The sequence below is a fragment of the Cnephaeus nilssonii genome (assembly GCF_951640355.1).
Source record: "Cnephaeus nilssonii genome assembly, chromosome: 12".
NCBI classification, from domain to species: domain Eukaryota; kingdom Metazoa; phylum Chordata; class Mammalia; order Chiroptera; family Vespertilionidae; genus Cnephaeus; species Cnephaeus nilssonii.
The window spans coordinates 35,654,990-35,909,581 of NC_137083.1; the positions used below are offsets into that span (position 1 = coordinate 35,654,990).

Below are 254,592 nucleotides of genomic sequence, written 5' to 3' on the forward strand. Positions count from 1 at the left end.
CCTTAACCGGAATCTAACACAAGACCCTTGGGTCCGAAGGCTGATACTCTACCCACTGAGGTAAATTTGCTAGGGCTAAAACCTACATTTTAAAACAGGTGGCTTCTCTAGCACTAAGCTTCCACAGTACAGTTATCAGCAGCACTCAGGAGCCAGCAGGGTCCCCAGCACACATGGGTGGTTTCATAGCAGTCTACCTCTGCACAGACATCTCCCTATGGGTAGCTTTCTCCAGATACCAAGAGAGTGATTTCTGGCAAGTCCTGAAGGACTTATTTCCTGCAAGTTCCAACACAGCTTCTCTTTCAGTGAGCCAAGATTATGTCCTCTCCAGCAAAGTCTAGATCTCAGGCCTGAGGGAACAGAGACTCTTCTGTGGACATCTTATCTCAGCCCTAGAGTACTGACTATTCCTTAGAAGTTCGTTTCCAAATTTGTTAGAGGTCTCTTTTACAGGCACTAAGCAACCTCCCTTGTTTCTTCGATCCACTGCTATAGTTAATAACTCTTTACATTAAACTTTTCTCTCTCAAATTATTGCACAATTTCATCTCTTGATTGGATTCAGATTTATACAATGTCCAAGTTTATGCAATTATGAAGAGGTGAGTTTTCCCTGTTAGCACAGTCAATAGGAATTAGACATTTTATGAGCATTTTTATTGGTATTGAGTGTTCAACAAATGCTTAGAAAATGCATTCCTTTCCCTAATACTTATCATACTGATTTATCTTACAGTAGTTATTTAACCAATTGTCACAAGAGGAGTAATAATACTCTTTGTGAATTAGAAATAAATACAAATCTTCACTCATATTTTACTTATATATAACTATTGCATTTTTCTAGAACAGTGAAAATTTCAATATCTATGTGTACATATAGAAAATCAAACTTGGGGGGAAAGTAACATGAAATTTGACCGAGGGTATTAGATAACTAATGAAAGTCACGATGCTCCCAGTAACACAAGACAAGTGGTACATTTTACTGAAGATGGTTATCACAGAGAAAGAGCTAATCCTTCATAGTACCATTAATAAACTTTCCAGTTACTCTTAGATTTAGATGACCTGATGTTTCCATCACTTAAAGCTTAGCCTCCAAATAGGTAATTCCACGGATAAAGGTCATGCCATGTGCCAGGCATTCTATGAAGAAGCTATTTTGATAGATCCACTCTGATAAAGCCTAAAATAAAATAGGAATAATATAGACTTTTCTGTATTATGATATGTTTATAAAGTTGACTGACTTCCTTTAATGTTCAAGTAAACACTGGAGAAGCCTCAATGTCTGTGAGCAATTTCTGTTGGAACTATATTAATTCTTAAATGTCCTTTCTTTCCTTTTTCTGGAAGATTCACAATAAATAACTGTTTAAAATTAGTATAGAAATCTATAAATAAGTTAGAAGATAATGATCTGGGATCAAACTTGATGAGTTTTATGAATTTCCCACATTTCCGCTATTGACATTGTTTCCCCATAGCTAACTAGTAATAAAATCATTTACATAAAAGGGGAAAAATAAGATGTTTATGTAAGCTAGATATATCAAAATCTGAAAAGAAACAGGTGTTAGATTACCTCAAGATTCTTTCTCCATGAGTGATAATCAAACTTGGGGGAAAAGTACCATGAAATTTGACCAAACTGTTAAATGCTTTGTTCACCAACATGAATATTTTTCTTCTCTTTACCACTATCCCCATAACTATAAGACTTTTTGTCATAGCTCAGGAACATTCCATTTTGGACCTCATGTATGATAAAAACCTACTATAAAAGGAAAAACTTAACAGATGGTAACAGGGAAAGAAGCAGGCTTTAAAAATAAGATTCCTGAATTCTAATTCTAGATTTGCTTCTCATTTACTAAAGTACTGAATTTCAATTTCCTACATTGTGAAACAAGACATCTCCTAAGGTCATAGTATAAGAATATGAAAAGAACACCTCTAAAGGGTATTTTCTCATAATAAAAAAAGAACCTATACTAACTAATAGAAATTCTTTCTCTGATCGTTCCAAACATGCCTTAGTCTATTCCGCTGCTATAATAGCATACCATAGACGGGGTGGCTTAAAAACAAGACACATTTATTTCTAACAGTTCTGTAATCCGGGAAGCCTAACGTCAAGGCACTGGCACATCCAATATCTGTTAAGAACCTGCTTCCTAGTTTATAGATAGCTCTCTTGTCTCTGAGTCTTCACGTGGTAGAACGGGAAGGGAAGAAGGAGCTCTCTGGGGTCTCTTTTATGAGGACAGGAATCCCATTCACATGCTCTCATAGGCCAATTACCATCCAAAGGCCCCACCTCCAAATACCATCTCATTGGGAGTTAAGATTTAACATATGAATTTGGTGGGAGGGAACACAAACAATTCAGTCCCATAGCACATATGATAACTCCTTGCAACACTAGCTTCTCACTATCACACTTTCAAGTGTGGTTGTTGAAAATGAACATTTGTTACATTCTACTCAGTCTTAAAAATGAAACAAATAGAATATGCTAAATCACAGATTCCCATTTTTCACTCGAGCTTTTAAAATATTTTATTTATTTTTAGCATTTACAGTGACTTTCTTTCTTGGTCTATGTTTGGTTATAATATTAGTTAAACGTTAGGTTTATTTATTGAATTGTGGGTCACTCATAGTTACTACAGTCCCTCCCTTCAGATGAATTTTATTCCCAAATTCAAGGACCACCCAATGAGGTAATTAGGCAATTCCGTTTTCTAGCTCATTCCTTCTTCATGACTTAAGTGAATATCTCCGTTTCCAATCTGAATTCTGGGAATACAGAGAAAGGCAGGGATTCCTTAAGATGTTTACTAAGTAAGCAAAGGGGAGAATAACTGGGGCAGGGGAAGCAAAGTGTTTAGATGTTTTAAAAGGGAAGCAGAGAATTCATTCATTTGGTACATTTCAGTGGGACTGGGCAAAACAGGAAGAGAAATGATAGGAAGCAGATTTGCTATGGTCTCAAGGGAGGAGGAAGAGTAACCTTCGTGGTCTTTTTCATTTCTTACTGATATGATTAAACAACTTGCTCCTGGCCTTTTTACTAACTTTGCTGAAGAAGAAAGCAATTGGTGGCAATTAGAACTGTTGGCTTTATCAGGTGGACACCTGCTGGGAGCTAAACCAAGAATCCATTAATTTCAAAAAGTCAGCAGCTGTCAAATGGTAACAATTTCAAGTAATTTTTAACCTAAGCTGGAAGCAAACCCAGGGGCATAGGGGTGAAATTGCTTAAGAATTTACAGATACGTCATTGTCTATTACATAAACATTTTGGTCACTTCTTCAGTTCCAGTGTTTCAGTTTAAAAAACACTGGGTTGTCCTAGACTGTAATTAATAGGTTATTTATAAAAGGGCGCTGGGTTGCCATTGTATCTGGCACATCATACAGACTCTGAATGTCAGCACAAAAAAATATGCTTTTGAATTGTAACTTAAAGTGCATCATCTAAATAAAATAGCATAGCATCTAATGTTCCTTCTAACAATTCCTAAGTGTTTTTACTCTTATTGTGAATGCTTAAACCCTACAAATCCTATACTCTTAGTTGCCAATTAGAATTGAGTCTTTTTCGGTGTATATAATTCTCTCTATTGAAAGCCCCTCTTAGGCTTCAGTATACTCTTAAAGTGACAACAACAGCAGCAGCAACAACAACGAAAAACACACACACAAAAATCTCATTAAGAGGGATTAGCACCAGGATGGAAAAAAGCTATGGCCTCCATCTCTTTCTCAAGCCTCATCTTCCAGCACATTCCCCACACTTTCTCTTTTCAACCACGTGGTTGTTCTTTCAAGTCCTGAGCCGGTCATGTTCCCTTCTTCGGAAAGATCTTCGACCATGCGGTTGCCTCTGCTGGAACACCCCTCTCTTCCTTCCTTAACAAATTAATGTCTGCTCAGGCTTGAGTTCAGTGCCAGAGCACTCCCTCAGGGAGAGTTCCCTGAGCTCCTTCCCGAGGTCAATGCCCTCTTGCGAGCTCTTACAGGCCCTCTTTATCCACGGCTGCATCACTTGGGCTATTGTGGATTATTGCCTTGCTGCCCCACTACAGTTTAAACTCTGGGAGAGTAGGGGGCTCGTTGTTGTTCACCATTATATGGTTAGCACCCAGAACAGTGCACAATACATTTGTTGAATGGATGAGTGCCAGGGAAGTAAGTAATTGAATGTCATTACAGAAATGACATGGTATGTGTGAGTAAATTGCATTTGGGTTTGATGTTTACAAAGCCATCATTTACAATAACTTCAAACTGACACAAGTAACTTCAATTTCTCTCACATCGTTTGGTTTGTGTTCTGTCACTGCTTGTATTTCCTGTATCGTGAAATGAAAGTGCAGTAAGTTCTGGGGGGAAATGCACAGGGAAGCAAAATCAACAAAGCAAAGTTACCTTTCAGGTCTAATTACCACACCCTCAAAGGAAAAATGATAATGTCACAATGAACTGAGAATCCCTCAGATCTAAGAAGAATAGTAAAATTCTATTGAAATGGTGACAGTAGATCTTTAAAGTTGAGGAAGATGCACAGCGAAAGCAGAAGCTGCATTATTTCATGGTGAACTTGATGAGTTAACCAGTCAGAATAACTTAGTATCATAATCACTTCTAGTGCATATCAATCCTATTTAATAAAGAGGTTATATGCTAATTCACTGTCACACCCTCACAAAGATGGTGGCGCCCACAGCCAATAAGGAGGGAATATGCTAATTGACTGTCATGCCCTCAAAGATGGCAGCGCCCACAGCCACAAGATGCCCAGCTGCCCAGGCCCTCAGCCCCCAGCTGCCCAGGGCCTGCCCAAGGCGTAGGCAAGCCTTGGATGTCGGCTGCCCAGCTGACGCCTGAGGCACAGACAAGCCTTGGATGGTGGCTGCCCAGCTGCCCATGGCCACCCAAGGCTCAGGTAACCAGGGCCAGCCAAGGCTTGTGCTGCAGGCGATGGCAGCAGCAGAGGTGTGATGGGGGCATCGCCTTCCCCTGATCGCCCCTGAAGGCTCCCAGACTGTGAGAGGGGTCAGGCCGGGCTGAGTAACCCCCCTCCAGTGCATGAATTTTCATGCATTGGGCCTCTAGTTTATTTTAGAAAGCCCAGATTATGGCCTGGCCAGTGTGGCTAAGTGGTTGAGCATTGATCTATGGGCTAGGACCGTGGTTGGCAAACTGCGGCTCGTGAGCCACATGCGGCTCTTTGTCCCCTTGAGTGTGGCTCTTCCACAAAATACCACAGCCTGGGTGAGTCTATTTTGAAGAAGTGGCATTAGAAGAAGTTTAAGTTTAAAAAATTTGTCTCTCAAAAAAATTTCAATCGTTGTACTGTTGATATTTGGCTCTGCTGACTAATGAGTTTGCCGACCACTGGGCTAGGAGGTCACAGTTGGATTCCTGGTTGAGGCAAGTGCTCAGGTTGCTGGCTCAATCCCCAGTGTGGAGCATGTGGGAGACAGCCATTCGATGATTCTCTCATCATTGATGTTTCTGTCTCTCTCCCCCTCTCCTTTCCTTTCTGAAATCAATAAAAATATATTTAAAAAAGAAAAAGAAAAGCACAGATTATGAAGTCAAACTGCCCGGGTTCAAATTCCAGTTCCAATACCTAATCCCTGTGTTGCTATAGGCAAGTAACCTAACCTCTCTGGTGCCTAGGTTTTCTCCATAATTCAGGTTGATAGGTCAAAATGAATCATTAACTGTAGAATGCTTAGAAAAGCATTAGACACTTAGTAATTTGTAAATAAGTCATCTTTTATTTCTTATGACATATTTACAAATATGTCATAAGAAATAAATTCTAATGTTATGTCTGTAGAACTACTAAAATGCCTCAGTAGACAGCATGTTTTCTGTTTTACAACCATTAGTTGAACCTTACTTTTCTCAAAATTATTTTTGGACAACTTCAGAGATAATATTGTATGATTCTCAAATAGATAAACTTATTTTATCTCTCTCTTCTCCCATTTACATGAGCTCCAAATATCACTCCCTGTTTTATAACAGACATGCAAGTGGACAAACATATTCGCATGTCTAAAAATCTAATGTTCCACATCTGATTTCATATAACACGAGCCTTTCACCACATATAAACACCAACCCCCGCCACCGCCCAAAATGGAAAACCACTAAACTAGTGTAATTGCCAGTTTGCAGAAGAAGTACAAGAGGTTCAGAAAAATATAGTGGCTAACCTGAGGTCACCAAGATTTTGAGGGAAAATACACACCAATCTGATCCCCAGATCTTTGTTTTTTCCAGTATATGAGTCATCTCTTAATGTTGTTATAGTGTGGTCAAATACTAGAGGGCTTATCTGTGAAAGTGACATGATTTTGGGTCTTAACAAATCATGTTTTCCATTGGTGGGGACCATTGTATGTGGCAAATATCTTTGTCATATCCTAATTTTTAGTCTTTGACTTATATGGGAAACCATATTCTGGGGGTAAAATCACAATTGATTGTGTGATTGTGTTTTTCTGTGGAACAGGATATCTGTGCTACAATGGATTTGGCAACTACTATCTATGGTCCCAAGGAATACATCTTCAGAGCTCTAATAGTTTCATCCAAAGAATGATCCCAAAGCTTTATGTAGATTTCCTTATGTTACCAGACAGGGTTGGGCCCAGAGCCAGTCTACCTCAGGCCAACCAGTAGTGTATGGGTCCTTGACTTTGTGCAGGAAAGATTTCACAACAGGAATCCAGGTGATTTTGAGAGTACATATATTAATGCTGGGGACTGGGAAACAAAGGAAGGGCTTAAGGTAGAAGAAGCAACAGGAGAGAGCCTAGGAGGGACTGCTTTGGCTCCCTAGGAATGCAAGTCACAGTGACAGAAATGAGCTCACTGGAAAGTCAGAGAAAAAGGGAACCTTGGAGACAGGTTTTAATGGGTTAGTCCGTGATGAGCTGCCACTGCCCATTGCTTCCTGGTTGCAAGTCTCATGGGGAACCTTAGAGTTTAGGAGACAGAGAGCAGAGATACAAGGTCTGGGTGTGATCTTGGTAGAGCCTTCCATGGGTAGAGTATGTTTATTAAAGCTGGGACAGTGAAATAAAGGAAGGACTTAGGATGGAAGAAGCAACATGAGAGCCTAGGTGGGCTGCTGCTAGCTCCCTGGAAAGCCGGAGAAAAGAGGGCCTTGGAGACACATTCAGGGAGAAGCCCAGGAAGAGCTGCTGCTCCCAATGGCTCACCTGGATGCAAGTCTCCTGGGCACCCTTGGAGAAGGAGAACAGAGATACATGGCATGGGCATGCTCTAGGGAGCAGGCTGTGAGTCCTTTGTCTTAAGGCTTCTTTTGCCAGCCCGAATCCTAGGGGAGGTGTCAGGGAAGGGTTTTAACAGACTATTCATCAGCTTTTCAGGTACGTCCTTCAATATGTTGATTCATCCACATGTGCGTATAGTAGGGTCAAGGTTATTTGTTGGTTACTTTTAGATTCAAAGAACGTCATCAAGAACGTCATTGAAGAGAGACCAGGACTGAGGCCATTCTGTTCTGTCCCAGGACAGTCTGGAATGTGTAAACTATCTGTTCCTAAGTGTCCTTGGTTAGGGGAGATAAAATCTTGTGATTCATTAGCTGGCTATAAATTGCTCAAATCTTTTTGCCTTGCTTATTTATTTATTTATTTATTTATTGGTCTCAGTTTCCCTTATTCCACCTGTTAAGGAATTTTCCTAGCTTCTTACTGTACTGCCACACTATGGGCCTATAAAACTTCTCTATTATCTGAAGTATCATGTCAACAGATAGCAGCCACATTACTATCAAGATACTAGTTGAAAGTGGTCCATTAACTTTCTAATCTATCCATTTCACTTATCATTAGGTTTCTCTCAAGAGTCAGTTGCCACTCCAAGATGTCTTTAAATGGTTCAGACACATACTAGCTTATTACATTTTAAAGACAATATGATATTTTTTGGTTTCATTTTGGAAATCACTGAGTAGTTTCCAAAAACTGTCAGCAATGGGATTTCAAGCCATATGTTGCAGTTTGCTACCAATTTCAATGAAAAGGAAATATCTCAATATTTTACATTTGTATTTTATACTTCAGATTTGTAGTAAACAGCTTTTTTTTGTTGTTGTTTTCTTTTCCACTTAGACTTGTTTTTCTTATTGTCTTCTTTGGAATTTTAAGTTGTGACTCAGCTCATATTCTGACAAATTGATTCCTGGAAGAAGTCACTTGCACATGGTTTGAACCAAATTAATATGTTTTACAAAAATCCCTGTTATACCCAACTTGTTTTCCCATCTGTAATCATTTTTTAAAACCTCTGATACTTTTATTAATAAGACAGCTTGAGGTACATTAATGAATTATTTAACTAACTGTCTTCTTATCAAAGACTTGGGTTTTAATGTATTTTCAAAATGCCAGTCATTTTCCAATTTAGCACTCGTCTTATACTTTATATGCATATTTACTCATACACTCTAATTTTAAGTCATTAAATTTTCTATTGTTCTTTTCAATACAATACTCATTAATAATTACAGAAATATAAAATATAAAAACAGAAAATAATTAAATTTTTCAAAAGTAAAAAGTACTTGGGTTATTTGCAACAAATTACACAATAGAAAAACAGTATTTAAGAAAAAATGATTTACTGTGCATATACTATATCTAGACTTATAGAACATATAACTGGGGGAAAAATGACCCTACATTTGACGTATGCACAATTTAATAGAACAGATCTTTCATCTAATATTTAATGTAAGCAGACTACAAAAATTAAGTGTTATAGTAAACATTTAAGTTAAAACTGTATGCAGCCCAATGGGAATGGCTTAGTGGTTGAGGGTCCACCTATGAACCAGAAGGTCATGGTTCGACTCCCAGTCAGAGCACATGCACGGGTTTTAGGCTCGATTCCTAGTAGGGAGTGTGCAGGAAGCATCTGATCAGTTATACTGTTTCATCGTTGATGTTTCTATCTCTCTCTCCCTTCCTCTTTGAAGTCATTAAAATATTTTAAAAACCAACTGTATGCAAATAAATGATAAGCAGAATGTAAGTAAATGATTAGAATAAAATTAATTTGGGTAGTCAAAGAAAATATCACATAAATGGTTTACCAGAGAGGGGGTGGGAATGAAGAAACTAAGAAAGCCAGGTTTTTAGAATAAAAGATGGGAATTATGAATTATTACTTATAAACATTTATTCTTCAAACAGGATCATCTAGGGCAGTGGTTCTCAACCTTTCTAATGTTGTGACCCTTTAATATAGTTCCTCATGTTGGGGTGACCCCCAACCATAAAATTATTTTCGTTGCTACTTCACAACTGTAATTTTGCTACTGTTAATGAATCGTAATGTAAATATCTGTGTTTTCCGATGGTCTTAGGCGACCCCGCTAGCGGTTCTCACCCTGTGTGTCACGACCCACAGGGTGAGAACCGCTGCTGTAGAGCCTAAGACCATCGGAAAACACAGATATTTACATTACGATTCATTAACATGAGGAACTGTATTAAAGGGTCGTGGCGTTAGAAAGGTTGAGAACCACTGATCTAGGGGATGGATGGTACAAGATGGCCAGGAGCACAGAATTCTGGCAGCTGCCCCGGCTCACATGCACTGTTTCTCTCTTCCTATGTATTTGCACGTTCTGTTCATTCATATTTATAACTCTTCCTTGAAGCGGATAGTAAGATACTAAGAAAATTCTTTGGCAAAAATGGAGAAACTGAGACAAAGGCAAAACTGGTGCCAGACTTCACTCCCTTTCATACTTGCATATCACTGGTCATGTGGTTTGGAACCCTGCCCCCTCCCCACCCGCTTTCTGCCCTAGATATAATATACAGGCTTCAGTTGTATTTCAGCTCCAGGCCCCAAAAGCAGACCAACTGTAATGACTAGTGATCCCTTGCCTCAATTCTGACCAATTAGCGGAGACCACAGCCCTGAAACTGCACACCTGGTAAACTTGATAAATTTTCTATTGAGATTCTCCACTGAGACCTCCCCTAGTAATCCCCACCTTTGGAAAGCAGACAAAAACCCCTCAAGACAAAGGAAGCCAGAATGGGGCTCTCTCTGGAGCATGCCCATGACTTTTCTCAGGTGTAAACTTTTTATTTTTGTTCTCCTACTAAACTCTTACTGTCCACAGCTTTAACAAATACATTCTTAAAATCACATGAACTTGTCTTGTGAGATATTTCCTGCATGAAGTCAAGAACCATAGACTACCAGTCAGACTAAGACTCAGGCCCAGTCCCCATCTGGTGACATCCTTACTCATTCTTTTCTTCATGATTCCCTGTAAACTTTTTCTCACTTAAATGTCAAGTCAAGAATGACCTTTTCTGTGAAGCCTTCCCTGACCCATTTGAAAGACCTGAGAATGTAGTCCTCAAAGTTCTGATCAATTCCAGTTAGAACCACTGTTATAAACAACCAGTTCTCAATCTTGGTTACAGACTGGAATCACCTATTGAGTTTTAAATGTATTGATGCCATGGCTTCACCCTCAGAGACTCATATTTAAGTGGTAGAGGAGTGCCATGGGCATTGGGATTAAAAGCAAAAGGTTAAAAAAACATGCGCCAGCCCAAATTGCATGGCTCCATGGTGGAGTGTCAACCTATAAACCAGGAGGCCATGGCTCAATTCCCAATCAGGGCACTTGCCCAGGTTGTGGGCTTTATCCCCAGTGGGGGTCATGTGGGAGGCAGCTAATTAATGATTCTCATCATTTATGTTTCTATCTCTCTCTCTCTCCACCTTTCTCTCTTGAATCAATACAAATATATTAACACACACACACACACACACACACACACACACACACACACACACTCCAATCCCAAGTGATTCTGTAACAGTGGAGAATTGTAAAACACCCCAGCATCCTTTTGACATTGTTTCTGTAAATTTGGACTCTGACTAATCCTATCTAGTAAAGAGGGAATATGCTAATTGACTGTCATGCCCTCACAAAGATGGCAGTGCCCACAGCCACAAGATGGCGGCGTCCAGTCCCCTCAGCCCCACCGGGGTGGCAGGCGCATGGCACGGCCGGGCCCGCCCCCAAGCAGGTCCGGCTGCTCAGTGCGACTGCCTCTGGAGTCTCCCAGTTCCCTCAGCCCCCCAGCCGCCCAGGGCTGGCCCGAGGCACAGGTAAGCCTCAGATGGCGGCTGCCCAGCCAATGCCCGAGGCGCAGGCAAGCCTCAGATGGCAGCTGCCCAGCCGCCCAAGGTCACCCAAAGCTCAGGTAACCAGGGCCAGCCGAGGCTTGCACTGCCAGCAGTGGCAGCAGCAGAGGTATGATGGGGGTGTCGCCTTCCCCTGATCGCCAGGTCATCTCCTTCCCCTGAGGGCTCCTGGACTATGAGAGGGGGCAGACTGGGCTGAGGGACCCCCCCACACACACCCGCTCCAGTGCATGAATTTTCATGCACCGGGCCTCCATTATGTAGATAAACAGTATGTTTCTATAAGAATCCTAGGAACTAACTTCAGAAGATACATACTCCAACCTTAAGTCATCCCAGCTCTAGGGGAATTGCTGACCTTTAGCAGTAAAACCAGGATGATGTAGAACCAGGATAAGGAAGACCAGGATGACGCACATCAGACCATTGCTTGGTCAGTTTCTAGGTGCTTCTCAGAATGGACTGTGCTGGTCTATCCATAGGGAACTTTTCAACCTTCTCCCCTTGATTTCTTTGTTCTGCTTTACCTCTCCCTCCTTATAAAAACCTCTGCCTATGTTAAGGGGGGCTTTGTTATAAGAGTCCCCCATTTTCTCAGGTGACCAGCACTTGAATAAACTTCTTTCCTATTTCACCAGCATTTGTCCTCCCAAAATTCATACAGTGAAATTCTGTTCCCCGGTGTGATAGTATTAGGAGGTGGGGCCTTTGGGAGGTGATTATGTCTTGAGGATGGGGTCCTCATAGACGTGATTGGAGCCCTTATAAAACAGGCCCCAGCGCTCCCTTTGCCTTCTGCCATGTGAGGACACAAGAAGAAGACTGGCTCTCTACTGACCAGGAAGCGGGCCCTCACCAGACACCGAATCTTCCTGTGCCTTGATCTTGGGCTTAGTCTCCAGAACTGTGAGAAATAAATGTTTGTTGTTTATAAACCACTTCATCCATGGTATTTTGTTACAGCAGCTTGAATAGATTAAGACAAGTGGTAAGAGGACAACTGCATAGAATACAGATGAGAAAGAGAGATGCCTGTAAGTTAGTAATACTGCCCCACTTCTTTAGTTAATTCATTTTATGCCTTTCAACTTGAGTGGAAACATCCTTTGATTTCCGAAAACTATGTCAAATCCTGTGTTACTGATTCCTACGTTACCCTTGTGCTTCTTGTAGCACTTGTAATGAATTTATAATTGTTCTTTAATGCCTATTTTACTCCAATGCTCCATAGTTCCCTGAGAACAAGAAATATGTCTCTTTTTTTAAAAAAATAACTGTTCCCTAGAGTCTATTTTATACCCAACACATTCTAGGTAAATGAATATATTGTACATATAGGATAGTATGGGAAACATATTAGGATTTTTATTATTTTGCATAGGTTTGCTTTATCACTTAAAATTAGCTCAACTACTCAGGTAGGTACTGACTCTTGGCCCTTAAAATAGAATTTGATCTCAAAAATGAAGTTCTAAAATCATATGTAATGTCTACAATATAGAGATCTCTTCCATTCTGTCATTGAGGTAAGTTCAGTTAATTCTCATGGATGATGATATGTAGCTTTGCTCTCTTGTATGATTCTTCATGCCATGTCATATAAACTGAGTGCCAGACTCTGGGGCCCCCTGATTCTATCCTGGGAACATCATCTGGGCTGGCACTGGATTAGCAGATCTACAAAATCAAAGACAGTTTCATTACGTGACAGACCCTCTGGAATTTGAGGGTAAAGTTTCAAAAGCCTCAGGCATGCTCGGGCAATTTCTGGCAATGATGCACCACACTCAAAATAGGAATGGCAGAAGCAGTTATACTGGAATCTTTAAGAGATAACCACACCAGAGTTCAGGTGATCTTCTGTGTTTATCAAACTCTATCTCCCTTCTCTTAGCTACCTAAGAGAGAGTATCTCCGTAAAAATATTTGTGGTGAATGAAATTTTTAATCAACTAGTTTGTAGCAGATACATTAAAACTAATTGGAAGTAACAATGTTTCTATGATAACTTATTTTAGCATTTTCAGTGTTACAAAAGAAGTGATACTTGAAGAGGGTACTACTTTTCACCTCTAGGCTGGCCATGAGTGAATGTTTAAATTTCCAAAAATTAACAAATCATTAGTTAATCACCCAAGTCAAACACTTATAATCAAGCAAAAACTTTTGTCAGTCAATATAGGAAAATTTGTTTTTATAATTATTTTCTAGAATTTGACCCTAGTTATATATATATTGGATTGTAAATAGTTCTATTTGAAACTCCGTAAAATGTAGATTTAGTAGTATTATCTTAGAATATTGAGCAAAAAGCTTTTTATTGTATCTTTTTCTTCCTAGTAAAGAAAGCTACTTGCCCAGCCTGCTACTATGCTAAGAGGTTGAGCATTGACCCATGCACCAGGAGGTCACTGGTTGACCCATGCACCAGTCAGGGCACATGCCTGGGTTGCAGGATTGATCCCTAGCAGGGGGGTGTGCAGGAGGCAGTCGATCAATATTGGTGTTTCTCTCTCATTGATGTTTCTATATCTCTCTCCCTCTCCATGCCTCTTTCTCTAAAATCAATAAAAACATATTTTTTTAAAGAAAATTATTAACCAGGGAAAAGTGATTCCAGTATACTTTTATTTGCATAATAGGCAACATTATTCAAATAAAATAAATGTCCAGAGAACATTTTTAAATAGAAAAAAATATAAAATTGTACTGTATACAACACATGTATTATGACAATTCATAAATTTACTGTTGTTTTTTTTTTTTTATTCAGTTCTAATGTATTTTCTGGATGTTTGTTAGAGTTTATCCTTATATCAATTCATAGACTGTGACTACATATTGTGCAAGGTCTGAAGAAGAAAAAGCATAAAATGAGCGCAATTATAAACCAGATAGCATTTTTGTTGGCATTCTAGGAAAAATAAGGATTTTTGGTGTGGTGCTGGTAAGCCAGCTCTTAAAAACAACAACTTAACCATCCCGAGTTGTAAGTGCAAATATGCTCACATCATAGATAATTTCAAGCTTCCAACCATCTACCAACTACCAAAATTTCTGAATATTTAACAGTTATATCTTGCTGAGCATAAGCTGTGTCTACCAGAACTCGCTCATTTATTTTTTTAAAGGACACACACGCACAGTTTTAAAACTACCATTATTTTGACCAAAGTGAATTCATGTAAATCTAGTGATGAGCCCTTATGCCTGATGATTGCTTAACAACATTTCCATTATGTTCTAATGTGCCCAACTCTATGACAACTCAAGTGGAGTCAGAGTAAATGTTTAAGAACTGTCTTGGGGAGGTGGGCCCTATTCTGTAATGTGTACTACCCTCATGGCTGACTTAAATCAACCAATGCTCTGTCAATGAGTAGAGTTGAAAAGTGATGCACAATATAGCACATCATTAGATAGCATTTCACCGCATGAAGACAATAGATTTAAATAGCCTTAAAAGCATAAATAATAGTGCTATGTAGTGAAATAATTAAGAAGTGATGAGCTTTGGATGTTCACTAGCTTTGTTTTTAATATAATTTAATGATAATTTACATAATTTAATTTTAATGATGACTATTGGACTAACCTGCAGTATTAGTCAAAGTTTGCAAAGTTCCTACAAATTTAACAATCAGTTCTATAAGGCCCATTCAAGCCTACTAGCATTCCACTAACTTTTACCACTTCTGAACTCCTCGCCCCTTATATGATAGCAATAGAAACACTTGCAATCACACACCAAAAGAGGCTTACACACAGAGAGAAGCCAAGGGGTCATTGCACGAATCTGCCAAAACATAAGGTCACCATCAGCATATACCATGATGTTTATGATGTTTTCTATCCCTTTCGATAAACAACAGCAACAAAGCTGTTATCATCTGGCATTTTAGGCCCAGAGATATCATCAAGTTTAAATCCAAAAGTAATGTTACAGAAATTGGGAAAAGGAATGCAAGCCAAAAGCTATCAGATCAGATACATCTGCTCTGTCTTGTCTCTCCATTTCCTAAGATACCTGCTGCTGACAAAGGGTAGTTCTGTCAACAGAGCCCAAGTTTCAGAATGCTAAATGCTCTAATGACTGGCTAAAGCTAATTGAGAGCAGGTTGATAACTCCTCAGCTATGATTTTGTTCTGTTTCAGGCACTATGACAGGCTCATAAAATAGATGTTCTCATTTAATCTTGCTACTTTATTTTTTAAGATTCTTTATTGATTTTTAGAGATAGAGGAAGGGAGAGGGAGTATACTAGAGAAACATAGATGTGAGAGCAAGACATCAATTGGCTACCCCCTGTATACTCCCTACCGGAGACCCAGTTAGCAACTTGGGCATGTGCCCTGTCTGTCATTGAATGAACAGCCTTCTGGTGCATGGGACAAAGCCCAAACATCTGAGCCACACCGGCCAGGACTAATTTTGTTACTTTTAAATGAAGTCTTCTATTTCCATTTTTAATAGGATAAAAACCAACACTTATTGAAATTATATAACTTGCCAGGATCCACAGATAATAAATAGCAAAGTAAGATTTGAACTCAAGCTTCAGAAACTATACTCCTAACGATTTCACTATCCTGCCTAAAGGAATCATAATGATGATTATAATAATAAGACTGGTATTTTCTGAATGATAGTTATATACTAAATACTCATTTGAGTGCTTTATACATACTCAATTAATCCTCATGGCAATTAGACATTAACTCATTTCATAAATTGTGCCGCGCCAGCACAGCCAAGGGTTCGGCGAGCCTGAGGGAGGGCCGGCGAAGGATGAAGAAAAGACAGACAAAGAGAATAAGCTGGGTCTAGGTGGATCTTCTGTGCCTGGCTGAGGCCACAGAACAGAGTCAGACTGCAAGCTGATGCTTTATTTTATAGTCAGAGGTAAACAAGGTAGTGGTCACCATAGTTACAATGTTCTTGTGAGTTTCACTTGTTTTGGCAGCACTTGCTGCACCTCCCACAGACCATTAGCTCCCCAGGAAGGATCTAGGGAGCTTCATAAGGTCAAGTTTAATTATGCTAAGAGGGCTGTGCCTCTAAGCTGGGACTTGTTTGCGGCTTTGCCAGCAGGTCAGTCCAAGGCTTAACCATATAGCCGCTCCCTACAATAAATTTTTTAAAATTATCAATCTTAGACATACTATTGATTTGAGCATTCAAGGAAAAATAGGAGTGTTATATGTACTTATTAATGTTAGTATTGATTATACTATGCATCCCAAATTAATATTTTATTTTTAATATATTTTTTATTTATTTCAGAGAGGAAGGGAGAGGGAGAGAGAGGCAGAAACATCAATGCTGAGAAAGAATCATTGATTAGCTGCCTCCTTCACACCCATTGGGGATCGAGCCCACAACATGGGCATGTGCCTTGACCGGGAATCGAACCATGACCTCCTGGTTCATAGGTCGATGCTCAACCACTGAGCCATTCTGGCCTAGCCCAAATTAATAAATATTTTTAAAATAAAAAGTTTATGTCACAGGACCAAAGAAACGTGGTACATTAACCTCTGTATTAACAAGGGCACCAAAGGAATAAAATCTGAACCAGGAAACAAAATGTAAAGGAGAATGGGAAACTGAAAATCTAAAATACTTGAAGACCATACAGTTTCTCCAAGTTCCTGAATATACTGGTATTTATTCATTCCACCTCCTCTTCTGCCTTTCTCTTCCACATTTAAGGACCTACCATTACATTGGGCTCAACTGGATACTCCAGGATAGTCTTCTTATTTTAAAGTCAGCATATTAGTAACATTAACTACATCTGCAACCCTAATTCACCTTTGCCATGTAACCTAATGTATTTTCAGGCTCATGAATAGGACATAGACATCTTTTTTTTTTGAGGGGTGAGTTATCATCATTCAGCCTACCTCAATGACTAAACTGCAGAAAAGACAACAATGTAGTAGCCTTCCTTTCTACTTAAAATAAAATCCTAGAGATGGGATTGGAAACCAGGCACTATATCATAATTGGTGGCCCCAAACAGATTTACATATACTGAGTATGATAAAGAAGAAGGATAAGAAGAAGAGGAGGAGGAGGAGGAGGAGGAGGAGGAGGAGGAGGAGGAGGAGGAGGAGGGAGAGGAGGAAGAAGAGAAGGAGGAAGAAGAAGAAGGAGAAGAAGGAGAAGAAGAAGAAGGTTGAAAGAAGAAATGGGTTTTCTGAGAAGGAGGGGAAGGTGCTAGGCAGACCAAACAATGGCTGCCTAGTTTGCTGCCATGTCACCCTAAATTCTTGCTACTTCTGCCTAGTTTGCTGCCATGTCACCCTAAATTCTTGCTACTTCTGCCTAATTTGCTGCCATGTCACCCTAAATTCTTGCTACTTCCCTTTAGACATCTGGTGCTCTAGACACACCATAATACTACCTGGATCCTCCAGCCCCTTTTTATTTTCATATAGCCCTTAAAATCTTCCTTCAAATGCCACAACTTTCCAGTCATTCTCTGCCTATAGAAATCCTCCGTTTTCTAAGTATATCTCGAATGCTAATTCTTTGAGAAGAAAAGTGGATTTCTTGAACTGCCTGGTTCTCAAATATTCAAACCACTGACTACTATATGAGAGGTTTAGCAATAATATAATATTGTCATGATTCTGAGAGCAAATGTTATCCTTTCTCATTGCTTGAATATTTCAGAAGACCTCTTAACTTTTGACTTGGAGCAATTCATTTATACTTGTCTGCCCTGTTCTAGCATTATCTTCTGCTTCAAGAAGTATTGCCAATTCTTTCCAAAAGTCCAGGATATTTGGTTTTGCTTTACAGAGATTTATGAATGCCAAGTTTATGTACTAGTCAAAATCTCTTTTCCAATGATGTTAATAGATAATAATGACAATGCCACACCTTCAGGCTATTTGACTTGTCTTTGCAGAGGAAAAATTAATCCTCTGAGGTATTTTTTGTATGAGAAAGAAATTCATGGACTCAAAAATTAGATTTTTACTAAGAATTACTTTCTAAACTAAATGATTAAACTCTGACATAAAAATCTAAGAATATCTTGGCATAGGTGTCATTATATGTTATTTTTGTATAAAATAAAATTTGTTTTAAATATACTTATCAATGTAAGTTCACCACTCTGACAGGGAGTTCCAAGACCAACACTTTACTATGTTCTCAGAAAAGAAGTGGTGCGTGCATTATGGGAAGACAAATTAAAAAGCCAACTGTTACTTTTCAGCAAAGTGCATGATTTATGACGTTGATATTCAATAAAACAAAATCAATTGAATTATCTAAAAACAATGGAGAATGTCAAAATGGTGACATATATCATAGAGGTTTGATTTTTAGCCTAGAGATTTATCCATGAGCTAAAATGTTTCACTTTCTTCCAAGGTTGACTTTTTATACTTTTTAATTCTTCTAATAATCTTAGCACATATGATTATATTGCTTTTTTAATACAATGCTAATATCTACATGAATAATTCATTAGGAAAATGGTTTTGCTTCTCTTTAAAAAATCATAATAAGACAAAATCCATCCATATTAGATTTTATACTATTTGGACCCTATTGTTTTTACAGCTATTAAATATCTAGTAATACTTTTCTTATGAACTTAAATTACTTGAATGTGAAGCAAGACTTTTTTGGACTTAGGGAAAATTTGTTTTGCCAAGAAATTATCCAAGCCTTTTGCAAACCTCTTTGTAAAAATGCCTTGTCCTCTAAAATCATTAGTTTGCTAATAATTGGTAAGCTACTTCACATATGTTTTCATTCTGGTTAGCTCACACCTTCCTGTTTATTAAACCTTTAAAAGCTGAAGTTCCTCAAGGCTCTCTCCTAGACCTTTTTCCATGACTACACTTTTTACCTATGTTTTATTATCTTCTCAATTACTTCCTTCACCTTCTCTATGAGGAAGATTCTAAAATAGAAATCTGATCTTGTACCTGTCATCTGAGCTCCACCATTTGCCTATTGGTCAGCTCCACCTAGATGTCTATAGCTGCCTCACGTTCGTTGTATCCACACCTGAATGCATGTTTCCCTCAGGGAAAGCAGGTATCCTCCTGTGTTCCACTGGCAGAGAGTGGCTTGGGCATCCTGGTTGCTTAAGCCAGAAAGCAGATAGTCACCTTTCATACTTTACCCTCCCTTGAACTTTATGTCCAATCTAACATCAAGTTCTGTCAATTCTATATCAAATATTAGGTAATTGGTAATTGGACATGGTAATTGGACTCCCCACATCAACTTTATCCATTTCTAAGCTAACATTCTTTAGCCAGGAAATCTGATTAAGTCAATGTTCTTCTGCTTAAATCCCTTCCTTTTAAAGAAAAAGAAAAAAAGCCTATCCATTGCTTTCATAACAGAATTAAAGATCCTGAACATGGATCTATGAAAATCTGATTACTCCTTGTTTCTTTCCACTCAGCTTTATACATCTTGGCCTTGGGTTTCTGTTTTCAAACTATACCTGCTTTCTTCTGATCCTTGAATGAATTCTGTACCATACAACCATTGGGGGTTTATATAGGAATGCTCTGTCATTCCCTTTTCACCTAACTCCTGCTGTTCTTTATAGCATGGCGGAAGCATTAGCTCCTCGTAGAAAATTTGTCTAACCCAAAAGGTTAGATTGTAGTATTCTATTCTATGCTTTCTTCACCACAGTCTCAAAATTATAGTGAAATAACCAACTGATTATTTGTAATTCATGTCACTACACATAAATTGTTTATTGTCTTTCTTCACCATCTGTATATGAGATTACCTCCATCTCTTGTGTCATGTCTACCTAGCAAATCTTTTACAGAGAAAAGACCATCAATAAACATTTGTTAAAGAAATAGCAAATAAATACACACTAAGGTGCTGTTTAATGTGTTACCCCTTCCACGGGAATTTGCTTTAAGATACTTTACTTTATTAAGGAAATAACTCTTAATTGCTTGGCATTTTTCTAAATTTATATCCATAATCCACTTCCCTTACAGCTCATCCCCAGGCAGATCTGCAGCTGTCACTACATCTCAGCCAATTTAAAAACTAATGCCTGTTTGGAAAGCTGGTGCAACAGGAAATGTTTATCTTGAATGAGCTGACCAATACTCGACTAGTAATGGGAAGGTCCAGTAATGCTCTTCTGTTCACTCTGCTCCCTCTTGACACCAGTTTTCTTATGGCTTCCAGTTGATGTTGACAAAGAGTTCTTCAAAGAGCTCAGATTTCAGTGAAGACTATACAAACATAAATGAAACAAAAAGCATGGAACAGACAGTCGAATCTCAGAGGGAAATCGGGGTGGATGGGTGGGAGGGAAGGGTTGATCTCTATCAACCAAAGAACTTGTATGCATATATGCATAACCCATGGACACAGACAATAGGGTGGTGAAGGCCTGGGGAGGGGGACTGGGGCAGGCTAGAAGGGGTCAATCGGGGGAGGGAGACATATGTAATACTTTCAACAATAAAGATTTTTTTTAAGTAAACACAAATGTCATAATTGAAATATTTTCATAGACCCTGCAGTCCATGATCTTTAATAGGACAGCAATCATGTCTTATCCTCAGCACAGCAACCTAACACAATTTAGATACTCAAGCTTTTGTTGGCTTCTGAAGCGTCAAGGGAGTAAATAATGATCTCTGCCTGGGAGACTTGATACAGACTTTACAGATGTGATGGCGTTCAAACCAAATCTTGAAATGGAAGAAGTGGTAGTGTGAGAGAAGAAGACTTCTTGCTAAAGGGAAAAGCAAATGCAAAGACATAGAAACTTGAAAGGGATCCAAGTGTTAATAACAGTGAGTGATGTAGAACACACAGAGCTTGGAACTGATAATGTGACAGGGAGTGGAAGAGGCTGGTTAAGGTCACATCAGAAAGCCCTTTACCATGCCAAGAGTTTACCTTCTATCTCTTTGGAAATAGTGTGCCATCCAAGATTTGTCCATAGAAATGATATGCTCAGATTTATTTATTTTTAATTTTTTAAATTATCTAAGTCCTTGGTTTTTATTTTTTATATCTTTATTAATTTCAGAGAGGAAGGAAGAGGGAGAGAGAGATAGAAACATCAATGATGAGAGAGAATCATTGATTGGCTGCCTCTGGCACACCTCACACTGGGGATCAAGCCTGCAACCCCGGCATGTGCCCTGCCAGGAATCAAACTTTGATCTCTTGGTTCATAGGTCAACATTCAACCACTGAGCCATGCGGGTCAGGTGTCAGATTTATTTTTTTTAAAGAAACCTTGGTGATGTTTTGAAGCATGAACTAAAAGGACCAATGACAGCAGTTACTAGAACACATAGATTTTATCTTTTTTTGCCCATCCCTGTACAGTCATCTTGGTACATGTTTCAAAATGAAATTTCTACAGAAAATGTTGATTCAATAGTGATGTCTGTCACATGTGGGAAGGGTGTGGTGAAGGGTGCAGGACCATCAACACTGTGGGTAAAGGGTGAGGTTCGGGAGGGAGCAGGTTCAGGAGCAATGAGACGTTTGCAGTGGGGACTGAACGGAGTGCTTACCCTGAAGAGAGATTGTAGACGTTAACAGCAGGATGGCATCTTGGAAAAGATAACTAGGAAACAGTGACAAGAAGCAGTTTTCTTGAGTCTGAAAGAAATGTTTTTCATTCCTACACTTTGGTGTCAGTATAGATGGGACTGTTAAGAAAATAGGAATGAAAAGAAGAGTTGCTCTGCATTGTCTCTCTGTTTCACTGTCTCCAACATCTTCTATGACATTTTATTAACTGATTACTTTTTATTTTTAGAAAGCTGTCGGCATCTATTTTCTTTTGGAGGCTCTCCTAAGACACAAATAGAATACAGTTTGAAAGGAAAGACTATGGAATTTCTAGAACCTAACTAATATATTGTATATATGAATCATAATAGTATTCATTAAATCAGTGAACATTTGTTCAATAACTCTTTTGAATCATTTTGTTTAATTATGAAAATCGGCAAACATTTGTTCACTGACTCTTGGTTACCTCGGTACATACTCATTACTCCAAGGGAAAAAGAAGTAGCATAGTCCCTCCCCTTGAAAAGGGTGTTTTCTCTATTTTCAGAGTAAACTTAACTACTGAGGCACTATCCCTTTCCCACAGCCTTCAAGCCAATCTATTAACCGCTGTTTGCTCATAGGAAGGAAGTGGTTCCATCTAGGGCTAACAGCCAAGAATTTTGCATTCCATTCCATTCATTGCTTCTGTTACTGATTTATTGAGTAATATGAAGTAGCAGTGCCGGAGACAGTCCCTTTATCCTATTGAGCAGGCAATGCACTGGAAATTCCATTAATGTGGGCATGGTGTGGGGCACGGCAAAGAAATCGGTAGAGATCAGAAATATATCTTCCACACATCTCAGGAATGTCCCTAGAGATGGCTCATTACTGAGTAGCTGAGCAGAGACATGACTCAGCCAGAGTTTCTGCAACTGGCTGTCTGGGGCAGCTCTGAGAGTGCTGGCAAGAGCCATAGACCAGCCAGTGTTTCCTGGACGTAGAAGAGAAAACTGAGCCTTTTACTCACAATTAGGCCTTTGAAATAGCAATCTGATGATACAAATTTACTTGAGTTTTTTTTTTAATCTGCATTACAATATTAAGAAGAGAAGTCTTCTATTTGCTTATAATACCTTTCTCAAATATTATCAGTGTATTTGAAACTCATTGAAAGTAATTATATTTAATCAGTGGACATTGGAGCTCTTTGGAATTCATTTAAAAAAAAATACCTTGATGTTTGCAATTGAAAAGTGAGACTGTCCCTTGGCAAGAGATAAATAAGGGCTATGTAAACTAGTTTCTTAAGAAATAAACACAGCCCTATCTGGTCGGCCTGTGGACTGAAAGGTCCTGGGTTCAATTCCAGTCAAGGGCACATTCTCGGGTTGTGGGCTTGATCCCCAGTAGGGGGCGTGCAGGAGGCAATGATCAATGATTCTTATCATTGATGTTTCTATCTCTCCCTTTCCCTTCTTCTCTGAAATCAATAAAAGTATATTAAAAGAAAGAAAGACTAAATTGTAGATGAAGGAAAGGGGAGAAGAGAGAGAAGGGAGATGACCAAATAATAGTGGAGAGGACAAAAGGTTCTGTTGAATAGCTGTGTCTAATAAATGGCACTTACATAATAACAATAGTATAAATGTTCTTTGCAAGTGATTGTGCATTGGGGTTTTGATAGTTAGATACTTATTTCAGAATTAGGTTCACAGTCTCTGATATGAAGATATTCAAAAATTTCTCTCTTTATTGTGCATAATTATGTTATTCAGTGTCTTATTTTTATGACAAAGATTGGGCAATTAAGACCAAGTGCAATCATTCTGTTTATTGGGCAACAGTTGCATAATCCTTAGTTTGTAAAATTTTGTGTGTCAAGACTCATATGACAATTTCTTTCTCACACTGAAATAAAACTGTATTTTTCTTTGCTGGGTCCCTTCTGCCTGCCCTTGGTATACTTCTTATAACAGTGAGTTCATATTTATGAGTCATAAGATGACTAGTTTATAGCTACAAAGTTAAATGTAAGCCCTCATTAAGGTAGCAGCTGTCCCTAAGAAAGATAATTGCCATTTCCTCAGGCCAAAAATTCCAGTTCTGCCTAAGACAGAGCCTTGAAATGGGAGGCCCCAAGGAGGTTACCTTAACCTAGAGATCTCTTATCAGTGCGTCAATGAATCTCCACACTCAAATGTTTTTCTTTTGTGTTAAGACCAAAGTTTCTTAGAGCAGGCTATTCCAGAACTCCCAGTCCCAGAACCATTGCTTACAAATAGCATAAGTGTTTATGGTTTATTAGCCAAACCAAGTAGAGTGGTTATAGCAACAGAAAACAGTGAGCAGATGGCAAATTTTATGGTAGAGTTGGCTCAATACTTGAGAAGAATGTAGTGGACAGTATGGGGGTTTGTCACAGATCCATTTGGATTCTTTTTACCATTATGTGAAGGGAGGGTGGGGTGTTAATGGTTTGGTGTGTATTCAACAACCTGTCTCCTTCCCTTTAACAATGACAGAAGACTGTCAGATGCTATGAAAACCAGCTTTCTTGCCTTCAGTTGAGGTACCTCTAAAGCATAACATACTTCAGGGCTCGCTGCAGAATCAGACCAAAGTTACCTTCTGCAGGACGTATGCCTGGAGAGCATCTGCACTGTTGCTTGGCTTCCTTCCCCTTTCTCTCCTGCTTCCTTCAACACCCTAACCAGTATTCCCTGTGAGGACGTCCTTAATAAATCACTTACACATATGTCCTTGGCTCTGGGTCTGCTCCATTGGAATCTGACCAAGACCAAGACAAAGGGAGAGGTGAGTAAAAGGAGAGAAATAGCAAGACTAGAAATCTCCATGTGTGAGATAGGAAAATAAATTATCAGAAGCCACGATGGGAGAGAACAAGTTCAACTGGGAAAAATGAGTAGAAGTAGGATGAAGGAGAGGATCACAAAGCATGATATTGTCATCTTATAGAGGTCTCTCCTTTAGGAGTCCCAAAACATGGTGGTTAAACACAAAGCCCTGAGCTCATATTATTGGGGATAAAATTCCAACTTTACCATTTTATGACTGTGTAATCTTTGGCAAGGTAATTTCCTCCCTAACCCTCTACTTTTCCATCTATAAAACAAATCTGAGATGTTAACCCTTAGAAATACTTTTACATATGAAAGGAAGCTTTATGCCTAAAAGTATTATTTATTGCAGCATAATTTAGAGATGTGGTGCCCAACTGGTGCGATCGTGTGCCCCAGGGCACATTTGGCCATATCTGAAACATCTTGTTTTCACAATTTGGGAATGGTGAAACTACTTGTTACTAATAAAAAAGGCCAAGGATGCTCCTGTGCATCCAACCATGCAAGAGGCAGCATCCCTCCTCCATCCCTGACAAAGAAATATTTGGACCAAAATGTCAAGGTTGAGAGACTTTAAATTAGAGCAAAAACAGTTGGAAACAAACTAAACATTCTTAAAAATTTAAAGTAGAGAACTGATTAAGTAAATTACAATGCATTTTCTAAATTGTGTGATGTAACTGAAAGTAAATTATTTTATTTAAAGTATTCATTGATTCCTATGAAAATATTATAATAAAAATAGTTGAGAGTCGGTAAATCATGTAAGTTAATACATTCATTTACATGATAATTTTTGAGAGCTATACTGTGCCAGATGTTGGATTATGGAGATAATTATCATGAAAGAGATAAATGAATTGTTTTCACCAATTTATACTATAGTGGGATAAAGGACACTATAGATAGATAAATAAAAAGTTATTAAAATTTAATCATAAAAATAAGAATGTAAAGTAACTAAATGTCTGAATAAAAATTAGTGAATAGCTAAAATACAATTAATAAATATAAATAAACAAGAATCAATTTTCTGAAGAGCTGACATCTTAACTGAGATCTCAATGACTGGAAGTTGTTACCCACGCAAAGATAGAAAGGAGAGCATTTTCAGCCAGAGGTACCCATTAGGTTGACATGAGCCAAAGAAAAGTATGGTTAACAATACAGACCATGGAGAAAGATGGACTTGAATTTGAATTCCTGCTCTTTGAGATACGAAGTCAGATATTCACTCTCTCTTAAGATTGTTTCTCTAATATTGCTTCTTCATCTTTAATTGAGGATAAGAAAACATCTCAGGATTATTGTAAAGAGTATATTAGATACTATAGGTAAAGTGCTAAGCACTATGCCTTTTAATAGATTGGATGACCTCTAAGATCTTCAATATCCTATGGTACAAGAACTCTATAAATTCCTGTACAATGGTAAATGACACGTAGCTTTTGACATATTTATTCTTTCATGTCAGTTCCGTATGGTGGACGTACATTGGCAATGGAAAGAGCCCTACATTAGTGATCAACAGATATTGGTTCTACCTGAGGCCTTGCTGAATACTAGTTTATTATAACAATTCGCCAACTACCCAAGCTTTAGTTTCCATAGGTATAAAGAGTGAATTAAACAGCATGATCTCAAAGATCCCTTATATTTCTAAGATTCTAAATATTACAGATAATTTAAGAATAAAATATGGTTTGACCAGATTGTAGTTTAATTAAGTATAAAGCTTGGTTTTTTAGATGATAATTTTGTTTTATCACCAGAAAAAAACTAAAGAAATATTCAGAATTAAGGAAAGTATCTATTGATAATTTATGTAAAGGTATATTACATATTGTAACCAAAATACAATTATTATAAATGCTCTGTTTTAATGAATTTGCTTTTAAAAATTTAACTTTACATACAGAAATAAAGATGGCCAGGTTTTTACAATAGTTCAAAGAGAGCAGGCAGTCACATAAGGAAATTCTATAAATACATCCTGCCAGTGGAGAAAAGCAAGGTGGTCTAGACCTCATTGAAATGGCCAAACATTAGTCAAGGACCATTGCTGACATTAGGAATGACATCATACGGAATGTTTAGCTCAAATGCACCTATCCAAAACTGACCCACCTTATTCTTTTTATGCCATAATTAAAATTAACTATATAATTTTATCACGAATTAATCATACGAGTAAAAGTGGTTTACAAATATCGTTGTATCACATAACAAAAAAGAATGGCAAGTAAGGAATGTACCAATGTTGTTTCATACAGTTTAACTGAATAAAAGACAGAGGCCTAATGGTTTACAGAAAGTTACATACAAATAAGATAAGGTCATGGTCAAGATCCACTTAAAATCCATTAAAATGTCATTGAAGTCACTGTTCCACTCCACATGAGAGGGTGATTGTACTGTCTGGTGATAAAGAAAAATATCCTTACAAGGAAGTATGGAGACTTGTATAGTCTTCAAGACTAGAGAATGCATGAAACATTTTACATGAATATGCTTAGTATATATACGTATTCTTACATATTTATTAAGTATTAATTTATTAAATTAGATGGCATAGTGTACAATGAAGCACTGTTTAAGTTTATATGCAAACTTATATAGAAAGACTTGTGTGGAAAAATTCCAAGATACGCTTTTCTTTCATAGACGAAAACTATTTCTGTGAATATTTTATATAGAGTACCTTGAAAGTGCTAAAAATAGTATTGGTTGGTTATACTATTGAGATGTTATTTAAATTATGAAAAAGAATATCTGACAGAGTCTTTATATATAAAAATTTAAAAAATCAACTCAGAAGGGAGCCCAGATATATATATATATATTTAATTCAGTAAATGAGGAACTGAGACCAGGAGTTAAATTAGAGAAGACAGTCTTTGCTATACCACACGTAATGTATTTCCATTTTAGAATTGTCTAGAATGTAGTACATTTTTAGAACAGCCAGTGTCTAATCAACAAGGCATATTGAAAGCACTTGTGTGGGTGTTCTGTTTTTCTTAGTGAGTAAATCTTCCCAGAGCAAAACCAAATTTTTACCAATGTTGAGGTGAGATGGAGAAATGGTAATGCCAAACCAAAGGCAGGGCGGAAGAGGGAAGTTTGGTTCAAAATGGTAGAGGGAGCATTTGTATTTATAGTCTTTCTCACTTAACTTTCCGTTAAAGGAATGCGGAAGGGATATGCAACCAGGTAAGCAGAATGGGACTATTCATGATCTTTTGACATATTTCTGGAAGACAGAAAACTGATGGTAAAGTAGTACTATTTCAAATGTAGAATAGAAAAATCTGTGACCTAGAAACTTGGAGAAGGCAGCAGCTGGTAAGGAGAAAGTCAATATATGCTACAAACTTATAGGAAGTTTCAGATCTGGAAGTACCAGTTATAATAAAAGGTGAAATATTAATTTTAAATGGGTAGATGAAATAATTGACCTACTCTACTTCTCACAATTGAATATAGAACACTTGGCAACCAGTTTTTTAATTTAAAGATCAAAATTTAATCTTTTAAGGGCCTTTGCATGTCTGGAAATAGCCACTCTATAATAAAACCATCTATGGTCTGATATTTAGGAATCCAAATATGGAGCCATTCAATTGTCTGACCTTATCCTATGCAGCCTGGCAATCAGCAAATACACACACATTAGAAAACATCATAGTTGTGTGTCCATATAAATGGATAACTAATGTTTGCAGCAAATTTGAAAAGTATGAAATATGAAAAAGCCAAAGTGAACAAATCAAACAAATACAGTAAATGACCTAAAAAAATAGATAATTACCTAAGAGAATAAAACATGAAAAAATATAATAGAGTCATTAAGTTTTTCAAAGAATACACTTTATCCTAGTCTATGACAAAGGAGTAATCAGAGAACAAAAAAGATCTCTTAGTAATTAATAATTTATTGCCCCAAAATAATTTAAGAAGTTTAGAAAATAAAGTTAAAGAAATCTCTCAAGATCCTATCTAATAAAAGAGTAATATGCAAATTGAGCTTCACTTCAAGACACAAGATGGCTGCCCCCATGTGGTCAAAGATGGCTGCACCCATGTGGACACAAGATGGCCACCACAAGATGGCTGTCAGGGGAGGGCAGTTAGGGGTGACCAGGCCGACAGAGGAGGGCAGTTGGGGGGACCCATGCCTGCAGGAGAGGGCAGTTAGGGGGGGAACCCAGGCCTGCAGGAGAGGAAAGTTGGGGGGGGGGGACCCAGGCTTGCAGGGGAGGGCAGTTGGGGGGACCAGGCCTGCAGGGGAGAGTGGTTGGAAGGACCAGGCCTGCAGGGGAGGGTAGTTGGGGGGACCAGGTCTGCAGAGGAGGGCAGTTGGGAGCAATCGGGCCATCAGGGGAGGGAAGTTAGGGATGACCAGACCTGCAGGGGAGGGCAGTTGGGGGGGACCCAGGCTTCCAGGGGAGGGAAGTTGGGGAAGACCAGGCCTGCAGGGGAGGGCAGTTGGGGGGGGACCAGGCCTGCAGAGGAGGGCAGTTAGGGGCAATCGGGCCATCAGCGGAGCAGTTAGGTGTCTATCAGGCTGGCAGGGGAGTGGTTAGGGGGTGATCAGGCTGGCAGGCAGAAGCTGTTAGGGGCAATCAGGCAGGCAGGCAAGTGAGCGATTGGGAGCCAGCAGTCCTGGATTGTGAGAGGGATGTCCGACTGCCCGTTTAGGCCGGATCCCCCCGGGATCGGGCCTAAATGGGCAGTAGGACATCCCTCAAGGTTTCCCAGATTAGAGAGGGTGCAGCCTGGGCTGAGGGACACACACACACCCTGCCCCCCCATGCACGAATTTTGGGTACCAGGCCTCTAGTACAAAATATAAAAGACATAGACAATCCATCCTGGGGATTGAACATCAAACTAATAAAAATTGTTTAGAAAGCATGAAAAGAGAACATACAAGAAATAGAATTAAAAGGAAATTAATAAACAATCACTCTTTGAGATCTGAGCATAAGTCTACAAATTAAAAGGTCTAATTGAGTACTTATCAGGGTATGAAAAAGATAAGCATTCAGAAAAGTATTACAAAATTTCAGTATAGCAAGGATAAAGAGCAGTTCCTAAAAGGCTAAGCTAGTTAACTTCAAAGAAGTAATAATGAAACTGGCATCTGCCTTCTTAATAACAAAACTGGATCCTAGAAGAATGTGATAGAATGTCTGCTTAGTTGACTAATCTTCATCCTGGATCATATGGAGAGAATGGTGGACATAGTAAAGACATTGCCACATAATTAGTGTCAGAATGTTACTTTCCACACAGTCTTTTAAAAAATTTCTTTGTGTTAGTTTCAGAAAAAAAAAAACAAAGAAAGAATAAACAAACACACAAAAAAGAGGAAGATAGGTATATGGAATATATAAAATAGAGAATTTAAGTTTCAAAAGTCATATAGATATGTACCAGAATGTTTTATAATTTAATCAGCAAGATTGAAGCAGAAGGTTAGAGAAGGGAATTATTTCATGAGGAATAAAAAGGAGAAGGAATCTTATAGGTTTTTTTATTTGAGAAATTTGAGGAGCATAAAACATGAAAAAGGGTACCCCCTAAAAAGTCACCTTAAACTCTAGAAAATATATAAATTATGAGATGAATGAATAAATGAATGAATGAATTAGATAGAAAAGGAAATGTTATCACAGCATAACATGGTTCCATGGTAAACACTATAAATAAAAAAAACAAACCTCATATTGCCTTTCAATTTTAAAAACTATAGATAAAGACCAGAAGAGTTACTATTAATTATTACTAGCAATTATTGTTATAGAAGAGAAGCAATGTAACCAACCTTAACAACATAAAAGACAATGCTCAAGTGATTAAAGGCAGAGTATTAGAGAAGAGCTGGAAGAAAGCCTGTGGGTGGTAATAACACATAGCTTACAAAATGGGGATTCAAGAGATATTGGCTATTGTTTATGAAACAAAGAATCTATAATAATAACAAAAGCATAATATGCTAATTAGACCAGACATCCTTCTGGATGACCTTCCAGAAAAAGCCAGGCCAGTGAGGGAAGCCCGGGTCCTGGTGCCAGAATCAGGGGAAGGAAGGCCTACTCTTGCACAAATTTCGTGCATCGAGCCTCTACTAAAAATATAAGAATACATAATAGAAACAAAACTAAAAGAGTAACCAAAAATAATAACAATCTCAACTTTACAGGGAGAGAAGATTGAGAAAGGATTAGTTATAGGGGTGGGGAGGGATGGAGGTTTCTACTTCCACCTATCATTCCATGAATCAAAAGATTATCTCAAAAGTTAAGTAAAAAATATTAGCATAGGCCTTTATACTGTTTAAAAGTGAAGAATGGGACAGACTAGAGGAAGAGAATTGGCTAAAGAATTGTTATTTTTCATTGAAAATCCATCTCTATTATTTACTTTTTAAAATTAGTGCTACATTAAAAAATACATTTTCTGTCATGTAATAATTTTTGATTTACATAAAAGTGGCAAATGTAGAGTGTTCTCATATAACCTCCACTCAGTTTCTCTGATTGTTAATATTTTACATTAACATTGTACATTTATCAGAACTCAGGAACTGATATTAGTACATTACTAATAACTGAACTTTCTTTAGATTTCACTAATATCAACTTTTTGTTCTAGATTTAATTCAGAGTAGAAGATTGCAATTTAGTTGTCAGGTTTCCCCCATCCAGTCTTCTCTGGTTTGTGTCAGCTTGTTTGTCCTTCCTTGTTTTTCATGACCTTGACAATCTTAAGGAGTATTGTACAGGTATTCTGCATAATGTCTTCTAATCTTGGTTTGTTTGTCTATTGTTTTCTCACTGTTTGACTGTGGTTATGAGTTTTGGAAAAAGTACAACACAGGTGTAGTGCCCTTCTCTTCATGTCATATCAAAACTGCATGCTATCTAGCCCTAGCCAGTTTGGCTCAGTGGATAGAGAGTTGGCCTTTGAACTGAAGGGTACCTACCGGGTTCCATTCTGGTCAAAGGCACGTACCTCTGTAGGCTCCTACCCAGGCCTACATATGTTTCTCTCACATTGATATTTCTCTCTATCTTTACCTCTCTCTTCCACTCTCTTTTAAAAATCAATGGTAAAATATCCTCTGGTGAGGATGAAGAAGAAGAAGAAGAAGAAGAAGAAGAAGAAGAAGAAGAAGAAGAAGAAGAAGAAGAAGAAGCAGCTATCTAGATTGCATCATATTAATCCTAAGTACTTGGGTGAGGTAGTGTTTTCCCCGGTCCTGCACTGTGTAGATATCATTTCCCTTTTTGTTGCTCTATTCTTTGGAAGTGAATCATCAAGTCTAGGTCACCCTTCAGCTGGGTGGAGACAGAAATTAATCTCCACTTCCTCTAGTGAGGACAATCTACACTTCTTGTTTGGAATTGTTCTGGGAAGAAAAATTTGTCTTTCTCCTCAATTACTTATTCATATTTACTCATATGTACTTATTTTATACTTTAGGTAACAACCTGGTACTATGCTATTTATTTTGTTGCTCAAATTGTTCTAGCTTTTAAGTTAGTAGTATCCCTTTGAAGTGTCTCTATCCTTTCATTTTTTTAGCATTTCCTTATTTTTTTGGAATTACAAGGTGATCCAGACTTATCTTTTACTTTTTCTTTCCTGGTACTAGAATCATCCATTTCCCTAAAGAGCTTGGGTTGCTTTTTATTGGAGAAAAGTATTTAGAAACCGAAGTCTAGGTATTAGATGTGCTTGATGCTATTGTGGTGTCATTACTTTCAGACTTCTCAATGTATATGAGTAACTAATACATATATGTATACTAACCCATGTAGTCATACAGTATTAGGATTCTCCAGAAAAATAGGATATATGCATTATAGAAAGGGATTTATTTTAAGGAATTGGCTCATGCAGTTATGTAGGCTGGCATGTACAAAATCTGCAGGATGGGCCAACAGGTATGAGACCCAGGGAAAAGCAGTTCATGTAACAGTTCATGCCCAAGGCTATCTTCTGAAGAATTCCTTCTTGCTCAAGGGAGTTCAGTCTTTTTGTTCTGTTCTGGCTTTCATCTGATTGGATGAGGTCCATTCACATTTGGAGAGCAATACACTTTACTCAAAATCCACTGACTGAAATGTTAATCTACTCCTAAAACATTCTCACAGAAACATCCAGAATAACGTTTGAGCAAATGTCTGAGCACTGTGGGCCAGCCAAGTTGACACATAAAATTAACCATTACACATTCACAGCTATAACCATTTGTTTCCATAGATATTTATATATTAAGCTAAACATGAGTTCATACTATATGTCTCAGACTCTAATCCAGTCTCAATACTATTTTTGTAAATTACTGCCTTCCTTAAATTAAATACCTTAAGATATGAAACTTTCATTAATAAATATGAAATTGAGAATTTTTAACTACATATAATCAGAAAATGTTTGAAATTAATGAAGCAGGGATATAATCAGTGACTCCTAATATATGTCAGATACCTCATATTTTTTATTTGACTTCAGCTACACAATTGTGGGAGCAAACATCATAGCATTGGGTGAGTCAGGATTCTGGAGCTCAGAGAGATTAGAGAACTTGTCCAAGTTTTTATAGAATTTTAATGTATAACTAGTCCTCTGGTCAGGAAGAAAAAAGAAAGAACAGTGCAGGGAGCAGGAACAGAAAATTAATTAACATTAGTTAAGTTCCTGGACTGCTGTGACAAAGGGCCACACACTGGGTGGCTTAAAACAAGACAAATTTTGCCTCAGAGCTTTGAGGTTAGAAGCCCACAGTCAAGGTATCAGCAGGGTCATGCTCCCTTTGAAACCTCTGTGGGTTGAATGAAACAAAAATATGGTCCTGGTATCTGCAAACTGAAACCCAAAAACTTGCTTTTAATGAAAAGAGTAAAGTTTGGTTTTATTTTAAACAATGAGTGGTGGTTAAGTGATGCACTGCTTAACAGCGTGAAGCTTTTTTGTCTTCCCAGCTTCTGGTAATCCTAGATGTTCCCTGGTTTATGGGGGCATAATTCCAATCTCTGCCATTTTATGCACGTGCCATTCTCCTTTTAATGCCACCAGTCACATTGGAATAAGGGCTCACTCTAATGACCTCCTTCTAACTTGGTTGTCTCTGTAAGAAACCTATTTCCCCGTAAGGTCATGATCATAGGTAGGGACTTCAACCTATCTTTCTGAGGGACACAATGCCACCTGTAATTCCTCCTGAGTGATGTTGACATAATTCAGAGAGCCACTGAAACGCTAGTGAAGACAATGAGGCCATGTCCCACCTGGAGAGAGCACGTCTCCGGGAGGATGTAGTAGAAAAGCCAGATGGTGGTGACTTAAAAGGGGTGGGGAGGGATGGAGATTGTGAGCACAGCATTCTGTCTTTCCTATGTTTCATTCAGATTTATTTTCTTACCAAACTTTCCTCATTTACAAATCTTGGGTGAAGGGTGGGATATAGAATATGCTAAAAATACAAGCTGTAAATACTAACAGAGTTATTCCTTGCAAAATTTCTTACGCAAACGGAACTAATAGCTCTCTGTTAGAAAGTATCAGACATGGGAATAAAGTATTTCCCTTCACCTTCAACCCTCTTTGGTGTTGTACAGAGCAAAACTTTAATTTCTTAAAGACGTCCCTATTTTAAAAGTGGGCATGAGGCTTTTGACTCAGAGGTCAGGATGAGGAGCAGAGGAAAGAGACAGTAGGCACCAGGGTAGCTGACTGTATTTATTTGTAAGAGCATGTAAGAAACATTTTGAGTAATGCTATTATACTAGGGGATGGCCTTGTTTGTGTTAAACTATTGTATAAAGTGGCACCTTCAGTAAAATATGGATCATCAATGTGACCTGATCAGTTACCAGGTTGTGACACCTCAAAGAAAGTATATTTATACTTAAGCTTATGTGAATCTATGCTTTTTAAATCTTAACTTATAAATGACAAGACTAAGAAGTGAAGAGATTATTTTATCCAAGTGAAAATATGGGGAACATGTTACACTTTAAAAGCAAAGAATATTTGTTTGCCTTTAAAACAGGGCTCATGAAAAGCTTCACTCTGTTAACCAGTGCATCCTTTAACCACTCATTGTTCAAAATAAAATAAAAATTTACTCTTTTTATTAAAAGCAATTTCTTGTGTTGCAGTTTGCAGATACTAGGACCATATTTTGATTTCATTCAAATAATTACCGTAATAATTTTTAAAAGGCTGGTAAGGGAGAAATTGTAAAAAAGAATAAAAACAGATGATAATGGAGTTACAGAGCCTTAAATGAAAATGAAAGATTAAAAGCATCAAATATACATATTTTGTAAAACAATATGTCATATAACCAAATCATACCCCAGGATATGTGTGTATAGAATATAAAGAACCTAAATCCCATGGAGAAAAATGTGTTTTGATCAAAGAGCTTATGTGCATGCATGGAACTTTAATGGAAGTCAAATCATGAAATATTTCCTAATTTTCATAAAGGTAACTACATTTTATAACAGCATCAATAAATGGATGCACAAGTCTAATTTGTACCGTCAAAATTGAGGCCATGTCCTCAGTATGCCTGTGTTGTAAAAGAATTATGGTATATTTTAGTGTTTATTCTTCAACTTTGTAGACCCAGGGTCAGAATACACCCTAAAACTTTTAATAGAACACTCTTTAAAAAATATGCATGTAAATCAAAGAACTTACCGTATATGCTTACTAGAGGCCCGATGCACGAAAATTCGTACAAGAGTAGGCTTTCCTTCCCCCGGCTGCCGGGTCCCGGCTCCGTCAGGAAGGACATCCTGAATGACATCTGGAAGATGTCCGGTCTAATTAGCATATTACCCTTTTATTATTATAGATTATTATTATAGATAGGCATAGCCCATGGACATAGGCAGTAGGGTAGAGAAGACATGCTGGGGTGGGTAGGGGCTGGGAGGATGTGGGTTGAGGGGAGGGAAGGGAAGATATTTGTAATACTATCAATAATAAAAAGTATATTTAAAAATATATATATATGTATGCATGTGTATGGGGTGGGAAGGGTGGGCTGTTTAAAGCCAGGAAAATAAATAGTTGATTTTGAAAAGAAGTTCTCTAGATAAAATCTTACATGTGTAGTGAATTTTCTGGAGTTATGGGTGCACATTAATGCTTTCTAAGGGGGCAGTGAGAAAATACTTCACAGTGGTGGTCAATCCTATGGCCAATGCCCAATGCTTCTTAAGAAAATTAGCTTTTATAAAATTTTCATATTTTCTATAATGATGAAGTACAAATGCCTTTTTTCCTCATTTATATGGGTTTTCTGTATATAAATACAAATAGTATGCCATAATATACTGATAACTATAAAAGTTTCCCACTAGTTTATTCATCATAGCATTTTAAAACTAAATAATTGATATCATTGATGATATTTTTATATCTTTCTTCATTTAAACCATAGATATTTTCTGAAATTGAAGATATATATACTTTTTTAATTTGAATTCATTGGGGGAACTTGCTAATTAAAGGAATCTCTTGGATAAATTGAAGAATCCTTTAGTAAAGCAAGTTTTTAAAAACCATGCTCTTATTAATAACATTTTAAATGTATAAGATTATTTAAATGATATGTACAATAAAAATAAAGAAAATTGTGATAGAAATATACATAATTAACAGAATAAAATATGAAAATGCAATTACTAGAAATTTAGTTCTGGAAAGATTATGTTTTTGTTGCTTCAAGTTAAGACCTTAGTAGAAAAAAGCTAGAATGAAGCAATTCTAAAGAGAAACATGAGAAGAAACACAATTATATTTAATTTCTAGAAATAGATAAATTTTCCCTTTCCAAGCCAAGAACTGCTGCTAATAGTTTCTTTTTATTATGCTTTTATTTTAATTTTAATTTGATAAGATTTTCAGAGAACCTTGTTTTAAATTTTAAACAGAAAACTCAAAACATATTTCCTGAATTTTAATTTTAAAACTAAAATAAAATAGAATTTAAAATTAACTCATACCACCTGTTCTAAAGGAGTTTATTATTAGGAATCAAGCCAGTTCAAATGTTCCCACAGTTTTTACAAACTCAAATTAAAATTCAAGTATGGCCTGAAGGAGAAAATGCAAACATAATTACCGTTGGGAGTAAAGTTATGAACCTTGGAAAATGGTTACTTAAGAAGCCTATAAGAAATTGCATGTGTTTGAATGCAACATTATCAGTGACAATAAAATATTTTATTAAGGTCTACAAAACATCATTGAAAGAAAATTTAGTTTAATTAATTGAGCAACCATTTATCCAGCAGTCACTATGTACCAAGACTTGGATTTGCTGCTGGCTATACACACACAAAAAAAGGTATCTAAGTTTCCTATTCAATGGAGAAAATTTTCACACAATTGTAACATTAAGTGATATAGTAGAGAGATAAACAAATTTATGGAAATACAGAAGTGATCGAGAAGGTGCTAACACACATTATAGTATCTAATTAGCCAATCAACCTGTTGGTTGCTGTAATTCTATAAATTTTATAAATGAAACTAAAACTAGAAATCAAGCAATACTCAAAATGATATAGTTAGGTATCATATATTTAACCTAAAAATGGACAAAGTTATTTTGCTTTGGATTATAGAAAGATTTTTTTGAGATGAGTCTCAATAAATGAGACTTGGCTAATTGGATGAGATGGGGCAGGTGAGAAACACAGAAGAAATAGCATGTGTAAAAACATAGAAGTATGAGAATGCATTGTATGGTAAAAGAATTGTACAGTGAAGCATTTGATACGTGTGAAGTTTAAGGTGCCAGAGGAAAGAATTAGTGAGAGGAAATGAGGGATTAACCCTGACAGGCCATGAAGGGAAATGTATGAGCCATGCAAATAAATTGCAAATGTATCCTTCAATGAATAAATAAAAGGTTTTTCAGTAACCCTGGTATCCTGTGAATTGTAATCCTATATAATAAAGAGCTAATGTGCTAATTAGACCGAACAGCAGAATGACCATCCGGACAACCTTCCAGGCAACCTTCCAGATGAAGCCGGGGCTGTGAGGGCCAAGGCAGCCAGGGATATGAGGGCCAAGCCCCTTGCACAAATTTCGTGCTTCGGGGCTCTAGTTTTAAAATAAGACTTGACCTGTCTCTGGCCAGCTAGCTCAATTGGTTAGAGCAGTGTCCTGATATACTAAGGTTGCAGGTTCAATGCCTAGTCAGGGCACATAGAAGAATCTATGCACAATGAATGCATAAGTAATTGAGCAACAAATCTCTCTCTCTCTCAAAAATCAATCAATAAATAAAATAAAAACAGACTTGGGTCTTTCTTGTTATTGATGAACTTCATGCTACTAGGCTTGAATTCACTATAAAAATTATTTCTGGATTGGCATTTACTGTATTTACATAAGTAGCAAACTAGACATTTGAAGGGAATAGAACCAATTTATAAAACTACTATAGGCCTGGTGCACGAATTCGTGCACCAGTGGGGTCTCTTGGCCTGGCCTGTGGGATCAGGCCGAAACCAGGTCTCTGATATCCCCCGAGGGGTTCCAGATTGTAAGAGGGTGCAGGCCAGGCTGAGGGACCCCACTGGTGCAGCATCAGGTCCAAGGAGGGACCTGAGAGGTTGGCCAGCTAGGAGGGGGGAAGACTGAAAGAGGGCTCCAGGGTGTGTCTAGCCCATCTCGCTCAGTCCCAATGGGCCAGACCCCAGCATCAAGCTCACCTACCGGTTGGAGCATCTTCCCCCTGGTGGTCAGTGCACATCATAGCGAGCAGTTGAGCAGCCTTAGAATATCATTAGCATATTACGCTTTGATTGGTTGAGCAGCTGACTGGACACTTAGCATATCAGGCTTTTATTATATAGGATAAATGCACCTGGATGGACAAAGAATTTGCATGAATTTTTGTTTTGTAAATGTGTTGCCTTTTACCTGGCCAATTTATTATTGATTCCCTCTTCTATTTCACTCACATTTTCTGAAATACTTCACCATCCATATATCCAGGCTGTTCACTGATCATCTTATTTCTAGCTATTCTAAAAGATACAAAGGAGATTACACAGTGATTCTACTATCAAGCTGTTCATAATTTCATGATGAAGATAAGAGGCCTGCATTTATACTTCAAATATGTGAGATAAAGTGTTAAATACCTCAAAATAACAATTTTTTTTAAAAAAACCTTCTTCAGGACTTAAATAGTTAGAAGGAAAGGTAAAGATCTCCACTCCCCCTTCCTATTTATTGAAATATTAGATTAACACACCAAGGAGAGTGGAGAGCAGGAAGTGTATCACTCTAGAATAGGCAGATCTGAATTCATGGTGTAGCAGAACGTGCCTCAGATTTCTGAATTTACTTTCTTGTTTGCATAATGGAGATACTTAACATCTTTTTAGAACTGTTATGGATATGAAAATATATACTATTTGTAAAATTATTAAATAGCACATGCTCTTTAAATCATACTGCCTTCTGGTGCACTTCTGGTCTAAAGTTCAATGAGCCCATTGCAATGGTCACAATTCATCAAGGAACATAATTCATAGAAATGTACTCTGTGAGTTGCATATTTTAACTTATGTCATATTGGTAAGAAAATGAAAAATTGTGTATTCTTCCCTAAAGTTATTAAATGTCAAATGAAATTTCAAAGCATTAAGTATCATGAAATAGGTAGGATAAAAGTAAAGTATAAAAATAAATAAGACTAAGTAGTTGATGCTTTTCAAATTTACTGCTCAGCCCTCTCTATCAGGAAATTACTGGTATAGAAGAGCACTGAGTTCATCATATGATTTTCATTATGAGAATGCTTCTACTAGGATATGAAAGTTGCTTACACAATTTAAAAGAGCTCTACTTTCTAGTCAACCATTTAAAGTCCATGGAAAGGAGAAAAACAGTAAAATCTGAAGATTACATGGAAAAGGCCATTGGCCATGTTGAAGGGCTTAGAGGGGAGTCAATTAGCCATAACTAACAGTCACAAATTCATTGCTCCAGCTGGTTATTATTTTTGAGCTTCATTACACACATCTGACAGTCAGAGGCACTTCCACAGGCCTTTCAGGCTCCCATATGAGAAAAGATACTGGAAAGTGTTTTTTACTCCCAGGTGAAAAGGAAAAGACCTTTTGATACAATCCTAACATATAAAAAGCCAGGGGCCATCACGACAGAAACAACTGGATGGTCGACCGAACACAGGCTGCGTGGGGCAACCAGGCCAGCAGGGGGCTTAGTGAGGGATGACCAAATGACTGAACAGCAGGCTGTGTAGGGCGACCAGGCTGGCGGGGGGGGGGGGGGGGGGGGGGGCAGTTGGGGGTGACCAGGCTGGCAGGCAGAGGTGGTTAGGGGTGATCAGGCTGGCAGGGGATCGGGACTAAACTGGTAGTTGAGTGTGTATGTATATATTCTAACTAACAGATATTATTTATTAAATGCTGTTGGTTACTTTGAAACTGCAGTTGTATATAGTTAAACTCAAAGATATATACTCCCCTCATTGAGTTTTCATGTGAAATATTCCAATAAGGAAGAAATAAACACAGAGTTTACATTTTACTCCTGTGATGAAAGCGTGCGCGATCACAACACTCACAACTTTGTCACCTGCACATACTAACGAAGCAAATCACTAACTACACTTACTACTGAAATTCCTCCCTCTACTACTTTTACATCTGAAATACTGCAACATGCTCTTATTTGGGTTAAGTTGGGAAATACAGACTTTATTGGGTTTGAGATATTTAGAGATATTCAAAGAAATGTTGATGAATTAAACTTTTAATTGTGTAAAAGCTTATACATTCACTTGGTTTAAAATTACTAAGGTAAAAAAGGGCAAACAATGAAAATTCTCTTCCTGGCCAGTTTCCCTCACCAGTTTATTTTGTTCAATGCCGGGGGCCCTACAATTCGAGAATCCTAGTTTTGTACATATCAACAGAGAAAGAGATCAAGGGTCAGGGCTATAGATTAGCCATGACTAACAATGAAAGCAGAGATACACTCACCTTGTTGAATAATAAAGAATGATTTTAGTGGAGCAAATACTACAGCCTATCTACTGTGCAGAGAGCAATTCCACACACAGATTTCTAGACTTGTGTGTGGAAACCTGTTGGACCGGTTTGGTCTCAGAGGAGCTAAAAGAACCCAAGGAGACGTAAGACTCATGTAAACAAAGTAAATAAGCATTTGAAGTATAGACCTTCTGAAGATACAGTTCAGGAACTTTAATGAGCTGGCATATAGATGTTGAGAAAAGGAGAAAGATAGGAGAGAGGAGAGTTAAAGAGAAAAGGGGCGAGGAGGAAGCAAGTGTAAAAATTGCTCAGACTCATACTGAAAAATATAAGATGGTAAATCAGTCATGTTTGAGTTTCTTTCTCTAGTTCAATATTTACTATCCATGTGACTTTGGGAAATGTTTCCATTTGTAAAATAGTAACTTCATTACAAATGCTGTTCATATAATATACACAGTGCCTGGAATATATATGCTATATGTTCTCCCATGACAAATATTTTTATTGGTTATGAATAATTCTGATTAACAAGAAGACAATTTTAAATCTCTGCAGGATTGAGATTCTCTAGTTAAAGTTCATTCATATAGCTCATCTGCATGATAGAGAAAAATCTGAAAACAAACTATTTTTGTTACATTTGAAATAAGAGAATTCTTAGCTGCACAACTCATAAGGAAAATATGGGTACATCACTCAAAATCAGTCCGAGTTGAAGTTAAGTTAAATGACTTTTTAAAGGACTACCAAAAATATCAAAATTGCAAATAAGGCCACTGTACTTCTGAGAAACTTCAGGGTAAAGATGTACTATTTCTTTACCACCTTAATGAGAGCAATTCTAAGCATTTTAACTTGTTGTTCTTCCCCCAAGACATTTTGATGAGGGCAAATTTTGTAATTAGTGGCCTCTAAAATTTAATTGTGTCATTAGTCTTGCAGATCCATTTGGCGTCCCTCTTTCCTGAGCTAGCTTATTCGATTAGCTAATAATTGCTTTCCACCTGTCAGGACAGAAACAAAGTCTGCATCCTAGAAAAGTGGCACTGGCCACCAATGTTTCTTATACAACTCCTGATTTGTTAAGGTGTTTTAAGCTCCAAAGCAGTTTGGAGAAACAGGCAGAGATCAATCTTATCAGGGGTACCTTTTGCCACTGTTAAAATTTCTCTATATGGCCCAGGCTCCAGCCAACCATGAGCAATAATTGTGTCCTTATGCCTGAATCCACCTTGGCTAGTGCCTAGCAATGTTTTTATGACTCATTTTGAGGCATGGCCTATGGTAAATGTCTCAGTACTAAGCAAATACCCATTCAACTCAATCCATTGGAAAGAAGTTTATTCAGGCAAGATGGGAACTGCATCACAAGTTTCATAGACTGTGATTAAATTAAACCATTTGTCATAGTCTCAAAAGCCTCATGAGAGATTTAGTTAATTCTTTGGGCTTTTGTAAACAGAGTAAATTCCCTTGTAAATACACAATTTGACATGCATGCCACCTTACATTTCCTTATCTTTGTTCTTGAAACTTAAAAATAAAATGTATAACATACTAGTATTCTACCTTACATGGATTTACAAATTAATCAGTATTTAATCCCTCCAAATTTCTAAATTAATCTATATATAAAAGCCTAAGCAACTGAACAACCAAACGACCTGTTGACCAGTTGCTATGACGTGCACTGACCACCAGGGGGCAGACACTCAATGCAAGAGCTGCCCCCTGGTGGTCAGCGTGCTCCCAAAGCTGGAGCGCTGCTCAGCTGACTGATGGGTGCCAGACGCTGGGCTCTCAGCTGGCGAGGGTAGCTGCGCCCAGCCCAGGCTCAGGCTCCTCCCTGACTGCCTGTGCTTGGCCCACTACTACATCCCTGAGGGGATGTCAGACTGCCGGTTTCGGGCTGACCCCACCGGGCCTCTAGTAATTATATAATTTGTTAATGCTCACAGCAATCTTCTTCCTAAAGATTTCTTCTTCTCCTTCCTTAAGCTAATGCTGACTCAGACACCAGTAGGAAGATAACAGTGGTCAGGATATAACTTGGGACTTAATCAGTCTCAGAAGTGCTTCAGAGAAAATACATAGTGCTTACATGTTTGTGTCTTGTTTTTAATACTGTCAGATGTCTGGTGGGTTAAATTCACTATACCAACTTTTGTCAAGGAACTGCTCACATTTTTACTGCAATAATCATCAAAAAATATAGTCTAACCCTATTAAACTTTTAAAAATAATACATCTATTAGATGAGAAGTTGCTTTCATAAACTCAGATGTTTAAAGATAATATTGGCCCTGGAATATAATGTTTGAACTCTTAAATTGACTCTTATTTGATGTGATCCATTCACATCGTAGCTATACAGAGAGAATTAGAGACAGTTTTATGTAGCTTGGACATAACAGGCAGTGTTTACCCACATGAAAGATGTGTCTTAATCACTTCTTCACTTCCTCCTGCTGAGGTTTAAGTCAACTGTCCCATTCCAGCGAAGATTTTGCACTCACAGAACTATTTTCTTCGAGACCGTTTATAAGAATTAAGTTTCTGCTTTACTTCCTAAAGAGAACTATAAGGAAAGAGGCGAAGACAGTGCACTCCATAGTCCCTTTGTATAGTGACATCTGCTGGGCTGTAGCCCATAGTGATTTTTTAAGCAAGTACCTGCTCATTTTATTGAGGCAAAAGCTCATTTCTCTTGATGGTCTAGTGTCTAGATTCTTGTGGTCCGGATAAGTAATTTTCATTTAAACATCAAAATGAGTTCCAGAGTTTAACAAGTTTATCTGATAGTAGAGCTAGAAATATACCCCATAATGCCTAGATTTGTAAACATCTATCTGTTGGCATAATTCAGAACAGCCTTGCTCCACAAAATTGTTAAGTAATTTCTTGCAGTTTATGTTTTGGGAATACCCTGGAGGAAAAGATACTGGGAATGAGCCAGTGTGGAGGGGGTCCACAGAGTTACTGCTTTACATTAAGTAAACGAAACAGAAAACAACACCCATTTAACAAGGATCCATGTCTGGGATGCAATTGTTGGACTGATTTTAGAACAGTTGCCGCACGAAAAGGACAAGACGGATGCTCTTTTAAAGACGCATCTCTTTGCCTTAAAAGGATGCGGTGATCCTTCTCTGGTGGGGGGGAAAAAAAGAAAAAGAAAAAGAAAGAAAAGAAAAAGACTGATTTGCACTTTGATATGTATGGCCAGGCAACGCGGGTATGCCTTCCAGGAGTTGCTGGTAAAAACAAAACCCTGGGAGCGCCCTAAGTTGCTGGTTCCACCTAGGACAGCGGAGTTGCTCGGCGGGTCCCCTAGCCCGCGGCCGCGCCTTCCAGCCTCCCGGGCCGCGCGATCCGGGGGCCGCCCCGCCCGCCCCGCCCTCCCGGCTCCGGGCCACCCGCCCGCGGCGCGCCCTGGGTGGGGCCTCGCGGCCGTGGGGATGCGGCCGGCCGCGCTGGGCGGCTGATGCGAGTCGGCTGGGCCGCGCGCCGGGGCAGCGGGAGCCGCGCGCCGCGCCGCTGTAATCGGACACCCGAGCGCTCGCCCCCCGGCGCCGGGGCCGCTTTCCATTCACTCCCAGGCGCTGGATCGAGCGACGCGGAGCCCGGCTCCGGCTGCCACCGCCCCGCCGCGCTGAGGATTCCTTTACAAAGAAACTCCGAGGACCGGGAAGGAAGGGTCTCCCCGCCGGGTGGCCTCAGACCTGCAGGTCTCCTGGGAAAAGGGCCGGAGACCCACGCGGGGCCGGGCCGGTAGCGCATTGCCTTTCCCGTGCTGCGCTCCTCTCCCCCGGTAAGCGGGTTCCTGGGGCGCACTCGGCGTTACTTTGGGGTCTGTGTATTGACTTTTCACACATCTGCGTATTTTCTTAAGAACGCCCGCGGTGTGTCCGGGAAGCGCCTCTCTCGCTGGGAGCCCGGCTGGAGTTGTTTCTTTAGGCGGTGACACCTGCGGGGCGTTCAAGTTGCACATTTCAGCGACTCCTAAGGCCGCGTCGCTGGAGAGGACCCGAAGGAGTCCTGTTCGCACAGGCTGTTCGCGTTCCGACCAGAAGTGAACATAAGCAGCCTGTCCCAGGGTCTGAGTGAAAGGGAAGAAGTTAGGAGATAGGGGGTGTGAGGCGTCGGGGAAGACACTTGCTTTGAGGCGCTTTTCTGTAGGTTAGGCTTGCAACCACATTGCACTGTATCCTTGCTTCCTTTGACCTGTCATTTCATCTCCAATGTTTGTTTTATTTTATTTTTTTTTGTATTTGTGGCAAGTGTCTCTTTGGGGGGGGGGGGGGGAGGGAGACATACCAGATAAAATCCTGATAATAGCCATGTGTAAAAATATGTAAATACTGTCAGCCTTCTTAATAAAGAGACAAAGGTTAGGCATATGGGTGGCTTTTTTTTTTTTTCTTCTTCTTCTTCCAGGGAACAAATGACTAAGGGAAAGTCACTCCATAAAATCAATTTTCTTCTAAGTCAATTTAGGGATGACAGGGTGAAGAGGTTGTGGAAGCAGGAAGAAACTGTTTCTTTTGAAAATTACCAGCGCAAACATCTCAAGACTTTCCTCCGTCTGTGTGGGAAAAGAGGCGCACGGTTTTGTTTCTAACTCTCATAACTTAGGTGCCACCTAGGAAATCAACTTATAATTTTCATTTAAGAATGGCATGTTCGGTATAATTGTTCTTTTTTTTTTTTTCCTTCTGCATTAATGAAGCAGTGTTTACAACTTGTAATGGCATGTTATGGAGTAAAATCAGTGATAAGATTTTAATTTTAAAAGCCACGTGGTATTGAAGGTCAGAATGGTTGTGATCTATAAAAATTCATTCCTAGATTAAACTGTCTTGTCATTTCAGTATATAATTATGCTAGACCCCAAATAATGGGATACTTTTTACGGTCCTGAGATTATTTCACGTGCTGTGACTACTGGAGCTTTTATAGATCTGTAGTTAACACGTTACCTGGTCTTCCTCGTGTCCAGACATTACTTAATAACATGTATCAATTTTATAGCTACCGTTCCAGATAGTACTTGTCTCTCTGATTTATCTATTGGAATTTTGACAGCCACTTTCTGGTTGATTTATATGAACTATGCGTTGAGAGAGAGATGGTTCACTAGATTGCTCACCACTAGGTCATTGGTTTGAGTTTGGCACCAGTCCAAGGTTACCTCATCTGCATCCTTTAACAGCTGTGTGGTCATCTGTATAAAGTGGCCGATAACTGACTCAAATGATTTTAGTGGTCAAGGATTGAGCACATGTCAATCTATGCATAGAAACACCATTTCAGGTACAAGAGCTAATGGGTATGGAACGTTCATGTGGGATTTTTTTTTTTTTTTTACTACTACTACTGTATTTATGGTAGGAAGGGATGTTTTCATCCATTAACACCTATCGATACCATTCACAAGTCATTTAAACATAATGTGAGTTTTAGAGAGGAGATCACGTTTAAACATTGGTTTTCCTTTGGGAATCAGTCACTTTTTCCTGGCGGCTTTGTTCTTTACGTTTTGGAAGATGAGAGTTTCTCTTTCGCAAACACTGCCAGACCAAGGGAATTGAATCCAAATTTTTTCACATCTAAGAAGCAAAGTCACAGCACCTCCTACTGTTGGCCTGACCATGAAAGTTCAGGAATGTCTTTTGTGAATAAGGTGCTCTGTCTAGATTGCTGGTTATGTTTGTGTGGGTGTGGGTGTGGGGGTGCTCCTAAAATGTGAAATGAAATGTAAGAAACGTACCTCTTTTTTAAAGGTATTTCTCTTGGATGTTAACTTGAAAATCTGAAGAAATGGCATTCCAGGCAATCTGCATGTTGGTTGGAGCATTTGTTTGTTCTGTCTGTGTGAAAGGATCTTCTCAGCCCCAAGCAAGAGTTTATTTAACATTTGATGGTAAGCAAGTTGATAAATTCTCTGGGAAAATGTTATTTACCATTTGTTTTCTTATCCAGATTAAAAAACTAAAGGCAGTAATGTATTATTGGATATTGATTTAAAAAATATTTACGGGACTCGTTTTGGGATGACATGGCTATTTAAAATTATTGGTGAATAGACAAAAGCCCTCTATTGCATTTGTTTCGGAAAATGCTTGAAGTGTATTCTGCCCCCTTTTAAATTTCTCCTGTGTTTGCATGTGCATGCACGGGGGCGATGGTGAAGAACTCAAAGCCTACAATCTCTGATTTTAGTATTCACCTGGTTTGGTTGAGAAACACTTTGTATGTACTAATCTTCATTAGCAGAAAGAACTATGAAGGTTAAATTATTGAAATTTTTCCTAATAAATTTTGAGCACTAGTCTTGAAACTGGTCTTTCTATATAATAATGTTTCTTCTATTTCCACAAGGGCTTCCTGAGTTTGGCAAAGTACCTAATTGTAAAGGAACTAAAGGAATAGTTCACAATATGCTTCTGATTGCTGTTGTGTACAGATGTTATCTTCAGGAGCTTAGGGAAATGAGTGTGACTTCAAATTTTCACACACATTAAAGTTGTAAGTCCTCTGAGGAATGGTTTGCCGAATGTACGCATGAGCTTTAATGTATATTGTTCAAAGGACTTACAGATGGATGACTCAGTCAGTCACATAACCCATAGTAATTGGACAGATGGGATAAGAAATGGATCAGGAATATCACCCTGCCACTCAGGCTTATTTATATTTTTATGGCTTCTTTCAGCTCTGTCTCTGCATAAACCTCTGTATCATTGGGCATATTTTCATTTTCATTTGAGAAACAATATACTCTAAGACCTTCCTGTAACAGGATGTCTTTGAAACACTGGTATCTTGAATTTCAAGTAGCAGTATGACTGACACTTATGACAAATGGCTCCCTACCTCCCTCCCCTCCCCTCCATTCCCTCTTCTCCCCTTCCCTCTCCTCCCTTCTCCTCCCCTCCTCTCCCTTCCCTTCCCCTCCTCTCCCTTCCCTTCTCACCAAAAGCTTTCTCCAAAGTTATCATAAGTTCTATAGGAGCCTTATGAACTCAGAGTGTGTAAGCTTCTAATTGCTTCCTTAGCTTCTAAGCCAGGCATTCCCCTTAAAACCCATGACTATCCAGTTAAGTTGTGAAGGAAGGAAACAGATCCTTTGAAGTGTCCTTCAAAAAAAAAAAAATTACTACTAAAGCATCTCATAGTCAGCTTACAACTTTTCTCCTAAATTAAGAGCTACCTAGTATGAAAAAAAAAAAAAGGCATTAAGGAGAAGTACAATTTCTCCCCTATTTTCTATATTTCTCTCAGTATATAGGAAGATGGAGTGGTCCCACAGATTAGGTCTCTAAACCCATTCTCTATATTTCATCAAAATTAATCAAACTTTGTTTAACTTGAACTTAATCCAGTTAGGTAAATATTAAAGATAAGTGTGTCACCAGAGATATTTCATCAAGTCTATATTTGAAGAGACAATTAAAATTTGTCTTTTAATGAAGTTTAAGAATGCAATCTTTTAAAACCAAATTTCATTACTATGTAGGACAGTAACTGCTCTGTATACAGTGACTAGAAGTTATCATGGGCTTTAAAAAATACTGCATCTCTAATATTGTAAGTGATCCCAAACTCAAAACAGATTCTTGCAAAATAAGACTTACCTTCGTTTATAACATACTAGAGGCCCGGTGCATGAATTCGTGCACGGGTGGGGTCCCTCGGCATAGTCTGCGGGGATTAAGCTGAAACTGGCAGTCCAACGGTGCTGCCGCTCCTGCCTGTCGCTCCTGCTCATCCTGGCCCCGCTGCGCCTGCCGCAGACTTGCACCCAGTCAGTCCTGATCGGGAGAGGCTTGTGCCACCACAGCGGCACTCACCAGCCGTGTGCGCCCGTCCCAAAGGGGGTGGGAGGGGGGCTGGGATGCGATCCGCCCTCTGGGCAGGTGGTGGGATGCCCTTGCCGGCCTGGGATCCAGATCCGTCCCACTGATGTTCTCGCTGGTTGTTGGGAGCCACCTGGCAGCCGCTTTTATATTGTTTCTTCCTTGAGGAGCTTCTAGGGAGGGGAAGCGGCCGCGGTGCCTGAGGCCGACTTCCAGGAGGCCAGCAGCGCTACCAGGATCAGGTGGGCAGCACCGGTCCGTAGGTGCCTGGCCTGTTCTCCGGAGATTGGACCTGTAGGACTACTGAGGGAGGGAGTGGTCCACTGGGACAGGTCTGTCAGCTGAGCAGCACTCCTGCTGTGGGTGAGCACTGACCACGAGGGGACAGCTGCTGTGTTGAGCGTCTGCCCCCTGGTGATCAGTGCACATTATAGCGACCCGTCATTCAGTCGTTCAGTTGCTTAGGCTTTTATATATATAGACTAGAGGCCCGTTGCACGAAGATTCATGCAATAGGCTTTCCTCCCCCAGGCTGCTGGCACTGGTTTTCCTCCGGCACCCGGGACCCAGGCCTTCACTCTGGCTGCCGCCTTCCGTCCTTGTTCTGGCCAGAGCCTTCAGTCTTTGCTCCGGCCGGAGCGCCACTCCTGTAGCTCCCTCTGTCCCCTGCCCTCCCCCTCAGAGCAGGCGTCCTGCCCCGCCTGGCAGCTCTGCACCTGCATGCGTGCTGCCCAGAGGCCCGGAGCAGCTGGGGGGCAGGGCTGCCACCATATTTGTCGGTTAATTTGCATACTCACTCCTGATTGGCTGGTGGGTGTCACAAAGCGACAGTTTGCATATTTCTCTTTTATTAGTGTAGATGTAGAATACAATAAGCTATCGATCTGAAAGATTTATAATTCTTGATATTTTATTCTTCCCAAGAGCCTTTTTTAAAAAAAATTATCTTTATTGCCCTGGCTGGTTTGGCTCAGTGGTCAGAGTGTTGGCCCACAGATGGAAGAGTCACGGATTCCATTCCCAGTCAAGGGCACGTACCTCAGTTGCAGATTCAATCCGTGGCCAGGTCAGGGGAGTGAGCGGGAGGCAACCAGTCAATGTGTCTCTCTCAGGTTGATCTTTCTATTTCTCTCTCTCCTCTCTCTGTCTCTCCCACTCCCCGTCCATTTCACTCTCTCTAAAAATCAATGGAAAAAATATCCACATTCCTTAGGTGAGGATTAAAAAATTATCTTTATTGTTGAAAGTATTACAGATGTACCCTTTTTCCCCCCCATAGACACCCTCCACCCCTCACCTGTCCCCTCCCCAGGACCACTGCATTATATTATCTGTCCATGGGCTATGCATAGATAAATCATTGGTTAATCTCTTCATATACCCCCTCCCTCTTCCCTTTGAAATACTTCAGTCTGTTGCATGCTTCAATGCCTGGATCTTTTTTGTTCATCAGTTTGTTTTGTTCACTTGATTCCACATACAAGTGAGATCATGTGATACTTATCTTTCTCTGACTGACTTATTTCACATAGCATAATACTCTCCAATAGTCTTAATAGGAAATAATCATAGAGATAAAATATCACAATTTAGAGACTATTTTAAAGCGATATATTAACAAGGAAATTCCATAATTTCTAAATTAAGTACAAAAAACTCCTAAGTTAGACTATATATTAGGCAAAGTATCATAGGAAAAGTAGCTTGGGCAAAAAAAAAAAAAAAAAAAAAAAGTTAAAATGTTTAAATTTTAATCATAAATTTATAGGTATTTTCTCAAGAGATTTGATAGGCCCTAACCAGTTGTCAGCCTGCGGACTGAAGGGTCCCGGGTTCGATTCTGGTCAGGGGCATGTACCTTGGTTGCGGGCACATCCTCAGTGGGGGGTGTGCAGGAGGCAGCTGATCGATGTTTCCCTCTCATCGATGTTTCTAACTATCTATCCCTCTCCCTTCCTCTCTGTAAAAAAATCAATAAAATATATTTTTTAAAAAAAGAAAAGAGATTTGATAGTATACCTGCTTGAGATACCTGTTCCAAATTTCTTATTAAAGTTTGTCATTGATTTTATGATGGCTTATCTGAGTAGGTTACTAAATTTCTTCCAAAGTAGTTTAGTCTTGACATCAAAATTTAAAAATTTGTGCAGGGTTGACATATATAGGGTGGGGCAAAAATCTGCTTATAGTTGTGAGTAAACCAAATAAAGAGTTTATTCTTGCATTATTATTTTTCAATTATTGTATTATTTTCCATATGAACAACTATAAATCTACTTTTGCCCCACCTTCTATATGAGCATATGTTAATTTAAATACATATCTTACCTTATAATAGAGAAACATGCAAATTGACCGCACCTCCGCTATGCCCCCGATTGGGCCAGCGGAGGCTGAGGGCGGGACTCCGGGTGGCCTGTCAACCGTTGATAAAATTAAGATGGCGGTGCCCAGTGGCCGCGCCCATGCCGCTGCTCCCCGGGGTGCCTGGGGCGATCGGCACCCGGGGGGGGGGCGTGGCCGGGCCCATGCCGCCGCTCCCCGGGGTGCCTGGGGCGATCGGCACCCCGGGCCGCTCCCCGGGGTGCCTGGGGCGATCGGCACCCGGGGGGGCGTGGCCGGGCCCATGGCGCCGCTCCCCGGGGTGCCTGGGGCGATCGGCACCCCGGGGGGGGGGCGTGGCCGGGCCCATGGCGCCGCTCCCTGGGGTGCCTGGGGCGATCGCCACCCCGGGGGGCGTGGCCGGGCCCATGGCGCCGCTCCCCGGGGTGCCTGGGGCGATCATGCCGCCACTCCCCGGGGTGCCTGGGGCGATCGGCACCCCGGGGGGGCGTGGCCGGGCCCATGCCGCCGCTCCCCGGGGTGCCTGGGGCGATCGGCACCCGGGAGGGGGGGGGGGGGCGTGACCGGGCTGGGAGGTGCTGGGGACCCCATGCTACCATCCCCTCCCAGAAGCAGCCCCCGGTGTCAGGCTGGGAGGTGTCTGTCCCCCACACCGCCATCCCCTCCCAGAGGCAGCCCGGGGTGTCCAGCTGGGAGGCGCCCGTGAACCCACACCGCCATCCCCTCCCAGAGGCAGCCCGGGGTGTCCGGCTGGGAGGCATCCGCGACCCCACACTGCCAACCGCTCCCAGAGGCCGCACGGGGTGTCTGTATGGCAGGCGCCCGAGCTCCCACGCCGCCAACCCCTCCCAGAGGCAGCCCGGGGTGTCTGGATAGGAGGCGCCCAGGACCCCACGCCGCCAACCCCTCCCAGAGGCAGCCCGGGGTGTCTGGATTGGAGGCGCCCAGGACCCCACGCCGCCAACCCCTCCCAGAGGCAGCCCGGGGTGTCTGGATAGGAGGCGCCCAGGACCCCACGCCGCCATCCCCTCCCAGAGGCAGCCCGGGGTGTCTGGATAGGAGGCTCCCAGGACCCCACACTGCCATCCCCTCCCAGAGGCAGCCCGGGGTGTCCGGCTGGGAGGCGCCCGTGAACCCACACCGCCAACCCCTCCCAGAGGCAGCCCGGGGTGTCCGGCTGGGAGGCATCCGCGACCCCACACTGCCAACCGCTCCCAGAGGCCGCACGGGGTGTCTGTATGGCAGGCGCCCGAGCTCCCACGCCGCCAACCCCTCCCAGAGGCAGCCCGGGGTGTCTGGATAGGAGGCGCCCAGGACCCCACACTGCCATCCCCTCCCAGAGGCAGCCCGGGGTGTCCGGCTGGGATGCACCCGCGACCCCACGCCGCCAACCCCTCCCAGAGGCAGCCCGGGGTGTCTGGATTGGAGGTGCCCGCGACCCCACACTGCCATCCCCTCCCAGAGGCAGCCCGGGGTGTCTGGATAGGAGGCGCCCAGGACCCCAAGCCGCCATCCCCTCCCAGAGGCAGCCCGGGGTGTCCGGCTGGGATGCACCCGCGACCCCACGCCGCCAACCCCTCCCAGAGGCAGCCCGGGGTGTCTGGATTGGAGGTGCCCGCGACCCCACACTGCCATCCCCTCCCAGAGGCAGCCCGGGGTGTCTGGATAGGAGGCGCCCAGGACCCCACGCCGCCAACCCCTCCCAGAGGCAGCCCGGGGTGTCTGGATAGGAGGCGCCCAGGACCCCACACTGCCATCCCCTCCCAGAGGCAGCCCGGGGTGTCCGGCTGGGAGGCCCCCGTGACCCCACGCCGCCAACCCCTCCCAGAGGCAGCCCGGGGTGTCCGGCTGGGAGGCGCCCGTGACCCCACGCCGCCAACCCCCAGAGGCAGCCTGGGGTGTCTGGATGGGAGGCGCCCTCAACCCCACACTGCCATCCCCTCCCAGAGGCAGCCTGGGGTGTCTGGATGGGAGGCACCCTCAACCCCACGCTGCCATCCCCTCCGAGAGGCGGCCGGGGGTGTCTGGATGGGAGGCGCCCGAGACCCCATGCCGCCAACCCCTCCCAGAGGCAGCCCGGGGTGTCTGGCTGGGAGGCACCCGCGCCCCCAGGGAGCGAGTCAAGTACTGATGATTCTACCAAAGGTAAAGTTTAGAGAAAGAGAGGATAGAAAAGGAATAGAAGGAGAAAAGTAAGAAAGGACAAAAGATGAAACATCAAGAAAAAGAAAGAGAAGAAAAAAAGGAAGAAACAACCACAGGATATCACCTTTCCAAGTCTCATGAAATTCCTGTTTAAGGAGTTTATTTTATGACTCTTTTAGTTTGGGTTTACATTTTTACTGTTTTGTCAAGACCACAGCAGGTACACTGTCCAATATGTTTTTTTTAAATAAATTTTATTGATTTTTTTACAGAGAGGAAGGGAAAAGGATAGAGGCTAGAAACATCTATGAGAGAGAAACATCGATCAGCTGCCTCCTGCAGTATGTGCCCCCAACCAAGGTACATGCCCTTGACTGGAATCGAACCCGGGACCCTGAGTCTGCAGGCCAACACTCCATCCACTGAGCCAAACCAGTTAGAGCTGTCCAATATGTTAAAGAAAAAACCCTATCTAATAAAGAGAGAATATGCAGGGGAGGGCATTTGGGGGTGACCGGGCTGTCAGGGGAGACCAGTTGGAGATGATCTGGCTGGCAGGGGAGCAGTTAGGCGTCGATCAGGCTGGCAGGGGAGTGGTTAGGGCAGTGATGGCGAACCTATGACACGCGTGTCAGCACTGACACGCGTAGCCATTTCTGATGACACGCGGCAGCATGCCGAGGATGAAACATTTGCTGCTCCTGAGGATGAAACATTTGCGACTAGAGTCTTGGAGTTAGTTTTTTCCTCAAAGTGACACACTACCCGAGTTATGCTCAGCTTTTTGGCGAAGTTTGACACACCAAGCTCAAAAGGTTGCCCATCACTGGGTTAGGGGGTGATCAGGCTGGCAGGCAGAAGTGGTTAAGGGCAATCAGGCAGGCAGGCGAGCAGTTGGGAGCCAGCAGTCCCAGATTGTGAAAGGGATGTCTGACTGCCTCTTTAGGCCCGATCCCTGTCGGGCCTAAAGAGGCAGTCAGACATCCCCCAAGGGGTCCCAGATTGGAGACTGTGCAGGTTGGGCTGAGGGACACCCTCCCCCAGTGCACGAATTTCGTGCACCGGGCCTCTAGTAGATATATATTTTATTTCATTTATTTCATATTTCAAAATTTCTATAACTACTTTGCAACCAAAAATCAGGACTTGGAAGATGCTTTTGAGGAAATTTAAGTAATTTCAAGTTACATCTGGCAGAGGTCTTTTGCATCTTTATAGTTTCTCATAATTACATTGCCTCCTGGCTCTTTTGTCTTGAAATCTTCACTGTAACTTGATCCTCTGCCTGTCTCTTTCTGGGGAGACCTTTAGGAGAATCCTCTCAGTCCTGTCTTATTTATAGTCAAATGATGAATCACAGTTGATTTAAAGGTATAAGAAACAAGAGATTCTTTCTCCCATCCAAGTTCCAGCCCTTCTGCTCGTGGTGGAATGATGGACTGATAACATTTAAGAAACGATTTACAGATTTGCCATCTCTATTGATCTAGCGCAAGGTCAACCAGATGGTCATCAGTCCTATGGGAGAATGTACTTCAGATGTTATTAATTAGTTACATTTGTGCTAGCTAAACCTTGCATGTTAAGAGAACTTACTCCTAGAAGATATTACATTGTGTAATTTTTATAATTCTCATTTTATAATTCTCAGTGCCACATAGCTTTTCGAATGAATATATAGTTAATGCAACTGTTTTTTAAGTTGAATAATAGTGGAAAAGCAATTCAATAGTTTAACAGATTTATATTTCATAACATTATTGCCACTGTATTCCCCCTCCCTCCCCCCCAGATAAACTATAAAGGTCATATGGAAAGGTAAGGATACATATGTGCAATAGACAAAAATTGTTTTGATTGTTAATATAAAAAGAGAAAGCATTGCATTTATCCAGTAGAGATTTTAGCATGTAGTATTTTATAAAATCAGGAGTAAGTACAAAATAATTTGATAAAAAGTATCAGTTACATGTAATTTTAAGAGAAGCTACTGAGCTTCAGAAAAATGGAATTTTTTTTACATTTTTATATATAAAATATGATTACTGAGTTAATTATATTAAATGTTATTCCTATTTAAAAATTAGATAATTTATTACAATAAGATTACTTTTTCAGCTAGCAATGCTGATTGTGAATCTAAGATATTCAATTTACTGACATAAAGTTATTCACATTATATTATTATCCTCACTATGTCTGTAGGATCTGTAGTAATTTTTTTTATTTCATTTCCGATATTGATGATGTATGTCTGCTTCCTTTATGCTCTGACTGATCTGTACAGAGATCAATTTTTCCATTTTATTGATCTCTTTAAATAATCAACTTTTTTGTCTATTATTTTTCTGTTTAATCTTTTTTATTTATGCTCCAAAATTTAATTATCTTATTTCTTCTTGCTTTATGTATAATTTGTTCTTTTATAACTACTTAGCATGGACTGTTAAATTACTGATTTGAGAAGTTTTCCCTGATACAACCAGTTATGGAGGTATGGTACAAATTTCCCTTGAAATACTGCTTTAGCAGTGCCCCACATATTTTGATGGAATGTGTTGTGATTTTCAGTCAGTTCAATATGTCTTCTAATTCCTCTGTTATCTTTTCTTTTACCCATGGGTTATTTAGAAATATTTTGTATAATTTATAAATATTTGGATATTTTTGTATATCTCTCTTATAGATTTCTGCTTTAACTCCTTGTTGTCAATGAGCATACATCATGTGTTTTTACTTATTTAAAATCATTATAGTCTACATAGAAAAGAATATGTATCCTGCTTTTGCCACATAGTTTTCTATTAATACCAATTAGATTCAATCAGTTGATGGATTTCTATACCCTTTCTGATTTTTGGTCTAGTTGTTCGTTCAATTAGTGACAGAAGAAGTTGAACTCTCCAACTATAGTTACGGATTTGTCTATTTCTCTTTTTCAGTTCTATCAGTTTTTGATTCATGTTTTTGACTTTTTGTTGTTAGGTACTTACATATTTAGAAGTGTTATGCCTCCTGATGAATTGAACTCTTTTTATTATGAAATATCTCTGATTATTACTGGGAATAATCCTTATTCTGAAATGTATTTTGTATGTACGTAATGCTTTTATATTTTTTGATTAATGAAAAATAACACCAAAATTTTAGCTATAATAAAGTGTGGAAATGTTTACCATGATTAGACTGGCCTCTACAACATATTTTAATTAAAATATTAGGAAATATATTTAAACAGACATTTTTGATATGCATAAACGTATGAATGTGTGATTGGCATTGTGGCATAGTGAGAACAGCATTTACATAGAAACCAAACTATCATGGTTTTTAATCTTTGATTATTCACTAATTAATTCTGAAACTTTAGCAGGACCTCAGTTTCCTGACCAGTTAAAAAAACTTGGACAAAATTATTTCTTATATCCCTTGTTGCCCTATAATTATGTGATATTTAAGTTTAGTTTTATTTTATAAATCTCACCTCCTTCAAGAAAGTCTTATATAGTAACCTCTTTAATGTTTTCAATAAAATTTTATGTAAATGACCTGGGCAAGGGGAAGAACAAAACTAAACAAACAATTTTCAAAAAATCAGGGATATTGGAATCATACAAAACTGGTTTTAAATCTTGATTGTCTGTTACTTCTGGGTATGCTACATTTGGATAATTATTTTATCTCCCTAATCCAGAATTTTATAATCTGTAAAATGGTTAATAACACATATTTCATATAACTATTTTGAAAATTAAATGAATTAAGCTTGTAAAGGGTGTTGGGTAGTATACATAGTACATCCCATTACAATACAGTACAGGGAGGCTTACATTAAAGTTAGTATTTATAAATTCCTTTAGCGCAGAAATATGATCTTCATTACTAACCCTCCACTTAGCATAGAGACTGTGATATATTGCTCAGTAAATGTTGAATTAACATAAATTTTGATACCCCTTACTGCTACATCTCCCAACCAATAGAGCATTGATACACTGCAACCACCCTTTAGTGAATTTTGGATAATTTAAAACAATGACATATAGCGGGGAGAATGCAAAAGAAATTGATTTCTTTATCATAGCACTAAAATATACAAAGCATGAGAGGAATTTTTGAAGATTCTATTTTTTTAAGTCCAATTTTTTATGATAAGCTTGAACTTAATAAGAACTTAGTCTACTCAGTTTACTTCTAATGATCGTCATGGCATAGTGAGTGGCTAGAAATTGGATCATTCAAATCAGAAAGGGGGGGCATGTGGGATAATTTCTAACCGATTTCTGTACCATGAAATGAAATATATCTGTGTAAATATACCCATAGGAAGATATAAATAAAAAATATAATTATATCCATATAAATACCAAATGTCGATCATATACTATGCTTAAAGCAGTGGCTGTTAAATAGTATATCAAATTTTTTCCATACTTTTGATGAGCAAATTGAAATTTATTCAGGAATGTTTGCTGTCTGGAATACGTTGTGTGTGAAGAAATTAATAGACCTTACATTCAATACTTAATTGAGATTTAATTACTGGATTTATTAATCTCTTGTACGGTAATGAGGATAGGTATTATTAAGTTACTAAAATAGCAACATTTCTTCCCTTTTGTTTTAAGAAAGTCAGCTTATCCAAAATTACACAGTAGCTCCACCTCTATTAACAAAGAAGCAAAATTCAGTCATGTGGATGTTTGTCTTCCCAGTACAAATCTCTGAGTCATCAGGCTTACTTTTTAAAGTAATCCTGATGGATACAGGATTATCATTTTTATATGTTTTTAGGTCTAGAAAGATAATATCTGGAGATAAAGAAGTAGGATAAAGGTGATGTGCACTCAGTATTTCATAAGCTTCAGAAAGCCCAAATGAATATTATTTTACAGAAAGGGAAGTCTGGGTCCACCGAAGTTTTTCTTTTGTTTCAAAACTCGTATGAGTTATAATCTGACTGGCGTGGCTCGGGGGTTGAGCATTGACCTATGATCCTGAAGGTCATGGTTTGAGCATTGACCTATGATCCTGAAGGTCATGGTTTGAGCATTGACCTGTGATCCTGAAGGTCATGGTTTGAGCATTGACCTATGATCCTGAAGGTCAGGAAACATGCCCGGGTTGCGGGCTCAATCCCCAGTGTGGGGCATGCAGGATGGCAGCCGATCAATGATTCTCTCTCATCATAGATGTTTCCATCTCTCTCTCCCTCTCCTTTCCTCTTGAAATCAATAAAAATATATTTTTAAAAACACAAATAAAAATTCTGATGAGTTATTAAGGTGCCCCTGGAAATTTCTTAAAGCATTTATAAAGCTTTGGGAGCTCAAACATAAACTTATTGATAGTTAATTGGATGGCAGAAAGTCAGTCATTTGTCACTATTAATTCTTTGCTTGTGTTCACTAGAACAGTAAAGATGTCCTACTACTAAACTGTCCCTCATCCTTTGAAGCCTGTGAATCATTGCCTAAAACTCAAAGGGTTAAAACTTCATAAAGGTGCTACTATTTGGATACATTTTTCTTAGTTTATTTTGGCCAATTTTCCAGCTCCAGTTTGAGTTTTACATTTACATTTGCATGTGCATGACAGTGCTTTAAAAACATAAAAATGTCACTGTGCATTGTAGTGGGCAACAAGTATATAAGTGTAGAGCCTTATAAGTTCTTTCAGTTATTTACTTAGTGATTTTTTTTGCCTTCTTTCAGTGCTGAATTTTTATTAATAAAGTTATAAATGTCTCCAAGTCATTGACATATAAATGAAAGAGGATGGAATTTTACAAAGCACCTTTTATCGTCTATAGCTGCCTCATTTGACAAGAAGCTTAGTTAATTAAACGATAAATAAAAGGACCCCTGTGAACTGGTGAGCTAAACCCAAAAGCTGATGAATTGTCATTGGACAATAAACTCAAAATAATAAATTGCCTCTTTATGAACTCTGGTAGCATTAACTTTTCAAGGCACATTTGTTGAGAACAGTTTGTCTTATGGTCGCCCAAGAGATGAAAATAAAGCCAATTGTTCTTGATTTCTCCATTCATCTTGGAGAAAGCTCACTCTGGTTGTACTGAATCTTCTGAAATATTTAGTTCTTGGGAAAACTTGTGTTACTGCAGTTTCTTTTAAATCCCTTTCTGATAGTCACAGTTAAATGATAATTAAACATCTTAAATAGCAGCTGCATGTTTTGAAAAACCCAAACTCAATAAGGAGTACTGTGTAATAATAGGCTCTGCGTTTTTCCTCGGTGATAGTGTCTTTGAAATCAGGAAGGAACAGATGAATTCAAGGGCGCATTGGGCAGTATTCAGCCATAAATAGTCTGAAGTAGAGTATCACTAAATTTGTGATGTAAAGAGCAAATTAAAACTGTTATAAAATATAATGGGAATAGAAGATGAGAAAAAATTGCCAAGAGATTTCATATGTTTATTTTCCCCTATCCTATCTAATAAAGAGGGAATATGCTAATTGATCCTCATGCCATCATAAAGATGGCAGTGCCCACAGCCAATAAGGAGAGAATATGCTAAATGACTGCCCCGCCCTCAAAGATGGCGGTGCCCACAGCCAATAAGGAGGTAATATGCTAATTGACTGCCATGCCCTCTGGAGTCCCCTAGCCCCCCAGCCACCTAGGGCTGGCCCGAGGCACAGGCAAGCCTTGGCTGTTGGCTGCCCAGCTGCCCAGGGCCGCCCGAGGCTCAGGTAACCAGGGCCAACCGAGGCTTGCGCTGCTGGCAGTGGCAGCAGCAGAGGTGTGATGGGGGCGTCACCTTCCCCTGATCACTGGGTTGCCTCCCACCCCTGAGGGCTCCCGGACTGTGAGAGGGGGCAGGCCGGTTTGAGGGACTCCCCCTCCAGTGCATGAATTTTCATGCACTGGGCCTCTAGTAATATATATTTATGTAGGACTCTAGTACTCAAAACAAAATCTCTTTCATAGCCTTAAATTGAAGGAGGGGAGTTTTAAGTAGTGCAAAGAAAGTCTCATGGGAAATATTAGGGTAGAATGTGTTATAATGATACCCTGCGGATCTCTCTCTTTTTAAGATTTTTAGAAAAAAGTGACAAACTGTGTCATTAAAAAAGTAATTCTTGTCCTCAGTGAATTTTCTCATATTCTAATAAGCTTAATTGTGTTGCCAAAAGATGATGTTGTGATGTTAAGTCATTTCTAAAGGTATGCGGTTCCTGCAATTGAGAACAGAAAAGGGAAGCTTCAGCAATCTGAAATCAGAAGAGTGCGTTTGTGTACTGCACTTATTCAGTCATCCAATCAAGGCAATTTCATGAACATATGTGTCATATTCCATGATTATCCATAGATAAGGGTGAACATTTATGATCAAACAATTGGCTGTGAGAACCAGCTGCAACTACAGTGGGAGAGCTGCTATGCAGGAGACACCCCTATGGAGCAGGACTTGTTTCATTGGGGCTTTGGTGCTCACTGAGTCTGCCCCTTGAGTGTGTCGCTTATGGACCTGTTGAGTTATAATCTGGTTTGATCTGACATTGACCACTAGGTACACTGGCTTTTGTGTTTCCAGAGAGGTGCAAAGTCAGCCCCTCCCTGGAGCCACCCAGCAGGAGCTACAGAGAGATCTGCAGATTCCTCCTCTTTGTATCAGGTTTGGAAGTGCCTAGGTGAGGCCCAGCTGTGAAGCAAGGCGGGCTGGTGATGGTGCCTGGTCTTTGGCCTTTTATTGATAAGTTTGGGCTCCCTGACCCAGCTGCAGCTTGTTTGAGAGATTTTAGCCTGAGCAAGTACAGGCCTTTCATATGAAAAAGCCTCTGCACACAGCTGGGGTGTGGTTATAAATTGGATGAGGCAGGTCTTAGGGAGTCACCAGGGCAGAGCAAACAGAAATGGCTGCCATTCAGCCCTGCTACCAGGGAGGTTCCAGCGCAAGAACAATGATCCCTGTAAGCACCTCCGTCTGGGAGAAAGCCAACCCCAAGTTTATGCCCCAATGCCAGACAATCCAGTTCCTCCTGGTATGTGTCTGTGTTCCCCAAAGCCTTGCCCTGGTGCTAGAGCTCAGAGGAAGCAGGAACTTGTAAGTTCAGTTCGTGGTGCCAGCCTTTTAAGAGGAGCAGCTGGGTCTCCAGTAGCCTCTGTGTCACTGAGCCCCAATCTGCACTGGTTTTTACAGCCCATAGTTCTTACTGCCCATAGGGACTTCTTTTCCCAGCTCTGGGACTCAGGGCTGGGGGGTCTGGTCTGGGGCTGGGACCCCTTGCTCCTCTGGGCAGCCTCTGCAGAGAAGATCTCCCTCCCAGTTAAAAAGCGGCCCACCTGGGTGCCGGACCTCCGTGCCTCCGCACCTCCTACCAGTCTCAGTGTGCTTTCTTCTTTACTTCTCTACTTGTAGGGCTTCCATTCAGCCAGCTTTCCACGGTTCTGGATGATGGTTGTTCTGTATTTTAGTTGTAATTTCGATGTGGTAGTGGGAGGTGGCAAGTATAGGCTTTTGCCTATGCCACCATCTTGGTTCTCTGGACTATGTTTAGTTAGTTGCTATAGGTGAGGTCTCCCTTTTGGCTATGGGAACAGGTCTGAGCTCAAACAAAGGATAACTATAGAAAAATATATTTTTCTCCTCACCTCTGTGCAAATTTGTCAGGGTGTGTTTCCATAAGTTCAATATAGCCTACACTTTCTCTTAAAAAAAGTGATTCAAGTATGCTTTCTTTTCTTTCTTTCTTTTTTTTTTTTTATGGACACCATTGCAGCATGAACTAAATATACACTGAGACACACTCACGTTTTCCTTTTCCTACACACCTTTTATGTAATGAGTATTAAAAAAAAACTATCATTTTTGTTTTAGTTACATGACTGTCAAATAATGAAAGTATTGAGAAAAAGAGCAGCAAGCCTTGGGCAAATTCCAGCACTTCTTTGCCGTCTGCATTTTCTGTTATGTGTTACTGAAGACCTCTGTTGTTAACGAAAACACATTGAAAAGCGAGGAACAGAAAGGTTAGACGTTTTCTAACACGGAGTATGACTTGGCAAGCAGAACACATAAAAGGCAGAGCAAAGTGCTAAGCCATGTGCTATTTTAGGGCAGCACTAGCCATGAAACAATGTGCTGAGCTGTAAAAGATGGCAAGGAGAGCCTACATTTCCAAGATGCGTGCTTTCCTTTCAAACCTCCCTCATTCCGTGGAAATTAAGTGCCTTGAGCACTTAATATTGATGTTACTTCTGTGGAGTGCTTTTTACGTTTTTGAGAAATTCCACCTGATAACTCATTTATTACAGAATGCCTATGAAGTAGGTAGGCATGGAGGCCCAGGGGGGCTAAGGGTCTTGGCTAAGGACATACAGCTTGATGGTGGCTGAGACAAGACTGGAAGAGGGAAATGGATAAGAAGAGGAAAATTAATTATGGAATATGTTTGTAGGGAGTCAGATATCTCCTGAAAATGCATTTTACAATATCTGCGGAAATGTTAGGCCATTAATATGAATATTAACAAGTTTGCTTTCCGAAGTATGCACAACAGCATAGCTTAAACATACCTTAACTTTTTAATTAACTTCTTATTTTTTAGCAATAATTTATGGATTTTTATATATCAAACTTTAAATATATTTAACACCACATTAGAAATGCCTCTAAATTCTCTTTGAAAAGATTGAGGTAATTCATAAATACCAGAAATTTATATTTTTACTTGTCGCTAATTCATGTAAATTAGTGAACATATTTTCCCAAGTTATTGCTCTTATAATTAAGCTTTCCATTTGATGTGGAATGTATATCAGGATCCCATTTTCCTCTTTGTCAATTCCTAGAATTAAGTATTCTACTCTGCTCATTTATGTATTGCCTTAGAAGGAAAACACCATTAAAATAATCTTATGTTCTAATTTGAAGTAATGTCAGTAAAAGTGCCTAATAATCTTGCCTTTCTCAACTTTACAACTTACCAGCATTTAAGAGTATTGACAATAAAAGTATTGTCACCAAGAGAGATTCTAGCTAATTAATTCCTAAATTATCACCTTACTAAAACTATTTTTCTTATAAAAAATGAGCAGGTACTAGACTTTGATTATAAGATTGCTCGTATTTAATCATATATAATGTGATGGCTATTGTCAAGTCTCTAGTCTTGGAATTGATAGACCAAAGGAGTCAAAGCAGTATAGTTTTACAGAAGATAATTGCTATTTCATTAAGAGGAGGATGGGGCTACTTATTTCACAAAAATAAATTCTTGAGTCTCTGTAGTAGCAATAGCACTAAAGAAGCAGTTGCTAAATTCTTTCATGAAAAACATATCATTTCCTCAGTATAGAATTTCACTTGCTAAAGACAGAGTTAGGGAAAGGGGATATATAGCTGATAAAAATAAATGCCCTATCTATACACACACACACACACACACACACACATACATACACATACTCTATGAGTAAGACCCATTATATTTCAATACAAATTCAGTCTTTCCTAGGTGTACACTGTCTTATAAGTGCATATAACAGAAATAGAAGTCAGCAAAAAAAAGCTATTGTGTTTTTGGTATTATTTATGCTTTCTTACTTTAAAGTTTCAAATACCACCAATTTATAATTATATGATAATTAGCTTCTCAAACACTTTAGTTACAGTAATACTTAAAAGGTTACTGTAACACTCAGGTGTACAGTAACAGCTCAGAGCAGAACAGGAAACTCGGATGATTTATGTATTTGATTGAGCCTTGCCTCCCTCCCATTACTGATGGCTAGTGATAGTGAGAACAGAATGACTTGCTGAAAACTACCCGTCAGAAGGAGGTAATCCATTTTTAGTACAGATAACAGGCGAATAATATGTAAAGGAATTGTAAATAAATACCTAAATTTATTTCACTACACTTACTTCTTTTAAAGCCACTGAAGTCTTGAAACCCAAGATGCCACACTGTTACTATAGTTAGCAGCAATTGGAAGTCCCAATTATAGCATATGAAACACAATCTTCCATTATATGCTTCTGTTTTCTGAAATCTTCATTTCACAAAATTTAGATTAGGAAAGTCCTTTCCTCTTTCGCAAATAGACACAACTGTACAAACTGTGCGTGAGGTACCCCACGTTGGCACTTTATTCATTACTGAAATTGGCTAACACCACGGGTCTAAAGATTTTAAGACAGCACTAGCAAAATGGGAAACAGAGTAAGGGGAGCAAACACCCTCGTATTCCTGACCTTCTACCTAGTTGGGTCAGGTAGAAGGGGTACATGTGTCCATGACTTCTTTTAAATGATAGAGACGATTATACGTAAAAACACCATTCCAACTGAGCTGTCATTCTTAACCCAAGGACCTATTGTTTAATGAGTGCGTGAAGAGTTACAAAGTGATTATAAAATCGGCTTACATAAAATAAATGAGTTTATTGAATTTTATTTTGGAATTAGAGTTATGTCTAATAGTATACAAATCATGTTTATAGATTAGATTGACAACTTTTAATGAAGATACTTAAGATGATGGGCAGGCAAGTAGTCGTTTTGATAATAAGATGTGGTGATTATTTTAGTGCTCCTTTTATAAACTTTCCAACCTCTTTAAATATACACTAGTAGTCATAATTCAAGCAAAAACAAAACCTCGTGACTTAAATTATGCCTTGATTTGAAAAGACCTATTGAATAATTTATTTTGCCTTGGTTGCCAAAAAGAGCTTTACGCATTCTTTAAACATTATTAACCTAGTTCTGTTATCACACCTAAATGTTATTATTTAACAACCATGCAGAAAATGGGAAGCAATTGGAGTCTCTATTATGTACAAACCTGGGTTTAAATAGAAGCAGTCTTTCTGGCATTAAAACTTCCAACTTTTGTTAGTCTATTCAGCTGGATTATCGCTCCTTAAATTGAGACTCAGGGATTTTTATTTTTTTCCTTTTCCCTGAATAGTAATACTCAGAACATTCCAAGAGACCAGAACATTAAGCTGGACTAAGACAATGACTGTATTATCGTCACCTAAAGAGCATTTTGAATTTTATTAGAAGAAACCGATTAAGATGTTCTTTTCAAGCAAGGGGCTTGGCATGGCTTCAGGAAGTTACTTTCCTAGTCAGGCAGGGGTTTAGCTGGCACAAAGAGCAGGTCTTTCCTTTAGCATCTTGACTGCTTCAATGCAAATGCAACTGGGATTTTTTTTTTTCTTTAAGCTGATTCTCTTAAAAGCCATGCTTCCTGCCACTGTTCAGCATAATTGCATCAATTCCATTTCCCATTAGTACTCAGAACCTGCTGATAATGACTGGAGTTTAAAACCTTTGTGTGAAAATACAATTATGCATACTTTTTTCAGGGGTTTCTGATAATGCATATGTTCTATGCAGCTGTATTTTTTTATTTTGATATCTAAAGTAGGTCAAGCAAAGATATCTTTACGCTAGTATGCTAAATTTTGGTTATTCGATCAATTATATCAACTACAGTGGTACAAGCAATTTTCTGTTACACTCAATGGGCTATATTTTGTTGAAGAAAAAGCACATGTCACTTTACTGCAGAATAATGACATAGTCTGACTTCAGGTGAAAGGAAGTGATTGCTTCTGTCCTTCCTCATTATATCTGTAATAGCTATGTCTCTTCCGTAATGTGTTTATTTTCAACAGTTTGCCTTTATGGAATCTTATAATGATCTGCATTAGTTTACTTTATCTTATATATTCCTAATTTTCTGATATGTATTTGATAGTTTTCTATACATATAGTTTTATGTATATATTTCAGCTATTACATTAGAAATTTCAAATGTAAAATAAATTTATCTAGCAGTTTATCAACTTGCACTTGTTTTGCTTACATCCTCTCTTTGGTTCTTTTTTTTTTCATTGAAGTGAGGAAAAAAGATTATCAAGCTTAGCCTGGAATTATTCATGAAATGGTGAAAGCTTCAGAGCTCAGTGCTGATGGAATGTGTAGCAGGAATTGATTTAAAGGTGGCCTGGAGTTAAGATGCATCATCTATTTGTGCTTTGGAAATGAAATTCAGAGCCATTGCTCTTAGGTGAAATTACCTTTAAATCAAATATCCTTTGGTTTCCAAATTTTACCACAAATATTGATAAGGCAGGATTTCAAAACCTTTCCTAAAATCACTTCTGGGTAAAAATATCTTAGATTTTTAATAACTAAAGATAAACTTTCTGAGGTATATTACTAGCATAGATCTTTTTCAAGGTATGTAGCATCTGAATTAAGCTCTAACAGTACAGATTATATTCACCTTAAAGTGGAAACTGGGAAATCTGGTTAGAAATGATTGTTGGCAAATTATGGGGCAATATGAGACAAAGCTTTTTGGCTTTTATAAAGAATGTTGTCCATTCAATCTCTTATTCCTTTGCTCTCCACTCATCCATCCTACTTTAGAGAGATTCCTTTAATACATTACTCAACTAAAAAAAAATCGCCAAGAACTGCATTGAATTCACGAATATTTCAGAGTGCCCACCGTGTAAATTGTTGTCTGCTACATCTATAAGTACAAGGAGAAGTATGGTATGAGTCCTTTCCTTGGTGAGCACTTGTTCCAGTCAGCAGGATAAGCCGGCCATATAAATAACTATTACACCAGGCACAACAGGATGTGTGCCGTAAAAGAGGCACAATCAATTCATAGAAGAGGCCAGCTTTGAAATAAAAACATTATTTTAAATTGGTTTAGAATATTGCCTTTAAACCCATTGTGGACATTAATCATTCTGCTGGCAGGAATTACTTTTTTTTTTTTTAATCCTGGTTATAAACTGAATTGAGAGAGGGAATTCAATTGGAATGCTGAGGAAGAGATTATTGCATGTAACCGAGGTTCTCCAAGGCTCTGAGGCCAAGCACTTTTGCTGAGTTTGGCTTTGTTTTCTTACTTAGCTCCAAATTCCCAGCAGTGCCTCTTAATCACGAAGAATCCTCATGGCTGTCTGTCTGACTGAGCAATTGACAAACAGCTTGACTCCAGTTTGCCAGATTGTCTTCAAATGCCCATTAAAAATGCCCATTCTGCCTGTAGTAGTAGTGGGGATCCGGGCTTGTCTTTAGAGTCCTCTCCATTTCTTCCATATCTGAATCTCTGTCCTCTCTCTCTCTCTCTCTCTCTCTCTCTCTCTCTCTCTCACACACACACACACACACACACACACACACACACACACAATCATAGCCATTTTTGAAGGGTAGAACAAAGTCATGAAGGAGCCTGTATTAAATATCAGAGGCTCAAAATAATTAGGTCTTCAGAAACATCTTTGATGCCCCCAAAGAAATTCTGTACCAGTGGTCAGAGACACGTTTATCTGGGCTTCCATTCCCATCCCATCGGCAGTTTGCAACTGTTAGAAAACAAGAATCTCCAAGTAACTCCTTTTATCAATGAAAGAGAACTCTATTCAATCTATTGCTCTAACATTTTCCAGAGTAAAGCCTTTGCTAAACATTAAAATTTAGCTCCTCTCCTCAACAATCGAGATTGTCAATGCCAGAGAAATCATCGTTAGTGCAGGCAAAATACAGCTTGAATGTTGACAACCCTTTAAGAGTGAACAGGTACCCTTCGCTTCTGTGTGAAATGATAAGATCCATTTCAAAGCCATGGCCTAGAAAAGCATGTTCTATTTTCAATTTCCTTTATATTTTGAAATGTATGATATCTGAGTGAGATGCTTGACCACCTAAGCTAGGTCATGATTTAGGTTAGGTCATCAGGCCTAGCATAAAAGCAGGGTGCTAATAGGATTAAATAAAGTTGTGCAATGGATGTTCGCTTATAGACGATTTCATTGGTATGTACTTTGTGTCTAATTGTGAATAACAGACTCTTGAGAAGGTGAAGAGGTTATATATAGTGGTGATAGATACAGTAGAGACTGTGGCACTAGATATAAGATAGGGAAGATTGCTTCTCACTCAGAAAAAAATAGGTCAACTGTGGCAATGGGAACAGGTTCTGGTCCTTTTTTTTTTGTATAACATAGTTTTGTTTTTTTTTCCAACCTGGTTAATGATACACAGTAGATACTTACTAAATACTTTAAAAAAAAAGAATTAATTATATCTGCATATTGGAGGGGAGCAGGAATAGGAGAGAAAGCACAAAAATAGTGAATCAATTCCTGTTTAGCTCTATGTTCCAGGATTATAAAGTGCCAGTAATTCAGATACTCCTTTCTTAATATGCCTTTAACCTTTTTGTTAGCAAATGATTTTGGTTTAGGTCCCTGTCCTTCCTATGATCCTATTATTGTCATGCAGACAGGAAAGGCACGGACCTAATGGCTTTCACTAGCTTATGAAACATAGCTGCATATTTACAATAGAAGAATTTCTGGAGAAGAACACTGTGTAGCTGGGTTATGTGATGGAAATAAACTAAGCAATATTATGGGCAGATAAATAATAAACAGAATGCAAATTGAGTATTTTGGGCCTTTGAAAATGTCAGTATCGGCTATAAAGGATAGTCATACTTTGTGAATAATATAATAGCATGAATTAACAACTTTACTTGGCCATTATCAAGAGCTTAATGGTTTATGTTTCAGTGTACCAAAATGATTTTTTTAAATTAGAGGAATGTATAAGTTTAGTCCTTATAATGTGAAGTATACCTAATATGGGCAAATTCAGAAAAACATATTTTGCTCATTGGATGCAGTTTTGGTAGAAGAAGATAATCAGACAGCTATCTTATTAAGTGAAACAGCAAATTATATTCTAGGGCATTGTGTGTTTTTAGAATTCCAGTCACATAAAGCTAAGATATCATTGTTTCCAAGCTTCCACCTGTAACTTTATTGATCGATCTTTAATAGAGATAGGTATTGCCTTTGAAAGAAATGATTAGATTTAGTGTGCTGCTATTATTTAGGACTTGCCTGCAAGTCTTGCAAAGTATATAGACAAAGTGAAGTAAATGAGGGACTGACAAGTGAGGATTAAATGCTTAACATATTTTCAGGAGTAAAATACCAATATATCTGGCTTAGTAGACATGCATTTGGCCTGTGCATCAGAATGCAAATTTCACAACTGTACTTCCCTGAATGGTGCAAGAAAGGGCTGCGTTGAATGAAATTACTTTTGTAAAATACTAAAAATAGCCACATTAGTAAATTGTAGAGTCATGAGTCAAAGGTAGTTTTTATTTCTCATGGATTATTTTACTTAATATTTATTTGTTTTAGAGTATTGTTAAAACCAAAATCACCATTGAATTCTATCTTGACAATTAGGAAAGAAGCTTGACCTTTTTCTAATAGTCAGGTTCCTAATTCATTTTTGGAGTTTATCCACCAAAATGAAGTGTGGTAATTTCTTATACCACCCTTTTTAGCTGGCAACACTGATTCATTTCCCCCATGCCAAACTATTTAGTGCAATGTACAAATGAGGTGTTGTAGCGCAATATTTCCCAAGATATCATTAAGCCAATCAGGCAATACATCCAACATCTATTCTAGGGAACACACAGAAAAGCGCAAATTATACATTTGCCGTACTTCATTCTTGTCGCTGTGTTGTCTCAGGAGTAAGGAGGAAAAGGGTGATGGAGCATTTATAGAACAGTGCAATAAACTAGTCTTGAAAGAACTATATTTTAGAAATTAATTAGTTTAATTAAATTTAATGGACAATTTGCAGGACAATAGTGAGTAGGCTCTCCTAACTATTTCCCTGATTTAAACCAAAATAGAAATAATTAAATTTTGTTTTGCACAACCTGTACTCTCTAAGGCAAGTGCATCAGCCTAGATCAGGTCCAGGAGCAGATTGCCTGGGATTCAGATCTTGCTTCACCACCTAGGAGCCTTGTAACTCATGGACATTTCCTTAACTTTCTAAATTTTATTTACTAGGCTATAAAATAAGGTTAAATCAGTTCCTATCTGATAATATTATTGTGAATATAAAATGAGGTGACATATGTAAAACACTTAGCAAGACATGACACCCATTAACAATATACTAGATGTTAGGCATTACTATTATAGTTGTGTATAAAGTGAGGGAGTTAAAAGGATATATTCCATGCCCTTGATAAATGTATTGTTTAGAGACTTTATTCTAGACATGGTGAAACTCGTGGGTCACAGGTGTAGAAAAAGATGTGCTCAGCTCCCATAATATGTAAAAACTAATTACCTGCTAACATTTAAGTGGCAAGATATTTCAGTTGATGATATATATTTCTCATTTTCTTGAAAAGTCAGAGGTCTAGGAAGGATATATGGGGCTATGCAGGGCTGTTCCATTCTATCCGGGTGTCCTGTGTTACCTTTCTGAATCTCACCTACATGGAAGTTTCTACTCTTGGTCTAAAGTGGGGGTACAATGACAAATAAAAGAAATTCTGGGTAAAGCAATAGGTCTTATAAGAATGCTGTCTCCTTACTGATATTGAGGCATAAAAAAGAAATATAGATCTCTATCTTTCAAGGAAAATATAGTTAGAAAAGAGGAAGTAAATATCATAAAACGAGGTTTGTATACACAGCAATATATATATATATATATATATATATATATATATATATATATATACACACACACACACACACACACACATATATATAATATTCATCATGCCCAAATTGAACAAAACATTTACTTTTGTCAATAGCACATTTTTCATAAATATGAAAGTACATGTGCATATGTTGAGGTTTGCATGAAGGCACAAATCACCTATAAAATAATTTACGCTGTTGACAGCTTTTGGGATAGAATTTATCAAGCCACTAGTCAATCTAATCATCAGATCTATTTTTTTTTCTTTTGTATATATTTTTGTTGATTTCAAAGAGAGGAAGGAAGAGGGAGAGAGAAATAGAAACATCAGTGATGAGAGAGAATAATTGATTGGCTGCCCCCTGTACACCCCACACTGGGAATCGAGCCTGTAACCTGGGCATGTGCCCTGACTGGGAATCGAACCATGACCTCCTGGTTCATAGGTTAACCACTGAGCAATGCCAGCTGGGCCACCTTTGAGCATTCTTCACTATCTGTGTGCCCTGTCATTTTCCTCTCATTTTTACTTATTTTCAAATTTCTTCTCTGCTGTTTTAGAAGGGAGGCCTGCATTGATCTGGGCATATAGGCAAGTCTGAAGACTGTGGTTTATAGCTAACCTAAGTAGCCTTTTTACTCCTAAACATTTGCTATAGTTTCCCCCATCCCTAGCCCCTTCAAAAAGAAGGCATTATCTGTCTCTGGAGTAATATGCTCTCTCATAAGGAACAAAAGAAAAGAATGTTGACTTTTTAATGGCTGTTTTGTTTTTTACATTTTAATGGAAATCCCTACATTTAATATTTCTATTCACTGTCCCACCACCCCATATGCTGACCCCACAATCCAGGACACAAAAATGAATAATTGTGTCTGGCTCTAGTTCTTTTTAGATCTCTATTTTTCTAGTAATTGCTAAGAGGGAGATGAGAGGGAGAAGTGAAAGCATGACTCCCTTTTAGAATGTGGATTAGTCAGGCCTTGTGAGCTGCTGGACAGTTCCATGGCACCACGCTGCCCCGAGGGGTCTGTGCACCTCTGAGTCTGTCTCACCCCAGTCTGCCTCTGTGGGTGTGCTCCTCAAGCCCTGCCACCCTGCTGCCCAGTCTCATCAGGTTTTCTTTATTGGGAGCTTGGTTCAGGAAGAAACAGGATCCAAAAAATTGGCACAGAAGGAAGAGAAACTGAAATGTAAGCTAGAGGGTCACAGGATGCCAAGGCTAAACAAGAGCTCCACAGACAGCCTTGGGACAGCCACTTCTGGAGAACAACCACTAGGCTGATGGAGGGTCATAAGAGATCCTATCCAACTATTAGAGCGACGAGGGTAGTCTCACTGAGGTTCTAGCTCACTATTAGGCTGGTCCAGGTGGCTACTAAGATGAACTTTTTGTTTCCCTTTCTATACCAGCTTTCTTTTTAAAAATATAGACTCTTTACAAAAGGTAACCTGAGATCCACCTGTTCTTGAAGGTAGGTATATGACCAACGCCTACTTAAATAGCAGTGTCTGAGGACAGTGAAATGAGGAAGAATTCCCATAGTTCAGTGACTAAAGGAAAGCCAACTCTAGTTTTTACAATGACCTTGATTTGATGCAAATGATGACACCAGTGGGTACCATAAAATAGTCACTTTAGGATTCTGATTTTATTAAGGTTTGAAGCATTTTGGAGTTTCCCACAATTGCATTATTATGAATTTTAGAAAATGAATCCAATGTTTATAGATGCAGGACTTTTTAAAATACAACGAGCTACTATTTAAGCAAGTCAAAGATGAAAGCAATTTAAACATACTGTAATGTGAATAATGTTGTGATTATGCTAAAAATACTGTGGGAATACTGACTATAACCTACACGAATCAAACTAAAAACAAATCTTATAGTCATATAACTGTACTCTCTGTATTCTCTTTTTATTTCTTATCAATTAAGAAGTTATGAAAAAACATTAATTTACTGTCTACAAGCTTCATTCATATTATAAAACAATATGCAAAAAGATCAGTCAATATTAAGGGTGGGTTGTAGAAGAAAACCTTTAAAATGAGAACAATTGACATAACTTCTGTAGGTTAGACAGCCCTAAATTGGATCATTACCTTCATTTTTCTGGATCACAAAGATATTTTAGAAAATGAGACAGCTGTTTGGATGTTTAATAAGATACTCTTTGAGGCATCCTCCTCTGTGTGGTTTTAAAGTCCAGCATTGTTTCTACCTATATAATTAGGGGATTGCATATATGACTGAGACCCTTTTATGTTTAAACTTAATAATCTCTATAATTTTTAATCATTCTGTGCTAATGTCTAGTTTGATGTATATGTTAGGAATTAGAATTTCTACAGATTTTTACTTTAACCCCTTTATGAAAGTTTGCCACTTTGTTAAGCATGGTTAAGAAATATGTTTTAAAAATGAAAAGACTGCTGTATCTGAACATTGGGTGCAGGGAACACTGCCCAGCATTGTCAGTTTACCATCAGGGAAACTAACGAGGCTATAAAGAAATACTGTCTGTTTTATTAGATTTTTTTTTAAACCAGTGAAACAGCTGGAAAAACAGTCGGTTGGCTTCCATTTTCCATTGCTTTCAGCCCTTTAAATTCAGATTTCCTCTTGTTCATGACCACATGCTCACCACACACAGACTCCTTGGTTTGTTACTGTAAGCCACATAGCGATTAAGCACCATTACTAAAGACTAGTTTAGGAAAAGTTTTAACTAAAATAAATGGCACTTTCAAAGAGAATGTGTATTTAGGGAGAGTGTGTGTGTGTGTGTGTGTTGAGATAAACCAATAAGAAGGACATCAGGTTATAATGGTTGGGTTGGATGGGTTAGTGATTGAGACATATTTTATATTGCAGTCTTATTTCAAACAGTCTAATTATAATAAAATGCTAAGGGGTGTCCTGGTGGCCAGAAAGACTATGGATCACTTTTCTATATTTAGAATCAGAATTTTATTGCTGAAAGGAAAATTTGGCATCATTTAATCTTGCCCTTTTATAATGTAGCTGAGGCCCAAAGACATTAAGTGGCTTGACCACTAGGCAGAATGACTGGAGCTTGGATATACTTATCACTTGTCCACAGCATCTACATATCATCATCTTTCTTCCCTAGCTACTCAGTCAATGGATGTATGGAGAAATTGGAGTTGCAGTGTGAAGGATGTAAGAGATAGGATAAAAGTGAATACAGTTAGCCTTTTAAAGACATGAGCATAAAAAGTAAATTGAGGCCAATGAATTGGGAGAATTTGGGACCAACCAACAACAATTAGTAAAATTAAAAAATTTTTTGAAAATATATTTTATTGATTTCAGAGAGGAAGGAAGTGGGAGAGAGAGATAGAAACATCAATGATGAGAGAGAACCATTGATCGGCTGCCTCCTGCAAGCCCCACACTGGGGACAAAACCATGACCTTCTGGTTCATAGGTTGACAACTCAACCGCTGAGCCACACTGGTCCGGCACAATAGTAGATTTTAAAAAACACCACTGCATTTAGCATCTATAAAGAGAATAAAATAAAGCATTTGTAGTCATCAGCTTTCAAAAACCCAGTAAGTGGTACAGAGAGGGACAAAATCCCTCTATGTTGGAAGCATGCTCTTTAAGAAAATATATGAATTTTGTTTTAAAGAAAAAAAAATCTGTTGCTAGAAACATGCACCCATGACTTCTACATTTTCAAAAAATTCCCATGATTATTGTGGGGAAAAAGTTATGGATGGTTAAATTCTAATAAGCATTCAACTTAAATGACAATGTGAAATAACTCTACAACAATGAAGAACAATTTGTATTCTACTTTACTAGGGAGGCACAAGGAGTGTATCTTTAAATTGTACACATGCAAGTTGAATTCACTGTGTTTTGATATATTCTTTATTAATAGTGGCCACCATATTTAAATAAGAAAATAGGCAACTGCCATAATTAAAGTTGTAATAGGCAATATTTAGTAACTAGCCTGAAGTGTTTTTATTGTCTATCAAGAGAAGAATTATCTTGTCATACTACAAACTATATTTTTATTTCATAACAATGTCAAAAATAGGCTATCTTTGGGAAGTACTGTTAGTTTTCTCAGCAATTACGTGTGACAAAGGTTAAAACTCAACCAAATTATAGAAATAGTATTCAAAGTAGATAAATGTCCTCAGTTACTTTCAGTTATGATACATTGAAATCCCTATAAGATTTTATTTACATTTTTTAAATATTTGTCTGTTTCACATTGGATGCGGGGAATAATTTAGGTTAATGGCTGAAAGACAATTTCATTTTTGGATGGGTGGTCTTTCTCCCCACAGGAATTGATAAGTCTTAGAAATGACTTTAATGTGGTTCCCTGAATTATTCATGTAATCTCAGTGCAATGTCTATATAAACACTGAATGAAAATGAACACAAAATATACAGTGATGCATATCAATATGACACTCCTCTAAGCCTTTCAAGACATTTTCTTATTTAAAAAATTCTGATTGACAACCTACTACATTTAAGGCACTATCTCCTGTATTGAGAAAAACATCAGTAACTGATTGATTTCTTGCTTTCCAATAATTTATAATCACATTAAGGAGATGAAGAGAATAATAACAGTATAACAAATGATACTGTTCATGATTATTATTAATTACTGTTAAAGGTTAAAGATATATGGAGAAAATTAAAATGGAGGTGTAAAATCTGAGTTTAACTTGAAGAAAGGGTATGAGGTTAAGACTCTAGTATACAGCCTAGAGAGAAGGTAGAAGTGTATCTGTAATAAAGCAATGATACAGACATCTATTTCCCAAATTCTTCTGTTTGAGTCTAAGACATCTAACAGATGAATTTAAGCAATGTTGATTACAGAGATTAGGATGAAATGGAATTTAAAAAACTAACCTGATGTAACATGTTGTTTAAAAGATGAGGCAAGGTGCCATGGCAAGGCAGTTGGTTAGAGTTCAAGGCACACCATTAAGAGAAAGGGAGGGCTAGACTCATGAGCCATCGGTAAATGAGCTAAGCATCACAAAATGCTAAGTGTGTTCAAAATATCTGTGGACACCAGCAGACGGGTAGACCATCAAAGCCCTGTCTCACATGGGACAGAAGCATGCATATTGCTTTGAAACAAGAGGTCAAACAGAGAAAAGCGCAAGGGAGTTAAATATGGAATTTCTGGGAAACATTTCATTGGGTCAGACCCAGGGCCTAAAGCAAGACGCATTAAATTTTGTGAGTGTGGGGAGGCCTCTGGTAACATACAGGTTATATGTACATATGCTTCTCAGAGACACTCTAAAATACAATACCGCAAACAAAGGTCATAAAATAACAGCAGTGTACCTGTATAATGCATCCATTTGATGCATAGGATCTTTGACTGTTCTGCTGAGTGTTGGAGAAAGCAAAAATATGCTAATAATATCATATGGTCTAGGATAGTATTTTAAAAAATAAACAAAACAGTCCTTGCCAGAATCAAACATTCTCGGTAGAGATGTTTCTCTGACGCTGAGCTCTTGGTTTTCCTTTGGTGTTTTTGGAACTCCATGGACGGTATAGCCCATTATGTGCCAAGCTAGTTGGGCAAAGTTCAGTCACCACTGAACATGTGTGTTTTAGCCAGATTTAAAAAAACTGAAAGTATATATAATAAAATAACTCAGCCAAACCTCAAGTGAAAAGCAGCTTTGGTCATTTTTGAGCCTTTAGATTTGCTTGTTAAGAAGTGGTTTCCAAAGTTTATTTTACCAAGTACCCTTTTAAGATTTTGTTTTCTGTGCTTACTTTCATTTTTCTCCATATGCTTTTAACCTTGTCATTAAGCTTTTTATTGAGCTTTATGTTCTATGTTGAAAGACTACTGCAAGTGAAGGGAAAGATACCTTTGGACCCTTGAAAGACCTTCAGCTTCCTTTCGGAAACATTTTCTGTATCAACCGCTGAAGAGATCAAAATAAAAGTAAGCTTTCTTTTTTCTTGCCCTTGACTGAGCCATGGTAAAATTTTATACAAAAGTGACAGCAACAAATGATAGAGATTTGTGTATTGAAAGTGTGATAGATAAAAATTCAACAAGTGCCCAGATTGTCAAACAGACTTTTCAGCCACAATGTCAGTGCCTTCAATATGTTGGACTTCTGAAAATAAATGGTTTTTCTTAACACACATCTAATCTGATTCACCTCGTCATATTTTAATTAGCTTTTCGAATTATGAGAATAATTGATTACATATATGAAAAACTGAATAATATGGCTGCTCAATTTTCTTAAAAATGACAGAGGTGTAATTTGAAGGTTTTTTTGCCCACTCCTAACTCCATTTGCTTGACTTGACTAAATTAGTTATTTGTGATTGTGTTATTAAAACCTAGAGGACCAGTACACGAAATTCGCTTATGGGTAGGGTCCCTAGGCCTGGCCAGTGATCAGGGCCAATCGGGGGGCCCCCACTGGCACCTGCCTTGGCTGGCCTGGGGCCTGTGGGCTGGGGGCAGCTCCTACATTGAGCGTCTGCCCCCTGGTGGTCAGTGCACATCATAGTGTCCAGTCCCTCCACTATTTAGTTGATTTGCATATTAGGCTTTTATTATATAGGACTAGAGGCTCAGTGCACAAAATTCATGCACTGGAGTGGTGTCCCTCAGCCCAGCCTGCACCCTCTCCAATCTGGGACCCCTCGGGGATGTCCCATAGAGATCGGGCCTAAACTGGCAGTCAGACATCTCTCTCACAATCCAGGACTGCTGGCTCCTAACCACTCGCCTGTGTGGCTGCCTGATTGCCCCTAACCACTCTGCCTTGCCAGCCTGATCACCCCCTAATCACTCCCCTGCCGGCCTGATGAACACCTAACCACTCCCCTGCTGGCATGATTGACACCTAACTGCTCCCCTGCTGGCCCAATCACCCCCAGCTGCCCTCCCCTATAGGCCTGGTTGTGATGACATGGGGGTGGCCATATTGTGATGATGTGGCAGCAGCCATCTTTTGACAACATGGGGGTGGTCATCTCGTGACAAAGTGGGGGCAGCCATCTTGTGATGCGAGGGTGTGAGGGTCAGTTTGCATATTACCTCTTTATTATATAGGATTGTCATAGATGAAAAATATATTGTTTTGAATATTATTTAGGAGGGTGCTACAAATAAATTCTTTTTTCTTTCATATATATATATATATATATATATATATATATATATATATATATAGTCGATTTCAGAGAGGAAGGGAGAAGGAGAGTAGAGATATCAATAATGAGAGAGAATCATTGGTTGGCTGCCTCCTGCATGCCCCTAACCAGGAATTGAACCGTGACCTCCTGGTTCATAGGTTGACACTCAACCACTGAGCCACACAAGCTGGGCTACACTAGGCTATGTTAAACATATGAATATTGCTTTAGAGAGATGAATATATTTGAAGTCTTTCAAGATTTTTTTCTATGATTTGCAATTGCTAGTAGATACCTAATCTCATTTACTCTTTATGTTTAGGGTAGTCAATACTTTTAATTCATATAACAAATCTATGCTATAATTAACTCTAAGAAATGTAAAACCTATAATGAGCATCTTAATAAATGGTTTGATAGATTGAAGGTAATAGTCATTAATCTTTGCCTTGAGACTACTGTACTGTTTAATACTGTAATTTGTTAGACATTCTACCAATGCTTTGATTTGGGGACTTGATTCATCCATTTAATCTTGGTTTAGGGAGTAGAATCATCAGTTTAATCTTTTTGCTTTATTCTAAATTTAATAAATTTATGGAAGATAGAACCATAGCGAGAGACATTAAAAAACTGTTATGGTCTGGCCAGCATGGCTCAGTTAGTGATTTTACACATACATACACACATATAAAGATCTTAGAAGTTGTTTGTAAAGTATATGTTTGTCTAGCCACTATGCTATATACCTAAAACTGATACAAAATAATATTGAAAGTAAACCATAATTGAAAGGTAAAATTAAAAAAAGTCTTAAGACTTAACCATATTGACATATGTTGCTAAATAATATATATGTAAAAATATCTTAGTTGTCAATATTGGAATAAGAAAAAAATTGATCTGTATTTGTTACCTAGGAATATTCTAATTCCTTTTTTTTCTTATTATAAGAAAATATTGACTTAGTGAGATTTTTAAATATTTGTATTAATTCAATCATATTATTCAACATTGAGAGCTAGACTAAATGCTGGTGATGTTTTAGCATGTCTGGTTTAATAAATTTTAGGATATTACATTTAACTAATTACTAGAATGCTGAATCCTTGCTCACTCACAAAAGAACTTCTCATATTCATTTGCCATTGGAGAGCTTGAGAATGTAGGTGATCCTTAAGTTTAATTTCTGACTAAACACACACACTCAGCTGAGCCTTTTTTCATCTATGAATGGACATATGACTATATGCTGTTTATACAGTATAAGTTTATTGCACAAATGCCATCTGAGAAGCACTTTAACAGAAGTTATCCTATCTAATAAAGTGGCAATATGCAAGTTAAATGTCACATCCTCACACAAGATGGCCGCCCCCAGGTGGTCACAAGATGGCCGCCACAAGATGGCTGGCATGGGAGGGCAGTTAGGGGCAATCAGGCCAGCAGGGGAGGGCAGTTGGGGGTGACCGGGCTTGCAGGGGAGGGATGGCAGTTGTGGGGGGACCAAGCCGGCAGGGGAGGGCAGTTAGAGGTGACTAGGCCGGCAGGGGAGGGCAGTTGGGGGTGACCAGGCCTGCAGGGGAGGGCAGTTAGGGGCAACCGGGCCAGCAGGGGAGAGCAGTTGTGGGTGACCTGGCCGGCAGGGGAGGGTAGTTGGGGGCGATTGGGATGGCAGGGGAGGGCAGTTTGGGGGCAATCGGGCTGGCAGGGGAGCAGTTAGGCGTCGATTAGGCTGGCAGGGGAGTGGTTGGGGGTGATCAGGCTGGCAGGCGGAAGCAGTTAGGGGCAATCAGGCAGACAGGCAGGTGAGCAGTTGGGAGCCAGCAGTTCCAGATTGTGAGGGGGATGTCCAACTGCTGGTTTAGGCCTGATCCCTGTGGAATTGACATCCCCCAAGGGGTCCTGGATTGGAGAGGGTGCAGGCTGAGCTGAGGGACACACAGCCCCACTCCACCCCCCGCCCCTCCCCCCAGTGCACGAATTTTGTGTACTGGGCCTCTAGTAAATACAATCCTACCTAATAATAGACAAATATGCAAATTGACCGTACCTTCGCTATGCCCGCGATTGGCCAGGAGGCGCGAGGGGGTGGGACTCGGGGTGGCCGGGGTGGCCGATTGGGCCGGCGGGAGGCTGAGCTCGCATCGCCAGTGGCGGCGCGAGCTCAGCGTCTGCGCCATGGCTGTGCTGCGGCACAGAAGGGGCCTCTGGGGCAGCGAGCTCACGTCCCACCACGGACCATCAAAAGCGGGGGAGCTGGGTGCCTGTCCGCTCAGGCACCAGGCCTTTCAGAAGCCTTCACGGCGCCGGAGGCTTCTGAAAGGCCTGGTGCACCAGCGGACAGGCACCCAGCTCCCCCGTGATCGAAAGCGAAAGTGTGTAGGGGACCCTACACGTGCATGATTCAATCATGCACTGGGCCTCTAGTACACTCATAAAAGTTAAAAAAAAAATAGATTAGATATGTGTAAAGCTATGATGAATTAATTTGCTGATTGGTGTTAGATAGCATCTTCAACAGGAGATGCATTCACTAATGATTAATTATCCCTCTATTTGAATTAGTTTGAATAGATGAAGTGAGTTTGCTCTAGATTCACTGGAGTCTTACAAAAAATACAGCTGCTCTAACGCCTCAAGGGGGACAACTGAAACTAAAAAATCAATATGTCACCAGCAGGTTTGTTGTAATAGATGTAATAGATGCTTAGTGCAAGCAGGTTTGTATAAACTGATGGCTCTCTAGGCAGTGACAACATAGTTAGATGAAAGGACTCACAGGCAGAATCACTGGAGCAGCAAGGCATGCAAATACATAAACGCAGTATTTTAGAGGAGAGGAGGCCAGAGTTCACAGGCACCTAAGCTGGGACATAGTATTGATAACAGATTTTATTTATGTTTATTTTATTTCATTTTTAACTTTATTTTTGTTGTTGACACTGTTACAGACAACCCTCTTTCCCCACCTTTGCCCACCTCCACTCAGCCCTCACCCCTCTTCCCTCAGGCCATCACCACACTGTTATAGATTTTAAACATAAAAAAATTTATATGGCTTAAACAATATTTGAATTGACAAACTTTGAATTGACATGTGTTTAAAACTCATCAAAGAGCTGCTAAAGTTTTTACTTTAAGCAATTTTACTTTTTATATGAATTCACCAATGTACAAGTTTTTTTTTAATTTTAAAATATATTTTTACTTATTTCAGAGAGGAAGGGAGAGGGAGAGAGATAGAAACATCAATGATGTGAGAATCATTGATCAGCTGCCTCCTGCATCCCCCACACTGGGGATGGAGACCACAACTGGGGCATGTGCCCTGATGGGGAGTTGAACAGTGCTCTCTTGGTTCATAGGTCAACTCTCAACCATTGAGCCACACTGGCCGGGCATGTACAGGTTTTTAAAAAAGACAGTGATTATCTTTTACACAACTGACATAGGGATCAAAGAGGGGAAAATGAAAAAAAAAAATACTTGTTTTCAAAATGTCTGAAAACATAAAAATAAATTATGTTTCAGACATCAGGTGATATCCTGCTTCGGAAATAATAGATAAGAGAAAATCCTGAGTTGCAAAATGTTAAATGGGTTGACGGATTTAATTATGAGAATCGTTTTCCTTGTCTCGTTCTAAAGATAAATATTATCACAAAGCTGTAATCTTGTGAAAGCCTGCCACTGAAATGCTTTTATAAAAAGAGTGACTTCAGCTCAACAGTACAATATTTGACTTATACCTTGTGGGAACCAAAGATTTTCTTAGGCTTTTTTTTTTAAAAAAGGGAATCTCAGCTGTGTATTTTTTAATTCATACACAGGCCTTAATGTTTATTATTCTCCAGTTCTTTACACAGTTTTTCTATACGGTCAACGTATTGTAACAACTTGGTTTGTGATGTGTCATCACAATCTTGTGACCTTTACGCAGAAATTTATGGTGCACATCAAAGCAGTAATAAACACATAAAGAAATCCTTCTGCAGAGAAACACAGTCCCCTCAATATTCCTGCTGAACATGTGGTTACAGTTTACATCTTGGTTACCTTGCCCAGCTTCCATGAAAAACAGTGCCACTGTTTGAGAGTGGACTGCTAATGTTCTCGCGTCAGCTTTCCCTCAAGGCTGCAGTTTCTCTCTGCCTGGCCTGACTGTTTAGATGGCTGCAAAATATTTACTGCTCATCTTCACGCAAAATTCTGTAAAACACAGGTTTCATTCATTTCTTTACGATATTGGAGCATAGTGGTATTTTTTTTTAAAATCAGATATTGTTACAGCATATCTCATGTTTGAAAAGCTAGTTGATGGGGCCTCGTTTGTGTAGCAATTAGGCTGGTAATATAGTTAAAAGTCGGCTATGGCAGAGTCAAAAAACTTTGCCTTGATTCTTTCACTAACAACCTGATGAACTTGAACCAAACTCAATTTTCTTGCCTATAAAACACAGAAATTTAAATGGGTCATATATTTAAAATAGTTCTCATCTTTTAAGAAAAATCATTGTATTGAGTATATGTATAAATGTAAAAGTAAGGATAAGTTTGTTTTACGTATATATTTTTGTGACTGTAGAATAAAAATAAGCTTACTCATGGATTAGAATTAAAATTCATAACTAATAATAAAATTTAAATGAAGAGTGCTAAGTTAGCATAAAAATATTTTTTTACTGAAATGAAACGTCTGCTCGCAAAATGGCCACGACACTGACTTTAACCCTAGAGATGATGGTACAACCCATTGCAGTTACCGTAGTGCCTCACCCTTAGTATTGACTCTAAAACACATTTCTTGTAGGAAATAATGACTACCAAGTGAAATGAATGATTATTGCAAATTATGGTTAATTGATGGTATGAGTTAATATTATTGACATCCTGGGTCTTTTTCTCCTGATTTAAAGATGTCTTTGATACTATGAAGGACTTCAGAGCAGGCAATCATCTAAAGCTACTTTTAAAGCATGTCTTAGGGCAAATTGTGAGCCTTTTATTTTTTAAATATATTTTTATTGATTTCAGAGAGGAAGGGAGAGAGAGAGAAATGTTGATGATGAGAGAGAATCATTGATCAGCTGCCTCCTGCACGCCGCCAACTGGGGATAGAGCCCACAACCCTGGCATGTGCCTTTGACTGGAATCAAACCCAGGACCCTTTGGTCCACAGGCCGACGATCTGTCCACTCAGCCAAACCGGCCAGAGGTGTGAGCCTTTTTCTTTTTTATGTGTGTGAAGGGTTGGAAGAATAGCAAGAAGCGTGCATGAGTCACAGGACAAAAACACAAAATGTCATTCCAAAGAGAGGGTAGTGACCTTAGGTCTGAGTATGCAGAATTGAATTGGGGAAGTAAGTGGCCTGTTGTCAAAAGTTCAGACCATGAGGGTAAAAATAATTTTTATGCCATTGTATTATACAATTATCTTTACTTGATATTCCAAGTGTGTTACCTCTGCTTCAATGTGGAACCATCCCAGATCAGGCAGAGTCCAAGGGGCATGCTAAGGTGTGTGCTTTGCCCTCTGAGGCTTGGGACAGAATTGAAATGTCATGGATGCTGGGGTGTACTTAGGCAGAATCCAGTTTTCCAGTCCCTTTTCTTTTAATTTTGGAAAGAGGCTGTCAATTTGTTTGAATTAACATTTATCAATATATACACTTCTTATTGATTGCTAAATACCAGAAGAAGTACCTATAGGGTGCATTGTGGCACATTAACAAATGCTTCAGAGAAAAAAATATAAGTATTTTAAAACATGAAAAAATCATTTAAACCAATTTTGGGAGAGAACTTATTTTCTCTAAGAGTCTGTGGCATGGAATCCTCTTTCTTTTATTTCAGTGTGTTTACTGTCATTCCTTCTGTTATATAAATGAGTTTAAGTGAATGTCACTTACTGATAGGAGTCTCCTCTCTGAGCCTTTTTCTTTTTTTAATTTTCATATGTGTATATCCATTTTTATGTGGAAACTGTCCAAATTAAACACCTATGTATAAAAGTTTTCCACATAACTCTCACAGAATTCTATTGGATTCCTATACTGTATTATAAGACTTGGACAAAAAAAAAAAAGAAGAAGAAAGAATATATCCAATTTAAACAAGGAAAGAACTCTTAAACTCAGTCATGCATACAAGAAAAATAAATTGTTTGAAGGGAGACATGAGGTAATCCTGACTGCTCAAGGGGGAAGCCAATACTAATCTGGCTCCTAGTATGCCTGCTTGAGATGAAATGTTTCATTGACATTAGTACTGAACAAATCACCAAATGTTCGATGACTCCCTGCTATGAGTCAAAACCTCTATTAAATGGCTTTTATAAATATGACTGGATTTTAGCATATATGTAAATTACATGATGCACAGTTGGCCATGTAAAATATCAGAAAGAAGTGGACTTCCTAAAATTCCAGAATATATTTTGAGGTTTCACTTATTGTTATACAGTGATTCCAATTTCTTGCTGCAGTCCAGCCTCTGAGAAAATGAAAATGCCAGAAAGTATATTGCATTTCGGGCCAATAAAGTGCCTCCCAGAACATCATGACTGTGTTCATAGACATGATTAGCTCAGCTCATTTTATAAATTGAGATTATTTGAGATTTTAAGGTGGGCATTTTAGTGGTGCAATCCATACAGTATTGAATCAGTAGTATTTTGGGAACTAGGGGTAACAATGTACTATCATAGGCTATAATGACTAAAGTCAATTGTGATTGTGGTTCTTTTTCATATGGTCACAGTAAATTTGTACCATAAGCATGACCTTCAAAAGAACACAATCATGTCTTGTGTGCCCAACTGTTTCTATGTACTCCATTCCCCCCCTTACTGGCACATTTATGTTTCATTTAAATATAATGCATTCCAAAATATTTAGCGTTAGAGTAAATCAACAGAATCACATGGGTAGTTTCTTTCATGGTTTGTTTCTAATAAGCAATGTTTGTATCCATCGCCTTTTATGATTCTCAGCAAATTGTCTGTGGCTTGACATTTTCCCCTCACACTATCTTCATGTTAATGCACTGGCTGATCAGTGGTGTTTAGCCCTGCTGATTGGTTATCTCCACAAGGAACAATCTGAATCTAATTTTCTAACCTTATTTCAACTCATTGCTGCTGCTGCTCATGGGAAGCCAATTGTGAGTGCAGATAATTGCTCCCATGATTACAGGGACAAACACATGGTAGGAGGGGTTTGCTTTTTCCATGCTACAAAAGATAAGCCCTGGCAGAATGTAGCAATGTTAGCTTTCAGTTTCCTAATGAATCACATATGCAAAACTCCTTCAAAGGTGCCAAAACTTGTCTACTATTCTTGTAAGTAGTGAATAAAACTCAGACTACATTCAGAGGAAATATCAATCTGTTTTCTTGGAAGCTGATGCTCCTATGCCAGTGATGGCGAACCTATGACACGCGTGTCAGCACTGACACGTGTAGCCATTTCTGATGATACGCGGCCGCATGCCGAGGATGAAACATTTGCTGCTCCTGAGGATGAAACATTTGCGACTAGAGTCTTGGAGTTAGTTTTTTCCTCAAAGTGACACACTACCCGAGTTATGCTCAGTTTTTTGGCGAAGTTTGACACACCAAGCTCAAAAGGTTGCCCATCACTGTCCTATGCTGTGATAAAAAAGAAAAACTTCATCATAAAGCACATTTTAATTTTTCCTTATATCTTACAGGTGTTTTGTTTTTTTAAATCTTTATTGTTGAATGTATTACATATGTACCCTTTTTCCTCCATTGACCCCTTCTAGCCCATCTCTGCCCCCCATCCCAGGCCTCTATCACCCTGTTATATGTAGCCACGGGTTATGCCTACAAATTCTTTACACTCACCCACTCCCCACTCCCCACCTTCCCACTGAGATTCGATAGTCTGTTGCATGCTTTTATGTCTCTGGATCTATTTTGTTCATTAGATTTCCCGTATGAGTGAGATCATGTGATACTTGTCCTTCTCTGACTGGGTTATTTTGCTTAGCATAATACTCTCCAGGTCCCTCCAAGTTTTTGAATATACTAATCTTGAATATAATATTCAAGATTAGCTAAGAAAGTGTAGATAGAGTAATATTTGAGTTTCCTTCAGAATAATCATATTTTTATTGACTTCTTGGGTAAAATGATTGATAATTTGAGACTATGTGTGTGATATATGTTTCCTTCCCAAAGCAACAACAACAAATCACTCATATTCTTTATCAGAAACATCACTATATTCCCTAATAATCAAGTTAACTTTATTTTTTTTTAATCATCAAAGTTATACTTCTATAGAATAATAATTATTGAATATTTAGTGCAAGGAGCTTCCTAGAGGACATGCTGATTTATTTCTCATGTTACATGTTCTTAATATTGGATGAGGTTACTGGTTACAAGTGGAGGTAAGAATGAACATTTCAATTGCATTTCCCCCAAAATACACTAAAAGGCATAGATCTTTTGAAAGATTTCTGTAAATATGTAACATGTATTTCTAATATAGGCAGTCACCATGATTTTTAAATATAATAAATCATCACACCATGCAAAGTCATTCATTTACTTAATAAATATTATGTACCAGATACTCCAATCTGAATCCATCATTAAACAGAGCAAATGCTTCTACTTTAGTGGACCTTACATTCTTGTGGAAGGAGACAGATAAAATCATAAAACATGATGAGTAAGTAAAATATCAGTATCTTAGTGCTAAGCGCTGTAGAAAAGAAAGAGCAGGCTGATGGTGTTCTGTGGGGATGGGAAGGGGAGGCTGCAGTATTGAACTGGTAGTGAGGGTAGGCCTCTGAGACTGTGAGATTTGAGCAGAGAGTTGAAGGAGATGAGGGAAAACCAAGGGCATATCTGTGGGAAGAGCATTCTAGACGGAGGAAAGGTCCAAAGGGGTGTGGGAGCATTCCTGGAACAGTCTAGGAAGAAGGCCAGTGGAGCTGAAGTGGAGTGAGTGAGAAATGGAGCAATAAGGGATGAAGTAAAAAAAAGGTATTTGGTTGAAGGGGGGATGGGTTGGTGCGGATCTCATTAGGGAAGTGCTAGATTAGCTTCCTACAAAGAGAACGGGATGTTCTGTAAACTGAATAGAGAAGCCTTATAAGTCTTTTGGCTCAAGGTCACTCTGAATTACATTTGGCTATGTGTCCAAACTGATTTTAAGTACCAGCTAACCTCTTTGTGGTTTTCCTCCTGCTATTCTTACTCCATGTTGGTGTTTGATACTATGATTTTAGCTCAATACATATATACTTTTTGAATAATTTAGTACATGGCCTGAAACGGGGTTTCACAACGTGTTACATGTGTTTGGAATTTGTCTCCCTTTGCCTCCCCTTCTTCCTATAGCATCATCTTAAAGCACAGTCAGGTGCTTGCTCTCTTTCTGCAGCCATATCGCTCTGCCTCTTGCCCTCCTGAATGAAAACAACAACAACAACAACAACGAAACACAAGTGTCCCTCTTGCTAAGGCTATTTGGTTCCTTGCGCTCTGGAGTTCTACCTCCTTTGTCTATGAGGAAACTTTGTTCCATCACTTACCATCCTTCTCCTGTGTCTTCAACAAATCCTGTTTAAGTGACCATTTCTATGAACACATGCTGAGCTGTCTACCATCATTAAAAAATTCCTTCTTAGATCCATTTCCTACTTTTTGAATGTGTTTCTGTATTTGCTGTCTTCATGTCCTCTCCTCCCCATTAGTCTTCAGTGCTATGCAATTGCGATTCTTAACTTATGGAAGAGGCACCTGACTCTTCACTGCCATGTTAAAATACTTTGCAGTCTTAATCTGGCTTGATCTCTTTCTATAACATTTGACACTATGGGCCACTTTTCTCCTTGAAAATATTATTTTCATTCGCTTTAATGGCGATATTCTTTCAGTCATTTTCTTCCTCTTTAGTAACTTCTTTATAATCTTTTCAAGTTCTTTCTTTTGTACCTACTCCATAAGTATCAGTGCCCATAGGGTTACACTCCACACTCTGGGCAGTCTTACCCCCTGGCATGGCTTCCATGCCCATCTTCATGCTATGATCCTTATCAGAAGTTTCTCCAAATGAGATGTCCCCTGTACCCAATGTTCTCATATGTAACAATGTACTAGACACCAACATGAAAATCCATATCCCATAGGCATCTTCAAACTCAAGTTGTCTAACTCTGAACACCACCTACGCCTTCTCTTCTTCCAAACTCCTTTTTTTCCCCTTGCCCTGTACCTAGTAAAGGGCAGCCTTATATACGCCAGTGCCCAAGCCTGGAACTTGAGCACTATTTTTTTTAATTTGAAGAGTGGTTTTGGATTCACAGCACAATTGAAAGTAAGGTACAGAGATTGACTTTATACTTCCTGCCGCTACACATGCATAACCTCCCCCACTATCAACCTCCCCCACTAGAGTGGTACATTTATTACAACTGATGAACCTACACTGATACATCATTATCACCCAGAGTTCATAATTTACATTAGGGTTCACTCTTGGTATTGTATATTCAATGGTATTGTATAGTCAGTGGGTTTTATATACTTATCACTAGAATAGCACACAAAATACTTTCCCTGATGGGTACCATTCTTTATTCTTCCCCCCACCCCTGCCCTATACGATATATTACTTTCGTCTTTTGTACCATACAACATAGAATTTTCTAAATTACCTGTGTCCCAATGCCAATTTTTAAAAAATATATTCATTTGGATTCTATAGAACTTGAAACAAATACAATAAATTCCATTGTGAACATAAAATTAACATTAATGAAAGAGGTTCTAATCATAAAAAGTTATTATATTTGAATGAAGAATATATATTTTAAACTTGTCATTACAAAAGCTCTAACCAAAGGTGTGATTTAGTTTGAAAGAAAAAAATTCTACCCTTAGTGGGAATTCTTTAAATCGAATCTATTGAGAAGAATTTTGCCTTCTTTCAGTCATATTGTTTTGAACTATACTACATCCAATCTCACACATCATAAATTATATCTTACATTTTAAAATTTGCAAAGTTAATTTGGGGAAGTGTTAAAAGTACAAAATACGTTTTTGCGATCAATTTTCTTATCAATGTATAACAAAAGACTACATGGGAAAATATACGTAGATTATATAATCTCTAAAACTGTGTAAAGATGGAATTTAATTTTAAAAGCAAAGGAAAACAACAGGGTGAATGTATTTTTTTTTTTGTAGTTCTACCTGTTAATTAATAAACATATTTAAAGAGAAATGTAGTTAAAATACTGTTTGAAACATCAGTGGCAAGAAGACATTGAGACAAGATTAGGTAAGGGAGTATAGGCTGATTAAAATCACACTTGACTCTATAGAGGGTTTTAAAATATAATAATGTTTCAATATAGAGCGTTTCTGCTGAAGTAAAAGAACTTTATGTTACAAAGAGCTTGATAGTTGGAGAACAACGAGGCAAACTGTTCCAAATTTGCCGAATGAAGTAGGGCATGATTAACAAATGCCATAACTGGAAATACATAATAAATTAGGAAACATGTTATAAATTCACAGGTTTTCATTAAAGGTGACTTATGCATGTTTCCTGTGATATTATGATTTAAATTTTGTAACGGCATATGATCAATATATACCCATGATTTTGTCAGATCTCTTTCCAAGTATAACTCTTAACTGCTTCAGACTTTAGAAGGCTGGCTCAGAAACAAACTGTGTAGCATGTAAGAAAAGTAATCTCCACCACTTACAGCTAGCTATGTGGCCATCTAACATGACAGATGGCGCCCTGCCTGTCCTCGGCAGCTTGTGGGACAAAGCTGGATGTCAACACCACTGGGATGTAATTGTTGCGGTCTCTTGGGTCCAGTTTGGCGTGACCCTGGGAGCAATTCCCCAGGCACGGCTGGGAGCAATGCAATGATGGAAGGAGCAAAGAAATGGGAGCTCTTTGAGTCCAGCAGCATTTTCATTTTACTGACAAGTATTTTCACACCGCTTAAGAATAAGTATTTTGCATGTGCCAAGTCCAACTGACACAGAATTGAAAAATTTGTGAGACTTTCAGTGTGGCCTAACATATATTATCAAAGGCTTTCATTTATATTGCTTAAGGAGCTATTCAGTGATCATAATTTGGGACATAAAATGTAGGTCACTATCAAAATCCATTTAATCTTTTAAAATATATATATATATATATATATATATATATATATATATATATATATATATATATATATAATTGATTTTAGAGAGGAAGGGAGAGGGAGAAAGAGATAGAAACATCAATGATGAGAGAGAATCATTGATTTGCTGTCTCCTACACACCCCCTACTTGGGATCAAGCCTGCATCCCAGGCATGTGCCCTTGACTGGAATCAAACCCAGGACCCTTCAGTCCGCAGGCTGACGCTCTATCCACTGAGCAAACCAGCTAGGGCAAAACCCATTCAATATTTAAAACAACCCTATAAGTTTGATATTGTTATTAGCTTCAATTTAAAAATGAAATGAATGAAGCACAAAGAAGTTAGGACACAAAACAAGTGGTAGATCCAGAGCCAAACCAATACTTCTGGTTCTATTGTTAATGGAACCCTGTTGTTAATAATTTTACTTCTCTGATGATGTCTTTTATGTTTCTTTAAAATATAGAAATGTCTGTTATGGAGATTGATAATGAAAACATGATGTAAAAAAATCTAAAGTTCCAGAGATACTAAAAATAGATCATTGGTAAATTATTAATATATATTAATTGATTAAATAAAATTGATTAAAGAAAGGTGTCTTTAAGTAATACATATACTTAGGGTGCTGGGAATATTTTATATTACTAAAAATTTAATATGACACAAAGAAATATGCTTCCATATGCCTTTAGTGTGATTTTTTTCTTATTTATGAATAGCACAGACATTTCTCTTGCATGTGAGGACAAGCTTTTGAAGTCCATGCTGCTGATAACAGTTAAGAACTGACCACTATGTGTGTATGCCGTGTATTACAACTTAATTTTACCAATGAAGAAACCAAGAGAGAAGTTAAATTACTGGTCCATGGTCTTTTAAATAATATATAGAACAGGTAGCACCTGTACTGTAAAAACAATCTTTACTAATAAAAGAGTAATATGCTAATTAGACCAGGTTGACTGGCCATCTTCCAGATGTCCGACTTCCTTCTGGACAAAGCCATGATGGTGGCGGCAGAGGCAGTTAGGGGTGATCAGGTCAGCAGGGGAGGGCTGTTGGGGGCAAGATCAGGCCGCCAGGGGAGGGCAGTTAGGGACAATCAGGCAGGCAGAGGCAGTTGGGGATGAGATCAGGCAGGCAAGGGAGAGCAGTTCAGGGCGATCAGGCAGGCAATCAGAGACAGTTGGGGCGATTAGGCAGGCAGGCAGAGGGGTTAGGGGCAATCAAGGAGGTAGGCAGAGGCAGTTAGAGGCAATCAGACAGGCAGGCAGGTGAGTGGTTAGGAGTCAGCGGTCCCAGATTGCGAGAGGGATAACTGACTGCCGGTTTAGGCAGTTGACATCCTCCAAGGGGTCCCAGATTGGAGAGGTGCAGGCTGGGCTGAGGGAACCCCGCCCCCCACAGGTGCACGAATTTCATGCAGCGAGCCACTAGTTTCTTATAATGTGGGCATAATTCTGATAACTTCTCAAAGATCTGCCTGTTCTGATCAATCAACCAGCATGCAAGGGGCTACTGAGAGCTTATTAAACCATGTGTAAGGAAAGCACCTAAAATTTTTGCTTTAAAAACCATTGTTGGTTGTGATTTTTCTTGCTGTATTGGTGGAAGCATTCAGGTCCAGGCAGTAAGAGTAGAAGAGAGATGAGTTCAGGACCTCAAGCAACTTATACTTTCCTGTATAAAGTTCTAAACCATGAACCATAAATTCAAAACAACCATAAGAGCCCCAGGGATCAATTCAGGGAACCAAATTATGTTGCAGAATTTACCAGGAGACCGGAAAACACACAACGGGGACTCAGAAGATTCAGGAAAACCCTTTATTTTCAGATGTACTAGTACGGCGACTCAGGGGAGTCGGTTTCCAAAGCCTGAGTACTGAATGCAGAGGTCTCTCCCATTTATCCCCTTGGTTTCTCCCCAGATATGGACCAGGCTTGCAGGCTTTGCAGTCCCTCTGTGGATTGGGATGGGGGAAGTGAGATTACACCCAAAGGCTTGGCCTGGGTGGTGCCAGTGACCTCCCCTCTGGCTAAACTATTAAATTCTTGGTTTATGGCCCTTGTAAACTGGGAGTATTTAGGAAAACAGATTATTACCTAAGGAAGGGGCAGTGACTTAATTACCGGATAACAAGAATGTGCATTAGGATACTGGTTACTGGCACAGGTTCAGATTGCTAGCCCCCAATTGTCTTATAGTCCCCTTCATTCCCCCATCTTGATCCTCCAGCTGATTTAAGGTCTGCAGATACTTCCCATCTATGTCTCCACTCTTAGAAAGGGGCTATGAGGTAGATCTTAGAGGCAGAAAAGGTAAAGTAAGGTGTCAGTGGGAGAAACGGCATTCTGACTGGGAAAGGCAGGTGCAAAGACAAAGTTTACGATGCACTTGAGGACTGAAGGGGACAGAGCATGGTGAACATTTTATTTTTTAATATATTTTTATTGATTTCAGAGAGGATGGGAGAGGGAGAGAGAGATATAAACATCAATGATGAGAATCATTGATAGGCTGCCTCCTGTATGCCCCCTACTGGGGATTGAGCCTGCTACCCAGGCATGTGCCCTGAGCGGGAATCAAACCATGACCTCCTGATTTATAGGTTGACTCTCAACCACTGAGCCATGCTGGCTGGGCCAGAGCACGGTGAATATTTTAATAGGAGCATCTACTCTTGCCCCTTAAAATCTCTTTTTCACACAACTGGTTGTCTTTTAAAAGCATATGTGAGAATGTGTTACCACAATTCAAAGATTTCTGATTTAACCGGGAATCAAAAACAAATGCTACATAGGCCAATGAGTCCCTCTTAGAGATCTCACACATAGGACATGTCTGTGCGGTGGGGAAGGTGACTTTAATAAGTGAAACAGGCCAGGGTGACTGCAAGGGGGAGGGCTTCGCCTTTGAAAAAGCAATAAGGAGTGGTGGAGACCATGGCTCCCTCTGGTGCAATGCAGTGCTGCTTGGCTCTCGTTGCCCTACTTAGAAGTAGCTCTACCAGTGTTGTGATCTGTTTAAGAGAATCCAGAAACCCAGATTTTTATGCGAAATCCTCATTTCAAAATATTTGCTTCGATAAGAATGGAGGGGAAGGAGCACTGTGCGGACGGAACTACATCTGCCGGACAGATGTCCAGATGAGAACCACAGACCACTAGTGGATGACCTCTGCCCTGCTCAGTCTGGCTCTGCTTGCTGTGCAACCACAGTTCATGCTACTTTCCCCTTGCTCACCACACTCCGACCGCACTGGCCTCGTTTTAGGTTCTCAGATTTTTTTCAGCTCTTCCATACTCTGGGTCCTCTGTGCTTCTTGTTTTCCATGCTTACAGTTGTTTGGGGTTGTTCTTCAAACCTCAGCTCAGCTTTCGCTTCCTTACAGTGGTATTTCCTGACCCTTATCTAAAATTGCTACCCCCATCTTTGCCCTTTGCTTTCTTCCCTTATACCAGTGGTTCTCCCAAGTGTGGGTAGAGATCACTGAGGTCCCCAACGTCCTCTCCAGGAGCTCCATGGGGTCAAGACTGGCTTCCATATAGGAGTAAGATGTAGATTTTTCCTCTCATTTTTTATGCATAGTGAGTTTTCTAGAAGCTATATTACAAGTGATATTGCAATAGATGGAATCCTGAAGTAGATATGGAAATTCAGCTCTCCTCTACGAAGCCAAACATTAGAGAGATCTGAAAAAATGTAAAACACTGCCACTCCGCTCACTAAATTTTTGCTTTCAAAATATAGTTATTTTCATAAAATCATATTACTTATATATAGTGTGTTTTGTGGTTATTTGTTAATACATTTACACATATTTTAATTTTTTAAATTTCTACAAAAAAAGACCTAACACTAATTTTTTGAGCTACATAATTTTTAAAAGTGCAAAAGAATGTTGAGACCAAAAACTTCAAGAATTCTTTTTATGAAGTTTTGAAACACCAAAATTATCTCTGATTTCTTTCTTTTACTAAAATGTAAGTACTGTGTGGACAGGGAGGGACTTCGTTGTATTCACCACCACTTCAGCACCCTTTGGCACCAAGAACAGTGCCTGAAACATAATAGTCACTCAGTAAACATCTGTAGAATAAGTGCATTAATAAATGAGCATATAAACCATCTGAATGAGAGTTGTGTTTAGAAGAATAAGTGTGAGCTAACTCTGTAGGGACCTTTGCATATAAGGCAGTGACTGTAAAATATCATGCAGTTCATGCAGAAAAATTAAATGTCTTCAAATGAGGAAGTAACCATTAAAGTGGTATATTAGAAAGTATTTTATAGTCAAAGTTAAATTAAATAAAATCTTTTTTTTCTTTTTTTTCCGCACATCTTTTAACTTTTAAGCCTCCTCCTCCCTCTGACTTTGAGTGGAGCTTTTGAGACCTTTGTGCATTTCTTACAGCTGTAAGTTCATATGTGCTAATGAATGCGTCACATCAACTTAAATGGAACACTGACAGCAAACACAATTTAGTTCATTAGTAAGGCATGACAAATTTACAGCCAGAAACTCATGTTGACTTTTATAAAGGAGCATAAATTAACAGTGGCCAGTGTTAAAGCCTGAACTCACTCAGGAAAAATACACATATTCCTTTAAGGCAAGCTGTTCATATAAAGCAAGGAGGCGTGGCATCTGTGGTGTGATTTGAAGGACTCCAGGGGAGGTCTTTCTTCTTCCCACCCAGAGGGCACAAGTGCCTAACTCTACCTTTAGAAAGACATTCTTCAAACTGTCTCTATTGTACTCTTTTAAAATACAAATCCCATAGAGAAATTAAGAATGTGGGCTCTGGTACCAAACTCCCATGTTTCTGGCTCCGTGTTATCTTAGCTGCATTATCTCAGGAAACCCATTGAAGATCTCTGTACTTCAGTTTCTGCATTTGTAAAATAGAGATTGCTACAGAGTTGTGAGAATTAACACATAAAATGTGTGCAACAGTCCCTGACACATGGTGCATCCTCTGGCAGTATCATGTTTATTGTTATGGCATAGTGGGTAGCATAGGAGGCTGGGTGTCCAGGAAGACCACAGTCCTGACTAGGTAATTTAGCATGTCAACCTGATTTTCTAATCTAAAAATAAGAAAAGTCTGGCTTTAGTTTAGTTAAAAGGGAGAAAATCTATTTAATGCATCAATGTGCTGAATAAAAGGAATAAAGAATTACTTTTCAAAATTTATGTGGTCCTTGGTCTCAGGAAGTTTACAGTCTAATGGGGGAAATAACTGATCCTATCTAATAAAAGAGTAATATACAAATTGACCATCACTCCAACACACAAGATGGCTGCCCCTGTGTGGTCAAAGATGGCTGCCCCCATGTGGACACAAGATGGCCACCACAAGATGGCCAGGAGAGGAGGGCAGTTGTGGGTGATCAACCCAGCAGGGGAGGGCAGTTGGGAGGTGCCAGGCCTGCAAGGGAGGGCAGTTGGGGGTGATCAAGCCTGCAGGGGAGGGCAGTTAGGGGTGACCAGGCCAGCAGAGGAGGGAAGTTGGGGGTGACCGGGCCTACAGAGAAGGGCAGTTGGGGTGGACCCAGGCCTGCAGGGGAGGGCAGTTAGGGGTGACCAGGCCTACAGGGGAGGGCAGTTAGGGGCAATCAGGCTGGCAGGGAAGTGGTTAGGGGGTGATCAGGCTGGCAGGCAGAAGCGGTTAGGGGCAATCAGGAAGGCAGGCAGGTGAGTAGTTGGGAGCCAGCAGTCCCAGATTGTGAGAGGGATGCCCGACTGCCCGTTTAGGCCTGATCCTACCGGGATCAGGCCTAAACGGGCAGTCTGACATCCCTCGAGTGGTCCCAGATTGGAGAGGGTGCAGGCTGGGCTGAGGGACATACACCCCCATGCACAAATTTCGTGCACCGGGCCTCTAGTATAATAGAAACTCTGCAGACCACTTTAATGAGGCAACGGCAAGGTGCAGTGGAACCATGGAAGAGGAAGATGGTGACTTTGATTAGTGGCATCAGACAAGACATGGAAGAGAAAGGGGCTTTCAAGATGACCTTTGGACCCTTTAGAAAGGTGTTGTCATGCTACCAGGTGGGACAAGCTCATTCCAGTGGAGAAAAAAAGCACTGATTGAGCCTGTTTCTATAGTGAGGAGTGCATAGTGCTTAGTGCTCAATAAGAGATGGTATAGTAGAAACTAAATGTGGGATAAAGAGATCAGAAACACCGTGGAGAACTCTGTTATAGGCTAAAGTTTTACTTTGCAAGAAAGAGAGAGACAACCCTGGCCAACGTGGCTCAGCTGGTTGAGCATGGTCCCTGCACCAAGAGGTCGCTCCTTTGATTCCTGGTTGGGACCCATGGCTAGGTTGCAGGCTCCATGCCCAGTAGGAGGCAAGCAAGAGGCAACTAATTCCTTCTCCTTCCCTCTCTCCCTAAAAATCAATGAAACCATATTAAACAAAGAGAGATTTTGAAAATTGTTTGAGCATGAAAGTTTTTAATTATCTGTTATCTATTCTATAAGAAAATAAACTTTGGTAACAAGGCAAAGAAAGATTGGTAAGAAGACAGAGTACAGTCTAAGAAAGAAGCTGGGAAGGAGAGGGATCTTAAATTAGAGTTAAAGATGAGAATTAGAACACATAGGACTCTAAAGCCTTTTTGTTTTGAGGAATGAGGGACTAAGGGTCATGGATGATAGTGAATTCTGAATTCCAGAAACTGATAAGATGCAATTAAATGAATGGTGCTTTCAGGAAAAGGAGATACTGGTTTGGGGAAGGAGATAATACATTGAGCAATAAATCCTATAATTCTCAATACCAACAGGAGGAAAACATATTAATCAAAAATGTGGTTGAAGTGCTCATGGCTCCTCTGATTCACTTTCCTCTTGCCACAGTGCCTGGCACGGAGAACATCAGTCAGTAAAATGCAACCCTGATGGAAGGGCTCTGGTGTGGGGTCTGCAAAGGAGAGGGAGAAGATTGTAGAAACGGGAGTGAGGCTATGTAGATAAACATCACCCACTGGAGATTTTTACTTCTTTGAGAGTTTTTATGAGGCTATAAATATTAAAAGCAACACAGAAAATTTGTGCTTTTAACATTTAAGAATGCACCTATGGAATAGACTACAAAATCTGAATAAATAGGTTTATATATCAAGCAATCTCTGCTAGTCTTGTAATAAGGTGCTAATTTTCTTTGCTGCTAAAATACACACTTTTATTATCACTTTGTTAGCTAATTATAGTTAATTGTGAACATTAAATTCATATGTGATTATTTACAGCACTACCAAATCTGTGTGTATGAGGGGGAGGGGGGTCATGCTAGTTCATTCATTCAAGTTACTAAAAATTGCACTCAGTTTAATATCAGGATTTTATATAAAAGTACCCTTTTGAAAAACCTCCACTGTTCTCATTGTAGTTAAAATTGTAGTTACTCAGAATTCATTCCATTAATATACACAAGGCATTTTATGATCTAAATATACATTCAACTTGAGTTTGAGGAATAGTAAATAATCTTTTCTGATCTATCTTATTTTAAATGTGTGTTTTAGTGTTACAATACAGCTTTTGTGTTAACAAAGCAAGTTGAAATCTGAGCAATTGCTGATTTACAGATAAATTGTTTTTCAAATGTTGTTGGTTGTTTGCCCCAGTTCCTTTTATGACACTTGGTAGAGCCACAATAGCAGGCTCGAGAACCACACAGACACTAACTGGAATCCTGCACTCTGCTACTTGTGGAATTTCTCCCAATGTTTTGACATACATCATCATATAAATTTCACGAATCATCTTTGCTTCCAGAGAAAGGAAAGTATATCGTCATTAGCTGGTTACAAATATATTACTAATGAATATGTGTATTAATAACGAAAGTCCTATTTTTAAATACAAGTGTGGGACTTAGAAAAGGGAGGGGTAGTTGCTGTTTCTGGTGCTGCCTCGAATCTGCCATTTGTTTTGTCTTCCCTGGAAGAGAGAAGTGCAGCACTCTCTATTCTGCGAGCCACAGGTTACCGCCTACAGGTCACATTGACCTACAGACATGGATAGCTTTAAAAAAAATGTAAGATTTAGAAAATCATGTCTTAAGATTAAGAAATCATTTCAATATTCAGGTGATGAAAAGAACTAGTCAATATGTGATGTAGGGTAGTATCACATCCAGAAGAAAGGACATGTTGAGAGCTGGGGACACAAGGAGAAGGAATGAAAGATGTTGATTCAAGGTGTCCGGGAAATCACAACACCTTTATCAGCAGAAGGCAAACAAGGCAAAGACCAGGCTTGAAGTTAAGATAATGGGTTCTGATCAACATAGACTGAGTTGAAATTACACTTAGAAAATCAGAAAGAGATATTTAGTAGGCATTTCAGAAAATGACATTTTTATAGCTCAGGAGAGAAGTAGAATCTAGAGTGATAGATTTAAGAACCATCTATATCTATATGAATCTATGGGGATAAAAACTATCTCATCTGGCTAAATATTTTGGAGGCTATAATGTATTAGTGGTGGTTTTTGTTTTTATTATTTTTATTCTCTTACATTATATCCAGTCTCTCATGATATTTTCTCTAATCACTAGATAATTGAAGATTACTTCAGTAACAAAATAATAACCTTTGCAGAATTAAAATAAACATTGAATAACAACTCCATAGAGAGAGGCATGGTGTTTAATTCAACATTGTATTCTCAAAGCTTAGTGCTTGGCAAGTAATATACACTCAAGATTATTCTTTGAAAGAATGAATATTGTTATTTCAATAATAGTTACAGATTTTTGAATTTTGAGATCATCTCACTAAGGGCTTTGAGTAGTTAAAGTTATAACTATTTTATTTGTCTGAACAGAGCTGAATTCTGGCTCAGTATATATTTGACTTGATATAGCGGCACAAATACTACAAATACTTTTTTTTAAAATGTGAAGTGGCCATAAAATGCAGTAACTTCTTAAGTTTAGGTATTTTATTGGCTATTCAAAGCAAGCCTATAATATTGAAAACCATTGCAAGTAAATATGTGTCATCATACTACTCAGTGACAAGTTTAATTGTAAATTACATTATCACAAGCGACTGCATTTTTCTAATATATTTACACAAAGTTTTCAGAACTAACTGATCTGGAACCAATATCCTTTGGAAAGGTATATATAGTCGTAGATAATTTTTTAATGATAGTCATTCCTATTGCTTAGGAACAGTGGATAGATGAATAGATTTAAAAATCAAAGTTTTCCTAAGTATAATAAAAAATAACTTTTTTAATGTGCCCCGTAGTCATAATATATTGTACTGTTGTCAGAAAATAAAATGGCAAAGGAATGCTTATATTGGTATGTTCTCATTTTCTTGTGTTTTGTCAACTGGATAAAGGTCTTTGTTAATTAAGTGAAAATCCATATTATTCCATTCCAATGCCTTTGATTTAAAGTCACACATGAAACTGTGTCAACATTTCTGACACTAAATAAACAAACATCAATTAAAGAAGAAATGCAAAAGTATGCTTCAAAGGTGCCTAGGGAAGGAGAAGCACTAACCAAGCAGTGGGTCTCCCCAAACAGAATGTTTCAAGCCCAGCAACACGTGCCTTCATGGTATTCTATGCAAAGAACCAAGCAAGCAAGCAAAGGTTTGTGTGGGTGGCCTCCTACTCACTGTTTATCCCCTGTGATTGAATGTACTTGCCAGTTCTGTTGCTGCCACTGCTGGAAGAATAATGACCATGGGCCCTTGACCTCTGCAGCTTTGGATCTCAAACCCCCATTCTGGGTTTCTGTCAATTAATCTTACATCTTGCTCCCTGACTGAGATTATTTTAATACTATCAAGTGGAAACAGCATAATGATACTGTAGCAACCACGTTGTTGGGCAGAGCTCAGGCTATCTCTAGGTTTTGCTGTGTTCAGTTGGTTTTCTTGGCCATGTGCAGCGGTATTTCATGGGGCACGGTTAGACTTACTGTATGTCCGAGCTCATGTGGGCAGAAACACGATGGTCTTTCACTCTGAGAAGCAGCTATAATACAAATGGAAAGGTATCTTGGGGAAGTAATAAGAGTGTTCATATAGTTCCAAAATCTTAATGAAGAAAGCAAACAATAGTTGACCATCAGGAAAGATTCATAATCTTTTTAAAGATTTTTCATTTATTTATTTTTATTGATTTCAGAGAGAAAGGGAGAGGGAGAGAGAGATAGGGGATGGAGCCTGCAACCCAGGCATGTACCCTGACCTGGAATTGAACCATGACCTCCTGGTTCATAGGTAGACACTCAACCACAGCCATGCTGGCTGGGCTCATAATCTTTTTTAAAACTTATTATAAACTTAAGTTGCTGGGCCATAGTCCTAATTTTAACTTTATTCAGTAAGAACTACACATTAATTAATTTCTCCCAGGAAATAGTATTATTGCTGAATGGAATGTGACATAAAAGCACTAGTCTATATGCCTTTACTAGGCATACATTTAACCACCAGATTATTTCATAGGAAGTAAGGCTTATTTGGATTAAAGCTAAGTAGGTGTCATATACGCAGACTTTTATATTTTCTACCTCTTCATTAAAATATTGTTTCTCAAATTTAAATCGAGTTTGTAGCTCAATTGATGAGACATTCTTGAAAGCAGATTATTTAAAAAATAAATAGTTTGACAGATTACAAAAGGACTCCTAAAGCACAACATATGTGACAGGTGTTGAAGATTTCGAAGTTTCAGTTCAGAATCATTTTCTGTACCAGCCCCTGAGCTGGAAGCCAAGCTCTCATCACCAAATAAGGCCTCATGCCTCGTCTCAGAGAGGAGTTTACCAGCCAGTGGAACCAAGAGACTGTCAACATACCGTGGCAATAGTAGAGTATTGAGTTTCAAAACGTGTGCCCTGTGTAATTGTTAACATAGAAAACACACACACACACACACACCTAAAATCGTATCAGCTGTAAATCAGATTTAAATCTCCCTCCCCCTTCTTTGTTTTCAACATATGAGATTCAGTTCATGCAGTCGTTTAGCCATGATTGAGAGGACTAGTTGGTACCCTGACTTAGGCTCTTTAAGCATTTGTGAGCTTACTGAACCCAGCTGAGGCTTGATGTAAATCTCTAGGATTAACTTGGAAAGCATGGAGCTGAAGATCAGGTGTCCTTCCTCGGAGTATGCTGGGTGTTTTTCCAAAACAACCCAAAACTCTAAGCCAGGCATACCATGACTTAGCAATATACTTGTTATAAGCAGCAAAGGAAATGATTCCTGTGGTTAAAGGGGGGGAAAAGTATCTAAATGAGTATGTGAAAACCGTTAGAATGCTTCCTCTATATAGTTAAAATAAATATTCTTCCTTTCACATGCAAAAAAAAAAAATGGGGAATTTTCTTGAGTTTTCACCACTGTTTATTTCTCTTGGAGTGAACTAAAATATACTCAATCCCTGTTTCAGGAGGGACTTTTAGGCAGAAATTTCAAATGATGAAAAATGAAAAGAGAAAAAGGCCTGAACAGTCCAAATTTCTTTTAAAGTCTGAGTGTTGCAGTGAAGGGGACAAATAACGTAGCTCTAAGTAAGGAGTCCAAACTTCATCCTGTGCAGGTAACCATTCAGTTCTGCAGGTTTAGGGTTCAGTTATGTTTAAGTTCAAGTTGGAGTGGAAAGATTTGTGTCCTCCCCAAACTAAGGCTCCTAAAATAAATGGAAAAAGGCAGTGGAGAGTTACCGCTAACTCATACTGGCTCTATTTAAAACCGAACCCAGTCTGGGCTAGAATGCATTTGATCTAATTAAACATTCCAGAGCTGTGTGAGAGGATGTAAAAAGGATGGTCTCTGATCAACACTTAGCAGCTTCCTGAACTTGGACAGCTCAACCTGATATAATTGAACCTTCTCTTTTCTATTTATCTCAAGCATTTTTTAAAATTTTCTATTCATTTTGTGCACTCTCAGTATGTGTGATTTGTAAATATAAATAGTTTTGCCACGATTTATTTTATTTAACGTTTTCCTTGTCTGTGAAAATAGGGACTGGAAGTCTTTCTTCAAAATCCCATGGTATTATGAATTCACAACATAAAGCTCTAATCTCTAGCTATCTTAAGAGCAGTGCTCTAGTTTGCTGTACATTGTTACAGAGGTTTGTTCAGGCTTAGGATACATCTGTACATCTATAACTGAACATTTTCTTCTGAGGTCCAGTGTAGGGTCATCAATTAAACAAGGTGGAGCCATACAGGCAAATGTCTTTGCCCCTTAGGGTATAGATCACTGGGTCTCCAACCTGCCTGAGCTTCAGTATTGTCTGGAAAACTTATTTAAAGTATACATCTTGAGCCCCACCCAAAGAAATTGTGGGTCCAGGATATATAATCTTATAAAACTCACCTGAAAGCCTTTCTCATATACAGAGAGATTTGGGAGATTACACCAGGTAGGGTAGCAAATGCCTAATAGCATTTTTAATGTGTCAATGCGTTGTGTTTGAGTCCTTTAGATGCTTTAAAAAGTAAGGTGAAATTTAAAGCTACATCCTAGGTAACACAACGAAAGTCCACATATCAGAGTTCAATATCTGCATATTATGAACGTTTTAGAGGAGAAGGAAAAATTATCCAGCTGTTTGGGTCATTTTTCTGCTTTGTGAATATAGAATATCTTTGGTCATGTTTAGAAACATCAAATTTAATAACAAGCTATTAACAAGCATGTCCTGCAACTAAGACACTAGTAACATTTAGCTGGTAGAAATGTTTGTGCTGGTAAAAATCCTATTTGCTTAGTTAGCAGATAATTTTTAGTTCCTTTACATGTTTTTCATGCTGACTCTTAAGTTGTAACTGGTCTGATTCAAATATTTTCCTCTATATTACTGTCAAGTGGTCATGGGTCTAAAGAAAGGCAAGAACTGTCCATCTTTCAAATATATTTTTGATATATTTAAATTCTCATAAATATATGATTTTATTTTTATAACATATTCTTGGATGGTGAGACAACTCTTTGTATCAATCAGGTTGTTTTTCTTTATTTTCATATATCTCTTAAACCAAAATGTTATATACCATAAACAAATATTTTATCTATTGATAAGCAATTCTGAGATGTCCTGGCTGATTTAGCAATTAATCTTGACATTTAGCTATCTCTCTCTCTCTCTCTCTCTCTCTCTCTCTCTCTCTCTCTCTCTCTCTCCATCTCTCTTGTTTTGGTGTTTCATGCCTTTTCCTTCCCTTTCTTTTAACTGCTGAACATTTATGAGATTTTTATTTTGTTGAGTAATTTATTGGTTTTTTAAAAATATGGCACAAGAGCATGTCCTGAAAATTCGAATCTCCCTCCATAAAGGACCACTCCCCCCAATCCCCCACCCCATTAATCACTGACATCAAAGCTTGCACCATTTGAAGCATTTATGTATTCTTGGAAGTCAGAAATTTGACTCTAATTCAAGGAAAACATATACATATGTAAGAAGACAAAAAGAAAAAAATTTGATTAAATTCAGGAATTAATTTAATGAAAGGCATAGATGGAGGTGAAGACTTTTCTTTTTTTTTTAACATATATTGATGGTAAAATTTGTGAGGTTAGGGACTCAATGACTACTCCTCCTGACCCATTATCCAGTGGCATGTGGTTGTTAGAATGAAATAAGAGGGAGGAAGAGGGGAGGAAGGGGAGGATGGGGCTAATGTTGATTTTTGCTTCAAGCTCAATCTCAAGGGCCAGTAATTTTCATTCCAAAGTATAGGGGAGGCAAATGGAGTGAGCATGTAGGTTACTAACACCTTGAATTTCTGCTGCACTTGATGCCTTGGCAGGGGAGAGTATTCTCTTGTTCTTTCCAGTAAGGACCATAAGCCCACATAAATAATCGGGTCCGTTTTCTTCTCAGTTCTAGCTCCTTCAACAGGACAGATGAATGAGTTCTCTCCAGTAACACCAGTGTCAGTAAGATAACAAGACACTATTTATAACATTTTTGCCCAGAAAAGAATTTCTATCCACAATGCTGCTTTGGTTATTAATCCTTAAGCTCTAAGCCTGAAGTACATAGTTTGATTCTGCACGATTTCCTTTCCTGACCTACCTTTTCGCACCATTGCAGGGTTTTGTGCCCTCGGAAAATCCCGGTTGGGGTGGCACTGTTACTTTGAGAGCAGTGCAGCATGGCGGTGCCACCCTCCCCTGCTCTTGCTAATCCTTGTTCTTTCCAGGTGACGACTTTGTCAGTTTACGGTTAATACCTATTCACGCTACCTTTTTGTTTGAGTGTGGGTGGGTGATCATGTATCAGAATTAGACATGCCCAACTGGCATGGCCTCAGTGGTTGAGCGCCGACCTAGGAACCAGGGGATCCCGGTTCTATTCCTGGTCAGGGCACATGGCCAGGCCGCGGGCTCGGTCCCCAGGGTGGAGCGTGCAGGAGTCAGCCAGTGCATGATTCTCTCTCACCCTTGATGTTTCTCTCTCTCTCTCCCTCTCTCTTCCTCTTTCTGAAATCAATAAAAATATATTGGAAAAAAATAAAAAGAAGTAGACATGCTTCTGAATGGACAGAAAACAGCAAATGTCCAAAACTACAGACTTAAAGGGGGGATCTTTTAAGTGCAGATTACCTGTCAAATCCATTGTTGTCCTGACACCTTTATGAAACTGAAAGAACAGTGAGTTTTCAGCTGCATATTCACAGAGAGCCCTTCAAGAGATGATAACAATTTTTAAACTCTAAAAATTGGTAAACAGTACTTAATTAAAATTCCTTTGCTAATTTATGTTAGACTATTATTAACTGTGTTATTTGAATACATTGAATCAAAATATCTCTTCACACACAACCCCTGTTTAAGAAGCAAGAAATAGCATCATAAAAGCTTATCTTTTATATAAATACATGATCCTGAGACGGCTAAATATGTGCCAAGTCTAGTTACAACATAACGTGTGTGACTGAGAAAAGTTTATTTTTTAAAAGAGCTTCATGGTGAAATGACATGTAAACGCGGGGTGGGAGGCGGCGTTATCGCCCCAGCTCAAACTGCGCTGCAACTGCGTATTTCAAAGAAGGTAAACTGTTAACATTACAGCCTCCTCTTGTAGCTCTCAGGTCCCTTGAGTTTTCATCCTGTTGATTCTACCATAGTCATCCAGGCCTGTGATTAAGATCAAAGACTCTGGAGTCAGACTCTCCAGGGAGCCAGGCCTGATTCTGCCACTTTGTCGATGCTGTGAATGTGGGCATGTTATTTAAACATCTCTGCCACAGTTTTCTCAACTGTATAAAGATAAAAATAATTCTATGTATGGTAGCCATCCATCTGAGTTTGCCAAGGACAGTCCCCATTTATGCTAGTTGTTCTGAAGTAACTATTACTAGCTCCCTTTTTCACACTCAAAAATGGGTCATTTTAGGTAATAATTTGTACAGTCTCTTTTCTAATAGGACTATTATGAAGATTAGATAAACTGACCCATGATTATATAAAGGGCTTAGAGAAATGTTATTTATAAATATAAAATTATTATGTTTCTTATCTATTATCATTCCAATTAAAGAAACAGAATTGACAGAAAAATCTAAAAAACATGCCCCATGCAGTAACACAATGGACAGTGGAGTAGCATGGGCATCCTGAATGCGCTCAAAATGTCTGTTTTCAAAAATCTGTTTGTGCCTTGTCCTATATCTAAATGTAAACAATGTTGTTCTATCAGTGGGTCCACATTTCAAAAATTTCAAACCACTAGAATGAGAAAAAGCAAAAATAGGAAATAATGTTGGTAGAAAACACATGTGGATGTTAGTCTTGGTCTTTCAAGCAGATATTATTTTTGGCAAATAATAGGTTATGTATTAGCCATAAAGTAACTGGGTTTAATTGTTGGGTAAACATTCTCTCCATAAAAATATAAAGAGCACAGATGGCCACCAGTGAATACAATGTGAATATTCAGCTGGTAAGCATCAGTCCACCTGTATTGAAATTAAAATAATGAAAAACCATAGGTGACTCTTTATCACCTTAGTCACCTCAAACCCAAGATTTAACAACTAAGAGGTTCCTTTCCGGCCTAGCAGTGGGACCTTAGAACTCACTCCAGTTGAAGGCTGTGACCTTTCTAATGGGAGGAACCTGAGATGTTCATTTAATAGCCCCTCCTAAGTGGGTGGCATGGGAAGATTGTTTCAAAGCATGATCGTTAAAGGAGCAGTAAGTCTAAGCTCACCATGTCAATTCCTAAGCTCCTTCTCATGCAAGTTCATGTAGAATCCGCTCTACGTTCACTTCAAGCAAAGGACAGATGGGAACCCTTGGGAAGGCTTTCTGTCCTTTTCCTTGATAACATTTTTGGGAGAGCATATGATTTTTTAGAATTAAAAGAATATATATTTTTTTATCAATAACCTCACTTAAAACATGTAACCCTTGTTTCAGGATCATTTTGATGTCTAGTTTATAATCATACTGTTAGAGCAAAATCTTTTTTATTTGATAATCTGAGTTTTTACTATGGAGATTATGACAATGAAATAATTTCATTTTCTTTGAAAGAATGTCAGGACAGAATCTCCTTTTCTTTTGAAGAGATTTGTGAATCACAAGTGACACTAGCAACCGCTCCAAGGGATAGACCTGCATTTCAAACCAGTGACCTTGATAAGGTCAGGGATTAAGCTGCACGTGTCACAATAACACAGCAATAATGGAGGCACAGGCTTATCAGAGTATCTTGACTCTACAGGAATTGTTCCCAGAGACCCAGCTGGGAAATATCATGAAGGGGTTCTTCTGCTTCCAGCAAATGGTGTCTGAGTCTTGCTTTAGTGCTTCCTCTCCAGCAACACTCTGCCAGTCTGTTCACATCAGCAGCCTGAGTATTGTTAATAATTTTCACCTTTTAATCATGTTTTTATCATATTACTTGTATAATTTATATTTTTACTTGTATAATTTAAGCTGATCAGTAAGTACGGCTACAATTAATATTCATGAACATGTACCATATTTTAGGTACAGTTCAATTTGTTTTTACTAGTGGTGAATTCTATTAAATTTTTTTCTTCTTTGTTGCTTGGCATCCTTTGTGGCCATCTTGGACTATGACTGCCTGTTCTTCTCTACATGTGCAGATTCCATTACCTATAAATGCAGTTTTCCCGAAAGTTCTGCTCCATGAGGCCTTCCCAGCTGACTCTGGTGCTCAGTTATTGTTCTCCTTTCTGAACTCAGAGTGATTACTGTCAATGACACTATGCATGGTAGGTTGCATAATGGCTTCTAGACAGCCACATCCTAATGCCTGGAACTCATGAATGTTACTTTATATGCCCAAATTGACTTCACTTATATGGATAAATTTAAGCTCTTGAGATCAGGAGATTCTCCTGTGTTATCCAGGTGAGCTCTAAATGCAATCACAAGTTGCTTAAAAATTTTTGACACAGAAGAGCAAGAGAAGGCAATGGGACCACAGAGAGATAGACTGGAGTGAGGTGGTTTTAAGCCAAGGAATGTTAATAGCCCCAGAGGAAGAGGCAAAGAACAGATTCTCTCTAGAACATCCAGAGGGAGTGTGGTCCTGTCAACACCTCAGTTTCAGCCCAGGGATACTGACTTTGGACTTCTCGCTTCCAAATCTGTGAGAGAATAAATTTCTGTTGTGTTTAAGCCACAAACCTTGGCTTAAACCTTGGCGTAGTAATTTGTTATAGCTACAAGGAAGCTAACATACTCCGATTCAGAAACTACACATATATAGATGTAAATACTCCTTCTTAAAAACACAATTTTCAACAAAAAAAAAGTGCAAAAATCTTCTCTATGAATGACTCTCACACGAGTTAGCACAAAGAGCCCATATTTTCATCCAGGGTAAACATATATGTGTAGCCCCCTTTGCCCCTCTCAGTCACCATCCTCTCTGTTCTCCTTGACTGTAACCAGTGTCCTGGCTCCTAACACAATAGATTAATTTTGCCTGGTTTTGAACTTTATATAAATGCAATTGTATAGTATATTTTATTTTTTTCTGACTTCTATTGCTTAATATTTTGTTTGAGAGATTCATTGGCATTCCATAAATAGAAGTAGTTTATTCTTTTTAATTGCCGAGTAGTAGGCATTGTAGGAAAATACCATAATGTGTTTACCCATTCTCTTGTTGATAGACATATGTGTAATCCCCAGTTTGGGGCTATAATGAATAAAGCTTCTATGACTATTCTTGTATGTGTGTTTTTGTATATACCTAGAAATTGAGTTGCTGGGTAATATAACACACATATGTTCAAAATAAGTAGATAAGAGCCAAATTATTTTCTAAAGTGGTTATACAAATGTATTTTAGCAGTATGTGAAAATTCCAGTTGCTCTGTATCCTTGCCTAATATTGGAAATAACCATCTTTTTAAATTTTTTATTAAAACCAAAAATTTAGGCAGTCTGGTGGTATCTCATTTTAGTTTTAATTTGTAGTCTCCAAATTCCTAATGATTTGAACACTTTTTCATCTGTTTGTTGGTTATTTGGATGTCATCTAGAACAATTATTTTAAGATATTGCCATTTTTTATTTTATTTTACATTTTTCTGATTGGTTTCTAGGAGTTTTTTATACATTCTGGATATCAACCTCATATAGATTAAATGAGTTTACATATCTCCCATTACTTGGCTTACTTTTTCGCACACTTAATGATGTTGTATAAGTGTAAATTGCAAATTTTAATGTATTTCAATTCATTATTCTCTTCTTTACGGTTTATATTTTTCCCCAATTTAAGAACACTTCACTTGCCCAGAGGCCATAAAATAATCTCTTATATCATTCTCTATGAGGTTTGTTGTATAGTTTTTCAATCTGTAATAGATAAGCCTCCCAGAAACAAAATACAAATTTATATTTGTACCAATTGAGATTAAGAGTGTCTGTTACTCTGTACCCTCACCAATAGTGTTTGTTTTCCTTTTCTTTATAAAACTGTTATGAAAAAAGTACTATATTCAATAGCACCCCACTTTAATAAAATGTATTTTTATTCATATGAATTTTTATTATACATAATAAAAAGTAGAGACCATAACTAACATAGTCTATCACTTTGAAAGATGTACATTATGGCGTTAAAGTCAGGGGAAAGTACTCTGTCAGCAATGTTAATTTTTTTCTTTTTATGTATCTATTCAGCAAAGGCATCAAAAGTTCTTTAATTGCCACCATTGCTAAAACTTAGTCTTGCTATTTCTCCTCTGGTTTTAAACTCTAGGTGGAAAAGCTGTTTACAAATTATATAAAATGAAGGCTAAATCATCTTATATTATTTTTCATTCAGAGCAGTAAATGCAGAAGATTAAGCAATTATCCACCCATGGTGGAATTAGGTAGACATACTTAAGGCTAAATTTAGAAACTTAGCTGCAAAATTATATTTTGCATGACATTCAAAAGCTGGATTAAAGAGGCAGTAAAATCTCTTATGTTAAGCAACGTGCTGTGAATCATGATAAGGGGAAGGATGCTGAAGTGGGATTATGAGTGATCTCATCATCTCCCCGTGTAAAAGAGAGGTATTCCTGCCTGGCTGACATGGCTTAGTGGTTGAGTGTTGACCTATGAACCAGGAGGTCACAGATCGATTTCTGGTCAAGGCATATACCTTGGTTGCAGGCTCAATCCCCAGTGTGAAGTGTGCAGGAGGCAGCTGATCGATTATTCTCTCTCTTCATTGATGTTTCTATCTGTCTCTTCCTCTCCTTTCCTCTCTAAAATAAATAAAAACATGTTTAAAGAGAGAGAGAGAGAGAGAGAGAGAGAGAGAGAGAGAGAGAGAGAGTAGAAAAAGACAATTCCTTAATCTAGATTCTTCAACAAAAGATCATAAGTGGACCTATCATGGGTTGAAAATGATTTTTAGGTGCACGAGGGTGGGCGGGGACTTGATTCTTGGTCCCGCGGTGGGCCCCAGACTCTGACAGGAGGGAGATTTTCATATACATTTTACTAATTTTCTTTCATCTCTGACACTTCTATTATAGAGAAAGGTCAAATAGCAATATTAAAATATTTCCTCTAATTAATTCCCCTTTGATGTGTATGAATTTCATATACTGGGCCACTAGTAGTATAGATAAAATTTGAAGAATTCAGTTTATTTGAGGTAGGGGTAAAAGGTGTTTTATAAAAATTTAAAGTTTGAAAAAAACAATACTAGAAAGAAGGATCTTACTATTTAGTTCAAACTTTTTACTTACAGATGTAAAAACTGAGGCTAAGTGGGACTATATGCCCAAGAGTAAAAAGCATATACTTGTAACCACAAGAACAAGATTGTTGTTATATTTCTGCTACTGACTCTCTGCCTAGTAAATGCTTTTCACAATGCCACCTTGCTGTTTGTAGGCACAGTGTCTCTCATGCCTGCCACCTCAGTAAGCTATGTATAGATTGCTCAGTATTGGAAGTCTTCCTGACTAATTACACTGTTCATTGTCCTAAATGCTCCACAAGCACAATGAGAATGCCACGTAAATTTGCTCTTCTTTTGGAAAAGAAAAAAACAAGTCTCTTCTATTCTCTCTTTCTCTTCCCCCAAGTGGGTTGAAAATTGTAGATTTTGTCCATCAAGTTAAACAATTTTCATTGAACAGGTACAGTCTTCCAGACCCTCTAAAGTATTCTGACGTTTCTAAAATGAAAAATACATTTTTTAAGAAATATAATTAAGAAACATAAATATATATAATTGTGTTTATAAATAGAAATATAAACCTCATAGTGCAAAGATTACATATATATATAATTAAAACACACCTTAGTGCAAGTAAATTAATAAAGGTAAGTCCCTATTCTCATTTCTCACAGGAGAAACTGAAAGTTGGGAAAGACTTTACAGAAAGTATAGTATTGGTTAAGCACTAAAAGCATGGAAAAGGCCCTGGCAGTGTTGCTCAGTGGCTAGTGTTGGCCCATTCACCGAAGGGTTGCAGGTTTGATCCCCAGCCCTGGGTGGGGCATGTGCAGGAGGCAACCAAACGCTGTGTCTCTCTCACATTAATGTCCCTCCCTCCCCCCTCCCTCCCTCCCTCCCTCCTTTATCCTCCCTCTCTTCCACTCTCTTGCTAAAAACCAATGGAAAAATATCTTCGGATGAGGACTAACAACAACAACAAAAACTTATAAAACAAAGAAACATGTAAAAGTTAGCAAGGCAGGTAAGGCAATGACTAGTATGACTATAGCTGAGAAGTATGAGGTACTAAGATTTTTTTAGACATTATAGGTATCTGTACTACAGGGGCATAGAGATAAAGGTGGAAATACCAGGTGTTGGGGCTGAGGAGGCAAGTAAGGGCCACGCCATGAATGGCATGGCTTGGCATACTTGTAGGCATGGAATTTTCCCTTTAGTTGAGACGTTTATAACCTGAGTGCATGAACCCTGCTCATCGAATAGAGAGGGATACCTGCATGAATCCTAGAGTATCAGTGACACCCTGAAGTTGCATAAGCATTTTAAGATCATGATCATAAATAAAATTTTTGAAAAAAGAAAGGCCATAACATGTGTTTATTTTTCAAGTGCCCCATGGCTTCTAACAAGCACAGAACTATTAGTGTAGCAAATAGGAATTCACCACATACATTGAAAGTGTGACACACGTCCTGTGTGTAAAAGACATGTCCATGCTGAGCTTTTGGATGGTGGTTGCCTCAGGTAGAAGCATAAAGCTGATGAGAGAATCCTGCTTGACTTGCAGGGTAGGATCAGCATCTTTGCATCCCTGGCACCCAGCACACAGACTGCCCCCTCGAGCCCACGTTTATTCAACATTCCATAAGTGTTAGAACAAAGGATAAGGCTGAAGGCAGGAAGAGCAGTTATCTATCTCATGCAATTATCCAGTCAGAGCTGACAAGTGTCAAGAATAAAAGAGCGGTAATTTGGATGGAGAAGAAATGACATATTTGAGAGACATTTTAGAGGTAAAGCAACAAGATTCAGCAACTGATTGATTGGCTCCGAGGGAGGAATTGAGAATGCTTTCCTGTTTTATAGGTCAGATGATGGATGCCAATGCCATTCTGTGCTTCTCTTTAGGAGCAGTTATCATATACTGTCTTGTATTATATTATCATGAACATGCCATATCTTCCCTGGAAAACTGTAGGTTTCTTTTTTTGTTGTTGTTAATCCTTATTTGAGGATATTTTTCCATTGATTTTTTGGGGAGAGTGGATGAGAGAGGGAAAGACAGGGAGAAACATTGATGTGAGAGAAACATATCAATTGATTGCCTCCTGAACAAGTCCTGACCAGGGCCCAGGCTGGAAGGAGCCTGCAACCAAGATACATGCCCCTTGACCGGAATCAAACCCGAGACCCTTTGGTACGCAGGCCGACGCTCTATCCACTGAGCCAAATCACCCAGGGCAAGACTGTAGGTTTCTAAAAGTCAAGTTTTTATTTTCTTTAATTTTTATGGTATTTTCGACAGCAGTTGGATTAGTGACGTCCAGCTAACATGTACTTGGGAAATATCTGTTGAAAAAGATCTAAAGATGCCACAGAAGATGCAGTCAAATTTCTAGTACCTTCATAAATGATTAGCTTTTGTCTCCCATTTTCAAACTTCCTGACAGTTGGTGCCTTACAATCGTTTTCTGTTTCTGTGAGGGAACAGAAGGATGCAGGAATCTCTAATGGATGGAATACAAAGCAGAGGGTTTGGCTGCACTTTGTAAACAGTGAAGGGAGAGAAGTTGTTCAGACAGAATTTGGGAGCTCCTATTGGGGACTCAACAAGAGCAGTTCCTCACTGGTTTGTTTTACATTTTGAGTTTTTAAATTCACTTGGAAAGTTCTGCTCCTCAAGCAGAGAGGGGGTGAAACTCTCCGACAAAGAGTAACGTATTTTCACAAACCAGGTGCAGAGATTTAGAGGGCTGTTTTCATGGTGGCTGTGTTTTATTTGTTTAGCATCACTTCAGCAATGTATTACATAAGCACAAGCATGCATTTCTCAAGCAGACGGTCCGTTGATGGTTGGGTGAGTCCCTGACAATCTAGAAAGATGGCATGGCATTTTGGAAAGGACAATGGTTCTAGAGCCAGAAAGACCTAATTTCAGTTTTCTCCCATTGGTAATTTTTATTTTTTATTTGTAAATAAACCTTTATTGTTTAGATTATTACAGTTGTTCCTCTTTTCCCACCCCCCCCATAGCTCCCCTCCACCCAGTTCCCACCCCACCCTATGCCCTTGCCCACCCCCCACTGTCCTCGACCATAGGTGTAAGATTTTTGTCCAATCTCTTTCTGCACCCCCCACACCCCCTTTCCCCTAAGAATTGTCAGTCCACTCCCTTTCTATGCCCCTGATTCTATTATATTCACCAGTTTATTCTGTTTATCAGATTTTTTATTCACAAGATTCACTTGTTGATAGATATGTATTTGTTGTCACTTTGTTCATAATTTTTATCTTTACCTTTTTCTTCCTCTTCTTAGAGAATACCCTTTAGCATTTCATATAATACTGGTTTGGTGGTGATGAACTCCTTTAGCTTTTTCTTATCTGTGAAGCTCTTCGTCTGACCTTCAATTCTGAATGATAGCTTTGCTGGGTAGAGTAATCTTGGTTGTAGGTTCTTGCTATTCATCACTTTGTATATTTCTTGCCACTCCCTTCTGGCCTGCATAGTTTCTGTTGAGTGGTAATTTTTAATTGTATGACCTTGTGAAAGATTTCTGACCTCTCTGAGGAATATTGCTATTATTTTTTAAATATACTTTTATTGATTTCAGAGAGGAAGGGAGAGGGAGAGAGAGATAGAAATATCAATGATGAGAGAGAATCATTGATTGGCTGCCTCCTGCACACCCCTTACTGGGGATCAAGCCTGCAACCCAAGCATGTACCCTTGACTGGAATCAAACCCGCAACCCTTCAGTCCGAAGGCTCACGCTCTATCCACTGAGCCAAGCTGGCTAGGGCTACTGTTATTTTTTGAACACAGGAATAATATCAACTGCTAATATATTCTAAGCAATATGATATGCCTGTAACTGCTCTGCTTTTATTTATTAACTTAGTTTACCTAAGAACAAGCCCATGAGATAGAAGATACTATCTCCATTTCATGGATTAGTAAACCAAGGCTCCAGAGGATTAAGTAACACTGCCAGATAACACAAGGAGTAACTGGCATTCTGGCCCCAGGCCCGCACTGTGAACCACTGCAGACCTAGTGGGACTATAATGAAGATAAATGATAACTCTTGTAAAATTTAAAAAGTAATATTGGATAAACATTTGATTCAGTATCATCATTAGGAATATTAACATGATAAACAGTCAGGTAGGCTTTTGCAGGGAGAACTGTTGGTTCTCAGTACAACTTATATTGTTGGGTTTTGTAAAGGAAAAGTTAGTTTTGAACCTCAAATCATTGACTTGCTCATGAATTTTTGGATCATATTCAGATATAAATTAGGGATCACCTGCACCAAAAACTGGGGAGGAAGCATTTCTACACAGGTGGTACAACTGGGTATAGGGCTTCAGTCCCTCTTCCCTGTTTTCATGGCAATCATTTTGAGACTCTAAATTCTTTGTAGCAAAAGAAGAATTAGGCAAAAACATATGTAATCTTCACCAAACTTTCTAAATAAAATCAAGGTAATCTTTTGTAGGATCTTGACTTTTTTGTCTGATGTTTTCAAATAAAAATCATTGTCAAAATTAACACATTAATACATATACCAAAAAAACAGTCTACTAATCACACATTGATATTAATTCTATCCCAAACAGCATAATATTTAATATTTAAAATAAATTTGAGCCTTAAAGCTAGAAATAATGTTAAGGCCGTTATAATAATAAAATAGAGTGATGACATAGAGAATAATATGGGATGGGCTTTATAAGAAAAGGTGGACAAGGATATCCTCCTGGTCAGGTGCGAGTTGAGATCTGAATAGTCAGTAGGAGGCAATGTAGGTTAATCTCTTTGACTACCGCCCTGGTACTGTAACAAGTTTGGTGTGTTCAATAGAGAGATTTGAGAAGACCCTTTGAATAAGCGTCTCTGGATGGAACTATTCTTATTCCTAGAAACTTTTATTTTTAATAAGAAATTCACAATTCTTATGTGTGTTAAAATGTTAAAACCACTGTTATACTCAGGAAAAAGTGAAGGAGACCAAGTCCTGCAGCTGAATGTATTCTCTTGCTCCACAAAGGGCTTGAGGGCATGGACTTTGGGTCACCCAGATTTACATTCAAAACTTGGGAAAGTTACCCAAGATCCATCTGCAGTTTTCTCATATTCTTAAAGCAGAAAACAGTAGGATTTAGGTAATAGGATTGATGTGGAGATCAATTTACTATTTATCTTAGTAAATTGATAGGTACCGTATATTCTTAATAACCATTGAGAAGTATAAGTAGTAATTTAAGAGAGGTGGACTGGATAAAGATTAAGGACAGTTGCAGTTTTTAAACAATATTTACTTTTGTGTTTGAATTAGAAAATAATGTTTGCTAGTATTTTAAAACATTGTAACTTTTTATTGGTACACAGGTTGCATTTCAATACAAATTAGACATTATTTCAGCCGACTTTAGCAGGATTAGCTCAGAAAACAACTGCAGAGTAGTGCCCTAAAGCTATGACAGTGCACAGATATCGTGTTTAAAACAAAACTCCTGTCTTGGCATGAAGACTAACAATTATGAATGATAGCTACTATTCTCCAGGTGTTTCGCAAGTATTTTCTCTTTAATTCACATAATTGTGCCATGAGGAAGGTATTATTATTTCCATCATTCAAGAAGGGGCTCTTAGGCACTCATAATTTAAGTAACTTGCCTAAAGGCACATAGCTAGTTAGAGGTAATGCCCAGATTTGAGCATAAATCTCTGTCTGCAAACAACAGCCTTTCTCCCACAAAAATTCATTAGGTTAAAAAAACAACAACGAAGTTTCATTTTAATTATCTGTATGTCTTAGGTTAAAATTATTTTGGGGCTTAAATTGTACTAACTTAAATTTATTTTTATTTGGATATTAATAGACATTCTTGGCTATTTTTATATTTATTATTATGAGTAAGAAAGCTTGCAAAGTTTTCAAATTAAAGAAGTACAATTTCCATGTCTCTTTGATGAAGAGAACTGAAAAGCTAATTCTTAACTAGAAAGCTGTTATCCACTCTGCTAGTTTTAGGGCATAAAGTGGCTTGTTTGGCTTAATCTTGCTAAGTCACTTGAAGTGTGTAACATGAAATCCTCAAATAACACCATCCCAACTATCTACACCTGTCATTTTGCCTAATAAAATATGTTCTGCTTTTTGAGATTCGGGGATTAAAAATGGCTATAAATCAGTGGAATGAAACTTCCTTCCACGTTAAGAAGGCAACTGGGAGCTATTAATACTCAGGTCAAACTTTGGTTTCTAGTAGCTTGTCACTTCCTCTTTTAAGTGTGTTCTATTTCCACCAGCAGGTCTTACTGTTACCCTGAAAAATTAGAGACAGTCTTGGCACATGCTAACCTCGTGAAGGCAATAGCATGTTGTAAAATAAATAAGCTTTGAGTTCATATTCTGCTATTCTCCTTGAAGTGCACGCAGGAATGATAAATATTATGTTTCCAGAGCAGGAGCAGAAAAGGGAAACACCGGTCTTCTCTTTTGAAAGACTGAGTGTTGCTGAGCCACTCCATCTTAAAACACCATCACGTGAGATTTGGAAGCAAATGGTTTCCCCACCAGGATAAAGAGAAGAGAAATGCCTTGCATATACATTCAAAGCCATTGTATATATGACGAGACTTGGGCTTTTCAAAGCTGCAGAAAACATGGTTGGAGCCTTTGTGCTGCTCTTGAAAAGGATCCAAGGGTGGCTCTAATACTATGTGGAGGCACACTCCCAGTGACTCTGTGTAAATCTCCTCTCCAGCAGCTGAGCACTGAGTCACTGACCTTGCATTGTAGACGATGCCGGGGGGGGGGGAGAGAGATACAAGAGAAAATGACAAAAGGAGACTTCTGCATTGAACGACTGATGAATGTGTTGAAAGTAAAATGAACATGTCTCCACTGTCCTCTACATTTCCCCAAACTTGTTTCTTTGTTTTGAAGCCAAGTGCAATAACTAGGCTAAACAATGAGTCATGTTGACTTAAATAATGTTTAGATAAAATAGCTGTCTCTTTAGGGGAACATCTCTGTGCTTCTTTGTGCATAAAGTCTGGTTCTTTGGATAGGAGATTTTATGGTATACAGTTTATTATATTTTTCCTGTGTGCAGATGGAAATGGGTTTTAAGAATGTATCAAGCGAAAGCAGAGTTTAAGAATTTGGGTTGGGGGGGAACAGGATTGTTATATTCCTAATAGTCTTACTAAAAGTTGTGGGTGGTCTTCCATCATTCTGAAAGAATCTAGTATGAGACAATATTTACATCATGCTAACCTGTAAAGAAAGTTTGCACTGCCTAATTCTTGATTAAAGAGTAATTATAAATCCTATAACTGACAGAATATTGAGTTGAGCCATCAGTATTATCAGACTCCTACTTTTAATTGAACACATTATGAAGGAGAATGTTAAATTGAAATTTTCCCAAGATTTCTGTGTATTCATTCTTACTTTTATGCAGACATAGTTTAGCTATACAAATATTTTACTCTACTTTATTCACTTACTATTGTATTAAAGTAATATAATGCTTGAGAATGCTTCATTAGCATAATTCTTTCTAACTCACTTGTGATATCATGTACTTTCTCAGAATTTTTATTGGCACCTCAAGCAAGTTTGGAAAAATTCAGCCTCTTTGGTTTGTTGTACAAGGAGTTTGCATCTTTGCATGTTGCTTGTGTGAGACTCAGGAAGTTTGCATTTCTGTCATGTTGATTCCTTACTTCTGCTTAAAAAGACCATTCAAATCCTCTTCTTTATCAGCTAAGAAACTAATCATCCTTGAATCTTCCACATAAGACCTCTGCTCAAGCTCTTTCCACTCCCTAGAAAATGCTTATCTCCTTATTAACTCATATTTATCCCTAAGATCACAGCTTATCCGACACTTCCCCACACAGAAGCTTTTCCTGACCCCTGATATAAAGCAGCTGTCCTTGACTTAAACACTTATCCTGTCTTTTACAATACTTTTTTGCACTTAGTACTGTGATTTTTAGTTTAAAAGAGTGGCTCAACTAATATGTGTTGAAAAAATAAATAAGGTCAAACATTTCCTTCTGTTTAAGATCCTCCTCTATTTCCAGGAAAACTTAATCTTTCTTCTTCAAAGCTCCTTTAATTTCTTCTTTTAAAATATATTTTTATTGATTTTAGAGAGGAAGGGAGAGGGAGAGAGAGAGACAGAAACATCAATGATGAGAGAGAATCATTGATTGGCTGCCTCCTGCATGCCCTCTACTAGGGATCGAACCACAACCTGGGCATGTGCCCTTGACCAGGAATTGAACCTGAGACTTTTCAGTTTACAGGCCCATGCTCTATCCACTGAGCCAAACCAGCCTAGGGCAAAGCTCCTTTAATTTCACCTTCTTGTACTACAATGGCTTGTGTATCTCTATTCTAGACTGTCCACTCTGAGGGGAGAGACCAAGAATTTTCATTATTTTACCAGGTCCCTAGCTCATATACTATATATTGAATGGATGGGTAAATATAAACCTTAAAGAATATTTTAATTTTGTGTAGAGCCTGCTGTATTATATAAAATATAAGCTTTATGTTATAGAAAACTGTGGAATGAAGGGCCAGAAAACTTTCTGAGGGAGAAACAGGACAGGAGACTCACTCAGCAATGGAATTTTCTACAACTGTTGCTCTGATCAAGTATGTTGAGGAGACACTTCCACTGGAAGCCACGGTGTATGCAAAGGAAGTGTTATTGAAACCATGGAAAACCAACAAATAGTATAAATTGTATGATAGACGTGTGTTAAATGCTATTGTAAGAATCTTTCCATGTGATAGCTTAGTGTGGTCCCTTTGGGGTTCAGAGCGGGGGCTTGGGGTCTGTGGTGCTCTGTGCTCTGGGATTTTGCTGGCCTTACACATCACGTCAGCCTCAGGCCCACTGCACACGAGTTGGTCTGAAGTATTATCTTCCTGCCTTCACATTTCTCTGTCTCACTGCCCAGGACTTTTAGTATTAATATTTAAAAATATGTCCTCCTGGTTTATTTTCTGTGAATAATTTTTAACAACTGCTTTCATATTGAATATAGCCTACTTTTAAAACTGAACAGCCTGAGAAAATATTTTTTATATCTTCAAATCTCTGCAATAGACAATTATAGTGACTGCAAATATTATATTTAGTAGAAGTACACTAATTTACACCATTCATGCTCAAGCTCCAATTGTTATTATATGCCCTTCCCCCTTTTTTTCTCTCTCTCTGTTATGTTTCTGCTTTCGTTTTGCTGACAACCTTGAAACTACTGTTCTCAACTTGGACACGCTGTTTTTGAGCACTTTGCCCCAAAGCAGCTTCTCCGAAATGTCAAGGGCTCTGGAAAGGAGGTGTCAGATGAAGCGTTTCCTCCTCTTCACGTTTATCTCCTGTGTTTCCATGTGGAGTGGACACTCTGAACTAGGCGTCCCTGACAGCCCGAATGCTCACCCCTGCTGTCCTCTACAGCTTAGCAGCGGGTTCAGATTTAGTTCTACTTTTCAGAAGTTACTTCCTTCCAATTCAGAGACTCTCACGACAGTTTAGTTATTTTCTCATTGTCTATTCTTTCTACTCTGAGATAGAATCCAAAACCACTGCCCATACAAGGAACCCAGTATTGGCACCTAACATCTTTGAAGTCTACTCTCATGTTTCCCAAGTAAGTTTAGAGGGAGGGACTTAAGTTAGAATTTATAATTGTCCAGTTTATTGAACCACACAACACAAATAGAATATGTTTTAGTTTTGGGGAAAGAAAGTTTGATTTTGGTTTAGCTTCATATTTTGTCCAGAAAAGACACAGTTATATTACTGTGGTCATATTTCTAAGATAGGCTTTTAAGCAGACCCTTTCTTCCTGTCAGATTAATAGTAATATTCTACAATAGTAGATAATACTTGTAGAGTGTGAAAAATAAATTATTTTCATGAACACTTTTATCGCTGCAGGGCACATTAGGGATCATTCTGATTAATCAATAATCTCATTCTTCCTTTTGTTTTTTATATTTAAGGTCCAAAGTGAGGGAGGGAAGGTAGAAAGGAGTGATTGCAGGAAGTGGGCAAACCAAGCCCTGTATCAACAAATGGTGAAGCTAGAACTTTATCCCTAGTTGGCTAATTCCAAAATAAGGCGTCCCCCTCCATTCACGTTACCTTTTAATAGTAATAAAATATTATCACAAATGCTCCAATTTTTGAAATTTGATAGCATACTTTTATTGGTTCATGCTCATAATTTTTAATTCACCAAGATTAAAAGATTATAAAACTCAATGAAGCAGAAAAAAAAGGGTAAGGTAGAATGTGAATGAACAAATAGCTTTATCTCATATTCAGAGGCAGTTCAACTGCAGAACTTTACAGAAGACAGATTGGGTCCTCCACTGCTGAACCCATGGTGTTTTAGATCATTTCAAATGATCTTCCACTTTCAGACAGCCTTTAAGAGAAAAACCACAAAGAGAAATTGAGCAAATATCAGCAGACCTCAGACCTGACCTCATCTAGAGGATCAAGGAAGTCTTTATGAATCAGTCCAATTTAAATTACATGGAAGCTACTGCTTGAGTTATGAGTAGGAGTTAGAAGAAAACAGGAAGAAAGAATCCTTTTAGCAGCAGAAATAACATCCACAAAGGCCCTGAGGCAGAAATGAGGGAGGGGAGTAGTTTGAAGATGTGAAAGAAGACCAGAAGGGTGAGAACACAAAGAAAATGGGCAAATACTATAGTGATGATTGAGATTTCCCACTGAGGTAATCTTGAACCAGATCATGGCAGGTCTTAAAGGCCATGTTAAGAACTTTGAATTTTTGTGCTAAAAGTAATTGAAAGCCATCCAGACAAGACAAGGGAGCTTAAAAGTACAGCGATCATATAATTTCACATCCAAACCACTCATCTTTTAAGTGTAGAGAGGGCACTATTTGCTCAGAAAACAGCCGGGGGCAAGCTGGATGAGAATCATCCTTCTTAAAAGCTCCTGGCCCAGCCGGTGATGTGACTCAGTGATTGAGTGTCCACCTATGAACCAGGAGGTCACAGTGTGATTTCCAGTCAGGGCACATGTCTGGGTTGCAGGCTTGATCCCCAGTGTGGGGCATGTAGGAGGCAGCTGATCAATGATTCTCTCTCATCATTGATGTTTCTATCTCTCTCCGCATCTCCCTTCCTCTCTGAAATCAATAATCCTATATAATAAAAGGCTAATATGCAAATCAACCGACGGCAGAATGACCGGTCTCTATGATGTGCATTGACCACCAGGGGGCAGATGCTCAATGCAGGAGCTGCCCCCTGGTGGTAAATGTGCTCCTACAGGGGGAGTGCCGCTTAGCCAGAAGCCCTGAGCTGGGTTCACGGCTGGCAAGCACAGCGGTGGTGGCAGGATTCTCTCCCGCCTCCAGGTAGCGCTAAGAATGTCCCACTGCCATCAGTCAAACATCCCCTGAGGGCTCCCAGACTGGGAGAGGGTGCAGGCCAGGCTGAGGGACCCCCCCCCCCCGAGTGCACGAATTTCATGCACCAGGCCTCTAGTCTACACTAATAAAAGAGAAATATGCAAATCGACCATACCTTTGTGACACCACCAGCCAATCAGGAGTGAGTATGCAAATTAACCCAACAGAGATGGCGAGTTAATTTGCATATGCAGGCACGGAGCGGCTGGGTGGGCAAGGATGCCTGCTATGAAGGGGAAGGCGGGGGACGGAGGGAGCTACAGGAGCGGTGCTCCAACTGGGAGCGAGGACTTGCAGGCTCCCAGGCGGCCGGGAGTGAGGACTTGCAGGTTCCCGGGTGGCCGGGAGCGAAACCAGGGGAAAGAAGGCCTGTTCTTGCACGAATCTTCCTGCAACGAGCCTCTAGTATATATATAAAAGCTCCTGTATATAGGCTAATTTTCCCTCTGACACAGTGCCTGGGAGATACATTCTGTGTTCACTATTGCCCTTCCCTAGCCAGACTCCCTTATTCTTTCTTTCATCTATTTGGTATTTTGCTTATTCTTTCTTTCATCTATTTGGCATTTTGCTTCCACTTACTAGTATTTAATCATGCCCATCCATCAAAAATCATAGAAGAGTGGAACCTTTACCTTGTACATGAAGCTCTGACTCTCTGATCTCACATTCATGTAGTCCTTCTCAAACTTGTTATGATGGTTTAGTGAGAACAGCATCCCTGAAAATTTTATTATGGAGTTGTCTCCCTATCCCACCACCTCACTCCTCAAATTGACAAGGAAAATTTGAGAGGCTGAGGCACTTTTCATGCTACATTTGATACTGCACAGAATCATGTGCAGGGAACGAACGTGATAGAAACTCAAGGAATAAGTGTAGAGCTTGTCTGATTTGAAAAGCCAGAGAGTATCTGATTGAGCTCATAGGTGAAGAAACTCACCTTGCTTTGATTCCTGGCTCTGTCCTCTTCTACTCATGACTGTGTGATCTTTGTTACATTGCTCAAATGAGCTGAATTTTAGCTTCTTTATGTGTAGAACAGGAATAATGTTAAGGTCTAACACAAAAACTTTTTAAAAAAAATCTTTATTGTTGAAAGTATTGTGTATGTTCCCTTTTTTCTCCCATTGACCCTTTATAGCCCTCTCCTCCCCCTCCCACGCCCCAAGCCTCCACCACCCTATTTATTGTCTGTGTCCATGGGTGATGAATTTATACACATAAACATAAAAGCTTTGAGTGCAAATTAAATGAAATTTTATAAGGCACCTAGAATGGCTATGCTTACTGATAAATCCACAAGTGGTAGCTATTTGGGACTATTATTATTATTTTATTTATTGTTAATTTATTTTATTTTATTATTGCATTACAGATGTCCCTCAATCCCCTTTGCCCCCCTCCACGAGGCTCCCGCCCCACCCCAAGCCTTCACCTCAGTATTGTCTGTACCCATGGGTTATACATAGATGCAAATACATTATTTGGTTAATCTCTCCCCCAGCCCCTTCCTCTGAGATTCTGTTAGGTGCTTGTATGTCTCTGGACCTTTTTGTTGGTTAGTTTATTTTGTTCATTAGATTCCACATGTAAGTGAAATCATGTGATATTTGTCTTTCTCTGACTGGCATATTTTGCTTAGCAGAACAATCCCCACGTCCCTCTATTGCTGTCTCAAAGGATAATGGGACTATTATTTTTGAGCAAATGTGGTTTTTAAAAAATGCGTTCTGGTCTCTCTTTGCCGTAGGAATTAGGAGCTGTGGTTTCAGTCCCCTGAAGTTTCACTGCTCTTGATTTTATCTGCCCGTTTGCCCTAAAGGGACAGGTGAAGTTCAGTTTTTAACCCCGTTTGAAAAGAGTGAGCCTCAGGGAGAGGATGGGTCAGGAAAGCCCCGTCTACTTAAAATTCTTCTGGGATTAGACATTCAGAAGAAGAAATCACTCTGAGGGTAGCAATAGCTCTGAAATAAAAGATATCCGAAGCGTTTACTTTGAAATCTGTAGATGCCCCTTCTGCCTGAGAGAGAGCGGGGGTTTATGTTGACAGCTTCATGGTGGGCTGAGCAAACAGAGTGCAGTTACGTGACAGGAGATGATGGAAGTTTCAGTCAAAGACAGTCATGGTGTCTGATAATCTTACAATCTTAAGATTATACTGGATTATAAGCAAAGGTTTGCGATATTGACAGTATTGAATTTACTGCTACCTCTACCTGCTTTAAATAGACCAGGAAGATCAGCATGCTGTCCACCCAGCTGGTTGGCAGCTGGGCCAAGGGACTATCTAGGAAAGAAGAGGAATAGGCTGGGGAGGAGGGGTACCTGGGAGCCTACTCCGTGCACGCCTGCCCCTGCATGCACAAACGGACATGCACACAAGCACACTCACACACACACACTCCTGTGCACAAATTCATTTCCCTTCTTTCCTCTCCCTCCCTTTCTTCCTCTCTCCTTTTTCTATCTTCCTACTCTTCTCCCTCTCCCTTTCATTATTTCTCATCTCAAGCTTTACCTCTCTGTGTCTCTGGATCTCTGCTCTCCTTTCCCCCCTCCCCTTCTCTCCCTTCTTGCTCTCTCCCTCACTCCCTCTGTCCTAATATCTACTCCCCCTCTCAGCACCTGCCTTCTCAGCCCTCTCCTTCACCCCCAGTGTTTGCAAGTGTGCTCTCACAGCCTTTACTGTATCTTTTCTTTTTAGACACACAAATGATATTTTGTTACAATTGCCTACAATATTTAGTGTAGTAAGTGGCTGTACAGACCACTGGTGGTCCGTGTGGTCCGAAAAGTTGGCGACCGCTGGGCTAGCCAATATAGCCCATGTGTGGAGGAGGCTGTACCATCTAGCTTGTGTAAGCACTCCATGATGTAAGCACAATGATCAAATCGCCTAAAGACTCGTTTCTCACAATGTGCCTCCATTGTCAAGTGAAGTATGACCGTAACAGAATGAAAGGGAGAATTTGGAATTGTCATAAGGCCATGGTATCTTCATATTTGTGTCCTCTTTCTTGAGCGGAGTGTCCAGCCTGCTGTGATAAGAGCTCAATAAATATGTATTGATTACATCAATTACATAAATTAATAACATGTCAAGAACTTTAAATCTAATTAATGAATAACCGTTGCATATGTTTCTAATAGACCTCTGGGAGTTGATTTTTAATCAAGTAATCTTTGGTCTATATTTCAAATTTATAAAAGGCCAAAGATAATTTAGTATTCTGAGCAAATGAGTTCCCCTTCTTAGTAGTTTGAGATATATATATATATATATATGTATATATATATATATATATATATATTATTTATAAATGAAAACCCTAGACTCTCCACCCTCCTCCACCAAGAGAGAGAGAGCTATTTGAGTTATTTCGACTTAAGTCACCTCAAATATTAAGATCACCAACTGATTTCACAGAACACAAAAGTTCTTACTGGGGTTAGAGACAAAGTGTGATTTACAGACAGCATATATTACTATATATTAAACTATATTATAATTGCTACAGCAATATAGTGACTATTTTCAGTAGGACCCCAAAGCTTATATTGCTAGGGTTTATATTTTGGGGGAGTGTATTGTTCCCCCAGCCTTGGTTAAATTCTCAAGGCTCACAATAATTTCTATCACAAAGAAAAGTCTATGTCAATACATGAATTTCAGGTAAGCATATTGAGCTGCAGATTTTCCCTCAGGGAACATTGGCATGGAACGCATTACAGTAATTTTCCATCATAGAACTCTACAATAGTGTAGATTTCAGGATAGAAGCATGCAGTATTCTTTTTAATAATGTTTCCCAGGAGATTTTCCCAGGGACTTAGAGACCTACACTGCCCTTTGGGGGCCACTGCGTTTTCTAATGCCACATACTCTCAGCCAAAGTTCCTTTCGATCAGTTGAGCATGTCCTGAGAAACAACACAACTAGTTGTACTTCCAATGCTGTAAAAAGGATGACATCATTGCTAAGATTTAAAGAACTGTAGCACAGCGCCAGTCTTTTCATTTGTTTAGAGGAGAAACCAATAATTGTGATTTCCTTTTCTCACTGTACTCACATCATTAAATTAGTCATTTTCTCTAACTGTATTCATTGACTTAAGTTGGGTCTACATTAAACCCAAATGATGGATTCTTGAGTCATTCTTTTCATAGATAGATAAAAATCTTCCATGCTTTGAACTCATCTCTTTATTGTAAAAAAATAAAATAAAATAAAAATTTTTCCCAAGCCCCAAGGTTCAATTAGGGCTAACTAACAGCAATTTAAATAGCATTTTAACTAAATAGCCTTGGCTTGTAGGCTTCCAACAGGGACCCTTCTAAAGTAAATCTTACTTGGTTAACAGCTGCCAACTGTCAATGAGCTAAAGGTAATTAAATTTGAAGATAGCTTTATGGCTCAGAAAAATAGATAAAAATCCTCAGACCAGAAAGGTCCTCAGTTAATGTAGTTATTGCTCCCTGTGGTATTTGAATTAATGCAAGAAATTGGTTATTTTCCAACAAAACAGATAAAGAGGAGAACTGCCATGGTTTGTTACTGGGAGGTAAAATTCAGCTGGGGCTGTTTTCCTTACTAAGATCTCACCCTTGATTTCACTTCATATAGATTAGGAAGAAAAGGGAAAAGAAAAGAAAAAGAGTATTTAAAAAAAAAATACCCAAACTAAAGAAATCATGGTAGCAAGGGTGAGAAGGTGGTAGTTAGGGTCGTTGGACACTTAAAAGATGTATCAGCTGGTAAGGGTTTCAACAACAGAAATGAAAACTTCAATTCAAGGTGCCTAAGAAATGCAAGAATTTTTTTTTTTAATCTTAAATAACAGCGGTAGTCCAGTTATAGTGCAGTTCCAGGGTAGTTCAGAGATTAAGGGCTTTCTTAAAGAACTGAGCTTTTCCCCCTACATTTCTGCTTGTCATTCTCAGCTAGTAATCTTGCTTGCTACAAGTATAATATGCTCGCGCACCAATGTCCAGAGGTAGGAAAAGTGGCACCTTTTTTGGGTGCCACTTTTTAAGACCCAAGAAATATTTTCATACCCCTGCAGAAGGCTTCTCTTTATTGGTAAGTCTCCTAGACCATAACTAGTCAGAGGCCACATTTAACCACTCACTGGTTAGGGGAATGGAACCACTATGGTTGGCATAGACCAGCTCTGCCAACAGGAAGTTTTATTGCCGGGAAGCGAACCGTGACCTCCTGGTTCCTAGGTCAGTGCTCAACCACTGAGCCAGGCCAGCAGGGCCAGAAAGCATCTTCTTGTTCAGTTTTTCATTCTCTTAAGATTATAATCAAAAGAACAAAGAAAACATCAACTCTTTGAATGGAAAAGTCTTAAGTTGTGCAAAAGAGCATTTTGACTGGAAAGAAAATTGGTTCTGCTATAATTATTATTGATTTTTGTATTGTTATGGTGCATTCATTATATTCAAAGTTCAGCTGTACAGGCGTATATTTAATGTAAAAGAAGTTAAATAAACATGAGTCACTGATCATTGAGATACTGAAATCTAACAGTTCATAAAATCTGAAAATTCATTATTTTTCCCTATAATATGTATATGAACATTTAAATGACATTACCTTTTTATGGAGTATACTGGGAAAAATAGGTTTCTTTTTAAGTAATTTATAAAAAATATATATTAAACTGGTTAGGATTATGTTGAGGAAGAAAGGTAAATATTTAGAGTAGGAAATAATTCTAAAATGATGTACTGAGTCCAACAATAGAAATCAAGACAAACTAGGAAGACATTCACACTGCCATTGTTTATTTGTTTGTTTGTTGGGCTTTTATTTGTGTTTTAATCTGTTAATTTACTATATATTTTTGGCTAACCTGTTTGAACTAGCTGAAGACAGCCAGGAATAAAACTCAGTTGAGATTCTTGCAAAATGTGAATAATTTTGTAATCAAATGTCATCACCATAAACTTTAAAATTGCCTTTATTGATTTATGTTTTATTTCAGAGACAATGAATAAAAATATCCACTAAAATAACTCTAATTTATAATTAATTTATTATTGTAGGAGGAAAATGTATCTTTATATTTTTGGTAAATATTTCTGTGAGATAATTTTTATTAAAATAATAGAATCATAGAACCAAATCTATTTTCACTGTGTTGTTCACTATTTCAGAGCTTCGAGAAACCAAGACCTCTGAATACTTCAGCCTATCTCACCACCCTTTAGACTATAGGATATTATTAATGGATGAAGATCAGGACCGGATATATGTGGGCAGCAAAGATCACATTCTTTCCTTGAATATTAACAATATAAGTCAAGAAGCTTTGAGTGTAAGTGTATTACTTTCATGGGGGCAATGTTGACCTCCCTACATGCTTTTTTCTTTAAAGACTTAAAATACAATAATAAATTATGTATTTCATTAGAACAATAGAAAATACCGGTCACATGCTTATACATAATTGGAAGTTTGTACTAGTTTAATGGGCTGAAAATATAAAATCAATTCAATTTTCTTTGTCTAGTTTTATAGTTTTAAACAATCTAAAATCTGAAGCTAACTGAGAAAACACTTCCTGTTTATACATATATAGAAAGAGAAAAAGAGAAGACTAAAGTATGGCATGAAAAAAATGGTCAAATTAAAGGAAGACCTACCTTATCATTTATTTGTAATTCAAGCAGTCCTTGGAAGGAACACAATTATTAAGTGCACTATTCTGTCAACAAATGTAGCCCATATTTATCATTCTGTTTCACAACAAGGAAATAAATTGAGACTCACTGGAGTAAAGAAATAAAAATAGATTCATTATAAATTTATTACAGAAAGGAGATTTCTGAACTTGTTATTTTAATAAGGGACAGCAGAAAGAGAAATAATCTTCACCACCAGACCTGAGCCAAGGCTACAATGATTTGGAATGCTAAGACAGTATTTCATAGCAGGAAACTTTTGGATTTTATCCAAGCTATTTGAACTGTTGATGTACCTAGGTGCCCATTTTAATTAAGTCCACCAGCCTAGCTTGTAGTTCACTCAAAATAATATTAAACTGAGATTACAATATAATTGTAAATTAATTGTGATATAAGAAATTGGGAAAAGTGTACTATAAATAAAAAAGAGGGAAATATACCTTATATTGTGCACATTAATAATGACCTCATTTTAAAATAATCGCATTAGTAAGTGGGCTTATATTGAAGTGCTTTTGTTCAAAGAAAGGTCGATGGAAGGAATAAAAACATAAATTTTACAATAAAATTATAAAATCTTTATTCCTTTAAGTTCATAAAATAAAAGAAGGTAGAATTTTGAAGTAGAAATATAGAAACATCTTAAAGAAATCTGTTAGCATGAAGTAAGTGAAGATCACTGAGCTGTCCCATGTACAGTGAGATTTATGCAATCTATATTTTCCTTTCTGCGCAGGTTTTCTGGCCAGCGTCTACAATCAAAGTCGAAGAGTGCAAAATGGCTGGCAAAGATCCCACAGTGAGTGCTTAAAAAAAACCCAAAACTTAAATATTTGGTCTTCGAATCCATGTATCTTGAGTGCAGCCAGGAGTGAGACAACGGGTGTTGGTGTTTTAAATCCTCTGCTGGACACATGGTAAAAAATGTAAATACAGAAAGATTGGAACTCTTAAACATTGTAATTTAGGAATTCCTGACTGGGTAAAACTTTCTTGACTTGCTTTCATTATTGCACCCTGACACTTTTCATGATGAATTTCAGTAATAACCCCTGTTCCAAGTGGATCCAACCTGTGGAATTCTCAGGAGGTTGCCGAAATAATGATAATGCAAGACTCTGGATCAACTCCCAGATACCATGTGGGCTTTTCCTAAGAAAGATTCTCAGCAGAAGGGTTGTGGTTAGCCAGCACATTCCAGAGGCATAAATCACCAGTGATGACTGGTATCTTTGTTAATTAAAAATAACCATAGAAACAAAATTGAGACAGGTATAAATATCAATAGATTTCCAATGTGAGACACTTAGAAACACTTGTAAAAGTTAGGTTACTTTAGGTAGGATTCCATAGAGTCAAGGAATAAATCCATATTGATTGCTGCTAATGACTTGCTGAAACTGACAGGTTATGCTTTTTTCTTTTTAAATTAATCCTCACTCCAGGATATAGTTTCCACTGTTTTTTTTTGAGAGAGTGGAAAGGAAGGAAGGAAGAAGGGAGGGAGGGAGCGAAAGAGAACATCAATGTGAGAGGAACACATCTATTGGGTCGAACCCCCGACCCTCTAAGCACTGATACACACTGGCCAGGACTAACCGATTATTCTTGAATATTATAAAATAAATACATGAAAAAAATCTAATGAGCATAATCATTTGATGTTTATAATGAAGCATATATGTCATTTCACCTTCTTACCTCAAATCATGAAAAAAATAACATAATAGATCTAAGTATCAAAATTATATTAATAACTTGGTAACCCAGCTGGTGTGGCTACTTGGTTGAATGTTGACCTATGAACCAGGAGGTCAGGATTCAATTCCTGGTCAGGGCACATGCCAAGGTTGAGGGCTCTATCCCCAGTAGGGAGTGTGCAGGAGGTAGCTGATCCATGATTCTCTGACATCATTGATGTTTCTCTCTCTTCCTCTTCTTTCCTCTCTCTGATACACATTTTTAAAAAAGACATAAAAAAAAAAGTTTCTGTCTTTTTTTTAATCCTCACCAAAGGACATGTTTATTGATTTTAGAGAGAGAGGGAAAGAGAGAGAGAGAGAGAAGAGAGGAGAGAGAGAGAGAGAAACAGAGAGACATTGATGTGAGAGGTAAAATTCTATCAGTTTCCTCCTGTTTGTGCCCCCACCTGGGATTGAAAGTGCAATCTAGATATGTGCCCTGACTTGGAACTGAACTGCAACCTTTTGATGTATGGGACAAGCCTCCAACCAACTGAGCCACCCAGCCAGGGCAGAAATTTCTTTAGGCATTTCAATCACTTTTTCAACAAATACTGATTGAGTCCCTACTGTGCATTGGCATAATGTTAATTGCTAGAGATAACAATTTTATGCCAAAATAGACATATTTGACTCTCATCAACTTTAATATCTTGTTGGAGAAGTCAACATCCTATATAATAAAAGGCTAATATGCAAATTGATTGAAAGGTGGAACGACTGGTCGCTATGACACACACTGACCACCAGGGGGCAGACACTCAACCAGGAGCTGCCCCCTGGTGGTCAGTGCACTCCCACAAGGGGAGCGCCACTCAGCCAGAAGCCGGGCTCGAGGCTGGTGAATGCAGCAGCGGTGGCAGAAGCCTCCCTCGCCTCTGCGGAAGTGCTAAGGACCCCTCGAAGGATGTCCGCCTGCCAGCTTAGGCCTGTGTGGGGAGCGGGCCTAAGCCACAGGCGGACATCCCTCAAGGGGTCCCAGACTGCGAGAGGGCACAGGCCAGGCTGAGGGACCCCCCCCCCTCCACCCCAGTGCACGAATGTTGTGCACCGGGCCTCTCGTTAATCTAATAAGCATGGAAATACATGCTAATTCAGTTGTGAGATTGAAATATGGTGATTGGGTAGCAAAACTAGTAAATGTATACACACACACACACACACACACACACACAAAATCAGGTCTAAGGTCAAATAACAGCCTTGACTTCGTGTTGACTAAACACCATTGTAAGTGTAGCATTCACTTATATAGAGGTAAGAAATGCTGATTTCAGGAGAGAAGGCTGTGCACTGAGCCTTGGTAATAAGTATTTCAGAGACTCATCAGGTTGGTTCAAAGAAAGACTAACCCTTGTGGAAGGAGAAAGTGTGGAAATGAATTTTTTATTTTCATTGACTCTTAATAGTCCCAGGTTTCAGGTTCTGAAAAGGTCAGGCTCAGTGCAGGTTCACGGAAGAACCTGGAATGTTGACTCTCCAGGTCTCACTGGAAGGTGTTCTTGGCAAGAGAGCTCACCAGGAGTGACTCAGCAATGGTCTCACTTTTTCAGTTTCATAATTCACCTTATAAGAAATATTTAAAACTGGGCAGAAGGAGCTTGCAGGAGCATTTTTTGCTACCCATAGGATTTTGTGGACCACTTTCTGGAGGAAAAAAACAACAATAAAAGAAACAGGAAAATGTGGGAAAACATTTGTAGGAATATAATAGCCTTATACGGAGTGAGTAATAGAATGAAGTATACTTTTGTGGGGTACACTTTCTTGTCCCCTGAAGCTATTATTTCAATAATTGTACATGAATTAAACTATTTTCTTTCATTCTCTAATGTAGAGATTTTTCCCAGTAATGCGTATCTGATCATGAGTTGCTTTTTGCCACAATAATATCCTGTGGCTATAATTACTGGATTTAATTGTCCTTTGTTCAAAAAGATTTCTATTTCCCATTTATACAGGATGTGTAGGTTTTGGATACCTTTGCACATTCTTGTTCCAAAACTTGCTGTTGATTTTCTAAAGAATCTTAGCTAAGTCATTAAATTTCTTTCTCTCTTTGGCGAAACTGAAATGCTCTGTTATTTGCTCTCTTGTAATTAAAAGTCATTAGATAAAATCTTCAATACATGCTTATGTTTTCCCACAGTTTTGTCATACTGTAAATGTCATTCATAGATATCTTTAAATTCTGCCATAGAGCCAATTAGTATACACAACGTAAGTAACTGGTGGAGGGTTCTGTTCTAGTATAGCCAAAATTGTTGGGTCCTGGGACATAGCAATCAAACTAACGCTTTCAAATAAATGCTCTGTCTGCGCTAAATAAGAGAATGTTTGACAAATCCATCTCATTTCATACATTCAAGATACCTACAGAGAAGTGTACTTTAATCAGACCACAGGAAAAAGGCTAGTGGTAGAAAAATGATGGTAAATAGGCCTTTAGAGGTTCTATACATCAACATATTTTATTATACTTTTCAATGAAACCAAATATTAAAGAATTTCTTAACTCTACTAGAATTTCAAATTTTTTATGTGGGAATTGAATATTTTAATTGGCATGAGTGAGTTCTTGTGAAGAAACCAGAGGTCAATAAGGATGGAGTTCCTACTTTTAAAAGTCTTTACAATATACTAGAGATGATGAGACATATATGCAATAATTATCGAATAATAATAGGCAACATTTCATGAAATGAGCCTTCACTTTTCTGTGTGCTTTATTTTAATTCACAAGATGGACCTTATTGTTATCATCTACATTTTCAAGATAAATAAATTGAATCACTAAACATAGTAAACAGGAGGCCACTGTCTAACCAGGCACACATGGATCTAAATCCTGCACCCTTAGCCAACCAAACAAGCCACCTCATGAGGAAGAGTATGGTAAATGCTAAGGGTACACATAAAAGAAGAAGAAAAATGACATGGCAGCTGGGATATTTAGGAAAAGATATGGTGGCAACTATATTGTCTTATGTTAACCTGCCCCTTATTTTATATCAGTGATACTGATACCTTTTCTCTCTTTCAGCCTTTGGAACATGTTACATGCAATTCTCTTCTTGTTTAGTTACTTTCCCATTTATTTTAGCCTGGGAATCATCTGTTCACTCTTTAAAGAAACAGTGCAGATGTCACGTTTCTGGAGACTCTTCTCTCCCAACCTGGGACTGGGCCAGCTACCCTTCCCCTCCCACGGGCATACCCGAAATACACTAGCACTTTTTTCCACTGTAGCTTTTAACTGTACCTCTCCCTTTATGATTGGAAATACCTGCCAGTAAGTGTCATTATCCCCAGGGCCCAGATCTGGATCTAGCTACTTCATAAAGTTTAAACAACATCTGAAAAAAATAGACATGGGAATAGTCAAGCATGGAAATCTTTTCCAAGTGGCTTGTTAAAGGTTGAGGAATCCACACAGTGAATGATGAGTTTATTAATGCTCTTAGAGTGCTCATGTTTGTTGTAAATTATTTTGCACATATTTCAGAAGTATACGTTGGTTAAATTTTAAAAATTGCTTTTAAGTATTAATCACCTACTAAGCAAAACAAAGTGATGACAATTGAAATTCATATTGCTGTGTAACAATTGAAAGGAAAAATAAAATCTAGAATCAAGCGTTCCTTATTCCTTGAAATTTTTTTACTTATCTGAAATTTTAAAGTTATTAGAAAATAATTAATTACTAGAAAATAATTCAATATAATTTAAAATTTCACCCCAGGTAATAATATACCATATTGCTACAATCACCTAATGTTCGTAAGGAAAATAAATGAGCATGGTGGGAAAATAGCTAATTTTTTCTGCCTCAGCTAAAGAGAGATTAACCTCCCTCCCATTTCCCTTTCCGCCCCGATGTATTCACATTCTTACATGCTCCATTTATTTCTAAATGTTAATATTTTACTCATATTCTAAATAATTTGAGCAAAGCAATAGCACAGCCTGTCAAACATACCCAATGAGATAGGGCATAATGATTTGCTAAGTAAATATTCTAAGAGTTCCTTGAGAATTAAGCAGAATTACATATATTTAGACATACATGCATTACATGCACACAATGTCAAACTTGATTTATTAATTGTAGAGTATCCATTTTCCTATTTTTGGGATCAGAGGATCCTAAACTACTGGAAAATATATTTTCTTTAGTAATACACTTACCAAAGTATCTTGATTTATTCCCCAGAACAAAGAAGTGTAGGTGGGAAAGAAAATAGTTCCCCCCTCCCCATTGCATAGTATGGACCATGAAAAGTCAATATTTTTAAAGCCCTATTCATCTGTGCTCCAGAATATATTTTAAAAACATCTATTTTTTTAATTATGCAACTAATATACATTTAATATAGAAATATTTGAAGACCAAGAAAAGCATGTAGAACATAGCACACAGTAAATACTATATTTCTGTTAAGTAAATAAAATAAATGCACTATCCAGATATAGTAAGGTAAAAATAGGGGTATATTATTTCAGCATTTTATATATTTTTAAAATATATTTTTATTTATTTCAGAGAGAAAGGGGGAGGGAGAGAGAGATAGAAGCATCAATGATGAGAGAGAATCATTAATTGGCTGCCTCCTGCATGTCCCCCATTGGGGATCGAGCCCACAACCCGGGCATGTGCCCTTGGCTGGAATTGAACCCGGGACCCCTCAGTCCGCAGACCGATGCTCTATCCACTGAGCCAAACCAGCTAGGGCTATTTCAGCATTTTATTACATGACATGTATAGTATATGAACAAAAGGACATTATATTCTGCATAATGTTAGCAGCCTGATTTTTCATTTAACCTTGTACCAGAAAATACTTTCAAAATAGAGTTAAACAATTAAAACAATTCAGCATGGTACTGAATTTCACTGACGTCTCGTTCCCCAAACCTTTCGTGGATGCCTGTTATGGTCAGGGCCTACACTAAGCTCTGTACAGGACAGATGCCATATTTACTCCACAGGTTTGTGTTGGCAGTTGGACTTGAAAATGTGTATGAAAGAATCTAATATCTAACTCAGTGTATATTTATTTGCCAGAAGCTATTCCAAGTGCTATATTATTATACAGGTGTGGCAAAAGTAGGTTAACAGTTGTGAGCAAGAAAAACAGTTTATTCTTGTATTACTGTCTAATTAATTATTGTATGTCTTCCATATAAACAACTGTAAGCCTACTTTTGCCTCACTCTATATTGCTCACAACAAATACTATCATCACCATCCTATATAAAAGGGTAATATGCAAATTGACCCTAATGGCGGAACAACCAGTTGCTATGACATGCACTGACTACCAGGGGGCAGATGCTCAACGCAGGATCTACCCCCTGGTGGTCATGTGCTTCATCAGGGGGAGTGCCACTCAGCCAGAAGCCTCATGGCTGGCCAGAGCAGCTGCGGTGGCAGGAGCCTCGCCCGAGGATGTCTGACTAACAACTTAGGCCCGCACCTCACGGGGAACGGGCCTAAGCCATTAGTTGGACATCTCCCAAGGGGTTCCGGACTACGAGAGGGTGCAGGCCGGGCTGAGGGACCCCCTGAGTGCACGAATTTTCGTGCACTGGGCCTCTAGTTCATAGATAAAAAGATTGAAGCACAGAGAAATTACTAGTAAATAAATGTCTCAAGTTCAAACAGCTAAAGATAAAGCCAGATTTTTAATAGCTCTGAGATTTGTATACTAGTAAATCCACTCTCTATGCCCATTTAAAGATTATGGCATGATGCCTGGCTGGCATGGCTCAGTGGTTGTCGACCTATGAACCAGGAGATCATGGTTTGATTCCCAGTCAGGGCACATGCCCGGGTTTCGGGCTTGGTCCCCAGTGTAAGGCACATAGGAGGCAGCTGACCAATGATTCTCTCTCATCATTGATGTTCCTCTCTCTCTCTCCCTGTCCCTTCCTCTCTGAAATCAATAAAAATATATATATTTTTTAAAAGACTATGGCATGATAACAGACAAACTCTAATTGTCTCTGGACAATAATCCTCTGTCTTTTCTAGGCACTATTCACCAAGTAAGTCCTGCCCTGCCATGCCGTTTTTTAATTCATGCTCTGCTGTTTTTGTTGGAACAATCTTTCCTTATGCTTTTGCCTGTCAAAATCTCTAGCTCATTCTGCAAGTTCCAGCTCCAGAGACAACCCCCTCAAACCTTTACACCCACTTCAGCATTACTCATTCTCTTCTTTCCTTCTATATTTTGAAAAATATAACCCTATTACAGCATCTACTCTAGCCTGATGTATGGATGCCCTCCTTACTCTGAAAGTAGGAATTGAATCTGTTATTTCCAGTACGACGTACAGTGCTTGCACTGAGTTTATAAATATTTGCTGAATGAAATGGTCTAGGTCAGAAATAATGTATTCAGAAACCAAGGCAGAACAATGGAAATGGAAATGACCTAGAACATGATTTTCCATAATTAACTCAACGGATTTGTTTTTCCTTTGGGGTTTTTCTCTGTAGGAAGGTTGGAGGGCTACACTGAGCATCATCAGATAGCATGGAGATCTGTCTCATGGCTAGTCAGCCCCTTCCTATAGAAAAGCTGGATGGTGGAGGGTGGCATGTTTCAAGAGCCAGCTCAGTTACTTATTAAACCTAGAGCATTTCATTTAACCTCTTTGAAATTCAATTTCCTTATCACTAGAATGGCACTAATACTTTAATTGGAACACTGTTGTAAAGATTAAAAACAACATCAAAGGAAGAGCTCTTTAAACATTAATAAAAGTTATAAAAACTCCCTTCTAATAACTATACATTCCAAACGCCATTGCAAATTTTAAAGAGGTTAAAAATACAAGATGTGTTAGACACATCTGTGTTTGAAAATCTGCTTTACCCTTTTCTAGCTATATATCCTCAGGCAAGTTAACTAAAAATGTTCTAAGCTTTATTTTTCTAAAAGCAGTTGAGTTGTAAAAAAATATGAATGAATGTTAAGTGCCTAAATAGCATATAATATGCTAAATAAATGTGAGATATAAAGGTAAAAAAAAAATCAAACCTCCTGGGAATTAAAAGAGGCTAAATATATGAAATGATTATTCCACTGTCTGCCACTTAATAAATTCTCAACAAATATTAGCCATAATAAACATATCAATATATCTAATATATAGATATAATATACATAAAGTAAGTATAAACTGTATTTGAAATATAAAAGAAATATTAGTGACTTTTTTTAACTAATACCTGTAATTCATGATGGTAAATGGCCTACAAAACTCAAGAGGAGACAGACATAAGCTATTATTAATAGAGTTGGGTTGAGTTCATGTCTTATGGAAAAAATAGTATATACAGAACCCCAGAATGACTAACTTTGAATGTGAAAAAAATAAACACAAGTCTCATTGCTCACAGATACCCTTAACATAGACATATTATATACACACCATACATCATCTATGCTTTTTCTCCAGAGAAACACATTATCATCTGCAGTTATGTAGTCAATTTCCAGGAACCTCTATAAACAGGTGTCAAGATACTGTGACATTATATATTTAACAAAAATCCTTAATGTCTTAAAATAAAAATAAAGTGTATAGTCTGGTCTGTAAGGTTTAATTTTTTGACAGCAAAGTTAATGATTGATTATTTGATAATAAAAACCTATAATAGAAACATATGTGTAGAAAATTACTACATATAAAAATAAGCATTTACTTACATACTATCAAGTAATAGTGAATATAAAAGGAGAAAATGATGGGAAATAGAAAATAACATTGACCTCAAATGTAACTTCGTTTTTAGTAAAATTCATATTTTAACTTTACTAATAATGTAAGTAATGCATGTACATTATAAAAAATAAAATAAAATACATGATACCTAGAAGAGAGAATAAAAGAACACCTATGGTCTCTGACCACCCCTGGGAAAACCACTGTTACCTTTTCATATATTTTATTAAAGTATTTATCTTTGATTTGTAACATTATTCTTAATAATGTTCTTTGAGAGAAAAGGTAACTGTGAAGGGAACAACATTTAATCTCAGGCTGGATTAACTTGTAGTCAGCAAAGAATAGTGAGCCTAGTAAACACGGAGCATTCAATGATCCCTTCAGTCACAGATGTGCATTTGGTGATGACCATATTTATGCACTTCTGCAAGGTCATAGTCAACTTATAATTTCTATAATGATTGTTTGTTGTTGAGAGAATAAATGGCAATTTCTAATGATTGGACTGGGAGCAGATGAGAAAGGAGATTTTGAAGAAAGTATTTTAGGGGATTACGGGCAGAGAGATAAAAATTACATCATTTTTCATAGAAAGCAACAAGTTTGGCATTTCTTTCAAGGTTTGTTTTATTCACCAATTGTAAAGGCCAATAGTGTTAGCCATTGTGTACTAAAGATAATATGGGCCTTGTATAAGCACAAGTGCACTTAATTCATGTTTATATAAAGTGTGTATGTGTGCGTATGTGTATGTATGTTTTGAAGAAAATTTGAGGAAACAATTTGCTGTACTTAATCCTAGGTGAAAATTAACTTCATTAAGTTTCAGAAAACAAAAAAAAACTTACATAGCATACAGAAGTGAAATATGAGAGAGAGATATATCATTTTACTCATTATCTAAGTTGGACTACCTTCCACCCGAAATAAAGCAATGGTATAAACAATGTGGTTCTCTTACTATCTCCGAACAACTAAATGTGTTAGAGTAGAAAGAAACACTAAAAGCAAAGTTTCACAGTAATACTTAGTAATAGCAATAAAATCGTTGCTAAGCACTTCTTTACCTATTCTTTTAGCATGGTTGTGGGAACTTCGTCCGTGTAATTCAGGCTTTCAACCGCACTCATCTGTATGTTTGTGGGAGTGGTGCTTTCAGCCCAGTCTGTACTTATTTGAACAGAGGGAGGAGATCAGAGGTGAGTGTAACATTTTTTTCATTCTTAGTTCTGCTTAGTGTCAAAGGTCACTTAAAACTGTATTTTAGAGTAAAAACTTGGAAATGTCAATAGTCATAAAAAAGTTTCGAGGCCAGTAAACACAAAATATATTACATTTTGTTTCTGGCCATCAAGTTACTTTAAATACAGCCTTTTGCCTTTAAACATATATATATTTCTGAATGGAAATGCTGCAAAATGTAAAGGAAAAAATAGTGTGGTTTCATAATTACTTAGAATGTAAGGTATTGATAATATTAATGCAAATTATAGAAATATTATACTATACATTAACTTTCTCAGATCTATTTTAAATAATTTCATATTTATGTTTCAAATTTAATAAACTTTTATGAGATACACATCTGTAAGTGCCAGCCGAAGAGAACTTTATGTAATTAATAAATTGTACTTTCATTTAGAGTAACATTGGTCTACGAGGGTTTTCTAGCCTTTTTCTTACATTGGTTAAAATGATTTGGGAGTCTGTGAATAAAAGTATCTTCTGATAGTAAATATACAGCTAATGTATAGTCAAATATGTGGCTGGTTCAACTTCACCTGTGATATTTAAGACTGTGTTTATCCCAGTTTACAGTTATTGACTAAGGAAGCAATTCATTAGCCCCAAAGAGATTTTCCGGATTCTTTTAGTCAAACACGTCATATTAAATATAAGTATTTTAAAAACTGAATTATTTCATAATATCTTACTTTGTTTTATTATGCATCTTAAGCCTAGAAAGTCCAGTTCCTAATGTCTTAATTCAATTTTACAGATTAGAATTGTAAAAAAAAGATTAAATGTTGCTACTGATACACCTTAGGTTCATTTTTCTTTAACAAAGGTTAATCTACTTTAGTATGAATATAATTGAATAATCTGTATTCCTTTATTATTAATTTTTTCATGTATGTAATTTATATATCTTTTGTTGAATTAAAAATCACTTAAAATAACTGAGTAATTATCATTTGACCTCATATTGATGCATTTCCAAGTGGTTCAAAACATATGAAATATTAAAGTTCTTAAAGAAATGTAAAGCTATGCTTCTTGGAAGAGTACAGTTGGCTGCATTGAGCTTGTCATTAGAACCACATGCCTGTGATCAACTGATAAATAAACTACTGCCCTAGACAGCTGCAATCTGTCAGACCCTTCACTGAAGACGGCGCAGTCACTGCAGAGGCCACCAATAGCATAGCACTTTTCTGAGCACACGTTTCAAATAAGAGCATTTTCCCATGTACAAATTGCCCACTATGCACTTCAAGGCTTAAACGCAAAAGTCAGGATAAAACAAATCTTTGGAAAACCAGCATGGAATACATGTTAATCACTTTACCAAATATGAATTGCTATAGTCTCACTTCAAAAGGTCTGTTTAAAAGGGGAAGCATTTCTATTCATTAATATGTGAACATTTAAGAGTCAATTTAAGTATGGAAAGGGTTATGAATTTTAATCTTTTTAATACTTTCCTTGGTCGTCACATCAAAGGGTTTTATCATAATATTGAATTTATATACATACCTATAGTAAATATGGAATGCAATTTTTTCAGGATAATTTTGAAAATCCTTAGCTTGACACCTAAGGACTGCCATCATCTAATGCAACCAACAAAAGTGATAATCTTTTTCTTAGAATTTTAGTAGTCGTTTTTACTAACTTACCTAGAAAAAGATAAGTATACCAACAAGATGTTCCCTCTCGCTGAAGCTGCACTGATCATTATATTTCAAATTGAACTCTTTGCTCATAGTACCTGGGCTTCCCTAGTCCCATTCCTTGCTTAATGCTTTTCCTAAGCACTGAACATCATCTAACAGACTTTATATTTTATATATTTATTCCCTTCATATTTTATATCTACCCATTTATATTCTCCCTCAGTATATTATAAATTACTTGAAGGCAAAGATGTTTGTCTGTTTTGTTTACTGTGTACCCCGAATGTATTGTCAGTGCTGGCACAGAGTAGATGGTCAAATAAATAAATAAATAAATAATAAAACATTTTAATCTAAATCATGAATTATTGTTTAACTTAGTATAATGATGTACATAACAAAATTAAGTGGTAACAAAATTTTATATTTAAAAAAGTCTTGTTATTTTTGGAAATATTATAATATTATTATTATACACATTGTTCCTCTATGGACAAGGTTCTGCTTTTGGTCAATTTTCAACTTGTGTTATTCGGGGTAACAATAATTCTTAATTTTCAAGTGGTTTTTAATAATGTTGCTTTGAGGAAAACGTGTTCGATCAGCTTTATGGGGAGTGTAATAGGATGAGAATTTGATCTACTAAGGTTAGTTTGTAATTTATAGATGCATTTGTCTACAGGCCAACAAGGTCTTAATACAGTGAACTGGGAAGGTATAAGCAACCAAGTAGAAAGCTTATTATTTATGATGAGGCTTTGTTTTACTGAAGAACAATTGGTTAACTAAATATAAAGTTTTCATTATTACTATCTTTTAATTTTTATCTACAATAAAGGACCAAGTTTTCATGATTGACTCCAAGTGTGAATCTGGAAAAGGACGCTGCTCTTTCAACCCCAATGTGAACACAGTATCTGTTATGATCAGTAAGTGAAAAATAAAGGAGACAGTGAGAAATAGAAAATAAAAAGGAAATTAAGGATAAATATTCATGACATGGTATGCCCATTTTTGATAATTGTATGGATGATAGTACATCAGTAAAATAATAGGAAGAAAGGTTTATGCTGAAAAATAGAAATTTTAGTTTCTCATGTTCAGGAATATTTATAATAAGCATGTATTTTTTCATCGAACACAACAATGCTGTCATTCCTAGAGCAAGTCAACAATTTACAAAAAAACATGCATATGTGTATATATGTGTATATATATATATATATATATATATATATATATATATATATATATATTTATATATGTATTAGAGGCCAGGTGCATGAAATTTGTGCAAGGGGGGTGTTGTCCCTCAGCCCGGCCTGCACCCTCTTGCGATCTGGGACCGCTGACTCCTAACCACTTGCTTGCCTGCCTGATCGCCCCTAACCACTCTCCTGTCTGCCTGATTGCCCCTAACCACTCTGCCTGCCTGCCTGATCGTCCCTAACCACTTGCTTGCCTGCCTGATTGTCCCTAACTGCCTCTGCCTGCCTGATTGCCCCTAAGCACTCTGCCTGCCTGCTTAATTGCCTCTAAGCACTCTGCCTGCCTGCCTGATCACCCCTAACCACCTCTGCCTGCCTGATCGCCCCTAACTGCCTCTGCCTGCCTGATCACCCCTAACTGCTCACTGGGGGGCGGCCGGCCAGGGTGATGGGCTGTGGTCATTCTGGTCTCTGATTGTTCTGGTCTTTCCGCCATTTCGGTTGCTTGGCTTTTATTATATAGGATATTAACATATATTATAAAGTAATTTTCAAAGTTTCCTGTAGTTATTTTTCTAGTATTAAATATACCCACTTTCCTCATGTTTTAGTAATCTTTTGCAAATTATTAAAAATGATGTTACTCCCTGATGAAAGACTAACAAAGTATGTGAGTTAACCAAATATATTGCTATGGGTTGTCTAGAAGTGGATATACTAAAACAAGAGCTGGTGGTAAAATCACTTTTCTATTTTCTCATTTTCCATAAAATATATCAGTTAAGAAGCAGGCCCAATTGCTTGCTGCTACGTATGTTGACAAATCAATGTCTTTGAGTCTCAATCATCGAATGCCTTTCTAAAACTCACTTAAAAGACATTCCCTTCTGGTTAGTTAAGACACTTCTAGAATATGTCTGGTTTAACATGAATTGACTGTAAGAACAAATCTAGGATCCCAGTGCCAACTATACAGTAGATACTTTCCCCTGTTTGCTTTCTGTATGTATTGCCAGTAGTAAAATTATATCATTTGACAAGAGAACAGGTGGAAAAATAATTATTGTGGTCAAAATGCTTTACTTTGATTCATTTAAAGAGACAACACGTCTTATTCCTATCTGGAAACTAAATTAAGACAGGTACATCTAGCACTGACTAAAATGTGACCTTGGAAGTTATCCAGTGAATTATTTCCATATGGTCATTCAAATTGGGCAAGGAGGAAATGAAAGTATATAATTAGGACAAAAAAATTAGAAACCTTTGAAACCACAAGATATCCAAATATATCTTATGCAAGGGCTTTTCAGATAAGTTTCTAAATATTTAATAGGAGCAGTGTCTTAGAAAGTCTTTTTTTTAAAGACTTTAGAAATTGTAATATTACATATATATATGTAATGAATGAAATGGAAATAACTAATATATATATTAGTTAAATATATAGAGTTTTCATTCATTTCAATCTAAATGCTATGGAAATAAATTTCAAAGATTAGTTAGCACTAATACTGTAGTTTTATCTCATCAAATATTGTTTAGAACAATAAGTGTTAGAACAAGGCATTATGAATCTTAGTGTTAAACTGTGATAAGCCATTTACTAGTTTTGCCTTTAGAGAATTGGATTTTTTTACAAAATTTAATTTAATTATTGGCCTTCATTTTATAAGAACCTGAGACTTTAATTCTTATGCTGATGTTTCTATACTACCTTTTAATACTTTGATCAAATTAAAATTTATACTATCACTGAAATTCATTAAGCTGAAACCAGCCCAGCTGATGAGGCTTGGTGGTTGAGCGCTGACCTATGAACCAGGAGGTGATGGTTCAGTTCCCTGTCAGGGCACATGCCCAGGTTGTGGGCTCAATTCCCAGTATGGGGTGTGCAGGAGGCAGCCAATCAATGATTCTCTCTCAGCATTGATGTTTCTATCTCTCTCTTCCTCTCCCTTCCTCTCTGAAATCAACAAAAATATATTTTAGGAAAGAAAAACTGAAACCAAAATTAGCAGGAAGCTTGATAAGCTTATATTTATAATTTTATTTGTTTTATTGATTATTTCTCTAAAATTATCTCCATTGTCATCTCCAATATTGTATAATAGATCTGTATAGTCCTCTCACTTTGCTATACAGTGTTTGATCATTTCTGTTCAACTGTAATCCACTAAATAACACATATTTGTTAAAGTATTTCTACTAAAGTGTCAAGAAACATTGTGAATTTTAATTCCAAATTTCACAATGCAGTTGTGACATCCAACCAAATATGTATGTTTAGTGTTCTTTTGCTATTTTTAGTTATTGTTGTAGCACAACAAAGACATCAGATGATATCTTTTAAAGAGCTGATCAAAAACCCCATATGTTTTTCTGGTAGTGGAAGTGCAATTGGAAAGCAAAATATTTTTGGATTAAAGAGAAAAGGCACAAGTTTATCTTTGCATAAGTCCTACAAAGAAATCCTTCATAAAATACCCTATTCTCAAAATTCGTCCCAAAGTGACATTAATTAAATATTTATTATACAAAATAAAGCAGGCACTTTATTATTCCTAATTATTGAGAATTTAAGACAGGAAATGAAGTCAGTCAGACATGCAAGCTTTTGTAATGTTTAAGACCTAACTAATAAGGTGGTGTATAATAGGATTAGAATCAGCCCTCTGCACCATACACCATCCTCCCTTATCCTTTATTCTTTCCTTCCTGGATACAGAGATGATAATTGATAGCTGTGCTAGTCAGTCTGTTATATAACAGGATTTTATAACCCACTGTTCAGAGGGTAACTGGGTATAGCTACAGTATGAAATGATTAATTGCTAAGTTATTTCAATTTAACAACCATTGTATCTACAGAACACTTGTGTAGATGCTTCATAAATGCCCACACAATTTTAAAGAAACTAAACCACTCAAAAATACTTTCTTGCACATTTTTGTTCTGTCTCTATAATCAATTTCCATGGGCTTTAGACCCCTACGAGGAAGCCACATTGGAGACACAATGCCTGCCATACCCAATTGCTAACTTGTAGGGGTCCGTTTCATGACCTAGTGAGCACATATTAAAAACATTCCATTCTTCATTCTATCCTGGGCCAGTTGGTATTGCTTGTTACTAAACAGTGAGCTTAGAGTGCTTCAAAATGTTCCAGTTCTGCCAATGACCACAATCTGAAAGTAGCCAGGAAGTAATTCTAGAACAGTAGTCAAAGAGCACAGCTGCATGGTGGTTTAGTGGGACAGACCTGATAAAATTTATTCTCTTTTAAATAGATATTTAGCTACTGCTTTATTCTCAAGGGTCACACATACCCATTCAGTATGTACTCTCTTTCCTAGCATAAAAATTAATATGGATAAACTAAATGTTATGTATATACAGATTAAAATATCTGTTTTTGCTATCAATAATGATAATTTAATTTAAAAATATCTTTACTTTCTTGTCTCTGCATTCTATTTCTCATGGCTTAATATGTTAAGCCATATGTAGTTTATTAACATAATATTATATTTTTACTATAATTTTAATATATTGTTTTGCAAATGAAAATACAGAACTTTGATTACCTTATAGAAACCTTCTAGCACTGAAAATCAAAGTGTATACTTTTAATGATGAAATTATTATATCATTAATAGTATTTTGACAAATTTTAATGTTGCCTCTATGTCATTAATAATTAATAATAATAATAATAATAATAACTATTAATTTCAATCCATTTAGTATAATCATAGAATTTTTAATATGTGGTGAGGACTTTTGAGAACCACAATTCAATTCCCATATTTTACAGATGAAAAGATTGTGATTCAGGGAGCTAAATGACTTAGTCCTAATTCCCAGTTTGTTAATTACTGCCCAAAATACGAAGCAAGTTTTCTGACTCTTACATTATTAAAACAAAGTAATAATTACGCCATTCTGTTATCTTTTATATTATGTTACATATAGTATTTCTGCCATTTCTGATACACACTATAAACATAGGCATTTAGTATTTATTAAGTACAGGCAAAGGAATTTTTATTTCTTCATAGAATAAAGTCATTTTGGTAACCATACAGTCAATAATGAGACCAGATTAAACTTTATCCAACTTTTTATTTGGTGGATAATGTAAACCAATTAACAATTATAAACACTGTAATATGTGTATTCATCTAATTAAGTTCTCCTTGATTTTGAAAATAGCCTTAAAAAACATTTACATTGTGTTGACAATTTCTTTTTTATAGATGAAGAACTTTTCTCTGGAATGTATATAGATTTTATGGGGACAGATGCTGCTATTTTTCGAAGTTTAACTAAGAGGAATGCAGTCAGAACTGATCAACACAATTCAAAATGGCTAAGTGGTAAGAAAACATTTTATACATGTTTTTTTTAGAATTATGCTTTAGACTAATTTGCTTAGTTCCATAATAAAAATTAGGTAAAAATGGTTTAAAAAAATTACAGTGCCATGTTGTCAGTAATAGTAATTCTGACTTTATGATTTTAAAAGTTTAGAATAAATAAATAATTGAAATAGTCATATGCTAACTCTTTACTAATCACCACACAATTATTATAGAATATATAAATTTAAAAAGTGACAGTGATGTTCATCATACATGCTTGTACACAAAATCCTAATTGTTTAAGTGTAACCTATTATAATTAAATATGCTATTTGTACATTTAGATTGTATGTTTTAATAATGTCAAAGCTAAAAGTTTCCTAAATTTATGACAGATAAAATGAATAGGGTATATTCAGAAACTATATTTGTTTTATACTTAGAGTCTAAATTATAAAACTGGTATATATTATTTTCTCATAATTTGACTAAGATTTAATAGAAATCATAGGTATGATAACTTTATGATTATCAGTATGCAATTGCCTCCAGTTCTTGGGATCACATGGAATTCACATCATGAAAGGTGCTCATTTGACTTTAATGCACAATTTCAATGAGTTCCTATTGTTGAGAGGAGTAAGAAACCACGGAGGTCTTTGCCATTTCACCCTGGGGGAAATTTCTAGCTCACCCTAAATTTGGCAATTCACTTAACATTGCACAGTTAAGCATGAATCACCACAGTAAAGCATCTTGTTTCACTGATAGGCCAGCACAAGAAAGCGTTGATTGTCCATTTTCTACTTCAGATTATTCCTCTGGTACATCTGGAAATAGAATATCCTAAAAGTTGTTTTGTTCTTGAAATAAGGAATCCCTCTATGTCTTCCAATGACGTCACTTTTTCCTTGAAAAGTTTTCCTTTTATTTCATACACTGTATTTTAAGAAAAATGTGTTTTTCAGATCTTGGACTCCCCACTCCTCATTCCATTCTGCTTCAGTGAATTTGAGTTTATATGCACTAGATTGAAAACCACACTTTGAAAAACAAACCTTTTTTCCCCCCCATTAAATGACTGACTGTCAGATTCCAAGGGAAATAACTGGTAGAATAGTTTTTCAAATTTTTAAAACTCATCAGTGCACAAAGATTTTTTTTTTGCATTTACTGAACTTCCAGAATATATGGTAGACAGAGGAAAATAGTTTGAGCTGTCATATTATAACTATATTTTGTGGCACTTGACATTTGAAATGCGGTATGTTGGCTGAATACAATTACTGCTTTTATACTTTTTGCCTATGAAAATCAAATTATTGTTTTACACCAAAGATGGAGAAGCCATGTGTCTGTGGTCTACTTGGATGAACAGTAAATGAGTTTTTAGCATGAATATATTTATAGTCTTCGTATTTCTTTTCAGAGCCTATGTTTGTGGATGCACATGTCATCCCAGATGGAACTGATCCAAACGATGCTAAGATTTACTTTTTCTTCAAGGAGAAACTGACTGACAATAGCAGAAGTACAAAACAGATTCATTCCATGATCGCTAGAATATGTCCTGTAAGTATTAACATTTTAAAGTTCAATTTATTTAAACTAAAAAAAAAGCAACCAACCCCCAAAAAAACAAAACAAAACAAAAATAAAAACAGAGTTCACCCATTTTAACCACTTCTACCACACCTCACTCTGTCTCTTGCAACCACTGATCTGTTCTTGTATCCATGAGCTGTTTTATTGCTTTTGTTTAGATCTCACATAAAAAGGAGATCATACATATCTGTCATTCTCTGTAGGACTTATTTCATTTAGCATAATGCGAATCCACATTATCATGAACAATAAGATTAGGCTGGAGAGTATTATTTCCCTGACAGTTGTGTTTACATGCCACATTGCTTTATCCATTCATTTGTTGGTAGACACTGAGGTTATTTCACTCTCTTGGCTCTTATAAATAATGTAGCAATGAACGAGGGAGGCATATATCTTTTTGAATTAGTATTCCACTTATTCAGACAAATAACCAGAAGTGGATTTGCTAGATTATTTGATAGTTCTATTTTTAATTTTTTGAGGAATCTTCACACTATTTTCTTCTTTTAAAATATATTTTTATTGATTTCAGAGAGGAAGGGAGAAGGAGAGAGAGATGGAAACATCAATGATGAGAGAATCATCAATAGGCTGCCTCCTGCACACTGCCCCACCCAGGGATTGAGCTTGCAAACCCAGCATGTGCCCTGACCAGGAACCAAACCACAACCTCCTAGTTCATGGGTTCACACTCATCCACTGAGTCACACCATTCAGGCCTTCACACTATTTTCCTAGTGGTTGCAACAAATCATATTCCCATCAAAAGTGCACAAGTGTTCTCTTTTCTCCATATACTTGCCAACACTTTTTATTTCTTATCTTCTTAATAATAATAAAAGCATAATACACTAATTAGACTGGATGTCCTTCTGGACGACCTTCCAGACAAAGCCAGGGCTGCGAGGCAAGCTCAGGTTCCAGGTGCCAGAGGGAAGCTTGTGCCAGCAGCAGGGGAAGGAAGGCCTCCTCTTGCACGAATTTTGTGCATCGGGCCTCTAGTCTTTTTAGTAACAGCCATTCTAACAAGTGTGAAGTGATAATCTCACTGTGGTTTCAATCTGCATTTCCCTGATAATTGGCAGTGTTGTGGATCTTTTCATGAACTTGTTGGCCATCTGTATGTCTATGTCTTCTTTGATAAAATATTTATTCAGATCTTCTGCCTATTTTTAATTGAATTTTTGCTATTAAGTTGTATGAATTCTTTATATATTTTGGATACTATCCTTTATCAGGTATATGATTTACAAATAGTTTTTCATTCAGTAGGTTGCTTTTTCATTTTGTTGATAGTGTTCATTACTGTGCAGAAGATTTTTAGTTTGAGGTTGTTATACTTGTTTATTTTTACTTTGCTTTTTGGGTCAATTTAAAAAATTATTCCCAAGACCTATGTTATATGTCCTGTATAACCTATTTTCTTCTAGGAGTTTTGTGGTTTCTGGTATTACTTTCAAGTCTTTAATACATTTTGAGTTAACTTTTTTAAAATATATTTTTATTGATTTTAGAGAGGAAGAGAGAGTGAAAAGAGATAGAAACATCAATGATGAGAGAGAATCATTAATCAGCTGCCTCCTGCATGCCCCTACTGGGGATTAAGCCCACAACCCAGGCATGTGCCCTTGACGGGAAATGGACCCGGGACTCTTCAGTCTGCAGGCCAACACACTATCCACTAAGCCAAACCAGATAGGGCTTGAGTTAACTTTTTTGTATGGTGTAGCAAGTAGTCCAGTTCCTTCCTTCCTTCCTTCCTTCCTTCCTTCCTTCCTTCCTTCCTTCCTTCCTTCCTTCCTTCCTTCCTTCCTTCCTTCTTTTTTTTTACATGTGGCTGTTCAATTTTTCAAACACCATTTATTGAAGAGTTGATTCCCCCCCCCCCCGTTTTATATTTGTGACTCCTTTGTCATAAATTAATTGACCATATATGCATGGGTTTATTTCTGGGCTATCTATTCTGTTCCATTGATCTATTTGTCTATTTTACCCAGTACCTTAGCTTTATATTATAGCTTGAAAACTAGGACTGTGATACCTCCAGTTTTGTTTTTCTTTCTCAAGATTGCTTTGGCTATTATAATTTGAAGAAAGACTAAAAAATTAAGTTAAGTAATATTTTTTTCTTTTTCCAATAATTTACTTTTCTACTTTTATTATCTACTATTATAAATTAATAAAATATTAATAGGGGATATTTGAACTTAATGTTTATTCACATCTCTCATAAAAAAGAAGGAATTCTTACCATTTGCAGCAACCTAGATGGAATTGGAGAACATTATGCTGAGTGAAATAAGCCAGTCAATGAAAGAAAAATACCACATGATCTCACTCATTTGTGGATTATAAAAAACATTATAAACTGATGAACAAAAAGATAGATACAGAGGCAGTAAAGCATCAAACAGACTGTCAAATTACAGTGGGAAGGTTAGGGAGAGGTGGGGGAGATAAGAGATCAACCGAAGGACTTATATGCATGCATATAAGAATAACCAACGGATGCAAAACATTGGGGGGTGAGGGCATGTATGGGAGTGGGGTGGGGGGGGCAATGGTAAGATATGTACACATATAATACCTTAATAAAAAAAAAGATAAACACCATATTTCAACATAAAGTTTAATTCAAGGAAATATTTTGGTTGTGGGTTTATACATATAAATAATTTTTATTAATTTTGCTATTTCATTTAATGTATTAGTATTGCAAATAGCTAAATTTTATATTACAGAAAGAAACAGAACAATTATTGTGAATAAAATATAGGGAAAATTCATTAAAAGATAATTATTGAGGAACTATCTACAATAGCAAATATAAAGGAAGGCTTTAATAAAATATAAACAGTAATCAAAATATTTTTATCTGAACAGTAAGTATGTATAGTAGCTCAAAAAAATCATGATGTCCACTCATATAGGAGTTTTACAGGCTTTTCCTGACATTTATGATTAGCATCCTTTGTGCAGAATTATTTCTTAAAGAATTTAGTGTTTAAAATACTTTTCAATATTATACTGTTCCACTGATAGTGGAACTCACCTGCCTCTCAATCACTTGCAGTAAGGAGGCAAAGCCAGCAGAAAGTGGAAGGCTGCTGGGCATATAGAAAAAAAACAACAAGAAAACAAAAACAAAAACATGTTATCAATAGAGACTATTGGTGTATGATCCCAAGGCCATTTTCCCTGCCCTGTTTGGGGAAATATGTATATTAAAGCATCTGATTAGGTATACTGAGGAGTAAAGGATAACACAGAAATGAAGGAGAAAACTAGAACTATTGGGGGCCATTTGGTGTTAAGTGTAAATCAACTCTGATGACCACAGTAGGATCTGCAAGCTCACTGTATACAATAATATTCGTATTGGAGACAATGAGGTATAAAGAAAAGGCATATTAAATTACCTATGTTCTGTAACATTTCACAAATATTTCCATCATTTATTGTTATGTTTATAAAGCTTTCGGGAATATATTCATTAAATTCTTTTTTAAAACAGTTCCAGTTGATACAACACTGTAGAAGAAGAATAATATATAACCTGTGGCTATTTTATAACATACTATATATCTTAAATATTCCTCTCTAACTATTGATATTCTAATATGGTTAACATAGTCATCCTTCAGATTACAAGTCCCCAACTACAAGTTGTAATAGACTTCAGTATTTACTTAAGCAAACTGAAATGTGTGCACAAAACGGTTTCAGAACGACACGGGTGGACTGCGTAGCCTTGTCAACAAGTGGACCACCTTCCTGAAAGCGAGGCTGGTGTGCTCGGTAACTGATGAAGACGGCCCGGAAACACACTTCGATGAATTAGGTACTTAGATGTGAATCTGAAAAACGTGTGGGAGAGACTTTGTAAAGTTTGTAAAATGTAATAATAAACTCTCAGGAGAGGATGTATTTTACATGGATGTTTTCAGCATAAACAATATGTCAATTTGAAGTAATGATGTGGATACTCTCAATAAATTTCTTAAGTATTTTTAAAATTTGTTTTCTATCTGAATGCATTGCCGAAACATTTAGTTCATTGAATTCTCCATGATATATTCCTAAATCCACTGTGAATTTCAAATAAATACCTCTTTCTTTGTATTCCTCAGCAAGAATTTTATTTGCAAAAATGTCACTAAAAATAGACATTTCTTGTAATCATAGCAATTGTTTATTAATTGCAGTTTTCTATCAGAAAGTTACTCCCAGGTTTTGTTGGTTATTACCTTACTTTATTGTCTATACCAGTGGTGGGCAAACTGCGGCTCGCGAGCCACATGCGGCTCTTTGGCCCCTTGAGTTTTTAGCGAAGGCCAGCTTAGGAGTACTCTAATTAAGTTAATAACAATGTACCTACCTATATAGTTTAAGTTTAAAAAATTTGGCTCTCAAAAGAAATTTCAATCGTTGTACTGTTGATATTTGGCTCTGTTCACTAATGAGTTTGCCGACCACTGGTCTATACCATTGTCTTTGCTTAATATACTTTAAACTTCTTATTGTCAGAGGAATTGTTAATTAAAAATATCACTAACAACTTGACCATAAGCCAAAAAAGTTCTTATTTTGTATGAAGAAAAAAGTCCCTGTGCAAAAGTTTTCTTCCATGTCAGAACTTCTAACCCTACCTCTGAAAAATGTATATAATCATTAAAGGATATTTAGAAAATACAGAGAAAAAAAGCAGCAGAAATAGTTTAATGTTACATGGTTCTAGTTCATCTTATATTCCATTGTGCCTTTTCCACTTAATATTATTTTATTAGCATGGTTTCCATAAAGTCACAGTCTTCATAAATCCTGTTAGTGGTTGTATGACATTTTATTTAATTTATTTTACCATGTGCCTATAATTTAATTCATTTAGTTTTAGAATTGGAATGATGCTGCAGGAATCTCTTTCTGAATTCTTTTCATAGTTTAAGTTATTTCCTTAGGGTAAATTTTAAAAATACAGTTAATATTTTGGAACTTAAAAATGATATTTCTTGTTTATAGAGGATGTATTTCTGCTTGAAACTGATAACCCAAGGACAACACTAGTGTATGGCATTTTTACAACATCAAGGTAATTATTAAACAATTATATCTTATGACTTAAACAATAAACTTTATTGAGCAATAGTAATTATTGCTAAAGAATTCTTTTCAATTTTTTAATACTTTTTAAATCATCACTCGAGGACATGCTTTTATTGATTTTAGAAAGGAAGGGAGAGGCTAGAGATAGAGAGTTAAATATCAATATGCTAATGAACATTGATTGGTTACCTACCACATGCACCCTGACTGGGTATTGAACCTAAAACCAGGGTATATGCCCTGATCAGGAATCGAACCCGAGACCTTTCGGGAAATGGGACAATGCTCCAACCAACTGAGCCACACGAGCCAAGGCTCTTTTCAACTTTTAATTTCGCCTAGCATTAAGGATCTAACCTTCCTGTTTTGTTACTTTTGCTTATAAGCTGAATTAATGCTTTCAAAACAGTTTTGTACAGAGTATTTATAATGATTATATGATGTTTTCTCAAAGAAAGAAAAATATGAATTAAAATGCAGAATAAAGTATATATGATGTTTTGTTTTAAGGAAATAATTTGAAGACTAGAAATAGAACTTTTTGAATTTCTATTAAACAACTTTTACTTCTAGAGCAATCTAAGGTGATTACTTAGAAACTAGCAAAATACTGAACATTTTTATGTTCTATGTGGCAGTATTTCACATATTTGAAAATATATTTAATATTTTCTCATTCTCTAGAATGCCTAATCCCAATTATCATATTCATCATATCCTCACCATTTCCTACACACATTTTTTTTTTTATTTTACCTTAGGAATGTTACTCAGAACTCAATACAATATCTCAGCTGAGACATGGTCAATGCAGAATCTACTGGGTCCCTTTCATTAGACAATCAATTACAAAGTGAAAATTTAGAAATTTTAGTATTATTTTCTAGTGAGGGAAACATGATATGATTGTAAACTATAGCCATTCAATGAAAAATAAAACCACAAGGATACTGGTTATACATCATATTTACATTTGCCCTTAAAAGATATCTAAAAAGATGTCCTTTGGGATAAGTTTAACTTCTTTTCTAACCAAGAAAGTAGTTTGATTTAACTAGCAAAGAATTCAGCAAAGAAAATCAATAACCAAATTCTTAAGAAGAAAATGTTTGTTTCAAAAAAATATTTTCCTAGTTTCTGTTTTCCCCATACCAATAGCTTTAAGATTGAAAAATTTAAAGTCATTTCTGATTATTAATGTTAATCTATATAATAAAAACTCAGTGGTTGTAACGCTGTAACGACCAAACAACCGGTCACCAGGAGGTACATGGAGCACCTGTCAGTCCCACCCTCCCAGCGCCCCCTTGCCCCCGAGCTGCTCACCATGGGCGGGGTGATGCAGCAGCCAGGGGGAGTTTTGTGGAGCAGTCCAGGGGCAGGGGGAGCCTGGTGGAGTAGTCACGGGGTGGGGGGAGTTTCACGGAGCATTTGCAAGTCCGGGGAGCCTCGCAGAGCAGTCAAGGGGCAGCAGCCGTGAGCACCGTGGAGTGTCCCAGGACGGGGAACATCACGTAGCATCGCAGGGCAGCAGAGGCCATGTGACGGAGGCCAGGCTTGGCCTAGGGACCCTACTTGTGCATTATTTCATTCACTGGGCCTCTAGTAATTAATAATATACCTTGTTTTTTCAATGGGCATATGAGTTTTCATTGGCCATCTAAGTTTTCCATTATGCATCTAATTTAAGAGAAATACATGAGTTGGAGAAAAGTTGGTTTCAGTCGATCTGCCTTAGTGACAATGCCAGTAGTTTTCATTAGGGATCCAATCTAAGTTTATGGGATTTTACTGACTAAAGGTAACTTACTGAATCTTTTTGGATCCTCTTTTTTTTTCTGTGACTAGCAGAGAAAGTACATAAATAATGATGATTCAGACTTTTCCAATACTATTTAGGATAACCTGTAAGAACACTCTCACATTAAAAGCCAAGACAAAGAGATATGATATTCTCTTATTAATGAAATTTGTTTCTGTCAGTTAAATTATAATAGTATTGATAGTGATTTAGAATTCAAATTCATATTTTAAATAAATCAATTAATTTTTTGTTTCTAAGATAAACTAGTTAGAAACTTCTTTAATGTATACTATATTACGGAAACATTAAGAACTTTTCTATAACTTATTGTCTATTACATTCATGAATGAATTAAATGTCTTAACGCTTTATGTGTCAATGGCTTATTTCAAAATAGTAGAAGCTTTTTAGCTTTACAATGTGTACCATAAAATTTAACTTCTTCATGAAGAATTATATCAACTTTTTATTAGGAATTTTGCCATCTATTTTTAAAATCGTGTTTAAATTAAAATAATCAGAAAATGGATCTCTTTCTGTTTTCATTTTTTTAGCTCAGTTTTTAAAGGATCAGCAGTGTGCGTGTATCATTTATCTGATATACAGACTGTGTTTAATGGTCCTTTTGCCCACAAAGAAGGGCCAAATCATCAGCTGATTTCCTATCAGGGTAGAATTCCATATCCTCGCCCTGGAACTGTAAGTATCCAGAAAAATTTCTTTGTTATTTTGCTTTTGAAAAAAATGGAATTTAATAATGTAAATCAATTTGACAGTCATTAAATACAACCATAGACCTACTGGTATATTCGTTATAATTTTTCAGGTCATAGCTTCCCAGATTTGGGATTTTCCAAACATGTTATATATGTTATAGCACTCTCTATATTTTTTTCCTAAATGCTGTTGCTAATAAATCTTATTTAGATTTCAAGGCCACTGGGTATGTATGCATGAGGGCAGAGATATTTTCCTAATTGTATTGACATAAAAACCATAGCTTGGAAAGTGTTAACCTTTTGGTGGCAACCTAAGAATTTGGATGCTAGTTGCTTTTCACAACTCTTCTTTATATTAAGGAATCTCATCTATTTTAGTGAAGAAATAACCAGGTGAGAATTAGTTTAGAGATAAATCATGTGGAGATATTTCCATTTTAAGGGGGTATATTTATTTTAAACGTATATGTTGTTATTGCTCATAGAAAATGGTATGTGTGAGTAAATAATTACAGTGAAAGTGATGTTACAATTCAAACAATTTATAAACTGTAAAGTTTCAAGGCATACAAATATATCTGAGTCTTGCAATATTAATAATATTAAAGAGCACATTAAAACTAACTTTTTTTCAGGTGAAGTTGTAGGAAGTGCACTGGCAGATTGGAATTGAAAAGTTTCTAGGACAACAGTGACCACAGTCCTACTATTAGTTTTTTATTTGACCCATAATAGTGCTGCCTTGCATGCTAGAACACTGATTAGTTTCTGTCTCTGTAAAATGTCATGCAGTGTACTGATTGATAGGAGATGTAGATGTTACACAATTGACATCAAGAGAAATATCATTTTCCTTTGTCTGTGCTTTCATAGAATAGAGTCAGAGTGTATGTAAGTAAAGAATGATTGAATGATTTTATGGACAAAGTTAAAATATAGTCGTTAAAATAATATTTACTTTTTAAAAGTTTTTTTCTTTTAACTTGAATATGAAATTCCCTTTGCCAGTATGCTTTCAGATTTCCATTCCACATCATTTTTACCAATTGTTGATCCACTTTGTTTTTGCGTTACTATTAAAGTTTATTTACAAAGTATTATTTACTCCCTTACTTTTATATCATCTTAAATTATACTGTAGTCAATTTTTTTTTACAATAGAAAAAATTATTTGCAAAGATTTTAAAGAACTTATTTATTCAAACTAAAAGGGATCAAGTTTGGTTTCCTGTTAGGAACCTGAAAGATTAATCATTTTATTAGCAAATTAACTTTTAATTAACTTTGGAAAGATTATCAGCATTGCTACTAATCCATGACAAAAATAAATTTAAAAAACCATACTCAATTATGGCTGGCAACACAGTCTTATCATAGAATTCATAATCTCCTTTTAAATTACCTCTTTATGATGCTCATAGCTCAACAAAAGAGGGGAAAATAAAAACATTTAATTATTTTGTATAACATAAGAAAAAGAAGTCAAGAGATATATCCATCTTAAGATACCTCAGTTTAGGGAGTGTTGGATAAAAACCAGACATTACATAAGAGAGGGGCAAGTAAAGGGGGAATTGAGCAACTTTCAAATTCCGTTGTAACTCAAAAGTGCTCATTTTTTCACTTACAGTATTTCTTGCATTTCCAGGTGACTCACTGATAATGTATTCAGAGGTAAATCACATTTTTGAGAATTACTTGATATTTGAAGTTGACCAAGTCATTGCTTCACCATAATACAGAAAATTTAGAGGTGGTTGTCATTACATATACTTAAAAATATATATATATTTTATTGTTTTTGAGAAATAAAGAGAGAGAAACATTGATCAGCTGCCAGCCACATGAGCTTGACCAGGGTATGTGCCCTGACTGGGAATCCAATCTACCACCTTCCAGGACATGGGACAACGTTCCAACTAATTGAGCCATACCGGCCAGGGCTGATGGTGTAAACTTTTATCCATTTCTCTTTGAATAGCACATATATGGGATATAGTTCAGAAGATTTGTAAACTCAAATGATACCTTAAGAGAAATCCCTTGGATAAACCAATAAAGCAGATAAAAGCTAGCAACACTAATTTAATCAGGGTTCATGGCCGCAGAGCTGCAATGAGTGTGTTGGGGGTCCAGCTGATCAGAACAGTGCACCTTGTCTCAAGTAAGGACATCATGCTAATAACTTGAAAACAGCATTGTGGGAGTATTTGCACTGTGGAAATTGGCAAATACTACAAATCAGGAATTTTTTTCCCCCCTGAAACCTCCCTTGTCCCAGTGCTCATCAGACTCTTCACCCAGATCAAAGGGACACTGAGCATCACAGTGCGAGAACCCCTCACGTCAGATAGCAGTTATTCTACATAAAAGGTGGGGACGGAGAAACCCTTTTTAGTAAAACAGTAAAGTGATGTGAAACTAGAAAAGCCTGCCAGCAGGCCCACTCTCACTGTTCCCAAGCTCCTACAGATGAGCATTTTCTTTTCCCTGTTCTAAAGCAGTGTGGAAGAAGCCCGGGCTTAGCAATGAGCATCTGGAGCTGACTCCGTGAAAAAAAAAGGGAGTAATCAGTACTTGAGACATATTTCTATAATGGGCTTTCTTACATCTGGTGCTGAGAAAAAGAGCAGCTCTTTTAAATTAAAAAAGTCAAATGAGTGAACCTTCGGGAACCAAAGAGGCAGGGTGGAGGAACGACCTCTGGAACTCCTCCCAGGAAAGCATTCCTCCCTGAAGACTCGGTCCCTCCACCCTTTACTGAACAACACACCACGGAGTCAGCTCTCTGGCTCAGAGTGGCCAGTGTCTGTCTCTTCCCTGCGCTTCCAGGATTTCATATCCCATTCATGGAGCCAGAAGACCTACAGCCAAGTGACCCAGAGCATTCCCTCTTCTCTAGGGTTAAGAATGTTGCCTCTGAAATCCTCCCAATGAAGGATCAACTGTGATTGCCATACTTTATTTCCATACACAGTAGTCCAGTTGCCAGGTCAACTTCATAAATATATAACCAGATTCTTAAAGAAATAACACTGGCAGAAATCTTATACCCTCATTGTAATGTTTCCTGTAGGTGCTTCATTTAAAACAGAACTGATAGCTGTGTTAGCAAACTGCCACAACCAGCAAGTCTAAGTCAGTAGGAAGAAGCCTGACAATTGTGTCATAATGTTTTTCCATAAGTAATTCAAGTTTTTGGAAGAAACAAGACACCTTTGGAATGTTGCAAAGGGCAGTCAAAGATTGCAGATTCTCTCTGTGGCTGAGCTAACATATTACATGATCCCGTTGCAATGTGTACAAAGCTTCTGCAGAAGATTGTGTTTGCACATGCTAGGCTGTTAAAACAGAGCCTAATAAAAGTGTTCAGTTTTAATATCTATTTAGAAATGGAGCAGAACCATCGGTTTCAATCATGTTGCTTTGACCAGGTCTGGTACCTGGTATAGCAAAAGAGCACAAAAAATTCTCAATCCAGATAGTGCTGGCAAGAAAAAGAGAAGTTGATTGCTAGCATTTTTATTGATTACATGCATCAGCCTGTTGTTCTTACATTAGAAGTATTTCTATGTCTCTTAGATGTTTGAAAACATTAATGAAGTTTTTAATAATATTAAACACACTAGAGGCCCAATGCACAAAATTCATGCACGGGGGGTGGGAGCGGGGGGTTCCTTCAGCCCAGCCTGCACCCTCTCCAATCTGGGATACCTCTCACAATCCAGGACTGCTGGCTCCTAACCGCTCACCTGCCTGCCTGCCTAATTGCCCCTAACTGCTTCTGCCTGCCAGCCTATTCACACCCTAACTACTCCCCTGCAGCCCTATTGCCCCTAACTGCCTTCCCCTGCTGGCCCGGTCACCCATAACTGCCCTCCCTTACCAGCCTGGTTCCCCCCAACTGCCCTCCTCTTCAGGCCTGGTTCCCCCCAACTGCCCTCCTCTGCTGGCCCATTCACCCCTAACTGCCCTCCCCTGCAGGCCTGATCGCCCCCAACTGCCCTCCCTTGTAGGCCTGGTCTCTCTCAACTGCCCTCCCCTGCTGGCCATCTTGTGGCAGCCATCTTGTGTCCACATGGGGCAGCCATCTTTGACCACATGGAGGTGGCCATATTTGACCACATGGGGGCAGCCATCTTGTATGTTGGAGTGATGGTCAATTTGCATATTAATCTTTTATTAGATAGGATAGGGCATGTAGACATGAAAATTCAAATTGCATACTTTTTCAGTTCATTCACAATGTATGAATAGGCCTGGCTGGTATGGCTCAGGTGGTTGGAGCATTGTCCCATGCACCAGGAGGTCATGGGTTTGATTCTCTGGTCAGGGCACATAACTGGGTTTCAGCTTCCACCCTGTGTAAGGGAACTTAGGGGAAGCAACCGATCAGTATTTCTCTCTCACATCAATACATTGAGTTCTTCTTCTTCTTCTTCTTCTTCTTCTTCTTCTTCTTCTTCTTCTTCTTCTCTCTCTCTCTCTCTCTCTCTCTCTCTCTCTCTCTCTCTCTCTCTGTCTAAAATCAATAAAAAGCATATCCTTGAGTGAGGATTGAAAAAAACAAAACCAAAAAAACACATGAATAAAATAGACAATAAATATTGCAGGCTGGAGGAGTGATTGTCCATCAGCCTTGTTTGGGAAGGCATCCTATATAATAAAAGAGTAATATGCAAATTAACCATTACTCCACTATACCCACAAGCCATGGCCACCAGCCAATCAGGACTGAGTATGCAAATTAACCCAACCAAGATGGCTGTGGCCACAGACCAAGCAGGAGGCTTGGGATTCCCCAGTAATGGAGGAAGCCAAGCTTTCCGCACACCCTGGCCAGCCTAGGCCTCCGCTCAAGACTTCAAACTTTCAATTATAGAAGATAAATAAATCCCAGATACCAGGACCTCTGCTTGGGTTGCCAGAGGGCATGGCCAGACTGCAAACCACCACAGGACCCTCGCCCAGGCCACCCCCCACCCTGATACGGGACACCCTTCAGGGCAAACCAGCTGGCCCCCACCCATGCACCAGGTCTCTATCCTATCTAATAAAAGAGTAATATGCAAATTGACCATCACTCCAACACACAAGATGGCTGCCCCATGTGGTCAAAGATGGCTCCCCCCATTTGGACACAATATGGCCACCACAAGATGGCTAGCAAGGGAGGGCAGTTGGGAGGACCAGGCCTGCAAGGGAGGGCATTTGAAGGTGATCAAACCTGTCGGGGAGGGCAGTTAGGGGTGACCAGGCTGACAGATGAGGGAAATTGGGGGCAACCGAGCCTGCAGGGAAGGGCAGTTTGGGAGGACCCAGGCCTGTAGGGGAGAGCAGTTGGGAAGGACCAGGCCTGCAGGGGAGGGCAGTTAGGGGTGACCAGGCCTTCAGGGGAGGGAAGTTAGTGGTGACCAGGCCTGCAGGGGAGGGCAGATAGAGGCAAACAGGCTGGCAGGGGAGCAGTTAGGTATGAATCAGGCTGGCAGGGGAGTGGGTAGGGGTGATCAGGCTGGCAGACGGAAGCGGTTAGGGGCAATCAGGAAGGCAGAAAGGTGAGCCATTGGGAGCCAGCAGTCCTGGATTGTGAGAGGGATATTCAACTGCCCATTTAGGCCCGATCCTACCGGGCCTAAATGGGCAGTTGGACATCCCTCGAGGGGTCCCAGATTGGAGAGGGTGCAGGCTGGGCTAAGAGACACACCTCCCCATACATGAATTTTGTGCACCAGGCCGCTAGTGTAAAAATATATGAGTTGAACTCATTCTGTAGGGCAGTTGGATGTGAATTAGTTGGATAGGTAAGGAAGGATGTCTCAGGGAAAGGTTACACTACACATTACAAGACAAAGAAAGAAAAGAATAAGTGAGCCCTCGAAGCTCTGCATGGCCTAGCAGGACTGAGCAGGGGGTTCTTTCAGAAGTGGAGGGAAATGTGAGGAAGAAGAGGGCCAGCTGGTGCATTAAGTGCAATACTTTATGTAATTGTTTGGGCTTTAAATACAGGCTCTAGATTACCAAGGGTCTAAACATGAGGTCAGTTTCCTCAGAATACAAGTTTTATAGACCAATGCTAGTAACTAGCCCAGTTTCTGGAATGTTTCTAAGTCCATCTATTTATCCATTTACCACTCATCTTTCAAGTGTTAGGTCAAGCTCCCCTTGACCGTGCCAATAACTCCTTCTCTGACTAGTTTTGCATTTATTTTCTGCTGTTTTCAGCCTCAGCTGTTACTTCTTTTCTCCACTTTGTGTTCCATGACCCAACAATGCCCCAGAAATTACAATTCTTTAAATACTCCAAACTTTGTTTACGTATCTCTAAACCACATCACTGACCCTCGCGGCCTTAAGTGCTCCACTATTCTAAATGTGTTTAACATTTTTTATTCTTTTTTTTAAAAATTATCTTTATTGTTGAAAGTATTGCAGATGTGCCCCTTAAAATTTTTGACTCTTAAACATATATGGCAATTGATTATGAATCGAGCTCTCTTATTTATTTTATATTTGTCTTGAATTACTTTTCTGTGTCTTGTTATTTTGCTTTGACTATGTCCGTCCTTCTTACCAGAATACTTGTGTCTGGAAGACAGTTGCAGCTTTTTATTCTTAATTTTTCTACTGGGCACGTCAAAATGCTTCTTGGATCAAAAGCTATCCAGAGAATGGACATATGAATTAATATAGAATATATTAATGATGAAAACTAGTAGAATGGATGTGATGAGTACAAGAACATTTAGGAACATCAGAGGTCAGCAATGCACAGTAATACCTGGGAACAGGAACGAAATTAAGTAAGGGCAACAATTGTTGACACTTCTTAACATGGCATTCTTATTGTCCCTAGCATCTCACCTAACACTTTAGTAATCAAAACACTTAAAATGTCTTTACTGAGAAAAGGAGTGCTTATCACTGCTTGATAGACAGAAAGCCAGAACTGGAGAAAAACAAACACTTAAAGGAAAAGTTTAACCAAAATTACTTAATGACTGTTTGTGGAGTAAAATTATCCTTCTGAGGAATGAGACACTCGCCTAATTAATGGACAAAGGCTTTATTTTATGGTAGCGCACAGATGTTATATTATCTTTAGATTTCAAGACACAAGCTTTCACAGACACAAGATGAGGGCTAAGTTGATCGCATCTTATTTACACTCGGCAGTGTTACCCTGAGCAAACTCTCAAGTTCAGATAGTCTGCAAAGGGCAATCGATTTTTGTTCCGGTCACCATCATTGTCATTTATTCTGTCTTATCTGTAGAGTTTATGCCATGAATCAATGGAAAAATTAATTATTGTCAAAAAGAATTATTTTGTGATTTTGAAGTAAACTTATCCTAGGAGTCACTTGTTCCTAAGAAAGATGTTCATTGTGAATATTATAAATATAAGTTCCAAATGGTAGACATTTGAGAAAATATAATTAATAACTATGGTATTGAGCAACCGCAACATAATTTTTACCTGATTTTTAATTATCATGAAGTAAAACCCTTAAATAAGACATAATTTAAATACTTTATCACACGTGAAAATAATTGCTAACTGGAAATTATACAAATTGTAATATGTGCTAACCTTGGATCTCTCTGGAACTTACAAATGAGAGCACTTGCAAATATTTAAGGAGACAACTCAGCTTCCCAGACCATAATTAGTGGCGTTTTGTGAAGGCCTGGAACTATTTAAATTGCCCATGCATTTGTTCTTTCCATGTATTCATTCCGTGAGCAATGTATTTCCCTTTTTCTACTTTGTATGAAGAATGAGGGTAGAAAACACCCGTAATTCTATACTTTTTGAGAAGTATGAAACACATCCATCAGTTTAGAACACCCTCAAATGAAATTCTTTATCCTCATTTGATCTCCATTGTGGGCAATTTATAAACATTCATATTTAAATATAATGGCCTCTTTTTGCAGAAGAAAAACATATGAACCCCAGATGAAAGTCTAGTTAGTGGGATAACAAATAAGAGGCTTAGTTTTATGACTTGTCTCATTATCTCTCCTTAGTGAAGTAATTTAATTGCTCCTTGTGCCTTTCTACAAAAAAAGAGAGCTATATTTACTGGCCCTGTAAAAAGTTCTAGGAATGTTAACTGGTCAAAGTTAGTCTAAAAAGTGCATTCAGCATCACGCAGTCTAAGTGAACATGGCCGCATTCGTAATTTGCTGAGACTTCCTTGCAGATGTTGGTCTGTCTGGTACTACTGGCCCAGAGGCACTAACATTATGGGATAGCTGTTTCAAGGACTAACCCAGAGGTTGCCATGTTTTATTTGATCCCTAAAACTGTTTTTTTGGTTTTTTTCATTGAGTCAACATTAAAATGTTGGCAGATTTCACATAAAATTCCACATTTCTATCTTCTCTGGAAATCTGGCCGCACTTGGCTTATATTCCTGCATGGAAGCAATCAGCTGTAAATGAATGCTCATCGCCACCTTTGGATAAGGTATAACTTTCCAGTTTGTTACTGTTTACTATAGATGCTGTGTCCACTGTTACTGGTCAGGAAGCTTGCTGCATTGCTTCCCTTTTTTCTTATACCTCTTTAAATAAGACAAATGAAAACCAGAACAGTAGTCTTCTTTTCAAGAAAAATATGACAAAGTATGTTTATTTGTGGGGTTTTTCCCACAGAAAGTAGAGATATTGACCAGTGTTTAATAGGGTTAGACAAATAATGTTTGTATGTGTTAAATGATTATAACTGCCCTGGCTGGGCGGCTTATTTGGTTGAAGCATGGTCTCGTGCACCAAAAAGGTTTTGGGTTTGATCCCCAGTAGAAATGCAAACCAGAGGCAACTGATCAATGTTTCTCTCTTCTCTCTCTCTCTCTCTCTCTCTCTCTCTCTCTCTCTCTCTCTCTCCAAAATCAATAAACAGATCCTCAGATGAGGACAAAATAAAATTATACCCAACAGCTTTCCTCATATCACTTAACACTCAGATTCTATTAGTGAGTAGGTTACAGCAGCTCCCAGCCTACCCTTGCGTTTGGCCTCGGGTGCCCTATGAATGGAATCTTCTCCTCAGAAGCCCTTGTCATGCTCCCTGCCCAGAACTGCTGAAGCCGGCCAGCAGTCCTTTTTCAGAACTCATTTTGGCTTTCCCTCTGCCCCTTTGAACTTGATTCTCTGCATCTTTCCCCTCTTAGCCAGAATAGAGGTCCCTGTTTCTTACAGCCCCTGCACCAAAATTAGATGCCAGATATAATAATTTACTACTCTTTGTCAAATATGTACTATTTGTCAGCTCTGTTATAGGTCCAAGGGTGAAGCAATGAACAAAATACACCCAGTTAAGGTCAATACACAGCTTACATTCCAGAGAGAGAAACATACAGTAAAAATCCAAGCAGCTGTTCTGGCCGATGTGGCTCAGTTGGAGCCTCCTCCTGTACACTGAAGGGTCACAGGTTCAATTCCCAGTCAGGGCCCACACCCAAGTTGTGGGTTCCATCCCTAGTCAGGGTGTGTACAAGAGGCAACCGATCGATGTTTCTTTCTCACAATGATGTTTCTCTCTCCCTTCCTCTCTCTAAAATATATATACAGCTAATATAATATAGAGTTAGGCAAATAGGACTCTGAAGCAAAGTAAAGCAGGCTAAGGAGATAGTGGAAATGGAGAAGGGGAGCTATTTTTATATGTGTCATCACCTTGAAGGAAGACACTTTTCAACTGAGAACTGAATGAGGTAACAGAGAAAATCACGGACTTGCATGAAGAGTGTTTCAGATGGGGAATAAGTGCCAAGGTGCTGGAGGGGAGCATGCCTGAAGCTCCGGAAGAGCAAGACCTGGAATGGGAGTGGTAGATGTGGGCCAGGCACACAGGGGCTTGCAGGCCATGCTAGGCTGTTGGGATTTTATTCTAAGATTAATGGAAGTCACTGGGGCTTTTTCGACAGTTTCAGAGCGGAATTGTCAGGTTTAATTTACCGCATCCAATCCAAGCTCCATCTTCAGAGACACTCTTTTGGGAGAAGGGATCAGATGGAATAAAATTCCTGCACATTAGAGTTCTGAGTGAATTTGATAATGATGGTCTAATTTATTGTAGCCAGTAGCAGCATTTGATTATATCCACATGATTTTTTTTCTAACAATACTATATCTGGCACAGAATAAGAAATAAGAAAGTAATGGATGAGGAAGGTGAGAAGTTATATACGCGGTGGTGTCAGCTCCTCTCAGAAAAGAAAAAGGATAGAATGAGTGGACTTAGCCTCATTCAAATGGTCAAATTATACACCTTGTATATCCATTTATAACAGATAGTACTATATGGTACTATATATGGTTGTGTTGTTTACTCTTCAATGGGCAGCAAAAACAACTTGAGCTAAATATTTTGAAAAGTTGAGGACTTTTAATCATTACTGAAACTAAGTAAGTATTTTATTAACTTGGTTTTTAAAAAATATTTTTTAGTGCCCAGGAGGAGCATTTACACCCAATATGCGAACCACCAAGGAGTTCCCAGATGATGTTGTCACTTTCATTCGGAACCACCCTCTCATGTACAATTCCATCTACCCGATCCACAAAAGGCCCTTGATTGTCCGGATAGGCACTGACTATAAGTACACAAAGATAGCTGTGGATCGAGTGAATGCTGCTGATGGTAGATACCATGTCCTGTTTCTTGGAACAGGTAAGTAGTTGAGCTCAAATTATACTTCAATGTGTAGAAACGAGTATAATAGGTAAATACTATGATACTGAAACCAAAAATCCCCAATGTTTATTTCTGTCTGACCATCAGTGAGATAGTTAATGTCTTTATGCCTCAGTTTCCACATCTGTAAATTGGAGTTGATAAAGTAAAATAAACTGCTTTATAGGGTTGTGTGTAAATGGATTAATATATATATAAAGCACCTAGAATAGCTCCTGGCACATATTATAGTGAAATGTAATGATAATGACCCGAATGAAGAGAGGAAGACATTTTAAGCATGGGTAAGTGGTTTCCCAACTAAGGCAAATTTTGTGACATTTTTATAAATACATGGATCCACTTTTCAATGATAATGATAGATATCTTCTATTCTAGATAATATTTGAAAGTGAACTTAATAAGCCAAATACAGATTTTTTAAAGTATTGATGATACTGTTTTAATATATTCATGAATTCTAGTTTATCAATTTTCTTCAATAGACAAGTTGAATGAAAATACTCCTGCTTATAGACCTACATGTTGTTGAATGGCTAGCCTTATAGCAGTGGTTCTCAAAGTGTGGTCTTCAGACCAGAGGAACAAAATCAGTATCACCCAAGAACTTGTTAGAAATGCAAATTCTCGGGCTCCAACCCAGGAACTCTAGAGAGGAGACCCAGCCATCTGTGTTTTAATAAGCCCTCCAGGTAATTCTAATGCACACAAAAGTTTGAGAACCACTACTAAAAAAAAAAAATTCAAGAAGCTATATTGCCTGTAAGGCAGTAAATAACAATATCTTAATATTTTTCTAACATTCCTAACTACCGTGTAGGCATTGATGAAATCTATTTACTTGTCTTGTTGCAATATTATAACTAGTCCATGAAGTTAGGTAAGTTTCTCTACTAGTTTAAGAAATGGATATAAAATAAAAGTTGTCTGTGGAATATGTATTCCAAGCTAAGGAAGAAATTGCACTCAAACTTCAGTCAATTTAAGATGTGAATACTTTTGTGGTTTTTTTTTTTTTTTGCTAAATATAATTTTCCAAGTCTGCTTTTCTTATACAGTTCTTATTGTACCCTTGTTTACTATTATACTTAAAACCTCAGATATGGATTTTTTACTCTCATATAATTACAGCTTATACTGGTCTGAGGTTGAGAAGCTTCTGACATGTACTGTTTGGCATCCTCTCCCACACTTGGACATATCTGTGTTTTCACTTGTCCTTTCATTGCTTACCCCATACGCAAGGAATAAGCCTTCCTCCCAGACTAACCAATTCCCACTCTGCTTTTAATTTCATCCCCTCCTGACATTTCCAAGACCATTCTTTATCAATTATATTCGAATTCATTTTTTCTTACATTTTATTCTCCACTTAATTCTTGGCTTTGAAACCTTATGCTAGGATATAAAACTAGACCTAACCTTCACCCATTGCTATCTCTGCTATACTGCTGGTTTTGCCAAGGTCTTCAATGCTCCCAAGGTAAGAAAATCCAATGGCCTTTATGCATTAAAATACCTCCATCTCCTCTTTGCATCATTTTGCATTGTAGAATCTCTCTTTACTTGTTTCAGTCACAAGTTACAAAAGTCCTCTTTTCTCTGGAAGCTCCTTCTCAATTTCCTTCATTAACTTGCATTTCTCCTGCCCATGAGTGTGGGCATTCCGGGAGGTTCTTTCCATGGTCTTCCTTTTATATATTCTTTGGCCATCTTATTCATTCATTTGGTTCTAATAAACTATAATCCCAAATGTATATCTCTAATCATTGAAATTTCCTGAGCTCATTATTTGCATTTACAACTTATTATTAGATAACACAAATTGTATGATCCATTAACATTTTAGACACCATACTTGAAACTCATTTCATTCACTTCTAAAACCCTCTATCCAGTGCTTAATCTAGTCTTCCATATTTGTGTTCTTATTGCACATTCCTCTCAAGGTTCTATTTCTCCTTGACATATATTTTCTATCTGTCATTCCACAGTACCTGGTAAGCTCAATAAATATTTCTTAAGATGAACTGAAAATCATAACTCTGCCAATCGCTACTACTCATGTAATCAAATCCATAACTGACTTCAAAAGCTAATACCATTTGCACATATCCTGTGTTCTTCAAAGATGTAGTATGACTACAAAGAGTTGCTTTTAGCCTTGGCTCAAATCATTCAATGTGGAGTTTGCATTAAAAAAAAACACGTTTATTTTTTCCTGAAGTGGTAATTTTAGAGTCAACCTCTCCCTTAATGTCTCATTGAAACCTGTCTTAATGTGGACTCTGATGTTATAACCAGGCTGTTTTTTCGAGTAACTCTACATGAAATATGTAAATTTAATGAATGGAATTTCCAAGTCCTTATAAACTGTGCAGCAGTGTTTATTCAGATAAAAGGCAGTAAGAAACATGCTTTTACACAAGTTCTTTGCTTTTCTGACCACATCAGTATCTGGCATCTTTACATATACTTTTTACATTGGTATTTAAACATTTGTGTCATTTTGAAAAATAGTACTTAGGAATATGTTTAATTTTAGTGGGAAACTTCCCAATGATCACTTACAAAGCCACACAAGTCTCTTGAAGAGTATTCTAATAGGGAATGTTTCTCCCAACATTATCTATCTGAAGAGATAGTAACTTAATCACTGAACCTTATTCTCATGGTCATATCAGACAACACCACGACTTAAAAAGAGTGCTTTCAATTTTCCTGAAATTCTAACAACCAATATATCGGTATAAACTATTTTCTGCCCAAGTAATTCTGGAATTGCTGGTAAAATTTCTTTAAAGGAAAATTATCAGTGCTTGTTTGCTGCTAAAAGTAAATAAAATACTTTTCTGAACTGGAACTTGGGGGAAGCATACACCACTATTCCTAGGATTTCTTAGGTTTGTATATCTAAATGTCTTAGGTAGGATATAATATTTCTTGGGTATCTCCAAATCCTCAGGTAAAGAAGAGCCCTTCAGCTGTTATAAATAAACTAGAGGCCCAGTGCACAAAATTCATGCACTGATAGGGTCCCTAGTGGCTGGTGGCGGCCGGCTGGGTACTCCCTCACTTCTCACGGCCACCTGCCGCTTCCTCGTAGAATTCCCAGAAGAACTCCCAGTCAAGGGGACAATTTGCATACTATGCTTTTACTGTATAGGATAATGATGCTCCAATTATTGCCACAATAAGGCAAGCTTGCTCTCATAGCTTCTGGACCATCACAGAAAAATCAGGGGAATTTAATGAAGACATTACTTGACAAAGAAGATGTCATAGGAAAAATGTATGTGACAGTGTGTTGAAATGCAGATATGATATTGTGTAACTGTATTCACTTTGAATGTTACGAATGATTCTATAGCCCACAGAAACTCCATGGTAGCTGTGTGAGCTCAGTGCCTAGTAACTGTTACAATTAGCCTACTCTGGCTGAGTTTGAGAGGCTGATAATCTGGCCTATTCTCATGGGACTGTCCCATTATATTTTGTGTGCTGCCAGATACCAAGATAGGGATATAAATACATCCCATATAATAAAAGGCTAATATGTAAATTGATTGAACCATCAGGGGCAGACGCTCAATGCAGGAGCTGCCCCCTGGTGGTCAGTGCACTCCCATAGGGGGAACACCGCTTGGCCAGAAGGCCGGCTCATGGCTGGCGAGCACAGCAGCAGTGGCGAGAGCCTCTCCCACCTCCACTGCAGCGCTAAGGATGTCCGACTGATGGCAGGGAGTGGGCCTAAGCCATCAGTCAGACATCCCCAAGGGCTCCCAGACTGCGAGAGGGTGCAGGCCGGGCTGGGGGACCCTCCCCGCACCCCCACCTCAAGTGCACAAATTTCATGCACCGGGCCTCTAGTCTTCTCTAATAAAATGGTAATATGCAAATTAACCATCATTCCGCTACATAAGCCACGCCCACCAGCCAAGCCACGCCCACCAGCCAATCAGGGCGAGTATGCAAATTAACCCCAATCCAAGATGGCTACAGCCACAGAGAGCAAGGTTTCCTAGGTAACAGAGGAAGCCAAGCTTTCCATAGCCGTTGCAGGCCTAAGCCTCCACTCAAGCTACAAAGTTTCAATTATAGAAGGTAAACAAATTCAAACAAATGGCGGCAGAATGGAGCTTGAGAGAGCAGGCCAGGGTTGCCGGCGGCAACAGGGGAAGCAAAGCTTTCCTCACACCCTGGCTGGGCTCACCCGCTTAAGGCTACAAAGTTTCAATTGTAGAAGGTGAATTAACTGCCACAGAAATGGCTACCACCCCGGAGGGAACAGCAGGCTTGGCTCCGCCCCAGGCTACAAAGTTTCAGTTGTAGAAGGAAAATAAATCCCAGATACCAGGGCCTCCCCTTGGGTTGCCAGGGGGCGTGGCCGGCCTGCAAACCACCACAGGCCCCTCACTCAGGCCGCTCCACGCCCCAAGGGAACCCCACCCTGATCCGGGACACCCTTCAGGGCAAACCAGCTGGCCCCCACCCGTGCACCAGGCCTCTACTTAATAAAAGAGTAATATACAGATTGATCATCACTGCAACACACAATATAGCTGCCCCCATGTGGTCAAAGATCCTGCCCCCATGTGGACACGAGATGGCCACCACAAGATGGCCAGCAGGAGAGGGCAGTTGGGAGGCACCCAGCCTGCAAGGGAGGGCAGTTGAGAGGGACCAGGCTTGCAAGGGAGGGCAGTTGGAGGTGATCAACCCTGCAGGAGAGGGCAGTTAGGGGTGACCAGGCTGGCAGAGGAGGGAAGTTGGGGGCAAAAAGGCTGGCAGGGGAGCAGTTAAGCATCAACCAGGCTGGCAGCAGAGTGGTTAGGGGGTGATCAGGCTGGCAGGCAGAAGCGGTTAGGGGCAATCAGGAAGGCAGGCAGGCAAGCAGTTGGGAGCCAGCAGTCCTGGATTGTGAGAGGGATGTCCAACTGCCCTTTTAGGCCCAATCCCACCAGGATCGGGCCTAAAAGGGCAGTCGGACATCCCTCCAGGAGTCCCAGATTGGAGAGGGTACAGGCTGGGTTGAGGGACAACCCCCCACCGTGCACGAATTTCGTGCACTGGGCTTCTAGTAGATAAATAAAATAACAGGAAGGAAAGAAAAGAGAGAGAAAGGAAGGAAGGAAGGAAGGAAGGAAGGAAGGAAGGAAGGAAGGAAGGAAGGAAGGAAGGGAGGAAGGGAGGAAGGGAGGAAGGGAGGAAGGAAGGGAGGAAAAATCTTTACTATTTTTATTTTTTGTTGGTAAAACATCATTTTAATTGTTGACACTATTGCAGAGGTTCGTCACCTCCACCCCCACCCCCTGGCCTTCACCACATTGTTGTCTGTGTTCATGGGCTATGCATATATGTTATTTGGTTAATCTCTTCCCCTTCTTTCATCCAGTCATCACCACTACCCTCTAAAAAAGATCACAGCTTGAAGAAAATATTTTAAAATCAGTGATTTATTTTATCCTTTAGTAGTATTTGTGATGGTCTGTGGCTTTTTTTTTTTTTTTTTTCTTACTTTTTTGGTTCTTGGTATTTAGGCTGTGAGTATTTTTGTGTTTCTTGCTCCTTTTCAATTTTTTTTTTTTAAATCTTTAGGAAGCACTGAAAACAGCAGACAAGGGCTCCCAGAGGATTAGCATTTCTATTTTAAATTTGCCACTTTCCTCTCACATCCAGGGCATCTTTTCAAAGCTGACTGTACAGCATAGTGAAGGCATTTCTTTTTGTTTTTCCTTTGCGTCTGGAGTTATGAAAACATGTAAGTGCCTGGGTCAGATTCAGACACATTCTGTCAAATTTATATTTTTAGTACTGTACATGAATCAGAATGACATGTGGTTTCTGATGAAAGAATGAGAGTATTCTTATGAATGGATGTTAGAGGTTTAGGATGATTTAATGTCATGATGCTTTTTTCATATAAGGATACATGCGGTGTTCTGCCAAAATTCTTATATAGTATGGTATACGGTTTCATACTTCTTGTTAGCTTCTGTTTAACTGGGTGAGTACTAAGTTGGAATGTTGGCTCTAGTATGTCCTTTGAAAATATGGAGTTTTGAAGTGTGCCACAAATGTGACTAAAGACTAAATGTGTTTGCCTTGCAGCATTACAAGGTAACTACCTTCATAGTAACTAACTAGTTTTGGCAGTCACATCTCTTGGAATGACACACTTATTGAACTGCTAAGCTAGGCATTTTGATTTTTAAATAACTCCCAAAAATATCCCACATAAAATTTGATAGCTGAAACAGGGCATTTGAGTTTATAAAATACTACTGTCAGTTGGAAACTGCGCATGAATGTCACTCTAAGGATAATGTCTAGACTTCCCCTTCTCTTAGGAGTAAGGAACAAATCCCTTTGTAAGTCACTGACTTTTAATGACATTGTGGTTCACTGCTTTCCAAAGCAGAATCTGGAAACATCTGAGCATTTGCCAAGGATTCCACAGGGATATTCACAGTAGGAAATATTAATGGAACAGAGTAGAATGATGGTTGATGGTTGAATTGTCAGAAGAAAGACCATAAATCATGGTGTGATGACTGCTTGATCATGTAGAAGAGAAGCAAAAAGGGCAATATGAAAAGGGAAAAAAATGAAAATAGCCCATACAGTGATTGCTAATCCAGAGACAAATGTTCTCATTTAAATTTTACCTTTAAAATATAATTTATTAAAAATAAATATATGACTGCCTGGCTGGTGTGGCTCAGTGTTTAAGCATCAACCTATGTATGAACCAGGAGGTCACAGTTTGATTCCCGGTCAGGGCCATGTTGTGGGCTAGATTCCCAGTAGGGGGCGTGCAGGAAGCACCCAATCAATAATTCTCATCATTGATGTTTCTCTCTCCCTTTCTCTCTGAAATCAATAAAAATATATTAAATAAATAAATAAGTAAATAATGACTTATTGCTGAAAAAAAATATTTCAAAAGGAATTGTTTTCTTTTAAGCTACTGTTCAGAAATATGTTCTTTTAAACACCACATAATGTCTGATATAATGATCATATAAATTTTAGTGTTGCTAGCTTGCCTGAATTAACCATTTATTTATTTAATATTCTACTTATGCAAATAAGTATAATTTGTTAGGTTTCTAATTTTATTACTATTTTATTGTATTACTACTAGAGGCCTGATGCAGGAAATTCATGCAAGGGGCTCGACCCTCGCAGCCCCAGCTTCGTCAGGAAGGTCATCAGACAATCATACTGCTGTTCTAATTACCATATTAGCTCTTTATCCTATCTAAGAAAAGAGTAATATGCAAATTGACCATCACTCCAACACACAAGATGGCTGCCCACATGTGGTCAAAGATGGCTGCCCCCATGTGGACACAAGATGGCCACCACAAGATGGCCAGCAGGGGAGGGCAGTTGGGAGGGGCCAGGTCTGCAAGGGAGGGCAGTTGTGGGCAATCAGACCAGCAGGGGAGGGCAGTTGGGAGGGACCAGGCCTGCAAGGGAGGGCAGTTGGGGGCAATCAAGCCTGCAGGGGAGGGCAGTTAGGGGTGACCAGGCCAAGCGGGCAGTTGGACATTCCTCAAGGGGTTCCCAGATTGGAGAGGGTGCAGGCTGGGCTGACGGACACCCTCCCGTGCACAAATTTTATGCACCAGGCCTCTAGTTATATATGATTATAATGATGCTAATTAAATTTCTTTATACTGCTTACCTTTTGCCAGATATGTCATTGAATCTCATCTACCCATTATAACTAACCTATGAGGAATTGCAAAAATGTAGGCTCCATGGAGGGCAATGATATCTCTATAATTTATTCATAGCTGTATGCTCAATCCCTAGAACAGATCATCACTCAAAGTTGTCACTCAGTAGATATTATTTGAATAAATGAGTGAATGAGTTGCACTTATCCTTCACTGTGTTTGCACAGAAGCACGGATAAGTTAAGATCACATAGATATTTAGTATACAATACAATCAGAATATATATTCTTGCTGTCAGATTTCACATGCCCGACACTGTGCATGTGAACATTTATCTTTGCCACATTACTACCTCATTTACCATCGTCACTTTACAATATTTCCTTTTATGAAGTTAAGATAATTTCTTTTTATTTTTCTCATTTTACTATGAATTAAAAGTTTCATCCACATATGTCAAGATGCTATTGACATTCAACATTAGCATTGGCATTGCTTTTGTTGAGTCATATCACTCAATTTCACCCATCTACAAGTTATCACCCGTCTTAACATGTGAACAAGATGCATTCTATAAGGTGACAAAAAGCCTTGGAACGGACTAGATTTGTGTGTGAATTAGCTATGCACGAATTTATCCTATGAATGTGATATATCTCAATGTTATTTAGCATGTATTTAGTTAGAAATGAAGGAGGTAATATTTGGGGAGAGAGATGAGGATGCAAAAATGGGATAGGACTTCACCTTATTTTTAAAAAATAAATCTTTATTGTTCAGATTATTACAGTTGTTCCTCTTTTCCCCCCCATAGCTCCCCTCCACCCTGTTCCCACCCCACCCCATGCCCTTACCCCCACTCCCACTGTCCTCATCCATAGGTGTACGATTTATGTCCAGTCTCTTCCTGCACCCCCCAAGCCCCCTTCACCCTGAGAATTGTCAGTCCACTCCCTTTCTATGTCCCTGATTCTATTATATTCACCAGTTTATTCTGCTCATCAGATTTTTTTATTCACTTGATTTTAGATTCACTTGTTGATAGATATGTATTTGTTCTCACTTTGTTGTTCATAATTTTTATCTTTACCTTTTTCTTCCTCTTCTTAAAGAATACCCTTCAGCATTTCATATAATACTGGTTTGGTGGTGATTAACTCCTTTAGCTTTTTCTTATCTGTGAAGCTCTTTATCTGACCTTCAATTCTAAATGATAGCTTTGCTGGGTAGAGTAATCTTGGTTGTAGGTTCTTGGTATTTATCACTTTGAATATTTCTTGCCACTCCCTTCTGGCCTGCATAGTTTCTGTTGAGAAATCAGCTGACAATCATATGGGTACTCCCTTCTAGGTAACTAACTGTTTTTCTCTTGATGCTTTTAATATTCTCTCCTTGTCTTTTGCCCTTGGCATTTTAATTATGATGTGTCTTGGTGTGGTCCTCTTTGGATTCCTTTTGTTTGGGGTTCTCTGCGCTTCGTGGACTTGTAAGTCTATTTCTTTCACCAGGTAGGGGAGGTTTTCTGTCATTATTTCTTCAAATAGGTTTTCAATATCTTGCCCTCTCTCTTCTTCTAGCACTCCGATAATTCAGATGTTGGTACACTTGAGTTTGTCCCAGAGGGTTCTTAAACTAACTTCATATTTTTGGGTTCTTTTTTCTTTTTGCTTTTCTGTTTGGGTGTTTTTTGCTTCTTCATATTTCAAATCTTTGACTTGATTATTGGGATCCTCTAGTCTGCTGTTGGATCTCTGTACATTATTATTTATTTCAGTCAGTGTATGCTTAATTTCTAGTTGGTCCTTTTTCATATCCTTGAGGATCTCACTAAATTTCTTGGAGGTTTCTAGAAGATTCTTGAGTAACATTATAACCGTGGTTTTGAACTCTATATCCAGTAGTTTGCTTTCCTCCATTTCTTTCATTTGTGAACCATTTCTTTGTCTCCGAATTTTGGCTGCTTCCCTGTGTTGATAGAGTGGCTTTGTGTCCTTCGTGTTCTATAGGGCCCAGTGGCTCAGCCTCCCTAATTACCTGAGGTGGACACTCTTAGTGCACCCCTTTGTGGGCTGTGTGCACAGTCTTGTTGTAGTTAAGCCTTGATTGTTGTTGGTATCACTGGGAGGAACTGTCCTCCAGGCCAATTGGCTGTGAAGATCAGTTGTGTCTACGATGGGAGAACTTCTGTGCTGGAAACACCCTTATGGAGCAAGACTTGCTTCAGTGGGGCTTTGGTGCTCACTGAATCTGCCCCCTGAGTGTGTCTTTTATGGATCTGAAGAGTTGTAATCTGGATGGTCTCACTCTGACCAAGGAGGTGCAAAGTCAGCCACTGCCTGAGGCCACCCAGCAGGAGCTACAGAGAGATCTGCAGATTCCTCCTCTTTGTTTGGGGTTTGGAAATGCCCAGATGAGGCCCAGCTGTGAAGCAATGCAAGCTGCTGTCGAGTCTTGGGCCTTCTTTTGGAGGCTTTGGAACTCTCTGACCCAGCTGCAGTATGTTAGGTTTTAGATTGCAAAGGTCCAGGCCATTCATATGCAAACGACCCTGCACACAGCTTGGGTGGGGTTGTAAATTGGGTGGGGCAGGGTCTCAGGGAATCACCAGGGTGGAGCAAACAGCAATGGCTGACCGTCAACCCTGCCCCAAAGAGGTCCCCAGGTCTCTGTGTCCCACGGCACTGGGCAGGAACAATGATTGCTGCAAGCACCTCTGAGAGAAAGCCGCCCTCATGTTTTGGCTTGATGCCAGACAGTCCAGTTTCTCCCCCTATGAGTCTGGGTCCCCAGAGTCTCACCCAGAACTGGAGTTCAGAGCAGTGGGGAGCTTGTGTCTCCCTCCCAATTGAAAAAGACAACAGCATACTCAGTTGCCAGCCACAAAATTAGTGCCTTAAAACTAAGCACATATTATCTCAGTTTCTGTTCACGAATGCTTAGCTGTCCTCTCTGCTCAGAGTCTCACAAGGCTGCCATGAAAGTGTAGGCCTGCCTGCATTCCTTTCTGGAGTGCATTTTTACTTCTTCTTTTCCAATTTGGATGCCTTTTATTTCTTCTTGTCTGATCACTATAGCTAGCACTTCCAGTACTACATCGGACAGGAGTGGTGAAAGTGGGCATCCCTGTCTTTTTCATTCTTAGGGGAAATGAGTTTAGTTTTTGCCCATTGAGTATGATGTTGGCTGTGGGTTTGTCATATACGGCTTTTATGTTGAGGTATGATCCTTCTATTCCCACTTTCCTGAGAGTTTTTATCCAGAAAGGGTGTTGGACTTTGTCAAATGCTTTTTCTGCATCGATTGATATGATTATGTGATTTTTGTCTCTCAATTTGTTTATGTGATGTGTCACATTTATTGATTTGTGGATATTGTACCCTCCTTGCATCCCCAGAATAAATCCCATTTGGTCATGGTGTATGATCTTTTTAATGTAATGCTGAATCTGATTTGCTAGAATTTTGTTGAGGATTTCAGCATCTATGTTCATCAAGAATATTGGCCTGTAGTTCTCTTTTTTTGTGGTGTCTTTATCTGGTTTTGGTATTAGGGTAATGCTGGCTTCATACAAAGAGCTTGGAAGTGTGCCTTCCTCCTGAATTTTTTGGAATAGTCTGAGGAGGATAGGTTTTAGTTCTTCTTTGAATGCTTGATAGAACTCCCCTGTAAAGCTTTCCAGACTAGGGCTTTTGTTTGCTGGAAGCTTTTTGATGACTACTTCAATTTCTTCCATAGTTATTGGCCTATTCAGGTTTTTTATTCTTCCTGATTGAGTTTTTGGAGCTTGTATTTTTCTAAGAATATGTTCATTTCGTCTAGGTTGTCCAGTTTGTTGGAATAGAGTTTTCATAGTATTTTTTCACAATCATTAGTATTTCTGTGAGATTGGTTGTTACTTCACCTCTTTCATTTCTGATTTTGTTTATTTGGGTCCTCTCTCTTTGCTTCTTGATGAGCCTGTCTTGAGGTTCGTCAATCTTGTTTATCCTTTCAAAGAACCAGCTCTTGGTTTTGTTGATTTTTTTTTTTGACTCTATGTTGTTTATCTCCACTCTGATCTTTATTATTTCCTTCCTTCTGCTTATGCTGGGCTTTTCTTGTTGCTCTCTTTCTAACTCTTTGAGTTGTAGGGTTAGATAATTTATTACCATTTTTTCTTGTTTTATGAGGTAGGCCTGTAGAGCTATGAACTTCCTTCTCAAGACTGCTTTCACTGTGTCCCATAGATTTTTGGATTGTAGTATTTTCATTGTTGTTTGTTGCCATGATGCTTTTTATTTCTTCTTTGATCTTTTTGGTAACCCAATCATTGTTTAATGGCATGCTATTTAGCCTCCAGGTGTTTGTTTGTTTTTTCATCGTTTTTATTGTAGTTGATTCCTAATTTTATTCCATTGTAATCTGAGAAGATGCTTGATGTGATTTCTATCTTCTTGAATTTGAAGAGACTTTGCCTGTGTCCCAATATGTGGTCTATCTTTGAAAATGACTCATGTACACTTGAGAAGAATGTATATTCTGTGGCTTTGGGGTGAAATGTTCTGAAGATGTCAATTAATTCCATCTGATCTAGTGAGTCATTTAGGATTGATGTTTCTTTGCTGATTTTTTGTTTAGAGAATTTGTCCAGTGGTGTTAGTGGGGTATTAAAGTCTCCTACTATGACTGTATTGCTGTCAATATCTCCCTTGATATCCTCCAGAAGTTTTTTTTTTTTTATGTATTTGGGTGCTCCTGTATTGGGTGCATATATGTTTACCAGAGTTATATCTTCTTGTTGAACTTCTCCCTTTAGTATTATGAAGTGGCCTTCCTTATCTCTTGTTATGTCCTTCACTTTGAGGTCTAATTTGTCAGATATAAGTATTGCTACCCCAGCTTTTTTTTTCATTTCCATTCGCTTGAAAAACCTTTTTCCATCCCTTCACCATCAGTCTGTGTGAGTCCTTTGTACTGAGGTGGGGTTCCTGTAGACAGCAGATACATGGGTCATGTTTTCTTATCCACTCAGCTACCCTATGTCTTTTTATTGGGGCATTTAACCCATTTACATTTAAAGTTATTATTGATAGGTACTTGTTTGTCACCATTTTTATTTTTTATGCCTGTGTTCCTTCTTCCCTCCTTATTTCTTCTTTTTACAGCAGACCCTTTAGCATTACTTGCATTTCTGGTTTGGTGGTAATAAATTCCCTTAGTCCTTTTTTGTCTGTGAAGCTCCTGATTTCACCCTCAACTTTAATTGATAGGCTTGCTGGGTACAGTATTCTTGGATTCAGACCCTTGCTTTGCATGACTTTGTATATTTCATTCCATTCCCTTCTTGCCTGATGTGTTTCTGTTGAGAAATCAGTGATAGTCTGATGGGAGTTCCTTTGTAGGTAACTTTCTGTTTCTCTCTGGCAGCCTTTAAGATTCTTACTTTGTCATTGGTGTTTGCCAATTTAATTATAATGTGTATTGGTGTTGGTCTTTTTGGGTTCATCTTGTTTGGGACTCTGTGAGCTTCTTGGACCTGTATGAGTTTTTTCTTCTTCCCAATATCAGGGAAGTTTTCTGTCATTATTTCTTCAAACAGGTTTTCTATTCCTTGCTTAGTTTCCTCTCCTTCTGGCACCCTTATTATGTGGATGTTAGTTCATTTCATGTTGTCCCAAAGTTCCCTTAGGCTGTCTTCCTGTTTTTTAAGTGTGTTTTTTTTTCTAGTTGCTGCTCTGCTTGGGTATTTTTTCCTACCTTGTCTTCTAGCTCACTGATGCAGAGATCTGCTTCTTCTAGTCTACTGTTGATGCTTTCTATTGTGTTTTTTATTGCAGTGATGTCATTTTTCATTTCTTCTTAGTTCTTCTTCATTTTCTCTTAGTTCTTACACATATTGTTGAATTTGTCTTCCATCCTTTTCAGCATCCTGATGACCATTTCTCTAAATTCTTTCTCTGACATATTGCTTGCCTCCCTTTCATTCACTTCCTGTTTTGATGAGTCCTCCTTTTCTTTCATATGCGAGCTGTTTCTTTGTCTCCCCATGATCGCTCCTCTCAGGGTGTCTGGTTATGTAGCTCTCTCTTTCCTGCATTGACTTAAAGGCACAAAATACAACACAACAAGACACAATGCACAGGGCTCCAAACACAAATGTATTCACGATACCAATAACCCCAAATAAAGGTGACCACCAAAAGAAAAGAGAATTAGGGGAGAGAAAAGAGTGCAAAAATGATATAGAGAAAAGGAAAAATGTAAGAGAGAAAAGAAAGAAAAGAAAAAAGAAAGGGGAAAAATATATGCATATGGGGAGAAAACTCCAAAAAACCAACAACCAATCCAAAAAATGTAAGCAACAAACACCCAAACAACAAACACCCACAGGAATCTGAGGAGGCAGAGCTCTCTCTAGGCAATCTCTGACCTTTCCATCCATGGATTGCCTCACCAACTGTGTTTAATTCGCCAGTTTTGGGTGGATGTTTTTTGATTCAGCTGTTCCTTCTATCTGCTCTGTAAGAAGGTGCAGGACCCGTCCACATATTTGGCACCACTTTGTCTCTCCCTGGACAAACTTTTTAGGTGCCCATGGCTAGGGAGGCTGGAGTCTTGGTGTTCATGGGTTCGCAGCTGCTGAGGCAGCTGGACCCTGGGCATTGTGGTTGTAGGGTCCCAGAAGGTATCCAAGGTCTCCCCTGGTGAAGGTAAGGCTAGGCTTCTGATCACAGCTGTTCTCCTCTTCAAGATGGCACAGTCTCTGTGGCAGAGCTGGCCGCTCTGGGAGAGATTTCAGCAGTAGTAGAGACTGCCCGGCCAGGGGAGCCTGGTATGCCAGTCCCCAACAGGCCTATGGAATATTGTTGTCCCTCACTCACAAATATAGGCACTCCCCACACATCCACACACACTACTTTCGCTCTCTCACTCACACACTATCTTGCAGCCTGCCATCCTACCAGCAGCCATCTTGGATCCCTTTTGCCCATATGTATTTTAGATAGATCACTTTGGTAATGGTATGGAGGATACATTATGAACAGAGAAAAAAAGGCTAGTTAAAAGAGTTTTTGTATTTTGGGGAAAAAAATGATGAGAGCTTATATTAAAACAGGAATGAAAAGTCAGGGGTTAAGAGAGATTATCAGGTTTAAGAGATATTTAAGAATATCTAATGTAATTTTATTTAAGATATTTAAGGATCAAATGATAAATTTATTTGGGAAATATGGGAGGGTAAAAAAGTGTCTAAAGTGTTTTGTAGATTTATGGCTTGGCAAACACTTGGGAAGAAGTACTACTCACTGACCAAGGGAAATATAATCAGCAAGCAGATGTGGAGAGTAATGAATTCCCTTTTGAATGGCACACCTATCCTGTTATTCATCAGAGCCTGAATTTATTACCTAAGATACATTATCTCATTAAAACCTCACAGCAACCCAATAAGATAGAATTATTGACACCGTTTTGCAGTTGTGTAAATTAAGGTTTTCAGAGGTTAAATGGCTTTCTTAGGTTGAGAAGCTATTAGGAACAGTAATTAAATTCAAGACCAGGTCTGTCTCACATGGAGTTAAAAATTTGTTAGGCCATCGATATGGATAATTCCAAGAGGGTGTTATTATGGATAACACTTTAGTAGAGAGGGCTGTCCTGGAGATGTAGATAGGGCTGGCAATGGAGGTGTTAGCTGAATCCATGACAATTCTTTGAGGTCACTCTAGGAGACTATGCAGATAACAATTTTACTCTGGGGAGCTCTCTTAAGGGGTAGGAAAATAAAACGTATTTACCAAGAAGATGGAGAAAGAGTGATCATGAAAGTAACAGGAGAATAAGAGGAAATATTATCATGACGACCTCGAGAAAAGAGAGTGGCCGGCAGGACAGGAGCAGTGGTGCGATTGTCAGAGGTAGTTTGTCTGAGTGTCCTTGTAATGTGCGGCTTGCCTCATTATCCCGTGTTCTAACTGGCCAGCAACGTTTGAGAGGAGAACAGCCACTCCAGGGGAAAGAATGAGATGTGAACAGGAGGCAGTAGGAAGGGATTAACATGGGAAAGTCAATGGTGGGTTGAGAGGTGACCAATGAAGTGGGTGGGGAGGGGGTAGCCCTCTCTCTCTGCCTGAGCGCCCAGCAACTTAGGTGGATGTTCCAGGCCAGTTTCTGTATGTGGTTTAAATTTTGAAAACAAATGCAAGACAGCCCATCTCATTAAAAAATGGTGCAGGAAAACAGTTTGTGAGCATAAAATTTATTGACTCAGTAATTCTTCCCCAAATGATAAAGGGTTAAATAGAAGGCATTAACCTCAGTTTTGCATCTTCGGAAATTTAATTGTTGCATCCTGTATTGCTTCAATAAAACCTTACATAGGACATATACCTGCATTATTTAAAGTAAGTCCATTTTTTTGTTTTCAAAATGTAAGTAAAAGATTCATGATATAATGCACTAAGGGATACTGAAAAGTAATATGTACATTTTAGTAAATTACTAAATTATAAAACAATTAATTTTAGTGATTTCTGAGATCCTATTTGAGTATTCTTTATCTATATCACCAGGAAATAACCATAATAATCTATATGTTAATAGAATATCACTTAGTCTGATATTAAATTATTTGTTTTTCTTAAATCTTACAGATAAAACTAGTTTATAGAACCAGAATAAACAAACATATTACATTGTAAACTTATTAAACACATTTTGATACATTAGATATAGCAGATGTATTTCATGAGGACAGTTGAATAAATAATTAGGTCAAAATTTTTAATTGGCACATTTTGCTGTTTTCTGATTTTTTTGATAAGCCTCAACTAAATCAAAACTTAAAATTTGGTCACTGCTTGTATAATTGCCATTAGTAATTGGCCTTAAGATTTTTGTTTCAACTTTGCCCTACACGTCTACTTTTCAACATACCTATTAAATGTCTAAATTGAAAACTTTCTGCAGCAGTAATAGTTATAAGCATGTGTGTGCTTACCTATAAAATTCTACATATACATATGGCAGTGTGACATGGCAAATTAAAATTTCCAGAGATTATCCTTATAAAGACCAATTATGATTTTGATTGGGATTTCTCCCAAACCTTGTTAAATATAGAATAACTTGTTAGAATATTTATAAGTTATTCTTGGATATATTCTAGGGTAAGAATTAGGGAACATAGTTTGACATTCAAAGGACCTAGGTATAAATCTTGTCCTCTATCACTTAATAGTTCTATGACCTTGAGCAAATGATATAAGATCTTTAACCCTAGTTCCCTTAACTGTACTATTTTATGGCCTTATTTTAAAGATTAAAAGAGATGACGTATGTAAACCCCTGAGTGTACTGCCTAGAAATTAGTAAGCATTTAGCAGGTACATATACACAGTACCTATACAGTAGATATATATGTATTGAAATCAATCGTACATAACCTTGAATATAATTATGTATGTGTGTATACATACATTCATAAATATTTTCTAATTTCTATTAAGAATCCTCATGCTATTCTTTTCACTAGACATAAGCACTCTTCTTTCATAGAGTTCATTTTCTTGTGGAAGGAAACAGGCAAAAAATAATATGTACCTAATTATTCTATACTATTACTTAAATTTGAGTACACTACAGTAAGAAAAACTGAGAGGAAAAAAATGTAATGACAGATCGTAGATGGGTCTGCTGGTAATGTACGGGAGGCATTTCATTTCTCTGGAAATTACAGATAAAAGTAAAGAACTGGTATATAAGAATAGCAAATAATTTGTCGGAGGTCAAGAGTGGGAATATGGAAGGACAATTTCAGACTGTGGAAGTAAAGTTAATTATACTGTCTGTAAAGTTTACAAGGAAGGTTCACATATGTGCTCTCCTTTGATCTTGAACAGCCTTGTCAGGTATGTAAGGCAAAAACTATATCCACATTTTATAGAGGAATAAAGTGTATTGCAGGAGGCAGGTTTGCTCAAGTACACACCATTTGCAAGTGTAAAACCAGAATGGATAAAATGAAAATAGATGACACTATTGTAGGTTTGGGAGAGTAGGTATATATTTTTTCAATAGTGATGTATGAACTGCCATTGACTGGGCTGTTAATGAACAGTGGATATCTACTCCTGAGAGCTAACTGCAGAAAGAAAACCATCATAGAGCACAGTTACATGCACACCCAGTGTTGAGCATATGGGGGAATAGTACTGACTGGCTGTCTCCCCTCTAATATAACTGCTGTTAGGCACCCTTGATGGCAAGTGTCCTGAATTAGCAAAGTAGCTTTAGTCGATCTGCTTTGAATATTTACTTTCTTTTTTATCATGTTAGTTTTAACTAGAACATGATTTCTAGCTATAGTTTTGCTTAATTATATTCCTTAAATTATTATTTTTATTGTTTAAATTAAATATGCTTATGTTTTAAATATGGAAAATAAATAGGGAAAAAAGAAAATGTAAAGAAAAGCAATCCTTGTTTATATTCTCTTATTTGAAACTAAATGTCTTTTGGGATTCAGAAGTATTTGAAAGTGAAAAGATAATATATGCATATATATTAGGTAAAATGGCTTTAGAACTTTGGGCCACACCCCCTGAAATGAACAGTACTATTTCTGCAGACAGAAATCTTCAAACCAAGTATAATAAATGAAGACCATAAATAGTGTCAAGTAAGTGCAAGTCAGGTTTTGTGGCCAAATAAGTTCAAGTCAGGATAGGTTTTACCTCCCAAGAAAATAAAAAACAAAAACAAAACAAAATACAACACTTTTTGAAATTTAGAATTGCAGATAAAAGATAATATTCCTGAATTTAAAATAGAGTATAATTCCCTTTTCATATAGAAGGATTATACTTAAATACTGACTTTTTTCACTTTGTAACATATCACAAGTAGCTCTGCTGGGTTATTGGGTAGGGGTGGGTGGTGTTTTATTTTACCTTCACTTAAAATTCTCAGAAATGTCATTGTTTACTTACTTTTTCTTAAAGATTTATGAGTTCACATAACTGAAAATCACAATAATAGGGTGGTTTTAGATGTGGTTTGACCAGGGCCCCAGCTCCTTTCTTTGAGTTTTTGCCTCTGTTCTCCTTAGCAGGGAGTAGGAATCACCTTTGTCCTTATGTCACTTTTTCTTATGTTTGCAACGGGCTGCAGCAGTTACAAAACATATCTGCATCCCAATCAACCAGCTCTGATGGAAAGAGGGTCATGTCTGGTTCTCTTTACTCTACTATAAACCCTAGTTTCCATTTTGTATTATTTACTCTCAGACTAAAAACATCCTTTTTAGCATTTCTTCAAATGCAGGAGATCTGCTGGTAAAATTTTTCCATTTTTTATTTGTCTACAATATACTTTATTTCATCTTCATTTTCTTAAAAAAATATTCCCCCTGGATAGAGAATTCTGGATTAACTCTTCCCTCCCCCAACCCCCAAATTTAAAAAATGTCATTCCATTATCTTCTAGCCTCCATTGTTTCTAATAAAAAGTCAGCAATAATTATATTTCTTGTTCTTATGACATGTCTTTTTTCTCTGGCTGCTTTCAGTCTTTTTTCCTACATTTTTTGTTTTCAGAAGTTTTAATAGAATGCTTAGGTATGGTTCTTTTTATATATATTCAGCTTGGGTCTCACTGAATTCCTACATTTTCAACATAGCATTTTTAAATCAAATTGGGGAAGTTTTCAGCCATTATTTCATCATATATTTTTTCTTCCTCAATATACCCTTATTTTCCTTTCATAGCTCTAATTACACATACATTAGACTACTTGATAATGTCACACATGCCCCAAAAAACCTTTTCACTACTTTCTTCAATCTTTTTTTCTCTGTGTTCTTGCAACTGGGTAATTTCTATTTCTTTGGCTTCAAGTTCATTGACTCTTCTTTCAATCTCTACTATTAAGTCTATGGAGTTAATATTGTATTTCAGTTTTGTACTTTAGTTTAAAGACCAAACTTTCTCCCTTGTATGTCTTATCAGATCTTGGTTTCAGGTTTTGCTAGGATAGGCTTAAAGTAAGTCTTACTCTAGAATGTGGCACTTACTCTTCTAGGCTCAGCCTTTCTTGTGTCAACTGAATGCCAAAAATTTTAACAAGGTGTTAATGAGGTCTTTCTACTGTGGTAGGATCAGAACTCCAACTAAGAATTGCTCTTCCTCAGAACTGCTGAACCTATAATTTGTCTATTCCCTTCTCCTTATAGCAGCTGCATTCTGTTAAACCTTGAGTGATTTTATCCTGCAAATATATAGGCCAGGAATCTGCTACAGACTCAGAGCAGATTTCTACAGGGACTTTGGAACCCACTTTCTTGGCAGCTCCATCTCTTTGATATTATGTGCCACAGAATTCATTCGTTTCTGCTGCCCCCAAATTTTCCTCATCTCAGTAGGACCACTGTGCACTACTTGCACACCAGCTTTCTACACCCTCTGTTGGGAAATTATTCCCAAGCAGATAGTTGAGTGATCATAGAGATTTTCATATGAGTTTCCCTTATTTTATTTTATTTTTAATATATTTTACTGATTTTTTACAGAGAGGAAGGGAGAGGGATAGAGAGTTAGAGACATCAATGAGAGAGAAGCATCGATTAGCTGCAACCAAGGTACATGCCCTTGACCGGGAATAGAACCTGGGACCTTTCAGTCCCCAGGCTGATGCTCTATCCACTGAGCCAAACCGGCTAGGGCGAGTTTCCCTTATTTTAATCTTGTGCTGTTATTAATTTCCTAGAAAGAATTACCTCATACAGTTTGTCCAGTTTTATAGTTGTTAACTGCAGTTAGCCTATTCTGGCATTAGTTAGTCCATCATGGCCAGCTGCCTTATTGCCCACCAGAAAGATTTTTCTGATTATATTAAAACACCTATTTCCTTCTATCCATGCCAATTCTATATTTTATCATTATTTTAATGTTTGCAGATTAAGTGGATATTTTTATAATTTTATTATTCACATATAAACCTTGATTTTCATATTTGAAACTTTTCATTATAATTTTGTCTAGGGAAACCCCCTAAGGACTATAGTTTAAATGAGGCTTGGCAGATTAGATATACAAATGACTATTGGAATGACCCGCTGGGTAATGAGCTATGTTTGATCACTTGTTGGAGACAGCCAGCACTGGCTGTGCTATAAATACAAGCTGTTCTCTTGTCTGGAGACAGTGGAAAGGTTTAAGGATAATATTGCTATGCTCCTTATATTAGAAAGAAAAATCTTAGGTGGCATAAAATATATAAAATAGAAAAGAAGCTTGTTTGGGAATTTCTTTAAAAATTCAATGAAACAAAAGATAATTAAAATCACTAATGTGGGTTGGTGAACCTACTGTGTTATCTTTGTGTGTAGGTTTACATTATGCAAAACACATAAGATTCATCTTGCTTGATTTATGTAACAATGCTTGAATGTATTCAAGGTATGCCTATTATCTATACCGAATAGATGAGAAAATTGAATTTAAAAAATGGTGACTCCAATAATGTCAAAAGTTTAGTAAGTGGCTGAACTACAAATAAAAAATAACTTGCACTTATGGAGGACATAATATGTTGCAGACATCATGCAAAGCTATTTCCATGTATTATTCATGTAGTTTTTATTAATCAGAATAATTTCAACTGAAAGTGACCCCAAACACCTTACTCAAACTAGTTTAAAAAAAAATGTGTGTGTGGTTTTTTTTCTTTTTGTGTGTTCACTGAGAAATGCAGGAGGCAGCCTCAGGTATAGTTGAATCTGTGCTAAACTTATGTCAGGAATTTATGTGTGCTCCCATTAAAATGTTAGTCATTGAAAGATATGCATGTTAGAATGTCAGTGAAACTCCCAATTACTTATGTCTTTATGAAGCCATCTCTGTATCCTTTAATTTGAAGATGAAAATATAGTTATTAAATGTCTTCCTTCTGGGTGTGGTGAGAATGGCATTCCTTGAATATATTCACAACATAAATCCTCAGCATATGGCAACAAGGATGGCTCCAACATCTTCAGATTTATGTCTTTAACAGCCCTGAACTGAGAAAGCAAGAGGTTTCCACTTACCTAATTCTCAGGGCGCCCTGGGCCCTGACTTGTTCTATGCTCACTCCTGCATGAGTCACAGGCAAAGGAATGCCCTTTAGGGCCAGCCCAGTCCTGTGTGTCTCCCTGAGCCGGAAGGTGTTACACCATTCCTCAACTATGCAGACGTAAATGAAAAGGGGGTTGTTTCCCAAGTGTCTCAGCATGTTATTATCAAAAGAAGGGGAGGTGACTCTAGGTAAGCCTTAGTAACAGGTATCCATCACAAACGGTATAATTATCATTTACATTCTACACACAAGCAAACTGAGGTTTAAGGAAAAAAGGATGATAATCTGCTTCACTGTAACTCTGTTGTCGGTATGATGTTTTTCCCAAGGAATTAAAAACAATATCCCAGTTCCGCAGAGCAATAAAAATGATGCATGTTGTGAGTACATCCAAGGAATGCCATTCTTACTAACCCCAGAATAAAGACATTAGATAACTACATTACCATCTTCAAACTAAAGGACACAGAGACAGCTTTATATAGACATAAGGAATTGGGAGTTTTATGGACATTCTAAAATGCGTATTTTTAGTGACTAACATTAATGGGAACACACCTGATACTCAAAAAACCATAAATCCTAAACTGAAATCTTGAGCACTATGCCTGTTTATCTCTGCATACATACTTGATATAATGGCTGACACACTGAAAGTGTTTAGTAATATTACATTGAATCAATGAGTAAAAATGGATGGAAGATAATCCAAACATATTTATTTACATAGTAGTGGATAATACAGTCCAAGGATATGTCAAAAGTATTTCCTACATAGGGAAGTGAAGGTTTTGAGTCTGTTTTCAAAAGAAAACTATAGGTGTCTACCAAGACTGCTTTTTGAAAGAAACCATCTCATTAGGAAGGAGTCATGGGTAATTCCATATATGACTCTTTCCCAGCACCACAACAGATTTAAATGTTACTTAAGCATTTGATAACTCAACTGTCTACTAAGTATTGGTTTATAATGTGCTTTAGTCATGATTAAGTTGGACCAAATTAAATCTGTCTCATGAGAATCTGAATTAGAGCTTGTGGGTATCAGGCAGTTTGTAACAGGAGCAGAAATATAAAGACATCCAAAGTGGAAGCTTGTAAATGGTGTAAACCAGAGTTAGGATATTTATTTTTGAGGCACCAAGTCCTAGAGATTCTGTGTAGTCACCTAAGTTGTTGATTGACTACTAGAACTATTGCTATGTCTTCAATATTCCAGTCTTACTGAAATCTGGCATCATCGTAAGAAAAACACAACTGTATAATTCTGAGCACCACTTTTAAATGCAATAATGCCAAACTACAGTGTATCCAAAGAAACAGGGAATGTGATTTGGGTTTTAATTTGAATAAGGTATGCCTGAAGAGAGTGATCATGCTTAGAAAGTATAGAGCGTAGAAAGATAAACTTGGAGGGATGTGAAAAAAAGAATGAGTATAATCTTGGTAGGGGTAGAAGAAAGTCCAATGAATAAACAAAACAAAGAGGTAGATCTGCTTATACTCAATTGAAAAATAAATATTCCAACATTTTGCTGGCACTTACAAGAGTGATCTTGCCCTGGCCAGTGTGGATTAGTTGGTTGAGCATCGTCCCATGCACTGAGAGGTCATAAATTCAATTCCTGGTCAGAGCACATGCCAGAGTAGCAGGCCTGATCCCCAGTAGGGGGGCATGCTGGAGGCAGCCAATGGAGAAGTTTCTCCTTTCTTCTCTCGCTAAAATCAATAAAAACATTTTTTAAGAGTGATCTTGAATGATAAAATTGTAGTAATAAGATATTGTAGATATTGGATAACCAGAACTTATTTGATTTAAATAATATATCATACAAATATATCATTTAAAGAATATATTACAAAGAATCTCTCCAGTGTTATAGAATCTTTTCTTTTAGAAAATTAGGCTAATTATCAGCGGTGGATTTATCATAGTTTTAAAGTGTCTCATTTTTACCTATTGGGAAAAATTAAAACAACTGTTTTTTGTATTATTTTACTTAAAGAAAGTCCCCCTAAACTGTATAAGTTGAATGTCTCATAAACCTGGGTTAACCATTATTAATAGTGATGATTAACAATAATACAGGGACTTTTTAAACCTCTTCCATTCATATTTAAAACCACAAATTTGAATGACTATTCTAACTTATGCATAAAGAACTTTTAATATGTGTAATTATAATAAGAACAAACATGTTCATTTTTTATGCACTGATTAAAATTTAATCAGTGTAATAAAGGGCCCTGCAGAAATGCAAGTTCCTAAAGTACCAATACAAGTCTAAACATGGAAAAGTAAAAGAATTAAAATGGGTATTCTTTTCTTGAAAGGCAGATTTAAATGATACATTTTTATCATTGAGCCACTCACATAATAGGCATCCAATAAATATTTGTTTCTGTATGTGGATCTTGCATTTCTATGATTTTATTTAAACTTCACTTTCAGTATTGCTACCAATACTTAAATATACTTATAGTTTTGCAAGAGTTTCACATAACTTCACATTCAGTTTTACTTGATAAAAAATATATGTATTTGCCTTTAATGGTGTTAAAATAAAATGGAAATTTACTCATCATTAGCAGCAAACAAAACTAAAATAGGAAGACAAGCAATAAAAAGGGCTGCTCCCGTTTTGATTACAAATAAGTAAAAAGCAAGTTTTACACTGCCTTTTTTTAAACCATTTGTATAGCTGCTATTTTTGTAATATTTTATAAAAGGCATGAATAAAGTATGTTTGCTGTGGCTTCTTTCAGAAGAAATGATGATCTATATAAAATTTTCTCTCATAATAAGTTAAGACATTGGGTAAAAAGAGCCAGTTGTCCCATTTGAGAATACTTAATTAATCATTTTCATGGTTGATAGTTTTATCTTTGGGAACCCCTGTAATCAAGATCTCCTTTCATGTAGTTTTGTTTGGGATTATGGTTAAACAGTTCTGCTCAGTCTCTCCTCGGGGAGAGGCCACTGCTGTCATGTGGGACGGCAGTGATCCCTACAAGCCGCAGCGGGGACCCATAAACTCTGTTGTGACTTCTTAAAAAATGAAACAGTATGACCTTTCTGATAACAGGACCTAAAACAAAGATGTTTTTACACCCTCATCCATCACACACACACACACACACACACACACACACACACACACACACACCCTGCCCTAACTCTTTTCATCTCCAGGATTTCATTTTAGGATTTTTGTCATGTTCTATTCCTGCGAAGTTTCCACTGTTCTTGGTGATGAACTCTGAATAGAAATTGGGAAACACCTTCAACCACATTCATCAGTTTTCAATGTGACCTTTCTACATGGCATCCTCAAGTGTTTTTTTTCACTTCCAACATATAATCTCATGACTTACCTTCCAGGAGAATCATACAGATTGGTACCAGGGCTCATTTTAAGGAAGCTAATCAATTTAAAATTTTTTAAAGTTTTTTAATTACACCTAGAGCCTGCAAAGCTTTGGTATTGCTGCTTATTTTTGAGTTTGTCTGAAGAATTGATTTTTTAGTTATGGGGTGTAGTTTGAAACTTGTAAGAGCAGGTGCTTCTAAGATCAGATACTTTGTATCCCCACAAGATTTAAGGATTGTTCTGGAAAAATCTTCAAATCTTATTCTTGTGTATATAAACTTTTTAAAAAAATTTTAGTAGGTTTTAATATTTTAGTTGGTACCCTTTTAAAGTGCAGTTTATTTTTCATTAATAATTAGTTTAAGTCTTTTAATTAGGTTCATAAAATAGAAACTGTAAGCATGAAGAGGACCTTTTATGTGGAAAAGAGGACAATTTGAGATGTGAGATGTGTGGTTTGTGGTGTTCATCACTACGTGATTCTTAGTTGCAAAGTCCTGCCCAATTCAGTTCAAGTTAACTCTTCTCATGGGCATCTGTCAACAGAATTACAAAGTGTTTCAGTATCTGTGGTCATGTACCTTTCCAAATTGAAAATTCACAAGTTCATGCTCATACATTGAAGAATAAGGCCTTGGCGATCAGGATGATCTCATTCATTATTTTATTAGAAACGTATTTTGGAAGAAATGTATTGTTACTTGATCAAATCACTCAAAAATGTGCTTTAATCCCACATTGCTATAGCTCAACTGGTTTCTTTTCAACCTAAAATATATATGATTCATAGAGTGGCATAATTGATGCTTAAATAATGTTTATATGATGTAAGATTAATATTTTAGATTCTTAGCCAGTAATCTTACGTCTAAGTGTCTTTCTTACCCTTTAAAAAAAAAGACTTGTAACCTCTCCTTGCTCTTTCTCTGACTTAGACCGGGGCACTGTGCAGAAGGTGGTGGTTCTTCCGACGAACAGCTCTGCCAGCAGCGAGCTCATTCTGGAGGAGCTGGAAGTGTTTAAGGTTTGAACATCTCTTCTGCTAGTCTCTGAACATGCATGACGAACAGAATTCTTTCCTCTAACAGACACTTTGGAGGAAAACAATATTCTATAAGAGATCAAATAAAGAATGTTATAAATTGTGAGGGTAGGAACGCCAGAGAACATGAGAAATATAGAACAAACATTTTTCTGAAGTATTTTGATGCATTTCAAGCTATCTCAACATAAAAGGATTAGTGTTTCTCAGCGACAATCACAACTTGAGGAATTTTGTTCATCATTATTTTTTTTTTTAAATGAGTTCAGTGGTCAAGGTCTAGAAGATTTGCCTTGAAAGGGCTTTTATCATTTGCTTCACAAACTACCGAAACCCAAATGCTTTCACATTATTGATTGTTAGATAAACTTTCTCATATTTTTTAGCCAGGAATTTCAAGATAAACTGCTTTGTTATCTCCTTTTTTATTGTTTTCAATTTAAATGTCACCCTAATTAAGTAAAACAAATGTTGTCTCTTTGTCACTCAAAATTTTATGTTCTCTCTGAACTTGAGATCTCACTGTATTATTCTTTCTGTTCTTGAATTTGGCTTTTAAAAAAAAGAAAAACAAAACAACAACAACAACAAAAGGCACACAGAGAGAAGTTCAGTCCTGCAAGATCTTACCTGGTCAGGGCAGAGTGCCGATTCTCTGTGTACCTGTGAGCCTGGAGAGCGGATCGGTGGTGCCCTGCACACCCTTCTCTCCTGAAGGCGTAGGTCATCATAGTTCAGTGGTCCCTTTTATCTGCTTTGAAAAGATGAGTAAAAACACGGACAGAGGAACTGTTAGGATCAAAATGAAACTTGGACATGGAATCAATTCTACTGCATTCTACGCTACTGCCATCTACAACAAGTAAGAAACATTGGCCCACAGACTCCAAAAGCCTGGAGCCAGCAGCTAACTGAGTAAAAGTAGCATGTAGAACGCAGGGGCAGGCTCTTGTTAGTCCAATGAGTTGCTTTGCTTAGTTTAGTGGACTCAGAATGTATTGACTTATTAATATACATTACCACCGTCACCAAAAATATTGAATTTATAAACACATAAGTGATCGAGGCAGCCTGCTGTTAGATGATGCTAATACACTTTCAATGTGAAGGAATATTTTTAAAATTAATCAAATCAAATATAAAATGTGAGGAACTCTGGCAAATTGTTCAATGTTATTAAGTTGACAATGTTTAATGCTAGCTCACTTTGTCATAAGCTTTTTGTGATTAGTGCATCAAAATCGTGCTCATTAAATGTTCACCACATATTTTCAAGTGCCTTTTCTATGCTTTCTTTGTAAAGAAATTGTTTCACTAGATTAACCAGAATCACATTATATATAAAAAATAATTTTTTCTCATTCAATTCAATAGGGATAACTTGGCTAACCAAAATAATATAAAGTACCTTATTCTGAACTTCTGAAGATAGCAAAAATGCCACATTGTAGCACCTCATTTTGAATTCTGAAATATCTTTTTTTTTAGGCAATCAGGAAATGTTAATTAAGTGAGTTTGACACAAACTCAAATATGTATGTTATGGCAAGGTCTTAAAGAAACGTGAGTTCTTCTGATCATGTGCTAACTACTTATGGTCTGTTAGATGAATTAGGCCGGTGTTATCATCACAAAGAATAAACTCTCAGTGGAAAAATAGAGTCAGTCAAAATGCATGTGTGTGCCAGTGACTGATGTGGCTAAATTGAGAGATACAGTTACCAAATACAGTTACTGTCTTCGACATGGTGTTTGGGTCACATTTTCTGAGGTGAGGTAAAAATAATTGGGTGTGTATGCTATACTGTGATAGGCACATCAGGAAATAACGCATTCAAATAGAAAAATGCCTTAGTTAAGGGTCCCTCTGATATACTGCAGGAAACTCAATGTAACTTTTAAAAACCAGGCGCATTGTTTCATACATTGTGCAGAACCACGATGTCTTACTTTAATCCTCTGTTCAGAATAATTTCTGAAAATATGTCCAGCTTCCCTAAATTTAACTTGAATTGGAGGTGTAACTTTTATATGTTGCCTAGGTGGATATAAGTTGCAATACTTTCTTTTGTATGTGTGTGTATTTCTCTTTTTTTAATTTAAATTCTTTATTGTTTAAAGTATTATATAAATCTTCTTTATCCCCCATTGACTTCTCCCAATCCTCCCCAACCCTCCCAGCACATGCCCTTACCCTCGCCCCCCATCTCTGTCCATTGGTTCTGCTTATATGCATGCATACAAGTCCTTTGGTTTATCTCTAACCCCCTCCCCCTCCCCTGCCTTCTCTCTGAGGTTGGACGGTCTGTTCAGTGCTACCTTGTCTCTGGATCTATTTTTGTTCATCAGTTTATGTTGTTCATTATATCCCACATATGAGTGAGATCATGTGATATTTATCTTTCTCTAACTGGCTTATTTCACTTAGCATAATGCTCTCCAGGTCCATCTATGCTGTTGCAAATGGTAAAAGTTCCTTCTTTTTATAGCAGTGTAGTATTCCATTGTGTAGATGTACCACGGTTTTCTAATCCACTCATCTGCTGATGGGCACTTAGGCTGTTTCCAAATCTTAGCTATGGTGAATTGTGCTGCTATGAACATAGGGGTGCATATATCCTCTCTGATTGGTGTTTCAAGTTTCTTGGGATATATTCCTAGAAGTGGGATCACTGGGTCAAATGGAAGTTCCATTTTAAAATTTTTGAGGAAACTCCATACTGTTTTCCACAGTGGCTGCACCAGTCTGCATTCCCACCAGCAGTGCATGAGGGTTCCTTTTTCTCTGCATCCTCACCAGCACTTGTCGTTTGTTGATTTGTTGATGATAGCCATCCTGACAGGTGTGAGATGGTACCTCATTGTTGTTTTGATTCGCATCTCTCAGATGATTAGTGACTTTGAGCATGTTTTCATATGTCTCTAGGCCTTCTGAATGTCCTCTTTCGAAAAGTGTCTGTTTAGATCCTTTGCCCATTTTTTGATTGGGTTGTTTATATTCCTTTTGTTAAGTTGTATGAGTTCTCTGTAAATGTTGGAGATTAAACCCTTATCGCTGATAACATTGGCAAATATGTTCTCCCATGCAGTGGGCTTTCTTGTTTTGTTGATGGTTTCTTTTGCTCTGCAGAAGCCTTTTATTTTGATATAGTCCCATTTGTTTATTTTCTTCTTAGTTTCCATTGCCCTAGAAGCTGTATCAGTAAAGATATTGCTATGACCTATGTCTGCTATTTTGCTGCCTATGGAGTCTTCTGATATTTTAATGGTTTCCCTGTATGTGTGTGTATTTCTAAGCAATGAGCCAAACTTGTTGCAATAGTGTTTAGAGATATTGCCATTTTATCTTTCAAATGTTAGAACATACAGCTTCAGAAAGTGAAATCATTGTGGGCACAGTTGATTTTACTCCTACTTGATTTAATCAAGTAAAATTTCAGACTTTCATTGGGTTATCACATCTAATTTTCAATCTTTTAAAGTAACTAATAATATTTAAGAAGTAAATTTATAAGTAGAGTGGCTTTCAAAAAGGATTACTATTCCAGAAAATTCTTAGATTCTTTAACTTGTTCACATTTATTAAAAGAGTATCCTTGCCCTGGCTGGTGTGGCTCAGTTAGTTGGAGCATCGAACACCGAGAGGCAGGGGTTGAATGCCCGTTCAGGGCGCATGCCCAGATTTCAGGTTCGATCCTTGGTTGGGGCACGTGTAGGAGGCAACAGATTGGTGTATTTCTCTCTCTCTCCTTCTCTCTCTTAAAAAAAGCAATATTTTTTTATAAGGAGGATCTCTAACAATATCACTTTGTTTGCAGCAAAAAGAATTAATAAGTATGGTTCAGGCTAATACTTCTTTCCAAAATAACTTTTGTCAGGTGAACAATTGTGTCTTATGCAGAGTGCTGTGTGTGGAATAAGATGGGGTACCATTCCATAGCCCCCCACTCACATACCCAGATTCAATCCTGAGTTACTCATTGGATTCATTATTCCAAGATGCACTTTTTTCAATTCTCTCAAATTGTCATTTTTTTTCCTAATGACTATATTGATATATGTGTTATAATTGCAACTTTTGTTTTAGTTTAGGCATATATTTGTGTAACAAATCCATCCTTACACCCAACAGAGGAAATATATTATTGACAAGTATTGCTAGATTTTGAAAGTATATACACATTTAGAGAGAAATAATGATTTCTTGAATTTAAATAGAAAAGAGAAATTCTTTTGAATGCAAAATCATTTTTAATGATTATTTGAACAACTAACAATGTTTTTCTCATTTTTCAGAATCATGTTCCAATAACAACAATGAAAATTTCATCTAAAAAGGTAAGATCAACCTCATTTTTATTCTTTGCATGTAAAAAATTTTACTACTATGAAAAACTATATTTATAATTTCTGAAAAATCCATTTTAATATTAGCATAACAATTAATACTATTTGCAGAATACCATAAAATCACTTTCAATTCTGATGTGGAATTCACTAGCTATTAGTGGAGATAGAAATAGGTTTATTTTTGTACAAAAGTCCATCATGTGTACAGCATGATAGCCCAACATTTTGCATATCCTATATGCTCAAATATTACTGTGTGTTAATCCAACCAAAATAAAAAAAAATCTTTCTGAAGAAAGAATTTAGCATAATGTTGGGCCACTATAACACCACAAACATTCTCAGGAGCTCAGAATGAGTAATTAATCTTCTTTTGAGTTCCTGATTCTGTCACATGTTTAAAATATGAAATGCATTTTTAAGCTTATTTTTAAGAAAAGGCTATTTTTTAGAATTACACATGTCATTTAAAAAAACCTGAATGTTTCCAATCTAAGCCATACCCAGGTTCAGGATTTGGTGAAGAAGTGTTCAACTATGATTACCAGGAATGTTTAACCTTCCCCTTTGTGCCTGCACATGCAAATATACAAGGAAAAGAAAAGTGCCATTCCAATCTCTACATGCCCATCCCTAATGGTACCCCAAAGCAAACATTCTAAGGGCCAGAGCAGTATAATAAAAAGTGGAGTAGGCTTAAGAGCAGGAATCGCGTACATTTGAATCCCAACCTGACCATAAATTACAAAGGAATCATTTAACTTCACTGAGCTAAGTTTCTGCCTCTACAAGGTAATGCTTTCCTCACAAATTACTTTATATAAATTGCCCAAAATAAAGTGGGTCTTTGGTAACTGCTGTTTGTAGGAGCCTCAGACTTATTTTTCTTGGAATAGAGAATAAAGGTTTTATGTGTTAGCACAACTGATGACTTAACGTTGGTGTTCTTTACCATATTTGGTCTGATGCAGATGAACAAGTAATCCACAGTTGGTTTTGTCCTAGTTTTCACTTGACTAATTTTATGAAGAATAATAAATACGATAAAATAAAACTGAAGATCTCATCTGTAATAATGTTTGTATGGTGCATAACAAACATTTTCCCAAGTAACAAGAAGCTATTTGTCAGTTGCCCCAGTGTCCTGGAGAGCTGATTCCGTGTCAGAATTGTCTTTGAAGTCAGCAGCAGGAAAACCCTTTGTTTACTCTAGGTTAATGGAAAGCAAAATTCAAAATGAACATGAAGCCATTTGTGTGGCATAGTAGTTGTTCCTTATACAGTTGCAGGTTTCAACTTTTAATTCAACTTGTGAACTTGTAGTTCACAGTCCATTCCATAAAGCTGCAATATACAACACACACGTACACACAGAAAAAAACCTGAGTATTAAATGCCTTCAACATCTTAAACTGTAGATAATTATAAATGTTTTATTAAATTAATTAGATAGAGGGCAGGGTAATTATTTGATTTTGGGGGGACTTCATTTGCCCAACTGCATACTGCATTGTTACAGTGTGAAAGAACTACAAATTTCCAATGATAACATTATAGATATATATATATACATGTTTATATATATTGAATTTTTAAAAAATATATGTTTTTATTGATTTGAAAGAGAGAGGAAGGAAAGAGATAGAAACATCAATACATCAACATCGATTGGCTGCCTCCTGCATGACCCCTAATGGGGATTGAGCCCAAAACCCAGGCAGGTGTCCTGACTGGGAATGGAACCATGACCTTCTGGTACATGTGTAGATGCTCAACCAACTGAGCCACACGGGCCAGGCTAAATATCATGAATTAGTACCTTCCCTGGTGCTCAAACTGTTTTATTGTAATTTTTATGGACTTCTATTCTCTAAGTTATTCTTGCATCCTATGCAGCAGAAAATAGTTGAGTTACTAAAAAAAGATAATTTCTAAAATGAAACTATCTGTATCCTTTTCTCAAATAAACCAGTTTCCTCAGAAAATTTTAATGAAGCTGATGCATTCGCTCTGTTATTTATTAATGTACTAAGTAAGCACTACTTTAAATATTTTTAGAAAAATGATTATTATCGAAACATGCAGTTGTTTTCTTATGGTTGAATGTCTCAACTTGGGATCAATAGTTTTCAGCCCAATTTAAAAAAAAATAGATCTGAATAAAAAATTATTTTACATTAGACATAAAGTGAGGTGTGATTCAAATGATTTATCAGAATTGAAAAATTATAAATTGATAATATACTCTACTACTACTGTTATTTAACATTCATTGAGCTCTTAGGAGTCAGAAATTATGCTAAAAATTTTATCTGGAGTTATCTGTTACATTCATTTCTTACAAAGACTCTATAAGGTACATGCTCTATAATCCCAGTTTTACCAAAGAGGAAGCTGAGATTCAGAAAAGTTACACAGCAAAATTTTGGTTGAGCCAGGATTTGAATCCCAAAAATATGCCCCCAGAACCTACTGAACAATGATGTCCCCACTGATTTAATTCTAAGTAGCATATACATATCCTATCTAATAAAGAGGGAGTATGCTACTTGACCATCACACCCTCACAAAGATGGCAGTGCCCACAGCCAGTAAGGAGGGAATATACTAATTGACTGCTACACCCTCAAAGATGGTGACACCCACAGCCACAAGATGGTGGCACCCAGTCCCCTCAGCCCCACCAGGGCAGCAGGCATGCGACACGGCCGGGCCCGCCCCCAGGCGGGTCTGGCCGCTCAGTGTGCCTGCCTCCATAGTCTCCCAGTCCTCTCAGCCCCCCAGCCACTCAGGGCCACCTGAGGCTCAGGTAACCAGGGCCGGCCTAGGCTTGCGCTGCTGGCAGTGGCAACAGCAGAGGTGTGATAGGGGTGTCACCTTCCCCTGATCGTTGGGTTACCTCCAGCCCCTGAGGGCTCCCGGACTGTGAGAGGGGGCAGGCCAGGCTGAGGGACCCCCCTCCAGTGCATGAATTTTCATGCACCAGGCCTCTAGTATGTACATAATATGAATGTGTGTAGATGAATATGTATGTGCACGTGTGTATGAATGTGTATGTGCATGTATCCAAGATCCAGCTTAGAGATGCTATGCTAACTTTGAATCACACATCAATCCTTTGTAAAATATTTAGTGTCAATTAGAAATTTAGCCCATCAACTCCTGAGAACCACTTTATGCTAGGCTACAGGAGTTAGAGCAGTGTCCTAAAAACTCCTGACACCCTACAGAAGACTGAGGGTGCTGAATAAATAGCTCTGGATACACAGAAAGTTTAAGACATGTCTACATATAAATACTTATATTCTTCTAAATAATTTTAAAATCATCTAATGAGAAATAAGTCCCTTTCAAAGGCATGTGAAAATTTTTTATTTTATGTACTACTATCTACTTTTTCTTCTAAACTTAAAAATATCTTGTATTTTAGACTTCACTTTTTCAAATTTACAACGTGATGGGTTGCCAGACTTGAAGAATAAGAAAGCTGCCTTGTACTTTGCTAAAAGACAGTATTCAAAGAAAAAAGCAAAACATCATAATTTAAATCTGTAATATATTAGCTCAAATCTGAGAGAACAATGAATCCCAATGTCTAAAACACATTACCATTCTACATGGTACTCTGAGCTTTTTTCTTTAAACAGGAAAGTGGTAATGTTATAGGCATATTAACGTAGAAAAATTCTATTTATTTTGGCTTTATACCCTTCTGGACTTTGCTTCTCGTTTTTAGTCTAGTTTCAAAATGAATCCAGGGGTCTGTGGGCATGCATTATAATGTGTTCCTGCTGAAAGTCCCCTTTTAACTTCCGCATCTGAAATAAATCATCATCATTCTTCTCATAGCAACAGTTGTATGTGAGTTCCAACGCAGGCGTTTCCCAAGTGTCTCTGCATCGCTGCCACATCTACGGCACAGCTTGTGCCGACTGCTGCCTGGCCAGGGACCCTTACTGCGCCTGGGACGGCCATTCCTGCTCTAGGTTCTACCCAACCGGGAAGCGGTGAGTATGAAGCATTCAGCTGAAATAAAAATTGATGTCACCAGACAATTCTGGTAAGCTTGCAAACCGGCACTAAAAGCACTGTGAATAGTCTTTGAATGAAGAAAATGTTAGTGCTTTATAACTTAAGATCCTCAGGAAGATGTGAACTAGAATGCCATACTTTGGAAATGTTTTCCCCTCCTTTTAAGGCAGCTCTGCAACACAATTCCTCATTTGTAATACATCAAATATTTCAAATATTTCAATCAGGATTTATCTTTCTTTTTTTTTACATTAACTAATTTTTAATCTTTTTTTCATGTTATATGCTTGATTGTGAATATCCTTAAATCCCACCTTTCTATGGTTTCCCTGTGCCACTTAATTCTCCTGTAATCGAATGTTTGTGCTAGTTCCCTGGCCTGTGTGGCTCAGTTGGTCACCCTCACCAAAGGGTTGCCAGTTCAATTCCAGGGTGAGGGCACATGCCTGGGTTGTGGCTCCATCCCACGTAGTGGGCGTGCAGGAGGCAGCTGAAGGATGTGTCACTTTCGAATTGACATTTCTCTTTCTCTCCCTCTCCCTTCTTCTCTCTAAAAGTCAATATGAATATATTTTAAGTACTTGTGCTAATTTAGGCAAAAGGAGCATGGCTCCAAGATGGGTATCCTGAATTGCTTTTGAAAACTTGACGAGCATTCTTTGCCCTTTAGAATGGTGAGTGCCTGATTGCTGGTTAGATTAAGAGAACAAGGCAGTCTGAGGCAGTAACTTCTATCTAAGCAAAGACTTAGGCAGGAAACTCTGAACCAACTTGCACCCATTTAGAAGGGACCCCCAGAACTGAAATTGACTGTGGAACAAATAATATGCAGAATTTAGAATCAGCCAAGGTCACAGATATTTTCAATCATACCTTGATATGGGGTCATGATGGATGACAGGACCAATACCTGTAAAAATTAGTGTCAGCACGAGAGAGCAAATAGGACCAGCCATGAGCACCAATGATCTCTTAAGTAAATCATTGGATGTTGTTTTATAGCTACTTTATTGCATGTCATAGATATAGGCCCAAGGACATTGGCAGTTTAAACAATCCTTGCACTTGTGCATATCAAGATGATTCTGATGCTTTTATCTATTAGTTCAACAAGTTTGTATCACGGACACTTATTTGACATGCAATGTTCTCGAGCTAGGTATATCACTCTAAAAACAATAACAACAGAAAGCCAAAAATCCCTGCCTTAAAGGATAATAAATTCTAAAGGGGGAAGACAGATAATAAACAAATAAGAAAACCCTCTAGTATATATAAAAAAATGGGAAGGTCTATGAATTATAAAATGGTAAAGAAGAGAGATAAGGGATGTGGGAAGCAGGGGGTTGCAATGTTAAGTGGGTGGACAGGGAGGCCTTACCAAGGATGAGATACTTGAACAAGGACTTGAATGTGAAGAAGAATAGAACCATGGTGTTATTTGGAAGAATAACATTTCAAAGAGGAGGTTCAGAAATCCTTAAAGCTGAATTGAAATAGAAATCTACAGAGAGATTTTTAATATGTGAGCGATAATTTGACTTTTGTTTAATAAGACCTGGTTGTGTTTGTCTGGGATTGCAGACTTGGGGTAGAAGGAGGATGAGGGGAGAGGAGAGAGAAGCTGCAAAAAGGCTACGCTAATGATCCAGGTGAAATATAATGGTGACTTGCACAGGGTTCATAGAGGTGGAGGTGGCAAAAGTGATTTGATTCTGGACAGAGCTCACAGAATCTGCTAATGTAGTACATGTGGATGTTAAAGAAATAGAGGCCTCAAAGATGAACCAAGTTCTCAGAACTGAGCATTGGAAATATGTAGATGGAATTTAATGAGAAAGAGCAGACTGTCGAAGGAGTAAGTTTGTGGGGAGAAAGTTGATAAGTGAATGGTGCCTATGAGATATTCAAGTAGAGATGTTGAGTAGGAAGTTAGAAATATGAATCTGGAGTAGAGAGGAGTCGCCTGGGCTAGATAACTTAAAAGTCTTGTATTTAAATTCATGAGCTATAAAGAGAACTCCCATTCTTTAAACCAGGATTTTCCAGTATCTGTGTTCCAAAACCTATGTGCCTCCATGTCGTTTTAAGATGTAATCAGGAGCTCTATGGATCCTTTAGATTTCTACGTAGAATTCATGGACTCATTACGCTCAGATCTTCCATCTGCACTGGGCTGTGGGTCTGAATCTGGGCAAAAGTATGAGGCAAGCAAATTCCAAATGAAATCTCAAATTCAAAGTGATTTTTGTGGACCCTATTTGTATTTACAACCATATCTGTTTTTCACTCCTAATTATGATAGCAGTGATATTTCAAAATTATTTCCATAACTGTTTGTAAGGCCATTTTTTTCATAGTAAATTATTCCAAAGGTTGGCATCTGTAAAACCTGGAACACAACCTTCAATCTAATAAACAGATTTGGTGCTGCAGGAAACCGAAGCCCTTACTTTCTAAGGAAGACAGTGATGTGGGGACACAAAGTGCATCTTACCACAGCCGTAGAAGCATAGCAGCCTCTTCTATGACATGAAAGAATTGGAGATTAGCTCCTTCCCTGTAAAGCTCTCAGACGCTGGCTTTGACCAACAAGCATTCTTATTTCACAAACAATAAATGTTTCTCAAGTAAAATCCTAAACTACGGGTGGACTGCCATTGCACATTTGAGATACCTCATTCAGGTTTGTGTTGAAATATGAGTTGACTCATTTGTTCTCACACTCTCCCACTTATTATAACCCCTGTTACTCTTTCTAAGATATATATAGAAACATAGATTCCACATCATCATCCTAATGTCACAAACCATGACCTGAGTCATGTTCTTGCAATAAACAAAGAACTGAAACAATCTTACAGTTCTTTAAAGTTAACATGGTGCCTGGTATTAAACCATGTATCACAGGTCTGCTGTTAGAACTAATAAATGCATTTAGTGAAGTTACAGGATACAAAATCAATATATAAAAATCTGTTACATTCCTATACACTAATAACAAAGTATCAGAAAGAGAAATTTAGAAAGCAATTCCTTATGATTGCATCAAAGGACTAAAATACTGTATTTCATATTTGAAAGTTGATAAGAGAGTGTATCTTAAAGCCGTCATCACAAGGAAAAAAAAAAAAACTTTTGCAACTATGTATGGTGACACATGTTACCTAGCCTTATCCTGGCGACCATTTTGTAATATATACATATATCAAAAATTATGTTAGGTATACCTGAAACTTCTATGTCAATTATACCTTAATAAAATAATACAAACAATCTTGGTGATCTCTAGCAATGTCCTAATTCTCTCACAAAAAGCCAAAAATGCAATATATATGGTATTTATTGGCCTACTTATACTCATCTTTGGCTCGCATACTGGAAATTTCATTAAAAGTACCTTTACTATTTAAATTATCCGAAGTATTTCCAAACTTTGTGAAAGCAAAGCATGTTTGCTGAATAGATTATTTCCTAAATTCCCATAGGTAGTATTTATTTTCTTTAGAGATTAAATAGTAATGATAAAGATGCTCATTTGGAGAATTTTCCACATTCTTTTTTTTTTTTTTTATTCTTACCCAAGGATGTGATTTTTATTGATTTTGAGAGAGAGGAAGGGACAGAGAAAAAAAATCTATGTGAGAGAGAAACATAGGAATGAAATAAAAACATGTCCTTTGTATGAAAAAGAGAAATAGAGTTATATTTGGAAATCAGTAAAGTCTATACTTTGACAGAAAGCTGTTATATATCATCGGTTCAATGGTTTCTCTTTCTTAAAGAAGTTAGCAAATAGTAAACAATGTAAGCATTTTTTTTCCTCTTTACCCACAAGTATCTTAAATATTTGGGCATTAGTATCAAATATTGCAATTTAGACTCAAATGTTATTTGTTCTGGATTCAGATACGTAGTTAGAAATTTTATTTTAAGACAGGATAATCAGTTCAATCTTCAAGTAAATATCTGTTTTCTATACGAGAAGAAAATGATTTCATTGTTTAGCCAAAGAAATAGACTATAATGGAGAAAACATTAGCAACTTGAGACAAATCCCAAATCCTACATGCAATATAATATTATTCTGCCCATCAACATTATGAATGCCTTACAGGAAACCTACACATACAAAAGGCTCAAATGACAGCCTTGCTGATATCATCATTTAAACCAAGCTATAATATTTTCTTTTGTAATTTAATGTCTGAAAGCTATGTGTTACTGTAAATTTAGATTGCCCAGCTTGAGGGTTCATGTACATGAGTAAACCATGACATGGTGCTGATCACAGAAAAATAAAGGTAACCATTGTGAGTGATATTGCTTTGTCTTCATGGCTGAAAATGACCAGGTCAGCCGTAAGAGCTCTCATGTGGTGCTCATATAATGTATACACTCACAAGCTGGCTGATAGTAAATAATACTGTGACTTAAATGTATAGCAAATGTAATGCAGTAAAAACCTGATAGAGGAACTATTCTAGAGAACAGCAATAACTGTATTTTCTGAGACAAGAGTGACTTCCACTAGTTTGTGTTTGTGTGATTGTACAGAAATATATAATTGAACTAGTAGCCCTGCGCACAAATCCGTGCACCAGCAGGTCGCTGCCACCCTCCTGTAGCTCTCTGCCCACTGCCCTGCCCTCCTGTAGCTCCCTCCACCCCCATCCCTCTTCTCCCCCTCATAGTTTGCTGCCCTGCCCCCTCCTGTAGCTCTCCGCTGCCCGCTTGTAGTTCGCTGCCCCACCCTCCTGCAGATGCAAGATCCGGTCTTTATGCATTGGTCGTTACGCCTCAGGGCGTAATGGATAATTAGCATATTCCTCTCTTATTATATAGGATAAGGATCATGTGACAGTTTTGGAAAAAGCATACTTAAATAACACAAAATTTTATACCTGTATTTCCATATATAGATGTGTATAATCCACTGAGTACATAAACTATTAACAAGTTGCTGTAACCTTAAAATGGCATTTTTCATTATCATTAACTTTGAGATTAGTTTTGCTTTGTAAATGTGATCATCCCTTTGTAAATATGTGATTGATTTTTAATATTTCTGTTCTGCTTACTGAATATTTTATTTTATCTTTAAGGATAAAAATATAAGATAGGCTTAACAATTAACCCACTTAGATGATATGCTCATTCACATATACTTCTCAGCATTGGTAATAAATAGCCAACTTATACCTGTACTCCCAATATTTGAAGAGAGTTTCCTTCCCTGTCTCTTATAGCAATGTATAGCTCCATGAGTCATTTGTAAGAGAATGTCAGTTACTCTATTTTGATTTGTTGTATTATGTAATAAAATCGAAACTAATATATGTAGTTGATACTAAGACTCAGAAAATTAAATAGTCCGTTTGCAAGTAATTTAAAACTTTTATTTAAATAATGACCAATTTACAAGGGATGTAACTACATTGTTGAAATACTTAAGCTGGTGATACATAACAACTGAATGCAACGAGTGAACCTTAAGTAGATCCTGAATAAACACTCTTGGCTGTTTAACCTCAAAGCAGTCAATAGGATGAAGGAAGTTATATCCAGTTATGTGACTACCTCAACTTTTGTTTGTTCTGCTCTTGCTGACTCTGAGTCTGAATTTCCCAAAGAACAAATTTCTAAGGAGGACTGGATTACAGAAGAGTGGGGACAACATTCACTCAAAGATCTTACATATTTTATTGATTCCATACTCAGTAGTGAGGCATTATATCCATTTTGGGAAATCTCAATAATTTTCAACTTGTAAACTTTTTAAGAACTATCTGCATTTTAAATGTGTGTGATTTGAGTGGTGTTATCAATGTTTTTGTAAATATTTACTATGTTTTTCAATTTAGTTTAATTCCAACAACTTTGTACTTTAATAAAACATTCTAAACATTGCAAAAAATCTATAATATATATTTTGGGGACAGCTAGGGAAATTTTAATATAAAATGTGTAGTATATGATATTGTTGAATAAATATTAATATCTTTACTGTGACAATATATTTAGGAAAATTACTTGTTCTTAGAAGATATATGCTAATAAAGCATTTAAGCATGAAACCACATCTGCAACTTATTTTCTAAAGATTTTCATTTATGTATATTCACAGTACATACATGACATATACTTTCATATGAGAGAAAAATAAATAAATATGGCAAAATACAATTCATGAATCTAGGTATACCAGTATTCATTGTACTCATATACCAATTTTTCTGTGGATTTGAAATTTTCAAAATAGGAAATTAAAGGAAAATGCTTATTCTTATAAATGAACAATTTTGCTTAACTTTATATTAAACTAGAGGCCTGGTGCATGAAATCGTGCACTGGAGGGTCAGTCCCTTAGCCTGTCCTGCGCACTCTCACAGTCCAGGACCCCTTGGGGGATGTCTGCCTGCTGGCTTAGGCCCACTCCCCTGGGAATCAGGCCTACGTCAGCAGTCGGACATCCCTCCCTCAGTCCAGGACCCCCCACTCCTTATCTCCCACCTGCTCGCTCCTTACTGCTCGGCTCGCTACTCCTTAGTGGCAGGCTCTTTACCGCACAGCTTGCTGCTCCTTAGGGCTGCCTTGGAGGCCGGAGAGGCTCCCGTCACCACCCCTGCACTCACTAGCTGTGAGCCAGGCTTCTGGCTGAGCACCGCTCCCCCTGTGGGAGTGCACTGACCACCAGGGGGAAGCTCCTGCATTGAGCATCTGCCCCCTGGTGGTCAGTGCATGTCATAGCGACCTGTCATTCTGCTGTTTGATCGATTTGCATATTAGTGTTTTATTATATAGGATATCCATATTCTATCTCTGTATTATTTATTTTGGAAAAGTTTTAATATATCCAAAAACTGTTAGAAAGTATTGACTTTTCAAAGAAAAGTATGCTTAATAAAAAAATTTATAAGAAGGAAGATGATAGTGACTTTATACGTTGGGAATGATCATTTTAGGAAACTTCAGATGAATGTCTCTCTGCTAAAAATTTCCACTATTAATTTGGAATCTAACATTTACCCAGGAAATGTACCTAATAGGAGGTTCACAGCCATTATATCACAAGTGGTAGATGGGGAGAGACTGAATTAATTTTGATTAAAAGCAAGGTCAAGTACCCACTTTATAATTGTAGCAGTGAATAAGAAATATCAGATAATCAGACCTCTTTATGAAAGCTTTAGGCAATCACAAGATTTTTAAATTAAAAATGCTGTCTTTTTAATATGATAATAATTCTAAGTATTTTATATATTTCTGCACTTATAGGAGGAGCCGAAGACAAGATGTGAGACATGGCAACCCACTGACCCAATGCAGAGGATTTAATCTCAAAGGTAGTAAAAGTGAGCAATGATCAAACTTGATAAAGAATAGCAATGCTCCATATCACATTTCACTTAGGGAAACCTAAAATTCTTGGTATTTAAATATGGTAATTAAAAATTAAATGCTATTTGTATGTATAATAAGAATTGTGAAAAACAAAACTCTGGGAATTTTCAATATTTGTCATTTTGTAATTGGCTTATTTCACTTAGCATAATGTCTTCCTCAGGGATCATTCAGGGTTGTATCATGTGTCAGAAGTTCTTAACTGTTTAAGGCGAGGGGGATCTCTCAGCCCAGCCTGCAGTCTCTCCAATCCGGGATCCCTCTCGCAATCCAGAACCAATAGCTCCTAACTGCTCACCTGCCTGCCTGCTTGATGCCCCTAACTGCTCCGCTGCCAGCCTGATGGCCCTAACTGCCCTCCCCTCCTGGCCTGATCCCCCTAACTGCCTATCTGCTCTCCCCTCCTTGCCTGATCCCCCTAACTGCCTATTTGCTCTTCCCTTCTCGCCTGTTCACCCTAACTGCCTATCTGCTCTCCCTTCCTCTCAGTGCCCTTTGGACCCCCGATACAGGTGTGCTGAGAGCTCTCCAACGAGGCCCCACCCCATCCTGATTGGTCATTACGTGACAGTATCCCGGACAATTTGCATATTTCTCTTATTAGTATAGATATCAACTTTTTTACCCATTCATTCATCGCTGGACACTTGGGTTGCTCCCACAAGTTGGTTACTGTGAATAATCCTGCTCTGAATATTGGTGTACTGCAGTGGCTTGATTTTACAATTGGTAACCATTCCCTATACTTTTGACAATCCTGCCTTGTCCTTACTGTTAATCTAATCCCTTTCTTCCCATTCTGACATGAAGCTATCATGTTATTATACTTTCCCCACTAATCCCTTCTCCCCTCATCAACCCAACCAACAGAAGTATCTCCAGGCAGAACTCACCAAGGTGCTGCAAATGTGCCTCTGTTAACATTTAACACTGAGACTCCCATTGCTAATCTTTTTTAATCTGGAGTTAACTTTTCGTAATTACTGAGTGTTTCATAAACTTTGTGTCCATTCTCCTTAATGGTCGTAATAGTCATAGTGGTAGGAGTATGGGAATAGAGGTAATGAACAAACATCGATGTTGATTTTGTGTCAGAAACTGAGCTAAATGTTTGGGGGTTTTTTTATGGATTATCTCACTTAATGCTCAAGAAACTCTGCTCAAGTAGGGTCTGTTTCTATTCCCATGTTATAAATGAGTATTCTGTCTGTTTAAGCTACCCCATGATTATACTAAAAGCTTTTCCTAATTTAAGAATTTCAGTAAAGAACCTCTATGAAATTATTATACTCTGTGTCTTAGAGCCAAGTAAACTGAGACACAGAGAGATCAAGTAATCTGTCTAAGGTTACACAGCCAGTGGGAGTGAAGTCAGGATTTTATCTCAGGTACCTCTGATTTCAAAGCCTGTAGTCTCAACCACTCCACCCCACTGTGGCCACACCTGGCTTCCTATCTCTTCTGCTTTTTCTGAATTTTAGTTATACTACATTGAGTATGGGATGGATCTGGCTTTAATATTGCCTGGCATTTACTAACTCCTTAGCTAGGATACATTTCCTCATAACTTACAGGCTCAGTTTGCTCAGCTGTGAAAAGCTGAGGGAACCTAAATCACAAGGATGTTGTAATAATTAAATGCTCAAAGTGATATTAAGTGCATTCCTGTTGTTGTTACGCCTCTACTATTTGGTGTAAAGTGATTCTTGAATAAATATTGATTTCCTTATGTCTTTCCTTCCCTTTGGACTAAATAAAACAGGTAAACAATGTACAGTATAATAGTCTGCTTGTTAAGTGATTAAGACTGCCTCTGGGGGCTGCCGTAATTGATCTAAATGTTATAGAGAACTAGACATTCAAAGAGGAGAATATACTTTAAATCCCTTTGTTTCTCTCTCTCTCTCTTTATTTTTGCTTTCCAGCATATAGAAATGCAGCTGAAATTGTTCAGTATGGAGTCAAAAATAACACCACTTTCCTTGAGTGTGCTCCCAAGTCTCCACAGGCATCTATCAAGTGGCTGTTACAGAAAGACAAAGACAGGAGGAAAGAGGTGAGTGAGAGCTCAGCAGCCATCAATCAGAGCTTTGCAAAGAGCCTTAAATCGCCATCCCTCCGTGAGGCGCAGATCAAAGGAAAAGGGAAAAGCATCTGAACATCCTTTTATGTCTGTGGGGTAACAAGTGCCACCTTCTGTAACATCCTTTGTCCATGGGGCTGATGGATCAGTTAGAAATCCTCTCTGCCTGCTCACCTCAACAACATGGTGACAGAAACAAGAGCGTGGGCACTCAGACAGGGGTAGTGACGTGAGGAAGCATTTGTAAAAGAAACAAGATGTGTGCCAATCCAGAAGCCAGGCTCTCACACAACAGCACCTTTGTGTGATTCACAAGATAAAAGGGGCTTTAAAAGAAAAGTTCAATTCTCCTCAGCGAAAAGTACCCTGAACTATAACCTTTACAGTGAAGAACATTTTTCTGCTGTGTGGTCATCTGTTTCCACTGCTTTATTATTCATAACTCTTGGGGTTTGGTTAGGTAACATATGGAGTCATTGTTTATGGGGCTGCTGCTTTTATTTTGTGATTTTCTTGGGGGGAAACTAGATTTTCAAATAAAAGAACACTTACATTAACCTTTCGCTGATTGGAAAGAGCTGTTTTAAAAGAAAAACCATTATAAAATGGCATAGGGTGGAATATTATAAATAATGAATTACATAATATTGATGTCATGTTGTCCTAACAAATGACAGAAAAAAAGAGGAAAAAGATTTATGTATGCATAAAGCCTCAGTGTAGTCTAAAATGTAATGCTGTAAAATGATAGAGAGAAGGGGAAAAGGGAGCTTACTACATGTATGTGAGTTCTGTGTGGGCCGTTTTGGTTCTACATATAAGTTAATTAGGGCTGTGTAGAATGGATACATCCCAAGCTATAGAATCTAGACACTGCATCAGAGTTACTAAACGTTGAGAAAATGCTTTCCAACTCTCAGACCTGCCTATTCAAAAATGCTATGAACTGTTTAGGAAATGTGTGTACCATGCACTGGGATATTAAAACATAGAATGATGACCACTTGCATGAGAAGGGATTTATCTATCTGGAGAAAGATGTGCTAGGTGGACTTCAGGGCCCCTTCTTGCCCCAGAATTCAAGGATATTAAAAAAAAAAATTAAAGATATTTTATTAACTTAAAAGATGTTTATTGGATTATCTATTTTCTTTGCTACAAAATCTATCATCAAAGAAGTTTTGGATTTCTGTAGTCCTAATTGATTTTAGGTTCTTTGAAATGGATACAGATTATTATAATAACTGCCTCGCAAAGTAACCTGGGCTAGCAGTCGTAATGTGTGATGGTATCAGATAGAAATGGAGTTCTTGGGCTAGAACATGACACGTGGACTTGAACCGTCCTTCCAGAGAAAGTCTGTCTGTATGTATGTTAATAGGAAACCTAAAATTCAAATAGGGATTATCTAATAGGAATAAAATGTTTTCCTTTTATTCAGTAAAAAGTTCAATAAAATAATATATGATATAACTAAATATAATTTTTATTATTTAAAATCAAAGTAAATGAATATATACAGCATTGAATACATTTATTAATATGGAAATAAATAAATAAAATTTAAAATGGAATAAGTTATTAATTAAATCTCATGATAATTCTATTATTCTATTTCAAGATGTTCAAGAATGTGGAGACTCAAAATGTTAATTAATATCTTAATTTTTCTAATAAAAAACAAAAAATGCTATAATTTAATATTATGAAAGTATTAACTCTAATATAAATTATAAAAATCTGTTCTGTGCTGAATTTAAGCAGAGCTCAAGTCCACTGATTGTTAATTTAGTTGAATGTACTATTAACATTTTATTAAATTTATCCTATTTCTTCCCTACTAGTTTAGGGAATATATACACTACAAAATTCGTGCATGGGGTGGGAGGAGGGTGTCCCTCAGCCCAGCCTGCACCCTCTCCAATCTGGAACCCCTCAAGGGATGTCCGACTGACTGTTTAGGCCCGATCCCACTGGCAGGCGGACATCCCTCTCACAATCCAGGACTGCTGGCTACCAACTGCTCACCTGCCTGCCAGCCTGATCACCCCCTAACCACTCCCATGCCAGCCTGATTGATGTCTAACTGCTCCCCTGCCAGCCTGTTTGCCCCCAACTTCCCTCCTCTGCTGGCCTGGTCACTCCTAACTGTCCTCCCCTGCAGGGTTGATTGCCTCCAACTGCCCTCCCTTGCAGGCCTGGTCCCTCTCAACTGCCCTCCCTTGCAGGCCTGGTGTCTCCCAACTGCCCTCTCCTGCTGGCCATCTTGTGGTGGCCATTTTGTGTCCACATGGGGGCAGGATCATTGACCACATGGGGCAGCTATATTGTGTGTTGGAGTGATGGTCAATCTGCATATTACTCTTTTATTAGATGGGATAGAGGCCTGGTACACGGATGGGGGCCAGCTGGTTTGCCCTGAAGGGTGTCCCGGATCAGGGTGGGGGTTCCCTTGGGGCGTGGGGCAGCCTGAGCGAGGGGCCTGTGGTGGTTTGCAGGCCAGCCACGCCCCCTAGCGACCCAAGTGGAGGCCCTGGTATCTGGAATTTATTTACCTTCTACAATTGAAACTTTGTATCCTGGAGCGGAGCCAAGCCTCCTGCTCAGTCCATGGCCGGCAGCCATTACTGTTTGGATTTGTTTACCTTCTATAATTGAAACTTTGTAGCCTTGAGTGGAGGCTTAGGCCAGCAAGGGCAGGCAGAAAGCTTGGCTTCTTCTATCACCTTGGAAACCCAAGCCTTCCTCCTACTTTCTCCGCGGCTGTAGCCATCTTAGCTGGGTTAATTTGCATACTCGCTCTGATTGGCTGGTGGGCGTGGCTTTGTTTGTGTGTCGGAGTTAGGGTCAATTTGCATATTACTCTTTTATTAGGTAGGCTTTCTCATATCAATAATATATACATATTCAACTTTTTTAAAAAAGTAAGCTAAATGTAGAAAAATACAAATAGTTTTAGAGAATAGTATAAAGTGAAAAATACAAGCCTTCCTCCCTTTCACTTTAATATTTATTCCCACTTCCCAGAGTTTAAGGCTACCAAACTGATATATTTAATCATTATATATTCCTCCAACTATTCTCTACAATTTTTCTAGACTCCCACTATTTATTATCAGTATATATGAAGCTACTTCATTTTTCTTTGTTGCATAGTTTTCCATTGTATAAATGTACCTTAAGTTTTTTAAAGCTATCATTTGTTTGGGTTTTTTTCTTGTGTTTCCTCTTAACAAAAATATTATGCAAATAAAAATGTGCATACTTGTAGGAGTATATCTCCTAACACATCCTTGGAAATGAAATTGCTGCACCAAGTATACATGTTCTATAGGTACATGTTATATAAATATTATCAAATTGACCTCCAAAATTTTCCCCAACTTTGCACAAAAAGGAAAGGCTTTCTTTTCTTTCATTTCTGAATGTATTTACACATTATCTAAACTATTTCTGGTGCACATTTAAACTTTAAAATTTAACATAAAAACTTTGCTTTTATACATTCTAGTCTTCACTTCCTCCTGCTCTCTCTTGTCTAGTTCTGTTCCATTGTCTATGTTTCAATACTATACTTTTTTTGTGTGGGTAACTTCTTATCTAAAAGGACCTTTCTTTGATTTGGATTCTGTTAAAATATATATTTATATAGAAATGTACCATTTAGAAAAACATTTCACATGCATTCCTTTATATTATTTTGTGTCAAATTTCCTTTTGCCTCAGTGAGAGGGTATTCCAGAGTAAATAGGTCAAGGAAATTCTTAGCACTTAGGTTTACTCTGTTCTCATTGGGAATACCGTAGCTGGAACTGTAGGGAAGGTGGACTTACAGCACTTAGCTGATGTCCAGCAAATGACAGTTTGCTTTTTGTGTTGTTTTTTCAGTCTGAGCCTACAAAATAATTATATATTAACCTCATAGCTTTTTATTACTTTTCTTCGGAAAGTAAAACCACTTATAAATCTTGAGACAATGGCACTGAAGCTTATTTTTAGTGATTCTTTAATGTGAGATAATTGGCAAAAGCCTTTGATAATGTTCAAAACTGCCTCTGCTTATGAAATTTTTAGTTAGGAGAATATTTATTCACTCATTCAAAAGGGTACAATTCATCCCTTTAATTGTTGCTTCACGTTTTTACTAATAAGTGGGGGTTTTTCTACAATAAAAGGTGAGCACTCCAGTCTGAGAGATATTTTAAATTATGTGTGAATTTCATTTGCTATATATGTTGACTGTGAGTCATTTCCAAAAGCAACCAAAATTCTGGGCCTATCTGTGGAGAAACTACTTCTATCCAAAAGGAATTCACTTTAAGCTATTTTTGGCAATATGAGTGATAACTTCACCCTCTGTTTTAAAATCTGTGTCCACTAAGAAGGAAATTAGTTAGTATTCCATACTTTTGCCAAATTTGTTGAAATCAACAGTATTCTGTATATGTTGCCCATATATTTTTTAGGAGATACAGAGTTGGGTTTTCAGAACTTGGATGTCTCTCTTGTAGGTCAAGCTGAATGAACGCATCATAGCCACTTCACAAGGACTCCTAATCCGCTCCATTCAGGATTCTGACCAAGGACTGTATCACTGCATTGCCACGGAAAACAGCTTCAAGCAGACCATCGCCAAGATCAACTTTAAAGTTCTGAATTCTGACATGGTAGCTGTTGTAACAGACAAATGGTCCCCATGGACCTGGGCTAGCTCCGTGAGGGCTCTCTCTTTCCACCCGAAGGACCTCATGGGGGCATTCAGCCACTCCGAGATGCAGATGATTAACCAGTACTGCAAAGACACTCGGCAGCAACATCAACACGCAGAAGAATCCCAAAAGATGAGAGGGGATTATGGCAAGTTAAAGGCTCTCATCAACAGCCGGAAAAGTAGAAACAGGAGGAACCAGTTGCCAGAGTCCTAATGTTTTCTTACGTGGGGCGTAGGCTCCCCAGAGTCTTCAATGGTCTGTCTGTCTTCAGAAATCAAATGTTGAACAAAGAATCTTGTTCTTACCCACGGGAAATTCCTGAGAAAGGTGATTACACACTCCTAAAGTGAATGTTACATGAACTGAAACACGCATGCATTTTCTTGTATGATAGTGGCTAGCACTAGACATGTCATGATCCTCATGGTGCATATAAATATTTAAATTAACCTAGATTTTATTTATATCTTTATTTACCTTTTCTTCAAATTAAGATGGTGGTTATAAAACTAGAATTCTTACATCCCTGCATTGAACGAGGGCCATAACCCTGTGGTCTTCCAGGATCTCTAAGGTCACTGATTTTGCATATGAAAACAAATACCAAAGTCACAACTTTTACATGGTCAAAGTCATATAAATGCATGTGACCGAGTAGCTGTGCAAGACTAGAAAAAAAGACAAGGAAGAGGGCATCTAAAAGTTATATAAGATAAAAGTAGTTCATGAAGAGATAATGAGTGTATATGCTTCCAGTGAACTATGTTGTTGGTTACCTTTAGCTTTGTAAAAATTGTCAGTTGCTAAGATCTGTCACTGACTTGTTGCCTGTTTCCGGTAGATAAAATGAATGACCCTCATGACAAACAGCTTTGATTGAAGTTATGTCAGTGAAGCATTTATGTTTATATACTTATGTTATCATATTCCAAACAAAAGCACTTTTTTGGGGGAGTCCTTTAAGTTATTCTAGACTCAGAGACTATAACCTAATTCTGTTTTTAATAGATTGAGTTTGTTCTAATTTGTTAGTCTGTGTGACAAATTAGACAATATAAGAACAAAACTATTTTGAAATATCAAACTTGTATATGAGAGTTAAACCATCAAAATGGAATAAGAAAAAACAAAGTAGAAAATGCAATTTTATTAGCAAAATTTTATTAAACTATTACTACTTTTTAATTTTAATAATTAATTCCATTATTAACTCATATTTTGTTTGTTTGTTTACCAACCTCAGATATAAAATTTATTTTTAAGTCATCAGTTAATTTTTAATGATCTTTTGTGAAGAGATGTTCATTTTGTGGACAAATGAAAAAACAAATCTAGACTGAACAAAAATAGATATAACTTTCTTTTAAAAGAATGTTGGTTAATTATGTTCACTGGTACATAAATATAAATGTGAGAAGTTTTGTGGTGAATAAAATAATTATCTTCTAGTTGTATGCTTGAATCATTTTATTAGATAATTTAATGTGAATTTTTATTCCAAATAACAATTAGATGAAAATATCTTTATACTTTCATATTTCTTTTAAAGTCACAAATTTGTTCTTTCATTTTATTTACCTTTAAAGGTAATTTCCAGGTACAAACAGAAATTGCATGATATACCTAATCAAAAAAGTTTTACTTGTAGTTAACAATCTGTGAAGAATGAATCAAGGTAAATATGTCACCTTTTTAAGCACTGCAATATAAAGTTTCAAGAACTGAAAATCACTGTAAAAGTGAATGTAGTCACTGATCCGAATCTAAGAATATGATTAATTATCTAAGTGGTGGTAAATTATGTTATAAGAAGAGGCCTCAATAGGGCAAAAATAGCTGTTGAACACAACAAAATAATGTCCATTTTTAAATAAAAAGCTATTAATTAAAAACTATTGTTGCAAATATGTATAATTTTAAAGTAGTCCGTAAAGCAAATTATACAAATCATTTGCCTGCTTAAAGGAAATTATACAAATCATTTGCCTCTTTATTTCTCCTCAACGTGCACAAATAGAAAAGTGTGTAACGCCAAAACCATCTTCTGTGTTTATGATCAAGCTATTCTATGTACAGAGTTGAAAGTACAATCGTTTCAGAGTCAAAAGACAGGGGAAACCACACAGGACCTCTTGCTTCATATAAATGATGAGGGTGTTTAGTTTTGTAATGTTATTTGTGCTATTTAATACATTTTACTTTAACATTATTAAATTGTATATACTTTTATTACTTTTAAATTTATAGAAATCCTTGTTGAACAGAACTGCCAAATGTAAAGAAAATTTTCTTTTTAAAAAATATTGTTAACGTATACTGAATGTTGGTGGTAGATTGGTTTTATTTTGTGTAGATTGACAATTTGAAGACAATATGTTTTCCATTTGTATTATATATAACATTTCCTAGAAAAGCACTTTTTTTCAAAGTGTAGGTTTGTGAATAGATTTTAGCATGATGAAACTGTCATTGCAGTGAATGTTCACTCTGTGTAAGAAAATAAGATCAATGTAGTTAGTAAATTAATATTTAATTGGATGTTGAATAAAGAATTTGCCTGGCAAAATTTAGATTTTGAGATTTCTTCTATTTCTGAGCGTGTAATCTGTAGCAATGAAAGTGGAGACAAAGGTTATGACAAAAATTAAAAGTGATCCCAACAAATCTTTCAATCTGATGATTCTGTACTACTTCCTAATTGCCTCTGTATCTCCCTTGCTTATATTTCAACTTAACCTTGATTTTAAATAATTTTAATATATTCCTTATAATTATAATGCATTTCTAGAGCTTTATATTTCCTGCCTATGTGAAGAAAAATTTTGAGAAAAAAGATGACAGTTTCCTATATCCATTCTTCTAGCTGAAGTCAAGAGAAACTGCGCATCTTTGTTTAAGTCTAGACAAGGAAATAAGCAGACTAACTAAGTAAAACTGTTTTCTTAACAAGAGGCATTGAGAACTTTATGGAATTTTATACATGATGACAAAGCTGTGGAAGACGATTGTGGAAAATAATTTTTATTCTTTTTCTTAATTTATAACACCAACCTTTTATTCAATAACCTCATTCCACAAGAATACAATCCCCTCTGCAAAATCAAAACCAATTACAACAAATTCCATATATGTGCTATTTGGTGAATTTAATTGCCAATGAATTGTTTTTCCTAAGAAGCCTCGGGTATAGATTTCAATTTTCATGGTTTTATCACAAGGTTACTTTCATATAGCACAGATATTGAGAATTGGAAGGACTAGCTCCAAGATAAAAAAAAAAAATGCCATCTTCACTCTACTGACTAATGTATTTGTCTATTCACCTCATAAAACAATGCGCTCCACTCAGTTTGAATTGTGTATTTCTCAGGGCTATTATGTTGCCATGCTTGAGTGTTACTTACATAAAATGCTATTAAAGAATGACATTATAACAAACACATTAAAACTGTTTATTCTATGTTAGGTTACCCCTCAACCCCCAAGAACAAAAGCAGGGTGAATTCTATTTCCTAAGTGTTTTCCTTTCCTCTGAATTATTTATATAAAAAATGCCATCAAAACATTTTATGAGATCAAACACATCATAATTTCTGCATGACCAAATGGATATATGATGGAATCTTTAGCAAAATAAAAGGCATTCCTATTGTTTCTCTGGCTACTTTTTGTTTATATATATATGGATGATCCTTGGCCCATGAAGGGTACAATGAGATGAAAGGAATTTTTTATCTGTTTAGGTCCTTTTAAAATGTTACATATACAATTCTATGTAGGAAAAAGAAAGCTATAACTTTTTATTTTTTATTTTACTGATTTGTGTTTGTGCATGTGGAGGTGGGGCTGGGAGGTTATAATCATCCCTTCTCTGCTCAGAGCAGAGCTACAAACAGAATAGAGCATGGCTCATCAAACAGCGAAGTGGGACCTTCGAAGGGTCTTCTGAGCCGATGTGATTTGGCAACTGTAAATTGTGAGTTGAAGTTGAGAGTCATGGAGAGGAAAAGCTGCTATGGGAAACCAAAAACAGGAAGTGCTCCCTGAGCCACATCAGCCTGGGAAAATCAATGAAGTCCTAGTGATGTTTTCACCTACACATATGCATGTCTGTCTTATCCTCAAATTATGCACACTCCAATCTATAAAACAGCTATACTCAATTTTTATTACTTCAAAATGAATCTCAACTTCTGCTGTAAATTTCATTTCAGCTTCAGGGAACATTGCATTGGTCTTGATGAACCATTGCATTCCGTAATCCTATATAATAAAAGCCTAATATGCAAATCGACTGAATGGCAGAACAACTGGTGGAATGATGCGCACTGACCACCAGAGGGCAGATGTTCAATGCAGGAGCTGCCCCCAGCCCATAGGCCCAGATCAGCCAAGGCAGGTGCCATCGGGGATCCCCCTAAATCGCCCCGCCGGTCGCCCCACAGATTGGCCCTGATCACCGGCCAGGCCTAGGGACCCTACTCTTGCACAGATTTCATGCATCAGGCCTCTAGTCTATATATATAAAAGCCTAAGTGACCATTCGACCAGTAGCTATGATGTGCACTGACCACCAGGGGCAGACGCTTAACACACAGGCATGAAAACCTGAAACAGACTGATGAATCTCAAAGGGAAGGGAGGAGGGCAGGAAGAGATTAACCAAAGATCTTATATGCATACTAGAGGCCTGGTGCACGGGTTGGTGCACCAGTGGGGTCTCTCGGCCTGGCATGCAGGGATCAGGCAGAAACTCGCCAGGATTCATGCACCGGTGGGCTCCCTTGGCCTGGCCTGTGGGGATTGGGCCGAAACCGGCAGTCTGACATTCCCCGAGGGGTTTCAGATTGTGAGAGGGCACAGGCCAGGCCATGTAGTAGTTGTGAGAACTATAAGTTAATACATGTGGAATGCCTGATGCATAGTAAATGTTCAATAAATGTATGCTATAGTTTGTCCATTAGGAGAGCAAAACTATTTCTTCCAATCATTTACACATTTGTCCCTGTCTTTCACCTCGGATCACACCAGAATAGTTCCACTGATATTTGATGTCACGTATCTATACTGGCATCTATGGTGACATCGTTTTTCTATTTAAACATTGCCATCAGTTCACAGGTGTTGTCCCCTTAATGCTGATGCAGTACTTTCAGAGAAGGTGAGCTTTCCACTACATCCAAACACACTTAGTGGAATAGGAATTGTTCTTGCACCGTTCTGAGAAAAAAGCTGAGGGCTCCTCTTACCTAAAACTACTAGGAAGTGTGTGTGTGTGTGTGTGTGTGTGTGTGTGTGTGTGTGTTCCTTGGCTCCTCTAGGAACTTGAAACTTCTCAATACACAGATCTAGAAATGAGGTAGAAAAATAAGATTCACAAACCCTATGTGTTCACCACCTTTTTCCCACAATTCACCCTTAATTGCTATGTGTCTGATAGCATGGGTTATTCATTAGTTATCTCCCATGAGCTTGAACAGTGCATTTCACCTTTTGGCACTCAAGTTCTCCATAAGAGAATTTTCAGAAGCTATGTAGCCCCTAACACATTTCTAAAGTTAACATCTAAGTTTGTTATTCTAAGTTTAAGTAGTTGCAAAGGATTTAATTTCTAGGGGAAAAAAAAAGTTGCTTTATTTTTTATGTTTTGCTCCATGGATTATGTAGAGGTATGATGATAAATTTCCAAGTACTGAAGCATTTTTTTCAGATATGTTATCAGATATCTATTAATTTCTAATTAAATACCATGGTGGTCAGATTATATAAATTGAATGATTTCAAGCCTTCAGTATTTATTAAGACATGTTTTAGTACCAAATATATAGTCTATTCTAATAAATGTTCCATGTGTATTTGTTAGATGTAATATTCAGGAAGTGTTAACTAGATTATAATGGTTGGGAATGTTTTTCAAATCATATTTTTACTGTCACCTTTTTTGGGTCCATTTCATCAAATCCTGAGAAACTGTTTAAAATCTCAAACTATGCCTTGCATTTATTTATTTACTTATTTATGCCAAGTTTACTCTCATATGTATGGAAGTTTTAAAGGTGTATACACACTTAATCCTGTAATTATTCTTATGAACTTGATCCTCTACATTATAAATTTTTTACTACTATTTTCATCAAAATCTACTTAGTGTAATATAGAGCCACAGAACAGTATGCTTTTTCCACACTTTCAAAAGCTATGAACATGTTTGCTGTATTTTAAGTATATGTTTGCTGTATTTTAACTATATCTTTTAAAACATTGTTGGATTATTTTTTTTCTTTTAGACAGAAAATATATGCATGAATTTTCATGCACTGGGCCTTTAGTTATCTATATAATTCAGGTTCTCTCTTTTACCTTGTAATTTATCTCATGTTTATCTCATTTCTTTTCTACATTTTGTTGGATAAATTCTGTATTTTTTTATGCCATTTTTCTTGCATATTATCATTTAGCTATGTTTTGGGGCTATTATTGATTTCTCTAATGATTATATTATTTATCTTTCATAATCATGGTCTACCTTCTAAGTTTATACTATTTTAAAAACAATGTAAGAATATTGCAACTGTGCAATTCAACTTCTTTCTTTTCACCCTTTATCCTCTTGTTTTTGTAAAATATTTTATTGATATATATGTGATAGATACATGTATATATATATATATATATATATATATATATATATATATATATAAAGAGCAATGGAATCAAAATATATGAATTTGGTATACCCACTACCATATATTTTTATAAATAAATAAAATAAGCTCTTATTTAATGTTCTGTAATTTTATATTATTCCTATTTCTCCTATCCATATTTTTAGTCTGCTTGATCATTAAAAATTTATCATAATGCAATGTTTTTATATATTTTTTAAATATATATATTTTTATTGATTTCAGAGAGGAAGGAGTAGGGAGAGAGAGAGAGAGAGAGAGAGAGAGAGAGAGAGAGACATCAATGATGAGAGAGAATCATTGATCAGCTACCTCCTGCACACCCCTTACTGGGGATCCAGCCCACAACCCGGACATGGGCCCTGACTGGGAATTGAACTGTGACCTCAAGGTTCATAATTCAATGCTCAACCACTGAGCCACACCAGCCAGGCTATATGTGAATATTTTAATAGATATTCTTTAGTGATACTCTCAATAATTAAATATGGAAGATGCTTAAAGTTTGGTACTAGACTATATTTCATGCTTTGGAAAGTTATATAACTCAGGACATGTCTCTAAATGCATCAGTTTTGTCATTTGCAAAACATATTAATACCATCTATTTCAGAAGATCCTGGGAAGGAAGCAGGTATGTATAGTGTATATATATATATATATATATATATATATATATATATATATATATATACAGGAGGGTTCACAGAAAAAGATCAATAAGTGATTATTTTTATGAGGATGATAATAGTGGTGGTTCTAATGGTACTATAACTGTTGATGCTGTGATTCACCGGGCATAGTTTAGCTTCCCTGCCAGAGTGAATGCAAAGATGATTACCATGCCTGGAGGGATGTTTTCTAGGACAGAACTGACAAGAGACTGTAGTGTGGGAATATTGTAAAGCCTCATGAAGAAGGTCAAATTGGTAACACTGCAGAGGACAGCTAACATCCAGGATGCATACATCTAAGCTCCAGGAGAGCCAGCTTCTCACAGGGACTCCAGTGTTACCAAGTGAACTGAATGGAGGAGAATTCAATTTGAGGAAAGAAAGAGCCTGCTATTGATTTGGGAAAATACAAATTTAGAGTTAAACATACCTTAATCATGTGGCATACACACACACACACACACACACACACACACACACACACACATACACACACACTGAGTGGCCAGATTATTATGACCACCTCATCAGTACTTCATTGGGCAACCTTTTGCCTTCAATACTGCAGCGATTCTTCTTGGCATTGACTCCACAAGATGTTGAAAGGTGATGCGAGGAATCTGACACCATGCCTGATGAATAGCACTGTCCAGTTCTGTGAGATCTGATGGTTGTGGAACCAGCTGCCTGATGGCTCTTTTAACTTCATCCCACAAATGCTCAATTGGATTGAGATCTGGTGATTGTGGAGACCACCTAAGCAAGGTAAAGTCTCCCTCATGTTCTTGAAACCACTACTGCACAATACGAGCACCGTGGCATGGCGCATTGTCTTGTTGGAAGAAGCCATCTCCACTGGGATACGCCATCAACATGATAGGATGAACTTGATCAGCAACAATACTTAGGTATGTTGTGCTATTCAGACATTGTTCCACATGAATTAAAGGGCCCAAATCATGCCAGGAAAACATGCCTCAAACCATAACACTGCCCCCACCAGCTTGAAGGGTTGTACTCATGCATGTGGGGTGCATGCTTTCCTGCTGTTTCCGTGAAATTCTCACTTTGCCATCTGCATGATGCAACTGGAAAAGTGATTCATCGGACCACATGACTTTTTTCCAATGCTCGACTGTCCAATCCTTATGTTCCTGTGAGAATTGGAGAAGTTTTATCTTGGTAACTGCAGACAGCAAAGGTGTTTGAACAGGCCTTCGACTTCCATATCCCATACGATGCAGTGTACAGCTAATTTGCCTACAAATGTCAGGTGGTCATAATAATTTGGCTACTCAGTATATATATATATATATATATATATATATATATATATATATACGCTAATAAAAGAGAAACATGCAAATTGACCATCACTCTGCTACACCCACCAGCCAATCAGGAGCGAGTATGCAAATTAACCCAACAAAGATGGCGGCGGCCATGGAGCTGGAGCGAGCAGAAGGCTTGAGTTGCCCCCGGTGATGGAGGAAGCCAAGCTTCCCATCCACCCTGGCTGGCCCTGGCCTCTGTTCAAGGCTACAAAGTTTCAATTATAGAAGATAAATAAATCCCAGATACCTGCTTCCAGCTGGCCCTGGCCTCTGCTCAAGGAGGTGCTGAAAAAAGAAAAAAGGAGGGGCTGGGAGCTTGGGTTGCTGGGGGGTGTGGCCAGCCTGCAAACATCCATCAGCCCCTCACCCAGGCTGGCCAGGCACCCCAGTGGGGACCCTCACCCAGGCTGGCCACACCCCCATGGCCTGATCCCTGTAAGCGGGCAGTTGAACATCCCTCGAGGGGTCCCAGATTGGAGAGGGTGTAGGCTGGGCTGAGGGACACCCCACCCCTGTGCACGAATTTCATGCACCAGGCCTCTAGTGTGTGTGTGTGCATGGAAGCAGGGTTTCGGGGATTATTACAAGTATTGAAAAGAATGATGGTTCCCAAATATCTCTCTAAATAAAATTGTAAGAGAGCAAATAAAATTGTCAACTGATGAATTAAAATAAATTTTGACAATAAGAATGTGACACATATTCTTCAAAATGTATTTAAATATTTGAATAGCAGCACTGTAATATTTTCATTCTCATCTAATTATGTAAGAACTTTTGCTCATGTTTATTAGAAATAGCATTTTTGTTGAACTCTGTTTCATTCTGTCAACAAAATTCATCTGCCCAGTGAGGGGAGGGGCATGCAGGAGATGCCAATCAATAATTCTCTCTCATCATTGATGTTTCTCTCTCCCTCTTCCTTCCTCTTTGAAATCAATAACAATATATTTTTAAAAAATAAAATAAAATATTCACATACAGCAGCCTTTGTAATATGATTTACAGGACACTAGGTAACATCTGGTTCAGGGCATGGAGTCAAAATGCCTAGATTTTACCTTCTTACTTACTGGTATCTAGCTTATCTGGTCCAAGATCGTTATGAAAATATCAATCTCATGCAACTGTCAAGATTGAGATAATTCATGTAAAGTGCTTAAAATTTACCTGATGTAAAATGAATATCAGATAATATTGGCTATTTTACTACTATGCCTTTGCTGCTGGAAATATCATTTATTAATTTTTACACCAAATATTTATTGAGCCATATTGAGATTATACCAGGGAACAAAAGCAATGTCCCTGCTCTTATGAAAAGCCTACATTATAGAGATGAAGACAAGAAATAAATGAGCAAATAATCATATAATAGATTAGGTTGAAATACATACTATGAAGAAAATTAAAGGTAAGGAAATCATTGCAAAGATAGGGGAAAGTGCATTCATAGAAGAGGCAGATATTCTAAAAGGCCCTAGGCTGAAAACAATTCTGGCTGACTTGAGGGGAAAAAAACTGAATTCTGCGTGGCTGAATCTAAGTGAGAGAGGAAAAAGAAGACAAGTATGAGACGGGATCCAAAAGGCAGAGAATCCAAGGCACTTGGGTCCAATGATGTCATATGAATGAGTTACATTCAATACATAATATTCCTGGCTGTTTTTCAGACAACCTCTGAGAGCAAGAATGCAAACAAAGAAAACAGAAAGATCAACTAGGAGTCCAAACATTTTTAAATAGTGCATAACTCCAGTAGATTTAAGTATTGACTTCCATTCACATGGGGGCATAAACAGCTGATAAGAAAGAAAGCCCTCCTGGAGTGTATTTTTGAAGTAAGTGAAAGGGTGATATGAGAGAGTCCTCATCCCCAGAGATCGGGGAAGAATCGTTGGAGCTGTGCACACCAGAGGGAGAGAAGCAGCTTCAAGAGCGCCCTAGAGGAGCTAGCATATGCAGAAACCATCAGAACAGGGGTGTATTACCCAGTAACATCCAGAGGAGGAAGTGGCTTCAGTTTCAGTACTGAGAACCGAACAGTCATGGCTAAAAATCCAAGGGCGTGAGAGACAATGTTGTGTGGATGCTTAAGATAGCTGGGCCACATGGACAGTGGCTGTAAATAACTGAGGATGCAAACAGCCTTCCTGGACGGGAGTCCACAATGAATAACGCAATGCAACATGGTTAAGAGGCCAGCTACTTTCAAAGACCAGCTGCCTTAATGGCCCTGGTAGTTAATCCTGATTTAATTTACTAGGAAAGAGATGCACTTTCATCTTGCCCTTAGAAACAAGCTGTCTAAATGAACAAGAACAGCTTCCAGAATGGAGTTTTCAGGAAGACAGAATTACAATGCAGTTTGCATGGGAACTCAAATCTTTCATTAGGGCACAGGGGTCATCATGGAAGCAGGGATTTGGGGAGGATTACTCGCCTCCCAATAGACCGTCCCCCAGATTACTGCTTTTCTCTGCCATGTGAAAACAGGAAATTAAGTGTTTCTAGAAAGATGGTCACCTGGCTGACTCCCCTTAGCAGGCATGGTGGCTTTGAATATGGAGGTAAATCCAGGCTTCATCTCAGAAATCAAATAATTCTGGATAATGTGGATACAAATATATATGAAAGATGAGTTTGAGGAAGTAGTAAACAACTGATTCATTTCTTTACCTCTCCTTAAAGAGCATGATCCCGCACCATCCCTCCCACTACCACCACCAAAACCACCAGCCTTCCTACAGTAGCTCCCCACTCCAGAAGGCCAGATGGGCGTTCCAAACCAGTGCTGTCTCCCAAGGCATTGCCACAGCGGCCAGGGTATCGGTGCTGAGGCTGCCACTGTGGGAGCGGCTGGTTCAGGGGCCGGAACTGGAACAGTGTTTGGCAGTTTGATCATTGGCTCTACCAGGAGCCCATCTCTAGAGCAGCAGCTCTTCTCTGATGCCCCTCTGGGCTTTGCCCTGTCTGAGGCCACGGGCTCTTCGGTTGATGGTTGCCTTCCCCATGCTCTTCTTCATGTGAGGCTCCATGGGGCTCACCCACCCATCCCTCTATCCCTGCTGCTGTGACTCCAGGCGATGCCCAGTGCTGGAACGTGCTAAGCTTTATCATTAAACATAACATTTCTCTTTTTTAAAAAAGAAAAAGAAAGAGAAGAAAAAAGAAAAAGAAAAAAAAAGGATATTTCCACCAGAGAACAGCAGGGGGAGTGTTCAACATCTTCCAAGATAGAGCTTGTTTTTCTTTTTTTACTTCCTCAGGAGAAATCATGAAAACCTTTTTGCAGGCTTCCTTGAAATACTTTCATTTAGACAAAAAGCACAGCTTTGTTAGGATTTCTTTTGCTTCCCAGCTTGGTTTATCCCCCTTGTTTATTCACACTACATTATGGCATTCAACCTCTTTATTGCATTTAATCTGTTGTTTTTATCTATTGCTGCTATAGTGTGAGCTTCTCATTTCAATCACTTTTTATTCCTAAAATATAAGATATTACTGATCATATAATAGGTGCCTAATAAACATGTGGGTCCTTCTCTTTTCGATACTACAGTATATACCAAATCCTTTTAAACTCTCATAACTAATGACTAAGGGATTATTAATTCTATCCTAATATATACAGTATAAAAAGCCCGGTGCCATCACGACCGAAACAACTGGACAGACGACCAAACAGCAGGCTAGGGAACTGAGGGAGTGGGAGCTGTGGGCCCCCGGCTGTCCGCGGCACAGCGGCAGGAGGAGGAGCTGTGGGCCCAAATGACCAAAGGACCGGTCCAGCTCTCATGGCGTGGCGGGGCAGGGCCATGGAGGCTGAGGAGCCTCATGGGGCGGGGGGCTGTGAGCATGGAGTTTCGAGGGGCGGCTGAGGTGGAGGAGTGTCTCAGTGGCGGCTGAGGCCAAGGAGCCTTGCAGGGCGGGGGCTGTTAGCGTGGAGCTTCTCAGGGTGGCTGAGTTAGAGAAGCATTGCAGGGCAATGGTGGTGGAGGCGAGGTGGAAGAGCCAGGAGGGGGCCGTGAGAATGGAGCTTCGGGGGGTGGTGAGGCGAAGGAGCGTTGAGGCGGCAGCTGAGGCAGAGGGGCCTCGCGGGGCGGGGGCTGTGAGTGTGGAGGTTCACGGGGCAGGGGCCACGGAGGTGGAGGAGCGACGTTGGGCGGCAGACATGGCCCTGATTGCAGCTAGGCCTAGGGATCCTAACTGTTTACGATTTAATTGTGCACTGGGCCTCTAGTGTACTATAATACAGATTTCAGAACATAAACAGTTATTGGTTTGATAATTCATAGACTTTTCATTATGGTAAGTAGAACACCCACTAAAACTTAAAACAATTAAAAATTTACCATCTACCTCCATATAAGAAGTGAATAACACCATTTCAATTCTCTAAGGGAAAGCCAAGACAAAATATAAAGCATCCTATCTAATAAAAGAGTAATATGCAAATTGACCCTCACTCCAACACACAAGATGGCTGCCCCCATGTGGTCAAAGATGGCCACCCCCATGTGGACACAAGATGGCCGGTAGGGGAGGGCAGTTGTGGGTGATCAGGTCAGCAAGGGAGGGCAGTTGGGAGGGACCAGGCCTGCAAGGGAGGGCAGTTGGGGGGGGGACCAGGCCTGCAGGGAAGGACAGTTGGGTGGGGGACCAGGCCTGCAGGGGAGGGCAGTTGGGGGCAACCAGGTTGGCAAGGGAAGGCAGTTAGGGGTGACTGGGCTGGCAGAGGTGGGCAGTTAGGGGCAACAAGGCAGGCAGGGGAGGACAGTTTTTTGGGGGGCCCAGGCCTGCAGGGGAGGGCAGTTGGGGGGGACCAGGCCTGCAGGGGAGGACAGTTAGGGGTGACCAGATCAGCAAGGGAGGGCAATTAGGAGCGACCAGGATTTCAAGGGAGGGAAGTTAGGGATGACCAGGCCAGCAGCGGAGGGCAGTTGGGGGCGACCAGGCCAGCAGGTGAGGGCAGTTAGGGGTGACCAGGCCTGCAGGGGAGGGCAGTTAGGGACAATCAGGCCAGCAGGGGAGCAGTTAGGCATTGATCAGGCTGGCAGGGGAGTGGTTATGGGGTGATTAGGCTGGCAGGCAGAAGCCGTTAGGGGCAATCAGGAAGGAAGGCAGGCGAGCAGTTGGGAGCCAGCAGTCCTGGATTGTGAGAGGGATCCCAGATTGGAGACGGTGCAGGCTGGGCTGAGGGACTCCCCCCCCTCCCACCTCCTGTGCATGGATTTTGTGCCCTGGGCCTCTAGTTTGTTAATAAAAGATGATACAGAATAGTCAAATAGTTTTCCCTATATCACAAGGGAAACAAGAGATCATGATTAAATTATTTACTTTGTTCTACTAGTGTTCTGTTAGCTATGTAAGTCCTGTTCAGTCACTAGCTCATCTAATTCCCGCAGCAATACTTATTTGGTATGCATTGTTACACACATTTTATATATGAAAAAACAAGCTTGGTGTTTCCACAGCTAGCAAGCAGGAGGATTGAAAACCACATTTACTTTTTGTTCTGTACCTCCCAAGGAGTAAGAGTGGAGAGAATGGAGACCTCACTGTAGTAATCAGGGAAGGTTTCATGCTGCAGGGGGATCTTGGAATCAACTGTGATTCGTGGAATTCACAGAGGTCAATGTGGAGAAAGAAGGAGATTTCCATAGTTTTAGAGGTAGTAGCATAATGAATACCAAAAAAAAAAGAATCTACTGAGAGTAGAAGTTATGAAATAGCAAAGATAATGTTAGATGTATGTCCAAGAGGATGGAGTGAACAATGAGATAAATGGAGTTTGCTATTTGTTTTTGAGAACAATGTATTTAAGAAGGGAGTAATAAGACACACTTTGATTGATTGATGGTTGCTTCTCAAAGGAATGTGAAGTGAGACAGCACTGTTACAATTAATAAGTTAAAGTGGTGGAAGAATAATGAATATGTATCTCCTCTCAATAACTCAGTGAGCACACCTAGACTAGGTTTTTATTACACACATGTGTCAAAACATAGAAAGCCCTTGATATCTGGATTGGGCTAATTGATTAATTATCAAATGGTTTGAAATATTGCCAACTTGTGCTTTAGCATTTTATAAAACAAGTAATCCTATCTAATAAAACAGTAATATGCAAATTGACCGTACCTTCGCTATGCCCACAGCCAATCAGAGCGAACAAGATGGCAGTTAATTTGCATATGCTGAGGGAGGGAGGAGTGAAGAAAGCAGAAAGCATGGTGGCTGCGCAGGTGGGCGGTGGTGCAGCTGTGGAGCACGTGGCCATGGTGGCCTCTGAGGAGGTGGCGGGCAGTGTGAGCGGCGGCGACGCGGCCACAGCGGTGGCGGTGGGCAGGGCGCACAGTGGAGGCGGCAGGCGGGGCATGGCGGGCGGTGTGCGAGGCCGAGATGGCCTTGGAGGCAGTGGTGGCTGCAGGCGGGGCGTGGCGAGGCGGGTGGGCGGGTGGGGCACGCAGCAGCAGCACGTGGGGCTGAGGAGGTGGCGGCAGCGTGCGCAGCGGGTCAGGGTGATCAGAGGCGGCGGCAGTGCACGGCCACAGAGGCAGCTGCGTCAGCGGGCGCAGAGGGTCGGGAGTGCGGGGAGAGGTGGGCTGGGTTGGGTGGGCGGGACAGGCGGGAGGCGCCCCGCCCGTTCGGCCCGCCCCGCTCCGCCCTGCCCGCTGCAGCGGGAGAGGTGGGGGGGGCGGGAGGGAAGCCCCCCTCAAGAAGTCTTGCAGGAAATATTCCTGCAACGGGTCCCTAGTAATAATAATAATTACAATATAGTAAACATTAATGGGCCGCTTACTAGTTGCCAGGAATTGTTGCTCATGCATTATCTAGTTTAATTCTCATTTTCAAGCCTAGGAACTATGTACTGTTATTTACCTTTTTGCAGATAATGAAACCAAGGCATATAAATATTAATAAATTTAGCATTAATACGAGCTAATAGGTTTAATTTTCTAAATTATGATGTCCTATTAAATTATGAGTCTCCATAGGTGCTCTATGAAACTCAAGAAATCTTTAATGTTGGTGATAATTTGGGGTAGGAAATATTAGAGTAATCTCTATAAAAGATGACTTCCAGCTTTGTATTCATAGACATTTGCCTATGCAGATAATATGACTTCACCATAACAGAATTTCCAATAACTATCAACTATACCAACAATTGTAATGTCTCCCGACATCACTTTTATCACAAGAAGAACCAGTGCCTAAGACTAGGTTAAAATACTGCTCATGGGTAGAACTATTTACAATGTCTGTGCACAATTTAGTTCAGGAAAATCTTTCTGACAAAGGTAACAAAAGTAGGGCTTCAGGGCCCCAAAGACAAAGGGAACACATTGTTAGGACCCACTGAAACAGCTGGAGCAAGAGGACAAACAGTTTTGTAGATAAATGGCTCTTACAGATCGGATTACTCTGGGGTGAAAAGTGTAAGGACAGGTGGAAAGACCAGGGTGGTCCCCATAGCAGTCAGACAAAACCGTTTTATGGATGCTAAAAGTGAGACCCATAAGGAGGTCACGCTTTTTGTAACTAAGCCAGGTCTTTCATTTCTCGGTGCAGTGCTTTTTACATATAGATAAGTGACTTAGAGATACGGTTATGTAGTGCGGAAGAGTGCACACAAGACCCAAAAATCTCGCTGTCAGCATCAAATAAGTAAGAGCTTGAGTTTCTGGGATTCCAGTTTCTTGCTGGCTGCTGTTCAATTGCACTGTCTAACCAGACCAGATTTTTTGAGTCAGTCTCATTTGGCTTTGTTCAGCTACACGTGGCCTTGGTATAACATGGTGCCAAACTGAAAGGCGAACATGCTTTTCCTTACTCTGCATTTTCTCCGAGGTGAAAAAATGGAGAACTTCACCCTCAGGGTCACAATGACAACTTTCTCCAGTTTTCTCAGCAGTAATTGAGAATTATCTTGTCAGCAGCACTGTCTTCTCAAACAGGTGCTGGGAGTGAGACAATCAATCACAGATGGTGTAGAGCATAAAAAAATCATTAAAAAATTCCAAGTTTGCCCTGGCAGGTGTTCTCAGTGGTTAGAGCATTGGCCCTCATACCCAAGGGTCACGGATTCTATACCCAGTCAAGGGCATGCACCCGGGTTGCAGGTTCCATCTGGCCTGATCAGTGTATGTGTGGGAGGTAACCAATCAATGTGTCTCTCTCACATTGATGTTTCTGTCTCTCTCTCTCTCTCTTCCCCCTACTTCTTGCTTTCTACCTTCCACTCTTTCTAAAAATCAGTGGAAAAAAATATCCTCAGATGAACATTTAAAAAAATCCCAAGTTTGCTCTCTGTTGTGCCTTTCCATTCAAGGAAATCCAACACATGGCCTGACACCTGAATGGATGTACCTCTGCACTAACCCAACATTGTCTTACCCCACACCCAAGGTCCTTTTCCCTACCTCGTCCATGCCTCTATCTCCTCAATTCCAGAGCTTCTCAAACTTCAATGTGCACATTAATCACCTCTGAGCCTTGTTAAAAGGTAGCGTTTCACTGACTAGGTCTAGGATTAATATGGAGGGTCCATATTTTTAATAAGCACTGAGGAGAAGCCTGTTTCACTTTTATAATTGACTAGTAGTCCTGCGCACGAATCCATGCGCCAGTAGCTCTCTGCGGGGCCTGGCCGCTCCGCGCCCGCTGCCCAGAGGCTCTCCGAGCCCAGAGGCCATCCGTGGCCAGGCGCGGAATGCTTGCCTTGTCGCCAGGGTGACAACGCAAGCGTTTCCCCCACCCAGGGCGGCTCCTTGCCCACTGCCCAGAGGCCCTCCTTGGCCAGGGTAGAACGCTTGCCTTGTTGCCGTGGTGATGAAGCAAGCATTCTGCCAGGCCACTCACGCTGCCAGCTCTCAGTGGCCACCCCCCCCCCCCAGGACTGGGGGACTCGGGCGGGGCTGAGAGGACTGGGCACCACCATCTTGTGGCTATGGGAGCCGCCATCTTTGTGACAGAGTGATGGTTAATTTGCACATTACCCTTTTATTAGATAGGATGGTTGAAAGGATGAAGACAAAATTTGGAAGAAGCCAACGGGTAATTTATTTTTATATTTTCTCCCCATTCTTCACAGTAAAATCAGTGTTCCTTTTCTTTACCAACAAATAGAAACCATCTTCAATTAGGACAGTTAAAGCAGACTTGAAAAACATACATTTTATCTTTGTATACAATTACCTGTTTCTTTTGTAGTAATATATGAAGAACTTTTCTCTAAAGAACTTAAGTGTGTATACTTTTTATAGCAAAACTCATTAAATCAATAGGATTTTCTGTGTACTTATTTTAAAAACAGAGAGAAAAAAAGTTAAAATTATTTTCACCAAGACTTAACCTGATTTAGGATAAGGTTAAGACCAGTTATGTACTAGTCAAAGTTTAACAACTGGCTATACAGAAGAGAGGTGGAGGAAAGCCCTGATGTGCAACATCTGTTCTTTTTTTAGAATTTATTTTAGAGAGAGACAGAGAAGGGGAGAGAGAGAGAGAGAGAGAGAGAGAGAGAGAGAGAGAGAGAACGTGGATTTGTTGTTCCACTTATTCTTTCATTCATTGATTCTTGTTGTGCCCTGTCCAGGGATCGAGCCCACAACCTTGGCATATCTGGACAATGCTCTAGCCAACTGAGCTAGCTGGCCAGGGACCATCTGTTCGTTTTCATGGTATAAATACTACCATCCTAGCTACTGATATGAAGTCACCAAATACTAAACTGGGAAGAGATTCACATGATTGCATTCAGAGCTGACACTGGGAACCAACGAGAAACTCTACACAGAAAGATAGTTGAAGCTACAAGGGAGGATAACATAACTCAAGGAAAATTACAAAGGAGAAAGATGTTGACTCTGTTATCTTCTATAGAACTTGGTGTCTCTATGAAATTTTTCTATTGCATTTATCATTGTCTCATAGTTAATTTTGCGTCCCAGACATTAGATCAGAAGTCCCTGTTCTAAATGTCTTTGATCCTTTATAGTAAGTTATATTTTTAAAATAGGTGTTGATTTTCAAAAGGAAGGGAGCATAAAAATTGACTTCATTATAAGTATTTTTGAGGAAAAATACAGTATTTATAACTTTTTAATTAAAAAATAGGGTACTGATAAAGTAGATCTTTATGGTAATCATCTGTAATTTTCAAGACAGTATTTTCTAAATTACAAATATTCTAAGAAATTTTCTGTATTTCTAAAACAAATGTGTGAATAGTTGTGAAGAAGCCTGCCAGAATTAAGTTAGAAGAGATGTGAACAATAGAAATCTGAGAGAGGCAACAGGTAGACACGTCCCTGCCTTTTATCTCTCACATACCATAGAGTCAATATGAATATAACTATGATAATAGAGTATATTATTCATTCTAACTGCTGGACTAATCTATATATATAAAAGCATAATATGCAAATCAACCGGACGGTGGAATGACCAGTCGCTATGACATGCACTGACCACCAGGGGGCAGACGCTCAATGCAGGAGCTGCCCCCAGCCAGAAGGTCCCGATTGCCCAATGGGGAATGGGGAACCGGGGGTGGGTGGTGGCAGACAAGGGTAGTGCCAGGCCAAGATGGGTGCAAGCAAGCGGGGCCCCGATCACCCCGCCAGTTGCCCCACACACAGAGGGTGACCAGTGTCAGTGGTGGGGGACAGAGCCAGCTGCCAGAGAAGATCGGCCCTGATCACAGTCCAGGCCTAGGGACCCTACCCATGCACGAATTTCATGCATCAGGCCACTAGTCCTATATAATAAAAGGGCAATATGCAAATTGACACTAACGGTGGAACGGCCAGAATGATCACTTCACCAGTCACTATGAGGCACACTGACCACCTCTTGGTCCCTTTACCCGGCCAGCAGGCTACGATCGCCCAATGGTGAACGGAAAACTGGGGGTGGGGGGATGGAAGATGCAGGTGGCACCAGGCCAAGGCCCCCACCCCACCAGTCGGCCTACCCACAGAGGGCACCCCATAGCCGGGGTGGGGCCGGCGAGCAGGCAGCCAGGAAGGATGGCCCTAATCACAGGCCAGGCCTAGGGACCATACCTGCACATGAATTCCGTGTGCTGGGCCTCTAGTAAAATTATAAAAGCAATGGATAGGCTATTGAATGTCATATAGCACAGCATTTTGATTCAGGGCTATGAGTTTCTGTCATTTAAAAACCACAAGCCATTGTTAGGCTAAGGACCTAGGGAAATGCATGTATGATCAACTAGCATTAAATTATGAATCAATAAGAAAATACACATAACTTTCAATTAATCATGGGATGTTTAGCAATCTTGGAAAAAGGAGAATTTTTTGTTTTCCCCATTGAGAGCCTTAACTCAGGAGTTTCTCCCAAATCTTCATCATTAGCTTCTTCCTGGCAATGTTTTTGGACCAAACAACAAATCAGCTCCAACAAAAACCAAAAGTGAAACCAAAAAAAAAAAAAAAAAAAAATACAAGTGAAATTATTTCATAGAATAATAAAGAATTAAAACTAGAAAAAAACTAACAGATGATATAATGTGTTTTAATTGATTTCAGGCCTTGAGGATTACACAATGTCCATATCTAGCATTTAAATGTACCTCAGAGAAGTTTAGGACAAAATGAGAGTTCTTAATAAGAATCCACTGGATCCTGATTAGTAATTAGACACCATCCTTCTTTCTTATTTATTCTAGTTTAAAAAAGGAGTTTGCTGCAGGGCAAACACTACCACATACCCACACTCCGATATACAGACATTTCCGGTTTAGTTATCAATTTAATTTTTTCCTTTGGTCATTTTATACACAACAGATAACATCACCAAATGGCTTTTAGGATAATGCATCATTTACACGGAAACACGTTGCCTAACTAAATTTGAGATACCTCCCAATTGGATAGAGCAGCTTTTATAAAAATTGCCTTCACCAGGCTCATTCCAGCTAAATTTACACGGCCTGTTTCAATGTGCATATTGTCATGACCCAGAGACTGCATTAAGTAATTAAGAGACCAGCCACATACTGTCATTTGCTGTAACTGAATCTGTAGATTCAATCAATAACCACCTGCAAGTGCTTAGGGGCTACAGGATTAGGGCACACCCTACTGAGTCAAGCCCTGGGGGACACAAATGGGAGTGTGTTAATTTGTGGCTCCATTATGCAGTTTTCAGTCCCATTTTAATTAGTCATAAAATGTAGCCTAAAGCCACGTAGTGCAGAAAACCATCCAAGACAGCTTCTTCCTTTTCTTAGGAAAGATTCTAAGTAGAGCTGACGATAGAAATCAAGTAGCCAGTTGAGCACGAGGGAAGACATGGCTTCTATCTGCCTTCCTAAGGCATGGCTTACCTCCTAAAGAAGAGCTGAATCGTGTGGCTGCTGCAGACGTTCCTGTTTTCTGCAGACGAAAAGGAATAGTCATTTTTGAAATGCTCATACCACTGTAAACAGAATTCATTTCAATTGAGTTTTTACAGCTCCACTGGTGAAAGGGCTGTGCAGCTGTTGTTTACTAAATTGTCGTTTGTCGGGTTAAAAGTTCACCTACTCACCCAGAGTATGGTCACCGCTCAGGAATCAGATGACCACACCAGAGCTACATAGTCTATGGATCATATAATTTGTTTTGGATCAGCTTCCTTCCAGATGCTACAATCTGGTGTATTTATTAAGAATTGGCTTACGCCCTAATTCACTCTGGAGTTCAACAGACAAATCGATCGGGACCCATCCCAGCACATATGTCTCCTCCAAGCTGAAAATGATTTAGGGTTTTGATGGCAGTTACTCACCATTGGATAGATTTGTACTCATTCTAGGCAGCTCCACAGTGTTTCCACCCTACAGAAAACTTGAGGTGAATATTTCCCAGATGGCTTTTTTAGACAGGGGTCTCTTACAAAAGAAGAAAAGAACACTTTTACAAAGACTCGAGATCAGATCATATTTAAGAATTTTTGATGGACAAGTTCAGAGGCCTTTTCAAACGCTACAGGGTGCTTCTGAAACATGTTTGGAATGTAAACACAGACTTGCTTTGCCCAGCTGCCGCCTGGCTTTGAATGTGACCTTTCATAGAATTTTTGTATTTTAAAGCAAAAAAGAAATCTTGGTGATTATTGGGGTCAGACTGTTTCTTTACAAAAAAGAAAAATAGAACTAAGGCAAGTGAAGTAATGCGCTCACAAGAATTTTATTTCCATCCAAACTTCCAAGTTCTCTCCCATTTCAGAAGGTGTCCGGGGTGTGTGTCTTCGGTACAACTCAGCAGCACCTAATTTATTGATGACACTGTCTTTAACCTGCTTTTATATTCATTTATCTCCCTTTATTCAGCGTCTTGCTTTCCCCTACATTTACCCCTGCTCTACATATCATTTTTTTCCTTTTGCTATGTCCCTTTCAGAAACAATCCCGCCCTAGTGGGTTTGGCTCAGTGGATAGTGTGTCAGCCTGTGGACTGAAGGGTCCCAGGTTCGATTCTAGTCAAGGACACATGCCTGGGTTGCAGGCTCAATCCCCAGTAAGGGGCATGCCAGAGGCAGCCAATCAATGATTCTCTCTCATCATTGATGTTTCTATCTCCCACTCCCTTACTCTCTGAAATAAAAACATATTTAAAAAAAGAAATATTCCCAATTCTAGCCCTAAATTTTCATTATAGTACCCATAAAAATATCCTGAAGAAAGAAAACAAATTAAAGGTCAACTGAATACCTGCTCATGTTACAGAAGACCAAAGAAATACCAAGCACGCTTCCTAGAGAAAGGGAGGGACCCCGTTTATTAACACTAGTGGACTCGGAATAATTTCCAAATCAGAGTGAAGAAACACACAGAGGGCTTCACTTTTTATAACCTTCTGGGGTCTTTGTCTTGCAGATATGGTTCCGCCCCCTTTGGGGGGGCGGCTTACAGGAAGGCCCCCAGGCCATATCCCATGATCTGTCCTGGTACCAGCATAACAACCCCCCCTCCCATCCCCCCGGGCAGTGCATTGTTCACAGTTCCATGGCCTCTGCATTTTGATAACAAGTTCTGCAAGACCAGTTTCCTCCTCACTCACATGATTTCAGATTTCTCTCAAGGTTCAACTGAGGGTTTTTATTATAGCATTTGTCTGAAAAATGCACTTCCTTATAACATTTGGGATTTTGTTCTTATATATTTAACTTTAGATTTTTTGTGAATACGGCTGACCAAAGACTTCAGACTATTTGGAATACTTTACAGTACCAAGCATAGTGCTAGACTATTTATTTCAAAAGGTTGATTTTCTATCTGAATCTTTTAGATCAGTGGCTTTGATTTAGAAAATGTGTGCAATCAAATGGTTCCTTACAAATACTTTAGGGGGAAGAGAACATTTCTGAGACACAGATTTACCTTTTCATCTTGACTCTAACAGGAATTTGAACACGCTATTTCATAGAATAGTGAGCTAATCCTGGTATCTCATTTAGGCATTTAAAGGTTTGGGAGATTTAACTTTTCTACCCATTTGAGAGGGTATCTCAAGTCTTTCATTAAATCTTTGCTTCCACTACACACACACACACACACACATGCGTGCACACACGTGCACACACACACACACACACACCGTTACAGCTGTGTGCAAATGTACAAAATAAATAGTACGTTCATTTTAGTCATAAAAGTGTATTAAGCTAATCTGCAGTCCTGTGTTCAAAATTTGTATGATAGCCACACAAAAATGAAGGTTAGAAATATTATGCTAGAATTACAGAAATACGTTGTCATCTTGGTCACTAACCATAATAGAGACACTAATTAAAGAAATGAAAGTACCATAGGCCAAAGGAAAGACCTTGTGAAAGGGTAACGGGAATGTTCTCAGTAAGACACAGATGGGGCAGTGTGTCATGTGGAGTGTGAGTGTGACTAGCAGAAGGCACAATGGTCCGGAAGGGACCGAGGACCAGAGAGCAGTGCAGAGCCACTGGCACAGAGTGCAAGGGCTCCTGCTGAGGGAAGGACTGAGACACAGCATGCAGCACATTGACCAGCGCTGAGTAGCCATCACTGCTGACGAATGGGGGCCACAGGAATGTGAAAGGTCAACGGGTGGCACACTGGATGCCTCTGTACTATATAACTACAGACGTGTCAGGAGTGAAGTGTTAAAAGAGCGTGTCAGTGTGTGTGCTCAAATACAGCAGGGTAAGTTATTGAGATGATTTATTTTGCTCTCACAGTGTTTTCTCTTTCTCTCCCTGGCCTCCTACTTCAAAGCAGGTAACCAGGCCACCATACTCTGTTGCCTTTGAGAAGATTTCTGTAGCTTGATCGAAAATCAAAACTACCTTTAAGAAGTTTGCACTTTATGATTCATTATATAATGTTAATTCTTTATATTATGTTAATTAGCTTTATATAAATTAACTTTTTTCTAAACAATTGCATTTAAAAGAATGTTTAAAGTTTATATTAATTTACATTTTTACATTTTCCAGTTTTATTGAGGTGCATGTAATTGACACACAGCATAATGATTTGACTTACATGTATTGTGAAATGATTACCACAATAAGTTTAATTTATCTGTTATCTTATATAGATCCAAAATAAAGCAAAAGTTTGGCTTTTTTTCTTGCATTTACAATTCTTAGGATTTACTCTCTTAACAACTTTCATATTGTAAGGTTCGAGGTGAAGGAAACGGGAGTCGGAAACCGGGAGGTTTTAATTTTGCGCTCCCGGGCGAAATTCACTGGTCCGAGGGTGGGCCAGGCAAGTTCGCGCCAGAAGGGGTCATAGGTACTTCATTTATACAGCTGTTTAGTGGGGGGGAGGGCGGAGGGCATGAGAGGTGTGGAATTTCCACCTCGGGCCAGGGTTCTAGGAAGGCGCCAGTTATCTCTGTCACCATCTACCTTGCAGATGCATGCATCGGCTCTGGACTTCCCCCCTGCCTTGACCTAACACATATATACCATACAACAATGTTAACCGTAGTTATTATAAGTTATATATCACATCCCTAGTACTTATTTACCTTATAACCGTTAGTTTGTTACTGTGACTACCCTCCTCTAATTTCCTCTCCCCCCATGTCACCTCTGGTGACCACAAATCTGATCTCTTTTTCTATGAGGTTGTTTTTTTTTTCTTTTTTGGATGGAACATTAGGCAAAGAAAGGAGTTACCATATCTTTGGATGGGATCCTGAAGACCATAGGAAGGGTTGTTGCAACACAATGTGGGAACCCCGGAATATATCTACAATCCATGAGTTCACTGGAGTATCTCTTGGACTTTCCATGCCTACTGATGAGTGTCATGGGCAATTGCATTAAACTGTCAGCATTAAAGCAACTGAGAGCTCCAAACCTTAATGAAGCAAGCCAATGAGACTCAAGTTCTAGCCCATGGTAGGAAAGTGTAAAACTGGTGATAAAGGAAGAAGAAAATAAATGTGATTTATTCCTTTTGGACTAGTTACAGAAGGGTAGATAGGACATTGTTCCATTAACCTTTGCATATTATTTTATGGAACTGTAAGAAATTTTTAAAAAGTATATTTTATTGATTTTTTACAGAGAAGAAGAGAGAGGGATAGAGAGTTAGAAACATCAATGAGAGAGAAATATTAATTACAAAGCTATGATGGAAGAAAGGGGTTTGGAAATAGAGTTTGACTTCTAGGAGATTTTTCTGAGGTATTGCTTCCTTGGAATTTGACAAATATTTCATAATTCACCACAAACAAATGTTGGAAATATATAGAAAAGGAAAGTTCTTACAAAACCTGGAAGTTCTCCTAGCAAGGTTGATGTAGGCTTGTAGCTATTGTGATTTAAGGTAGTTTTAAGTGTCACCTCACACTACGTATATCGAGAAAGAAGTAAGGAGAGGTCATTCCAGAGAAAGGGATATAGTGACAATGAAACCCTCACATATTCATAAAGCTTTTGTCAGGGGCAAAAATAGAACACTGAGGTTAGCTATAGTTATAAGAAATATTAATCATGCTCTGTTAACCATGATTGCCTTGTTTTGATTAGAGAAAGGACATTCTAACTTGGCTGGGAGTTGTAAGCCCCTGAGACCTGGGAGTAAACCTTGGACCTAGGAGTCAACCTTGTGATATGGAATTTTTGGACTGGAACCTGGATTCTTTGTCCACTGGAGTTGAAGAATGAATCCACGGACAGAGGGTAGTATAGCAAAGGTGGAGATTTATTGAAGAACAAGTACAGACTCCCACGTGCGGAGAGGGGAAGAGTCCCACAGAATGGACTCCCACATGGGGAGGGGGAAAGGGTCCCACTGAGTTCCTTTTCCCTATGGCTTATAAAGGCTGCAGATCCTGATGCCTTGATATCCCCTCTGATTGGTCACTATTCCCTTAGACTGGTTACTATAGCAACTCCTGAGCCATGTGAGGTTCTCCCCCCACCACCACTTCCCTATTGTTTTCCTATTCCCTTTGGGCTTTCTGCTTCTCCCTCTGAATGAAGGGCTTCCTTCTCTTTATTCTGTAAATATAGACCTTTTGCTATTCCCAGCTCCCTCATTCTATGGAAATGTACCTGTTGCAGCTTTTCAGCTTTCCTATTCTATGGAAATATACCTTCTGCTCTTCTGCAGCCCTGTGGTTCCTCCATGGTCCCCTTAATTTCTAAAATTTCCTAAAACCTGTCTTTTTCACCCCCCAAAATTCCTGTTTCACTTGGAATGTGGTCCATTCTCATTCAAAAAAGATTAACAACCTTGTTGCCCAAACAATGGAGTCTGCCCCAGCCTGCATGCCTACTTCCCTTTGTAATCTTTGTCCTACCCAGTATAAGCTGCTGGCTTATGGGGGGCTGCAGAGCAGATTTTTGTGGATGAACTACTGCTCTCCCATACTGACAGAATTATTGGAATAAATGCTCCTATATCAGTGATGGGCAACCTTTTGAGCTTGGTGTGTCAAACTTCGCCAAAAAACTGAGCATAACTCGGGTAGTGTGTCACTTTGAGGAAAAAACATTATTTCGCAAATGTTTCATCCTCAGGAGCAGCAAATGTTTCATCCTCGGCATGCGGCCGCGTGTCATCAGAAATGGCTATGCATGTCAGTGCTGACACACGTGTCATAGGTTCTCCATCACTGTCCTATATGATTCAACCCTGTCTCTACTTATTTGCCTCAAATAGTGACAGGCCACCCAGACCCCTTGGTAGTCCAGTTACACTAGAGAACACCAGACTGACAAGACAGGGTGAAACTTTGGAGGAAATTGTGAGAAATAAGGCTGGCTAGTAATAAGAAGGCTGGGTTAGGGTGTAGATTGTCAGAGAAGTTTAAATTAGGGATAGTATGCCGTGGGAGGTATGAGGAGGGTTTTTATGTCACCAAATAATGTGAATTCGGCATCACTTGTTTAACTTGCTTGCGATACAAATACAATCAGGTTTTCCACTTAGTTGTTTGAGTGTCCAGCGGCGAGCTTCATGGGGCAGTCGAGGAGCGGGTGGGGGGGGGGGGAGCCTTGCAGAGCAGTCGAGGGTCCGGGAGCATCGCGGAGTGTCATGCAATGGAGCCAGGCTAGGCACGATTTCGTGCACGCTGGGCCTCTAGTAATTTCATAAATAAAATTATTTTTAAATAATCATTAAATGGGCTCTGTAATTATATAAGTGCAAGTCCAGTCAGTAGATGTTCAGTGCTCTCTCTTTTCTTCCTGGCTTGCAAAAGTCTAGGGAAGTGAAGAATCATTTGCATAACAATCTCAGGGGATGTCAGAGAGTGAAAAGATTGAAATACCAACTCCTCAGGCAAAAAACTTCTTATGGATGAGGACAACCCATCTCTTCTTCCAGCAGTTTGACCTCCAAGATCTCCTCAGCAGGTGACCATGGCTCCAAAGCACAGTCTCTGGTTTAAACATCTACTTTACATTTATTGAACATTCCACTCTTCCAACCTTTCTCCTTCTCTCTTCCTTTCTTCGGCTACTTTTCTAATTTTTTTTTAACCTTCATTCTTCACTTGCCAAATTCTTATAGCTCAAAGTAATAGAGAACATATGGAATAGGATGAAGAGAAAAAGACAAGAAAGCACTTCCAAAAACTGTTTTAAAGATACTCATTGTATCCCTGTAGGTAGTTGAGGAGGACAGATCCTTCTGTATTAAATAATTATAGCAAATATTGCAAAAAATGTTTTATTTATTTTTATTTTTTATTAAGGTATTACATACGTCCCCTCCCCTCCCATTGCCCCCCCCCAGCACATGCCCTCCCTCTCCCCCCTTGTGTCTGTGTCTATTAGTTATGCTTATATGCATGCATACAAGTCCTTTGGTTGATCTTTACCACTTCCCCCTCCCCTCCCCTGCCTTTCCTCTGAGGTTTGACAGTCTGATCCATTCTTCTCTGTCTCTGGATCTGTTTTTGTTCATCAGTTTTTGTTGTTCATTATATTCAACAAATAAGCAAGATCATATGATATTTATCTATCTTTGACTGGCTTATTATGCTTAGAATAATGCTCTCCAGGTCCATCCATGCTGTTTTATTTTTATTTTTGGTAGAAAAGCAAGAATTTATTGACCCCAGAAAAACATACTGAGGTTGGTGAAACACAGAAGGACATAGAAGAAGCAACAGGAGAGCCTAGGCTGGGCTGCTTTGGCTCACTGGAAAGTCAGAGAAAAGGGGGGAAAGGGGGACTTGGAGACAGGTTCAGGGGGTTAGCCCAGGATGAGCAGCTGCTGCCCATTGCTCCCCTGGTTGCAAGTCTCATGGGAGTAAGAAGTTACAAAGTAGTCACAGGGATGTAAAATATAGCAGAATTAAATGTAATCAATAATCTATATATATATAAGCCTAAGCGACCATTACAACTGGGCAACTGGACAACTGGCCGGTAGCTATGATGCACACTGACCACCAGGGGGCAGGGGCTCCAAGCAGAAGCTGCCCCCTGGTGGTCAGGTGGTCAGTGTGTTCCTACAGCCAACCTTCCCCCAGCCAGAAGGCCCCAATTGGGACTGAGTGAGATGGCCAATATCAGCCCCGATCACCGGCCAGGCTGAGAGACCCCACCCATGCACGAATTTGTGCACTGGGCCTCTAGTAATATAATAATTATGTATGGTGCCAAGTGGGTACTAGAATGATCAAGGGGCTTACTTTGTATATTATATGTCTAACCACTTTGTATATTATATGTCTATACACCTAAAACAAATTTTAAAAAAAAAACAACACAAAAAACTTGGAAGAAAGTCATGTCCAAAGTAAAATAGGCCTTATCAAGTTAGAAAGCTTCTATATTGCTTTAAAATTATTTTACCTTCACCCTAGCTGGTTTGCCTCAGTGGATAGAGCATCAGCCTGCCGACTGAAGGGTCCCGGGTGTGATTCTGGTCAAGGGCACATGCTCAGGTTGAGGTCTCAATCTTCTGTAGGGGGCGTGCAGAGGCAGCCGATCGGTGATTGTCTCTCATCATTGATATTTCTATCTCTTTCTCCTTCTCCCTTCCTCTCTAAAATCAATAAAAATATATTAAAAAATGATTTTACCTTGGCTTTTTAATCCTCAGACAAGTTAAAGTTCTTTAAGTTACATTAAGTATGATTGATGTAACTTAATAATACTTAACTCATGTGCAATAGTTAGAATAAAGAGTCCTGGTGCAATAAAAAGAGGGATAAAAATTAGAAATTCTAAATCTTGCCGGTGTCCTGAAGAAGGCTTAACCTTTGCTTGTGGATTCAAGACCTGGTCAGCTGTCATGCTGGATGCACTTCGGTGCACTGTGCTCTGTAGTTCATAGAAGTTGAAAGCATGGTTAGTCTAACCCAAATGTTAATCCCAATTGGCAGTGAGAGCTATCCAGGAATTTGGGGCCTGATTCCTGATTCTCCAAGTCCCTGGGCCAGATGCAAGACCCCAGGGGAGTAGTGACTCAAGAAGATGATGAAGAGTTTGGCAGTATCTCATGTAAGTCAGAAGGCGAATGGGTCCAGGTGGGTGTGCCTGACAGTGAGATGTGCAATGTGTTGAATACACCATGGACGGACTGTGTGTGAGTAAAGAGCCAAAGGGCGCCCCAGGGACTCTGAGAAGCCAAGCTAGGTCAATTATGTATACAAGCAGAGGACAGTTAGGTCACTAGGAGAATTCAACTGCAGGCTGGACCAGCTTGGCAATAATAAATAAAAATTTATAACAGACATGACAGCAGTATTTATCACACTTTCAGCATTTGGAAATGGCTTGTCATTAGCATGAATAGTATAGCTCTGACCAGAAATTACTACTATTTGCATATGGTGCAGTAATTAAACTTGTGGTCTTCTTGTAATACTTTCCATTTTACTGTCTTCTCTGACTTGCACTTAGGTAACTCCCTGGTTCTAATTCTCCTGTTATTTAGGTTTTTGTTCTTATGAATAAAATTAAAATCAATAAACTCTTATTGAGAAAGTCTCATTCATTACAACAAACATGCCAGACAACATGGGGGAGATAATGATGTGGAAAGAACTCTTATTTCTTGGAATTTATCATCAATGAACTTCAATTTAGATGTGACTTAAGCCTGTCTAGATTACAATGCTTCATTTTGTTTAACAAATACTTATTTATCACTTTTTATGCACTAGAGGCCCAATGCATGAAATTAGTGCAAGAGTAAGCCTTCCTTCCTTCTGGCCCCCGGGACCCAGGCTTTCCTTGCAGCCCCAGCTTTGTCTGGAAGGTTGTCTGGAAGGATGTCCAGAAGGATGTCTGGTCTAATTAGCATATTATGCTTTTATTATTATAGATTATTATAGATAGTACTAGAGTTCCCGTTGCAGGAAAAATCCTGCAATAGGATTTCCTGCTGCACTCTACCCCGCCCTGCCTGCTCTCCTCCCTTGTCCCCCGGCCCGCGTTCTCCGCCAGCCCGCCTGCTTTTCCCTTCTCCCCCGGCCCCGCCTCCGCTCCTCCTTCTCCCCTGGCCCGCCTTCTCCGCCAGCCCGCCTGCTTTTCCCTTCTCCACCAGCCCACCTGCTTTTCCCTTCTCCCCCGGCCCCGCCTCCGCTCCTCCCTTCTCCCCCAGCCCCGCCTCCGCTCCTCCCTTCTCCCCCGGCCCCGCCTGCTCAACTTTCTTCTCCCCAACCCTGCCTCTGCTCCTCCCTTCTCCTCCCCCTGGCTTGCTTGCTTCTCTGCAGCTTTGCTCCCTTCTGCAGCTCTTGGCTTCTTTCCATGCTGTCTTGATATGCAAATTAGCCGCCATCTTTGTTGGGGTAATTTGCATATTCATCCTGATTGGTTGGTGGGCATGGCTTGGCTGGTGGGCATGGCTTGGGCATAGCGAAGGTGCGGTCAATTTGCATATTTGTCTATTATTAGATAGGAATATACTATGCACCATTCTAAGTTCTTAAAACATTAACTTATTGAATCTTCCTAACAACCTACTAAGCAAGATTCCAGTAATATCTTCATTTTACAGATGAGGGACTAGAGAAACAGAAAGGAAAACTGATTTGCCAATGTCACATAGCTAACAAGAGATGAAGATGGGATTTGAACCCAGTCATCCTGGTTCAAGACTCCCTGCTCTAAATCTCAGTGTTGTAATACTTCTCAAAAGCTATGAAATATATGTTAATTCTAGTGAATTACTCTTTCCCACTGACCTATGCCAGATCAGAAAAAATTCTTTTAAAATGTTGTTATTGATTTCAGAGAAAGGAAGGGAGAGGGAGAGAGAGATAGAAACATCATTGACTGATTGCCTCCTGCATTCCCCCCACTGGGGATGGAGCCCTCAACCCTGGCATGTGCCCTGATTGGGAATCAAACTGACCTCCTGGTTCATGGGTCAGTGCTCAATCACTGAGCAACACCAGCTGGGCCAGAAAAAATTCTTAAATGGGGGAGTGACACTCATACAAGCATAGCTATATATCTGATTATACGAAGGATCCACCAAAAATCTGAAATTTGCCAAGGGAGGGAAAGGCAGATTCAAAGAGAGAGAACCATTGATGTGAGAGAGACACCTCAACTGTGTTGTCTCCCACATGTGCCCCCATTGGGGCTGGGGATCAAGTCTGCAACCAGGGTGCATGCCCTTAACCAGAATGGAACCCGAGATCCTTCAGTCCACAGGACAATGCTCTATCAGCTCATCCAAACCGGCTATGGCCATAAAAAAACTTCTGGTACTGAGGCCTTTAAATAGTATAACGTTGAAAGAGGAAATTAATAAGTAAATGTGCTTGTTGATCCCACAGGAATTCACTTCTCTTTTTCTTAAATAGAAAATTGAATAGAGATTTCTTAAGTTGGGATATTTGCATTTTTTATAGTTGCTATATTAATAAACATATAAATATAAGCAGTTCCTCTTGTGTTCCAGCTTGGTATAGCTCATATTCCTAAATCTTAAATGTCCCAACTTTGAAAAAATATTTTAAACATTGTGCTTGTCACTTATTTACTTGGGTTATTTCCTGCTGGTTTATATTAAATCTTAATATACTTAAATAAGCCATGTATCTGCTCTATTATTAAATTTCTTTTGTGTTTATATCCTATCTCACTAATTACATAATCACTTCCTTGAAGGTTTCCTATAGTTCTGTCATTTTTCCCATAGCAAATAAGATAGTTCCAGACACATAGCAGTATTTAATAAACGTGCTTTGATTAATTGAGTCCATTGGAGCTTTCTTTTGTTTAATGTTTGCAATGTTAATCACCATCTGTGCGCCCATTTAATTAGTATAATTATATCAAAACCAAGCACGGTAATGTTCTCCTCTAGGTTTGTGCCTTCTTAAAATTCACCCAGACATGTAAGACACTTGCAAGCGCGCGCACGCGCATACACACACACACACACACACATGCACAATTATTGGAGATTGAAGATGGAGAGTAAAACTGATGTTTTCTGTAAAAGAAATACATTGCCCCTTCCACATCTGGTACCTCTATACCTCAAGGTACTCCTCAGAGATATCACTTGTGCAAATGTTTATCTTTTCAATAAACTTTATTTTATAACTTCTATATAGCCTGCCTTCAGACACTCTCATAGGGGAAATAGGCAATTATACTCATTTGTGATAAATGACGAAGTAAAGTGAAATAAAGGGTTTTGGGGAGCACATAGAAGGAATAGCTACCTTACACCTGGATGAGAGAAATGGGGAAGGATAGCACAGAAAATTCTTCTGTGGAAATAGTGGGCAGAAGCTTAAAAGATAAACTGAGTCATCCAGTTTTCTAGTTGTCTGTCACTGTATATCAAATTATCCCTAATAGAGTGGCATAAAACAACAATTATTTTTTATTATTATTATCCCTCCTGGTTCTAATATGAACCAGGTAGGCATTCCAGATCATGATCCCTGTTACAGACTAAATGTTTATGTCCCCTGAAAATTTGGATGATGAAGCCCTATTTCCCATTGTGATGGTGGGTGGAGACGGGGCCTTTGGGAGGTAATTAGGGTTAAATGAGGTTAAGACGGTGGAACTCTCATAATGAGATTAGTGCCCTTACAGAATGAGATGTCAGAGAGTTGCTCTCTCTCCCCACCATGTGAGAACAGAGCAAGAAGGTAGCCAACACTCTACAAAGGAGGAAGAGAGCTCTCACCAGAACCCGACCATGCTAGCATCCTATTCTCAGACTTCCAGCCTCTAGACTGCGAGAAAAGGCTGTTGTTTAAACCACTCAGTCTATGCTATTTTGCTATGGTACTCTGTGCTGATTAATATTAACATGAGATTATTTTTTTTAATTTAGTACATTAATTTCATATTAATATCAGTATGTTAAAAGGTCTCTATTGTAGTTATAGTCAGATGGCATTTGAGGCCGTAGTCATCTCAAAGGCTCCCCTCCCCCTCCCACGATGGAGTGGACTAAGAAAACTCAAACAGCTGGAATCAGAAAGTGGTGGGGCTCCACAGGCATTTCTCACCTTCTGTGCATTTTCTCCACCTGGTCTCGCCAGCAGCGTGGTTTCAGAGTAGTCAGCCTTATTACTTGGTGGCCAAGGGGACATGTCTCAATAGAGAGTCAAAGCCAGGCAGAAGCTTCATCGCCTCTTCTGACTCATCCTCACCTCCTGGCAGCATCCCTTAGTAAGTCAGTAAAGCCAACACATAATCAAGGGGAGAAGACCTTGACACTACCTCCCGACTGAAGAAATATCGAAGGATGTGTGCATATGCTTTAAAGCCACCACACCCAGTGAGGAAATATCCCTGTGCATGTGTGATGTGGGGATTTACATGTTTGTGTGCTGGTCAGAAGAGAAGGCAGAAAAGGAGGCTTGCTTGGTGAGAAGCAGCACAGTGGCAGAGTGCTCATGGGCTTCTGTGGAATTATATCCATTGCATTCTCACAGAGTTCTTCATGCCGCCATATCCAATAGACGGTTTTTAGTCCTTAACTTCTTTGATAGTCCTGGCTGTTTCCCTACGCCCCAGGAAGAGTCCATTCTTTGTCCCTCATTATGTCCTATCTCTCCTGCCTGTTTTGCTTGCGTCTTCTCCAGCTTCTTTCTCCTTTATTATGCCACTAGTGGCCCGGTGCATGAAATTCATGCACATTAAAAGGGGATTAATTAGAGGAAATATTTTAATATTGCTATTTGCCCTTTCTTTATAATAAAAGTGTCAGAGATGAAAGAAAATTAGTAAAATGTATGTTAAAATCCTCCTGTCAGAATCTGGGGCACACCCTGGGACCCAGAGTCAAGTCCCCGCCCACCCACAGTGCCTCAAAATCGCACAAGACCCAGCCCCAGCCAGCCCCACCCCAACTGGGCAAGATTCAGACCTGGCCAGCCCCACCCTTGTCAAGCCCTGCCTGGCAAGGGGCGCAGCCTCAGGTCCCCCGGCCTGGCACTAGGTGGGGGCACGGCCTGAGGTCCCCTGTCAAGCCCCACCGGGTGTGGGGCCCAGCACCACGCAGCCTCAGGTCCCTGCTGATTGCTTGTTAAGGCTCGTTATGGGAACTTGGCCTCCGCTGTAGGCGCAGCCATCTTGTCTTACAGAATTCCTGCCTCTGCTGTGGGTGCAGCCATCTTGTGTTACAGAATCCATGCCTCTGCTGTGGGTGCAGCCATCTTGACGGTTACGGCGCAATGGTCAATTTGCATATTCCTTCTTTATTAGATAAGATATCCTGTAACTCACTTATCCCGATATTCTGTTTCCTAGATGATGCTCCAATCTATCCTTCCCTCTCCACCCTAACTATCAGCAGCCTTGGTCCCTACCACTGTGGTCATTTCTCTCATTCGTCATATATTTTCTGAGGCAGATTGAAGGGACTAGGGGCAGAATGCACATTTAAATAAATTGATTAGGGAAGACCTCATGAGAAAATTATTTTTAAGCACAAAATGTTGAATGGGTGAGGGAAAAAGCCTTGTGAATATTTGGGAACATAGATATCCCCCTGAGTCAAGGGAGCAGCAAATACAAAGACCATGTTGTGGGAGTGTGCCTGGCATATACAAAGATGGACAAGCTGATCAGTGAGTCTAGAACTGAGTGATAGAGGGAGAGAGTAATAGCAGGTAAGATCATAGTTAAAAGTGGATGGTGGACAGATTACCTGAGATCTTGAAGGATATTTCATGCACTTTGCCTTATACTCTGAGTGAGAGTCTTAGGCCAATGAGTAACATGAATCAGCATTTTAATAGGGATGCTGAATCCTGGGTAGAGACTACAATGGGGGTAGAAAGTGAGGAGAGTGGCAGGATTGGAAGCCTCCTTTCCCATGATTAAAGTGAATGGTGGCTTTGACCACTTGCTTAGAATATTGCAATAGCAAAAGGATTGTTATTTGTTTCCATTTACAGATAGGAAATATTTTAGCATACATATATACTCAAGTGGAAGAGACTCCTTCTGTGCCAGTATGGAAATGAGAGATTTACATGGCAGCCCATGAAAACAATCATGTTGGTGGGTAAAAAGCAATCTGAGAAACTTCTGACACAGTGGCCTGTTTGCTCTGTGTGTGTGCGGGTGAAGTCATGGGCTATCCAAGCAAGACATGATAGGATGAGAGTTGCCCCTCACTCTCCATCCGACAGCTTTAAAGGATGTGATCCTAATATATAGAAGTTATTCCACACTACTTTAGACTCTGCTATAGGCACTCACTACTATGCCAAAGTGTTTTTCTGTACTTGAGCCTAAGATTAGCATGGTAATACACAAGGTTATTAATATGTATTTACTACCTTCCCTCCTTTATGTTGCTCAGGCTGTGTAAACAATTCCACTCCTTCTGGAGTTACTCAAGTGAAAAGCTGTTTAATAACATATTAATGCCTGTATTTTGGATAATCTGTTCTTGCCATTTACAATTTAGTGGTTTTCAATTAACAGCACTATGTGTTTTCTTTATATGAAACTAGAGGCCCAGTGCATGAAATTTGTGCTTGGGGGGGGGGGGGAGTGGGGGAGGGTCCCCTCAGCCCAGCCTGCATTCTCTTCAATCTTGGACACCTTGGGGGATGTCTGACTGCCGGTTTAGGCCTGATCCCCGGGATAGGGCCTAAACCGGCAGTCGGACATCCCTCTCACAATCCTGGACTGCTGGCTCCTAATCACTCACCTGCCTGCCTGTCTGGTTGCCCCTAACTGCCCCTCAATGCTGGCCAGGTCGCCCCCAACTGCCCCATCCCTGCCCACCTGGTTGCTCGTAACTGTCCCCTCCGCTGGCCTGGTCACCCCTAACTGCCCCCCTGCTGGTCTGGTCACCCCCAACTGCCCCCCTCTGCCAGCCTGGTTGCCTCTAACTGCCCCCCTGCCAGTCTGGTTGTCCTCAACTGCACCCACTGCTGGCCTGGTTGCCCCCAACTGTCCCCTCCCCCCCCGCTGTCCTCGTCTCCCCACACCGACTGCTGTTCAGTTGTTTGGTCATCCCTCACTAACCCCCCTGCTGGCCTGGTCATAGGCAGACATCTTGTGAGGGTGGAAGGGTCAATTTGCATATCACTTCTTTATTATATAGGATGTCCTCATTTGTGTGGGATTCTGTGTTTAGTTGGAAGTCACATGGGCCTGTATTTGTACCCACTTGCCTCTGCTCTGGAGGCTGCCCACTTACATCTTTGAGATGTGCCTCTGAGGTGGGCTAAAGTCTGCTTTACATGTAGTACATGTCAAGTCAAATTCCAAACAAAACCTTTCAATTTGTTGCAATCCTATCACTTGTCTCTATCTGGAAACTAAGGACAGAAATTGATGTATTTATATAGACCACTAAAATATGCTCAGAGACCACAGGGGTGCTTTTTTAGGGGCCCTAGAAACTGTTTAAAATCTCAACCAGTCATTCTGGTTTCTTTGAAAGGTGAAAAGCTTTGGAAGGAGTATGTAATTCATTCTGAACTTATCAGGTATTTATCATTCAGTGTAAATGTGATTCTGGGAAGTAGGATTTGATGGGTAGGGAAAAGAAGAAAGCTTGAATGTAGGGCACTGCTGGAAACTGAGAGTGGTGTGTTAACAGGGGGAAAACACAGGGGATAAAGTTCACCTCCTTCACCAATGAGGACAAGCATATCTTGATAATAACTTTAACAGCTGAGGAGTTTTAGTGTGAAAAATTATTAACAAAAAGGACAGAGGAAAAGTTTTTATGATAGAGAACACCTGCCTGAAAGGAGCTGATAAATGTTTTGTTATTTTGAATTTAGAGTTTATTACTTAGAATATCCACAGAGTGTTCAAAGACTTCTACTATATCTTCATGGAAGAGCTAGGCACTCTCTGATAAATGCACTTGGGCCACATTCTCCCCTAGTAAGACTTGGCCACAACTTGTGCTGGGGAATATTTTACAACCTATTGTGCTATCCAGCTCCAGATCTGACAAGTCATATTCTATTCCCTTCTCACAGATGGACCAGCACGAGTGTTTTCACAGGCTGCTGCTATAGTTAGAGTTTGAGTCATATTGCATGTAACCTCAGACTGTAGTGATTAATTTGAATCTTTAACTAAGCTTTATTGTTGGGATGTGGTCTGCAAGTGTGACTCTATACTCTTCTTGGGAATAGAAAGGGAGTTGGGGCTATTACTGAATCTGAATTAGTGGGAGTTTAGACCAAAGGGGAAGCAAAATCTCTACAGAAAGGATCCTAGAAGGGTGGAGGGAAGTGTGAGGGGCCAAGTATGACACTATCTGGCTTCTGTCCCCTAGATTAGAAAATTAAGTGACTCCAGCAATGTGACTCTGAAGAAGTTTTCCGTTTTCCTCTCATGAGAGCCAAGTGAGGGTTTTAACTCACAGAGGGAGCAAAAGTCCCGTGAGACACAGTATTAGAACCAATAGAAAGTTTTACCTGGAGTAGAGAAACTTGGCAAGTGTCCAAAGGAGTCTGGAAGCCAAATACAGACACCAGCCAGAATCAATGAAAACTGATGCTTCCTGGAGCTAGAGGGGCTCAGGGTGCTTACCAGAGTAGGAGACAGGCTACCTGACTAGAGGTCCTCAACCCCACATCTCAGTCAAAAAAGGGGAGGGAAAGACTGAAGTAATATGAGTAAATCAACACTGTGTAGTGCTTCATAGTTTACTATTTGTTATCCGCAATTTATGGATAAGAATATAGAGTCTCATGAATATGAATCTCTTATTCTTAGATAACTCATTCTACATAATTCCTCTATTTAATGTCAACACTATGACTAGGACCCAGTTCTCTTTTTATGTTCTTTCCACTATACCAAAATACACAGCCATGCCATTGGTTCAATGTGAAATAAACTAATGTATAGGAAGTGTTTCATATGAAGTATAAGTGATATTATTAGTGATAGGAGTTCCATGCATATTAGTGATAGGAGTTCCATTAATAAACTGATTAAACATGTCAAAGTCAGAGGCCCAGTTTTTTAATAAAGAAATAGTCACTTATGTGGAGGTGGGGGACAAAGCGACCAAAGAACTTACATACTTATATGCATAGCCCATGGACATGGACAATAGGGTGGTGAAGACCTGGGGCGTGGTGGGTAAAGGGGTGGGGGAATGGGAAACATCTGTAATACTGTCAACAATAAATATATAAATATTTTTAAAAAGAAATAGTTGCGACCATTTTTCTCCCTTCGCAGCCACTGTATTTAACATTGGATTTCTTCTGCCATCTGGTGGAATATTGACAAACTACAAGTAAAACCTAAGGAATTCCCTGGAGTGGGTTATTCAATCTTTTTCTAAAATTAATGTCTTTGTCTTCATCTTTACCCTACCTCTTTAAAACACTTCTATGCACAGATTATTTTTAATCTCGAAAATTAGTCATTGTTCTTTCATCTTGAATTTTTCTACAACTTAGTTGTGTTTTTTTAAAATCTTTTTATTTTTTCTTAATAGACTTAAAAGTCCAGGAAATGCAGAGTCCTGAACAAGAGAAACACAAAGAGACCCACACCAAGGCAAATCATAATTAAAATGCCAAAGGTTAAAGACAAAGAGAGACTCATAAAGCAGCAAGAGAAGAACAGTTAGTTACCTAGAAGGGAGTAAGTAACCATACAACTGTCAGCTGATTTCTCAACAGAAACTTTGCAGGCCAGAGGGAGTGGCAAGAAATATTCAAAGTGATGAATAGCAAGAACCTACAACCAAAGTTACTCTACCCAGAAAAATAGCATTTAGAATTGAAGGTCAAATAAAGAGCTTCACCGACAAGAAAAAGGTAAAGGAGTTCATCACCACCAAACCCATATTACATGAAATGTTGAAGGTTATTTTGAAGAAGAAGGAGGAGGAGGAGGAGGAGGAGGAGAAGTA

At 38.5% G+C, this 254,592-nt stretch overlaps 1 protein-coding gene across 1 annotated transcript; it reads left to right on the forward strand.

Annotated features, from left to right (window-relative positions):
- The first annotated feature begins 44,162 nt into the window (after positions 1-44,162).
- Positions 44,163-218,622, forward strand: SEMA3C (semaphorin 3C). Its single transcript, XM_079785392.1, has 18 exons — positions 44,163-44,541; positions 46,514-46,653; positions 127,887-128,047; positions 129,154-129,216; positions 138,976-139,095; positions 141,632-141,722; positions 146,262-146,381; positions 147,796-147,938; positions 151,701-151,815; positions 152,994-153,063; positions 155,436-155,580; positions 166,057-166,279; positions 192,394-192,482; positions 196,797-196,838; positions 200,700-200,857; positions 208,161-208,228; positions 210,212-210,342; positions 214,881-218,622. The coding sequence occupies exons 2-18, from the start codon at positions 46,551-46,553 to the stop codon at positions 215,292-215,294; spliced, it is 2,256 nt and encodes a 751-aa protein (XP_079641518.1). The 5' UTR covers positions 44,163-44,541; positions 46,514-46,550; the 3' UTR covers positions 215,295-218,622.
- Positions 218,623-254,592: the final 35,970 nt, after the last annotated feature.

Excerpts from the sequence above, each read along its gene's own strand:
- SEMA3C (XM_079785392.1), top strand. The coding sequence starts at position 46,551 with ATGGCATTCCAGGCAATCTGCATGTTGGTTGGAGCATTTGTTTGTTCT. Across the intron at positions 166,280-192,393 it reads TGTCCTGTTTCTTGGAACAG|ACCGGGGCACTGTGCAGAAG; the intron begins GTAAGTAGTTGA and ends TCTCTGACTTAG. Across the intron at positions 208,229-210,211 it reads CAGAGGATTTAATCTCAAAG|CATATAGAAATGCAGCTGAA; the intron begins GTAGTAAAAGTG and ends TTTGCTTTCCAG.